Source organism: Engystomops pustulosus, chromosome 6 (genome assembly GCF_040894005.1).
Source record: "Engystomops pustulosus chromosome 6, aEngPut4.maternal, whole genome shotgun sequence".
Classification (NCBI taxonomy): domain Eukaryota; kingdom Metazoa; phylum Chordata; class Amphibia; order Anura; family Leptodactylidae; genus Engystomops; species Engystomops pustulosus.
In genome coordinates, this window is record NC_092416.1 from 73,597,137 (window position 1) to 73,840,929 (window position 243,793).

The 243,793-nt window shown below is 43.4% G+C and overlaps 2 protein-coding genes across 6 annotated transcripts; one reads left to right on the forward strand and one right to left on the reverse strand.

Moving 5' to 3' along the window:
* The first annotated feature begins 46,161 nt into the window (after positions 1-46,161).
* Positions 46,162-207,820, forward strand: B3GAT1 (beta-1,3-glucuronyltransferase 1). Of its 5 annotated transcripts, none has more exons than XM_072156552.1 (8): positions 46,162-46,303; positions 66,867-66,968; positions 182,623-182,756; positions 182,870-183,016; positions 185,870-186,378; positions 203,084-203,380; positions 204,231-204,330; positions 206,529-207,820. In XM_072156552.1, exons 4-7 carry the CDS (start codon positions 182,905-182,907, stop codon positions 204,315-204,317), a joined length of 1,005 nt encoding a protein of 334 aa, XP_072012653.1. In that variant the 5' UTR covers positions 46,162-46,303; positions 66,867-66,968; positions 182,623-182,756; positions 182,870-182,904; the 3' UTR covers positions 204,318-204,330; positions 206,529-207,820. The 5 variants fall into 5 exon arrangements, with proteins under 5 accessions (XP_072012653.1, XP_072012650.1, XP_072012652.1 ...); XM_072156549.1 differs by having other exon boundaries at positions 182,623-182,739; XM_072156551.1 differs by lacking the exons at positions 46,162-46,303; positions 66,867-66,968 and adding an exon at positions 149,243-149,641.
* On the reverse strand, positions 206,675-242,368 carry GLB1L2 (galactosidase beta 1 like 2). The gene is made up of 19 exons (XM_072156547.1): positions 242,210-242,368; positions 224,621-224,818; positions 224,192-224,260; positions 223,406-223,501; positions 222,487-222,595; positions 220,864-220,956; positions 219,925-220,006; positions 218,086-218,150; positions 217,407-217,491; positions 217,190-217,327; positions 216,654-216,734; positions 215,441-215,547; positions 214,919-215,065; positions 213,251-213,322; positions 212,195-212,273; positions 209,964-210,051; positions 209,774-209,882; positions 209,462-209,578; positions 206,675-209,121 (listed from the first exon to the last, which is right to left on the reverse strand). Exons 1-19 carry the CDS (start codon positions 242,278-242,280, stop codon positions 209,035-209,037), a joined length of 1,893 nt encoding a protein of 630 aa, XP_072012648.1. The 5' UTR covers positions 242,281-242,368; the 3' UTR covers positions 206,675-209,034.
* Between the last annotated feature and the right edge of the window lie 1,425 nt (positions 242,369-243,793).

A 243,793-nucleotide genomic window follows, 5' to 3' on the forward strand; every position in this document is an offset into this window, starting at 1 on the left:
TTTACAGGGACAGGAACGCTTGGCTCAGAAACTTCCACTTACCTGGTATGCCCACTGATCCCAGCACCTGATACACATTGAAACTTAAACATTCAGTTCCTAAAGTTGTATTCAAATGATCTGAGGTCAATCTAATCAGTGTTTGCCTTGATGCTGAGGTCTGGCTTGTTAATGATGATCCAAATTGCAGAGCTGTGCAGCTCCTCTGTACAGGGAAGGCTAGTCAGGTATTTGATGTAGCTGCTGCCTTATCTGTGTCTCCCACAGGCAGCAGTTAAAGCAAAATAACTACTAATGCAATGCAACACTTATAAGCACATATACAAGGGGTAACAGTAAAGTCTCCGCCTGGCCTAACTTCCTCACCCCAGTGCCTACGCTCATTTGCATAATAAACAAAAGGTAATCTTACGTTGATTGATGTATGGATCATGAGGATAAAGGATGGGAAAGAGCCCATGTGAGCTGCTCTAAAAGGTAGTGATGTCAGAATTAGTGAGAGAGAACTACTGACAGGTTCCCTTTAATAATAATGTACTTCATAAAACAGCAATAGAAAATGTCAGATGACTGACAATGTACATGGTTGTGAGATTGATGCTGGCACATTCCTACAATACCATGTAGTAATATCATATTACCTAAGTGGCCTTGAGCCTTGTGTCCATATTTTTGAAGGAATAATAGCTTTAATATTACGTCATTGATCTTTAGATACAAAGTGAGGACAGCTAATTCATCTTTTACATTTATTCGAACAACCATCCTCCACTGTTTTCAGAGCAAGATTGTTAATGTGCATTGTATATGCAGGGAGAGGGTTATAACTGCCTATTCACTGATATTTCATTTCTTTCCATGAAGAACATTTGCTTGCACTTTCCTCCTGCAGGAAATCAGCATTCCGCTGCCCATTGATTAAATGATTGCTCTGTGATTACAAAAAAGCGTTGAAAATCAGAGTGGTAAATATTTATGAGCATTGTATCATCTCTAAGACTTTTACACTCAAAGCCTGTTTTTCCCTGAAAATCGTTGGTTGGAAAAAATATACAAAAAACAAAAATTCTTTTGTGTGTGATATTGACCTACCTACGTGCCCCATATGTATCTACCTATATATTATACTGGTTGGTAGACTGCTATTTATTACTTTTCTGGATATTGCTAGTGAGACTGCTAGTGAGAGCTAGCCAGAATATCCTTGACTCTTGAATTCATACATATTTAAAGGCTATGATAAAGGCTCCTAATACTGCTGTATTCTTGGCTCTCCGCATTCAAACTCCCCTCCCGTCCCTCCCCTCTGCTCTAATATTTCACCAGAAGTCTGCTACACTCAGTGGGGCTTATTTACTAAGGATCCGCGGATCACATTTCCGTCGAGCTTCCCAACATTTTCGAGATTTGCGCCGCTGCTAATAAACTTTAATAAACTCATCCCACTATCTATATCTATTGCTTCACACATATAAAAAAGACTGGCCTGGTTTCCTTCTGTTGTATCAGAAAAAACATCTTTTTATTGAGATTATACATAATCTTCTATGTTTTTCATGCTTGTGCACCAGGCAGGAGCCAGGAACGGGCAGCAGGGGCTCTAGTCAGGGATTTCCATTTAAGTTCTAGACTGCAATGTGTCAGAGATTTCCCTTGCTGTGCTGACCCTTGACTTGTATGCAGGATAGAATCTAAAGCGCTCACTCCCATGTGCCGGTTATGAGCAGACAGATGGCGGCTTATCAGTCCTTTGTGTGCCCCCTCTGCCGCTCCAGCTCTCTCACCTGGATAAAAGTTCTTACTCACTTACACAGGAGGTAACATTAGAGATGTGACCACATCTAACAACCGGAGAGCTCCTTATAAGCCCTATTAGCCTGTGTCACTCACACTGTGGCCTTTCACGCTTTGTGTTACCTATAGACTGGAGAATATCAGTGCCGTGTTTATTTCTTTCCATGTCACTTCCAGGGAATCACTCTGAAATACATCCATCTCTTTTATTGTCTCACAGCAGCAAATTTCACTGATATTTCATTGGGTTAGTGAGGGGAAATGTGGAAATGATCAATAAGCCGTGCAGAGAATTTAACTGGTTTTAATCCATTTCCATCAATCCCAATAAGACGCTTTTGCATTTTCATTGCGTCCCCTGGGGTTAAATAAATGTATGTTATTTATTGCATTCCTGGTAACTGCGGATCAAGGAGAAACCTTTCAGACTTTCTTGGTATTACCGGAATGTGTATGTCTATTCATGAGCTGCTTCATTTCCAATCTAGCCGTGCGGGATCGTTGGTGCCAAGGCTCATGTGTACCTTTTGTATTTATTCGATTCAGGTTACTATCACATGATTAGTTCTTTTCCTTTCCAGTCACAATAGAATCAGCGGCCTAGCATCTATGGAGACAAATTGAATCTAAATATTGCAAGATTTCTTTTATGTTACATTGGAAAGAACAAAATAGAAGCGTCTTATACAATTGCCTGCAGTGATGTGAACAAAGTAAACTAACCTACCGTATTAGATAGAAAGTCAGAAACTATGCAGAGGATGTGTTATACTACTTCTCTTCTAGTCTCCAGAACAACATGGAGATGCAGAAACACATTGCCAGCATAAGCTAATAATTAAGAGCACACAATAGAACAAAATGTAGACTCATTACCTGTACTCCAAGTCTGCTTAGGCACGGGCGTCCAAATCGCATCACACCTACAGCATGTGCTGGTCGAATGCTGACCACAGTGGGGCACATTTACTTACCCGGTCCAGACGCGATCCTGCGGCTCTCCTTCACTTCCTATGTAGTCGCGCGGATGGTGCACTGAAGCAGCCTCGGCTATAAAGTTTAAAAAGTGTTTTAAACCGCAATACAGCGGTTTAAAACACTAACAAAAATAATCTCCAGCAACAGCTCACCCTCAGCTGGTGCTCGGTATTTCCTTCTTACACCTACCACTTCAAGTGGTAGGTTTCCTTTAAAAAAAAAAATATAAAAACATACAGGGACGTCACTGTGACATATTTCTAACACATTGCAGAACAACATGCAACCTAACAAAATGATACAGTGCAGTGTTTTTAGGCATTGTGGCACCTTACCGGAACCAAAGTCTGTGTGAGACATGTGACATTTTTGGCCAATGAAATAAGTAGAAAATCGTATATAAAATATAAACTAAACATACCAGTAAATTATATATAACTAATAGAGTTGCATTAAGTCATTTCTAGGATTTAAACGAAAAGAAGAACAGGTTTGTAACATCAGAACCCAATATGCTTAACGCAAGCGCAATGCTCATGTCCAATCTCCGTCTCTTGCTTGTCGGGCGACTCTTTCAATAGGTGTAAAGTGTCAACCTCTTAGGCCCCTTTCACACTTGCGTTTTTAACGCGCGTTTTCTGCGCGTGCTTTGGACCGCAGAACTTGCATTGCACTCTGACCCATTGTAACCAATGGGTCTTTTCAGACTTGCATTTTTTCCACGCACACACACGCGTTTTTTTTAACGCACGTTTAAATCTCGACATGCTCTACTTTTGCAAGTCACGCGCGTGAGAAACGCACCATACAAGTCTATGGAGATGCATCAAAAACGCACTGCACTCTGAGACACTTGCAAGTGCAATGCAAGTGCAATGCGTTTTTCACGCATAAATAGCCATAGAAAAGATAGAGCTCAGTCCTGAGTCCATCCAAAAACGCATTGACATTGCATTGAAAACGTGCATGAAAAACTGAGACACTGAACAAACTCTGACTGAAAACTGATTGCACTCTGATGCAAAATGTGCGTTTTTCACTGACCAAACACTGATCGCACCCTGATCAAACTCTGACGTGATCTGCAATGCAAGTGTGGAAGGGGCCTTAGGTTCTTGTTAGGTTCCCGCACTCAGTCCGGATCAGTTGGATCGTTCAATGCCCCCCCCCCCCCATATCTGTCACAGCCGTTCAAAACTCGAAAATGTAGGGAAGTCCAACGAAAGTGTGTTCGTGGACCCTTAGTAAATAAACCCCATTATGTTTGTAATCTATTTGAACTTTGCATAGATGCATGGTGTTAAGCTATGTTAGCAGAGCAAATATATTTGGTTTGAATCTATTTCCCCTTAGGACTAAAATCCCATGTTGGTCTGAAATCTCCAGTTTTCTGATCTGATTTTGTGGTTGTGGTCACTTATAAAGACACTTTTTTCAAGGGTCGCTTTAATTTGTGCTTATGTATTACCTGAATCACGCACCTTTAATAACGTAGATAAATGTAGTTTTCAGTTCTTAGATTGCACTATCCATGATGTCAGTAGCAGAGGATGCTAAAATCTCAACTTTCTTTATATAAGTGAGTGGTATTTCTGCAATAAACCCAACTCCAGAGCAATTGTGAAAGGTTTTTATTTTACTATTTCCAAGGACACTATGATTGCAGTCATAAAGTGTGTGACCACATCTGGGTCTGGGGGGGGCACAGCATAGTCAGTAATTAGAATTATGTATTATTTAGGAGCACAGTGAGGGATATAGTTGCTATCCAGGGAACACTATGCTGTAAGTGACTGGTTAGTTTTAAGGGCCATGGTGTGTAGATAATGATAGTGTACAAAATTATTTCTATAGCACCAAAAATATATTTAGTGTTGCTGTATACTTGTGTGTGTGGTATAGTAATTGATAGTATATTTGTGTTATATTCACTGAAGGTATATTCATGTGAATATTTGGCATATTTATATTGTGTGCAGCATATAAATGGTATGATGTGTGTTATTCATAAGTGTTATGTGCATAAGCACTGTGAGTGCCTAGGATAGCATTTACACTAAATACAGCCCTGCTTGTGATATTGATTGGTTGTCATACAAGTTTTGTCCGTCATTTCCTAATACTCACTGCCTAGTCTCTGCTTCAGTGGACAAATACCCGATGTGGAAGAAGAACATGATTAAATCTACTTTATTTTCTTTGGGGTGGAACAGTATAAGACATGGTCTAGTTGTTGAAAGTTTCTGGTTATGTGCACACTGAATATGTTGGCTAAACGTTTTTTTTGCAAAGAAACAGACGAAACAGGAGCTCGATGGATATCTGCTAGAAGACAGACCTCATAAAGGGAACTTGTCACCAGATTTTCACTAATAAATCTAATGACAAGTTCCCGTAGCACTATATCGTCACGAGTGACCCCGCGATCCTGTCCACGAGCCTGCTTCCCTGTGCTTTCGGCCGTGCGAGTCCTTGGTCTCTGCTATATAATCCAGCAGCTCCAAGCATCCCCTGCCGGATCTTCAAGTCATTATCCCTGAAGTGAAAGCCCTCCTGTGTTTCCAAGTGTTCCTCCATGTTCCAGCGTTTACAGGATTCCTCTGTGTGTCTGTACTCCAGTGTTCCTCCGTGTTCCTGGGTTTCCGGTACTGTGGCTTTCCTGTATCCCTGTGGTGGTCCTGTATCCATGTGGCGGTCCTGTATCCCTGTGGCGGTCCTGTATTCCTGTGGCGGTCCTGTATCCCAATAGTCATCCTGAGATCCTGCCATCCTGCCGAGGTCCTGCCATTCTGAGGTCTGTTCCTGTGCCCAGCTCCTGTGGTCTGTCCGTGTGGTTCCTACTCCCTGTGGTTCCTGTTTCCCTACCTTGGCTGCCACTGTGGGCCTAGTCGCACCTGTGGAACGACCTGGTGGCACCCCGCCACTTCAAGACCATCCCGCTTTGCGGTGGACTCTGGCGAAGACCAGGGGCCATTTAGACTCCAGTCCCAGGTTGCGGCTAGTGCAATCATCCCCCACAGTGGTCCAGAGGGCTTACCAGGAGTTTCTCCAGCCTGTGGCTTTCCAGGAGTCACTCCAGACTGCGGCTTTCCAAAAGACGCTCCAGCCTGGGGCTTTCCAAGAGCTACCTCCACAGCTTCCCAGTGCTACTCCAGCTTCCCAAAAGCCAACCCAACCTCTGTAGCTACCCAGTGCTGTTCCGGCTTTCCAAGAGTCACTTCAGCCTTCGGCCGTACTGCTTGCAAAGGAGTCAGTGCCAGTTACCAGAGTCCGTCTCCTGGCCAAAGGACGCTCCAGATGTCTCCAGGATATCCTGAGCTTGTTCCCTGCCAGGTCCAAGCACCTCATTGGAGTTTGTCCTGTCTTCACTGTTCCTGCTCTCCTCCTCAGGTGTCTCCTCACGAGAAGAATTGGAAGAGACAGAGAAAGAAGAAGAGGGGGCTGAAGAAGAAGAGAAGAGGGGCCTTAAAGGGGGGACACCGTAGCTGTGCGCCCTCGTCCGAGAAGCCGCCGTTCTGTGCATGCGCAGGCCCACACCTGCGTGGCCACTGCTCCGAAACCAGAGCTACTGCGCATGTGCAGAACTCTGGCTTCTCAGTAGCTGCGCACCGAAGATGTCAGGGTAGGAGGAACAAAGAGGCTACTGGGGCATGGAGTAGCCGCAATGTGTAGCCTCATGTCTGGCTACTCCTCGCCCCGGTAGCTAAAACAGATAGTGGGGACGTGAGGATTAGCTCTAAAAAGGCTATCCTCCTGCCCAATACATGTACCTACCACCCGATCTACCTTTATAGGTAGATCCGTGGTGGTAGTTTCCCTTTAACGTCCTGGCCCTTTTTTGTTTTTCCATTTCCATTTTTCACTCACCACCTTCAAAAATCTATAACTTTTTTATTTTTACACTTAAAGAGCTCTGCAATGGCTTGTTCTCTGCATAACAAATTGCACTTCATAGTGACGGCATGTAATATTCCAAATGACCAGTCTACTTTATTCTTTGTGGTCGTTACAATCATGGGGATACCAAATGTGTATAGGTTTTATAATGTTTTCATACATTTACAAAAATTAAAACCTCCTGTACAATTTTGTTTATTTTTTTTATTTTGCCATCTTCTGGTACTAATAACTTTTTCATACTTTGGTGTACGGAGCCGTGGGTGGTGTCATTTTGAACAATTTTTGATGATGTTTTCAATGCTACAATTTTTAGGACTGTACAACCTTTTTTATCACTTTTTATTGAATTACGTGGTTAAACACAGTGAAAAACGGTTATTATATTTTGATAGAACGGGCATTTTCAGATGTGACAATACCTAATGTCATTATGATTTTTACTGTTTATTTTATTTATTTATTTGATTCCCTAGGGTACTTTAACTCTAGTTTGTCTAATTGATCCTACTATATACTGCTAAACTACAGTATGGCAGTATATGGGGATTTTCCTCTTCATTTATTATAATGTGCAATTAGAACATTTTAATGAATGGGTTAAAACGAGACAGCCGCAGTTCTTCAGATGACCCGAGGCTGTCATGGTGCCGGATCGCCACTCCCCGATGACGTCACGAGGAGCGATGATCCTCACCAAGATGGTGACACCCATGCACCGCCGTATTTTTGAAGCTGCCGGCAGCTTTGCTGGTGGCAATCGCCGGGATGTGCAGCAAAGATATACCAGCTGTGGAGAGGGCTCCGCTCATGCGCCATACTATTACAGCGCGTTGGTAAGGGGTTAAAAAAATGCATATAATCTCCCGAAAATTTACTTTGTAAACCTACATGGCACCTTGCCAGAAGGAGCAGTGAGTCACAAGGGGGGTGTTATTTATGTGAGCCAGTGTCTCTCTCATTTTATGGCTGTCTGCAAGTCCCTCTTTAAACCTGTGTCCACAAGCAAATGCCACAAATGAGTTTTTTTTCTACAATTTCATAGCATTTGGAATTTATTTCTAGCCTTCCAGTAACCGGCATGGAATATAAAATTCTGTCCCAAGGAAGTACAATTTTTTGGGGTAGAAAACAAGCCTTTACAGCTCTGTAAACGAAAAAATGCAAAACATTATGGATTTTTAACCCTTTCAGGACCAAGTCACTTTAGGGCTTCTGGACCAAGCCCGATATTTAAAATCTGCCCTGTGTCACTATAAGTGGCTATAATCTTCAAATGCTTTAACACATTAAGGTAATTTTCATACCACACGTTGTACTTCAAACTATTGGAAATATTTGGATGATATCTTTTGCGTTTAATTATAAAAAATAGAAATTTGTCAAAAAGATAGAAAAATTCTTAATTTTCAGAGTTCTAAATTCTTTGCTTTTGAAGTAGATAGTCATAACACCCAAATAACTTTATAAATAACATTTCCCGAATGTCCAATTTACGTTGGCACGGTTTTTTATGCATCCTCTCATTTTCCTAGGTTGCTATGGTGCTTAGAATTTTGGGTGAAAATCGCCAGATCTTATATTTACACCTGCTCAGTTTTCAAGTGACTTTGAGAGTCCTTATATTAGTAAAACCACATAAATTAACCCATTATAAAAAAACAACTTTAAAAAGTTTTTTTTAACTCTTTAGGTGTTTTACAGGGGTAAAAACAAAATGGAGGTGGAATTTACAATTTGTAATCTTTTTGGACAATACATTAATTTTGGACAAAACTTAAAAATTCAAGGAATAAATGACAAAAAGCTCCATAACATTTGATACCCAATTTCTCTTGAGTATGCTGATACCCAGTGTTGGTACACTTGAAAAAGTGATCATTCGATCACTTGTTCAATGTAAAATACTTCAGCACTAATGTATTTCAGCATATTACATAATCATCCAAGCAGAATACACAGGCTGACATGCACTGTGTTAGATCGTGCTGCAAGCCTTGCACGGAGCATACTGACCTACCGGTGAGTACCCGGCTCTGCTCCATAGATGCTGCGGTCACTATGACTGCTGCGTCCAAGGGGTTAAACAGCCGGAATCGTGATTATAGCGATCCCAGCTGTTTCTGGGGGAGCCGGCTGTCACATACAGCAGAGTTCCCGCAGCGAACGCATTGGGCTCTGATACAGGCGATCCCGGAGACGTACATGTACCTCGGGATGCGGCAAGTGACCCCCATTTCTTGACGTACATGTACGTCATATAGCACTAAGGGGTTAAGGATGTGGAGTGAAAAATGGAAACACAAAATCGAAAATGGCCTGTTCCTTAAGGTGTTAACAAATACTTGATACTTTTTTTCTCTATCACATAAAATGTGATAAATAACCAGAGTTGTCATATTATAATGATACAGAGGCTTTGGGCTAATGAGAAATATTCTCTTAGATTCTACATTTGTGTTATCAATAAACCCGTTTGCGATGAATAATTTATGTAAAAGGATTGATCTATTGATTTTCAGAACCAACAATAAAATGGAGGGAAGGCATTTCATCTGTCATTTATACATCTCTTATATGTTTATGTGTTTGTTTGCATTTGTGAATTTTGGGATGAAGCTTTACATTTAAATACATTGTAGAGATTCCACAGCATCAGTGTCCGTCTAAATGACACAGTCTGGATTATACTATATGTTTTTCATAATAAATGAACTTCTCTTATAGTATCCCTAGTAGCTCTAGCACATAATCTTTACCAATTACACCACATAGAGGTGTATGTAGTTCTCGTAACAACCCCCAGAGCTCTTGAATGATCAGGATGACCATTGTGAATGTTGGGAATGGACATATAAAAAGTACAGTCGCTCCATCATGGTAACATGATCTGATCGCTTACAGTATTTTTCTCTTTAGAAACGCTGCAACATGTTTATACTTCTATTGCTAGGTAAAACTGCCTATGGGTATTAAAAATAGACAGGACTTCTTTAAATCTTAAGTCAATTAAAAGATTTCTTACACATGTTGCTGCACTTTTGGATCCTATGGAAGGCATATTTATACTGTATATATACAGTAATTCATTGAAGAAGTCTCTACACTTGCCGTGTTGACTCGAAACATTATTTCCAGTTTATTTTTTTTGCCCGTTTCTGCCGTCTAACTGGATGCCACCTTTCTACCGTGGAGCAGTTCAAACAACCCACTAAAAACCTATTTCTTAAATCCTTTTCCTTAGAATGTGTGTGAAGAAAGGACAATCTTCTTGTGCAGAGCAGTCAAAGCCGATGCTCTTATCGATCTGCAAGAGAAACAGATCTGTAGGTGAATCAATTTTCTGTCTGCCAAGGAAGTGACTTAGTGTCTGACTTAAGACTGGGGACTTTTTAGGAGACAAGAATGAAGGACGTTTTTGTTTTTTTTTTCCTTGAAAAGAAATTTGAAAGTTGTGATTTCTTGATTACTTTAACCCCTTTCCGCACCTTGACGTGATTCATAGGATCATCATAGGATGCTGAACCCATGTGATCGCCGCGGGATCCCATCGGTACACGGTAGCGGGGATCCCACAGTAACAGCCGGGATCGAGATAGTCGCGATCCCGGCTGTTTAACCCTATAGAGGCCGCGGTCATAGTCTATGGTGCATCGGTGTGGCCCTGCCCTGCACCGAGGTGCCAATCGTTACCATGGTAACCCCGAGGTCCGATAAGGACCCCCAGGGCTGCCTGTAGTAGCTGCCTGTTAGAATCGTGCACTGTGCACGATCTAACAGTGCAGCTGTCAGCCTATGAATGCAGCCAGAATGCATATGCTGACTATGTAATATGCTGCAATACAATAGTATTGCAGTATATTACAATGAACAAGTGATCAAATGATCACTTGTTCATGTCCCATCCTGGGACAAAATAAAACAGTAAAGAAAAAAAGTTTAAAAATAAAAGTGAAATTTAAAAAAATTATTAAAAAAGAATAAAAGTCCCCTGAATCCCGTCCCATGCAGTAATCAAATAAAACATAAAAAAGTGAAAATCACCAAAAAAACACAACATATTGGGTATCAAAACGTCCGTAACAACCAGTCCAATAAAATAAAATTGTCACTAAACCCGTACAGTGAACGCCGTAAAAAAACACAAAAAATCTTACAAAAATTATGAAATTTTAAAATTTTGACCACATAAAAAGCACATAAAAAGTGATCAAAAAGTAAAATTTACCCCAACATGATACCAAGAAAAAGTACAGCTTGTCCCGCAAAAAATAAGCTCTAATCCAGCTCTGTAAACAAAAAAATATAAATGTTCTGCCCATTGTTGCTTGGCGATGCAAAAACAAGCAAATTTCTCACAAAATGAGTTCTATATTCCGCAAAACAAGTTACCCATAAAAAAGTCATATAAATGGGGTATCGCCATAATCATGATGACCAATGAAAAATAAAGATATTTTTCATTATTTTTATGGTACGGTAAACGTCCAGGGAAAAAAATGCTAAAAACCATAAAGAAGAATTAATGATTTTTTTAACCATCACCAAAAAAGAGTTAATAAAATCTGATTATTAGCTATTGATGTACTGATGTACCTGAAAAGTGGATCTCATCCACAAAAAAATTATTCCCCATATGTCCAAATTACAAAAAGATAAACGTTTTATAGCCTGTAAAATGTGACAATGCAAATCTGCTCTGAATGGCGCCTCCTTCCTTTCTATGCCCGGCCATGTGCCCATACAGCAGTTTACCACCACATATGGGCTTCATCATACTCGGGAGAAATTGGGTATCAAACTTTGTGGAGTTTTTCATTATTTAATACTTTGTAACGGTTTAATTTTTGGCCAAAATTACTATGTTGTCTAAAAAAAATTACAGCTTGTAAATTACACCTCCATTTTGTTTTAACCCCTGTGTAGCATCTAAAGGGTTAACACACTTCTTAAAGTTGATTTTTTTACACATTGAGGGGTGTAGCTTCTAAAATGGCATCATTTATGGGGTTTTACTGTTATTTAGGCCTCTTAGACCTGAGCATGTGCCTCTAAATAAGGGTTTTGGTGATTTTCATAAAAATGAGAAAAATTCCATCCACAATTCTGAACCTCCTAACAACCCAGAAAAGAGAGAGGATGCATAAAACCGTGTGCCAATATAAAGCAGACATTTCGAAAATGTTAGTTATAAAGTTACTTGGGTGCTATGACTATCTGCATGAAAAGCAGAAAATTTTGAACTTTGAAAATGAATGAAATTTGGCAAAAATTTCTAAAAATTTTTTTTTTTCATGACTAAACACAAAAGATATCATCAAAATGTTTCTATGACAATGTGTGATGGTAAAACAATCTCAAAATCCCCTGGATATGTTAAAGCGTCACAAAGTTTGAACCTCCTATAATGACACAGGGCAAATTTTTAAAATCAGGCCTGGTCCTAAAGGTCTAAAATGCCTTAGACACAAAAGGGTTAATGTTTACTGTGTCTCATGCAATGTGAAAATTCATCAAGGTAATAAACTGTAATACAATTTTTTTTTAAGTTCTCAATTTCGAATTATGTTCAGATTCTAATATGCACAAATATTTATATACAAATTGCCCTGATAAATTTGGCTTGTGCTACAGACATGAGTACAGGCGGTCCCCTACTTAAGAACACCTCACTTACATACGATCCCTTAGTTACAAACGGACCTCTGGATTTTGGTAATTTACTATACTTTAGTCTTAGGCTATAATAAACAGCTATACCAGTTATCAATGGTGTCTGTAATTAAGATTTATTGCTAATCCTGGTTCTTATGACAATCCAACATTTTTAAAATACAATTGTCACAGAGACCAAAAAAATTTTGTCTGGGGTTACAATTATAAAGTATACAGTTCCGACTTACATACAAACTCAACTTAAGAACAAACCTACAGACCCTACCTTGTATGTAACCCAGGGACTGCCTGTAATGAGTCTGAATGATGGAGGGGCAGTCAGATTGTTCCAAGGAATGTATCACCAATTTTTTTACTGGACTTTTTAAACCCAAATAATTGTAGATTTTTTTCTCCATTTTTTTCTCCATGATTATGAGGGGGGTGCCATCTACGTGAGCTCTAATAACAGCATTTATTGATATTCTTTACAGTAGCCTCAGGGCCTTAGACCGCAATGGTCTAGAGCTGACTCATTGGGGTATATGGGAGAGTTTTCCAGGCATCTGGGCAGATATATGGAATATCATAATTTTTGGTAATCCGAAATAATAATGGTGTTTGCTGTCAAGGTGTTATCCTTTATTTTAACTCTGTCTGTAATGTAAATTAGGGTGATGGCTGCACAGAAATCCTATCCAAATTTAGTATTTGTCAGTCTATTATTAAGTCAACTATCCATGGGGAAAATTTCAAGATTTAGTCATTTTTATTAAATAAAAATAGTGACTATAAATGTAATAGAATAATTAGAATTAACTTAAAATTTTGTTACTTTTCTTGTTGACATAAGACCCTTTTAGACACAGGATCCTTTGCACTAAGACTGAGTAAAGATACGTTTTACAGGGGTTTTTGTCAAGTGTAAATGTTTCAGCACTTCCAGCAGCATCAGACTGGTCCACTGGAGAACCGGAGAATCCTTGGGTGGGCCCCAAAGCTCGCTTGTGACTGTCAGGTCTGCTCAGGGCACAGACCTAATCAGGCCTCACATTGTTCTGGCGTGGATGGACTGTAGTTTCTTTGCCTTTGTCAGGCCTTCACCCCACTGATTTCTGGCATGGTTGAACGAGGTGATGTTATTGTGTCCATGCCACACCAGGGGGATCCCTGTGATTATACTGGGATGCTGATGGCCTTGTGACTATATCATGGATTCTAAGGGGGGGGGGGGGGCTGTGACTATTCTGGTTGCTGGGGGCAATACTAGCTGAATAGGGTCCTCTGACTAAACTGGGGTTCTGGAAGGTGCAGTGACTATAGTGGGGTGCGATTATACTGGGTTACCACACCAGGGGGATCCCAGTGATTATACTGGGCTTCTGGGGGGCCTGTGACCATACTCGGATGCTTGGGGGGCACTGTAACTTAACTGGGCTGCTGGAGGGCTCTGTGAGTATATAATATATTCTAAAAGGTGGAACTGTAACAACACTGGTTGCTGGGGATCCCTGTGACTATTCTGAGCTGCTTGTGTCCCTGTGACTATACTGGGCTGTTGAGGGGCCTTGAGACTATATAATGGATTATGAAGGGGGAAATGTGACAATACTGCCTGCAGGGGTCTGTGACTATACTGTATTCTAGGGGGGCCCAGTGACTATGATTGCTACAGTGGAGAGCCTTGTAAGTACTGGCTCCTGCGGTGGCCTTATAACTATTATGGCTACTAGGGGGAATGGGGGCGTTACAGTACTGGGCCGCTTTGGGAGCCTTGTGACTCTACTGGTTGCTACGGTTGGGACCTGTTACAATACTGTAGGGTCGCTGTGTTTTGTGATATTGTCTCCTGTGAGTGGGTATATACTCGGACATATACTTTATCCACATATATATTCATTAGTGTGGTAATATTGTGCATAGCCCCTTTGTAGACGTAGTATCTGACCACTATAAAGCCACTGTTTGCCACTGAATTTTGTAGACCTCTAGATTTTGTTCCTAGGTCTGCCCCTCATTTGAGCAGTTTAGTGCATACACAACCACATGTTCCCTACCTAGGAATTGCAGTACAGAGATATTACCTGTGTCATTCCAACTAAGCTATTTTCTGGCAAGGTATTTATGTTGCATAGTGTTTTCATGGAGCTTATTTTAAAGCAGTATTTGTGTAGTGAGCTTGGTTCAGGACCTGTATTTATATAGGTAGCTTGGCTGAATGCTGTATTTATGTACTGAGCTTGGTTCTGGCCCTGTATTTATAAAGTGAGCTTGGCTGCGGTTCTGCAGTTATGTTCAGAGCTTGTATTTATGTAGTGTCTGACTGGTATGATAAAAGGGGCTTTGTGTCAAAGGGCCCAAAATTCTGGGATATTTTCTGATATACCATATATACTCGAGTATAAGCCAACCCGAGTATAAGCCGAGACCCCTCATTTTAACACAAAAAACTGGAAAACCTATTGACTCGAGTATAAGCCGAGGGTGGGAAATGCATTGGTCACAGCCCCAGTATATAGCCAGCAAGCCCCCTGTAGTAGCCAGATAGCCTGCCAGCCCCCTGTAGTAGCCTGCCAGCCCCCTGTAGTATATAGCCTGCCAGCCCCCTGTAGTGTAGTAGCCTGCCAGCCCCCTGTAGTGTAGTAGCCTGTCAGCCCCTTGTAGTGCAGTAGGCTGCCAGCCCCCTGTAATAGCCTGCCAGTTCCCTGTAGTAGCCTGCCAGCCCCTCTGTAGTAGCCTGCCAGCCTCCCTGTAGTAGCCTGCCAGCCTCCATGTGGTAGCCTGCCAGCCCTGCTGTGGTAGCCTGCCAGCCCTGCTGTGGTAGCCTGCCAGCTCCTCTGTAGTAGCCTCTCAGCCCCTCTGTAGTAGCCTGCTAGACCCTCTGTGGTAGCCTGCCAACCCCTCTGTGGTAGCATGCCAGCCTCCCTGTGGTAGCCTGCCAGCCCTCCAGTAGTAGCCTGCCAGCCCTGCTGTAGTAGCCTGCCAGCCTCCCTGTGGAAGCCTGCCAGCCTCCCTGTGGTAGCCTGCTAGCCCCTCTGTAGTAGCCTGACAGCCCCTCTGTAGTAACCTGCCAGCCTCCCTGTGGTAGCCTGCCAGCCTCCCTGTGGTAGCCTGCCAGCCTTCCTGTAGTAGCCTGCCAGCCTTCCTGTAGTAGCCTGCCAGACCTCGTGTGGTAGCCGGCCAGCCCTTCTGTAGTAGCCTGCCAGCCCTCCTGTAGTATCCTGCCAGTCCCTCTGTAGTAACCTGCCAGCCACCCTGTGGTAGCCTGCCGGCCCCCCCTGTAGTAACCTGCCAGCCTCCCTGTAGTAGCCTGCCAGCCCTCCTGTGGTTGCCTGCCAGCCCTCCTGTGCTAGCCTGTCAGTTAAAAGAAAAATGGTACTTACCATTCCGACGGCCTAGGCAGTGGCAGGTCTGCAGAAGCTCCCTTTGCAGCACCTCTTCTTTTTTCAAGCCGGTGCAACGTCTGCGACAGCTCAGTGCTCACAGCCCAGCGCACAACCGTGATGTCAACCGCTGCCGGCACACTTTGTGAGGTCAGCAGCGGACCTGGCGCCGGCTTGAAAAAAGAAGAGGCGCTGCAGAGGGAGCTGCTGCAGACCTGCCGCTGTGCGGGCCGTCAGAATGGTGAGTACTGATTTTTTTTTTTAAATATACACCCGAGTATAAGCCAAGTGGGTAATTTTAAGCACAAAAATTGTGCTGAAAAACTTGTCTTATACTTGAATATATATGGTAATCTAAACCAACCAATAGGAGGTACAAAGTACAGCAGTACAGTATCATCCAGCATAAGACACAGTAATATTTCTGGTCAAAGGTTGTCCGCCTCGCTCTGTACAGTGTTAGATGCTTCTAAATGTGTTTAATACTGTGCAAGGTTATTTATATGTTTTACACTTCAATTAGTAGTCTGGTATTCTTTCTAGTTACATGAAAGTTGGGCTTCTCTGGCGGTCCCAAGATACTCCAGTCAGACACTATCAACCTATCGGAAGAAACAACGGGTAATGCATACAGCTCGAATAAAACATCCAATTTTATTTGTTTAAATTAAAAGCAAAAGACAAAAATACATACGGTAAGTAGCATAATCCAGGGATGGTTATATATACACATACAGTTAATATTCACTTTAGTATGTAAACTTTAGACTGAATAGAGGGTGTCATGCTTACCAGCACCTAAAGTTTGAGTCATGTGACAAAAAGGTTCCTACATCATTATTGAAGAGAAACCATCTCCAAGCTTCTCTTCAGTCCCAATGACCTAATTTATTTAATTATTTCATTTTGTTCCCTTATAACGAATGGCTTGACCACTATACAAGCTCTTTTATCTCTTGTATCACTCCTTTCATCCTCATAGACTGTAAGCTCTTGCTAGCAGGGCCCTCACTAATATTGTTCCATATGAATGTTTGTACTCTGTAATATTTTATTTGTATATGTCCCCTATGATTTGTAAAGCACTATGGAATATGATGGCGCTATATACATATTATTATTCTTAACCAAAGTTTATGGTTTTCCTACCTCATTATTGATGATGATGAGACCAAGCTGTCAGGGACAGGGGAAAAGCCGATCCAGCAACTTCTCTGACTTTGCATCAGTCGCAATGCAGAAGGAGTCTGGCTTTTCCTTTTAATAAGGTGAACAACAATGGAAGGTTTCTGTTAGATGATCCATTGTCAGAACCAAACCAGAACTTCAAGTTCAGGGGGCAATAGTTCAAGTACGGAATCATGTGATTTTACTTCCCCAGACAACAAGTTTGGTTTCTATAGGTAGTCTTTAGTAGCACTTCTGCACAAAGAGAAATTTGTCATGGTAAAAAATGTCACTAGAAAGAGAGTTTTGTCACAAATTTACTAAAGTCCAGAAGCCACATGTATCAATAAGGAAAACCGCTAAGATACATCTGACCAGCAGAAAAGCCAAGAAAAGTCCCAAAAAACAGACTGACAAAGATGGACTTTTGATACATGTGCCCTATTGAACTGGAATCATGGGGAATTAAAACAATGGTCCAGATGTATCACTTTTCTGCGCCTAAGTGTAGTAGTTGCACCTAAATTCTGGTGCACTGTTGTGCCAGAATTATCCTAAGCTACAACCATCTGTGATAAGTGGAATTCCTACCTCTTATTAATCACTTTACTTTAACATAGTTTAGGCACAATTTTGGCGCAATGTTATATTCGGGCAGTTATATGTGATTCTCCTACAAGCTCCTCTCTGCTTCTCCCACATCCCAGAATGAAGATAACACTCACAGCAGCACCCAGGTGTGTGACACCCAGCACCCAGTTACCTCCTCAGCAAGGGCTTCTCCTCCAGTGCTGATCTCCTCCAGCACGCCTGTAATCCTGCCCTGCATACCTCCCAACTTTTGCAGAGGAGAAAGAGGAACAAGTGATTTTTTTACCCACGGAAGCCACACCCTAGCCACACCCCTAACCACAACCGGCCACGCCTCTAACCTCACCCTCATTTTTTTTTCTACAAAACATTTAAATTTTTTTTTAAATCTACTAAAACATAATAATTCTTCTATAAATGTGGTGTCTCTGTGATTGTACCGGCCAAAGAATAAAGCAGAGGTGTCATTTGGGGTGCACAGTGAAATCTGTAGAAACAGGGAAAAAAAGAAAATGGCGCAAATGTGTTTTTTCCCCACTTCTCTGTACACGGCGCAGAATATTTAATACCGTTACTAGAGAGGACAATGTGTTACACAGAAAACAAGCCGCACACAGCTCTGGACATGGAAAAATAAGAAGTTATGGAAGATTGAAAGTGGGGAATGAAAAATGGAAACGCAAAGATAAATAAGGGCCTGGTGGTTAAGGGGTTAAGTCACATCTAGTAAAATAAAGCAAAATAGCAGGCACTGAGGGGGGGGGTCCTATTTGGCAGGGGATCTATGAGAGTTAAAGTATTTCACACTTTAGCTGTCTATGCAGACACAGCAGTGACAGATACGTGACATCAAGGCTGCAGCACACTCCCGGCCCTGCTACATCATGTGCTGTCTTCCCGGGCTGTGAGAGGGGGAGGAGGGGGAGGGGGCAGGGAGCTGATATACACTCACATATAAGAGGATCCTCTGAGGCATCACAGGAGGCATATCCTCATAGGAGGGGGCGGGGCCAAACTCGGACTGAGGGGAGGTGCTGGGCTGTGCTCACACACAGCCCCATCACATCAGGCATATCATCACACGGGGGACGAGGCCAAACTCGGGATAGGGCATCATGAAGAGGGGGAGGTGTGACTGTGCCGAAGACCAGATCTTCACAGCAGCGAGAAGATGCCTACCCCGCCTCCTGGCTTCACTGCAGCCATCCAGAGAAGGAAGTAGGTGTCGGGGGCGGAACACAGACGGAGGCGGGACATGGAGGCGGGACATGTCAAGCCAGAGCGGAACCCATCGGGGAAATACATGACAAACCACCGCGGAGGCAGGACAGGGGTTAAAAAACGTGACAGTCCTGCTGAAAGCGGGACAGTTGGGAGCTATGGACACCAGTGTGGTCATCCTGCTACATGGGGACACTTCTCTGTAGTATCTGAGGATTTTGGAGAATATTTTGTAAATAGAAGGTGATAAACTGTAAATAGAGTGGCAGGTAGTGTCTGCAGTGTCTGTTTTATCTGTACTAGTGTCTGGCTGAGCTCTGCTGCTGAGGATGAGCTGCTCTGCACAGGGGCTCAGTGTTACCCCCTTAGCGCTTTGAGCCGTAGCTGTACTGCGCTGAGTCCCGCGAATAGCGCTCAGCGCAGTACAGCTACTGCGCAGAGACGATGCCGATTCAGCGTTGCATAGCAGCCGAACTGGCATCGTTAGCTGCGGGATTTCAACGGTAATCTACCGTTGACATCCCCGGCTAACACCCGCGGTCGGAGTGGGCTCTGATCGCGGGCGTTTAACCCGTTAAATGCCGCGGTCAACGCGACCGCGGCATTTAACATGCCTTCCGGGGGTCTTTACCCCACGATCGCCCCCCCGTGCCGTTTTCGGGGGGGGGGCTGATCGCTGTTTTGGCACCTCTGGGGTCCAATCGGGACCCCAGAGAAGCCTGAAGGCGGTGCCTTTAAGATGGCATCTGTGACGTCATCTTAAAGGCAAAGTGTCAGCCTATGCATCTGCATAGGCTGGCACTGCTAATACCCTGCAATACATGAGTATTGCAGAGTATTATAATGAACAAGCAATCAGATGGTGGATCAAGTAAAAAATGTGATTTAGAAATCACTAAAAATGCCCATAAGCCCCAAAACATATAAAGAGATATATTACGCTCAAAAAAGTCTAAATCATAAAACAAACCCCACATATATAGTATCACCGCGTCCATAACAATCCATAGAATAAAACTAAATAACTATTGAACCCATATGATGAACGCCGTAAAAAAAAAAACGTTAAAAACCCGCCCAAAATTATGATTTTTACCTATTATATCCCACTAAAAATGCAATAAAAAGTGATCAACATAACATATGTACTCCAGAATGATAATGTTGCAAAGAACAACATGTCCTGCAAAAAACAAGCCATCAAGCAGCTCTGTAGCCAAAAACGTAGCAATGTTATGCCACTTGGAAGACGGCGATGCAAAAATGATAGATTTTTCCCCACATTAGGGTTTTATTTGGCAAATTTAGTAAAACATAAGAAAAAATATTCATGTCTGGTATCCCCGTAATCTTATCGACCCATAGAATAAAGATAACAGGATTATTAGGATATACGGTGAACACGAAAAAAAAAAGTAAAAAAACCAGTACAGAATTAATGCTTTTCTACTCATGACCTCAAAAAAAGTTCCTAAATTTTCAACAATAGGTGATACCAACCCCAAAATGGTAACACTGGAAAAAGCATCTCATCGCGCAAAAAAAATGCCGTCACATGTCCCAAATAACGGAAAAGCGAAAATTTTATAGCCTTCAAAATGGGGCAACGAGAAAACTAAAATCCTGGCAGCTCCAGGGTGCTCCTTCCCTTCTGCGCCATGCTGTGCCCCCATAACACAAGTAATGTCCACATGTGGGGGGTCGCTGCACTCAGGAGAAATTTTAGAACAAATTTTATGTGGGTTTTCTCTTTTTATCTTTTGGAAATGTGTAAATTTTAGGGCTAAATTAACGTATAACCGACAAAATTTGACCATTCTAAATTTCACCGCCATTTTGATTCAATTACTATGAAGATCTCAAGGGGTTAACAATCTTTGTAAATGCTGTTTCTGATAGCTTGAGGGGTGCAGATTTGAAAATGGGTTGGTTATATAGGGGTTTTTTGATGCTAAATATGTAAAATTTAATTTCAAACAGTATTTATCCCCAAAATAGTCAATTCTGAAAATACGGAAAATCGCTATTCGATTTGTAGGCCGCGTGACGTCAAGATAAATTATCCAAACATTTCAAAAATTATGAAAATGTAAAGTAGACAAATGGGCAATGTTATTCGGCAAGTTATTTAGGTGGTAAATCGATCTGCCTGAAAACGCGGTGATTTTGAATTTCGAAAATGGCAAATTTTTCTAAAAATTTCTAATCATTTTTTTCCTTTTTTTGTAAATAAACGCAAAACTTATCAGCCAAAATTTACCACTAAAATGAAGTACAACATGTGGGGAAAAAACAATCTCAGAATCGCTTTGATAAGTAAAAGTGTTCAAAAGTTATAACCATATAAAGAGACGCAGGTCAGAATCCAAAACATGGGACTGAGCCTTAAGCTGTAAAATGGCAGCGTCCTTAAGGGGTTACTTCTCAGTTAACGCCACCTTCAGGCTGGAGTGTTTTTGCGCTCGTTTTTGTGCCTGAATGAAAAGTTGCAAGTGATGAATCTCATTAGACACAACAAACCATCTGGATTGGTAGGATAAATGAGGGAAATATGGTTATTTTTTGCTGCGCGTTTAATCACAAAAATGGCACAAAAACGGTGCGCCAGTATGAAAAGTCACAAAAACAACAGAAAAAAATAGTGATACATCTGGCCCAATATTTACAAATCTGTCTAAATACAGACAAAACTGACATACAAAATACTCAAAAAAAGCTCCAAACACATTAAAAATCTAGCATAAAATTCCTGATAAGTCTTCCCCACTAGAACATGGGGAAGGTTATTTATGATCACCATATAAGCCCGAAAATCTTTCTGCCTTTTAAAAAAGGGTCTACAATATTGAAACTTTTATAAGGATTGTCATGTGATTTACTAACTAGCTTTCCAATCTTGCAGGTAGGGGGCTTGTTTACAGGCATACCTCCCAACTTTTGGACGAGAGAAAGAGGGACAAAAGCCCCTCCCACTTTTTCTAAACCACGCCCATTGTCCCACCCACAAGCATAGTATAATATCGACCTTGACGGTCATAGTATCATAGTATATAAGGCTGGAAAAAGACTCAAGTCCATCAAGTCCAACCTTTAAGAATGAAAGAAATGTTTTTCCCCATAACCCGTGATATTTTTTTCTCTCCAGAAAGTCATCCAGGCCTCTCTTGAACATGTACATAGAGTCCGCCATAACAACCTCCTGCGGCAGAGAGTTCCATAGTCTCACTGCTCTTACAGTAAAGAACCTTTGTCTATGGTGATGGTAGAATCGCCTCTCCTGTAGGCGCAGAGGATGCCCCCTTGTCCTGGTCACAGGCCTAGGTATAAAAAGATCTTTGGAGAGATCCTTGTACTGTCCGTTCAGGTATTTGTACATTGTAATGAGGTCTCCCCTCAGTCGTCTTTTTTCTAAACTGAATAATCCCAAATTTTTTAATCTGTCAGTGTATTCTAGTTCCCCCATTCCCCTAATAATCCTGGTTGCTATCCTCTGCACCCGTTCCAGCTCTACTATATCCTTTTTATACACTGGTGCCCAAAACTGTACACAATATTCCATGTGTGGTCTGACCAGGGATTTGTATAAGGGCAAAACTATGTCTTTATCATGAGAATCTATTTCTCTCTTGTGGAATGTCCCTTACTTTGGTTGCCCACCCCCATGGACCCGTTTAATACCCCCTAATGCAAATCTGCATCATATAAAACCCCTCTTTAATATTATCCTCCCTTTACATTTGGATTTCCACTTTTATTTTTCTTCCCAAACTTACACATAATATTATCTGTACTCCTCATAATGTAGCCTCCTGTCCACCAGCCTTCTCCTGTCCTCCAGTCCCACAGTCCCCTCCAGAATCCTACTGTCCTCCAGCCTTCTCCTCCACCTGTCCTCCAGCCTCCTCCTCCTGTCCTCCAGCCTCCCCCACCTGTCCTCCAGCCTCCTCCACCTGTCCCCCAGCCTCCTCCTCCTGTTCTATAGCCTCCTCCTCCTGTCCTCCAGCCTCCTCCTCCTGTCCTCTAGCAGCCTCCTCCTCTATTCTCCTCCTATAGCCTCCTGTCCTCCAGCCACCTGCCCCCCAGCCTCCACCTGCCCCCGAGCCTCCACCTGTGCTCCAGCAGCCTCCAGCCTCCTCCTATCCTCCTCCTGTATCCTCCAGCCCCACCTGTCCCCCTCCTTTAGCCTCCAGCCCCCCCTTTCCTCCTCCTGTAGCCTCCAGCCCCCCTTGTCCCCTCAGTCTCTTACCTGCAGTCATTCAGCTTTTCCCGGGCTGGAGTCTGAATGACTCACGGAGGGGGCGTGGCAAGCCGGGGGCGGAGCTACCTCCTCACATGGTTCGTGCAGACATCATGTGAGGAGGTAGCAGGAGCTGGTCCCGCCTCCTCCTGGCCCCCATGCCTCGGCTGCTCTGCAGCTCTAAACTACGGGGTCTGGAGGAGGCAGGACAAATCGGGAAAAGTGGGCAGGGCCCAGGACATTCTCATAGGCAGCCCAAAAAACAGGACTGTCACACTGAAACCGGGACGGTTGGGAGGTATCTAGAGGTGTTGCATGCACCCCATCCCTGCACTGTAATTTTCATACATTATGCATACATTTTTTGCTCTGTTTATTTTCTAACATTTATAAACAAATATTGTACCAAAAATAACCAAGAATCCACAGAGGAATGGAGGGATTGCTGCACAGCTCAGTTTTTTCTTAACAATAAACACTGAAATCTGCCAGGTGATTACAAAGCAAGTCCCTGGAAAATAGACATTATGTAGCTTTAACTGGATATTGCCAACTGGAAATGTCTTATCTGCATTTTGACGGATATGATTTATTACATGTATTAGACTTGGGATGGAATGCTCGTTTCACAGAATTTCATTGCATTCCATAGATGTGATTAAGGAAGAGGGCAGATTCCAGCAACATGTTTATGTTTGTATATATTTGTATATATATATAAATATATATAGTAAGGGTTTACGTCTCCTCGGGTAGAGGGGAACTTTTGCGAGACACAGCAATGACACAGTTCGTTTGATTCAACTGGCCGCAACCAGTTTTATTTTCAATAAAAACTTAAAGGCAGCAAAACAAAGTATGAACACATTAAATCCTAGGCCACCTGGCCATTACCTGAACACAGGTTCTCCTACCTACCAGAGAATGCACCTACTGCACAGCCTCTCAAACAACACACAGCAGCAAACTCATGGTTGTATTCCCCAGGTGCAGGACATATCATCGTCAAAAATCAAATATGTGCAAAAACATTCAAAAGGAGGATATTTTGATAAATCTGTAACCTGAAAATGCAAAATTGTTCTACAAGATATCCAATGTTATCAAATTCGAGTACTTGAGACTTAAGTTAAACAAGGTCTCCGAGGTGTGGGAGGCAAGGAGACTAACCCCTTATCAACGTGTGATGTATTACTACGTCACGGGCTGAGCCCTCTACATACAAAGTGGGTGTTTGCTGCATATACCCACCGGTAGCACCCGTGATCGGTGCTAGCAAAGCTGCTGGCGGCAGTAAAAAGCCAACAGTGCATGGGCATTATCATTTTGGTTTAGATCGTCACTCCCCATGACGTCATCAGGGAGGCATGTGAGGATGTTTTCTGCCCATTTGTTACCATGTGTCAAAAGCCTAAAAATTCTAATCACCCCTCTTTCCCTAGAACTTATATAAATGGTAAATAGACATGTTAGTTATTGCTGCAATCCAAAATGTCTGATCTATCAAAATATAATAACAGTTATTAGTGGCATTTAACCCCATACCGGAAAATAGCACCCAAATGTGCGGAACACCACTTTTTCGCCATTTTGCAACATATAAAATATGTAAAGGACGTACTGTTTCCTTAAAATGGAAGGAATGAAAACATCATCTCATCTTGCAAAAAATGACATGTCACACAGCTCCATACACCCTAAAAATTTTTTTCAAATGCCCCTTTAACAACTTCAAAAGTTATAACAAATAGCACTAGAGCTCATAACATAAGTACAGCATCAGAACCAAGTTATATACATAACTATGGCTCCAGAACCAGGCTCGGTACATAAATACAGCGTTAGAACCAAGCTCAGTACATACATACAGCTTAAAAACCATGCTCAGTACATGTATAAAGCACTAAAACCATGTTCTGTGACTAACAGATGCTTACATTAGCAGAACCAAGTTCTGTACATAAATAAATCACCGGAACAAACTTCTGTACAATGGCTCCAGAACTATGGTCTGTAGATACAGTACTGGAACAAAAACTAGTGCCGGTGGCACACTATTATCGATCATTAGGAAAATAACCATACATTATATTAGGATCAAGCAGACACCTAGGCTTCAAATAGCCTGGAGAGTCTAAAAAATACATTATAACATTTTTTTTTAAAGTAATTAATAATACCTTAAATACCCCTTTCTGTCATCTATATAAAGGCCCCCCCTTGTTCCCATAGTATTTTTGTATAACAAATTGTTCAGTTGTATTATTTGCAGGTCCCTAGTTTAAAGGAAATCAATGATGTAGTGTGAGACACTGAAGGGGTTAACTGTGGATGGGCGGTATGTTTCCCCTAGGTTTTGCTTCTATGCAAGGCCTTAGTGCTGAGGTGGGTTTGCCCAGCACCTTGGACACAGGTCATGGGTGCAGACTAATGAGCCTGCATAAAATCACTCAGCAGAGTTGAGTGGGTGGTCTCTCTGTGGAAGGAGGCTGAGAGGACACAGCCCTGACCTCTGTGCCTGGAGCAGCCACGTGATCTTTGTATAGTGTGAGTTAGTGGACTATTTGTATAGCTAGCACCCTGACGGGTAGGTTTTTTTTGTTTGTTTGTTCAAATGCCTGAATGTAAAGGCTGGTTTATTTTTGCTGCAATAAACGCAGGCGAGACCTGTTTGGACTGTACCTTGGTGTCACTGTCTTGAACTGCATCACAGCACCCCGCTACCACGGTCTCTACCGGGCCAAATCCTCCACATATGGTGCTTCGGATTGCGGGCAGTTCAAAAAGACATACACCTGAAAGGCTTGCTCCATCCTGCAACATTGCATGGCCTGGGTGAAAGCAGCAGGCAAAGTGCAGGATAAAGCCAAGATGGAGGACTTTATTAGATACCTGCAAGAGGAGGCCAGAGCTAATCGGCAGCAGCAGCAGGAAGAGTCCCTGGCTAATCGGCAGCTGCAGCAAGCCATGCTCCAGCAGCAGGAGGAGAGGTCCCGCCAGCAGCAAGCCATGCTCCAGCAACAGCAGGCAGAGTCCCGAGCCATGCTACAGCAACAGCAGGAAGAGTCCCGAGCCATGTTCCAGCTGATGATGGAGAAGTTTTTTGGCATTATGGCAGCACCGCAAGCGACGACTACTGAGGGGTCCCATACTGGTCTGCAAGGGTACCCGGTTGTCCAGCGTTCCGCACGGGCTGCAGTACAAAAGGCTTTACAAAAAATGGCGACGACCGACGACGTGGAGACGTATCTCACCGTGTTCGAGCGAGTAGCTGAGCGAGAGGAGTTACCGGATGAGCAGTGGGCAGATGTCCTGGCACCGTTCCTGACCGGCGAGTCGCAGAAGGCTTACTACGACCTGAGTGAAACGGAGGCCCGTAAGTACCCCCAGCTAAAGGCGGAGATTCTGGCTCGTCTTGGGGTCACCGTTCAAGTTCGCTCCAGCCGGGTCCACCAGTGGGCTTACTCAGAAAAATTACCCCCACGCTCCCAAATGCATGACCTGATCCATCTTGTCCGGAAGTGGCTACAACCAGAGGACTGCACCCCCGCACAGATGGTAGAGAGAGTGGTCCTCGACAAATTCACCCGTTCTCTGCCCTCTCGGCTCCAGCGGTGGGTTGGACAGGCCGGTCCCACAAAAGCTGAGGAGCTTGTGTCCCTAGTAGAGAGGTATCGGGCTACGGAGGACCTTCTACTTACCTCTCCGACACGAAGCAGTGCCAGTGACAGGGGCACCAAACCAGCTGGTAAGACTTCTACTGCGGAAAAGGGGAGACATGTCAGGTTGGGAGGGGGTTCATTGGGGGGCGTGGATACCCAGAAACCCAGTGAGGCTCGTGACAGAGGTCATGGCCGTATCCAGTGTTGGCAGTGCCATGAAATGGGCCATATTGCTGCCAACTGTCCACTGTCAGTGGAGCCAATGGACTGCAACCAGACCCGGCGAGTGTCACTGTTTGCCCGGCCAGTTCTGGCAGCTGAGTCAGTCACGGATGCAGAACCCCAAGTATGCATGGTCACAATCGGTGGTCACACAGTGGAAGCCTTGCTAGACTCAGGGAGTCTGGTCACCCTGGTGCGGGGAACTTTGGTTGATCCTGGACTATACAGTGGGCGGAGAGTGGGAGTGTTGTGTATACATGGGGACACTCGCGAATATCCCACTGCTGTCATCAACCTACATACACCTTGTGGTACTGTTACCCATGAAGTGGGGGTGGTGGGGACCCTTTTTCATGAGGCTATTATCGGCAGAGACTTACCGGTGTTTTGGGACCTCTGAAGAAAAAAGACCCACCTCAGGTGCTGTTGCAGATATTGGACATCAGGTATGTCCGGCCTTGGCCCCTGAACCCTTTGAGGCCGATGTACACACACCAGCAGTAGGGGTGACCCCATGTGATGAATTCTCTCCCCTAGAGGTCCTAGCTGGTGAGGTCGAGGGCCACGAGGAGGTGGCCGACGTGCTGGACCTTGAGATTTCCCGTGAAAATTTTGGGGCTGCACAGCTACAGGACCCTACCTTGGTTAAAGCACGGGAGAATGTTAAGGTGATAAATGGGGTACTCCAAATACCAGGGGCTGATAAAATATACCCCCGAATGGTGATTATTGGGGAACTGTTGTACAGGGTCGACCAGATACGGGGTGAGGAGGTTGAGCAACTTGTAGTACCCCAATCTCACCGTAGGCTGGTGCTAGAGTTGGCACACAAACATGTGCTGGGAGGGCACTTAGGTGCTGAGAAGACCCGAGAGAGGATCCTGCAGCGATTTTTCTGGCCCGGGGTGTGGGAGGAGGTAAACCGGTATTGTAGCTCCTGCCCTGAGTGTCAACTTACTGCCCCGGTCTCCCACTTCAGGAGTCCTTTGGTCCCGCTACCAATCATAGAAGTGCCCTTTGAACGGATTGCAATGGATCTGGTTGGCCCCATAGTCAAATCCTCCAGGGGGCACCAATACATCCTAGTTATCCTGGACTACGCTACGCGGTATCCCGAGGCGATTCCATTAAGGAACACCTCCTCCAAAAATATTGCTAGGGAGCTGTTCCAGGTGTTCTCACGCACAGGCCTCCCCAAGGAAATCTTGACTGACCAGGGTACCCCATTCATGTCTAGGGTAATGAAGGAGATGTGTAAGTTACTACAGGTAAAACAGCTCCGCACCTCTGTGTATCATCCTCAGACAGATGGCCTGGTCGAGAGGTTTAATAAGACCTTGAAGGGGATGCTTAAGAGGGTGGTCAGCAAAGATGGGAAGGACTGGGATTGTTTGTTGCCCTATTTGATGTTTGCCATACGGGAAGTTCCCCAGTCCTCCACGGGTTTCTCACCCTTTGAGCTGTTATATGGCCGTTCCCCACGTGGGCTTTTGGATATAGCCAAGGAGACCTGGGAACAGGAGAGGACCCCCCACCGTAGTGTGATAGAACACGTCTCCCTTATGCAGGACTGCATAGCGGCGGTAATGCCCCTTGTAAAGGAGCACATGACAAGGGCACAAGAGGCCCAGTCTAGGGTCTACAATAGGTCAGCCAGACTCAGGACCTTTAACCCAGGCGACAGAGTGCTAGTTCTGGTGCCCACCGTGGAGAGCAAGTTCTTGGCAAAATGGCAAGGACCATATGAAGTCATGGAGAGAGTGGGGAAGGTAACCTACAGGGTATCTCAGCCGGGGAGGAGGAAACCCGAACAGATATACCACGTGAACCTCCTAAAGCCATGGAGGGAAAGAGAGTCCCTGATGGCCATGGGAGTAGAGAAGGCATCTGTCCCCAAGAAGGGGACACCGGAGGTAGGTGTACCCGATGCCAAGGTGTCTGAAGTACGGATCTCGGAGTCCCTCTCCAGGGCCCAGATTCAGGAAGCGAAGGAGTTTGTGCTCCGAAATATGGATGTGTTCTCTAAGTTACCGGGACGTACTTCAGTCATCAAGCATGACATCATAACCGAACCCCACATCCGGGTACACCAAAAACCCTACCGGGTCCCTGAAGCGCGCCGGCTTGCCATATCCGAAGAAGTCAGGCAGATGTTAGACCTGGGGGTTATCGAGGAGTCTAAAAGTGACTGGTCGAGTCCTATTGTGTTGATTCCCAAACCTGATGGTTCCCTACGGTTCTGCAATGATTTTAGGAAGTTGAACGAGGTGTCCAAATTTGATTCCTATCCCATGCCCAGGGTTGACGAGTTGATAGAACGACTTGGACAGGCTAGGTTCTTCTCCACCCTTGACCTGACGAAAGGGTATTGGCAGGTACTCCTGACTGACAGGGCTAAAGAGAAGACCGCTTTTGTTACCCCTGATGGGCTTTTTCAGTACGTGGTACTCCCCTTTGGGCTACATGGGGCTCCCGCCACATTCCAGAGGTTAATGGATCTCGTGCTAAAACCTCACTGGAGTTATGCCTCGGCCTACTTGGATGACATCATAGTCTATAGTAACGACTGGGAGAGTCATCTAGCCAAAGTACAAGCAGTGGTAGACTCCCTGAGGGCGGCAGGGCTGACAGCGAACCCCCAAAAATGTGCACTGGGTCTGGAAGAGGCCCGTTACCTGGGGTACCGTATTGGGCGAGGGGTCATCAAACCCCAAGTAAATAAAGTAGAGGCGATCCAGCAGTGGCCACGACCTTTGAGCAAGAAGCAAGTGAGGGCTTTTCTGGGCATAGTGGGCTATTATCGCCGATTTATCCCCGATTTTGCGACAATAGCGGCACCCCTGACTGACCTGACCAAAGGTAGCAGGGCGGTGATGGTAAAGTGGAGTGAAGAGGCTGAGGGGGCGTTTCAGCGACTTAAGACGGTTTTGTGTGAGGGACCGATACTGATCACCCCTAACTTCACCGAGACCTTTATTGTGCAGACTGACGCTTCTGACGTGGGCTTGGGGGCTGTCCTGTCCCAAGTGGTGGAGGGTGAGGAACATCCTGTAACATTCCTGAGCCGCAAGCTCACACCTCCTGAAAAGAACTATAGTATAGTTGAGAGGGAGTGCTTGGCGATAAAATGGGCTCTGGAATCCCTGAGGTATTATTTGGTAGGGCGGCAGTTTACACTAGTGACTGATCACTCTCCCCTAACCTGGATGAGTCAGGCCATAGAGAGGAATGCCAGGGTCACAAGGTGGTTCCTAATGCTCCAGAATTTTAAATTCACGGTGGAACATCGAGCAGGAAAGCTGCATGGGAATGCCGATGCCCTATCCCGTACCCACTGTCTGATGGCCAAAAGTGTTCGTCCCCACAGGGTCAAACAGAGGGGGAGGGTATGTGAGACACTGAAGGGGTTAACTGTGGATGGGCGGTATGTTTCCCCTAGGTTTTGCTTCTATGCAAGGCCTTAGTGCTGAGGTGGGTTTGCCCAGCACCTTGGACACAGGTCATGGGTGCAGACTAATGAGCCTGCAAAAAATCACTCAGCAGAGTTGAGTGGGTGGTCTCTCTGTGGAAGGAGGCTGAGAGGACACAGCCCTGACCTCTGTGCCTGGAGCAGCCACGTGATCTTTGTATAGTGTGAGTTAGTGGACTATTTGTATAGTTAGCACCCTGACGGGTAGGTTTTTTTTGTTTGTTTGTTCAAATACCTGAATGTAAAGGCTGGTTTATTTTTGCTGAAATAAACGCAGGCGAGACCTGTTTGGACTGTACCTTGGTGTCACTGTCTTGAACTGCATCACAGCACCCCGCTACCACGGTCTCTACCGGGCCAAATCCTCCACAGTAGATAAAAAATTTTTAAAAATCTATTAATACTCACCCCCAGTCCTTTTCACCTTGATCCCGCTGCTGTACGTTGCTAGTCTTGACAGGCCGGGATTACCAAGAAAACAAGCGCATGGTAAAGGGAAGTGTGAGGGCTTGAATAATTAGCTGCCCGGAGCATCGGACATTTTGTCGCTGTGCTCCATCCTGCTAATTATAACTTTGTTTGGTAGGAGATGCCAGCGTGTCAAGACTAGCGATGGCCAGCGCCGGGATCAAAGTGAAGAGCAGCAGGGGTTAGTATTAATATGTTATGTACGTTGTTGAGTTTTATTATATTCGGCCCCCCCTAGCATAAGTATTGTATAATGAATGTGGCCAGTTTAAAAATAATAAAAGCTCCCATGATGCTGCTGCCAACTTCTTGTTCTGGCTCTTCTGCTGGCAGCGGCTCCATGCCCTCAGAGCTACGTTGTGCAGACAAAAGAGTCAGTTGCGTCTGTTTTAAAGACACATATGCAACTGATATTTCTCCCAATGTATGGACTTGCCAGCAGCAAATCTGTACTTCTGGTAGGTGATTCGGACGGAAGCCTGAATGACCCACTTTACAGACTAATGGAAAAAATAATGGAAAAAAGTTTTCAACTGGATCTGGCAGGATGACACATGCAGCACAGGTTAAAGGTCTATTCATTTATTATGGCCAGTGAGGCTCCTGATCTCTGCTGCATACTACGAGGGGGATCTGAATTGCTGTCTGGCTTCTTCCAAATTTTGGGGAGAATTGGCCAGATGGCATAAGTGTCGGCTGTGAAGATATTAGGTATGGAAGTAAATTAGGTGGTTGAAGTAAAACTGACACACACAGTTTGGCATTTAGGATGTATAAATGTAAGTATTGAATAAGGGCAATGTGTATTGTCTGTGGCGGGTTATTTACATTGTAAATTGCTGCTGGAATTATTAACATTTTGTGGCACTAATTGGAATAATTCAGTAGTTTGCTTTATTTACTTTGTCACATGATATTTACACGTGTTCGAGAATGGTTCCTGTTTGTGTAACCGACTGTGTGATGGAATAAGCCTACAGATTTTTTCAAATTTTTTTACATAGATAATTTTGCATCCACAATCTTGAATTCTGCCAGAATTTTATACTGCCCAGATTCTATGGAACCAAGGTAATATTACAACCTTCTCTTCTATCCCAGATGAAATGCATGACAAGCTATCAGAATGATTTTGTAGAAGTCTGTCCCTCTTACAACTGCTGTAAGGCTATATGGAGGACAGTACAAACATTTCTTTAAGAATGTATTGCTGCTTTCTTTGCAGAAGTTTTAAAGAGGGGAGGGGTGTTACAATTTTGGAATAAGAGGTCCAAATGCTGGAACACTACATTCACAATAAAAAAAGAGGTTTAAGCACCTTCTGCACTGAAACCCATTAAGGTCCATGGGATTAATAGGGGACATATTTTAGCTCAATTATCAGAAAACTGGTGTAGAAGCCCTGAAATAACAGCAATGCCTAGCAAAACAGCAGGCGTTGTGATTATTATCCCCTTTACCGCAGGTCCAAGCCAAGGTGGCATGAAGGGGCATAAAGGTGGGACTGCTGGCGGCGCAGTGGGTCAGTGCAAAGTGCACCTGTGTATTCGCTGCAGCACCTACGCCTCTTTATGTATCCGGCAGTACCGGAGGGGTGGGATTTCATCAAATATCATAAATCTCACCCTATGTGTTCAGTATTTATGAGTAAAAAAGTGATTCCTTTTTAATTAAAAATATACAACAGGCAGCATTTCACCTTCTCCATTAAGGCATTTTCCAGCCCTATGTGCGTGTTTATTCTCTACTCTTGGGAAATTATATTTAAGTGGTAGGTCGTATGGCTTGAATTGCTTTATGCCATTGAATACGTTTGGAGTGAACCTTCAACAGAAGCAAATAGGTGGAAAATATGTTTTGCTATCTGCATTGGATACGTAGGCCTTACATAATACATTTGGACATTATTGTATTACAGATACAATTGCTTGCAAAGTTGCCTTGAAATTCCTATGTATGAGCGTGACGGCGGTTATAACCCAGCTTAGGCCAAATCATTGGGAACTTCAAAAGTAGATTGCATGTTCAGCATGTTAATGTGGGGGTCGGTGCCAGATATTGCATGAATGTGGGGGTCGGTGCCAGATATTGCATTTCTAAAGCCAAATAAAGGTTTCCATGGAAAGAATGTGACAAGAATGGTCTCGGAAAGGCCAGGTACCGAGGAGAATTACATGTCTTCCTTGATTCACTTGGATCAATAGTGATCCAACATTGGCTGGCAGTACATCACTAATAACTGTGATACATGGTTTATTGCTTTCATGCCAGGAAAGACATAAATCAACACCTTAGTGAAAACCTTATGTCCGAATTTTCTGTAAACCCTTGTTTACTGAAAGACATTACGTTTTAAATATGCAAACTTATTGAACTATACAAAAATCAGGCATTAGGGAGATTCTGTAAGATAATCTTCTTTCCCGGAACAGAACTAACCCTGCCTCCTCACCCTAGGGGACAATGCTTGACAGGTTGCCACATTTGCACATATGCAAAGCAGCCTGTCAATCATAATCTCACTGGTCTCAAGGGGTGGGCAGGATTAGTGCTTAGATTTATGTATATCTCAAACTCCTAATATAGCAAGGTGTATTTAAGAAAGAAATGTTATACTAATATGTAAGTCTCAAAGGAATGCTTTTCACAGCAACTTTTAGCTTAAGGTTGATTTGAGGAAGCCGCAGAATAAAGTTTAGGTCCATCGTTAATTTAGATCTTAAAGGGTTTTTCCATGCAGAAAAAAAATTATACATGCTGAGGGGCTGTAAAGATAATAATCATCTTATACTTACCTCTCTCAGCATTCCTATTCAGCTGTAGTGCTGTCTCTTTTTGTAAACAGTATCTGGTGGTGATGTCACTTCAACAGCCTAAAACTCTTACGGACAAACAGAAACCAGCAGTACCAAAGTTGTACAGGAGCGCAGAGACAGGTAAATATAAGAGGGTTATCATTTTAACAGCCCATCACGCGTTTTGAAACACGATGCAAATGCTTCAGCCAACAAGCAACCCATAAAAAGTGTATACATGTATGTTTTCACCAAAAAAGTTTGCATTGCACTTTAAAACTCATTAGAAAATGCATCCAAAACACATTGAGGCACATGTACTTACCTGTCCGAGTCCTGATCCCCTATCCGGTCTCTATGACGATGATGCACTGTGCTGCAATCCATGTAGATCCTGCGCCCTTCATGTGTCGCCCCCCGCTCAGGTCCGCCGGAGTTCACCTTCTTCTTCCCGGTGCTTGGCTTGCGACACAAATTTAAATGTTAAATCCCGCGCTTAGTCCGAATCCGTCGGATCATCCCACGACCCGCCCCCCCCCCCCATTTGTGTCGCATGAAAGCCGGTGCGATTGCGACACAGTCTGATCCCATGCGATAAAATCCCTGGTGCGGTCCCCGAAAAGGGAAACACGACAAAAATGCGGCGGGGGACTCTTAGTAAATAAGGCCCATTGTGTGAACGCATCCTAAGCATGTAGTGGTGAAGGGAGCATACTGAATGATTTAATAATACCGCTCTACAACTTCACCAGAGTGAGACTGTAACAATTTCTGCAACTTTGTAAAAAGTTGTACTTGGTAAACCTGCTGTGTTTCTGCATGCCAGGCTATTCACCCCGACCCTACCAATCACTGTAATAACTTCAAAGACAATTTTAAAATGTAAAAAGTTGCAACAAATGGCTGAAGAGGACCAAGAGTACAAGATAAGGCTCCAATGGGAACAGCACTGAGAGCCAGGGGCCTCCGGAGATAGCAGTACAGTTTGTGTTTATTTCTATTTGTATTTCTCTTTTTTTATAAAAGCTTCACAATTGCAGTTAGTTTTGTGAAAGTACAATTTTTTGCAATAATTATATAATCAACATTTATAAGTCGTTTATCATTAAAGGGAACCTGTCACCCATTTTGAGCACTCCCCCAGCCCCACAGAGCATTTTTTATACAAGAGTTTTTGTATAAAAAATAGGTTTTACAGAAAAAAAGATATGTTATATTGTACTTTTCAATACCATGTGCTCTGTGACTAGGCACTCGCCACCTGGGAGTGGCTGTAAAGGAGCAGTTTCCTCCCCCACCCTTGGAAAACCGCTCCTCCATGTGTCCTTTTCAAATATATGAAACCGCCCATCACTTGGCTTAGTGTCGTCCCCTGCTCCGCTATAGCCGATCCCGAGTGATGGGAGTTATTCATATATTTGAAAAGAACACATAGAGGAGCAGATTCCCAAGGGTGAGGGGGAAACTGGTCATTTACAGCCACTCCCAGGTGACGAGTGCCTAGTCACACAGCACATGGCATTGAAAGGTACTATATAACATATCTTTTTATCTGTAAAACCTATTTTTTATACAAAAACTATTTGGCTGCATATGTACTATGCTAACAAATGGGTCTCCTGGTGACAGGTTCCCGTTAAGAAAGCTTTTAAGGCAAAAACTTTTTTATATCTTCTTTCAACCTCTATCTTTTGGACTTTTGAACCTTTATTTGGACCTAATATTTGAAAACATGGAAATGGGTTCAGTCAATTGATCAACTGACTTAAAAAAGAGTGCTGGTGATGCCAGGTATCAGTACAGTAAAACTGTAACTAACCTGTCCAGTAACAGCGCAATCACAACCAGACTTGGCGCTAGCTGTTAGACTGGGTAAGGGGCAGTGAAATAACCCTGCAACGTCCCAGTAGGCTATGGCCCTGCCTATCAGGAGCCTAACTGATCCTTAGTGAGCCTGCAAGGCGACATGAAAAACATTAGTGCGTCTTGCAGCCGCTGGATGGTGGAGCGGACAGTTTTCATATTAGTACACAAAAAAACTAAAACTCAAAAAAAAAAAAAATCGGAAAAGCAGGGTAAGGCTGGATTCACACGACCGCAAGGGGGACATATATACAGCCGGCGTATATACGGCCGATATATATCCCCCATAGACGGCAATGGGCGCGCGGCGCCCTACGGGAGCGGTGCGGTGCCGCCCCATACCCCATGAAAAAATAGGACATGTCCTATTTTTTCAGGGAATACGGCGCCGTGCACCATGTATCCCTATGGAGAGGGGTGGGGGTGAGCAGCGCTCTCCTCCTCCTCCTCTCCCCGCGCTGCCGTGTGCCCTCCGTGCTACGGTACGGCGGGCACCGGTCGTGTGAATCCAGCCTAACACTGGGAGATATACGACACTGCTGGACAAACAACAGATACAGATAGACAAACAGAGTTGGATAGAACGGGTCAAAACCAAGATGGCGGCAAAGGTACAGAATCATATAGCCATAGAATGGTCAGTAACACATAGCTTAAATAAAATACATAGAATAGCAAACAAGGCAATAGCACTAGATTGCAAAGAGATAACTAAATAACCAGTACCCTCTGAAGGGACCGGGCAGAATAAAGAGGGGGTAATAGAAACTGCGACTGGTTCAGCTGTCCATTACTCAAGCCACAGCTGGACACAAAACGAGCTCAAACTCACACCCAGATTCCTTAAGGGTGCATTCATAGGTGGCGTTAACACATGTGTTTTTAAATGCGTCACAACAGCTGAGAAGAGAAGATTTGCCTGCATACATAACTGTTAACATTGCGTTTACGCATGCATTTTGTAAACACAATGTTAATGCAATGTAATCAGTAAAATTTCCTCTTCTCAGCTGTTGTGATGTGCTTGAAAATGCATGCGGAAATGTGATTTGTGAATGCACCCTTCGAGGGTGCTGTCAATCAAAGCAGCCTAGGATGCTGTTTTCAAGTACATAAGTCTGAAATCTGATCCTCAATCAGAGCAATTTGCAAGTTCTGACAGTATCCCCCCCTTTCATAAGGGGCCAATGAACCTTTACCTAAAGATTCTTTATCCACTCAAGTACAAATAAACTATTGGGTCTTTTTGATAGTGGGACTTGTCCCCAAACAGAACATAGGCTGGACACAATGGCATCTGCCTGCATGTTACTGGATGGATCAGTTGGCACACAAGAAAAATGGGGAGCAAAACCATAGCTGCAGAAAAATGGGAAAGAAGTATGTAAGTCCAAGGCAGCACTGTGTAACCAATGAGGCTGGATGCAAGTCAGTCGGCTGTATCCCCAACTTCTTACAGAACTCACTTCAGAAACTCAGATGCAAATTGTACTCGTTGATCCAAAATAACAGACTCGGGTACCACATAGACTTTAAGAACAATGACAACAAACAAATTCCTTGGCATTAGGCAACTTCCCTAGCAGAAATAAATGACAAATTTTAGATATGAGGTCAACAACCTACCAAATTACTGTAATTCTCTGAGAAGGAGGCAAATTCATGACAAAATGCACAGATAAAGGTGTCCATGGCTTGGACTGAACAGATAGGGGACCAGATGATTCCACATGACATTCTCTGGAAACCTTAGCCTTAGTATAATCATTACATGCTGCAACATATTTCTCCATATCAACCCTAGGACGCAAAGCAGACACAGGTTAAGGGTTTTGCAAACCACAATATTTAAGACTGATGGTCATGATGTTCTTGGTCCCACAGTCAACAATGGCCTTGTCAGACATCTTATTCTCAGTCAAGCAACCAAAAGCAAGTGACCTCATCTGAGGTTTGTGAAATACCTGGCCACCTAAGTGACCTCCTTGATTATCACCTAGATGCTGATACTTCTTCACCAGAGGTCTGATAGGACAATACTGGATGAAATACCAAAGTTCCCACAGTAGAAGCACAGGATGTTCTTCTGCATTGCTGAGATGACATAACTCCCAATCTGCACATACTCATCCACTTCTATTTGCATGGGTTGGAAGGTATTTTGCAGTGTCTCTTTAGATAGAGGAGGTGAGACAATGGAAGAAGGCAGAAAAGAAGAAACAAGTAAAACAGACTCATGTTCATGCTTATATTCTCTATAATATATGTCTACTCTGACTACCAATGACATGTTCTAAGATCTTAAGTTCATGCCTAAAGTACAATTTAAATTGGTATCTTTAAACCCTATCATTCCATCTGCTTGGAAGGGACCATCTCCTGAACTCAAAGCATCTTCTGATAATCTTCTGCTGCATGTTTTCCCTGCCGTAAAACTGGTTTTGTCAGGTTCCTCATATAACAATCCCAAAGCTGAAAAATAATTACTAAGTACATCTCTGAAGCATCAGGGGCTAAATAAAAGGCTTATACACGAGGGCTACCATGCAGGAGTGACATGATGAATCCTACCCTCTGGGCGTCATTACCATATGACTGGGGCCTAATGTGGAAAACTAGCCTCTAACTTTTTCCTGAAGGAAAAAAATTAAGTCAAATACAGAAATAACAAATAAACAATAGCACTAGATAGCAAAGAGAAGACTGAATAACCAGCACTGAAGCAACTGGGCAGAGTATAAAGGGAGTAATGGACACTGCCCCCAGCACTGACTGGTGCAGCCGTTTATCACTCAAGCCACATCTGTACACAAAAGAAGCTCAAAGTCACACCAAGCTTTCCCTAAAGAAATATCCTGAAAGGGTAGCTTCAAGCCAGCCTAGGGTGTGGATTTCAAGCACAGAAGCCTGAAAACTGATCCACATTCAGAGCAATTTGTGAGAACTGACAAAAACACTAAAGTTTTCAGTTTTAAATAGCAGCTCTTAGGAGTATACAAAAGAGAAAAAGTTTGTGGCTGTGCACTTGTAATGAAGCTCCCTCTAGATCAAGCATTCATTACTTTTATCCTGCAGCAATACATCTTTGTGCAGGTTCCTGTCTCCATGACAAACACAGGGGGCCGACATAAGATACTTGTTTATAATTTCAGCTGTCTGGATGGTTTTATTGATTGTGGATTTTGTTTTATTTTTTAAACTCATTTATCCTTTATATCTTTAAAATCTTGGAATTTCTCTGAAAATTATATTGATATTCGCAATGAGCATTTTTTAGGAGTTAACATTTATTTATACATATTATTATGATCTTAATCTGTATAGTAATGCTACTAATGAGGACTCTAACCTCAGTAGATGGGCTAACCAGAAAAATCTTCACAACCCTTTGTGGATCATTTGGTAATAACCAGCAAAATCAAGACTCTACACTTAAATCAGAGTACTCCCCACAAAAGATATTTATTTTGGTTATGTTTCCTTGGAAGCCTATATTATATATATATTTTTTAACATTATCTAAACTTTTAATAAATATCAATAGTGCAGATACACAATGTATCACAAGTCTGGCTTTTTCTGTCTGTTTGAGACTTTTCTTTGCTTGTCTGGTGCGCAGATGTATCTTAACAGTTTTGCTTTATTGATACATGTGACGTATGGTCTGTAGTGAATTTGTGACTTTTTAAAACAAATATTGCAAAAAGTCTCCAAAAGTCGGTAAACAATCCCCCAGCTAATTTCTATGCCTGGTCAGGGGCAGGCATAGATTTTGTGCAAAATATTGCACATTTTTTGCGACTTTTTAACCCCTTCCCAGCATGTGATTTAATAGGATCTCACACGTCGGGCTGTCACAGGCTGAGCCCTTGCCATAGCCAGTAAGTCTTTGCTGCATATTGCAGCAAACACTTACCGGTAACACCCGTGATTGGTGTTGGCAAAGCTACCGGTGGCCTTAAAAAAATGCGCTGCCATCTTGGTGTAGATCATGCAGTTCTGCAGGTCTGAAAAATAGTAAAATAAAAATGAAAAATTTACCAAAAAAAATTACATTAAAAAAACTAAAAAATTCTAATCCCTTTCCCTAAAAATATAAATAAACAGTATTAGGTATTGCCAGATCTATCAAAATATAATAAAGGTTTTTCACTGCATTTAACCTCGTAACGGAAAATAGCAAAAGTGAAAAATGGCACTTTTTTGCCATTTTGCTAAATATAAGGTAGTACAGTCCTAAAAATGATAGCATCAGAAGTTGCAAAAAATGACACCACCCACAGCTCCGTACACCAGTATGCATGAAAAAGTTATTAGCGCCAGAAGACAAAATAAAAGAAGAATAATTTTGTACAGGAGGTTTTAATTCTTGTAAATGTATGAAAACATTATAAAACCTATACAAATTTGTTATCTGTGTGATCATACCAACCCAAAGAATAAAGCAGACATGTCATTTGAGGAGCACAGTAAAATCCGTAAAATCCAACCCCACAAAAAAAGACGCAAATGCGTCTTTTCACCAATTTCACTGCATTTGGATTTTTTTTTCCGCTTCCCAGTACATGGCATGGAATATTAAATACTATCAATATGAAGTGCAATTTGTTTCGCAGAAAACAAGCCATCACACGGCTCTGTACATGGAAAAATAAAAAAAAGTTACAAATTTTTGAAGGTGGGGAGTGAAAATTGAAAACGTAAAAACGAAAAAAGGGCCTTGGCGGGATAATAGATAAGTGCTAATGTTAAATATGCACAACTAAAGCCAAAGCAGAAAATTCACTAAAATTACATGGGATATGAGTGTATTAATTAATAGCAAAAGAGACTGCAAATAGATACCTGGAGCTCTGGGAATTCCTCCATAAATGAATAAAGACGGGAGGTTTTTTTGCAGTTTTTTTTTTTTTTTTTTTACATTTGCATTTTCTGTTGACCATTTCCAAAATGTATCTAAACAGTTATTTCCTGTGTTTGTTCGCACAGCACATTAGGATCCGAGCAATATGAGAAGTAAGTGCATTACGTTAGCCAATCACCAGTGTCTAACCTGCTGGGATAACGAGTAGCAGTACGATGGAATATATGGAAGAAATTTTATCCCCATATTGCAACTAAAACTTATCCTTTTTATATAAGTACTGCACAGTTTCTCTTTCTAATACTGTCTATAGGTGCAGCACAGTGTGTCTTACTGATGCTATATGTGTGGGAACCGCACAGTGAGCTTGATGCATTTATCTAACCCAGCCACTAATTTTCCCTGCACATTTTGCAAAACATTTACATGAGTGACACGCTATGTGCGGGAATCCAAAGAAGATTCGGTAATACCGTATATACTCATGTATAAGCCGAGTTTTTCAGCACAAAAAATGTGCTGAAAAATGTCCCCTCGGCTTATAAACGAGTCAATACTTAATATATATACTTAAAAAATATTTTAAAAATAATAAACTTATATACTCACCCTCCGGTGTCCCCGACGTGCAGCGCTGCTCCCCCGATGTCCGTGCGGGTCCTCTTCTGGCATCCACGCCCGTCTTCTTGCTTCACTAACTTCGTGACGGTCGCCAGTACGAAGTTCGAGAAGCAAGAAGACGGTCGCGGAAGCCAGAAGAGGACCCGTGCAGACATCGGGGGAGCAGTGCTGCACGTCGGGGCCACCGGAGGGTGAGTATATAAGTTTATTGTTTTTTTTAACGCTGGGCAGGCTGTATACTACTGTGGGCAAGCTGTATACTACTGGGGGCAGGCTGGGCTGTGCTGTATACTACTGGGGGCTGTGCTGTATACTACTGGGGCAGTGCTGTATACTACTGGGGGCAGGCTGGCTACATACTGGGGGGTGTCTGTGACCAATGCATTTCCCTACCTCGGCTTATACTCGAGTCAATAGGTTTTCCTAGTTTTTGATGGTAAAATTATGGGTCTCGGCTTATACTCGGGTCGGCTTATACTCGAGTATATACGGTAGATTGAATTCTCTGTCCAAGTCTATCTACGTCATACCATAGATAAAATGCAGATCAGATTACATTCAATAATGAAAAATCCACTAGAAGTCCAACTTCAGCAAAATATTTCCATGGAAAGTAAGCAGGAGCTAAAGCAGGTTGAATGACAGGCCTAATCAATCAGTCACTAAAAACCATGCACCGTGCCTGCATTCCAGGCATAATCAATCAATTCAATCATTAAAACATTGCCACCAGCATTATATTGCTGAAGTTGTAGCCACAGAAAGTGAGGTTGCTAGGATCAATAATCCCTGCAGGCAAGAGTAGCAGAAATACACAATAATGGGGAAATGCGGGGAGAATTGGACAATTAACAGAAGGAGGCGACTTGTGATGCCGATAATTATTATACGCATCACAGTTACTGCCAATGTAAATAAATAATCTATTTTGGTCTGTTTTCTGGCACCCAACTTTAGCACTGTTCTGGACTGTGATTCCATTGTCATTTGTACTTTGATTTTATTGGCGCAATGTAAGAAGAAAAGATGAGCTTCAGAAATTACACTCCCATGTAGGAAGGGCATTTGAAGTTAGCAGACTTACTTTCGGTTAGTAAGATTGCCCAAAAATTATGCCAAAAAAGGTGCTGAGAAAGCAGAAGCGGAGAAAAAGTGTCACAAACAAATCCTGCGCCAAATTGAGAATGTCGGTAAACTCATAAAGGAAAACTGCCACTGCGAATAACAAAAAACATGCTAAACATACTCACCTGCGCTCCTCTTCATCTCAATCCCGGCACTAGTCTTCTTTAATGTTGACACACCAGGGTCACCTGAAAAAAGACTTATAGTTAGCAGCCTGGAGTGTGGGAACAAGATGTCCAGTGCTCCAGGCTGCTAACTATTCACACCTCCTACGTAAAGTCACTGCCCTCTCCAAAACGGAGATCACGTTGGAGATCTATTGTGCATGATGCGTGAATTCAGCTCCCTCTTCCAGTGTGAATAATTATCAGCCTAGAGCTCCCCAGAGACAGACTGTAATACAGAACCAGTATAATACAGAACAATTGTATTGCAGTATATTGTATGAGTGATCAGACACTCCAGGGTTAAATTACCCTAGGGGGCCTGAAATAATAGTAAAAAAAGTGTAAATAGTTTAAAAATTATAAAAAAATCTAAAATTCAAATCACCCCCCTTTCCCTAGAACAAAATAAATAAGTAAAATAATAAACATGTTAGGTATCACAAAATGTCCAATCTATCAAAATATAAAAACTATTATTCCTGACGGTGAAGCCCGTAACGGAAAATGGAGCCCAAATACCCAAATCGCCACTTTTTTGTCATTTTGCAACACATGAAAATTTAAAGGGAACCTGTCACCAGGAGAGACATTTTTAGCACTCCCCCAGTCCCCACAGAGCATAGTACATACACTGCCAAAGTGTTTATGTATAAAAAAATTGGTTTTATAGAAAAAAAGATATGTTATATTGTACCTTTCATTAGCATCTGCTGTGTGACTAGGCAGTTGCCCAATAGGAGGGGCTGGAAAGGAGCAGTTCCCCCCCACCCTTGGGAAACATGTGACCTTTTCAAATATATGAATAACTCCCCACCCTCGGGATTGGCTGTAGAGGAGCAGCGGGCGTCGCTAAGCCAAGTGATGGGTGTTTTCATATATTTGAAAAGGTCACATAGAGAAGCTGTTCCCCAAGGGTGGGGGGGAACTGCTCCTTTCCTGACCCTCCCAAAAGGCAACTGCCTAGTCACACAGCACATGCTAATGAAGGGTACAATATAACATATCTTTTTTCTGTAAAACCAATTTTTAATACAAAAACACTTTGGCAGTGTATGTACCATGCTCTGTGGGGACTGGGGGAGTGCTAAAAATGGGTCTCCTGGAGACAGGTTCCCTTTAAATAAAAAGTGAACAAAAGGCCGTACAGTTCCCAAAATGGTATCAATGTCAGCATGTAGTGCAAAAAATGACACCTTACACAGCCCCATACACTACAGTATGAAAAAATATCGCTGTCAGAATATGGCAAAAATAAGATTTTTTTTTCCACAAAAGATTTTTTATTTTTTTTGCATTGAAACATAATAAAACCTATATGCACTGTGATCGTACTTATCCAATGAATAATGGTAAGGTGTTATTTTGAGTACACAGAAAAAGATGTAAAAACGAAGTCCGTAGAAATATAGTGCACCTGTGTTTTTTTGGCAATTCTACCACATTTGGACTTTTTTTCCAGCTTCCCTGTAAAATGAATGAATGAATATAAAATGATGCCACTATAAAATACAATTTGTCCCTCAGATAACAGGCCCTCTTATGTTTCTATAAATGGAAAAATAAAAAAGATATGGCTTGTGGGAAAAGGAAAGTAAAAAATGGAAATGCAAAACTGGAAAATTGCCTGGTAATGAAATGGTTAAAACAGAGCAGCTCCAGTTTTCACACATGACATTTACCGTATATTCCGGCGTATAAGACGACCTGGTGTATAAGACGACCCCCCTACTTTCCTGTTTAAAATATAGAGTTTAAGATATATTCGCCGTATAAGACTACCCCTTTTCCAACGCATACAAAACAGCGGTAAAAATTAAAAAAAAAAACATGGTCCTTTTTTTAATTTAAATTCTTATGACATGCAGGTATATAGCAGGAAAACTGTCACTCATAAACATAAGGCATACAACAACAACATTACCATCGGTATGCATTAAAACATTGAACACCTCCTCACCAGTAGCCATAATTAATGTTCCCCCCTCACCAGTAGCCATAATTAATGTCCCCCATCTACCAGTAGCCATAATTAATGCCCCCACCCACCAGTAGCCATAATTAATGTCCCCTCCTCACCAGTATCCAGAATTAATGTCCCCCCCTCACCAGTAGCCATAATTAATGTCCCCACACCCAGCAGTAGCCGTGATTAATGTCCCCCCTAGCAGTAGCCATGATTAATGTCCCCCCCACTAGTAGCCATGATTAATGTCCCCCATAGGTAATATCCCCCCCCAAATAGCCATTTCCTAACTTTCACCTATGCCTCCCCCCCCCCCAAATAGAAACAGGGCCCCATAGATTTAAGCAAAATGAAAAATAAAACTTACCTAGTTATTCCGCTCCTCTTCGCGCCCTCTCTCTCTTCTAAAGATCGGCGCAGGCGACGGCTGATGACGCGTCTGCCAGGTCAGGTGCCGGGTCATAGACTTCAGCAGACCCGGCGCAGGCAGGCGCGTCATTAAGCCTGTGCCGGCGTCGATGGATGAGGTGGGTGGGAAGGTGGGTCGGACAGGGGCGGATCGGGGGCCCTTTCAAATTTTAAATTGTGACAGCTCCGGGCCCTCCTGATCCAGCGCACGGACCAGATGCAGAACAGTCCGTGTGCTGTAAGGGAAAGGCCATTCAAAGGCAATTCAAAACATCTGCCCTCTGTGCTGCGCCGAGTTATCAGCGCAGCACAGGGGTCAGGTGCGGGCCTCGGTACCGCGATCGGTACGCCACTGTTTGAGGCTGCCGACACTGTGAAAACACCCGCGATCGGTGCTAGCACCGATCGAGGGTGTTACCGGTAAACCTTTGCTGCAATATGCAGCAAAGACTTACCGGCTTTGGAGAGGGCTCAGCCCGTGAGCCCTCTCCATGCAGCGCGACCCGACTGCCGCCGTGAATACACGGCGGGCGGTCGGGATTACCGGCGTATAAGACGACCCCAGAGAAGACAGAAGATTTTTCTGTCTTCAAAAGTCGTCTTATACGCCGGAATATACGGTACATTGTGTATTAAAATGCTGTGGGGAGGAGATTTGCATAATTGGACTGCGTTAAAATTGTTAATGCAAATCTCCTCCAAACAGCCTTTGCATTGTGTTTCAAAACACATAGGCCCAGATTTACTAAAACCCCTGCTCCAGTTTTCTGTCTGCATGCACATGTATTTAAGAAGTGTCTGAGTGCTCAGTCGGAACATGTGCCACATTTATCATGCAAAGAATGACAGAATTGCCAGGTTCATGAAGAATGTGCACCAGAAATCATGAATCTGGTGCCCTCTGCACATTACACAGGCAAACTGCACATAGTGCAGTTTGCCCTGTTTTTAGTAAATGTGGGCCAATGGGGCACATTTACTATGTGCAGTTTGCCTTTGTAGTGTGCAGATAGCGCCAGATTCATGATTTCTGGTGCAGCCGCCACACAAAAGGGTCGCATGCGACACATATATATCGTGGACACTTCTACAATACAATTGCAGGCAATTTGAACATAAAAGAATGTGCAAAGTCTGCCAGAAAACTGGTGCAAACTTGGCACCAGCACTGGGCATACCTGGGCAAGTGCCGTGGCCCAGATCTGCTGGGAGGGGGGGGGCAGATAAAGCTGTACATAAGGAATCCATGGGGGTGAGGGGGACTGTATCTAATGAATCCATAAGGTAAGAGGGGGTTCATATAAAATAACCATGAGGGAGTTATTTTATGGGGAGCATGGGAGTGAATGGGGAGCATGCGCCTGTTGTTGAAATAACGACTAGTACAAGTCTAAAATTCACATTCGTCAGCATGAGCCCGCAACTTCCTGTTGAATGATGGCAAGCCTAGATTGGGAAAACAGTGAGGAATTTAAAAAGTATATTAGAAAATTGTATAACATTTCATTACACAAACAATATCAATTATTTGCTGGAACAACCCCTTTAAAGGTCACTATGATATCACTGAGCACGAATTGTTGTCATGGGGACCCAGGCGAAGATGATCATCTCTGTGATGATAACTCATAACAACATACAATTGTAAAATATGACAAATAAGAAAATCATATTAACATCCAGACTGTTCTAATTAGGAAGGAATGGCTGGATAGTAACATCCCAATGTGCTGTCTGTGGTTTTCCAATAAAGGTAGGTAATCCTAATTATCTTTACGCTAGAAGCATCTGTGGTGCAGAAACTAAAATATCCATTGACAAGCTTAGCTATGCTACATCTGTGCATTTAGCTGTTAAATGTGTTGAACGCATTAGTTATAGCTGAAGAGAAATCTTTCAGTACGTGGAAAAAGACATTTTAAGCTCCTCTGTGATTTCGGTAGATTCCTTGCCCCCCACTATGAGTAGTCCAGTCAGTGTCCTGTAATTCCATATTAAATTACCAATATGGATAGCGCTTGCTCCTGTGTTTGTTTAGTTCCGCTGTTTGAGATGTTTACCATCAAGCAATATCATGAGCTCATTTTATGTAATATATCCCTGCAGTCCCCGGAAATCCCGGCTCTAAGCCCTAAGTCCTCTGTCATTGCTTCATCCCTCAATATCAGCCTCCATCTAATACCAAAGTGCCTGTTGTGAAGTGTTGTCCTTCTTTATGAGCTGTTCCCGAGGAGGCCAGAAGATGGGAAAACATCCACATTATTTAATCATCAAGACGGAGCTTTTTTTCTCCCTTAGAGTCTTTTAACATTTCATTTGCTTTGGCTTTTCCCTGAACATTGTATATGGTACTTTTGTTGTTTATTTTATTGTTTCTTGCTATTACTGCTCTGGGTTAACTGCATTGATTCCTCCAGTTCACTTTGACCCCCGTACCATCTTGCCCCCTCAATGTGCCTTTTTAATTTATTATTAAATGATTGCCTTTGATGCCAGTAAAGCTTTATTGACATGCCGTGTGTTGTTGATTTCTCTTCTGTATTGATCACATAGAGCACTTGCTGTTATTATCACCCTCTTGCCATACTATTGTTGTCTTTGATAAGCACTAGCCCTGTGCACTATGCTTTACCAGCTTAGATAGTGAAATGTTTATTCTGTTTGTAATGTGACAGTAAAGCCCAGTATGAAAAATGCATAATGGACATCACAAACAAATGTAGCACCTCTGTTATCCACAAATCCTCCATAGGTGCGCCATGTCTGCAGCAGATATGTGTTACTTTTATGCTGTGTGCACTTATTTCAGCTGATTGATTTTCTGCAATAGAGAAGAAAATCTGCCTGGAAACTTCAACATGCAGCATTTTGAGCTCTAACACAGCAAGAATAGCTTTCCAGTTACATTACAGCTTCATGTGATATATATCTGCTTGAGTACCCATGTTCCAGCAAAACACAAACCCATTTGGGAGAAACTGATGCAATATTTGACAAAATTTAGTACTTCTTAAAATATGATACACAAATATTATAGATTATTAGACGTGTTTGATGACATCTCATATTTGGAAACATACAGGTCCTATATGTTTTAAGGGTAGCATTCAGCATTATTACCACTGGTTAGCACATAGTGGGGCACATTTACTTACAAATCCAGACAGTTCACTAAAAAAGACTTGTCCTATAATGCTGCGTGTGGCGATTCACTAAGATCGTGCGCCAGAAATCATGAATCCGTCGCTTCCCCACAATGTTCCGACAGAGTTGACCATCTTTTTTGTGGTGCATCTTTAACATAGGGTGTGCAACACAATTTGACAGTTAAATACGGCGCTCAGTCCTAATCAGTCAGACCGTCCGACGGCACACCCCCTAATTTGTGTCACATGGAAGACAGCATAGCTGCGCCACGAAAGAGTTGCATTCAACACAATCCCAGTGCAAACACTTCTTAAATACCCATGCAAGCCGTTTTAGCCATGAGGAACGTGCAAGGTCCGACAAAAGTGCAACCCTTAGTAAATGTGCCCCAGTATCTCAGTCCAAAGTTCCTCAGGCAAGATTACATAAAGCAAATAAAAAAGGCCATACAGTAATAGATTAAATAAGTCAAGTGACAGTAAAGTGTATCAGATAAGCCAGGAAAGAGTCTCTTAAAGAATTATAGAAAATACTAAAAAAAAAGGAAAAAAGAACCAAGCCTTCAAAAAATTACGAAAAATAGTAATCTTTATTACAAATAAAAGTATATAAAAATAATATATAAAAATAAATACATCTCAGGTAGAGACACATAATGCACGCCAGGTAATAGGTCCTCAATAAATAAGGTATAAGAGAAATAATAGGAGTAGTAAAGGAAAATATAATGTGGCCAGACACTGAAATAACCACAGCATATACACAAGTAGCAAAATAAGTCACAGAAGCACAAGCACACACAGTGGTGAAAAAATATAAATGGCGAAATGGCAAAGATAAAGCTAATGTGACAAGAAGTAGGACGAGCTATTACCTGGCGTGCAACCCTGACGCGCATTTCAACCGCAGCAGGTCTTTGTCGAGGGAAGATTATATAGTTTAGTTAGGAGATTCCCAATACCTAATGCTAAAGAAAAGAAAGCAGGACTTTAGAGATGAGCGAGCACTAAAATGCTCGGGTACTCGTTATTCGAGACGAACTTTTCCCGATGCTCGAGTGCTCGTCTCGAATAACGAGCCCCATTGAAGTCAATGGGAGACTCGAGCATTTTTCAAGGGGACCAAGGCTCTGCACAGGGAAGCTTGGCCAAACACCTGGGAACCTCAGAAAAGGATGGAAACACCACGGAAATGGACAGGAAACAGCAGGGGCAGCATGCATGGATGCCTCTGAGGCTGCTTAATCACACCATTATGCCAAAATTATGGGCAACAGCATGGCCATGACAGAGTGACAGAATGAAGCAAGATAGCATCTAAAACATCCAATAATTGACCCTGACACTATAGGGGACGGCATGCAGAGGCAGCGGCAGCAGCTGCAGGCTAGAGAGTGGCATGGCGACATACCCTAAATGGACTCAGGCTTCAAACCAATGGGTGGCAGAGAGGAACCAAAGGAGGTGAGCAAGAAGCGCTCAAATAATATCGGTACATGATAAAAGTTTGCCAGTATATTTTGTGGATTACACAGCAGGGTGGCGACAAAGTTAACATGGAAGCCATGAAAACAACCCAAAATTCTGCCTGACACAGCTCGTTTGATAAGGGGACCATATATGGAGGCAGTGAACTAGTAGAAGATTAAAGGTGCTGCAGTTAAAACTATGTTAGTTGGATCTTGGCATGGAGCTGGCGCTCCGCTGCCAGGCGAGCTTTCGCCAATCCAAGCCCCTGTCTCTAGGCTACTCCCCAAACAGCACTTCTAAGAATCTTTTGTATAAGATCAAGTGTAGTAGCATTCTTATAAGTTTGGGATATGGCGGGTGAGGGGAATGTAAACAGATGCGCAAGAAGCGCTGAAATAATATCGGTAAATGATAAAAGTTTGCCAGTATATTTTGTGGATTACACAGCAGGGTGGCGACAAAGTTAACAAGTTTGATGTGGAATGCCCTGTAATAGCTCTTGGGCGGTGTGCCTTTTATCGCCTAGGCTCAGCAGTTTGAGCACCGCCTGCTGTCGCTTAGCGACGGCACTGCTGCTGTGCCTAGAGCTACCGACTGATGGCGCCATGGCCACGGATGGTAATTCGGAGGAGGAGGAGGTGGAGGAGGGGTGGGAGGAGGAGGAGGTATAGTAGGCCTTTGAGACCTGGACCGAGGTAGGCCCCGCAATCCTCTGCGTTGGCAGTATATGACCAGCCCCAGGGTCAGACTCGGTCCCAGCCTGCACCAAGTTAAGTGTAGTAGCGTTCTTATAAGTTTGGGATATGGCGGGTGAGGGGAATGTAAACAGATGCGCAAGAAGCGCATGATGCGCATGGAGCTGGCGCTCCGCTGCCAGGCGAGCTTTCGCCAATCCAAGCCCCTGTCTCTAGGCTACTCCCCAAACAGCACTTCTAAGAACCTTTTGTATAAGATCAAGTGTAGTAGCGTTCTTATAAGTTTGGGATATGGCGGGTGAGGGGAATGTAAACAGATGCGCAAGAAGCGCATGATGCGCATGGAGCTGGCGCTCCGCTGCCGGGCGAGCTTTCGCCAATCCAAGCCCCTGTCTCTAGGCTACTCCCCAAACAGCACTTCTAAGAACCTTTTGTATAAGATCAAGTGTAGTAGCGTTCTTATAAGTTTGGGATATGGCGGGTGAGGGGAATGTAAACAGATGCGCAAGAAGCGCATGATGCGCATGGAGCTGGCGCTCCGCTGCCAGGCGAGCTTTCGCCAATCCAAGCCCCTGTCTCTAGGCTACTCCCCAAACAGCACTTCTAAGAGAACCTTTTGTATAAGATCAAGTGTAGTAGCGTTCTTATAAGTTTAGGATATGGCGGGTGAGGGGAATGTAAACAGATGCGCAAGAAGCGCTGAAATAATATTGGTAAATGATAAAAGTTTGCCAGTATATTTTGTGGATAACACAGCAGGGTGGCGGCAAAGTTAACAACTTTGATGTGGAATCCATGAAAACAACCCAAATTTCTGCCTGACACACCTCGTTTGATAAGGGGACGATGTATGGAGGCAGCTATATGGACGACTTTTGGAGGTAGCAATGGAGACAACGTGTGGAGGCTGCTATGGAGACAATTTAATTTGGATAGTGCCTGTATGTGGCAGTCCAAAAAAGTTTTCAAGCCAGAGGAGCAGGTAGGTGGCCCTCCAGAAAAATGAAATAGATTGAGTGCCTGTATGTGGCAGTCCAAAAAAGTCTTCAAACCAGAGGAGCAGGTAGGTGGCCCTCCAGAAAAATGAAATAGATTGAGTGCCTGTATGTGGCAGTCCAAAAAAGTTTTCAAACCAGAGGAGCAGGTAGGTGGCCCTCCAGAAAAATGAAATAGATTGAGTGCCTGTATGTGGCAGTCCAAAAAAGTTTTCAAACCAGAGGAGCAGGTAGGTGGCCCTCCAGAAAAATGAAATAGATTGAGTGCCTGTATGTGGCAGTCCAAAAAAGTTTTCAAACCAGAGGAGCAGGTAGGTGGCCCTCCAGAAAAATGAAATAGATTGAGTGCCTGTATGTGGCAGTCCAAAAAAGTTTTCAAACCAGAGGAGCAAGTAGGTGGCCCTCCAGAAAAATGAAATAGATTGAGTGCCTGTATGTGGTACTCCCAAAAATTGTTTAAAACAGAGGACCGGGTAGGTGGCCCTCCAGAAAAATTAAATGCATAAAGTACTATAGCTAGAGCCAGTGGGCCCTGTCAAAAAATAGCCAGTTTCCTCTGCTTTAGTGTACAAAGAGGAGGAGAAGAAGGAAAATGAGGAGGAGGAGGAGTGGATAAATTATTCAGGTTGAGCTTCCTTCACCTGGTGGAGATTGGAAATTATGAGAAATCCAGGCTTTATTCATCTTAATAAGCGTCAGCCTGTCAGCGCTGTCAGTCGACAGGCGTGTACACTTATCGGTGATGATGCCACCAGCTGCACTGAAAACCCGCTCGGACAACACGCTAGCGGCAGGGCAGGCAAGAACCTCCAAGGCGTACAGCGCCAGTTCGTGCCACATGTCCAGCTTTGAAACCCAGTAGTTGTAGGGAGCTGTGTGATCATTTAGGACGATGGTATGGTCAGCTACGTACTCCCTCACCATCTTTCTGTAAAGATCAGCCCTACTCTGCCGAGACTGGGGACAGGTGACAGTGTCTTGCTGGGGTGACATAAAGATGGCAAAAGCCTTGTAAAGTGTACCCTTGCCAGTGCTGGACAAGCTGCCTGCTCGCCTACTCTCCCTCGCTACTTGTCCCGCAGAACTACGCCCTCTGCCGCTAGCGCTGTCAGAAGGGAAATACTGTTTCAGCTTGTGCACCAGGGCCTGCTGGTATTCATGCATTCTCACACTCCTTTCCTCTCCAGGGATGAGAGTTGAAAGATTTTGCTTGTACCGTGGGTCCAGGAGAGTGAATACCCAGTAATCGGTGCTGGAATAAATTCTTTGAACGCGAGGGTCACGGGATAGGCAGCCTAGCATGAAATCTGCCATATGCGCCAGAGTACCAACGCGTAAGAATTCACTCCCCTCACTGGCCTGACTGTCCATTTCCTCCTCCTCCAACTCCTCCAACTCCTCTTCTTCTGCCCATACACGCTGAACAGTGAAGGACTGAACAATGGTCCCCTATTGTGTCTCGCCAACATTCTCCTCCTCTTCCTCCTCATCCTCCTCCACCTCCTCCGATATGCGCTGAGAAACAGACCTGAGGGTGCTTTGGCTATCAACAAGGGAATCTTCTTCCCCCGTCTCTTGTGACGAGCGCAAAGCTTCCGACTTCATGCTGATCAGAGAGTTTTTCAACAGGCCAAGCAGCGGGATGGTGAGGCTGATGATGGCGGCATCGCCACTGACCATCTGTGTTGACTCCTCGAAGTTACTCAGCACCTGACAGATATCAGACATCCACGTCCACTCCTCATTGTAGACTTGAGGAAGCTGACTGACCTGACTACCAGTTCTGGTGGAAGTTGACATCTGGCAGTCTACAATTGCTCTGCGCTGCTGGTAAACTCTGGATAACATGGTTAATGTTGAATTCCACCTCGTGGGCACGTCGCACAACAGTCGGTGAGCGGGCAGTTGGAGGCGGTGCTGCGCTGCCCTGAGAGTGGCAGCATCTGTGCTGGACTTCCTGAAATGCGCACAGATGCGGCGCACCTTCGTGAGCAAATCAGACAGATTGGGGTATGTCTTGAGGAAACGCTGAACTATGAGATTTAACACATGGGCCAGTCTGCCGAGTTGCAGAGCCGCCACCAGGTTACGGCCGTTGTCACACACAACCATGCCTGGCTTCAGGTTCAGCGGTGCCAGCCACAGATCAGTCTGCGCCGTGATGCCCTGTAATAGCTCTTGGGCGGTGTGCCTTTTATCGCCTAGGCTCAGCCGTTTGAGCACCGCCTGCTGTCGCTTAGCGACGGCACTGCTGCTGTGCCTAGAGCTACCGACTGATGGCGGCATGCCCACGGATGGTAGTTCGGAGGAGGAGGTGGAGGAGGGGTGGCAGGAGGCATAGTAGGCCTGAAAGACCTGGACCGAGGTAGGCCCCGCAATCCTCGGCGTCGGCAGTATATGACCAGCCGCAGGGTCAGACTCGGTCCCAGCCTCCACCAAGTTAACCCAATGTGCCGTCAGCGATATATAGTGGCCCTGCCCGGCAGCACTCGTCCACGTGTCTGTGGTCAGGTGGACCTTGTCAGAAACGGCGTTGGTCAGGGCACGGATGATGTTGTCTGACACGTGCTGGTGCAGGGCTGGGACGGCACATCGGGAAAAGTAGTGGCGGCTGGGGACCGAATACCGAGGGGCGGCCGCCGCCATGAGGTTGCGAAAGGCCTCGGTCTCTACTAGCCTATAGGGCAGCATCTCCAGGCTAAGCAATCTGGAGATGTGGACATTAAGGGCTTGGGCGTGCGGGTGGGTTGCACTATATTTCCGTTTCCGCTCCAGCGTCTGGGGTATGGAGAGCTGAACGCTGGTGGATGCTGTGGAGGATCGTGGAGGCGACGATGGGGTTTTTGTGCCAGGGTCCTGGGCAGGGGGCTGACTATCAGCTGAAACAGGGGAAGGAGCAGTGGTGTGCACGGCCGGAGGTGAACGGGCTTGGTGCCACTGAGTGGGGTGTTTAGCATTCATATGCCTGCGCATACTGTTGGTAGTTAAGCTAGTAGTGGTGGAACCCCTGCTGATCCTGGTTTGGCAAAGGTTGCACACCACAGTCCGTCGGTCATCCGGTGTTTCCTTAAAGAACGTCCAGACTTCTGAAAATCTAGCCCTCGCCGCGGGAGCCCTCGCCACGGGAGCTTCACTACGTGACACATTTGGCGCTGATGCACCTGCTCTGGCCCTGCCTCTCCGTCTGGCCCCACCACTGCCTCTTCCAACCTGTTCTGGTCGAGGACTCTCCTCCGTCTCAGAAGCACTGTGTTCACCCGGCCTCTCAACCCAGCTTGGGTCTGTCACCTCATCATCCTCCGATCCCTCAGTCTGCTCCCCCCTCGGACTTCCTGCCCTGACAACAACTTCACCACTGTCTGACAACCGTGTCTCCTCATCGTCGGACACCTCTTTACACACTTCTTCCACTACGTCAAGAAGGTCATCATCACCCACAGACTGCGACTGGTGGAAAACCTGGGCATCGGAAAATTGCTCAGCAGCAACCGGACAAGTGGTTTGTGACTGTGGGAAGGGTCCAGAAAACAGTTCCTCAGAGTATGCCGGTTCAAATGCCAAATTTTCCTGGGAGGGGGCAGACTGGGGGGGAGGAGGCTGAGGTGCAGGAGCTGGAGGAGTGCCGATTTCGGTGACATGGGTGGACTGCGTGGAAGACTGACTGGTGGACAAATTGCTCGAAGCATTGTCGGCAATCCACGACATCACCTGTTCGCACTGTTCTGGCCTCAACAGTGCTCTACCACGAGTCCCAGTAACTTCAGACATGAACCTAGGGAGTGTAGCTCTGCGGCGTTCCCCTGCTCCCTCATCAGCAGGTGGTGTCTCACCCCGCCCAGGACCACGGCCTCTGACCCCTGCAGTAGTTGGACGCCCACGTCCCCGCCCTCGTCCTCTACCCCTAGCCCTCGGGTTAAACATTTTGAAAATGAAAGTTATAACTTTAATTTTTTTTTAGCTTTTTTTGTGTTTTTTAGTTTTTTTTGTTTTTTTTTGTGTTTTTTAGTTTTTAAAGCCAAACAATGCTATCCTATTGCTATGGCTATTTTCTAGCCAAGTATGAAAGCACACTGCTATGCCAGATGAGATGACGCTGAGTTATGAAAAAATAAACGTAAAATAAAAAGGAAATGGCAGACTGTGCCTAATTGAAATCCAACCCCTAATAAATTTTCCCACTTCGGTCTTTGCGATGGATATGTGCGTCACTAAGCGCTAAACACAGCGGTCGCAAGTCTCACTCCAAATTCCTGACAATTGGCTAGTATATGCACTGCAACAACTACAGCCACCAGCAGATCAACCAGAAATAAAATATATATAACGCTATTGTAGGCGTAAGTAAGCCGTTTGGATTCTCCTTTGGCTATTTTCTAGCCAAGTATGAAAGCACACTGATGAGATGACGCTGAGTTATGAAAAAATAAACGTAAAATAAAAAGAAACTGCCAGACTGTGCCTAATTGAAATCCAACCCCTAATAAATTTTCCCACTTCGGTCTTTGCGATGGATATGTGCGTCACTAAGCGCTAAACACAGTGGTCGCAAGTCTCACTCCAAATTCCTGACAATTGGCTAGTATATGCACTGCAGCAAGGACAGCCACCAGCAGATCAACCAGAAATAAAATATATATAACGCTATTGTAGGCGTAAGTAAGCCGTTTGGATTCTCCTTTGGCTATTTTCTAGCCAAGTAGGAAAGCACACTGATGAGATGACGCTGAGTTATGATAAAATAAACGTAAAATAAAAAGAAACTGCCAGACTGTGCCTAATTGAAATCCATCCCCTAATAAATTTTCCCACTTCGGTCTTTGCGATGGATATGTGCGCCACTAAGCGCTAAACACAGCGGTCGCAAGTCTCACTCCAAATTCCTGACAATTGGCTAGTATATGCACTGCAGCAAGGACAGCCACCAGCAGATCAACCAGAAATAAAATATATATAACGCTATTGTAGGCGTAAGTAAGCCGTTTGGATTCTCCTTTGGCTATTTTCTAGCCAAGTAGGAAAGCACACTGATGAGATGACGCTGAGTTATGAAAAAATAAACGTAAAATAAAAAGAAACTGCCAGACTGTGCCTAATTGAAATCAAACCCCTAATAAATTTTCCCACTTTGGTGTTTGAGGTGGATATGTGTGTCACTAAGAGCTAAACACAACGGTAGCAAGTCCCCCTGCAAATTCCTCACAATATGGTACTAGCTGCAAATAAAAAAAAAAAAAAGTATAACGTTATTGTAGCCCTAAGAAGGGCTGTTGGGTTCTTGTTGAATCACTCCTGCCTAACACTATTCTAATAGAACACCCTAACGCTTTCCCTGACCAGCAGCAGCTCTCTCCCTAGCGGCATCCAGACACAGAATGATCCGAGAAGCGCGGGCAGCGGCTAGTCTATCCCAGGGTCACCTCATCTGGCCAGCCAACCACTGCTATCGACGTGTAAGGGTACCACGTCATGCTGGGTGGAGTGCAGAGTCTCCTGGCTTGTGATTGGCTCTGTTTCTGGCCGCCAAAAAGCAAAACGGCGGGAGCTGCCATTTTCTCGAGCGGGCGAAGTATTCGTCCGAGCAACGAGCAGTTTCGAGTACGCTAATGCTCGAACGAGCATCAAGCTCGGACGAGTATGTTCGCTCATCTCTACAGGACTTACATAAAATGTGTTATTTTATGACCTTATTGAAGAATATAACAGTATTTTTTTTACATATGAGCCCCATTTTTCCAGAACACAACTCTAAATCTACTCTTCAATGTCAAAAACTGGGAAATAAGAAACTGTAATTGCCTGAAGCATCCATTATTTGGAGTTTGCTGGAGACCCTGGCATCTCGATACAGCCTAAGGTTCTATGCACATGAATGTGCAGCCAGTGGAAACTAGCCCATATGCTGGTTTGATCCGATCTACTGCAATGTCTGTATATAAAGATATAGGGGGAGATTTATTACTGCTTCTGTGCCAGTTTTCTGGCATAGAAGCAGTGAAAGAATCACAAATTCTTGCACAGTGTGTGGAGCGAGGTGGCCAGCAGAGTCGGTGTGCACAGGGCGTTCTTGCCCTGTTCCTGCGCAATTTTGAAAAACGCGGCCATACGGCCACGCGTTATCAACATGTGAGGCTCTTCCTTGACAAACTTAGCATTTATTTGTATGCAATAAAAACTTTCAAACAACAAATTGATAGAAGTGCTCTTAATGGTTAAAAATACAGATCTCTGCCAGTATCCTTGTAAAGATATATTGTATTGTGATTGGATAGTAGTCACTTCTGTTTTGTCTATATAACTACTTGCATCATCCTCAATTACAGTGCCTCATTGGCTAGTAGGACCATTTATTCCAAACATTACCCCACCCCCAGAATTCATCAGATGCAGGGCTAGTATGATTAATACTTAATTGGTCCCTCTCATTAAAATATGAACAAGTCCATGCATACTCCCTCGTTCCTAATTCAATAGCAAAGGATGACATATGTCTTATATAAATTGACTAAATCATCATCTAGAAAAGTTTTCAACATGGGTAACCACCTGGGTTGTTTTTAGAACTTTACCTTATTTTGATGGCTACTAAGAGTGGGGATTAATATAGAAGGATGACTTTAAACACGATCTACCACCAGGATGAAGGATTGTAAACCAAGCACACGTATATGCCCCGTCTGGCAGGATCTGTTCTTTAGCTTCTCATGCCCTGGTTTTTACAAAACATGGATTGTACAATTATGCAAATGAGCCTTGGGCTCTGGGTACCATATGTTTTAGTGGAGCCAGTGGGGCCTGGAGCCCCACTAGCTCATTTGCATAATTTTAAAGCCTTTTATTCTTAAAAACCATGTCATTCGAAGCTTAAAGAAAATTACTAGCCAGTGACAAATGGTAATTGGGGATAGTGCAAGTTGCCATATAGAAAAATACAGAAGAAAAATAAGTGACAACTATCACAATGCACAATATATTAAGAGCTCTCATATCAATTTGCTTTTTGAAAGTTTTTATTGAATACAAATAAAAGCTAAGTTTGTCAAGGAGAAGGCTCACATGTTGATAACAGGCTTAGTACACTAGTTTTGATAGCCCTGTCACAAAGTGATACAATCCCTCTTATTCTTTAAAGTCATATACAGATATATTATGCAAGGACTGAAAAATGACTGTCCGGCACATAGAGTTGGACAAGAATAGGACCTGCTCTATCTTTTTCGTCTTGGGCATTCGACTCATGTAGGGGGGCGTGGAATCCACAGCCTTGTACATGAGCGCATAGAAGTGAATATACAGCTAGCATACATCCAAAATTCCGATTTTGCTGGTTTAAATTTCACCACAGTTTAGGTATATTTTCTACAATAAATTTGCCCCACTGATTGCAGTGCCAGCCAATATCAGTGTCTGCTTTATCTTCAGCCAGCAAACTGCAAACACCAGCAATATTCATATGAATACATTTTCTACTGTATTTGCAGCAATTTCACTGACCTCAGTGTATCACTCATCAACATGTTATTGGCTCCAGCATCTTGTTTAAAATCTACCATTTATCGAAAAAATTGTTGATTAAGCAAGAAAATGACATAACAAGTAATTGTAATTATATGAAGCCATTACAGGGATGATTTACTGCTATACATGCTAATGCCCAAGCTTCAACATTATTGCATCTAATTAAGTTCCACTTATAAGGAAAACTCTGCTACATTTCATAATGATAACATTAATACTAATTGCACGTGGTATTTATATAGTGCAGTGATGGCTAACCTATGGCACTGGTGCCAGAGGTGGCACTCGGAGCCCTTTCTGTGGGCACTCAGGCCATCACCAGAGAGGACTCCAGGTATCTTCCTGCAGTCCCAGACAGCCCAGGACTTGCTGTGCACAGAGCTATTTTAAAGTGACAGCTCTACCTGGGGCTATTTTCTGCTTTATTGGTGTCCTCTGGGTGCTGGTATCAACGAAAACTGAGACAGAGAAGGGAGTATAAATCACAAATTAAATTTCTGTGTTGGCACTTTGCGATAAATAAGTGGGTCTTTGTTGAAGTTTGGGCACTCGGTCTCTAAAAGGTTCGCCATCACTGATATAGTGTCTTTACAGTTACACTTCAAAGGCTCCCATGAAGCAAATAGGCTTCAGCACTGTTCTCCCAGCACATTACAGGGGACGGAGGGAAGAAGAAAGTGCAGTCTAATGACATTATTAACCAATTAGATATGAGTAAGTGCGCTCATAAAACAATTAAGTCACTCTGACTGCAATGACATAAATGTCTTCTAATGACCAGAGCATGAATCCTCCCAGCAAGGATTTCTTTACCTAAACAAGTCAGGTTCAAAAAATGTAACAACTAGTCAGAACAATCACAGAGATATTCTTTGTATCGCCTTTCAACACTTATTTTCTACTACAATGTACTATTATTGTCTATTATGTACAGGGATGTGTAAAGTGTTATTATTTGTAGGATGATGGGATATTAAAATTGATACAATTTTTGGGACTGTATGACCTTGTGATCACTTAATAAACATTTTTAGTGAAAGGATATGCAGAGGTTCTACTTCTAAACAATGCAGAGCACAAGTACACAGACTGGGGATATTTATCAGTACTTCTACGCCCTTACACTTGTGTGTTTGCAGGTTTTTATGCAAAACTACGCCAGGTTGGGCCCGGCACAGTCTTGCCTGCTGGTGTGGCTGCCCAATGGATACATCAAGTGGTCTAAGCCTCTTAATGTATCTGTCCGGACAGGGGTGTGTGGATTTTATCATACGCCAGCACATGAGTGACGGCTTATATTAAATGTCCCCCACAGTGCTTTGTCCCAAATAGTAAGAAAGTCTGCATTTGCTTGATAAAAAGAACAGAGTTATTTTATAAAATAAATCATTAACACAAGGGAGACATTTTGCAATTAGTTGTAGAAATTAGTAGAATGTCAGAAAATATCACTTTGCTAAAGGAGTACAAAATGCTTGGAACAAACTTCCAGCAGATGAAAATGAAAGGTAAATTTAATAAAATATATCTTCTGTATTTAAACGAATATCTTCAGGTACATTATATTGACCATGTGGTCTTTTTCTCTAGTCAGTCTTTAAACATTGCGTTACTATGGTTATTACTAGAAAGTGGACAAACATGTTACATATAAAGAATACCTAAAAATCCTATAGATAAGTTCTGTCCAATATCATCTCCGGAAAGGGTTTGTAGACTGCAAAATACATCATGAAGCATCTTCGAGGAATAGTCCAGATCAAAAATCACTTCCCATATTTTGTACACAGCTTCTATGCGGTCCTATGTGTCTTCATTGTTATAGGATACAGTGCAGGTATTACTACACTTTTTCAAAACCCTCTTTTTGTTAACCTGCCTGCATTAAAGAGGAGGCTGGATGAAAAGACAAGGATTTGAAGGATAGAGGGATTGTTTCTTTTTTAAACAAGATATGGAAGAAAAGAGAATTTTTTATTGTAGCGTGATTAAACTTTGTGTACCATATTTTACACCTTTCTTAATTCCCACTAAATCAAAATAAACCTGTAATAATACTTTAAAGTATATACAGGCAGCTGTCACCACCAGTGTTCTACGGTACCAACAATTCTGCTTAGTCCCCGTTTTTTATGTCATGGATATCTTGTGAGTGGCATTCCCATCACCCGTATAGACCTAGTTCAATCCATCCTAAATGCCTGTCAGAACCATCCATCAGTTTCATTATTCCTCTCTAACTGCTGACCTATCAAATCCCTCTGCTGACTCCACCACACTCTGCAATTAAAGGAAAAAGATATTTAAATTAACCAATGGCTTTACAGAGGAAACAAAATCTAGTCATTGTAGAAAGGAAGAACAAGCAACATCACTGCATAACATGTTCTACAGTATAAAGCCAGGAACCAGGCAACAACTGGTTATGACAGTATCATAGCACAACTCATGTACTGATGTAGCTCTGGTTTCAAATCCTATAAACCCCTTTAGGAAACAACCTATTGTTTGCAAGTGTATGATTTGAAAAACTGTATGTCAGACTTGTCAAACTCATTTTCACCGGGGACCACATCAGCCTTATGGATGCCTTAAAAGGGCCAAATGTCATTTTAGTTAACAGTTAGATGAGCTGTTTAGTAGTTACATTAATACAGCAATACCATCACAATGAGCCCTTTGAGAGCAACCAGAAAGCTGAACATATTTTTACAAAAATCTGAGAAATCATCAAATTACAAGCACAGCAATTCAGCTATATTAAAATTAAGGTTTTAGACTTGCCTGTTTTGTTTTCTGACCATCCATCACAGGGTTTGCCTGGTAGCCATCTGTCACAGGGGTAGCTATCTCTCACAGTGGTAGCCATCTCTCACAGGGGTAGCCCCGGTAAGCATCTCTCACAGGTGTAGCCCTAGTAGCCATCTCTCACAGGGGTAGCTATCTCTCACAGGTGTAGCCCTAGTAGCCATCTCTCACAGGTGTAGCTATCTCTCACAGGTGTAGCCCAAGTAGCCATCTCTCACAGGGGTAGCGATCTCGCACAGGTGAAGCCCAAGTAGCCATCTCTCACAGGGATAGCCATCTCTCACAGGTGTAGCCTAAGTAGCCATCTCTCACAGGAATAGCCATCTCTCACAGGAGGAATAGCCATCTCTCACAGGTGTAGCCCAAGTAGTCATCTCTCACAGGGGTAGCCCAAGTAGCCATCTCTCGGGTAGCTATCTCTCACAGGTGTAGCCCAAGTAGCCATCTCTCACAGGGGTAGCTATCTCTCACAGGTGTAGCCCAAGTAGCCATCTCTCACAGGAGTAGCCATCTCTCACAGGTGTAGCCCAAGTAGCCATCTCTCACAGGGATAGCCATCTCTCACAGTGGTAGCCCAGTAGCCATCTCTCCCAGGTGTAGCCCAGTAGCCATCTCTCACAGGGGTAGCTATCTCTCACAGGTGTAGCCCTAGTAGCCATCTCTCACAGGGGTAGCTATCTCTCACAGGTGTAGCCCAAGTATCCATCTCTCACAGGGGTAGCTATCTCTCACAGGTGTAGCCCAAGTAGTCATCTCTCACAGGGGTAGCCATCTCTCACAGGTGTAGCCCAAGTAGCCATCTCTCACAGGGGTAGCTATCTCTCACAGGTGTAGCCCAAGTAGCCATCTCTCACAGGGGTAGCGATCTTGCACAGGTGAAGCCCAAGTAGCCATCTCTCACAGGGATAGCGATCTCTCACAGGTGTAGCCCAAGTAGCCATCTCTCACAGGGGTAGCTATCTCTCACAGGTGTAGCCCAAGTAGCCATCTCTCACAGGAGTAGCCATCTCTTACAGGTGTAGCCCAAGTAGCCATCTCTCACAGGGATAGCCATCTCTCACAGTGGTAGCCCAGTAGCCATCTCTCCCAGGTGTAGCCCAGTAGCCATCTCTCACAGGGGTAGCTATCTCTCACAGGTGTAGCCCAAGTAGCCATCTCTCACAGGGATAGCGATCTCTCACAGGTGTAGCCCAAGTAGCCATCTCTCACAGGGGTAGCTATCTCTCACAGGTGTAGCCCAAGTAGCCATCTCTCACAGGTGTAGCCCAAGTAGCCATCTCTCACAGGGATAGCCATCTCTCACAGTGGTAGCCCAGTAGCCATCTCTCACAGGTATAGCCCAGTAGCCATCTCTCACAGGGGTAGCTATCTCTCACAGGTGTAGCCCAAGTAGCCATCTCTCACAGGGGTAGCGATCTCTCACAGGTGTAGCCCAAGTAGCCATCTCTCACAGGGATAGCGATCTCTCACAGGTGTAGCCCATGTAGCCATCTCTCACAGGGGTAGCTATCTCTCACAGGTGTAGCCTAAGTATCCATCTCTCACAGGGGTAGCGATCTCTCACAGGTGTAGCCCAAGTAGCCATCTCTCACAGGGATAGCTATCTCTCACAGTGGTAGCCCAGTAGCCATCTCTCACAGGGGTAGCCCAGTAGCCATCTCTCACAGGGGTAGCCCAGTAGCCATCTGTCACAGGGGTAGCCATGAGGTCACAACACATCATAAAGAAGGTACAGCAGCTACCTGTACTTATTGTAGCAGCTGTTTCTATGCAGTGCGGTGGCTCTGAGGCATTGCGGAGCTGAGAGAAAGGCACACCACACATTGTGGCTGTCTGTGACGTTCATGCGTAAGCTGTGCAGCACGGTGTACCTACGCATGAATGTCAATGCAAGCGCATTCAGTGTGCTCTGCTGCCATATAGTTTTTAACATGTTTTGATACATTTACAAAAATTAAAACCTCCTGGTTTTCAATGCTATCATCGCCTTTTGATAATTGTTTATTGAATTTTTTTGTATTTTTGAAGTGGCATTTTTGACTTTGGGCACTAACTATCTCTCACAGGGGTAGCCATCTCTCACAGGTGTAGCCCAAGTAGCCATCTCTCACAGGGGTAGCCATCTCTCATAGGTGTAGCCCAAATAGCCATCTCTCACAGGGGTAGCTATCTCTCACCGGTGTAGCCCAAGTAGCCATCTCTCACAGGGGTAGCTATCTCTCACAGGTGTAGCCCAAGTAGCCATCTCTCACAGGGGTAGCTATCTCTCACAGGTGTAGCCCAAGTAGCCATCTCTCACAGGGGTAGCCATCTGTCACAGGGGTAGCTATCTCTCACAGGTGTAGCCCTAGTAGCCATCTCTCACAGGGGTAGCGATCTCTCACAGTTGTAGCCATCTCTCACAGGGGTAGCCATCTCTCACAGGTGTAGCCCAAGTAGCCATCTCTCACAGGGGTAGCCATCTCTCATAGGTGTAGCCCAAATAGCCATCTCTCACAGGGGTAGCTATCTCTCACCGGTGTAGCCCAAGTAGCCATCTCTCACAGGGGTAGCTATCTCTCACAGGTGTAGCCCAAGTAGCCATCTCTCACAGGGGTAGCTATCTCTCACAGGTGTAGCCCAAGTAGCCATCTCTCACAGGGGTAGCCATCTGTCACAGGGGTAGCTATCTCTCACAGGTGTAGCCCTAGTAGCCATCTCTCACAGGGGTAGCGATCTCTCACAGTTGTAGCCATCTCTCACAGGGGTAGCCATCTCTCACAGGTGTAGCCCAAGTAGCCATCTCTCACAGGGGTAGCTATCTCTCACAGGTGTAGCCCAAGTAGCCATCTCTCACAGGGGTAGCTATCTCTCACAGGTGTAGCCCAAGTAGCCATCTCTCATAGGTGTAGCCCAAGTAGCCATCTCTCACAGGGGTAGCCCAAGTAGCTATCTCTCAAATGGGTAGCCATCTCTCACAGGTGTTGCCCAAGTAGCCATATCTCACAGGGGTAGCTATCTCCCAAAGGTGTAGCCCAAGTAGCCATCTCTCACAGGGGTAGCTATCTCTCACAGGTGTAGCCCAAGTAGCCATCTCTCATAGGGGTAGCGATCTCTCACAGGGGTAGCGATCTCTCACAGGTGTAGCCCAAGTAGCCATCTCTCACAGGGATAGCCATCTCTCACAGGTGTAGCCCAAGTAGCCATCTCTCACAGGTGTAGCCCAAGTAGCCATCTCTCACAGGGATAGCCATCTCTTACAGGTGTAGCTCAAGTAGCCATCTCTCACAGGTGTAGCCCAAGTAGCCATCTCTCACAGGCGTAGCCATCTCTCATAGGTGTAGCCCAAGTAGCCATCTCTCACAGGGGTAGCTATCTCTCACAGGTGTAGCCCAAGTAGCCATCTCTCACAGGGGTAGCTATCTCTCACAGGTGTAGCCCAAGTAGCCATCTCTCACATTGGTAGCTATCTCTCACAGGTGTAGCCCAAGTAGCCATCTCTCACAGTGGTAGCTATCTCTCACAGGTGTAGCCCAAGTAGCCATCTCTCACAGTGGTAGCTATCTCTCACAGGTGTAGCCTAAGTAGCCATCTCTCCCAGGTGTAGCCCAGGTAGCCATCTCTCACAGTGGTAGCCCAGTAGCCGTCTCTCACAGGGGTAGCCCAGTAGCCATCTGTCACAGGGGTAGCCATGAGGTCACAACACATCATAAAGCAGGTACAGCAGCTACCTGTACTTATTGTAGCAGCTGTTTCTATGCAGTGCGGTGGCTCTGAGGCATTGCGGAGCTGAGAGGAAGGCACACCACACATCGTGGCTGTCTGTGACGTTCATGCGTAAGCTGTGCAGCATGGTGTACCTACGCATGAACGTCAATGCGAGTGCATTCAGTGTGCTCTGCTGCCATTGTAGTCACTGAGACAGTGACAATGAGGTAGCGGAAGGAGGGCTTGGATTTTACGTCTTTCACTGTGCGCGCCAAATGACATGTCTACTTTATTCTTTGGGTCGGTACAATCACTGTAATGCCAAATTTATATAGTTTTTAACATGTTTTGATACATTTACAAAAATTAAAACATCCTGGTTTTCAATGCTATCATCGCCTTTTGATAATTGTTTGTTGAATTTTTTTGTATTGTTCAAAGTGGCAAAAAAAGTGGCATTTACTTTGGGCACTAACGTTAGGGGGTTTATTGCCAGTAAAAAATGTTATTATATTTTGATAGATCAGACGTTTTAGGATGTGGAGATACCTAACATGTTTATGATTTTTACTGTTTATTTATATTTATATCACATAAAAATTATCATATATTTTGTATATTTTTATGTCTAGAGAAAGGTGGGTTATTTGATTTTTTTATTTAATTTTATTTATTTATTTTTTTACTATTTTTCAGACTGCCTAGGGTACTTTAACCTAAGGTTGTGTGATTGATCCTACCATATACTGCCATATTACAGTAGTACAGGATTTTCCACACCTCACTGGGGGAGGTGATCAAAGCCAATATGGTGGCGCCCACAAGGTTTTTACATGTTTAGCATCAGCAATCGGTGCCAGCACTGTGGTTGTTACCAGTAGGTGTTTGCCTCAATATGCAGCAAATGAACACCTTGTATGGAGAGGCCTCAGCCCGTGAACCCTCACCATATACCCGTTTCTGACGTGTGACATACTATCAAGTCGCACAGCAGTAAGGGGTTAAAGAAATCTACCACTTACAACAGTTCAATTTAAACCAAGGACACTTACATTTAGTTGAGATGCAGGCATTTCTCTTTTATTCCATAAACCTTTGTCAACTCTTCACAAATTGCCTTTATATTTTATGCAAATTAGCACAGGGCACACATGTGCACATAACACAGGAGCTCTTCTGCTAATAATTTATTCTTTCCTTTGCTGTTATTCTATTCAACTATCCAGTTCCATATCCCCTTTTATTGTCTACCAGGCTTAGCTCCATACTTTTTAGTAGTGTCTATTCCTTAGATTACAGTTCACCACAGCTTCATTCTATTAGTAGTGTATTGTGATGTAACACCAGGCACAACCATTAGTGTACGTGACTGACCTTTATTTCCATGCATCTTGCATCCAGTAATCATGTTGTAATTGGACACTAAATAAAAAGTCTTTCCCTTTAAGATTAAGATTACACTTATACTCTGGATTTACAATTACTTCTTAATTCCTGCTTTTATAGTATTATTCCTGCTTTCTGCTTGCCCACTGATTAAATTATACCTCTGACATTAATCATGTCTTACTACTTCTCCAATTCCCATTCTTCCTAATCTGTTGTTTTTCCATATTCATTTCATGCTTTCTTTCCCAAAACCTTAAGTGCCCTGATCCTCTTTTCTGCTGCAGAGGTTAATGTCCAAACAGAATGAAAACCTTTAATTTAGTCCACCAGTGCCCATTTTATACCTTCCCATGTCATCTTTCCCTACAGTCCCAATAAAGCCCACCTGAATCCCTACTGTCTTTGACTCCAAAGATTCACTTCCTTAAAAGCATTTTCCATGCCGACTAAAGCCAACCCACCTTCTTCAAGTCCTGGTAATATATATAGCTGATGTTATCTTGGCATAGCCCCTTAAAGGGGTTGTCTGACTTAATCACAATTCTGCTTGCATGCAGCAAAATGACTGAGTAAATAAAAAAAGCTCAATTTGCCTTTCGCTTCCCCCACAGATCCCCTCACTGTTGGCCTATCCTCAAACAGTGAGCAACAATGGACAAAAGATTACCTGAGCTAAAGCAACACTTACCAGTGGACCAGTGGGATTTAGAATGGTAAGTTCACCTTTTTTATTTTACTCAGGCACATTGTTGCTTTCAACCAAAAAATGTATTTAAGTTGGGTAACTTAGATTGTAATTTAATTACATAGATTGTAATTTAATTGGGCCTTATAAATTATTTTATGTTCCTCATATAAACAAAAATTTTGCTTAAAAGCAATTTACCATGAGAATAATAATAATGATTTCTAATGGTGTGGCAAGGAATACATAACAATAGACCTTTAGGAGTTGAAATATGGAGCACTCACTGAGGCTTCCAAACAGAGGGTTGCCACTGAAAGGCACAGTAAAGCATCCACATAAAAAGGAATTACAAAGTATAATTAGATGCTCACTAGTGTGACAATCGGTCATCAACAAACTCAATGACAGTTTTTGCAAAAAACAAAAGGGTAAACTCCAAAGAAAAAAAACAAGGAAATTGGCAATGCAGAGAAGGCATGTCACAGAGATTAAATGACCATGTTTGGTTATAGTTGGAACAGTGTGTGGTCAGGACAGCCAGGTTAAAAATCAGGACATGATTTAATAGAACTCCAGGGTAGATATAACTGTTTGGTGCTCTTAAAGTTCCACGGATACTTAAGGATGTCTCTTTATGAAATGTAGTTCTCACAAATGTTCTCCTTCAGCTATTTTTTTAATGGTTGCACATGGCCACAAAACACCTTCTAGTTGTCCCCTTTTTGTTTGTAAACAATAGGCTCTACTATGTGTCTATAAATATGTAAAAATTTCCTCAGGGATCCTCAGGGAAATATTTATATATATATATATATATATATATATATATATATATATTATGATAGTTAGCCTCTTGGCGCTCTGTGTCAGATATATCGGATGCTGAGCGCATTGGTTTAACGCTCAGCGCCCCATTTATCGGACGAAGAGCTGATGCCGGTTCAGCTCAAGATCAGAACCGAACCGGCATCAGGATACATTGGGTGCCCGCTGTAACTAATAGCCAACACCCCAGTGGAGTGGGCTCCATCATGGGTATTTAACCTGCCCTTGGGTTGCCTTTCCGACACATTCGCCCCTCCCCCCCATGCCGTTTTTTTGGGGGGCGTTGCTATGGCAGCCCTGGGGTCTGACCAGGACCCCAGAGCTGCCTGCAGGCACTGCCTGAAAAAAGGCATCAGTGATGTTAACTTTAAGGCTATATTCACACTGCCGTTGCCCGCCCGTACCGTACCGTAGCGGGCAACGGCAGTGTACGGGGAGAGGAGGGGCTCACCCCCGCCCCTCTCCATAGCAACCTATGGCGCACGGCGCCGTATTACGGGAAAAGATAGGACAGGTCCTATCTTTTTCCCGGGTACGGAACGGTACGGTGCCGCACGTGTGTAACTCCATGATACTGTTACAAAGTACAACATGTCCTGCAAAAAACTAGCCATCAACTAGCTCCGTAGCCAAAAAAAGTAAAAATGTTATGACACTTGCAATGCAAAAATGATAGATTTTTCCCCAATTTAGGGTTTTATTTGGCAAATTTAGTAAAACATAAGAAAAAATATTCATGTATGGTATCCCCCTAATTGTATTGACCCATAGAATAAAGGTAACATGATTATTAGGCTATACGGTGAACACCAAAAAAAAAAAGTAAAAAATCCAGTGCAGAATTGAAGCTTTTCTACTGCTGCCTTCAAAAAAAAGTTCCTAAATTTTCAACAATAGTGGATACCAACCCCAAAATGGTAACACTGGAAAAAGCATCTCATTCCGCAAAAAAAAGCCATCACATGGCCCCAATAACGCAAAAGCGAAAATTTTATAGCCTTCAAAAGGAGCCAGTGAGAAAACTAAAATCCTGGCAGCTGCAGGGCCCTCCTTCTGCGCCTCACTGTGCCCCCATAAAACAAGTAACGTCCACATGTGGGGGGTCTCTGTACTTGGGAGAAACTGCATAACAAATTGTATGGTGGGTTTTCTCTTTTTATCTTTTGGAAATGTGTAAATTTTAGGGCTAAATGAACGTATAACTGGCACAATTTGACCATTCTAAATTTCACCGCCATTTTGATTCAATTACTATGACAATCTCAAGGGGTTAACAATCTTCCTAAAAGCTGTTTCTGATAGTTTGAGGGGTGCAGATTTGAAAATGGGTAGGTTATATAGTGGGGTTTTGATGCTAAATATGTAAAATTTAATTCAGTATTTATCCCCAAAATAGTAAATTCCGAAAATACGGAAATCGATAATCTTTTTGTAAGCCGCATGACACCAAAATAAATTATCCAGACTTTTCAAAAATGGTGAAAATGTAAAGTAGACATATGGGAAATGTTATTCAACGACTTATTTATGTGGTAAATCTATCTGCCTGAAAACGCAATGATTTAGAATTTTCAAAAATTTATCAGTTTTTCATTTTTTGTAAGTAAACACAAAACTTATCAGCCAAAATGTACCACTAAAATGAAGTACAACATGGGAGGAAAAAACAATCTCAGAATCGCTTAGATAAGTAACAGTGTTCAAAAGTTATAACCATATAAAGCGACACATGTCAGAATTTGAAAAATGGGACTGGGCATTAAGCTATAACTGGCTGCATCCTTTTTTGTGGTAGAATGGAAATGTATCCGTATGTTAATTATCTTAAATTATCCTAAATCAGAAAAATTTTATATGGTGGCATGAATTGGTACGTTCTGGGTAACAACTACAGAAATACAGTGTCATCTGTAACGAAATGCATTGGGTCATCAATTATGTCTAGAACTAAATTTAGTTTGCTTCATGCCATGATGTAAAGTGGTCACTGACGACAAGGCGCAATTGTAGTCCTGTGAGGGGCATAGTGTGGAGGGCAAGCTCAAAGTGGCATTTGCCATAATGATTAAGAGAAGGCCATGCTTAAAGATATAGAGAAGGTAGGGTCCCCATGGGATGTGTGGTATGTATCTGCTGGGTCTCAGCTGCATTCATTTAACACATCTGAATAAAACATTCTTGCAGATTAACACAGCACTTCCATCGCTGTGAAAATTTAATGAGAACTTTCTGCAGCGAATAATGATGATCCAGAGATCCACTTTGCATGTTAAGTCAATCTTGGCTTTAAACTCTCAAATTGAGAAAAATCAGCCGTTGCTGCTTGAACCTTTTATACTTGGTGACTTCAGACTATAGTATTGTGATTGCTTGTCGCCGTGCTGCATAGATTATGGCCGCTGAGCTGAATTTTTATGCCGTCAGAAAAGATTTAAACAGCTCCACACACAACTCTTCCACTATATATAGACCAAAAGGGAAAGATAAAGACATAACAATGCAGTCTACTAATACTCTGGGAGCTCGTATCATTACCAGTCATGAGGTCTCTTGTTTAGTAGAAAGTGATAACATCTTAGAGACTGAATGAAATTAAATACAAATGATATAGTTTGGGGTACAAAAAGGAGAGGTATTGTATTTTGTGGCTACATTAGGAGGTGGGGTTAGGGGAGCTCCAAGGGCTGGGTTTTTTGAGTGAAAAAAATGTATGTGGCTCCTTTTACGTTTGCTCCTCATCTTATGGTATCCCAAAACATGGGAGTTATGCCCATGTGTTGTTAGCTATTGTAAAAACCTTCCTCCTACTCTGTGCCATAGATACCTATCCCCCACAATGTGCTGTGAGTCTTCCCGATCCACTGAGATGTGAGCTGCGGTAGTCACTCTTCCCCCTCACTGTGTTGCGTCCTGCTGTATACAATCTTTCTCCACACTTTGCTGTGAGTTGCTGTATAAAATCATCCCCAACATGGTTCAGTGAGCAGCTATGGGCAATCTCACCTCCTTTGTGCTGTGAACAAATAGTAATGTTAGCTACTAAAGACAATTTTCCCTCCATACTGTGTTTTGAGCTGCTCTTTAGTATCTTCTCCCTATACTGTTCATTGAGCTGCTAAAGAGGAATTTTCCCACACTATGCTGTGTGCTGCTGTGGATGATCTTCCCCCAACACTGTGCAGTGTGCTGCTGTGGATGATCTTCCCCCAACACTGTGCTGTGAACTGCTGATGACAGTCTTTCCTGCAATATTATTTGCATTGCTATAGAGCTGCTGTGAGATGTTGCAGGTAACCTTCTCCACACTGTGCTGCTCTTTATGTGTGTTTCTGTAGATGATCTTCCTCATAGTACTGTTGCGAGAATCATCCCCTTACATTGTGCTGTATGCTGCTGTATACGGTCATCCCTACAATGTGCTGTAAACAAAATTTTCTAAAGTTGTGCTGAAAGCTGCTTTGGGAGAACTAACCACTGACACTAACTATTAGCTGTTTGCCAGCAGAGAAGTATTCTGAGAGTGACATGTAGGAGTGGTATCAGGGTGCATCTTTGACAGACTTTATATGGAGCCAGAAACAGGTTGCAGATTATTAATAGAAAATTAAAGCATACAACCAATACAACTCCAACCATTATGTATTATTTCTTTAAAAAATACAAAGCCAAACATTTTCTTAAGGTATCCATAGCTTTGCTGGTCCAGTTGTGGGACCTTTATTGTAGTCAAATGCACTGTATGTGATTTTCTATTGGTGTCTTTGTAACTGCTAACTGTCCTATAATATTGAAGTTTATCATGAATAATAATTGTTACAAAACAGTATATATGCACATTACACTGAATTCTTACTATTTCAGCTTGAAAACAGGAAGATATTTTAAAGCCAGAAATTCATGTTGGATTTGATTCAAAGTATTTCATAATGTTAGCTGATTGCCCTTTTGGAAATTTACATATGCACTTACACTTTGTGTGTTGCTGCAGTCATAATGTTATTACATCGATATCAGCTTTTATGGATTTTTATATTTTAGGCTCTTTAATAAATGTGAGCTCTTACTGCAGTTATATGGGTGGTGTTGAATTATGGAGTAATGACTAATTGAATATTTGCTTGTCTGCCACAAATTGTATAACAATTTGTCGGTCTGATATTGCACTGTGTTACAGCAGGCAGTAATTGTCATTTATCTGAGCTACAAGTAAAAGTTATTGAAGTGCAGTCTCCAAGCAACACACAGCAATCTGTGGCACATGCAGCCTGTCTTCATATAGACATCTCCTCCATATGGTAGTTATTACAAGGGGTAAATATATTACACACTATAATAGAATAATAATGTGTTTTCTTCATACAGAATCCATACTGCTTAACATTCATGAGCCCTCAGGCCTCAGGTCATAACACAGTCAACTCCAACCATTAATGAAAAAACAATTTAGCGACAAGAGCTTCAAAGCACAAGAACATATAGTGCTCTGATTGTTTCCACAATGTACTTGCACTGTGTGGAGAAAATGAAATGTATGCCAGATTGATGTACTGCGTCCTTTTCCACCTAAGCACAAACCAGTATTAATGGATTTTCAGCTTTTAAGAGCATGCATGAGAAGCTCTGCAACTTTCTGATATACTTTGTGTTTCTTTGGCAAGCAGTTAAAGGAAATCAACCACTCGAAAAAATCCTATACATACTTGCGCCGACTCCTCTTCATCTTGATCCTGGTGCTGTCCATCACTAGTTTTGACACCCTGGAATCTCCTAGAAAAAAAAGTTGTAATTTACAGCAGGGAGCATGAGGACAAGATGTCCAGTGCTCCAGACTGCCAATTATGCATGCCCCACATCTCCCTCTCCCATGCAGGGAGCGGATCCAGAGCACCAGACATGCTCTGTGCTGCTAATTATAAGATTCTTTTCTTGGTGATGAAGAGGAACAGAGGTAAGTATTTATAGATTTCTTTTTTGAGTGCTTGATTTCCTTGAGAGGGAACCTGTAATCAGCAATTGGCCTTATAAACCACTACCAGAATATTGTCAAGCAACGTAACACCATCTAGTTATTTTTTTTATGATCCAGTGTGGTGACATCATCCAGAAAATGAACTTTGAAGTGAGCTGTAAATTGGTTGTATAAAGTCAAGGAAGAGAAGAGTTTAACACTGATGTCAAGGTGGGGAGCTCTGAACGCCTCCTCCTCTGTCATAGAGATCATGAATCAGACTTCCGGAGATATGGTTAGTGATGTCTGGTGCAGGTCCATCAATTACTGTGAAGGGGGCTTTCTGAGGAAGAGACAGCTTGACTTCAGTGTTATAATCTCTTCCTCATTGACTTTTCTGGATGATGGCACTACACTCATGAAACATGAAAGAAACATGATCTCGAATGTGTGTCCGCTGCTTGACATCCTACTGGTTTATTAGGTCAATTTGTGCTGACACCTTCCCTTTCAAGTTAAGTCCAATTATGACTCTGTACACATGTGCATTAGGAGCTTTCACAGCTTTTGTAAAACATACTAAAAACGAGTTGCACTGTTCTACAAGGCCAGACGGCCATTGATAGCCATGAAGGGAGAACTAAATACAACCATCTTTAGTCTCCTCCTGGGGCTGGTATCCAGTGCAAAGTTTAAATTATGATATGGCAGGTGCCTAGGACAACCCCTATAAGCCCAGATTTCAATAGTTTTGCATATTTTGATCTTTGCCACAATTTCCTACTAATCATTGTACAAGCGCTAGACATAGAAATCATATAATACCTTGATTTTCACCTTGTATCCAGGGAGCATCTTTTTTCTCTGTTCCTCAGCGTCAGCAGTAAGTGTGACCGTCATTACCAGTTCTACACGATTCAGCAGTGTTAGATATGACATGATTTCCTTCCCAGTGTGGCTTTCTAATGGAATAATACATTAAAAGAGATACAAGGCATCAAACTTGTCACAAGACGCTTTAAGTGACAGTGATACGGCTCAGCAGTCTTAGCAGGAGTCATCTTTATTAGAAAAGCTACACTTCATGTTTAATTCTCTAGAACAATAAGATGGAAGTCTTACATTAGTGGTAAAACAGCAATCAATATCCCTAGCACAATCGAGATCTCAAAAATAGCAAGGAGTGTGTTTTGTCTGTATGACACCTAGTTGCTAATTCAACAATATAGGCTTTATGAATGCCGGTGACAGTCTCCCACTGGAATCACCTAGCACAATAGGTTTTAATGAACCTAAGCTAACCAGAAGAGCCCATGGGAAACAAATATCTTCCATTCTGTGCAATAAATATGTGACACATAGGGAGCTGTTGATTCAATTTAGCTGAACATATGGAGGAAGAAGTATCTAAGGGAGCTAGATCTAAGGCATCAGTACAGCTGATGAATATTAAAAGGAACCTGTCAGCAGAAATTGACCTAATAAATCACTACCGGTATGTTGTCAAGAAGAACACCTTCAAGATTGTGTTTCTTTCATGGCCCAATGTGATGGCATCATCTACAGTTAAGCACTGAAGCCAAGCTCTCCTGGCCTAAGGACAACCCCATTCGCTGTTATTACTGGCTTTGTGTCTGGGTATATTACTGACCCAGGGGCATAACAACAGCTGTAGCATCTGCTACAGGCCCACACTGCTCATGGGCCCGTGATGGAACACGAAAACAAAATGCCATTTTCCCGGGCTCTCTCTCCATGCTGACAGATACAGCAAGTCCGCCCACTTGGGCTCAGGTGCCCAAACTACCACTGGCTGCCAGCATAGACGCCCTCCCTCCCTCCTGGCGGACAGCACATCCGGCGCCCTTCTCCAAGCCCAAACGTCCGTCCTCCAACCCGTCCAATGACTGATCCACCCAAACTCACAGTTGCCTGTAGAAACAGACTTCTGTACGTCCGCCCATTGGCATACTGACAGAACGCCCATCCGTCCAGGGCCTCTTGATGTATTGGGCTGCGAAAGAGCAGCGGCAGGACTATCATACGCCATATGATTGATATCCCCCTATATATCTATCTAAATATATAAATAAAGTAAAAAGGGGGCAGCACTCTGTGGTTCAAATTTCAAAATAAAAGGTCAACTTTATTGAACAAGTGGCGACGTTTCGGTGTGTCACCTTCATCAAGCAACAGACAAGTGACCCACATTGGATATATATAGCAAAACATAGTAAGTGATTAGCATAAAGAGGTGTGTCTTAAAGTGCCTGTGCAATGTTGTGTTATTCATCATTGTACAAATATATATATATAAAAAATACATTCAAAGATAAAGTGCATCGGTTTCAAATACATGTATATAACAATGTCGTTGTTCGCTGTACAATTATACAGTACAAAGTGTAATCATAAAGTGTACAAGTGCAAAGACTGGCGTGTAAAGAAGGGGTTAAAATTACCCAAAAGGCTCTGAAGAGAACTTTCTTGGTGGGAGCTTCTGGTCCACAGCTGATACAACCTTAGCGTCTGTGGATCCAACCTGCACATGTGCAGTGGTGCCCTGACATCTTGGAAAAGGGCAACCAAGCCCTCAATGCAGTGTGCACTTAGGCCAAGAAAATGAACAACAAATGACCTGTGACAACAGCTTAAAAGGGAAAAATGAGCACATACACATTAACCTAAGTATTGGGGATAAGAGGATCGCTCTCATTACCATGGCGGCAAGATAGTAATATACACCTCTACGCAGTATACATAGATTCGAGGTGATTTGCGCCAGGTGCCCACTATGGTGATGCATCACCTAATGAGAGATAGGTAAAGCACATAAGAATGCGCACCAGTGGGATATTTAGTGAGTATAATCACATCCCAAGGAGGTGGTAAGATCCCACAGGGGAGATGGAGCATATATCACGCTCACACCCTCCAGCGTGGGCATCCAAAACCACTGCAGCTGGCAACTTACTCAGTCCCACATACATGTGGGTAGTTTGTGGCACAATTTGGCGCTTAATCCCTACACAACCATGGATATATTATATAGATATATGTTATAGTTGTCAACCAGCCGGCACAGGACACAAGATGTAAAAAAGAAACCAACAACAAAAGAAAACATCATAATGGTTCATATAAAAAAATGAAGTAACGTCCACCAAGAGATGTCATCCATCCGATTGGGCAAAGGAATTTTTTTCAAATTCATCTGAACATATGTAGATGGTAAACAAATTAATCTGAAGAAGTAAAGATCAATGCTCATGTTGTATCTCAGTCACTTGTTACATGGATATAGCATCAATCACAAATGGATTATATACATTCCTTATAAAACATTATCCAGGATAAACTAATGCAGCTTGAGGGGGTTTAGGCTAAAAATCCGGTTTAGTGTCATTTTTTGGTCTATGAGTCCAGTTCAGTTCGTTTTTTCACAGTTACCACCTCATCTGGGGGGGGCTTTTTAGTATTACTCCAATGTAACCATGTGCAGTTATAAAGTCACTAATCTTTTAGACAAGGTTTCAAATCTTCGTTTAAGGTCAATATCACCTGGTTTGTTCAGGAAAGTAGCATCCCCTTGCAATCTCTGTATGATCCTCTCCTGATCTTCATCCATGTAAGTGAACACTTTCAAAAAGTCACCTGGAGTAAACTCCATGTTGATGAAAATTGAAGAAAAAGACGTGCAAAGCAACCTTGATGCCAATGATGTAGAAGAAGTAAAATCCAAGTCAGCACAATCTTATGGACTCCTAATAAGTAGGGGTGCAGCACCCCCAAAGGTTCTGGCTTGATCCTCTTATAGATAAATAAAGTAAAAAGCGGGCAGCACTCCGTGGTTCAAATTTCAAAATAAAAGGTGAACTTTATTGAACAAGCGGCAACGTTTCGGTGTGTGACACCTTCATCAAGCAACAGACAAATGACCCACATTGGATATATATATAGCAAAACATAGTAAGTGATTAGCATAAAGAGGCATGTCTTAATATATATATATATATATATATATATATATATATATATATATATATATGCTGTATTTGTGTACATGCTGTATGAGTGCATGTGGTGTATATATATATGCTCTATATGTGAGTGTTATGGTGCATATGAGAGGGCCCACATTATGGGAGGGATATGAGGGGAGCCCAATATAAGGAGGAGATGAGATGTCACCATATGAGGGGGATATGAGGAGCCACAATATCAAGGGGAAATGAGGGCCCACAATGTGAGTGGGAGGTGAGTGATCAAAATATGAGGGGGAGATGAGAAGCCACAATATGAAGGCAAGATGAGTGGCCACAATATGAGGGAAAGGTGTGAGGCCACAATATGAGGGGAAGATGAGGGGCCACAATATGAGGGGAATGTGAGGAGCCACAATAGGAACTGGCAGAGAGACTGATTGTTTTTTGGGGAATCTCCTCCCTGATGTCTGAATGTAGATTCTCCAGATGTTTCTAAAATGTATTTTAAAACACAATTCAATCGCATCTTGTGCACATGTGCAACATCCCCCACCGGGGCCTAGCCCTTGAGGTGAGGCCTGGAGACAGCCGGGGCCCGCGGTACCGGAGTGGCTGGCGGTTGCGGCCTAAGCACGCTATTGTCACGGTGCTTGGTACGGGGGAACCGGAGGGCTGTCCTACAGCCTGGCAGGTCTCCAGCAGGGTGGTGTTGGCAAGAAATGATGAGGGAGAGGCGGCTATAGCGGATCTCCCTGGGGCAACCCCTTAATGTCCCGAGTGTGAGTCTCTGGGTGATAGACAGGGTGCCTGAGATGATGGTAGTTGTGGTAGCAGGGACCAGACGGAGGCAGAGGTTGAACAGAAACACTTACAGTTCTTTATTGGAACCGACAGGAACATCAGCAACGTGCCTTTAACAAGATGGTGGAGTACTGGAGAGGTATTTGGAGGGAGCCACAGGATGTAGATCACCAGCCTGGATGCAAGGGCAGGCTGGGAGGCAGCTGTGTCCTAATAGGATGCTTCAGCTTGATCCTGGATATCTTCAGATATCACCCTTGAAGGTAGGATGATACCCCTTTCCTCACTATCTAGCTACTATCTCCACTTCAGGCAGGGGCTAGGCTCTTCCTGCTCTGGTCTGGTGTGCTAGCTGTACAGACTCCGAAGAGTCTGTACTGGAGAGACTCCAGTCTCTGCCTCTGAGCTACTGCTCAGCTAACTACTCTCTTCTCTTCTCTCTCCTGAGAGAGACTTCTCTCTAATTCCTCCAGAACATTCCTGGCCAGGGGGTTTTATTACCTCCCTTTGGTCAGGTGGTGGCTGCTCCTCCAATTACCTCTCAGCTCACAGAGACAGGATGTAACACAGATCATTGGATACTGGACTTTTACATCATACACAGATTTAACTTCTGCCTTGCCAGGCAGGATTAACCACTGCAATGTCCCCTGTGTGATGTGGTGACATGCTATGGGGCTTATTCGCAAGCACTCCTTCGCCATTGCATCGGCGAGGGTGTTGCACATGGTCTTAAGTTGCTTTCCAATGATGGGGCACATTTAGTAAGAACAGTGCAAACTGCACTATGTGCAGTTTGCCTGTGTAGTGTGCAGAGGGTGCCAGATTGATGATTTCTGGTGCTCGTTCTTCATGAATCTGGCACCTTCTCGACTTCTCCGACAGAGAGCACCACTTCTTTTTGGTGCACCTTTAACATGGGATGTGCAACACACTTCCAATGGACTTGGGATGCTAAATCTGGCGCATGGTCCAACTGAGCACCAGAACGCTTCTTTCAGTGCAAAAATTTGCGTCGCATGAAGAGTAGTGCACCTGAAATGCAAAACATCTACTATCATTAACCCCTTAGTGACCACCCATTTGGGTTTCTACATTGGTCACTAAGGAGCCAATACAAAACTTTAAAATGACCCAAAAAACCTAAGTTTTTCCAGCATGGCCCGGCATAGTAAATAACTGCTCTTAGCTATAACAAAATCAAATTGGTTAACAAAAAAAGATTGTCTATCCCTGCCTGTCTCTGTGTCTCTCACTCATTCTCCCTGCCATTCTCTGTCTTTTACTCACTCTCCCTGCCTGTCTCTCACTCACTCTCCCTGCCATTCTCTCTGTCTTTTACTCACTCTCCCTGTCTGTCTCTTTGGCTCTCACTCACTCTCCCTTTCTGCCTCTTACTCCCCCTGTCTATCTCTAACTCTCTTCACCTGTCTCTCACTCACTTTCCCTGCCTGTTTCTCACTCATTCTTCCTGCCTGTTTCTCTGTCTCTCACTCAAGCTCCCTGCCTGTCTCTACTCACTCACTCTTCCTGCCTGTCTCTCTGTATCTCATGCTTTCTGCCGGTCTCTGTCACTCACTCACTCTCCCTGCCTGTCTCTCTGTCACTCAGTCTCCCTGCCTGTATCTCACTCACACTCCCTGTCTGTCTTTCACTCACTCCTCCTGCCTGTCTCTCACTTGCTCTCCCTGCCTGTCCCTCACTCACTCTCTCTCCCTGCCTGTCTCTCTGTTACTCTCCCTGTCTGTCTCTCTGTTACTCTCCCTGCCTGTCTCTCAATCACTCTCCTTGCCTTCCTCTCCTTCAATCACTCTGCCTGTCTCTTTGTCTCTCGCTCTCCCTGTCCATCTCTCTGTCTCTCACTCACTCTCCCTGCCCGTCTTTCTGTCACTCACTCTCCCTGCCTGTCTGTCTCTCACTCACTATCCCTGCCTGTCTCTCACTTTCCCTGTCTGTCTCTCACTCACTCTCTCTGTCTCTTTGTCTCTCTCTCACTCTCCCTGTGTGTCTCTCAGTCTCTCATGCACTCTCCTTGTCTGGGTCTCGCTCTCCCTTCCTGTCTTACACTCTCTGCTGCCTGTTTATCTGTCACCCTCTCTCCTTTCTGTCACTCTCTCTCCTTGACTGTCTCCCTGTCACTCACTCTGACTGTCTGTCTCTCACTTACTCTCCTTGCCTGTCCTTCTCTCTCACTCTCCCTGCCTGTCTCTCACTCATTCTCCTTGCCTTTCTCACACTCACTCTCCCTGACTGTCTCTCTGTCTGTCCCTCACTCTCCCTGCCTTTCTACCTGTCACTCACTCATGCTTCCTGACTGTCTCTTTGACACTCACTCTCCCTGCATGTCTCTCACTCTCCCTGCCTGTCATTCTGTTTCTCATTCACCTTCCCTGCCCGTCTCTTTGCCTCTCACTCACTCTCCCTACCCATCTCTTTGTCTCTCACTCACACTCCCTGCCTGTCTCTCTGTCTCTTACTCACTCTCACTGTCTGTCTCTTTGTCTCTCACTCACTCTCCCTGCCAGTCTCTCACTTACTCTACCTGCTTGCCTCTTTGTCTCTCACTCTCTCTGACTGTCTCTCTGTCTGTCACTCACTCTCCTTGCCAGTCTCTCTGTCTGTCACTCACTAATTCTCCCTGCCTATCTCTCTGTAACTAACTCTCACTTACTCTTTATACTTGTTTCTTCTCTTTGTCTCTCACTCACTCTCCTTGCCTGTCTCTCACTTACTCTACCTGCTTGTCTCTTTGTCTCTCACTATCCCTGACTGTCTCTCTGTCTGTCACTCACTCTTCTTGCCTGTTTCTCTGTCTGTCACTCACTCATTCTCCCTGCCTATCTCTCTGTAACTCATGCCCTCTCTCTCTCTGTCTCTCACTCTGCCTCCCTGTCTATCTGTCACTCACTCACACTTCCTGCCCGTCACTCTGTCACTCACTCTGTGTGCCGGGGGTCATTGTCCTGAATGAAAATCATTGGATGATTGAGTAATAAATGCAAGAAAGGATCCACATGTTGTTGAAGAAGGTTCGGATATGCACTTGCATTGATTTGCCATCTAGCTGTATGAGAGGCCCAACTTTTGTTGCAGAAAACATTTTCCAAACCATGACACTTCCTCAAATGCCTTTCACTGACTTCTTTACACACTTTGGCTTCAGTCTTTCTCTAGTTAAAAATAATAATAATAATTTTTCCCACCAGAACCAAATAAATTGAACTAGATTTCATCTCTAAAATGACCCGTGAACCACTTCTCCTGTCAATGCAGCATTCTCCTCATCAAAGGTGAGCTTAGCCTTTTTGAGGCTTACTACTAATAACAAGTGTGCTCATTGCAAACAGAGCTTTCTAATACACTTAAATGTTGATACCCTGTTTAGTGCTGAACTGGCAAGCAATTCTAGCTGCAGTGTTGAATTACAATTACCGATGGAGATTCTCTGCATTATAATTTCCACTTTTGCATTTGTCTTTCGAGGCCAACCAGCCTTCTTAGGGGACTTGAAGAAGTTTGTGATGCAATATTCTAGAAGTCACAGACTTGGAACAACTTTGGTCTTCATCTGGACAACCTGCTGCTGAAGGGTTTTAGTCACTTTCGAATTGTACACCATTTTTCCAATGTCAATAAAAACTGGAAAGTTAGACTGCCAGTTGAGGGCTTGTGAAATAATTAAGGAAATTTGCTGCACGTACCAGATTACTGCAAAAATTAGCAAGTATATGAAAATGTTATTCTGTGCTTTAGCATATATGCAATTTATGAAAAAAGCTTAAAATACTGCTACTTTACTTATGTTAATATATATTTACATAGGACTACACAATGGGGGTCATTTACTAAGGGCCCGATTCGCGTTACCCGAATATTTCCAATTTGCGCCGATTTTCCCTGTATTGCCCCGGGATTTTGGCGCACGCGATCGGATTGTGGCATGCACGCAACGGAAATCGCATTTTTTTAAAAAATTGTCGCTCGGCACGCGCTTACCTTCACTCAGCCTGGCTCGGTGTACTCCAGTGCGTTCCGATGCTCTTCAGCGCCGCAGCGACATCTGGTGGACGGCGGAGGAACTACCTTAGTGAATCCCGGCCGGACCCGAATCCACCGCAGAGAACGCGCCGCTGGATCGCGAATGGGCCGGGTAAGTAAATCTGCCCCATTGACTTTGACATTTAGGAAATTGCACGTTGTTCTATAATTTTGATCTTTAGTGAATATATATATATCACCAAAGCAGTAAAGTAAAAGTGTTTGAAATCCATGATCTGCAGGAGCTTCTGTGTTGTGAGCTTAGTTGTAAGGAATTTTCAGGCACTAAGGTGATGGCGGCCAGAGATCGGTGCAGAGATCTTCAGATGTTTGGCTTGAATTCACTTTATAAAACAGCTCAATTCATTTATTTAAGATCATTAGCAGAACAGCCGCAGGAATCCCAAGCCTTGAGTTCACCCGCTTCACCCTTTGCTGGGGCTCCACTGTGTGTGTCCAGATAACATCTCCTAATGAAGCTATTTCTAATTGTAATTACTATTTGAATCTTTTCATAGGATGGGGGAATGTTCACCTCTGCCCTTATACAATGCCATTGTTTTTTCTGCTATTCAACAGAAAATATACATTAAACCATTATGTCCTCTCAGTAACATGGCAGCATTGATTGAAGGATCACTATTATCTACAGTCATATGCATGTGCTGTCAGATTGTGCTCATGAATGTGAAGCAGAAAATCATTATTATTTTCACAGCACACATCACTGTTCTTTAGAATGTGAACAGGACACACATCAACACATCTGCTATCACTGGGATTTTTATCTTTATCTGTTAATGCTGCAAGGGGCCAACTGCAAATCATAGGATTCCTTACCCTGTGGACTTCAGAACCACCACATTTCCATTGTTCAGATACCTGCTAGTAACGTATCTAATTCCACGGTTATCAAACTCACATCCCATCCAAGCCAGTGTTTTTGTTTGTATTAAAGTTTATTAAAGGTTTTAAGAAGTCAATAACAAAACAATAGAAATATAGGAAAGTTGTTTCCAGTCGGGATATGCATTAAAGAGTGCTAGGCTGCAGCTTATAAAATTTCGAGGATAGTTATTACAATTGTTAAATGATAACAACCTTATTATAGAGGACTTAGTATACGCATATCCCTAAGGTCAAGCAAGAAGTGGGGGGGAGATGGGGGAAGGGACTTGGGGTAGAAGGAGGGGAAAGTTAAAGGGGGGTAGCACCTCCCACCCTCCTGGCATTCTGGTCTCCGTAAACTCCCAGGTTACCTATTCCAAGGTTCAGGAAAAAACTGAAATCTAGATATTTTTGAACATTTATTAAATGAAAAAAAACTGAAATATCACGTGATCATAAGTATTCAGCCCCTTTGCTCAGTATTGTGTAGAAGCACCTTTTTCAGCTAGTGCAGCCATGAGTCTTCTTGGGAATCATGCTGTTTCACACCAAGATTTGGAGATACTCTGCCATTCCTCCTTGCAGATTCTCTCCAGTTCCCTCAGGTTGGATGGTGAATGTTGGTGGAAGCCATTTTCAAGTCTCTCCCAGATGCCCAGTTGGATTTAGGTCATGGCTCTGTATGGGCCAGTCAGGAATGGTCACAGAGTTGTCCTGAGGCCACTGCTTTGTTATTTTAGCTATGTACTTGAGGAAGAAGTACAGGAATTGTACAGGAATCAAGCATCTTTTTTAAAACAACACAACTTAATACCAATTTATATATACAAAAACATATAAATACTGCCCCTATGTACAAAAATATAACTACTATAATACTGCCCCCTATGTATAAGAATATAACTACTATAATACTGCCCCCTATGTACAAGAATATAACTACTATAATACTGCCCCCTATGTACAGGAATATAACTACTATAATACTGCTCCCTATGTACAAGAATATACCTACTATAATACTACCCCCTATGTACAAGGATATAACTACTATAATACTAATAATACAACCAACCCTAAGTATATAGCCATCTCCCAGTATACAGCCTGCCAGTTCCCCTAGTATACAGCCTGCTAGACCCCCTAGTATACAGCCTGCCAGCCCCCCTAGTATGCAGCCTGCCAGCCCACCTAGTGTGCAGGCTGCCAGTGCCCCCAGTATACAGCCAGCCCCCCAGTATACAGCCTGCCAGTCCACCCTAGTATACAGCCACCAGCCCCCCAGTATACAGCCTGCCAACCACCCCCCAGTATACAGCCTTCCAGCCCCCCATTATACAGCCCGCTAGCCCCCCAGTATACAGCCTGCCAGCCCCCAGTATACAGCCTTCCAGCGCCTCAGTATACAGCCTGCCTGCCCCCCCCCAAGTATACAGCCAACCATCTCCCTAAGTATACAGCCTGCCAGCACCCCAAGTATACAGCCTGCCAGCCAGCCCCCAAGTATACAGCCTGCCAGCACATGAAAATTTTAAGACATGTACTTACTTTTCCGATGCACTCCTGCAGCCACGCTACTTTATCCATTCCCACCAGCAGTTACAGGCCCATGTGCATTAGCGGCGCATAGACTGTGACGTCAGCCACTTGCTGTCTTTGATGGCCGGACTGCATCAAGAAACAGAGCTGCGGGTGAGCTTCGGAAAGGTGAGTACATTGTGTATTATTTTTATATACCCGAGTATAAGCTGGTTTATACTCGGGAATGTATAAAGATGTAGACCAACCCACACCAGCCCCAGACTGGCCCCACATCGACCCAACCAAGTCAGCCCACCAGGATTTCCCTCAGTGGGTTTAATGACCAGTCGGCCCCTGACTTGGGGTCATTTGGGGTCATTTACTAAGGGCCCGATTTGCGTTTTCCCGACGTGTTACCCGAATATTTCCGATCTGCGACGATTTCCCCTGAATTGCCCCGGGATTTTGGCGCACGCAATCAGATTGTGGCGCATCTGCGCTGTCATGCACGCAACGGAAATCGGGGGGCATGGCCGAACGAAAACCCGACGGATTCGGAAAAACCGCCGCATTGAAAAAAAATGTGTCGCAGAGCTTGCACTTACCTTCACTAGGAATAGGCCGGTGTACTTGAGTGCGTTCCAATGCTCTTCAGCGCAGCAGCATCACCTGGTGGACGTCGAAGGAGCTACCTTAATGAATCCCGGCCGGACCTGAATCCACCGAAGAGAACGCACCGCTGGATCGCAAATGGACCGGGTAAGTAAATCTGCCCAATTGTCTTGTTGGAAGGTAAACCTTTGGCCCAGTCTGAGGATCAGAGCAGACTGGAAGAGGTTTTCATCCAGGATATGTCTGTACTTGGCTGCATTCTTCTTTTCTTCAATTGCAGTCCAGTCTTCCTGTCCCTCTAGCTGAAAAACACCCCCATAGCATGAAGCCGCCATCACCATGTTTCCCTGTTGGGATTGTATTTGGCAGGTGATGATCAGTGTCTGCTTTTCTGCATACAACTCCAAAAAGTTAAATCATCACCTCTAGTCTTCTCAGTCTGGGAATCATTCATGTGTTTCTTTGCAAATTGTTTCATATGTCTTGCACAGAGGAGAGGCTTCCATCGGCACACTCATGCATAAAGCCACAACTGGTGGTTGACTTTGTGAAACTTTCTCCCATCCTCCTACGGCATCGCTGGAGCTCATTCACAGTGATCTTGGAGTTCTTCTTTACCTCTCTCACCAAGGCTCTTCTCCCAAGATTGCTTAGTTTGCCTGGACAGCCAGGTCGAGGAAGAGTTGTGGTCATCCCTAATCTCTTTCATTTAAGGATTATGGAGGCCATAGTGCTCTTAGGAACTTTGAGTGCTACAGAAATCCTTTTGTAACCTAGGCCAGACCAGTTCCTTCCCACAATTCTGTCTCTGAGCTACTCGGGCAGTTCCTCAAACCTCATGATTCTTATGTGGCTACTTATTATTGACACAGCCACCCAGTACTTGTCCAAAAAGTTGCATGTAACATGTAAAATACACACATTCCTGAATAAAATATTTATTTTACACCATGGGGCACATTTACCTTACTTTACATTTACTGGAGTTCACCGAAAGTGCATTGTCCGGCTATAATGCACTGTGCTGCTTCCCCGCACAGGTCCAACAGAGTTCACCATCTTCTTTTTAGTGGTTCATCTTAGGGATAGGGCTTATGATACAATTTGAAAGTTAAATCCTGTGCTCAGTCCGAATCAGTCGGACCGACGTCACACTCCCTCATATGTGTCACATGAAAGCCAATGCAGCTGTGCCTAAAAAGGATTGCATGTACCACAATCCCAGCACACCCACTACTTATATACCCCTACGAGCCGTTTTACCCCCGAAAAAGATGAACAGTCCAACGAAAGTGCACAGCGCGACCCTTAGAAAATGAACCCCCATTATTTATACCTGCATGGTATTCTAAATCAAATACTTATATACGATGAGAGGTTCCATTATTGTGCTACTAATAAAATAGAAGACATATTTCACTCATCTAAGTTTGACACAGTTGCTTTACACAGTTGTATAAGGGAGTGTAAAATAAAATAAATTTGTGATCCTTAGTGAAATTCTGTGCACCCCATGGATTTAACATTCTGTTAAATAAACACATTTGACAATAGTATGAACTCCTCAAATCTTGCTGTTTTATGAAACATTTTCTTTTTAAAAGTATTTGTGCATATGCCTTCCTAGATCTTTTAATGTAAAATAAGAATTTTCATGTAATTTTTTGTGTAGCTACACTGATGCAGAAACATATCTTGCTAATCACTGATTCAAGTGGTTTTGCTCAAAAAACAATTATAAAATTCAGGACCTTGGGATAGCTGGGTGCCGACTGCCAGCAGTAGATAAACATATTACACTGAGATTCCTGAACTGTCCAGACAGGACTAATCAACCAGAGCTGGATGACTCATACACAGCAGCTGGGGGATGGTGCAGTGATTGATTACTTCTGCCTGTCAGGGATAACACAGTGATAAGTATTCTCAGCTGGGTAAGGCTGGAGCAGTACATAATTAGAGGAAAAGCGCAGGGACAGCCACAGGAGCGACAGAGCCTCATTATCATAATTTTATAATTGTTTTTTCAGCAAAATCACTCAGTTCAGGGGTTAAACAAGATATGCTTCTGTATCAGTGTAGATGCAGCATTCACAAGGTATATTTGATTCATAATGCATCAAATCAAATGGTAGATTTCTTGAAATTTTTCTGCCAATTCCACTACTTTCCAGTACATTGCACAAAATATTAAATGGTGTCACTATGAAGTACAATTTGTAATGCAGAAGCCCTTATATGACTCTTCAAACAGAAAAAAATAATTAGCTAAAGAAGTATTAATGAATGAGATCAAATTGGATGTCCTTGTGACCAGGGTTATCTTTCTCCTTTTTTACAGTTCAATATAGTTTTGCATTTTGTACTTGTCTTGATCTATTGTTTTGTTCTGGTCTTAAATGAACAGCATCATGGAATTAATGTTGCCCTACAAGTAATAATGATGGCATTATAATCATATTAACCCCTTAACAACTAGGCCATTTTGCACCATCTAAAAACTTCCTTTTTTTCAAATCTGCCCTGGGTCACAATAATTGGTTATAACTTTGGAATGCTTTAAAGGTGTTTGCCCATTAAAGAAAGTTCCAAAATATAAATCCCCTAGTGATATTTGAACAATAAAGATTATTTTAACCCCTCACTTTACAATTTTACTCAGTTTTATTGCTGTTTTATCTCCTATCACTCAGTGAAGATCAGTGTAAAATTTCAGAGTGTGGGCGGGGACTCTCTAAGCAGACACATTATAATTCCTCTGTGCTGTGTGCTGACAATGTGCTTAGATCATGAGGGTGCAGGTTTATCAACACTTTTATTTAGCTTCTGAACATTCTACTAGTTTCTGACATCGAAAAAGAGAGATGAGACAGACCGGAGATGATGAGATCCATGATATACATATATCAAAAAATTACACACTTCAGCTTTGCTACATCTAAGCTATAACAAACACTGTCAGCCCTGCTACATATGAGCTATAACACACACAGGGAGACCCCCCCCCTCCAGGTGAAGACCTTATCTTATCTGTAGCTTGTAGAGTAAGTCTCTGCACGATTCTGCTTGCCAGCAGAAAGTGTCTGTGTGGGAGCTCATCTTGTAATAGAGAGGGGAGGGAGAGAAGGCAGAGAGGAGAAGCCATTCATGAGAAGAATCTGCCATGCCTTATCCTAGAAGAGAGAAGATTTAGGTCGGAATTATATCTGTGAAGCTGCTAATAACAGTGAAATAGAGAATGTGTTATTTTGTTATCTTGAGTATAATTTTGCATCTTTTGATATTTTGATATTGTTTTCTCATGACATGTTGCCCATATCTCCCCAATGTTTTGTATTTATTTATGAAAAAAACAATATTTGGTAAAATTTTAAAATGTTCTTGATTTTCAAAATGTTCTGCTTTTCTGAGAAATAGTCACATTGGGGGTCATTTACTAAGGGCCCGATTCGCATTTTCCCAACGTGTTACCCGAATATTTCCGATTTGCGCCAATTTCCCCTGTATTGCCCCGGGATTTTGGCGCACGCGATCGGATTGTATTCATATATTTACAGTTGTTGCTTAGGAAGCAACACAAGAGGTCCTTGTGACCCGTTAAAATTTAACTTTTACTTCGATATTCCTTAAAAAGGATCACAATATAATCATATATATATGAGCCTTGACATAAAGAAACGCATTAAAAGAATATGGCGGATGTGGAGGAAATTCTCAATGGTATTGTATGCTGGTATGATAGGCTGGTGGAGCAGTGTGACTCGCTAAGGAGTGCTAATATACCGATATACTATCGGGGTGGACAATTGTGAAGTGGTCGCTGAGAGCGGCTGTATACCTTTCTACGGTGGTGTGTGCCAAATTGTCTCTATAGGATATACCTATTCACCTCTGGGGACTAGTATATTTACACACCACAAACAATAGCATACTAGATTTTAAGCTAAATCACACCATCCACACAACACATTCATACATTGATAGTCTTTGGCATGTATTCCTGGACTAATGGTCTCTGCAGCGCGACCCTAAGCCCTAAATGAGTCTCCAAATGAATCGCCATCAATTAAAATTAGGCTCAGGCAGCCCCCCCCGACATGTTTCGCCATTGACATGGCGTCCTCAGGGGGTATCGGGGCTGGCATCGGTCGGATTGTGGCGCATCGGCGCTAGCATGCACGCGACGGAAATCGGGGGGCGTGGCCGTACGAAAACCCGACGGATTCAGAAAAATCGTCGCATTTAAAAAAAAAATTGTCGCGGAGCTTGCACTTACCTTCACTCAGCCCGGCTTGGTGAACTCCAGCGCGTTCCGATGCTTTTCAGCACAGCAACACCACCTGGTGGACGGCGGAGGAATTACCTTAATGAATCTAGGCTGGACCCGAATCCAGCGCAGAGAACGCGCCGCTGGATCGCGAATGGACCGGGTAAGTAAATCTGCCCCATTTTCTGCTTTTCTGAGACATAGTCATAGCACCAAAATAATTTAATAACTAACATTTACCAAATGTCTGCTTTATGTTTACATGAATTTTATGTGGCCTCTCATTTTTGTAGAATGTTATGAGGCTTAGAAAGCAAAATCATACTTTTGATGGATCTTCTTAGCTTTCAAGTCACTTTGAGACTCTATGTATGTAAAACAACTTTTATGAAGTTTGTAAACCCTTTTTCACAGGGGCTAAATGAAGTATTTTTAAAAATAATTTAGACATTCTGGGGCAAATTTACTTACCCGGTCCTGTCAGGGTCCCCGATCCAGAAGGTCCGATGAAGATGAAGTTTGGCGCGATTCACCAACATTGTGCGTCCGAGATCCTGCATGTGCCGCTTACCCGCTGAGGTCTGCCTGGTCTTCCTGGTGTATGTGAGTGCATTGTCTTGCGACACAATTTGCAATGTTAAATCCCGCTCGTTGACCGAATCCGTCCTAAGGTCCGACGGCTCACCCCCCGATTTGTGTCGCGTCAAAGGCGTTGCTAATGCGGCAAAATCCGATCACGTGCTCCAAAAACACCTGTTAAATGCGGCACAACGGGGAAATCGTTGGAAAACCCAATGAAAATGCGGTCCACGGACCCTTAGTAAATGAGCCCCAACCAGTGTATAAATTACCAAAAAACGCTACACAAAGTATGTGGTGAACAAAAAGTATGTGTTTTTTTTTTTCACGATGTTCATTAGGCAGTTCCAATAATGTTTATGAATTATTGTACAGATTGTAACGGATGTGGTGCGCATGGCCGCCGCCATCTTGTTGGAGATCGCCACTCCCCATCATCGGGGAGTGGCGATCCTTTGCCACGACAGCCTCAGGTCTTCCACAGACCCGAGGCTGTCTCGTTTCAATCCATTGATTACAATGTGTGATTTGCTTTAACAAAGCAAATAGAAAAAACGAAATAAATCCAGCTCACCAATCCTATGATCTGTGACCAGCGCACGGGTACAAGAGGATCCCCATAGACTCCAGGCAACGATGCAAAAAATGTGGAAAGACCAGCGCTTCAGGAAACAGTAGTGGTATATGGATAAAAATAAAATTTCTTTATTCGTTCCTTTTTAAGATCATATCACGGCAGTGTGCACATACAAGGATACACGGGGTAAATCCAACGCGTTTCGCTCAAGTGAGCTTAGTCATCACTAAGCTCACTTGAGCGAAACGCGTTGGATTAACCCCGTGTATCCTTGTATGTGCACACTGCCGTGATATGATCTTAAAAAGGAACGAATAAAGAAAATTTTTTTTATCCATATACCACTACTGTTTCCTGAAGCGCTGGTCTTTCCACATTTTTTGCAATGTGTGATTTGCACATTGTAATGAATGAGGAGGAAAATCCCCATACATTGCCATTAGAGATGAGCGAGCACTAAAATGCTCGGGTACTTGTTATTCGAGACGAACTTTTCCCGATGCTCGAGTGCTCGTCTCGAATAACGAGCCCCATTGAAGTCAATGGGAGACTCGAGCATTTTTCAAGGGGACCAAGGCTCTGCACAGGGAAGCTTGGCCAAACACATGGGAACCTCAGAAAAGGATGGAAACACCACGGAAATGGACAGGAAACAGCAGGGGCAGCATGCATGGATGCCTCTGGGGCTGCTTAATCGCACCATTATGCCAAAATTATGGGCAACAGCATGGCCATGACAGAGTGACAGAATGAAGCTAGATAGCATGTAAAACATCCAATAATTGACCCTGACACTATAGGGGACGGCATGCAGAGGCAGCGGCAGCAGCGGCAGGCTAGAGAGTGGCATGGCGACATACCCTAAATGGACTCAGGCTTCAAACCAATGGGTGGCAGAGAGGAACCAAAGGAGGTGAGCAAGAAGCGCTCAAATAATATCGGTACATGATAAAAGTTTGCCAGTATATTTTGTGGATTACACAGCAGGGTGGCGACAAAGTTAACATGGAAGCCATGAAAACAACCCAAAATTCTGCCTGACACAGCTCGTTTGATAAGGGGACCATGTATGGAGGCAGTGAACTAGTAGTAGATTAAAGGTGCTGCAGTTAAAACTATGTTAGTTGGATCTTGGCATGGAGCTGGCGCTCCGCTGCCAGGCGAGCTTTCGCCAATCCAAGCCCCTGTCTCTAGGCTACTCCCCAAACAGCACTTCTAAGAACCTTTTGTATAAGATCAAGTGTAGTAGCGTTCTTATAAGTTTGGGATATGGCGGGTGAGGGGAATGTAAACAGATGTGCAAGAAGCGCATGATGCGCATGGAGCTGGCGCTCCGCTGCCAGGTGAGCTTTCGCCAATCCAAGCCCCTGTCTCTAGGCTACTCCCCAAACAGCACTTCTAAGAACCTTTTGTATAAGATCAAGTGTAGTAGCGTTCTTATAAGTTTGGGATATGGCGGGTGAGGGGAATGTAAACAGATGCGCAAGAAGCGCTGAAATAATTTCGGTAAATGATAAAAGTTTGCCAGTATATTTTGTGGATTACACAGCAGGGTGGCGACAAATTTAACAAGTTTGATGTGGAATGCCCTGTGATAGCTCTTGGGCGGTGTGCCTTTTATCGCCTAGGCTCAGCAGTTTGAGCACCGCCTGCTGTCGCTTAGCGACGGCACTGCTGCTGTGCCTAGAGCTACCGACTGATGGCGCCATGGCCACGGATGGTAATTCGGAGGAGGAGGAGGAGGTGGAGGAGGGGTGGGAGGAGGAGGAGGTATACTAGGCCTTTGAGACCTGGACCGAGGTAGGCCCCGCAATTCTCTGCGTCGGCAGTATATGACCAGCCCCAGGGTCAGACTCGGTCCCAGCCTGCACCAAGTTAAGTGTAGTAGCGTTCTTATAAGTTTGGGATATGGCGGGTGAGGGGAATGTAAACAGATGCGCAAGAAGCGCATGATGCGCATAGAGCTGGCGCGAGCTTTCGCCAATCCAAGCCCCTGTCTCTAGGCTACTCCCCAAACAGCACTTCTAAGAACCTTTTGTATAAGATCAAGTGTAGTAGCGTTCTTATAAGTTTGGGATATGGCGGGTGAGGTGAATGTAAACAGATGCGCAAGAAGCGCTGAAATAATATTGGTAAATGATAAAAGTTTGCCAGTATATTTTGTGGATAACACAGCAGGGTGGCGACAAAGTTAACAACTTTGATGTGGAATCCATGAAAACAACCCAAATTTCTGCCTGACACACCTCGTTTGATAAGGGGACGATGTATGGAGGCAGCTATATGGACGACTTTTGGAGGTAGCAATGGAGACAACGTGTGGAGGCTGCTATGGAGACAATTTAATTTGGATAGTGCCTGTATGTGGCAGTCCAAAAAAGTTTTCAAACCAGAGGAGCAGGTAGGTGGCCCTCCAGAAAAATGAAATAGATTGAGTGCCTGTATGTGGCAGTCCAAAAAAGTTTTCAAACCAGAGGAGCAGGTAGGTGGCCCTCCAGAAAAATGAAATAGATTGAGTGCCTGTATGTGGCAGTCCAAAAAAGTTTTCAAACCAGAGGAGCAGGTAGGTGGCCCTCCAAAAAAATTGAATAGATTGAGTGCCTGTATGTGGCAGTCCAAAAAAGTTTTCAAACCAGAGGAGCAGGTAGGTGGCCCTCCAGAAAAATTGAATAGATTGAGTACCTGTATGTGGCAGTCCAAAAAAGTTTTCAAACCAGAGGAGCAGGTAGGTGGCCCTCCAGAAAAATGAAATAGATTGAGTGCCTGTATGTGGCAGTCCAAAAAAGTTTTCAAACCAGAGGAGCAGGTAGGTGGCCCTCCAGAAAAATTGAATAGATTGAGTGCCTGTATGTGGCAGTCCAAAAAAGTTTTCAAACCAGAGGAGCAGGTAGGTGGCCCTCCAGAAAAATTGAATAGATTGAGTGCCTGTATGTGGCAGTCCAAAAAAGTTTTCAAACCAGAGGAGCAGGTAGGTGGCCCTCCAGAAAAATGGAATAGATTGAGTGCCTGTATGTGGCAGTCCAAAAAAGTTTTCAAACCAGAGGAGCAGGTAGGTGGCCCTCCAGAAAAATGGAATAGATTGAGTGCCTGTATGTGGCAGTCCAAAAAAGTTTTCAAACCAGAGGAGCAGGTAGGTGGCCCTCCAGAAAAATTGAATAGATTGAGTGCCTGTATGTGGCAGTCCAAAAAAGTTTTCAAACCAGAGGAGCAGGTAGGTGGCCCTCCAGAAAAATTGAATAGATTGAGTGCCTGTATGTGGCAGTCCAAAAAAGTTTTCAAACCAGAGGAGCAGGTAGGTGGCCCTCCAGAAAAATTGAATAGATTGAGTGCCTGTATGTGGCAGTCCAAAAAACTTTTCAAACCAGAGGAGCAGGTAGGTGGCCCTCCAGAAAAATTGAATAGATTGAGTGCCTGTATGTGGCAGTCCAAAAAACTTTTCAAATCAGAGGAGCAGGTAGGTGGCCCTCCAGTAAAATGGAATAGATTGAGTGCCTGTATGTGGCAGTCCAAAAAAGTTTTCAAACCAGAGGAGCAGGTAGGTGGCCCTCCAGAAAAATTGAATAGATTGAGTGCCTGTATGTGGCACTCCCAAAAATTGTTTAAAACAGAGGACCGGGTAGGTGGCCCTCCAGAAAAATTAAATGCATAAAGTACTATAGCTAGAGCCAGTGGGCCCTGTCAAAAAATAGCCAGTTTCCTCTGCTTTAGTGTACAAAGAGGAGGAGAAGGAGGAAAATGAGGAGGAGGAGGAGTGCATAAATTATTCAGGTTGAGCTTCCTTCACCTGGTGGAGATTGGAAATTATGAGAAATCCAGGCTTTATTCATCTTAATAAGCGTCAGCCTGTCAGCGCTGTCAGTCGACAGGCGTGTACGCTTATCGGTGATGATGCCACCAGCTGCACTGAAAACCCGCTCGGACAACACGCTAGCGGCAGGGCAGACAAGAACCTCCAAGGCGTACAGCGCCAGTTCGTGCCACATGTCCAGCTTTGAAACCCAGTAGTTGTAGGGAGCTGTGTGATCATTTAGGACGATGGTATGGTCAGCTACGTACTCCCTCACCATCTTTCTGTAAAGATCAGCCCTACTCTGCCGAGACTGGGGACAGGTGACAGTGTCTTGCTGGGGTGACATAAAGCTGGCAAAAGCCTTGTAAAGCGTACCCTTGCCAGTGCTGGACAAGCTGCCTGCTCGCCTACTCTCCCTCGCTACTTGTCCCGCAGAACTACGCACTCTGCCGCTAGCGCTGTCAGAAGGGAAATAGTGTTTCAGCTTGTGCACCAGGGCCTGCTGGTATTCATGCATTCTCACACTCCTTTCCTCTCCAGGGATGAGAGTGGAAAGATTTTGCTTGTACCGTGGGTCCAGGAGAGTGAATACCCAGTAATCGGTGCTGGAATAAATTCTTTGAACGCGAGGGTCACGGGATAGGCAGCCTAGCATGAAATCTGCCATATGCGCCAGAGTACCAACACGTAAGAATTCACTCCCCTCACTGGCCTGACTGTCCATTTCCTCCTCCTCCAACTCCTCTTCTTCTGCCCATACATGCTGAACAGTGAAGGACTCAACAATGGTCCCCTCTTGTGTCTCACCAACATTCTCCTCCTCTTCCTCCTCATCCTCCTCCACCTCCTCCGATATGCGCTGAGAAACAGACCTAAGGGTGCTTTGGCTATCAACAAGGGAATCTTCTTCCCCCGTCTTTTGTGACGAGCGCAAAGCTTCCGACTTCATGCTGACCAGAGAGTTTTTCAACAGGCCAAGCAGCGGGATGGTGAGGCTGATGATGGCGGCATCGCCACTGACCATCTGTGTTGACTCCTCAAAGTTACTCAGCACCTGACAGATATCAGACATCCACGTCCACTCCTCATTGTAGACTTGAGGAAGCTGACTGACCTGACTACCAGTTCTGGTGGAAGTTGACATCTGGCAGTCTACAATCGCTCTGCGCTGCTGGTAAACTCTGGATAACATGGTTAATGTTGAATTCCACCTCGTGGGCACGTCGCACAACAGTCGGTGAGCGGGCAGTTGGAGGCGGCGCTGCGCTGCCCTGAGAGTGGCAGCATCTGTGCTGGACTTCCTGAAATGCGCACAGATGCGGCGCACCTTCGTGAGCAAATCAGACAGATTGGGGTATGTCTTGAGGAAACGCTGAACTATCAGATTTAACACATGGGCCAGGCATGGCACATGTGTCAGTCTGCCGAGTTGCAGAGCCGCCACCAGGTTACGGCCGTTGTCACACACAACCATGCCTGGCTTCAGGTTCAGCGGTGCCAGCCACAGATGCCCACGGATGGTAGTTCGGAGGAGGAGGTGGAGGAAGGGTGGGAGGAGGAGGAGGCATAGTAGGCCTGAAAGACCTGGACCGAGGTAGGCCCCGCAATCCTCGGCGTCAGCAGTATATGACCAGCCGCAGGGTCAGACTCGGTCCCAGCCTCCACCAAGTTAACCCAATGTGCCGTCAGCGATATATAGTGGCCCTGCCCGGCAGCACTCGTCCACGTGTCCGTGGTCAGGTGGACCTTGTCAGAAACGGCGTTGGTCAGGGCACGGATGATGTTGTCTGACACGTGCTGGTGCAGGGCTGGGACGGCACATCGGGAAAAGTAGTGGTGGCTGGGGACCGAATACCGAGGGGCGGCCGCCGCCATGAGGTTGCGAAAGGCCTCGGTCTCTACTAGCCTATAGGGCAGCATCTCCAGGCTAAACAATCTGGAGATGTGGACATTAAGGGCTTGGGCGTGCGGGTGGGTTGCACTATATTTCCGTTTCCGCTCCAGCGGCTGGGGTATGGAGAGCTGAACGCTGGTGGATGCTGTGGAGGATCGTGGAGGCGACGATGGGGTTTTTGTGCCAGGGTCCTGGGCAGGGGGCTGACTATCAGCTGAAACAGGGGAAGGAGCAGTGGTGTGCACGGCCGGAAATGAACGGGCTTGGTGCCACTGAGTGGGGTTTTTAGCATTCATATGCCTGCGCATACTGGTGGTAGTTAAGCTAGTAGTGGTGGAACCCCTGCTGATCCTGGTTTGGCAAAGGTTGCACACCACAGTCCGTCGGTCATCCGGTGTTTCCTTAAAGAACCTCCAGACTTCTGAAAATCTAGCCCTCGCCGCGGGAGCCCTCGCCACGGGAGCTTCACTACGTGACACATTTGGCGCTGATGCACCTGCTCTGGCCCTGCCTCTCCGTCTGGCCCCACCACTGCCTCTTCCAACCTGTTCTGGTCGAGGACTCTCCTCCGTCTCAGAAGCACTGTGTTCACCCGGCCTCTCAACCCAGCTTGGGTCTGTCACCTCATCATCCTCCGATCCCTCAGTCTGCTCCCCCCCTCGGACTTCCTGCCCTGACAACAACTTCACCACTGTCTGACAACCGTGTCTCCTCATCGTCGGACACCTCTTTACACACTTCTTCCACTACGTCAAGAAGGTCATCATCACCCACAGACTGCGACTGGTGGAAAACCTGGGCATCGGAAAATTGCTCAGCAGCAACCGGACAAGTGGTTTGTGACTGTGGGAAGGGTCCAGAAAACAGTTCCTCAGAGTATGCCAGTTCAAATGCCAAATTTTCCTGGGAGGGGGCAGACTGGGGGGGAGGAGGCTGAGGTGCAGGAGCTGGAGGAGTGCCGATTTCGGTGACATGGATGGACTGCGTGGAAGACTGACTGGTGGACAAATTGCTCGAAGCATTGTCGGCAATCCACGGCATCACCTGTTCGCACTGTTCTGGCCTCAACAGTGCTCTACCACGAGTCCCAGTAACTTGAGACATGAACCTAGGGAGTGTAGCTCTGCGGCGTTCCCCTGCTCCCTCATCAGCAGGTGGTGTCTCACCCCGCCCCCGAAACCACGGTCTCTGACCCCTGCAGTAGTTGGACGCCCACGTCCCCGCCCTCGTCCTCTACCCCTAGCCCTCGGGTTAAACATTTTGAAAATGAAAGTTATAACTAGAGATGAGCGAGCACTAAAATGCTCGGGTACTCGTTATTCGAGACGAACTTTTCCCGATGCTCGAGTGCTCGTTTCGAGTAACGAGCCCCATTGAAGTCAATGGGAGACTCGAGCATTTTTCAAGGGGACCAAGGCTCTGCACAGGGAAGCTTGGCCAAACACCTGGGAACCTCAGAAAAGGATGGAAACACCACGGAAATGGACAGGAAACAGCAGGGGCAGCATGCATGGATGCCTCTGAGGCTGCTTAATCGCACCATTATGCCAAAATTATGGGCAACAGCATGGCCATGACAGAGTGACAGAATGAAGCTAGATAGCATCTAAAACATCCAATAATTGACCCTGACACTATAGGGGACGGCATGCAGAGGCAGCGGCAGCAGCGGCAGGCTAGAGAGTGGCATGGCGACATACCCTAAATGGACTCAGGCTTCAAACCAATGGGTGGCAGAGAGGAACCAAAGGAGGTGAGCAAGAAGCGCTCAAATAATATCGGTACATGATAAAAGTTTGCCAGTATATTTTGTGGATTACACAGCAGGGTGGCGACAAAGTTAACATGGAAGCCATGAAAACAATCCAAAATTCTGCCTGACACAGCTCGTTTGATAAGGGGACCATGTATGGAGGCAGTGAACTAGTAGTAGATTAAAGGTGCTGCAGTTAAAACTATGTTAGTTGGATCTTGGCATGGAGCTGGCGCTCCGCTGCCAGGTGAGCTTTCGCCAATCCAAGCCCCTGTCTCTAGGCTACTCCCCAAACAGCACTTCTAAGAACCTTTTGTATAAGATCAAGTGTAGTAGCGTTCTTATAAGTTTGGGATATGGCGGGTGAGGGGAATGTAAACATCTGCGCAAGAAGCGCTGAAATAATATCCGTAAATGAAAAAAGGTTTCCAGTATATTTTATGGCTTACACAGCACGGTGGCGACAAAGTTAACAAGTTTGATGTGGAATGCCCTGTAATAGCTCTTGGGCGGTGTGCCTTTTATCACCTAGGCTCAGCAGTTTGAGCACCGCCTGCTGTCGCTTAGCGACGGCACTGCTGCTGTGCCTAGAGCTACCGACTGATGGCGCCATGCCCACGGATGGTAATTCGGAGGAGGAGGAGGTGGAGGAGGGGTGGGAGGAGGAGGAGGCATAGTAGGCCTGAAACACCTGGACCGAGGTAGGCCCCGCAATCCTCTGCGTCGGCAGTATATGACCAGCCCCAGGGTCAGACTCGGTCCCAGCCTGCACCAAGTTAAGTGTAGTAGCGTTCTTATAAGTTTGGAATATGGCGGGTGAGGGGAATGTAAACAGATGCGCAAGAAGCGCTGAAATAATATCCGTAAATGGTAAAAGTTTGCCAGTATATTTTGTGGATTACACAGCAGGGTGGCGACAAAGTTAACAAGTTTGTTGTGGAAGCCATGAAAACAACCCAATATTCTGCCTGACACAGCACGTTTGATAAGGCGGCCATGTATGGAGGCAGTGAACTAGTAGTAGATTAAAGGTGCTGCAGTTAAAACTATGTTAGTTGGTTCTTGACATGGAGCTGGCGCTCCGCTGCCAGGCGAGCTTTCGCCAATCCAAGCCCCTGTCTCTAGGCTACTCCCCAAACAGCACTTGTAAGAACCTTTTGTATAAGATCAAGTGTAGTAGCGTTCTTATAAGTTTAGGATATGGCGGGTGAGGGGAATGTAAACAGATGCGCAAGAAGCGCTGAAATAATATCTGTAAATGGTAAAAGTTTGCCAGTATATTTTGAGGATTACACAGCAGGGTGGCGACAAAGTTAACAAGTTTGTTGTGGAAGCCATGAAAACAACCCAAAATTCTGCCTGACACAGCACGTTTGATAAGGCGGCGATGTATGGAGGCAGTGAACTAGTAGTAGATTAAAGGTGCTGCAGTTAAAACTATGTTAGTTGGTTCTTGGCATGGAGCTGGCGCTCCGCTGCCAGGCGAGCTTTCGCCAATCCAAGCCCCTGTCTCTAGGCTACTCCCCAAACAGCACTTCTAAGAACCTTTTGTATAAGATCAAGTGTAGTAGCGTTCTTATAAGTTTAGGATATGGCGGGTGAGGGGAATGTAAACAGATGCGCAAGAAGCGCTGAAATAATATCCATAAATGGTAAAAGTTTGCCAGTGTATTTTGTGGATAACACAGCAGGGTGGCGACAAAGTTAACAACTTTGATGTGGAATCCATGAAAACAACCCAAATTTCGACCTGACACACCTCGTTTGATAAAGGGACGATGTATGGAGGCAGCTATATGGACGACTTTTGGAGATAGCAATGGAGACAACGTGTGGAGGCTGCTATGGAGACAATTCAATTTGGATAGTGCCTGTATGTGGCAGTCCAAAAAAGTTTTCAAACCAGAGGAGCAGGTAGGTGGCCCTCCAGAAAAATGGAATAGATTGAGTGCCTGTATGTGGCAGTCCAAAAAAGTTTTCAAACCAGAGGAGCAGGTAGTTGGACCTCCAGAAAAATGGAATAGATTGAGTGCCTGTATGTGGCAGTCCAAAAAGTTTTCAAACCAGAGGAGCAGGTAGGTGGCCCTCCAGAAAAATGGAATAGATTGAGTGCCTGTATGTGGCAGTCCAAAAAAGTTTTCAAACCAGAGGAGCAGGTAGGTGGCCCTCCAGAAAAATGGAATAGATTGAGTGCCTGTATGTGGCAGTCCAAAAAAGTTTTCAAACCAGAGGAGCAGGTAGGTGGCCCTCCAGAAAAATGGAATAGATTGATTGCCTGTATGTGGCAGTCCAAAAAAGTTTTCAAACCAGAGGAGCAGGTAGGTGGTCCTCCAGAAAAATTGAATAGATTGAGTGCCTGTATGTGGCAGTCCAAAAAAGTTTTCAAACCAGAGGAGCAGGTAGGTGGCCCTCCAGAAAAATTGAATAGATTGAGTGCCTGTATGTGGCACTCCCAAAAATTGTTTAAAACAGAGGACCGGGTCGGTGGCCCTCCATAAAAATTAAATGCATAAAGTACTATAGCTAGAGCCAGTGGGCCCTGTCAAAAAATAGCCAGTTTCCTCTGCTTTACTGTACAAAGAGGAGGAGAAGGAGGAAAATGAGGAGGAGGAGGAGTGGATAAATTATTCAGGTTGAGCTTCCTTCACCTGGTGGAGATTGGAAATTAGGAGAAATCCAGGCTTTATTCATCTTGATAAGCGTCAGCCTGTCAGCGCTGTCAGTCGACAGGCGTGTACGCTTATCGGTGATGATGCCACCAACTGCACTGAAAACCCGCTCGGACAAGACGCTAGCGGCAGGGCAGGCAAGAACCTCCAAGGCGTACAGCGCCAGTTCGTGCCACATGTCCAGCTTTGAAACCCAGTAGTTGTAGGGAGCTGTGTGATCATTTAGGACGATGGTATGGTCAGCTACGTACTCCCTCACCATCTTTCTGTAAAGATCAGCCCTACTCTGCCGAGACTGGGGACAGGTGACAGTGTCTTGCTGGGGTGACATAAAGCTGGCAAAAGCCTTGTAAAGCGTACCCTTGCCAGTGCTGGACAAACTGCCTGCTCGCCTACTCTCCCTCGCTACTTGTCCCGCAGAACTACGCACTCTGCCGCTAGCGCTGTCAGAAGGGAAATACTGTTTCAGCTTGTGCACCAGGGCCTGCTGGTATTCATGCATTCTCACACTCCTTTCCTCTCCAGGGATGAGAGTGGAAAGATTTTGCTTGTACCGTGGGTCCAGGAGAGTGAACACCCAGTAATCGGTGCTGGAATAAATTCTTTGAACGCGAGGGTCACGGGATAGGCAGCCTAGCATGAAATCTGCCATATGCGCCAGAGTACCAACGCGTAAGAATTCACTCCCCTCACTGGCCTGACTGTCCATTTCCTCCTCCTCCAACTCCTCCAACTCCTCTTCTTCTGCCCATACACGCTCAACAGTGAAGGACTCAACAATGGTCCCCTCTTGTGTCTCGCCAACATTCTCCTCCTCTTCCTCCTCATCCTCCTCCACCTCCACCTCCTCCGATATGCGCTGAGAAACAGACCTAAGGGTGCTTTGGCTATCAACAAGGGAATCTTCTTCCCCCGTCTCTTGTGAGGAGCGCAAAGCTTCCGACTTCATGCTGACCAGAGAGTTTTTCAACAGGCCAAGCAGCGGGATGGTGAGGCTGATGATGGCGGCATCGCCACTGACCATCTGTGTTGACTCCTCAAAGTTACTCAGCACCTGACAGATATCAGACATCCACGTCCACTCCTCATTGTAGACTTGAGGAAGCTGACTGACCTGACTACCAGTTCTGGTGGAAGTTGACATCTGGCAGTCTACAATCGCTCGGCGCTGCTGGTAAACTCTGGATAACATGGTCAGTGTTGAATTCCACCTCGTGGGCACGTCGCACAACAGTCGGTGAGCGGGCAGTTGGAGGCGGCGCTGCGCTGCCGTGAGAGTGGCAGCATCTGTGCTGGACTTCCTGAAATGCGCACAGATGCGGCGCACCTTCGTGAGCAAATCAGACAGATTGGGGTATGTCTTGAGGAAACGCTGAACTATCAAATTTAACACATGGGCCAGGCATGGCACATGTGTCAGTCTGCCGAGTTGCAGAGCCGCCACCAGGTTACGGCCGTTGTCACACACAACCATGCCTGGCTTCAGGTTCAGCGGTGCCAGCCACAGATCAGTCTGCGCCGTGATGCCCTGTAATAGTTCTTGGGCGGTGTGCCTTTTATCGCCTAGGCTCAGCAGTTTGAGCACCGCCTGCTGTCGCTTAGCGACGGCACTGCTGCTGTGCCTAGAGCTACCGACTGATGGCGCCATGCCCACGGATGGTCGTTCGGAGGAGGAGGTGGAGGAGGGGTGGGAGGAGGAGGAGGCATAGTAGGCCTGAAACACCTGGACCGAGGTAGGCCCCGCAATCCTCGGCGTCGGCAGTATATGACCAGCCGCAGGGTCAGACTCGGTCCCAGCCTCCACCAAGTTAACCCAATGTGCCGTCAGCGATATATAGTGGCCCTGCCCGGCAGCACTCGTCCACGTGTCCGTGGTCAGGTGGACCTTGTCAGAAACGGCGTTGGTCAGGGCACGGATTATGTTGTCTGACACGTGCTGGTGCAGGGCTGGGACGGCACATCTGGAAAAGTAGTGGCGGCTGGGTACCGAATACCGAGGGGCGGCCGCCGCCATGAGGCTGCGAAAGGCCTCGGTCTCTACTAGCCTATAGGGCAGCATCTCCAGGCTTAGCAATCTGGAGATGTGCACATTAAGGGCTTGGGCGTGCGGGTGGGTTGCACTATATTTGCGTTTCCGCTCCAGCGTCTGGGGTATGGAGAGCTGAACGCTGGTGGATGCTGTGGAGGATTGTGGAGGCGACGATGGGGTTTTTGTGGCAGGGTCCTGGGAAGGGGGCTGACTATCAGCTGACACAGGGGAAGGAGCAGTGGTGTGCACGGCCGGAGGTGAACGCGCTTATTGCCACTGAGTGGGGTGTTTAGCATTCATATGCCTGCGCATACTGGTGGTAGTTAAGCTATTAGTGGTGGAACCCCTGCTGATCCTGGTTTGGCAAATGTGGCACACCACAGTCCGTCGGTCATCCGGTGTTTCCTTAAAGAACCTCCAGACTTCTGAAAATCTAGCCCTCGCCGCAGGAGCCCTCGCCACGGGAGCTTCACTAGTTGACACATTTGGCGCTGATGCACCAGCTCTGGCCCTGCCTCTCCGTCTGGCCCCACCACTGCCTCTTCCAACCTGTTCTGGTCGAGGACTCTCCTCCGTCTCAGAAGCACTGTGTTCACCCGGCCTCTCAACCCAGCTTGGGTCTGTCACCTCATCATCCTCCGATCCCTCAGTCTGCTCCCCCCTCGGACTTCCTGCCCTGACAACAACTTCCCCACTGTCTGACAACCGTGTCTCCTCATCGTCGGACACCTCTTTACACACTTCTTCCAGTACGTCAACAAGGTCATCATCACCGACAGACTGCGACTGGTGGAAAACCTGGGCATCGGAAAATTGCTCATCAGCAACCGGACAAGTGGTTTGTGACTGTGGGAAGGGTCCAGAAAACAGTTCCTCAGAGTATGCCGGTTCAAATGCCAAATTTTGCTGGGAGGGGGCAGACTGGGGGGGAGGAGGCTGAGGTGCAGGAGCTGGAGGAGTGCCGATTTCGGTGACATGGGTGGACTGCGTGGAAGACTGACTGGTGGACAAATTGCTCGAAGCATTGTCGGCAATCCACGACATCACCTGTTCGCACTGTTCTGGCCTCAACAGTGCTCTACCACGAGTCCCAGTAACTTCAGACATGAACCTAGGGAGTGTAGCTCTGCGGCGTTCCCCTGCTCCCTCATAAGCAGGTGGTGTCTCACCCCGCCCAGGACCACGGCCTCTGACCCCTGCAGTAGTTGGACGCCCACGTCCCCGCCCTCGTCCTCTACCCCTAGCCCTCGGGTTAAACATTTTGAAAATGAGAGTTATAACTTTAATTTTTTTTTTAACTTTTTTTTGTGGTTTTTTTTTTGTGTGTGTTTTTTAGTTTTTAAAACCAAACGATGCTATCCTATTGCTATGGCTATTTTCTAGCCAAGTATGAAAGCACACTGCTATGCCAGATGAGATGACGCTGAGTTATTAAAAAAATAAACGTAAAATAAAAAAGGAAATGGCAGACTGTGCCTAATTGAAATCCAACCCCGGGCCCTAATAAATTTTCCCACTTCGGTCTTTGCGATGGATATGTGCGTCACTAAGCGCAAAACACAGTGGTCGCAAGTCTCACTCCAAATTGCTCACAATTTGCTAGTAGATGCACTGCAGCAACTACAGCCACCAGCAGATCAACCAGAAATCAAATATATATAACGCTACTGTAGGCGTAAGTAAGCCGTTTGGATTCTCCTATGGCTATTTTCTAGCCAAGTATTAAAGCACACTACTATGCAAGATGAGATGACACTGAGTTATTAAAAAAATAAACGTAAAATAAAAAGAAACTGGCAGACTGTGCCTAATTGAAATCAAACCCCTAATAAATTTTCCCACTTTGGTGTTTGAGGTGGATATGTGTGTCACTAAGAGCTAAACACAACGGTAGCAAGTCCCCCTGCTAATTCCTCACAATATGGTACTAGCTGCACTACTAGTGCCAGCAAGCCCAGCCACAAGCAAATAAAAAAAAAAATTATAACGTTATTGTAGCCCTAAGAAGGGCTGTTGGGTTGTTGTAGAATCACTCCTGCCTAACAGTAAGCTAATAGAACACCCTAACGCTTTCCCTGACCAGCAGCAGCTCTCTCCCTAGCGGCATCCAGACACAGAATGATCCGAGCAGCACGGGCAGCGGCTAGTCTATCCCAGGGTCACCTGATCTGGCCAGCCAACCACTGCTATCAACGTGTAAGGGTACCACGTCATGCTGGGTGGAGTGCAGAGTCTCCTGGCTTGTGATTGGCTCTGTTTCTGGCCGCCAAAAAGCAAAACGGCGGGAGCTGCCATTTTCTCGAGCGGGCGAAGTATTCGTCCGAGCAACGAGCAGTTTCGAGTACGCTAATGCTCGAACGAGCATCAAGCTCGGACGAGTATGTTCGCTCATCTCTAATTGCCATACAGTAGTATGGTAGTTTATGGTAGAATCAATTGAGCAACCTAGGTTTAAAGGACCCTAGGGAGTCTGAGAAATAGTAAAAGTAAAAATTAAAAAAGTTTTTTTTAAAAATTTAGAATAAAAAAACCTAAAAATTCTATTCACCCCCCTTCCCCTAGAACTGATATAAATATAAACAAACAGTAAAAATAATAAACACGTTAGGTATCGCCGCGTCCGAAAATGCCCGTTCTATCAAAATATTCTAACCCTGTAATGGAAAATAGCGGCCAAAGTCGAAAACTTTTTTGCCATTTTTAAAAATATTAAAAAATCAATAAAAAGTGATCAAAAGGTCGTACAGTCCTAAAAATCCTAGCATTGAAGACTTAATCAAAAGTCGCTAAAAAAATACAACACATAGCTCAGTACACCGAAGTATAAAAAAGTTATAAGCGCCAGAAGATGGCAAAATAAAAAAAATTCTACACAAGTTTTTAATTTTTGGAAATGAATGAAAACATTATAAAACCTATACAAATTTGGTATCCCCGTGATCGTACCGACCGCAAGAATAAAGTAGACATGTCATATGTGGCACACAGTGAAAGCAGTAAATTCCAAGCCCACAAGAAAATGCTGCAAATTTCTGGAGATGATTGCTGATAAAGGCAGATCTAAAAATGACACATTAAGGGGTTAAATTTTTTCTGTTTGTAGTAGATGTTTATACAATGTCTACAATAAAAGAAATAAAGGACACAACACTTTGTGGGCTCAGTTGAATAGTGTTTGTCTATAAAAGTGACCTACTGAACTTTAATTAATCAATGAAGAAATCTTGTGATTACAAAGAGTTAAGATACTTTTTCTTACAACTGCAATTCAGATTGGGTCAGAACAGTTTTTACTGTACTGTATTTACAAAGTGACGTCATAAGAATATATAAGTTCTATTGTATCAGAAAAATACATATGCAACAGGAGGACTGGTACCAATGCCATGAAAGTCAGTAAGACAGTACAAGGTTGAAAGGCAATTAAAAAACCATCATACATCTGCGGTTATATGTTGATTATCTGACAGGGCGGCATAAATCTTTGTTAACTCCCTAGACAGGCACCAAATATTAATGAAAATATGCACAAGCACTTTAATGGCCAATTAAACCTCCAAAGTAATGAATACACTAAATAATATGTGATATGCTCAGGTTTTAGAATGGATGTATGGGCTCTTTTAATTTGACAGTTCTTATTAAGTATATGTTATGCCTGTTATGTAATGTATAAAGGTGGTCATCATATACTAACTTCTAAGTACAGAAAATATGACCAGAGGAGGTCAGTACATTTCTGTAAAAGACTCTGCTTTCCCCACTTTCATCTACAGTTCATGAGCCTGTGATACCGTGCTCAATATCCCCCCATAATCATCTTAATCTCCATTAATGAAGACCCAATTAACCACTCCTTGCATATTCAAGGAGTGGATCCCATCTAAGCAATCCCTATGAAAACAGAAACCCATATTCCCTATTCAATGAACTCCATGTTATTTAAAGGGATGGTAAAGAGACTGGAGAACGTGTCCCATTCTTGCTCAGGGGTTATGAAAAAGTGTGAAGGGGGCGAAAATATTAATACCCTTTATTACTAGAGATGAGTGAGCACTAAAATGCTCGGGTACTCGTTATTCGAGACGAACTTTTCCCGATGCTCGAGTGCTCGTCTCGAATAACGAGCCCCATTGAAGTCAATGGGAGACTCGAGCATTTTTCAAGGGGACCAAGGCTCTGCACAGGGAAGCTTGGCCAAACACCTGGGAACCTCAGAAAAGGATGGAAACACCACGGAAATGGACAGGAAACAGCAGGGGCAGCATGCATGGATGCCTCTGAGGCTGCTTAATCGCACCATTATGCCAAAATTATGGGCAACAGCATGGCCATGACAGAGTGACAGAATGAAGCTAGATAGCATCTAAAACATCCAATAATTGACCCTGACACTATAGGGGACGGCATGCAGAGGCAGCGGCAGCAGCGGCAGGCTAGAGAGTGGCATGGCAACATACCCTAAATGGACTCAGGCTTCAAACCAATGGGTGGCAGAGAGGAACCAAAGGAGGTGAGCAAGAAGCGCTCAAATAATATCGGTACATGATAAAAGTTTGCCAGTATATTTTGTGGATTACACAGCAGGGTGGCGACAAAGTTAACATGGAAGCCATGAAAACAACCCAAAATTCTGCCTGACACAGCTCGTTTGATAAGGGGACCATGTATGGAGGCAGTGAACTAGTAGTAGATTAAAGGTGCTGCAGTTAAAACTATGTTAGTTGGATCTTGGCATGGAGCTGGCGCTCCGCTGCCAGGTGAGCTTTCGCCAATCCAAGCCCCTGTCTCTAGGCTACTCCCCAAACAGCACTTCTAAGAACCTTTTGTATAAGATCAAGTGTAGTAGCGTTCTTATAAGTTTGGGATATGGCGGGTGAGGGGAATGTAAACAGATGCGCAAGAAGCGCTGAAATAATATCGGTAAATGATAAAAGTTTGCCAGTATATTTTGTGGATTACACAGCAGGGTGGCGACAAAGTTAACAAGTTTGATGTGGAATGCCCTGTAATAGCTCTTGGGCGGTGTGCCTTTTATCGCCTAGGCTCAGCAGTTTGAGCACCGCCTGCTGTCGCTTAGCGACGGCACTGCTGCTGTGCCTAGAGCTACCGACTGATGGCGCCATGCCCACGGATGGTAGTTCGGAGGAGGAGGTGGAGGAGGGGTGGGAGGAGGAGGAGGCATAGTAGGCCTGAAACACCTGGACCGAGGTAGGCCCCGCAATCCTTGGCGTCGGCAGTATATGACCAGCCGCAGGGTCAGACTCGGTCCCAGCCTCCACCAAGTTAACCCAATGTGCCGTCAGCGATATATAGTGGCCCTGCCCGGCAGCACTCGTCCACGTGTCCATGGTCAGGTGGACCTTGTCAGAAACGGCGTTGGTCAGGGCACGGATGATGTTGTCTGACACGTGCTGGTGCAGGGCTGGGACGGCACATCGGGAAAAGTAGTGGCGGCTGGGGACCGAATACCGAGGGGCGGCCGCCGCCATGAGGTTGCGAAAGGCCTCGGTCTCTACTAGCCTATAGGGTAGCATCTCCAGGCTGAGCAATCTGGAGATGTGGACATTAAGGGCTTGGGCGTGCGGGTGGGTTGCACTATATTTGCGTTTCCGCTCCAGCGTCTGGGGTATGGAGAGCTGAACGCTGGTGGATGCTGTGGAGGATCGTGGAGGCGACGATGGGGTTTTTGTGCCAGGGTCCTGGGCAGGGGGCTGACTATCAGCTGAAACAGGGGAAGGAGCAGTGGTGTGCACGGCCGGAGGTGAACGGGCTTGGTGCCACTGAGTGGGGTGTTTAGCATTCATATGCCTGCGCATACTGGTGGTAGTTAAGCTAGTAGTGGTGGAACCCCTGCTGATCCTGGTTTGGCAAAGGTTGCACACCACAGTCCGTCGGTCATCCGGTGTTTCCTTAACCCCTTAAGGACGCAGCCATTTTGTAGCTTAAGGCTCAGCCCGATTTTTTGGATTCTGACCTGCGTCGCTTTATATGGTTATAACTTTTGAACACTGTTACTTATCAAAACGATTCTGAGATTGTTTTTTCCCCACATGTTGTACTTCATTTTAGTGGTAAATTTTGGCTGATAAGTTTTGCGTTTATTTACAAAAAAAAAGAAAATATGATAAATTTTTTGAAAAATTTGCCATTTTCGAAATTCAAAATCATTGCGTTTTCAGGCAGATAGATTTACCACCTAAATAAGTTGCTGAATAACATTTCCCATTTGTCTACTTTACATTTTCATAATTTCTGAAATGTCTGGATAATTTATTTTGATGTCACGCGGCCTACAAATCGAATAGCGCTTTTCCGGATTTTCAGAATTGACTATTTTGGGGATAAATACAGTTTTGAATGAAATTTTACATATTTAGCATCAAAACCCCCTATATAACCAACCCATTTTCAAATCTGCACCCCTCAAGCTATCAGAAACCGCTTTTACGAAGATTGTTAACCCCTTGAGATCTTCATAGTAATTGAATCAAAATGGCGGTGAAATTTAGAATGGTCAAATTCTTCCCTTATACGTTCATTTAGCCCTAAAATTTATACATTTCCAAAATATAAAAAGAGAAAACCCACCATACAATTTGTTCTGCAATTTCTCCTGAGTACAAAGACCCCCCACATGTGGCCGTTACTTGTGTTATGGGGGCACAGCGAGGCGCAGAAGGGAAGGGGCTTCCTGCAGCTGCCAGGATTTTAGTTTCCTCATTGGCCCCTTTTGAAGGCTATAAAATTTTCGCTTTTTCCTTATTGGGGCCATGTGATGCCATTTTTTTTGCGCGATGAGATGCTTTTTCCATTGTTACCATTTTGGGGTTGGTATCACCTATTGTTGAAAATTTAGGAACTTTTTTTGAGGGCAGGAGTAGAAAAGCATCAATTCTGTACTGGATTTTTTACTCTTTTTTTTTGTGGTGTTCACCGTATAGACTAATAATCATGTTATCTTTATTCTATGGGTCGATACGATTACGGGGATACCAGACTTGAATATATTTTCTTACGTTTTACTAAATTTGTCAAACAAAACCCTAATGTGGGGAAAAATCTATCATTTATGTATTGCCGTCTTCCAAGTGGCATAACATTGTTACTTTTTTGGCTACAGAGCTGGTTGATGACTTATTTTTTGCGGGACATGTTGTACTTTATACCAGTATCATGTCGGAGTACACATGGTTTTTTGATCACATTTTATAGCATTTTTTGTGGGATTGAATAGCTAAAAATCATAATTTTTGGAAGGTTTATAGCAGTTTTTTTTACGGCGTTTATCGTGGGGGTTCAATAATGACTTACTTTTATTCTACGGGTTGTTACGGACGCGGTGATACTATATATGTGGGGTTTGTGTTATGATTTAGACTTTTTTTTTAGTTATATGTCTCTTTATATGTTTTGGGGGTTTTGGGCATTTTTAGTGATTTATTACTTTATTTTTTTATTGAATAACATTTTTTTTTTTACTTTTTCACTTTTATACCATGGGACATGAAGAAGCAATCTTCTGATTGCTTCTTCATGATAATATTCTGCAATACTCATGTATTGCAGAGTATTATCAGTGTCAGCCTATACACTTGCATAGGCTGGCACTGTGCCAGTAAGATGACGTCACAGACGCCATCTTACTGGCAATTCTTGCAGGTAACTCTGGGGTCCAGATCGGACCCCAGAGTTGCTATAGCAACGATCGGCGCCCCCCGAAAACGGTTCGGGGGGGCCGATCGTGGGGGAAAGACCCCCCAGAGGCATGTTAGATGCCGCGGTCGCGCTGACCGCGGCATTTAACGGGTTAAGCACCCGCGATCGGAGTCAACTCCGATCGCGGGTGTTACACTGGGGTGCCGGCTATCAGTCACAGCCGGCACCCCGTGTTTCCCGATGCCGGTTCGGCTCAGATCTTGAGCTGAACCGGCATGGGCTCAGCGTCCGATATATCGGACGCCGAGCGCTAAGTCACTGAGCTCAGCGTCCGATATATCGGACGCTGAGCGTTAAGGGGTTAAAGAACCTCCAGACTTCTGAAAATCTAGCCCTCGCCGCGGGAGCCCTCGCCACGGGAGCTTCACTACGTGACACATTTGGCGCTGATGCACCTGCTCTGGCCCTGCCTCTCCATCTGGCCCCACCACTGCCTCTTCCAACCTGTTCTGGTCGAGGACTCTCCTCCGTCTCAGAAGCACTGTGTTCACCCGGCCTATCAACCCAGCTTGGGTCTGTCACCTCATCATCCTCCGATCCCTCAGTCTGCTCCCCCCTCGGACTTCCTGCCCTGACAACAACTTCACCACTGTCTGACAACCGTGTCTCCTCATCGTCGGACACCTCTTTAAACATACCTTCCACTACGTCAAGAAGGTCATCATCACCCACAGACTGCGACTGGTGGAAAACCTGGGCATCGGAAAATTGCTCAGCAGCAACCGGACAAGTGGTTTGTGACTGTGGGAAGGGTCCAGAAAACAGTTCCTCAGAGTATGCCGGTTCAAATGCCAAATTTTCCTGGGAGGGGGCAGACTGGGGGGGAGGAGGCTGAGGTGCAGGAGCTGGAGGAGTGCCGATTTCGGTGACATGGGTGGACTGCGTGGAAGACTGACTGGTGGACAAATTGCTCGAAGCATTGTCGGCAATCCACGACATCACCTGTTCGCACTGTTCTGGCCTCAACAGTGCTCTACCACGAGTCCCAGTAACTTCAGACATGAACCTAGGGAGTGTAGCTCTGCGGCGTTCCCCTGCTCCCTCATAAGCAGGTGGTGTCTCACCCCGCCCAGGACCACGGCCTCTGACCCCTGCAGTAGTTGGACGCCCACGTCCTCGTCCTCTACCCCTAACCCTCGGGTTAAACATTTTGAAAATGAGAGTTATAACTTGAATTTTTTTTTTAACTTTTTTTTGTTTTTTTTGTTTTTTTTTTTTGTGTTTTTTAGTTTTTAAAACCAAAGGATGCTATCCTATTGCTATGGCTATTTTCTAGCCAAGTATGAAAGCACACTACTATGCCAGATGAGATGACGCTGAGTTATGAAAAAAATAAACGTAAAATAAAAAAGGAAATGGCAGACTATGCCTAATTGAAATACAACCCCGGGCCCTAATAAATTTTCCCACTTCGGTCTTTGCGATGGATATGTGCGTCACTAAGCGCAAAACACAGCGGTCGCAAGTCTCACTACAAATTGCTCACAATTTGCTAGTAGATGCACTGCAGCAAGTACAGCCACCAGCAGATCAACCAGAAATCAAATATATATAACGCTACTGCAGGCGTAAGTAAGCCGTTTGGATTCTCCTATGGCTATTTTCTAGCCAAGTATGAAAGCACACTACTATGCCAGATGAGATGACGCTGAGTTATGAAAAAAATAAACGTAAAATAAAAAAGGAAATGGCAGACTGTGCCTAATTGAAATACAACCCCGGGCCCTAATAAATTTTCCCACTTCGGTCTTTGCGATGGATATGTGCGTCACTAAGCGCAAAACACAGCGGTCGCAAGCCTCACTCCAAATTGCTCACAATTTGCTAGTAGATGCACTGCAGCAAGTACAGCCACCAGCAGATCAACCAGAAATCAAATATATATAACGCTACTGTAGGCGTAAGTAAGCCGTTTGGATTCTCCTATGGCTATTTTCTAGCCAAGTATGAAAGCACACTACTATGCCAGATGAGATGACGCTGAGTTATGAAAAAAATAAACGTAAAATAAAAAAGGAAATGGCAGACTATGCCTAATTGAAATACAACCCCGGGCCCTAATAAATTTTCCCACTTCGGTCTTTGCGATGGATATGTGCGTCACTAAGCGCAAAACACAGCGGTCGCAAGTCTCACTCCAAATTGCTCACAATTTGCTAGTAGATGCACTGCAGCAAGTACAGCCACCAGCAGATCAACCAGAAATCAAATATATATAACGCTACTGCAGGCGTAAGTAAGCCGTTTGGATTCTCCTATGGCTATTTTCTAGCCAAGTATGAAAGCACACTACTATGCCAGATGAGATGACGCTGAGTTATGAAAAAAATAAACATAAAACAAAAAAGGAAATGGCAGACTGTGCCTAATTGAAATACAACCCCGGGCCCTAATAAATTTTCCCACTTCGGTCTTTGCGATGGATATGTGCGTCACTAAGCGCAAAACACAGCGGTCGCAAGTCTCACTACAAATTGCTCACAATTTGCTAGTAGATGCACTGCAGCAAGTACAGCCACCAGCAGATCAACCAGAAATCAAATATATATAACGCTACTGCAGGCGTAAGTAAGCCGTTTGGATTCTCCTATGGCTATTTTCTAGCCAAGTATGAAAGCACACTACTATGCCAGATGAGATGACGCTGAGTTATGAAAAAAATAAACGTAAAATAAAAAAGGAAATGGCAGACTGTGCCTAATTGAAATACAACCCCGGGCCCTAATAAATTTTCCCACTTCGGTCTTTGCGATGGATATGTGCGTCACTAAGCGCAAAACACAGCGGTCGCAAGTCTCACTACAAATTGCTCACAATTTGCTAGTAGATGCACTGCAGCAAGTACAGCCACCAGCAGATCAACCAGAAATCAAATATATATAACGCTACTGTAGGCGTAAGTAAGCCGTTTGGATTCTCCTATGGCTATTTTCTAGCCAAGTATGAAAGCACACTACTATGCCAGATGAGATGACGCTGAGTTATGAAAAAAATAAACGTAAAATAAAAAAGGAAATGGCAGACTGTGCCTAATTGAAATACAACCCCAGGCCCTAATAAATTTTCCCACTTCGGTCTTTGCGATGGATATGTGCGTCACTAAGCGCAAAACACAGCGGTCGCAAGTCTCACTACAAATTGCTCACAATTTGCTAGTAGATGCACTGCAGCAAGTACAGCCACCAGCAGATCAACCAGAAATCAAATATATATAACGCTACTGTAGGCGTAAGTAAGCCGTTTGGATTCTCCTATGGCTATTTTCTAGCCAAGTATGAAAGCACACTACTATGCCAGATGAGATGACGCTGAGTTATGAAAAAAATAAACGTAAAATAAAAAAGGAAATGGCAGACTGTGCCTAATTGAAATACAACCCCGGGCCCTAATAAATTTTCCCACTTCGGTCTTTGCGATGGATATGTGCGTCACTAAGCGCAAAACACAGCGGTCGCAAGTCTCACTCCAAATTGCTCACAATTTGCTAGTAGATGCACTGCAGCAAGGACAGCCACCAGCAGATCAACCAGAAATCAAATATATATAACGCTACTGTAGGCGTAAGTAAGCCGTTTGGATTCTCCTATGGCTATTTTCTAGCCAAGTATGAAAGCACACTACTATGCAAGATGAGATGACACTGAGTTATTAAAAAAATAAACGTAAAATAAAAAGAAACTGGCAGACTGTGCCTAATTGAAATCAAACCCCTAATAAATTTTCCCACTTTGGTGTTTGAGGTGGATATGTGTGTCACTAAGAGCTAAACACAACGGTAGCAAGTCCCCCTGCAAATTCCTCACAATATGGTACTAGCTGCACTACTAGTGCCAGCAAGCCCAGCCACAAGCAAATAAAAAAAAAAGTATAACGTTATTGTAGCCCTAAGAAGGGCTGTTGGGTTCTTGTTGAATCACTCCTGCCTAACACTATTCTAATAGAACACCCTAACGCTTTCCCTGACCAGCAGCAGCTCTCTCCCTAGCGGCATCCAGACACAGAATGATCCGAGCAGCGCGGGCAGCGGCTAGTCTATCCAAGGGTCACCTGATCTGGCCAGCCAACCACTGCTATCGACGTGTAAGGGTACCACGTCATGCTGGGTGGAGTGCAGAGTCTCCTGGCTTGTGATTGGCTCTGTTTCTGGCCGCCAAAAAGCAAAACGGCGGGAGCTGCCATTTTCTCGAGCGGGCGAAGTATTCGTCCGAGCAACAAGCAGTTACGAGTACGCTAATGCTCGAACGAGCATCAAGCTCGGACGAGTATGTTCGCTCATCTCTATTTATTACCCTTTTTACCCTTATTACTTGTGGTCCAGAAAATGTGCTACACAATTGTCTTTAAACAGTGCGTAAAAAGGGAACAAATATTCTCAACTCTGTAGGTCCAATGTAAAGTGAAAGGAGAGTGCAGTGAATGGAGAATTCAGTCCCTCCTTCCTTAAAGGGGTATTCCCATTACAGCAAATTAATGTTATTGTCTGTATTATAAAAAGTTATACAATTTTCAAATACACTTTCTGTATCAATTCCTGACGGTTTTCTAGATATCTGCTTGTTGTCCTGCTATAGAAAGCTTCTATGTTACTTCCAGTGGTCAGAACTGGTACACGGTCAGAACCATGGTCACACAGGTGCACGGCTCGTTACATCACACAGCTCTGATTACTCTCTGTGATACTAATGAGCCGGGTACCTGTGCGACTATAGTCAGATTTCTGCACACTGGAGGTAAACATATAAGCTTTCTATAGCTATAGCAGGACAGCAAGCAGAGATCTAAAAAACCACGAGGAATGGATACAGAAAGTATATTTGAAAATTGTATAACTTATCATAAAAACAGTAACATTAATTTGCTGAAATGGGAATACACCTTTAACCAGTTTGCGACCGCCCGCCGTGTATTCACAGCGGCGGTCGGGTCGCGCTGCATGGAGAGGGCTCACGGGCTGAGCCCTCTCCATAGCCGGTAAATCTTTGCTGCATATTGCAGCAAAGGCTTACCGGTAACACCCGCGATTGGTGCTAGCACCGATCGCGGGTGCTTTCACAGCGATGCCTGCCGGCAAAGCTGCCGGAGGCTTCAAAAAGATAGCGGCGCATGGGCGCCGCCATCTTACCTGGGATCGCCGCTCCCCGTGACGTCATCAGGGAGAGGCGATCCGTCTCCACGGTAGCCTCGGGTCTTCCGAAGACCCGAGGCTATTTAGTTTTAACCCCTTCATTACAATGTGCTGATAGCACATTGTAATGAATGAGGAGGAAAATCCCCATATACTGCCATACTGTAGTATGGCAGTATATGATAGGATCGATCAGACAACCTAGGGTTAAAGTACCGTAGGGAGTCTGAAAAATAGCAAAAATGAAAATAAAAAAAAGTTTAAAAAAAAAAATTATAATAAAAAAACCTAAAATTTCAAATCACCCCCCTTTCCCTAGAACTGGCATAAATATAAATAAACAGCAAAAATCATAAACACATTAGGTATTGACGCGTCCAAAAATGCCTGATCTATCAAAATATGATAATGGTTTTTCAAGGCGTTTAACCCCGTAACGGAAAATAGCGCCCAAAGCCGAAAATGGCACTTTTTTGCCATTTTGAAAAATATTAAAAAATCTATAAAAAGTGATCAAAAGGTCGTACATTCCTAAAAATTATATCATTGAAAATATTATCAAATTCACAAAAAATGACACCACCCACAGCTCCGTACACCAAAGTATAAAAAAGTTATTAACGCCAGAAGTTGGCAAAATCAAAGAAATAATTTTTGTACAGGAGGTTTTCATTTTTGTAAATGTATGAAAACATTATAAAACCTATACAAATTTGGTATCCCCTTAATCTTACTGACCCAAAGAATAAAGTATACATGTCATTTGGGGCGCTCAGTGAAAGACGTAATATCCAAGCCCACAAGAAAATGGCGCAAATGCGTTTTTTCACCATTTTCACTGCATTTGGAATTTTTTTCCTGCTTCCGAGTACATGGCATGGAATATTTAATACCATCACTATGAAGTGCAATATGAACAAGCAATCACACAGCTCTTTACGTGTAAAAATAAAAAAGTTATAGATGTTTGAAGGTAGGGAGTGAAAAATGGACGTGAAAAAACAGGAAAGGGCCTAGTCCTTAACCAGTTAAGCCACATGCAACAGGACAGGGAAGTACAGTCCTCAGTTCTCCTTCCCTCCCCCCTCCTCCATCTTTTTATTGCCAATGCGTTCTCTATGGAAAAGCACTAACCTAAAGTATCCTTTGTGTTATGTGGCCCTTGCAGGTCATACATACAAACATACATGCTGTTAATATTCTATCCTATTAGCACATTACATTAAGTATTATGGAACATAACATAAAGTATGTTGCACATATGATGACAATGGACCCAAACCATGAGCAGCACCGCTAACTACGGAGTATAAATGTGATGATGTCATGTGTATCTGCCACTTTTTGTTGTCCTTGTACCATTCTACATTACTGATTCAAAAGAGTCTTTGAATCAAAGCAACTTTGATCACTTTCTCTTTGCTGTGCATCTTCTAGGCCTGGAAAGATCACACCAGGTGGTGATATGTCTGTGGTAAGGAATGTATAAAAGGTCAGAAGTTAGAAACACAATGAACTATACATATATACACTACCGCTCAAAAGTTTGGGGTCACTTAGAAATTTTTTTATTTTTGAAAGAAAATGAAATTTTCTTTCCATGAAGCTAACATTAAATGAATTACAAATACACTATACACATTTTTAATGTGATAAATGACTATTCTAGATGCAAATGTCTGGTTTTAAAGCAATATCTACATACCTACGGATAAATGTAAGAAGGCTAAAGGGAACCCCAGAAAACCCTTGTTCACATATGCTAGCAGAGCGTAAAACAGTTTGACTGATTATAAAAGCTATAAAACTGACCCTGCTTTGAGCTAATTGAGAATCTGGAGCATCACATTTGTTTGTTCTATGAAACTCTCACAATTGCCAGAGAAAGGTCTTTCATGTGAAACTCAACAGTCTATTCTTGTTCTTAGAAATGAAGGCCATTCCCTGCGCCAAACTGCAACAAACATGAAGATTTCCTACAACGTTGTGTACAACAAGACAAGTACCTAAGAGTTTCTAGTTTGAGAAACTGGCACCTCACAGGTCCTCGACTGGCAGCTGCATTAAATAGTACCTGCCAAACTCCAGTGCCAACCTCTACAGTGAAGAGGCGACTGCAGAATACTGGCCTTCAAGGCAGAGTGGCAAAGAAAAAGCCATATCTGAGACTGGCTAGTAAAGGGAAAAGTTTGAAATGGGCAAAAGAACACAGACATTGGGCAGAGGAAGATTAGAAAAAAGTGTTATGGACAAACAAATCTAAGTTTGAGGTGTCTGGCTCACACAGAAGAATATTTGTGAGATGCAGAACACTTGAAAAGATGCTGGAATATGCCTGGCCTCATCTGTCAAGCTTGGTGCGTGTCATGTGATGGTCTGGGGTTGCTTTGTTGATGGTAAAGTAGGAGATTTAAAGTGGTTTTGAATAAAGAAGGCTATCACTCCATTTTGCAACTCCATGCCATACCCTGTACACATCACTTGATTGGAACCGATTTCATCCTACAACAGGACAATGACCTAAAGCACACCTCCCAATTATGCATTAACTATTTAAGGAAGAAGCAGGCAGCTGGTATTCTATATGTAACGGAGTGGCCGGCCCAGTCACCAGATCTCAACCCCATTGAGCTGTTGTGGGAGCAGTTTGACCGTATGGTACACCAAAAGTACCCATCTGGAAGCATGGGCTGACATTTCTCCATATTACCCCAGCAAATTAATGCCAAAGGCCTTCCAGCAAAGGGAGCGTTCTTTGATGAAAGCAAAGTTTGAAGGAGAAAATTATAATTTCAAATGAAAAAAAAACCCTTGACAATGTCTTGACACGCATCACAAAACATAATTCAACACAATGGGGCACATTTAATTACCCGGTCCGGAGGAGCTCTTTGTGCCGCGATTCAAGAAGATTGTGCGCCCTACTTGCTACTTGAATGTGTCGCTTCCCCGATCAGGTCCGTTGGAGTTCACCTTCTTCTTCCCAGTGCATGTAAGTGGATGGCTTGCGACACAATTTTGAAGTTAAATCCCGCGGTTTGTCCAAAACAGTCGGATTGTCCAACGGCCCGCCCCCCTCCCATCGATTGGCGTCGCATGAAAGCCAGCATGATTGCACCAAAATCCAATCACGTGTGCCAAAAACCCCTTTTAAATCCCTGTCCCAGTGGTGCAAAGTGTAAATAGTTCGGAAGTCGGGATGTCAGACGAAAGTGCGGTCCGCGGGGGCCCTTAGTAAATGAGCCCTATTAAGTATGTATTCTTTTCTAAAAGGAAAAACAAAAGCAAAATTGCAAAAGAGCCAAAAGAACTTGCATCTAAATGAAAGAGGAACAGGAGCGTCTCTCCCAATGCTTCCAAAATGAAACAAAAAACGTGACATGTGAACGTGGCCTCAGTGCGATTGTAATCAGTTTTGAGGTGGTTATAGGTGCGTTTTTTTTATCTTAACAGGTGGACGACATGAACTGAACAGGTGAATCCCATTTGTTGAAAGTTTCCCCTTCAAAAGGAAATGTACCTGTTCATTTCCATCTTTTGCCTGTTAAATTAATTAAACTGCACCTAAATCCACCTCAAAACTGATTGCAATGCAGTTTTAATTGCAAGGTGTGACTGTACCCTGAGACTGCGCTTACACATGGCTTACACACAGTACTTTTTAAAATGAAATAGAGGATATTTGCCCCATTACATTGCTGTTAACATTTGCGTTTGTGAGAAGCAATGTTAAAATGCATGTTAACATCATGTTAAAATGTGTGTTTTGTAAACATAATTTTAAAAGAATTTTTTATGTGATATAAACATATGTTTTACAATTGTATTTACCCTAGAGATATAGTTATAGATCACGAGTTATAGATCCCTAGCAAATTCTCCATATAGTGTAGAGAAATATCCCTTAGCTCTGATGTGATGTGTTTCCAAATCATTGTATAGTACAAGCTGCTCGGTGAATCACTTAGACCTTCACATGTTGTTTGAGAGGATTCCAATTTATTTAGGTAGCAGACAGTTTTTATAGGTTCTTGAGACAAAGGAACCTACTGAGCATGTCCACATTCCAATTGCCTTGAACAGGATGTATCAGTGTAAAATGATCTGTGTACGCGGGGATAGTACTAAGCATAGGGGTCTTTGTAAAGATACATATTGTGAGAACCCAACAGAAAATGGATTCTATTTCCTCACAACTCCCCCTTTGTGAATAATTTCAGGTACTGCTCAGGTGGTACATTGACATATGCTAATCACACATCTAGGACTTATCTGACCACTTCACCTGCTTCCCTCCTGAGCATCCTGAACATTACATCACAACACAATTCATGTAAATCCATTGTAAAGGGCAGAATCTCTACATCCTATTGGTCTATATCCTTGTACATGTCACCCTACCAACCCCTGAGTACTATTAGACATAGTACAGCGCACATACTGTCACAGCTTTCTTTTGCATAGCCCATGAAAGATATTATGAAAACAATCTTTCTTAGTGATGCTGCAAGTGGTAAGAGTAACAATGTCCATAGCAGCATTGAGATACACAGATTCATGTTTCACAGTCTCTGGGTCCTGCGCTCTTCTTCTTCAGCTGTCGCAGTCTCGTTGTAGTTTCTACACGTGGATGTGTCATAGGTATTTGGGATGACCCTTCAAAAGACTCTTCAGGTGAGTCACATCAGGACCATCTCATCACCTGGGTGCAGGTCCTGTGCTCTAGCTACTTTATCAGGTTCTGGAACTAAAACAGATACTTGGTTATGCACCTAAGAAAAAATGTTTCTGCAGGTTTTGGACATCCTACCAATTATCTATGACACCTTTAAAGAACCTTATGGAAATATATGTTCATCCATGGGGCAATTCTATAAAACAACCTCAGTAGGTAATCCCTAGAGCTCTCGTCAACTATATTACTCCCAATAGGGATTTTTTACTTTAGTCTCTAGAATAAGTCTTTACAATTGCTTTAGTTACAGGATAGGGTTCAGATTACCCAGAAAAGAGGTCAACACACACAAAAGCACAAGTTCGTAGCTACTTACCTTTGGTAGCTGTACTTAGCCAATCTGCAACCTCTGGAAGGGGTAAAGCAGCTTTGGAGTGTATATATGAGGGGTTTCACTACTCTCCCTACATTGTACTAAGCACATATAAACATACTTGTGTAAATGGACAGTAGCAAAAGTGAATCTAAGTGATACTCAATACTTATCCACCACGGAGCATATAGAGTCTTAGACTGGTGTCTCACCCTGTGGGTGCACTGAACCATCATAGGGTAAAGGGCCCTTGGCAGACATTGCTTGTCACCTTTTTGCCATAGTCCACCCTCCATCCATGGGGTCCCAGTTTTACTCTAGTCTTGCTTCCTCACCTGTGAAGCCTGTTTCTATAAAGACAGGAGTATAGATAACCCTAATAGGACAGCGAGGGTCACGGACTGTACTGACCCAGACTCCTTTCCCCTAGGCTTTCTAGTAACCAGTATGGTCACTTCATGTGTGTGTTTTACCTTCTAGTATGGACCTTTATTGTAACACTAAGGCCTCTATCAGCTATTTCAAAGTCTCATAGTTGTTGATAAACTTACTAGATCATGTCAGGAATCATAAGGAATCCCAAAAGACTCACATTCTTACCCTCTGCCACTTTACACCCCTCCATCAGTGCCTTCACCTCCGCCTCCTGTACAGACAGGTAGGTCAGGAGTGGTTCTGCTGCTGTTACCTCATGTTGTGTGACCGCTGCACATCTGATGTAGAATTAACCTCATTACTGGTTTCTAAAGCCATCTACAAAAAACTCAAAATTCAGATTAGTGATATATTCAGTTTTGAAATATTAAAAGGTAACCGGTTCATTAATCATTAAGTTAATACAAAATTTTGAATACAGCCTGTCTACCTCATACCCCCCCCCCCCCCCTTTGAATCTAGCGAAAGTAGTGGAGCTGGATTCAATGTAATACATCGTAAAGGGGGCACACTGTAACCAAGGTTTCTAGTCATGAAGAGGTGAAACAGTAACAGGATAGTCCAAAACTAGTACAGAAGCTGGGGGCACATGCTGGGGGCACATGCTGAGGGACAGTGTTACTAAGCAGAAGCATCACTAGAGCCAGTGACGTAGGAGACTTCTAGGGGTGTTATAGCTTCTGCCTAAAAAGGTCCTAATAATCATCTCAGTCATAGCTGTTGTGTAGGACTAATAGTATAGGATCATGGGAAGTTTTTACTCCTGGTTAAAACATTAAAATTACAGAAGTTGCAGCGAATCAAACCCTAAATCTGCTTTGGGCCATCAGGGTTATCAGTCCTCAGTAATTCACGTTTCCCGACGTGTTACCCGAATTTTTCCGATTTGCGACGATTTTCCCTGTATTGCCCCGGGTTTTTGGCGCATGCGATCGGATTGTGGCGCATCGGCGGCAGCATGCACGCGACGGAAATCGGGGGGCGTGGCTGAACGATAACCCAACGGATTCGGAGAAACCGCCACATTTTTAAAAAAAAGTGTCGCGGGACACACCATTGTAACATCTAAGTTCACTCCATCATCCTACACAAATTGCTAAAACTTTTGACCACACCCTTAAACTTTAGGTGTATTTATAAAGTTTTACACTACATTTCTGATTTTATTAAACATACATCACAAGATTTCTCAGGTCCAAGCCTGCAATGAACAATGTCCACAATTGTGTACTGGACTTTCCTCACATCTGGTAACTCTGATGAAATACCATTAGCACTACACATAATATAGACAAAACACATATTTATATCTTTGCCATAATCTGCAGGACTGTATAATGGAATAAACTCATAGAACATCTACAGTATCTGGCAAGGGTCAGCTCAGGGCATCCAATTGGGACTGCACAACCGTCCAGGAGTTATCCCCACAGAAGACCAAAATCCGTAACAAATATGTTACTACCCGGGTTTTTTAACTTTGAAGTTCTGAGAGGTGACTCTTAGATAAGAAGGCACAGTCTCCCATATTTATTTCCTGGGAACTATATCTTAGTTGTCCTCTAAAGTTACAACAATAGCCAAATACAGCTAAATACAGCTGAGCGGACTGTGGGTGCAAATCCAATGATCTTTAAGCAATACATCATTCTCCATACCACTGGTCTACTAAAGTATATCAAAGTGAGATGCCCCCTACAGGAGAAACATCTGAAGACTATTTCTTTGTTCTTTGTTGGGAGCCCGCACTTTTCCTAATCTAGTCATGACCGGATATTTTCCAGTGTGGGGGTTGGGTCTAGGTGCCACACTGCACATGTCTCCCACCAGTCTGGGTCTTTGTTTCCATACACTCTGCAATTCATCCACCATTTTAGGGTGGAGGTAGAACTTTTCCTCAATGTTGTCTTTGTCTTTTGTCTGTCCAACGTTTTTGTCCGTCATCGTCATAACACTGATACAACACACAATTTCCTATGGCTGTTTCTTTATAACCTCCTCTGGTCACTTCCTTTGTAACTTTCTTCTATCCACTTGCAATATCGGTCGTATCATTATCATGCAACCAGCCTTTGTTCTTTTAAGAACCTTTCCATTTACTAACATACAAACTACCATCTTTTGATATACTCGCCCTTTTCAACATTCTCTGACATCCTTTTACAGCCTCTTCTCCCTCTCTCTCTTTCACGATCTGTACTGCTGATGTCCTTCCGAATTGCCTCTCATCCTACCTAGCTAATTTTTCCATAATTTTCTATATATCTCTAGTGTCGGCACACACTCTTCCTTAGGGCAGTTTTAACCACTTTTATTTTTATTTTTTCCTAAACCTATGCCCGTCAAGGATCACTAGTCCCCTTCCTTCAAGCAGACTGGAATCCTACCACAAAAAAAAAAATTATAAAGTCTGACTGTCCAAACTCAGTCTCCTTTGTCTCAAGTGAATTACGATCCACCAACTACTTTCCAAGGCTGACTCTTAAAGTAGAGGCTATTCTAGGATGTTACTTTCTTAAAACCAGTACAGTACAGTATCACAATAAAGCGCTATCAAACACACATGTTCAAACTCACACAATACCCATATACTTTACCACACATCACATGGAGTTTTCAAATAATAATAACAAGATTCTTTGGACTGGGCAATATAAGCATGCAACTCACCGGACGTGGGACAATCCAAACAAGGAGAGACAGAGCAAATTGTAAGAATAAGCTTATTACCTTTTTGTGCAGCTGCATGGTCTGTCTGTGCTGAAAGGATGATCCCTAAATTGTCCAGTAGGCGTCATGGAAACCCTTCCCGGGTTTCGGCAACCAATTTGTTAGAGAAATATCCCTTAGCTCTGATATGATATGTTTCCAAATCATTGTATAGTACGAGCTACTTGGTGAACCACTCAGACCTTCACATGTTGTTTGAGAGGATTCCAATTTATTTAGGTAGCAGACAGTTTTTATAGGTTCTTGGGACAAAGGAACCTACTGAGCATGTCCACATTCCAATAGCCTTCAACAGGATGTATCAGTGTAAAATGATCTGTGTACGCGGGGGATGGTACTAAGCATAGGGGTCTTTGTAAAGATTGTACAAATTGTGAGAACCCAACAGAAAATGGATTCTATTCCCTCACAAGTGCAATACAGTAGTATTGAAGTGTATGGTAGGAATGATCAGCCCCCGAGGGTTAAAGTATCCTTGGTCATCTAAATAGTTGTAAAACAAAAGTAAGTAAAGTTAAGTGGTTATTTCCGGTACTGGACCCTGTACCCAAAAATTACATTTTATAAAGGTCCATATGCCAAAGTATGAAACAGTAATATTTCGTACAAAAAACAAACCTTTGACTCCTACTCCTCAGTTTCCCTAACTCCAGCTCTGACTCCAACTCCCACATACATGGGGCATGTTTTAAGCAAATATCAAGGATAGATGAACGAGGCATACTACTTACTTATAGATCCATGACTGTTGTGATCTTCTTATATTTATCGGTCTCTTTCCTTCTAAAACAAAGCAGTATGCGTTGCGAGTGTGATGCGAGTTCATCGCATCACACTTGGAAGTGTAGAAGGGGACTAAGACATAAAGCAGTATACAGAGAGAACATATACTGGACCATCCTGCCTAATCCAGTTTTTCTGATCACGCCAACTGTTCTAAGTGCAGACAGGAGCAAAAAGTGCATCCACATTCATCTTAACTAAAAGCCTACATCTATACATCAGGGATAGAACAGACATTTATAGGATATTCTATAATTTACCCAAATTATGATTAAAAAAATATTCAGCACTTACTGCAGTGAACTCAATTTAATATATAATTTTGGACTCAGGTTCAGTTCATTTTATTCCGATTCTAACTCCACCAAAATGGTCTCCGATTCCACAGCCCTGATGAAACCTATATAAATGTGGTACACCTGTGATTGTACCAAACAAAACAATAACGTTAGTGGCGTCATTTGGAGCACACAGTGAAAATCGTAAAAACTATTCACAAGAATATGTTACAAATGCATTTTTTCGACAATTTCATTGCATCTGGCGATTTTTTGTTTCAAGATTCCAGTAAGTAGTATGGAATATGAAATGCTCTCACTAGGAAGTTCAATTTGTTACACAGATAACAAGCCCTTTATACAGCTCTGTAAACAGAAAAATAAAAAAAGTTATGGATTTAAGACGAGGAGTGAAAGATGCAAACGTACAAACAAAAAAATGGGTTGGTCCTTAAGGGGTTAACATTGCTTTTGTAAATCCTAATGATAAGAGCATTGTAATTAGACAAATTGCCTCTTCTCAGCTGCTGTATTGCATTTAAAATGGAATGCCACATGTGATGGCAACCTTTCATGGGGATATTGCAACTGTTTTCTTTGTTGTTGCTCCTGAAATTGCATGTTTTCCTGTTGCTTCCTTGTATGATTTGCTGGCAGGGCTCTATATATCCGGCCACAGCTACTAGTGTGCGAGGGCAGAATTATGGCATTATTATTAATATTGCTTTTATTTCCTTCTGTTGCCTCCAGGGAATAGGAGTAGGGCACCATAATTAGGTTACTGATGTTGAAGCCATAAATGGAACAAGGTTTACTACTGTCTGTTATGTCAGCTGAAGGCATTTTTGCTCACTTATTATGGTGAATTGCTTTAGTTTATGACCTGCTAAAGGCTTTATCCAAGAATAGCCACAAAACGATACCTAATTATCCACTATACAAAAGAATATCATTAAATGATGTAAAACCTATAGAAATACAGAAGAGGGTTTTGTTAAGAAAAAAGGAATTATTGCAATAATCTGTAAGGGTTTAGAAACATCTACAAATGGTTCAGAATGGCATAAAACATATACAAAAGCAACACACACCTAACAGGTCTCAGCCACTTCCTTTTCAACACTGACCAGGACCAGGGACGTAACTTAAGGGGGTGCAGAGGTTGCGATCTCACCTGGGCCCAAGAGGTTTAGGGGGCCCTTATGGTGTCACTTTCCCATATGAGAAGACTATTACTATAAACCACACATTATAGTCGGGGGCCTGGCACAGTCTTTGCACTCTGGCTCATCAGCTTCTAGTTATGCCACTGACCAGGACTTACTGATCGAAATTTCGTGGTTGCCCTAAATGTGTCTAGAGAAACCATGAAAGAGAGATTAGTTGCAGTGCTGGGCAGTTTGGGGCATTTCTTACCATCTGGGAAAACATATTAACCCCCTTAATGACTTGCCTCTTTTTGCTTTTTTGTTTCCAATGTTAGAGATTTTTATCTAGGACTCAAAACAGTCCTTATCAGTTGTAAAGGTGGCTTTCATATTAACCCTTTCATGGCTCCCCAGTACCGGCATGAGAGAACAAACTAAGACACACCAGTCCCCTAGAAAATGCAGAAAAAACTCCCTGTTTATTAGTCCACAGCTGCATACACTCACCGGCGACTTTATTAGGTACACCATGCTAGTAACGGGTTGGACCCCCTTTTGCCTTCAGAACTGCCTCAATTCTTCGTGGCATAGATTCAACAAGGTGCTGGAAGCATTCCTCAGAGATTTTGGTCCATATTGACATGATGGCATCACACAGTTGCCGCAGATTTGTTGGCTGCACATCCATGATGCGAATCTCCCGTTCCACCACATCCCAAAGATGCTCTATTGGATTGAGATCTGGTGACTGTGGATGCCATTTGAGTACAGTGAACTCATTGTCATGTTCAAGAAACCAGTCTGGGATGATTCCAGCTTTATGACATGGCGCATTATCCTGCTGAAAGTAGCCATCAGATGTTGGGTACATTGTGGTCATAAAGGGATGGCCATGGTCAGCAACAATACTCAGGTAGGCTGTGGCGTTGCAACGATGCTCAATTGGTACCAAGGGGCCCAAAGAGTGCCAAGAAAATATTCCCCACACCATGACACCACCACCACCAGCCTGAACCGCTGATACAAGGCAGGACGGATCCATGCTTTCATGTTGTTGACGCCAAATTCTGACCCTACCATCCGAATGTCGCAGCAGAAATCGAGACTCATCAGACCAGGCAACGTTTTTTCTAATCTTCTACTGTCCAATTTCGATGAGCTTGTGGAAATTGTAGCCTTAGTCTCCTGTTCTTAGCTGAAAGGAGTGGCACCCGGTGTGGTCTTCTGCTGCTGTAGCCCATCTGCCTCAAAGTTTGACGTACTGTGCGTTCAGAGATGCTCTTCTGCCTACCTTGGTTGTAACGGGTGGCGATTTGAGTCACTGTTGCCTTTCTATCAGCTCGAACCAGTCTGCCCATTCTCCGCTGATCTCTGGCATCAACAAGGCATTTCCACTCACAGAACTGCCGCTCACTGGGTGTTTTTTCTTTTTCGGACCATTCTCTGTAAACCCTAGAGATGGTTGTGCGTGAAAATCCCAGTAGATCAGCAGTTTCTGAAATACTCATACCAGCCCTTCTGGCACCAACAACCGTGCCACATTCAAAGGCACTCAAATCACCTTTCTTCCCCATACTGATGCTCGGTTTGAACTGCAGGAGATTGTCTTGACCATGTCTACATGCCTAAATGCACTGAGTTGCCGCCATGTGATTGGCTGATTAGAAATTAAGTGTTAACGAGCAGTTGGACAGGTGTACCTAATAAAGTGGCTGGTGAGTGTATATCAAACACAGAAAAATCAGCATAGGGGGCGTGACAAAATAAAATACTGCAATACTATTGGCTATAATGAACTTTACCAGAACATCTTTAAGACATTCTATCAAACATTTAATGAACTATAAACTATTCTCTGTTCTCAGATATGTTTATACTAATTTTCCTTGTGTTAGCTCTGTATAAGTCACAACATGGCCTTCACAAAGAGAAGCTGCAGAGAAGATAAGAGCTATAATGAAGACACTGTAATCTCTAAACAGTTTCACACAAAAATGAAGTCTGAATCCTTGACATGTCTGTTCACAGGTTAAAAGCACCCCCGGCTAAAACTAAAATGTCCGCTTGTTCTCCAAAATGGCGTTTATTTGGTTTGCTTGGTCCAAAATAGCCGCTGTAGAGGAATATATCACTAACACCAGTTATCACTCCCCATCTTCCAAAAGAGATCTTTCTGCGCAACAAATTCTACTTCCTAATGACAGCGTTTAATATTCCATGATGTGTACTGGGAAGTGGGGACAAAGTCCAAATGTTGTGAACTTGGTGAAAAAAATGCATTTGCGCAATTTTCTTTTGGGGTTGTTTTACTGTGACTAGAACTCACATGTCTCCTTTATTCTTTGGGTCAGTATGACCAAATTTATATAGGTTTTACTGTATTGTAATAGATTTAAAAATGAAATCTTTGTTTCACCATCTTCTGACGCTTATAACTTTTTCATACTTCAGTATTCTTAGGTCTCATTTTTTGTTGGACAAGCTGATGTTTTCATTGCTACCATTTTGAGGACTGTATGACCTTTTGATCACTTTTTATAAGTTGCAAAGTGGTGTTTCGGACAACTTAACGCTATTATCCGTTTTGGGGTTTAGCACCGAGTATAACCGCTATTATATTTTGACAGATTGGGACTTTTGATGCAAAATTGTGAAAAAGTTTCAAACTTTTGAGCGCTATTTTCTGTTATGGGGTAAAGCACTGGAAATAACCATTTTTATATGTTGATAGATTGGGACTTTTGGGACGCAGCCATACCTAACATGTTTGTTTATTTTTATATTAGTTCTTGGAAAAGCGGGGTGTGTGAACATTAAGGGGATTTTTTTATTCTTTTGCTATTTTTCAGATACCCTACTTTAACACTAGGTTGTCTGATCGTTCCTACCATATTCTACCATACTACAGTATGGCAGTACGACTTAATGTTACAATGTGCTATTGTTCCATCTGCATAAATGACAAAGTCTCTGGTCTCATAAATACACAAGGTTGTCAGGGCAAAGGATTGTTGGTTCCTGATGATGTCATAGGGAGTGACAATTAAAGTCTATTAGCACTGCCCAAGCGCTTCCAGCTTTTGACTTCCACCCTCAAGACAGCACCCTGCCAGCACCAATCACAGGTGTTATAGGGTGGGTGTTTGCTGCAAACACCCACCTGAAATCGAGAGGGCTCAGTCCATGAGTACTCTGCATGTAACCTTAACAGACTTGTGAAATACTAATATGTCACAGATTGTCAATGGGGTTGAAACATAATTTTAAAAAAATCTGCTACAATATAAATTCAGGTAAAGTTTATGTACAATCTGTTCTTCAGATTTATACTATATGTACAATCCTGCTCTATAACATGCTGCCTACAGATAGGATGTGTACAATCTGCGGAGATTGAACTGCATTTTCATGGTGACAAGGTGTCTTTTAATGTGTTTAAAGGTAATCTGCAATCTAAGTCAATAACGATAAACCAGAGACACGTACTCATAGATCCAGACACTGTGACTGTGGTAATCTTTATATATATTTGTTATCCATGGTCTTCCTTTTAAATGAACTATCAAAATGTATGCTGATAAGCCAAAGGGGCTCTGGGGGCACACAGGCTTTTAAACTTTTTTCCCCTCCCACTGAGTGCTGAAACTTCTGTTCCAGTGAGATTACATCAGACAGAGGGAGGGGGAAGTGCTGAGGGAGCAGAGGAGGATGGGGTGACCCTGAGGGGCTCTGGTAACATCACTCAGAGCCTTTAGGCTCATGAGCTTAATTTAAGAAGGAAGGAGGCCATGCATAACACATACAGTATAAGAAGATTACCACAGTTACGGTGCCTGGATCTATGAGTAAGTGTTCCTAGTTTCCCATGCTTGATTTTGATGGTAGATGTTTTATGATGGATATGTAGTGGTAAACGTATATGCAACTCAACTGAGATGAGTCCAATGATATTAATGGAGTCCTGCATATTAAATTTTACTTGTATTGCCCTGCCTTCTTGATCCTAATTGACAGGTTTCACTGCTAGGACATGCTGCTGTATGGAACCAGTACCTAGGTACTGTTTACTTATTATGAGGGGTAGAAAAATCTGTTTCAAATGTTTTACACAGTGCTTTGCTATAACACATCATTGACATCAGTGACCTGGCTGATGTCATTTACGGTCCTTTACCTAGTAACTAGAGATGAGCGAGCACTAAAATGCTTGAGTGCTCATTACTCGAGTCGAACTTTTCCCGATGCTCGAGTGCTCGTTTTGAATAACGAGCCCCATTGAAGTCAATGGGAGACTCGAGCATTTTTCAAGGGGACCAAGGCTCTGCACAGGGAAGCTTGGCCAAAAACCTGGAAACCTCAGAAAATTATGGAAACACCACGGAAATGGACAGGAAACAGCAGGGGCAGCATGCATGGATGCCTCTGAAGCTGCCTAATCGTACCATAATGCCAAAATTATGGGCAGCAGCGTGGCGATGACAGAGTGACCGAGTGAATACAGAAATGGAATCTGCCTCTAGAAGATATAAGAGGAGAGATCTGAATGCTGCACATATGCAAATGACAAATTAGAGAAGCACGAGGAACATATGTCAAGCAGCCAAAAGAAATATAATTAACAATATTTTATTGGAGTACAAATACAAACGGAAAACTCAAAAGGACAAAAATATAAAAACATTTAAAACACGAAAAAGCAGGTCAACTGTCTTCGTGACTACACATAGCAGGTGATGCCATGCAATAGTGGCAAACCACCTGCAACAGGGCCCCCCAGAACACACCAAATAATAAACCAAACTAATACCACATACTGCACTCAAGCTATAACAAGAAATGTACTACACAGTGTAGAGGTCTAAACAGGAGAGGACCAAATGTGAGTCAACTCCATATAACGCCACCAGGGCAAAAAGACAGTCAGCCCTGACGGTGTAATGTATGGTCCGCAGAGTGAAAAATCACTCAAAAATAACCAAATCCAATAAAAGACCCAGATGGCTATGGATAAAGCTGAGGCAGAATATTACCAAGTGTGTGGAGGTGGTCCAAGGGAGCCCAGGCAATGCCCCACGTGTATCGCCGCGAATCGCGGCTTCCTCAGGGGTGCCCAAATGAGGTGGCGTCTGTGTTTAAATACCTGGTGTAATGATGACATCCCGCACTGCCGGTGTGTGGCCCGAGCGTCATGGCGGCGCTCATGCGGTCACGTGATCGGCAAGTTCACGTGACCCAGTGACGTCACTTCCGGTGACGTCACTTCCGGTGACGTAAGTCCCCGTGTCCGCGCATGCGCACTCGCATTACGCGACCAGACACGGGGTGAAAGGATACATAATATAAAATGTAAAATGCAATATGTATGTTTTCAAAAGGATTTCCATCCATGGGGTACATGACTACATAAAGTGCATAAATAATTATATAATAAAGTGCATAAGTAATGATATATTAAAGTGCATAGGTGATTATATAGTAAGGTATGTGGATAATTTCCTGGTAGAGTACCTGGGTAAAGTGACCGTGCAACAACATAAAAAACAATAGAGACATGAATTTACAGAAAATCCGTATAAATACGCATGGTATCCTATTACCAAGTAAACAAGTACATATATTGTGCTTTACTATAAACTCCAATGTGATACATACATACTCATACATCCACCCCATGCACGCATGGGCCCATGCTCAGACACACCAACCAAACACACAAAGCAGACCAGGATGTAGAAAAGTGCCATATGGTAGCTATGGAACCAGACGCCAAGATCCCGTTAGAAATAATAGATACAGTATTTGTCTTCTTTCTTTTTCTTCTTCCTGTATGTGGCCCAGAGGACCGGATCAGCGGAACAGAGGGTGAAGGAGCAGAAAAGGTGAGCATATGATAACGGGAAAAGGGTAGAAACTCAAAGACCCATACATAGTACCTGGAAGTGAATGAGATAAAGATAAAAAATAATAAAATATATATTAAAAAATATATATTAAAAAATGAAAGATGAACAATAATGAAAATGATGAATAGTGGAACCAGGAAGAGGAGTGAGAAAAAGCAGAAAAGGAAGAGGGAGGGGAAGGGAAGAGCATCCATGGTGGGAGTGCCGGTAAACATCTGGAAATGAACATGAGGGGGTATGCAACATGATGTGAAGGAAATACATATGTATGGAAGTGCTAGGGAGGTGAGGGAAGGAAGGCAAGGGTGGTGATCGTGCCCTGGAGTGGAGAAGGTGACAAGAAAAGAGAAGTGACCAGTGACGGGCGCAACAATATATCTGTGACCTGAAGTGGCTCATAAAGAAATGGTGAAAGAAAAGAGAGGGGGAGAGAAAGAAGCTGCCCCAAGGCGAGGGGCATGGAAAAGTGTAAATGAGTGCCACACTAAAAAATAGGGGTCAAATGGGAACACCAGAGGATGACCAGGAGTGAAAAAGGTGAAAAATAAAAATGTGCCAAGGAAGGTACCTGGTTTGGTGAAAATGAAGGTTGTGTCATAAGCTCATTCACTTCTTGTAAAAGCCAGCGAATAACATGTCCTCGTTCATCCCATGTGGCGCTAAAGAGACCAAATCAAAGATCCACTTTGCTTCCAGACGTAAGAGAGCTGGTGTAATCTCACCGCCGCGTATATTTTGTTGAACCCTGTGCAGGCCCACAATCCGTAGGCCTGTCGGATTTCCCCGATGGGTATGAAAGAAATGTTTCGCCACGGTAGAGAGTTGTTTACCATTGGACATGTCTTGTGCTGCATTGTTGATAGTGGAGATGTGTTTCTGGATTCTCTTCCGTAGCTCCTGACCGGTTTGCCCCACATAAAGTTTTGGGCACGGGCAAAGTAGACCATAGATGACGTTGCGGGTTCGACAGTTGATGTATGACCGTAATTGTATGCTCCTGGAGTTTGCTGGATTCACAAAGCTTGTCCCGCATAGAACCAGGGGACATACTGTGCAGTCACCACACGGGTAGGAGCCCACCAGCCGCTGACCTCGTCCCAATGGTGTACCTGGTCTCTGAAAATGGCTTCTGGTCAGACTATCCCGTAGGTTCCTGGCCCGTCTAGCTATCATTTTGGGGCCAGTGGGGATGTGGAGCTCCATTCTCGGATCACTTTTGAGAATACCCCAATTCTTCTGTAGCAATTTGTATATATCTGACCACTGGTTGTGGTATGCTGTGATAATGCAAGGTTTGCCATCTGAAACTCTGGGCTTTGGTACAAAGGTGTCTTTTCTGGAGGTTTGTTTGGCCCGCATGTAAGCTCTGGAGATTACTTTTTTGGGGTAGGCTCGTTCCCTGAATCGCCGAGTAAGCTCCTCTGAATGTTGTAAAAATTATTTTTGTGTGGTACAATTCCTCTTGACCCGTAAGAATTGTCCGATCGGGATCCCATTCTTCAAATGGCGGGGATGGAAGCTCTGGTAATGTAATAGGCTATTCGTTGCAGTCACTTTTCGATATAATGTTGTCTCCACATTTTTCTGATGAATTGAAATTCGTAAGTCCAGGAAACTGACTTCTGTTTGGGAAAAAACTGGGGTTAGACGTATCTGCCAAGGATTGGCATTAAGTTGTTCCACGAAAGCCTGACAGGTCTCGAGCGTACCCCTCCAGAACACTAGCACGTCATCGATATAGCGATACCAACCGATCACGTGCCGCTGGAAGGGCCCGGAGGGGTACACGCTGGTCTCCTCCCACCAACCTAGAAAAAGGTTGGCGTAGGAGGGGGCACAGCGTGCACCCATCGCGGTGCCCGAGACCTGTCTGTAGTAAGTTCTGTCAAAGATAAAGTAGTTATGTCTCAAGACAAAACTCAAAAGATCCAGCAAAAAAAGGTTATGTCTCTCATCCCCCACCTGCCCCTGTCGCATGTAAAAAGCCACTGCGTCTATACCAACCTCGTGTAAAATGTTGGTATAGAGTGACTCAACATCCATAGAGATGATCCAAACTTCCTCTTCTATGGTTGCCAGCTCCAAATGTTCCAACAGGTTCAGTAGGTGTGAGGAATCCCGAACATATGAAGTCAGTTTCGTTACTCGTTCCTGGAGAAAAAAGTCAATATAAATGCAAGCTTTCTCAGAGAGACTGCCAATCCCCGCCACGATGGGTCTACCTGGAGGGTTCTGCAGAGTCTTGTGTAAATTCGGTAGCATATAAAAGGTGGGAGTTACTGGAGTCTTCACAATAAGGAAATCTTTTTCTCGTCGGGAGATAATGCCCTGTCCCCACGCTGCTTCAACAAGTCGATCAAGTTTGGCCTTAAAGAAAATGGTGGGATCTGAGGGAAGAGAGGAGTAATAGCGCTGGTTAAGTAGCTGCCGCTTAGCCTCTGAAATGTATTGTTCGGTAGGCCACAACACTACGTTTCCCCCTTTATCCGCCTCTTTTATAATAAAGTTGGTGTTATTACGTAAATTTGTAATTGCTTGGCGTTCGGCTCTGGTCATGTTTTCATATTTCCTTGGATCCTCCCTTAGTTCTCTGATGACCCGTACCATACAGTCGAAGAAGAAAAATTTAGGCCTTTACTCAAGACTGTCCGTTCTACATCAGATAATTGGTATGAAGACAAGTTGATAATTTCTAGACTTTGCCTACCTTCTTTTATTAGTTGTTGTTCCTGTGCCGCTGAGGGTCCCTCTTGTAGTTCGGTGACCATCGATTCCGTAGGCCCCTTTTCTTGGTGTTGGGCACGTCTCTTCCTGGATCGCCTTCTGGCTCGCTTGTGTCTGAGGATAAAAAATCACTGGAAGACAATTCCCTATCAGTGGCCTGCGTAGCTGTGCGTCTAGCAGATCTCCTCATGTTCCCTGTGTGTGTCCATTTGTACGCCTTTTTCCTTTCATAATCGTTTCTGTCCCTGCTAAACTTGTCTCGTTTCTTTTGTATGATGTCCTTTTCATATTTGTCTATAGTTTCTTTTAATTTCATTTGGAACGGCTGAACCAATGTTGTTTGATCAAAGGTAGGTAATTTGCTTTTTTGTTAGCCTAAGCACCTCATAATCGTGTTTAAGCAATAAATCCAGAAGGATGGTAGAGCATTGATGTAAACCTGCTTCCCATACCGTCTTAAAGTCACTGTCAGCTTCCCAGGAGGGAAAAATCTGGACCCGGAGTCCTCTGGGGACAATGCGGAGCTTCTTATATTCCTCCAAGCTACGGAGGTTCCACCAGGTTCTGGTTAGACTTTTGTGTGCATCCATGAGTTGGTCTGTCAATGACCTAAATTCCACATTCTGGCTCGTACTGCTTGGGGCATCAAAAACAGTGGACACCTGACTGTTCCAAACCGCCTCTCTGGCCTCCAAATCCATGTCACCCTATGGGCACACACACAAGAAGAAACGCGTGGGGCATTGCCTGGGCTCCCTTGGACCACCTCCACACACTTGGTAATATTCTGCCTCAGCTTTATCCATAGCCATCTGGGTCTTTTATTGGATTTGGTTATTTTTGAGTGATTTTTCACTCTGCGGACCATACATTACACCGTCAGGGCTGACTGTCTTTTTGCCCTGGTGGCGTTATATGGAGTTGACTCACATTTGGTCCTCTCCTGTTTAGACCTCTACACTGTGTAGTACATTTCTTGTTATAGCTTGAGTGCAGTATGTGGTATTAGTTTGGTTTATCATTTGGTGTGTTCTGGGGGGCGCTGTTGCAGGTGGTTTGCCACTATTGCATGGCATCACCTGCTATGTGTAGTCACAAAGGCAGTTGACCTGCTTTTTCGTGTTTTAAATGTTTTTATATTTTTGTCCTTTTGAGTTTTCCGTTTGTATTTGTACTCCAATAAAATATTGTTAATTATATTTCTTTTGGCTGCTTGACATATGTTCCTCGTGCTTCTCTAGAGTGACCGAGTGAGGCGTTTTTTGTGGGGATTTTTTGTAGAACAAAACGTGCAGAAAAAATCAGACAGCTACCACAGAAGATGATTGCTTTGGCTAGTTTCTAACCTACACTGACAGCACACAAAAGGATTTTGTGCTGTGACTCAGTCTGTCACTTTAACTTTTGAAAAACGCTAATGTAGCACTAACAAGGGCTGTTCTTGGAGAATCATTCCTGCCTAATAGTAAGGTTCCTGTAGAATCACTCCTGCCTAACAGTAATCTACTAGAACACCCTAACGCTATCCCTGCAGCAGCAGCTCTCTCCCTAATGGCATCCAGACAGAGAATGATCCGAGCAGCGCGGGCAGGGGCTAGTCTATTCCAGGGTCACCTGATCAGGCCAGCCAACCACTGCTATCGACATGTATCTGATCAAACAGCAAGTCAATACGGAGCCATGGGGAGGAGAAAAGTCCATGGCATGCTGTGATTTCATATGATCAGATATATTTATGAGGTAGATATTAATGTTACTGGGTAAAGAACCTTAGATGATATTACCCTGGTCACATGACATGAAGTGCTGAATGGTGAGAAGGCATATGGCATGGGGAGGAGTAGAAGTGAGGGGCTAGCCGAGCAGGCAAGCACCCTCTGATGCCAGGAAAGATAACAAAATTCATTTTATGGAAACAATTTTTATATTCAATCATTTTATTGGATTTCAGGTATAAACACTAAAACAAAGTATAAAGTAAAATAAAAACATATAATAGATACAGAAACAAATATAAGTACAGAACTCCATGGCCCTTTTTAGTCTGGTGGTAAAGGGTACTGCCAATGAAACATCCAAGTCCATGTGAACTTCATTGTGAACTTCAGTGCATGCAAAATCCTGTGGACATCTTATCATCCTTGATGTGACATGGATGTGACATGATTATAGAGTTAATGCAAGGAGAGAGCTGTAATATCCCTCTCATGTGGATGTTATGGAAACAATTTTTACGTAAAAGAAGGATGGGATTTACTGTAGTTAATTGGACTAAACCCGGGAGCCTGTCACTAACTGTATTTGTAAAAAATGTGGTTCCTTTTAAAAGTGAGAAGTCATTGTACTGCCATTGTGCATTGTAGATAAGGGAAATACCATGTGATTTGCATAGTATAGTTACAGTTATGTATTGCTTCTCCATGGACATGCAAAAAGTTTTTACAAGTTTGTTTTTGCATTTGAATGTCAATCATATTGAGCCCAGGCTACTGATACTGCAAGCAGCAATGAATGGCTTAATGTTTCCGGCCCTGTCCAGTAACGGATCAGAGCCACAGAGGACCGCAAGGAACACGGCTATGACAAGAATAAGCCAGCTCTGCTGGAGAGCTTGATGTTTCCTAAGCTCCAGATGTTACAGCATATGTATCCTGTGCTAGTCGGCTTAGGCTAATGCATCTTGGGGGACATTTATCCGAGGATTATCGCCTGTAAAGTAGACTGAAACCAAGACTGTACGGAGCCTGACATGCTGCAGGCACAGGGAGACTTCCCTGCTGCACAACACACAATAGAAGATGTATGGATTTGAACATCAACCTCTTTCTGTTGTATGTATTTAGTGTTTTATTTTTTCTTAAAGACAAAGGGGCACATTTACTAAGGGTCCGAATTGCCCCGGGATTTTGGCGCACACGATCGGCTTTCACGCGACAGAAATCGGGGGCCGTGGGCATCGGAAAACACGACGGATTTGGAGAAACCGCGTAATTAAAAAAATAATTGTGTCGCAAGAATATCACTCACATACACCGGAACGAAGCAGGTGAACTCCGGCGAACCTCGGTGGACCTTGGCACAGCAGTGACACCTGGTGGGCGTCGGACGCATGACCTTAGTGAATCCCAGCAGAACCCGAATCCTCATTGGAGACCGCGCCGCTGGATCGCGACAGGACCGGGTAAGTAAATGTCCACCAAAGTGTTTTTTTGTGCAACTTCCATTTCGCTGGGCCCCTTTGTCAACTTTCTGTAGATGAGCTCTGTAGGTATCACTTGTGTTATAGCTGCAATTAGTTTAGATAATTGGCAGGTCATACAGAGTAGTTCCAGGGGGCCCCGCCGTTTTAGTTCCGCTAAGTGCTCACACATAGAAAGGGAGTTTGTATGAAAGCCAATCATTGTGACATAAAAAAAATCTATTCCAGTTCTTGTGCGGTATAATTTTGGAAAATGTACTTACAATTCCCATTAAATACACAAACTTACCAATTTTCAATTTTTGTTTTTAGGAAATATTTTTATGAAAGAAATTATGGCTAATAGGCATCAGGATGTGATATAAAGCTCATCCTTTTACTACTAACATAGTTTTCAGGTGGGTTAAAAAATTTTCATGCAAAGGTGGAGGGAAGGTGAAAAACTAAAATTTTAAAAAAGGCTGCTGTTTTCCTGCAGTGTCCATTACAAGCCATGCCAAGGTCACCCACCATTCCTTATGCAGGTAATGATCGATCACTGGTTATGGTAGTAATCTGCCTGAGTTAACATTATATACAAGAAAAACCCTTACACTGCTTGCATTTTGTTATTATGATGTAGAAAAGCATATTCTAAACAACTATAGCATAGGTCAGTGATGGCGAACCTTTTAGCGACCGAGTGCCCAAACTTCAACCCAAACCCCTCTTATTTATCGCGAGGTGCCAACCAAAAATTAAAGCAGTAACTTATTGCTCCCCTTCAACAACTTTCAATCAGATTGGCCTCCTGAGGACAGCAATACAGTAGAAAGATGGAAAATTTGCAATATTTTAGCTTCTTTCCAGTGTCCCTCTGCACACAGAGAATCCTCCAAAGATAATTCGACCCTGTCTACTCATTCTCCCTATTCCTACAGTTCGAAGTAGAGAAGCAAGTATCAAAATATGTCTGAAAACAGCATCTTTTAAGTGGCTTGCAACTGCAGGAAGATTCTTTGAGTTCTGTCTGGTGTTCTGGCGCGATGGCCTGGGTGCCCACAGAAAGGGCTCTGAGTGCCGCCTCTGGCACCCGTGCCATAGGTTCGCCACCACTGGCATAGGTTTTTGTATTTTTTAGTGTATGTGCCATTTATAGGCAGGGCCACCACTAGGAATTTTGGGGCCCCTGACTGGGAAAATTTTCCCCCTCCACCACTTACATTTATTTCCTATCTTATACTAATATATCACCTTGCGAATATAAGAGTTTCATAAACCCTGGGCTGGAAAGAGATTGTGGGATTGTGGCCTCCCCAGCAATCTTGAGCTTTTTAATGACATAGATACTGGACTGGAACCAAGATTACTACTTAGGACCGTAGCAGAACCAAGTTTTCTACATAGATACATTGACTAGTGCACGATCCAGGTCCTGCCTGGCATAGAATTGTGCTATTAACTAGCGACCATTCAGCTTCAATGGACACTAGTTGTAGCGAGTGCACTGCACAACACAGGAATTCCACACTCCAGCCCACTTCCCAGCCAGCCGTGCCCCCCTTGCATGGAGATTGATATTCATGCAGCAGAGGCCGGAGATGGATGTTGTACAGATGCATCCGTAACCGCTTGGCTATTATGGTCTTCAGTGAGCCATAATACATCCTCAAGCAGGAAGATATAGCACAGATTGCTGTGTTTATTCATCCAATGTTTCCTGTTGAATGCAATACTTATGGAGTAGATAAAGCAAAAATGATGCCCTCGTCTACCAGCATAAATATATGGTCATGTTTAGCTTGAACTTTCCTGGTGCAGAAAATGAGATATAAACCTACCCTTAGACTCTCCTGTAATTCTAGAAAAACACCAACATTTTTTTTTTTTTATACAAGACATTGTTAAAAACTCAGCCCTGCTGCATCTCCTGGAACATGGACATTTAGGTCATTTATCTGTTAGTGTAAGATGCATTCGTCATTGGGGGTAAGAAAGGGACAAGCTATAGGAAAAACAGCAGTCAGAAATGATTCATGTTGTGTGTTGGTAGCGGCGCAGTGGAGGTTATTGAGCATACAATGCACTACTTACTTAACTGCTTTAAATGAGTGATTTACTGTAGGGCCACCTGACATTTCACAGCTAAGTGGTTCGCAAACCTAAAATCATTACAGATTGCTTGGTTTGCCAGAACCTGGTCAAATAAAGCCACGTCAGTCATTATTGTCACATCTGATAATCTGGGACAGGAAAAGGATGAAATACATTCATGAACAATACCTTGTTACATGTGTTACCACCCGACTGTGGAAACTATCAAGAAGCCACGGAAGATTTCATAGAAAACAATAGCGGACACCTACCTGGGTGAAGTAGTGAGAGAAGCAAAGCTATATATCCTCAATATTGGACATAGAATCATACATACATTACGCCTTCCCTGATTCCTAGTTTCTTATAGTCTTCATTAGGAATAGGTGCATAATCAGAAGCCCAAATTGAACCCCTGCCATGTATCATTTATAATAGTGTTTTTTTCATATGAGGAAAATACATCTTAAAGGAAACCTACCAGTTAGAATGGTAGGGGTAAGCAGTAAGTACCGAGCACCAGCTCAGGGTGAGCTGGTGCCGTTACTTACTTTCGTTAGTGTTATTAACCGCTGTTTTAACACTTTTTAAACTTTAGAGCAGAAGCCTCTTCTGCTCTAAAGTTTAAAAAGTGTTAAAACCGCGATACAGCGGTTAATAACACTAACGAAAGTTAGTACCCTGAGCTGGTGCTTGGTACTTACTGCTTACCCCTACCATTCTTTCCTTTAAGTACTCCCTTGCTTCAAATGCACTCTCCAAGTTACCCCACTGATCATAATATTGCAACACAGAGCACCCAAATTATACTAGTTACGTTTTTAGTTTTCTCCTAATATGGGATGATGTTAATAGGAACATACAGTACTATATAATATAGGGATGTTGCCATGCTCCTTTAACCCCTTCCCGACATTTGACGTAATAGTACTGCATGGCGGGAGGTGCGTTCCCGCAAAATGCAGTATTATTACGTCAAGCTTCTGGCGCCGGCTCCTGAGCGGAGCCGGCGCCAGAAGCTGCGGGTGTCGGCTATATATTATAGCCGACACCTGCCTCTAACACCCGCGATCGGAGATTTCTCAGATCGCGGGTGTTAACCCCTAACACGCCGCGGTCGCGCTGACCGCGGCGTGTCAGAGGCATTTAAATGTAATCTGAGGGGAATCGGACCCCCCCGCGGCGCTTACCGGGGGGGTCCGCTGCTCCGATCGCAGCCCCGGGACTGCCGGTGCCCGGGGCTGCGAGATCTTCGTCCGGAAGCCGGGTCCTGCCTTCTGGCAGGACCCGGCTGTAAGACACTGGGCATGCGCAGCATGCTCAGTGTCTTACATTACACAGTGCAATACATCTGTATTGCACTGTGTAACCTGTAAAATAGCTTGAACAAGTGATCAGAAGATCACTTGTTCAAGCTTAGATGTCATTAACTGTAAAAAAAAGTTAAAACAATAAATAAAAGTTTTTTAAAATAAAAATAAATAATAATAGAAAGTGAAAGTCCCCCCAAACACCACATTTCCCTTTACACAAGTAATAAAGTATAAAATACACTAAATCACAAAAAAACCCCACTTATTTGGTATCGCCGCGTCCGTAACAATCTGTACAATAAATCCTAATCATAATTGGACCCGCTCGGTGAACGTGGTAAAAAAAAAACCCCAAAAACTTGCCAAAAATTAAAACTTTTTATCAAATTGCTTTACAAAAAATGTTCTAAAAAGTGATCCGAAAAAGTTACAAGTGCCAAAATGATACCACTGAAAAGAACAACTTGTCACGCAAAATATAAGCTCAAAACCAGCTCCGTCAACCAAAAAATACTATAGTTATGCCGCTATAAAGATGGCAATACTAAAACAAATGCAATTTTTTCTATTCTAGTTTTCCTTCAATAAAATTGGACAAATAAAAATAAAACTATATAAATGAGGTATCACCGTAATCGTAGTGATCCGTAGAATAAAGATAATATATTTATTGTTATGCTACAGTGAACACCCCCCAAAAAAATGCTAAAAATCCAAAACAAGAATTGATGATTTTATTTTCCTCCACACGAAAAAAGTTAATAAAATTGCTTCGATAAGCTAAACACCCTCTAAAATAAAGTTTTTTTTACAGTGCATCGCGTCTCGCAAAAAATAAGCCCTTATTTGTCTAAATTGCTTAAAAAATAAAGATTGTATAGCCTATTCCCAACGCGCGTTGTAATAGAACGGTGCGGCGGGTAGTGACTTGCCAACACCGGTCAGACACAGGGATCGGGGTAAGACGGCGGCTGTTCCTGACAGCCATCCATCCTGCCCCATGGACCAGAAGGGTTACGTCCCCCCCACACACCCCCAGTTTATTATCGCTGCTATTGGCTCATCAATTCAGACGAGCCAATAGCAGCGAATTTACTTATGACGTCAGTAATACCGATCACCATGTCTGTAGACACGGTGATCGGGGCAGGGTGGCGGCTGTTCCTGACAGCCACCAATTTTGCCTTGTGGTTCAGAGGGGTTTTGTTGAACTCTCTGTCCATGTTTGCCGCTATTGGCAGGTCGATTTGGTCCAGCTAAAAGCAGCAATATTCGTCACAATTGGCATCGCTAGGGTGAATAAGAGCAACACTTGGCGATAATTTCCCTACGAAAAACGAAGATATGGTACAAAAGCGCTGGCTGTGTACATTGTACAGATTACGCTGTACAACTCTTACGAGCTGTTCCAATGTGCAGGTCCTGCCGTATCATTTCTCCGTTTTCAAGAGGAAGATATTAGGAAACTAATATTGGGACAAGAAGGACGGGGCCCCTGTACCTCTGGTTTAGATGTTCCTGTATTTTGTCAGGGCAGCATTTTCACGGTAAATTCTGCTGCTTCTAAAGGAAGGACTCAGAAAAGAGTTTGTTCCAAAAGAGGAGTTAGGATGGACACTATATACTAAGGATGGACACTATATACTAAGGATGGACACTACATACTACTAAGAGACCTGCGACAACTCCAAGTGTGACAAAAGTTTAGATGGTCCCCTGGTCTATTCTACCTCCTTATACGCAACACATTCACAATTCACGCCCAACCTGTTGTGAATTCAGTAAAATGAATAATTTAACAACTGGTAGGTCACGTTGCTCCCTATACCCCTCCATTATTTCATAAGGGGCGCCACATAATGGGCACTGAACGTTCCAGAAATAATTGCAATTTCCATCTTGGACTCCATCGCACATCGTATTTGGAAACCACCTGTATGTTCAAATGCTCATTTCACGACGTGTATTACACTACACCACATATTACACCTTGCTATATTCCCCAAGGGGTGTACATTCAACAATTAGGGTCACTTTTCGGGTTTTCCTCCGCTTTGGTACCACTACGGCTCTCCAAATGTATCCTGACACATGTGAAGGATTTCTTGCAAATTTGGCCTCTAAAAGACAAACCCCCCTCTTTTCCTCTACTGTGCGCCCATAAAGCATTTTATATGCACATGTGGGGTACTTCTACACTCGGGAGAAATAGTTTTACACCTTTTTCGGGGTTATTTAATATATTATCCCTTGTGGCTTACAAAAATTAGGAGTAAAGTGACATTTATAGGACAATTTTCACCTTTTTAATGTTTAGGGCCTAATTGGATCATTCACCTGTAGGGTCAAATACATATATTACACATTGCAAAATTCTCTAAGGGGTGTGTGTTCAAAAATTAGGGTCACTTTTCGGATTCTTATCTGTTTTATACCACTAGGGTTCTCCAAATGCATGTCAAACATTTCTGTCAAATTTGGCTTCTAAAAGGCAAACATCCCCCTTCCCTTTTACTGTGCGCCCATACAACATTTTATATACACATGTGAGGTACTTCTACACTCGAGAGAAATAGGTTTACACATTTTGGGGGGTTATTACATTTTTTTTATCCCTTGTGGCTATAAAAAATTAGGGGTACAATGACCTTTATAAGGAAAATGTTCACCTTTGTCCTATTTAAGCCCTAATTAAATCAAACACCTATATGGACAAATACTCATATTACACCTTACTAAATTCTCTAAGGGGTGTGCTTTCCAAAATGGTGATACTTGTTGGGGTTCCGCTCTGTTTTGGTACCACTACGGCTCTCTAAATGCATCCTGACACATGTAAAGGATGTTTGTCAAATTTGGCTTCTAAAAGGCCAACGCCCCTCTTTCCCTTCTGAGCTTCACTGCGTACCCATACAACATTTTATTTGCATGTGTGGGGCAATTTTATGCTCGGGAGAAATGCTAGTACACATTTTTTGGGGTTGTTTCATCTTTAATGCCTTATGGGATACAAAAATTAGCCGTAAAAGTGACTTTTTTGGGAAAATGTTCATCTTTTTCCTTTTAGGGACCTAATTGAAGCAAACACCTGTAGGGGAAAATACACATATTGCACCTTGCTGAATTCTCCAAAGGGTGCACTTTCCAAAATGGTGACACTTGTTGGGGTTCCCCTCTGTTTTGGTACCACCAGGGCTCTCCAAATGCATCCTGACACATGTAATGGATGATTGTCAAATCAGGCTTCTAAAAGGCCAAAGCCCCTCCTTCCCTTCTGAACCCTACTGTGTACCCATACAACACTTTATATGCAAAAGTGGTGCAGTTCTGTGCTTAGGAGAAATAGTTTTACACATTTATGGGAGTTGTTTCATCTTTTATCCCTTGTGGCTTACAAAAATTTGGGGTAAAAGTGACTTTTTTGAGAACATTTTCACCTTTTTTCCCTTTTGGGGCCTAATTGAATCAAACACCTGTTTGGGCAAATACACAAATTACACGTTGCTAAACTCTCCAAGGGGTGTACTTTCCAGAATGGTGTCTCTTGTTGGGGCTTTCCTCTGTTTTGGTACCATTATGGCTCTCCAAATGCATCCTGACACATGAAAACTTTTTCAGCCATATTTACCCTGCAAAAACGAAACAGCGCTCTTTCCATTCTAAGTGCCCCCCTGTGCCCGTACAGCAGGGTACAGTGACAAAATGGGCATTGGCATGCTCAGGAGGAATTGCCCTAAACATGGTAAAATGCATTTTCCTTTTTAACCCATTGTGAAGGTGCAAATTTTAGTGTTCAATGAATCTATTGTAAGATAAAATTACATTTCTGTAATTTCACTTTCATTTATCTTTCACCCTCATGAAACGCTCAAAGGGTTAACAAAATTCCCAAAGGTTGTTATGAATATTTTGAGGGGTGTAGTTTCTAAAATGGTGTCATTTGTGGGGGTTTTCTATCATGTAGGCCTTATAAAGTCACTTCTAACTAAATTGACCCTCCAAAAGTAGGTTTTGATGATTTTCGTGAAAATCTGAAAAATTGCACCTAAAGTTATAAGCCTCCTAGCATCCTAAAAAAAGGAAAAGATGTTTGAAACATGTTGCCAAGTTAAAGCAGACATATGGAAAATGTTAGTTATCAAGTTATTTTAGTGATATGACTAACTTTCCAAAAAGTAGAAAATTTTGAATTTTGAAAACATTGTTTTTTTCAAAATTTTTGGCAAATTTCCATTTATTTCATAAATAAATACTAAACATATTGATTAAATTTCTCGACCAACATGAAGTACAATGTGTCACGAAAAAACAATCTCAAAATCAACTGGATATGTTAAAGCGTTCCAAAGTTATAACCACTTAAATAGACACATGTCAGATTTTAAAAAATGGGCCGTGTCAGGAAGGTGAAAAGTGGCGTCAGCGTTAAGGGGTTAAACTATTACCACCCCCAAGCACTCGGTACATACATTAATAAACCTGCTTTCCTCTTATAAAGACTGATAATCTTTGTATCTCCGCTCCCATAAACCCCAAGTAAACTGTACTATAGTTTATTACACACTGTCATTCTAGGAGTATGGGGGTAGAAAAAAAGGAATTTTTAAAAACTTTTAAACTGGTTAGTTTGCATCAGTTTTGTGTCAGGGCTGCGCTGTGTCCGATAAGACAGGAAAATGTTCACCTAGGGAGGGATGTTAGTGCTTAGTCAGAGTTTTCAACACATAATAATATCAACTGGATTGTCACACACTGTGTATAAAGGGTACACCAAAAAAAATGGTGCACACTTCCTGAGCAGCTCAGGGTGCACCAGATAATTGAAGGCCATGCACCAGTATTCAATAATCTGGCACAACCTGCACATACGTGAGGCACTTTGTGGAGTTTGCCTTACTTGTAATAAATCTGGGCTTATGTTCCATGACAAACTGGGGAAAGAATTAATCCAAAGAATGGAAAGGAGTCAGTATAAAAGGTGATGGAGGAAGTGTCATGATTTAGGAAATGTTTTCAGCAGCAGGAGTTGGACTTCTCGTACAGCTGAATGGCAGAGTGAATGCAAATGTGTACCACAACCTTCTTCAACAAATGTGATTCCTTCCTTGCGTTCTTCACTCAACGAGCCAACGATTTTCATGCAGTTACACAGAAAAACAGGAAAAGCAGTTTCTGGAAACCCATATCAGTCACAGAACTGTAGAAGAGACTGGAAGAAGAGTGGACCAAAATTACACCAGAACAGTGTGAGAGACTGGTGATGTCCCAAAGCCAACTCTAAAGTCATTCCAAAGCCAAGGTCTGGACACTTCCTACTGATTGGTGTATCTTAGATACACATATCGCTTGTTACTGTGTGCAGCACCGCGTGAAGCGCGTCTGCTGACATCATTGCTCAGGCCCCGGTGCCACATGGGTCATAGAGAGTAAAGAAGCCAGCACCGTGGGACTGACCATGCAGTTCCAGGCAGCACAGGTAGGTAAGTGTTATTTTTTTTTTTTTGCAGAGGCTGGCTTTACTATAGGGTAGGGGTGACAGGCTATATACTACAGGAGGCTGGCTATATAGTGCAAAGGGGCTGGCTATATACTACAGGGGGCTGACTATATACTACAGGATGGGGGCAGGCTATATACTACTGGGGCGTGGGCTATTTAATACAAGGGGCTGGCTATATACTAAAGGGTGTCAGGCTGGCTATATGCTACAGGGAGCTGGCTATATACCACAGGGGGGCTGGCTATATACCACACGACAGCTGAATACTACAGGGATTCAGGATTGCTATATGCTACAGGGGGGCTGCCTATATATTACAGGGGGGCTTGTTGACTATATACTGGATAGATGGATATATATTGGCTGGCTATATACTGAGGGCATGGGCTACCTATATACTAGGGAAGTGTGCTGGGGCTTCCGGACTAATGAGGGGAAAATTATATGGTATTTTGTATTATAGTATATTTATGGGTAGCAGTGTATTATCTGTATATGCAGGGGGCACTTAGCTGTTCTCTAGGGGACATTGTATTGACTGTAATTTTTTTTAGGGACAGAGTGTAGAGACGTTCTCCAGAGGCCACAATCACCTGGGTGGCTAATTCTATAGAAATAAGTCACAGCATGGAGACGTTTCCATGTTGTTCTCTACCTGATGGATTGGAAACAATGAGGAGACTACAGGAAAAACAACGGCATGGACCAGGTCTACACCATCATAGAAAGAAACAGCAGCAGCCTAACGGTAAGTAATTTTTTAGCCCAAGTACAACACAGATGTGCAGTATATTTATTGTTGGTATATATTGATGTGTGTAGTTTATGAAATTTTGGTCTATATTTGTAAGTGCAGGATATTATTACGCGCTGTTTAATCATTGCTGGTATATATTTTTATGTGTGGATTAGTCATTGGTATCTATGTGCTTGGCATATTCTTCACTGGAATATATGTGTTAGCTCCATTCTTGGCAGGATTATATTTTTGGTATAAGCATTGCAGGTATTTTCACTGGAGGGACATATTGTCAATGATTTCATACCAGTTGGCCACTCAGATTTCATTCTTATTATTTTTAATGGGGAAGGGGAAACATTGTTTTTCCCATTAGGATTGGCCCTAATTCGCAATTTTGGTTGTCTGCCTACTGCACTAAAATGCCTTGTCCCTCGTCTGGATTTGGTGTAACCTTCAGAAAATTTAATTATAATCTTTCTCCATGTAAAATAAAGGTTTTATGATGATTTACAGTACTTAGTAATTGTATGTCACCAGGTTCTAGTGGCATGGTGTACACCTTTCTAAAAATCAACCAAATGTTGATCAAAGGAGATTGATTCTATTCTGAAAAAATCTAATAATCATTCATCACTCTCTAATGTTTATCTCCATTGTACATGACTTTAGGCAATACGATAAATATAATCTGTTTCTTAAGTGTTCAGGTCACTTGTTTTTGACCTATGAACTCCATGGGGGGTAACTGCATGGTAAGGCCACACACAGGAAGGATACTTGGGAAGTTAAAAAACGCCAGAATTTTGGTGTAATATTCACCAGAAAAGTGTCTAAAACGCTTTGCATTACATTTGCCAAGTGCTTTAGACATTTTTTTAAAACATTAAAAATAACTATGAAAAGAGGGTATGGCTCATCTGGAAAGGGATATGACATAGTAAAACAGGGCATGGTCTAAGTTATGAAGCACAGGTGAAAAAAAGTTTTTAACATGTCTCCCTCTGTAAACAAACAGGGGTGTGGCACGGGACATCAGGAGCACCGGAGAGGGTAAGTATAAGTTGTTTTTTTCACAGCCCCCCAGGTCTGTGGGGTAACACCTGAACATACGCATAGCTAGCCTGGGGCTATGAAAAAACATCTGATACTTAGTTTTTTCGTCGATCATGTTCTCCTGTGCCATGTCAGTGCCATGCCTTGTTTGTTTACAGAGGCATGCACGTTCTGCTCAGATTACTTCCGTCCGCCGGGCATGCCCGCCCATCCACTGCATTAGTTTCATTGCATATCAGGAATGGTGGCAGTGGACTGGTGGACGTGCAAGGTGGGGGAAGTAGTCTAGGCAGAGTGTGTCTCCCTATGTAAATAAACAAGGGTGTTGCACGGGACAATAGGAGCACAGGAAAGGTTAAATATAAGTTGTTTTTATCACACCTGAACAACCCTATTAATACTTTGTACAAAAACACTTCATGTATGGAGAAATAGTTCCATGCATTGCTCAACTATGATTGTGGCCCATTCTTTCAAGCAAACATTTCTTTGGTTCTTTCCATAGATTTTTCTATTGGATTCAGGTCAGGTGATTGACCAGGCCATTCTAGCACCTTAATTTTCTTTCTCAGTTCATTCATTCATTCATTTCAGATAATACAAGACCTGTTCTGGGGAAAGCAAGGAACAGCCAGCTGGAACCACACCTCTGCTGGGTGATAAAGGATTCTACAGCATCCATAGTGTAAGCAGCCATTCTGCCACCCAATATGTCTCCATGGTAATGAGACACCTTTTCAGAAGCCATTAGTTGAACCAGCAGATTCTTCACTAAATTATTGCATTCTAATTACTGTTAGATTACAGCTGTTGTCATGCCTCTTTGCACCCTTATTTCTTCATGTGTTCAATACTTTTTGCCTGTGTCATTCCTCATTATAAGACATAATTTAGATTTTTGATTTCAATTAATCACTCTGTGACAGTTTCTTACTTTTTTGACCACATCTTCTTTATCACACATTGCTTGTGAAGGAAAGTGCATTGACCATTAGGTTCCCAGTTTCTGATACCTTTTATGGGTTCTGACAGCTTTCCACAGTACTCAGGTCACTTCGAGACGTAACACGCAATGCGAAGAGTCTCATATTTATACACGAAAAGATGTGAGATAAAAAGGTGTTGGTGAAAAAAAGTCTCAATTCCTATCTTCTCTATTGTAAATTGACTCAAAAATGGACTTGTGCGGAAGCCTAGTGGGAAACTCCGAAGCAAAGCAGTAAGTGCTGCCTGCCCCTCTCACCACCTGCTCTATGAAAGGAAATGTATTTTAGATTCCAAGAGGCGTTGCAGCTTGTACCAAGTGTATTGTTCTCCCTGCTGCTTCCCCCCACAATGCTGCAGGATTGGTAGAGACCAAGTACTGTGCAGTTTGCTGTGTCTCTATGTGAGCAGCTTGGTCTCTGTGCTGCATGTAAGGAGCTGGGGCTTTGTCTGGGTCTTGGATGCAATAGCCATCTACCTATCTATGCAGCACATCCCTGACAGCCGGGCAGGAGGGTGAACATCTGCAGCCCCGCGACCATTGCTGGGCAAGATCTATGAGTGTATCAAGACCCCCTGTGTGATCTGATTGAGGATCTTGTGCCTTGAGACCCAGGATCCCTGTGAGCAGCTCTGCAGTACACACAAAGGATGCACTGAGCAGACGTGAATTGCTCTCTGTTCCCAGAGCAGGAAGGATTAAGGAATGAATGAGAGTCAGAGATCAGTGTAGAGAATGAAGCGGCTCTTCTTTCCACAATGAGGTATGGTCCATTCACTTCATCTCTCTACTACCCAATGCTCTGTGTTGTGTCTGTAATGCTTGGTCAGTGCCTGTGTTTCTTCTCCTCCTGTCTATACCTGGTACTACTGCCAGAGGAGTGTGGGGGTACAGTGCGAATGACCCTCCCCAATAACTTTAGATTTAGTTTTGAATCAGTTGACTTTAGACTTGAACCTTTTGTTGACTTTAGATATGAACCTCAGTCACTTAGTGACTCCATGAATCTGCCTTTCTTCTATATATATATATGTCTATAATGCTAACCCTTATTTTGGGAAGGCCACTTTTACTCAATAACCAGTTCAAGGGTGGTCAATTGGCAAGAGTTGGGATGTCATGCCTGGCTTAATGTGTAATGGGTTTCTCAGAGTGTTGAGCTGTGGTCGGGGGTGGATAAGCATCAGTTGATAAGGTTGACACTTTGTGAAAAACCATCTCATCCAACAGGTCTAGGAGAATAATCATACTATACAAATAATACCATGTCCTATCTAGTTTCATGGTCTTCTACCTAGTAATAGAGAATCTCTCTCCAATATATTGTATCTGCTGCAGACGTAGACTGAGCTTATAGATTTTTGCTGCAGAGGGGGCCCTCAGAAAGCTCATTGTGCTGCTATTTTGCAGCTAGACTCATAAATGTGATCTCGTTCCAAGACTTTCTACAGCAGTAGCTGACTTTATTACCTTTATGTCTCAGTTCCACCTGTGAGGATATGCAGCCAATGGACTAGTTCATGTGAGACAATCATGGGAGGACACATCTTCAATGCAGAGCTATATACCCATGTCTGGCCCCCTGCCCTGTATACTGCATCTGTGGCTGATATTACAGAATCAGGATTGGGAATTACATATCACTGCTGGGAAGATGCAAATTCTTTGTGAGCGTCAGGGCTTGATGACTAATGTTATACTAAAAGCCTTAAGACAGAGTTTGGTGGCCATCCATTTAATAATGTTTTTGAAATGTAGTGGAAGAACAACTGCAGAGTTGGGTAGAGATGCCACAAATCACACTTGATATTATGCCATATATTTTTCATGTGTGCCAGTGAGTGTGAGATTTTGTGACCTTAATAGATAATGAACCTGTGGAAGGACTTTATTATGAGTTATGAGTAACAGATCTCCTAATGTAGATATCAAGTGAATGCAATGAGGAAGTAGAACAGTAGTAACTGCAGAATCTGATGGAAATGGCAACATAGATTATACTTGCTGCATCACACAATAACAAAAAACTTTTCATTACATGACACAATGTTTCTGTTGTCTTTGTCGGGACTGTTACATGACACTTTGTTTTTGTTGCCTTTGTCAGGACTGTTTTATGTGCATGTAGTTATGGGGAGGGTTAGTAAGTAGCCAGGGGGGCAGCACTGGAAAGTTACCATGGTCTGTTATACTACCGCATATGTTAGCCAATATGATTCTGCAGCAAGGTATATGTATCAGTGTATACAATGTATATAGCTTAGTTCTCAAGGATCACAAGATCTTGTTTTCACTTGTTCTCTAGACCTAAGATGCAAGACCACTGACACCCATCATTAGTGGTGTTGGAGTTGTTACATAGAGAAATCTGTGAAATGTAAATTTCATGATGCAAATATTGTACATATCTGCAAATGACTCTGCATCAACTATAGATATGTTCTAAATACAAGAATTAGTTGATTCTAAAATAAGCAACACTAATAAGATACAGTTCTTCTTTCTGTATATGCTTTCTTAACTCCCTACAAAGATCTAGCTTGTACTGCAAAGTACTGGTGTGTTAGAGGCCATGTCACCATGTTGATGTGGTCGATAGAATTCTGTGCTGTACAGTCCGGCTTATCATCTCGTTTTCCAGCCAGCCGTTCTTGGTAATGTGTTAAATGCGCACAATTTATCCTAGGTGTTACACTGGGGCCCAGTGCGACACTGGCTTCTGTTGTTCGCAGTAATGATTTGGTGATGAGAACAGGGAGCAGCAGTTATGTAACACACATGAGGTACAGGGCAAAGTGATAAGAAAGAGTGGGTGAGAAGATCAGCACTAGTCAAGAGAAGTGTCCTGTATTATCAGCTGGACGTGCAAATAATGGCATGAGGAGAAAAGAGCCATGAACTCTGTATACGTAGGGATATAATGATGATCCCATATGTTTCCTGAGCTAAAATATGTATCCTTGGCTCTTACCAGGTTCATATTTCAAGCTCTCAATGCGCACAGAACTTGTGGTTCACATTGACCTTCGCTGTGGTGACATTGGGGCACATTTACATACCCGGTCCTGCGCGTTCCCCGATACGGACTGTCCGACAGTGCACCCGATATCTTGCATGTGTCGCTCCCCGTTCAGGTCCGCCAGAGTTCACCTTCTTCTTCCTGGTGCATGTAAGTGCATGGCTTGCGACACAATTTTTAAGTTAAATCCTGCGGTCTGTCCAAATCCGTTGGATCGACCGATGGCCCACACCCCGATTTGTGTCGCATGAAATCCCTTTTAAATCCCTGTCCCAGCGGCCAACAAAAGGAAATCGTCGGGATGTCCAACAAAAGTGCGGTCCGCAAGGCCCTTAGTAAATGAGCCCCATTATGTCAGCGATCAGGAAACATTACATCTCGTCAATCAGTTCTGTTCCAATATCTCTGGGTAGAGAGATGTACTTGGAAACATCCATTGTCTTAATAGTTTGCTTGATGTTTCCTCTAGTCTAAGTTGCCTTTAAATCAACTTTTATTAGATTTGGAGAAAGCTGTTAGGTTGTTAAAGAAAACACTTGGCACATTCCTGGGGCATGATGGACGGGGAAGCAGCAGATGACATATTTTATCCTAATAACCATTGCTGGGTGGCAGGTTTTTAACTAGTGTAGATGTATCTTCTTGGCCCGGGCTTCCAGCCATCACAAGTCAAGAACATCTATTGTGCAGCAGCTTGAAGGCATGTAGTTGTTTGACCAGCCAAAAGACAGATCTGGAGATGGCTGCCCTTGTTTCATTTGGCTATACCTATTTTCATATATGATCAGGGCTACATTGTTTTCTGTATATTACATCTAGTGACCACTTCTGATACATTGAAGCTTTTGAGAAGTGACTGTTGCGATGACTAACCAACTATAGGATCCCGTATGACACATCACCACAATGTTTTTTGAAGGATCCTAAATATTTTAAAGGATGGAACATGAAACTTTGTCCCAACCATCTATCATTATATTAAGAACTAAATAAAGGACATAAAATGGATCTGGTTAGGAGCCGATCATTTGTATTATAGTGTGTAATGATAAGTGTAGAACATATTTCTCTCTTGCAATGTAATCTTTTTATTTAGCTGCAACATTCTGTAATTCTCCAAATTTATGAAGGAACAAACAAGCCATTTATTTAATATGACCCTTCTGATGTTTTAGCTTTTGGCTTATACATTATTTAAAGAGAAATAGATGCCCCAATTATTGAGATTTTTATGATTAGCTGGAAAGATGACAGAAAATTCTCCAACTATAGTGTTTTATAAGAGAATGCTTCAATAATATGGTGCAGTAAATAAAAATTCCCTTCCCCCTTTCATCTTCTGTTTTTGCCTTCCTGACACACTGTATAGTCCCTGAATGACCATAAACCTCATCCAAATCTACTTTTTATAAGTGTATATTAATCAAACATCTATGTAGCCAATGAATAAAAATGCACTTGTAGGGGGTCATTTATCTTAGGATTTTCACTTTTTACTTTCATATTTGCAACTTTTTTGGCATATTTGTATACTGTATTTGGGCCTTAATTTTGCATTCGCCTACCAAAGGTAGCCGTGTAAGATTTTTCAGTGTTGCATCTGATACATATTTAAAATCCAGATGTGGATGTAAAAGAAAATTGGCACAAATAGTGGTTAAAAGTTGCAAATAAAGTACAGCCCCGATCAGAAGAGTTGGCGACTTTTGTGCGACTTTTTAACGAAAAAGTCTGGTTACGTCATTTTTTATCATCACAAAATTTATACTGAGTGGAACCTTGAGAAATGTAATCAATAGCATTGGTGGAAATTCAAATTCATTAATTGGCCTTTTGAATGATATCAAACTGCTGAGAGCCGTAATAACCAAAAGAAACCATGGAACAGAGATGGATCTTTCCATGAGTGTCCACCATCCTAACCATCAGGGATGTGAAGGCATCTCAACCAGGAAGTCAAAGAGCATCTTAGATGAACATCCTCATAGCTGCAGGCCTCTATCGTTAAACAATTAAGATCATGGACCACCAAATAAGAAGGTGGCTGAGCACATTTGGGAATTATTGGACTGTAGAAAGGAAAAATCTATAGCCAGTGCTTTCCAGGTCATTTAAGACAATGTTCTATGGACTAATAGGTAAAATATAGCATGCTGCTATGTTTGTAATAAAAAATGATACTCAACCGTTATTGTGCCACTATTCATGGTAACATTGTGCAGTAATGTGCATAGAAGAGAGAAGGTTTTATATCAGAGTTTAAAAATCTTTCCCATTGTGATGCCTTACTTTGGTACTTTTTGACCCTTCAACTTATTCCCTACCTCATTTGGATATACTGTATCTGACAAACCCTAATGGCACCCTGACTTTCCTGTTTTCACTGACTTAGAAATATGATGTGCCGTTCCAAAGTGACTAAAACTCTCTACATCTTTACAACATCACAAACTCATTCATGCCCCCCCCCCCCCCCCCAAGAAGGCTGATCACCCTACAAAGACAAATGCAGGAGAGGGAAGTGATAATGCAGAGAATCTCCATGGGTAATCATTTCAACACTGCAGCTGGAATTTCTCTCCAGTTCAGCACTGTACTGGGTAAGGATCTGTGGATCTAGATATAGTGTCCTAACGTGAAATGAAAGCCGACTCTGCATTGATCAAACCACGCGTTAGCAGAAAGAATCGAGAAGCATGTTGTGTGGACAGGGGAGAAGTAGTCTATAGTTCATATTAGTGTTGAAAGCAAGTTTCATTTATTTGGGTCTAATGGAAAACATTATGTTTTCGAGGAAAGAACCCAAAGTGTGTAAAGGTGGAAGTGTCATGGTTTGGGGAATGTTTTCTGCAAGTGTGTATCACAACCTTCTTCAACAACCCATGGTTCCTTCTTTGCGTTCTTCACTCAATCAGCCAGAAGGTTTATGTTGATATAATTTGGTTATTTTTTGAATTGATGAACCCTTTCCCTTTATCAACACCCTGTGCATATCACTGAATGATGACTATCTATAAAATGCCCATTTATTGGAGATATTAAAGGGGTTTTCCCAAGAAAGAAAATTCCTAAATCTCAATCCCCTAGTGATGCTTACACAAAAAAAGATCATTTGAACACCTTACTTTACAATTTTTCTCAGGTTGCCAGTGCAGAATCCCAATGGTTGGGCGGGGACTCTCTAAGCAGACACATTATGATCCATCTAGTTCTGTGAGCTGAAAATAGATTATCAGGGTACATGTTTATATACAATTTCATTTAGCTTTGGAACATTGTACCAGTATCTGACAGATAGAAAGAGACAGATCAGAGATGAGATGCAGAATTCTCAGCTCCATGACTGTCACACAGAAATCCAAGATGGTGTCCTAACCATAAGTCAGAAGTTACAGGGTCGTGTCTAGGGGCAACTGAAATTGTGTACACCGGGACTGACAAAGAGACAGGTTGGACTTATATCTGTGAAATGCTGTATTTTTGTTAATAACAGTGATTTGGAGAATGTGTTATTTTGCTATCCTGAGTATATTTAAAGAGGATGTGTCACCCAGAAACGGCACTAGGAGGTGCTTACTAAAGTAAGCAGCTCCTATTGCTAAAACAAACGCAGCAGTGTTACAATGATAGCGTTATCGGAACCCTCACACTGCTACGCTGTACACTACAAACGCCGGACCGCTCTCAAAGCGGTCCGGCATATACATGAGGGGGCAGGATTAGCGGTGGTGACTGCCGGCCTATGGAGAGAGAGGGGGACCACATTTGTAGGGTACAGCGCAGGAGTGTTAGTTACCGTTATCAGAGGTTTGTGATCGGAGGTAACACTGCTGCGTTAGTTTTAGCACTAGCAGCTGCTTACGTTAGTAGTGCCGTTTTTCAGGATGACAGGTCCTCTTTAAGAAACTTGACTTTGTGGGAATACCTCTCTAAGATGATGAATCTCGAAGATGTTGAAGTTCATCTCAATAAATATTAGTGGTTATGCATGTGTGGCACCATATTGTGTATTGTATAGTGTACACTCTGACTGTACAGTAGGTGTAATGTGAGTGTTACCACTGTATGTGGAGTTTGTGTTATTACATTATATTGTATTTGTTATCACAGTATGTGGATTCTATAATTTTGTGTTGAATGCATGTTATCACTGAAATATACAGTATGTTATTATGGTATGAAGAATGTCTGTTATCATTGTATGTGGAGTATGTGTTACATTACTATATGTTTAATGTGCATTATGGTTGTTGTGACTGTGTGCAGGATTATTTACCACACTGACTTTGTGATCTTTCCTTGTTCTCCAGCAATGTACATTCACATGGACCAACCACTAGTAGTATGTACACAAGACAACTGATCTGCTAGCAAGGGATGATGTGCAGAGATTGTAGGTTTTTTCTTCTAGTTATGGAGGGATGAAGCAGTTTTTCTTAGCTTTAGCTATCTCCAGGTGTATCTGAACTGCAGTGTTATGCTGGGATGTCTTCATTGACAGAAAGCCTCGTTCTAGCGTTTGACACCTACGTGGAATGTACTTGTTCCAGAAATAGAAATCCTCACAGATCATTGGTGCAGTTACTCAGTGCTAAGGATATGCATATCTATGTATATAGCTTTACCTGGAAATAATCAGGAATTGTAATGGTGCTCCAAAAAGCCTGATATTAAAAGTCAGGGTAGAAACAGGGGGCATGGATAATGGTGGGGGTATTCATTTGTACTGAATACATCTGGAAGATCCATCCCAGGAGGTTATGTAGATCACAGCTCCTGCAGTATCACTGTCTAATATCTATAATCACATGTTTCATTTTGTATACAGTATTCACCTTAACAGGGCCGATTCTAGCCTTTTTGCTGCCTGAGGCGAAATTTTAAAATGCTGCCCCCCCCCCATGTACGCGTGCACGTGCGTGCCCCTGATGATGCTACCTTACACACTAGTAGTCATTAGTCACAGATATTAGTGACCTCTAGTACCTTACAGGTGACCATCTACTCCATCGGGAAGGTATTTCTTTACGCTTTCTTCTGGCCTTGGTTTTCCTCCGAATTCACAAAGAAATGTCTTCAACTCCATGCAGCACAACTCACCATGGCGCCCCTAAAAATACCACAGTCACAGTATAATGAATTGTGATTCCAATATATATTATCCTCACAACATGACTGAACAAACTATTCCCAACATAAAACATCATTTAGTCACCCAAATTAGAGCATATAGAGCAATTCAATTAGGTCCCCTAATTTAGCCTCCCCCAATAATGAACAGCCGAGTATACATAGTCTCTCCTCTCTACCATTTATATACAGCCTCTCCCCTATCCCCCTGTATACACAGCCTTTCTTCTACCCCCCTGTATACACAGCCTACACCCCCCCACACCCCGTATACAGTCTCAGCTCCCCCACCACCTGTATCCAGTCTCAGCTGTATACATGCCCCACACAATTACCCCCAGTAATGTCTCCCATACAACCCCCCAAAATTTCCCCCATACAACCCCAATGTAATGTGTCCCACAGACTCCCAGTAATTACCCCCACAGCTACCCCCAGTAAGTAATGTGCCCACACACACAGCTACCCCCAGTAAGTAATGTGCTCACACACACAGCCCCCAGTAAGTAATGTGCTCACACACACAGCCCCCAGTAAGTAATGTGCCTCACACACAGCCCCCCCCAGTAAGTAATGTGCTCACACACACAGCCCCCCCAGTAAGTAATGTGCTCACACACACAGCTACCCCCAGTAAGTAATGTGCTCACACACACAGCTACCCCCAGTAAGTAATGTGCTCACACACACAGCCCCCCCTGTAAGTAATGTGCCTCACACACAGCCCCCCCAGTAAGTAATGTGCCCACACACACAGCCCCCCCAGTAAGTAATGTGCCCACACACACAGCCCCCCAGCAAGTACTGTGCCCACACACAGCCCCCCCAGCAAGTACTGTGCCCACACACAGCCCCCCCAATAAGTAATGTGCCCACACACAGCCCCCCCAGCAAGTACTGTGCCCACACACAGCCCCCCCAGCAAGTACTGTGCCCACACACAGCCCCCCCCAGCAAGTACTGTGCCCACACACAGCCCCCCATTAAGTAATGTGCCCACACACAGTCCCCCATGTTCTTCCCTGGCCCCTGCCATGTCTCCCCCTCACCTCACTCAGGCAGCTCTCTGTGTGTGTACTGCTTTCCCCGGCAGGTCATGTGACCATTGCATCATCAAAGGTCCTTCAGCCTTCAGCCTCCGGGAGTCTTCTACTCCCGGAGGGTGAAGCAACTGCTGGGGAAAGCAGTCCCTGTACATGGTCTCATAACGATCTGTGTCCTGAGGACACAGATCGTTATGAGAGAGGGAAGGAAGATCTAGCGATCCCCCTGCTGCACTCACCATTCCGTGCTCCCACGCAGCTGCCTCATCTCCTCCAGACAGCAGCCCTCTGTGAAGGGACACAGGTCGGCACGGGCACGTGGTGACGTCATCACGCCGACCTGTGTCCTGCAGAGCGGTGCACACAGTCGCGATGTGCTGCACCGCTCTGCCTGTAAATTACATCACTGCCTTGAAGGCGGCGATGTAATTTATTTTACAGGTGGCACGGACCTGCCAGCCATTGGCAAGTCCGTGCTACCAGCGGCAAAATGCCGCTTTTAAATGGGGTCCGCTATCTGCCGCCTGAGGCGGGGACTTCACCTCGCCTCATGGCAGAAGCGGCCCTGCACCTTAACACAAAATACCTTTTTTATTATCTCCTTCCATAATCCTAGGTGCTTCGGTTCCTTCTAGGCAATAGTTACTCTCATCTTTGTGTCACTAATGGACACAATTTAAAAGGGAACCTGTCAGGAGAAATTGATCCAATAAACTACTACCACTATGTTGTCCGGCAGCTTAGCATCTTACAGTTCTAGTTTCTTTAAATACTTAGCGAGTTGTAGTGGTGGCATCTACTTTGAAGTGAACCTGTCACCAGGAATGTCATTTTAAGAAGGTTCCAATGGCCTATGGTATACAGATTTTAGAAATACCTTTGTCAGCCTTCTAAATCATTTCAAACTTTATTTCACATTACTTGGTTCTCTGCCAACAGCATGTGGTGAGTCCCAGGGGGTGGGTTAAAGCTGAAGACATGTGCCCTGGGTTGTATGAATATTATAGCCTGCAATACACTTCCTACATATTATACTAGAACCAAGCTTCTTTGGGAAGGGAGGATGTGTCCCTTCTGTGTACTTTCAATCTGTGGTTTCAGGACCTTTGGACCTAAGAGCATGAACATATGTATTAGGATTTCATGGGTGAACGTCCTTCTCAGTATCAAATTTGGTGGGTGGCCACAGGCTCCCTAGAAGACTTGGGCTGAACCGCCTATATTATACTTGACTACTGGCTGCAGCAGCCTGCATGCCTGTATCTCAGTCTCCTCATGTATTCTTTATCTACTTCACACCATGGGAGCTGGATGACTGTGGAGGAGGTGAGACTGAGCCACTGCTGCAGATTCCTCCCTATCCACCCTCGTCCTCCACAGGACTCACCAGACACTGCTGGACGGGACAAATGTAATGTGAAATAAAGTTTTATAAAGTACTGAAATTATTCAGAATGCTGACAATTTTTTTTTTAAATCAGTGTAGGCTATTGGAACTTGTCACCAGCTAAAAATGACATTCCTGGTGACAGGTTCACTTTAAATTGAGTAGTAAATTGAATTTATAAAGTCAAGGATGCTGAGAATTTAGCACTGAAGTACAAACTCTCTTCTTTTCAGAATGCCCCTCTTCTGTGATTGACATCATGTACCACATTGCAGGAAAGACGGTTAGTGACAGAGGTGTGAAATACAGTGAATGTGACTTTCTTTAGCATGAAGAGCTTGATTTCAGTGCTAAACTATCTGCCTCCATGACTTTATAGATCCAGTTAACATCTCACTTTAAAGTCAAATTACTGGATGATGCCCCATGTAGGAACATGAAAGAAACATGATCTGAAAGGTGTTATGCTGCTTTACAACATACTGGCAGTAGTTTATTATGTCAATTTCTGCTGACAAGGCAGATAGTGTGGGATGAGGTTTTGTTTTTGGTGTGCAGTGTTCTTCTTCTATCAAACATAGGGGTACCTTCTAAATACAGGGGTTATCCCATGCACTGACTAAGCCATAAGCCCTATTGATGACAAATTCTATGTTCTCCATACATTAGAAACAAGGTTTCAGCAGTCCTTGCAACTTTTTAAAATCTTTTTGAAGTTTTCAACCAATAGTAAACTCTTTTATAGTTTTCTGTTGCTGTTACACTTGCATTTTTTCTCTCTTTGTGAATGACATATCGAATGTGCTCTTAAAGCGTAACTCCGATATTATAATGATTTTTGCCAAATTGTTATATTTGATTATCCCTTTTAATAACAAACAAAATGATACCCATTTATTTCAAACATTATGCTATTTTCTGTGCAGCATGTAATAAATAGTAGATCCAGCAGTGAAACAGTTACATGAAGTATAAAATCTGTGTTGTGTGAGCACATATGGTTAACAGTTACTTGCTGTGCAGAAAATGTCCAAGGTGGAGAGGGGGCTGTAGAGGAGTCTATCACATAGCATGAGGTACAGACTAGGATGGAGGGACTGATAGGAAAGAGGGGTGATCTTTTACCTCACTATTCTGTGTAGGAGATTTTTGCATCTGTAGAGCTGAACACAAACAGCACTGCTACTCCTCTCAGCAACACACACAGACATGTGTGAGCAGTGAGCAGCAGCCCCTCCCCTGTGTGAGTCCTTAGAGACAGGATAAAATGAGGGGGATAGCAAAGAATCTGCTGCACATAGGTAATCAAGATAATGGGCAAAGTTGTTCTATATCCCAAGAGCTATTGATTTGTGAAAATAAAAGTTACAGTTGCAATTTAAACAGCACTTTATACCACTCCTGGAAAGAATAGCAAGAGTCCTGACTTATTGTAGAAAATGTGTTTAGCCATAGCTTAATAAATGTATTTAACAAGGCTTTTGTAGCATTCTGCATCATTATAACGCCTGTTATGTCTTCTAAGTTGTTTGCATTGAGGCATTGCCCCAGGGTCAACATCTGCCAAGAGTTTGTATGTTCTCTCTGTGTTTGCGTGGGTTTGCTCCAGGGCCTCCGGTTTCCTCCCACACTCCAAAACATACTGTTAGGTTGATTAGATTGTGAGCCCCATTGGGGACATAGACCAATTTGGCAGTTTCAGTGCAGCACTGCGTAATCTGTGTGGGCTATATAAATAAAGGAATTATTATGATCCCCAAATTCTTTCTTGAAAAGGTTTTTATGGTTTTGTATTCATATATTTAACAGGCAAAGCATTTTTTTGATTACATCTTTTGTTTATTATGTTTTTTTATTACAAATCTACGGCTTCCTCTGTAATGCATAATACACAGCAATGTTTCTTGACAAGACATTCATTTTAATTCTCTTTGATTCTGTGATTTGCATAGGTGCCACATGGATCATTAAAATGTATATGTAAATATATGTGTGACGCCTTTCATCAATACACTATGTGCAAAAGCTAACTGCTGTGTATAAGGTTGATAGGATTCGCACAAGGAGTTCATCATATATTGTGATGTGTAGACAGTGTTACACTCAGGTCTTCAGTTTATATCATGGTTTCTGTGCACCGTGCTGTGTGACAGTGAAGCAAAGGGACATTTGTGAATTCATTGCCACCATTCACATGTTTATTTCAACAGCATAATAAAGTGTTAGGTAATGTGTGAATTTGCCCCAGCCCACAGCTAAGATCTGCATATTTCTTCTGTTATTGTGCATTTCTATTGATTCGATTGAACAGAGCTGTGCAAACAATGGATATTAATAGTGATAGTCTCTGCAGTGTTTCCTGAAGAGATTATTTTGTAGAGAATTGGCTCTTTATTCTATTTAGGTGCAGGGCTCCAAAAACAGTGGCAACAGTGCCACCACTTAAACAGTCCATAAACGGTATTACACTCATGTTGTACCACTTTGTGATAAAATTATACTTTGCAAAACTCATGAAAGATTATCAGAAACTAATGTTAGGTGGAAGTAATGAATGTTTTCTAGTATATGTGCAGGATTAGAGATTTGTAACAATAATTCTGGAGCCATCAACGTATGCAAGGCTCATGTGTATGCCTTGTATTCATCAGAGAGCATCTACAAGGCACCTCAATGTCACTTGACAGTAATAAAGATGACAAAGAGAGTATGGGGGAGATTTATCAGAAGGGTCTGAGGTAAAACTGTTCTAGATGCCCATGGAAACCATTCAGAACTAAGATTATATTTTATAATCGGCTGTGGGAAAATGAAAACTGAACCCTTATTGGTTACCATTGGCAAGTAGAACAGTTCTGCTCTCAGACACTTCTGATAAATTTCCCCCAATGTAACTATAGATTTAAAGGGGTTGGGGTTGTCTATAACTGGATCTGACACTCCCATCAAACAGTGACATACATTATATAGTGGTGGTGCCTGATATTGCAACCAATACCAATTCATTTGAAAGGGACTGACTTGTAACCAGTCATGTGATGAATATATGTGAAGCAGAAGCAGTGCTCACTGATGTGTGTTGTATAGGGGGTCAATAAAAAGGACCAAAATCTGTAATTTTATGACTTTTGGAACTGCAGCGTTTTCATATGGCATCATCCTGTAGGTTCCACTGCAGTACATGTACTGGGTAGCTATTTGGAGGACACATGGAAAGTGAGCAATTGAATGGCACTAATGGCATTAGATAAAGATGATGATGGCACAAATCCTGTTGTCAGTCCCTAATGTTTCATTAGGGTCAGCATATGTTTCTTCTGGACTGTGCGGATTTTAATGACGGAGGTGATGTACTCCTATCTGGTGTGTTTGACATTTGCTTTCTTATAAAACATTCCCATTGCTTTGCAGTGAAAGGCTCCAGAAAGGAAGATGCATTACTATCTTTCTCTCTGTAAAAGAGGCATAGACTTTAAGCAGGCAGTACGTCATACATTGTGAGCTGTGCGGTCATTTACTGTAATGATTCTCCTGCTAATGCATGAGATTGTCTTTTGTAATGGCAACAAAGAGGGCTGTGCATCATATAGTCAGAAGAGCGTGAAATCGCCATATATCACACGAGGCTCTACAGGATAGAAACAAGGTAACTGCACAGACAACAGCATGGTCGCCAGAGACCCAGAGCGCATTACAAACACTGAGGGAATGGCTTTATTCCATCTCCACACGCAGAAATATAAGATGTCACCTGAGGGTATCTTCTCTCTATTGAATTAATACCCCAAAGTAAGTGGCTCAAACTCAAATCTTGGGGCATCACTATTGTTTGCCCCCAGTTGCCATTGTGTCACTGTAATGTACTAGTACTCAACGTTTAGCCTGTCCTTATTCTTTACACAAAATGACACCAGTTATTACCCTCTACCCTCAGTGTTAGAGCCCAATTGTCCGTATCTCAGTGCTAAAGCCCATTGTCCTGTACCCCAGTACCAGTGCCATTGTCCTGCTCCCCAAGTATCAATGTGTCATTGTACTGCTCCCCAAGTGTCAGTGTGTTATTCATCTATACTATATGTCACTCCAAGTATCTCTGAGATCAGCGAGTTGATGTCATGTACAGTATGTCAGGTGTCAATGTAACATTATTCTGTTAACCAAAGGGACAATAAGTCGTTTTTCCTGTATCTCTTCTGTCCTTGTATCATTATGATGTAACTCAAGTACTTTATGTTGCTCCAGTCTATGGGGCTGTTGAGTATAGCCAAATAGTGTGCCCAACTATTGACCACAAAGACATGGAAGGGCAATGTAGATGTGCCACCACTGTTCCATTGAAATTCCCTTTCATAGCTGTAGTAAGGATGGGGGTCACAGAATTCCTGAATTATATTTTGATAGAAATTCCAGGGATAAAATATTTAACAATTCTATTGGAGACTTATAGCCAATGATGCTCCACTAGGGGATTCAGGGAAATACGCAATTAAGTTTTCTTAGATGGAACAAGGAAAACCATGCCTCTTTTGCTACCTTGTAAGGCAGCTTCTTACCAACAAGATTCAGGAAGGGTAATGACTTGATGTGGAATTAAAACCAAGGAACAGATTCCCAGCTGTAGACAGCACTGTTTTGATATGGTTGTGTCTCTTCAGTAAAGTGTGAATATTTAGTAAATATCCTTGGAGGTAGTCATCTAATCCACTCTATGTTATTATGTATCTACATCCCAATCTTTATGAATAATCTCTCCATTATCATATATTTGCTTGTGTTTGTGCCGTGGATGCCTCTAGCCCTCTGGAAGATCCGGCATATATTTCTGAGCAGTAGTCCTGATAGGATGCTAATTGTTTTTTTCCCAGACCTATTTAACATGATTTATGGGTTAGAAATTATTAACACTGTGTAATTCCATTACCTCTTGACTTGTCTGACCTGCTTCAATACTCCTCGTGCTCCTTCATTCCCTAATAGAACTGCTCACCATTCAGAGAATCCTGCTTGAACGGAGAAGCTTAGGGGAAGCTTGTTCATCATCGTTTGTGTTTATACATAAACATTCTAAAAAATGTCAGGATTGGCAATATTAGATTAAAAGCCATACTTTCACTCTCTAGATATAAACACTAGAGATACAGATTTGGCTCTCCACTCTTGAGTACAGTTACAGATAATATGCATTATGACTTTATCTAAAGTTTAAATTCATAAACCATTACATGACATCACACAATGGAAATGCTTTTGAGCTCATGATGGCAGAGGTAGCTTTAGTGTTGCCTCTTAATAACTTTCAATTCTACCGCATCTCTGAAGATCCATGTGACCAGTATTGTTATTGTTTATTTACATAAGAAACTTTATAAAGCATGATATTAAAATTTGAGTACCAAATCTTTATCTATAGTATAAAATCTAAAGTACCACTGTTGCACATCAACTACCACATACTAATTGTTATTGAAAGACGCAGAAATAAACAAGGAAAGAACAATGTTTCTTTATTCTTGAATTTTATTAACTTGAAAGATCTTGTGATCCGATAAAGATTCTTTCCCACTCTGTGGTGATGTCTGATCTTTGGAGTTGAGTGTTTTGCATTGTATGATCTTGTGTCCCTTTCTGCAGCATACAATGGGACTCTGTAATAGGAACAAGAATTCTAGACAAGACTTATTCCTTACTGTTACAATGCCAGTCCAATGGAACAATTGATATGCCAGAAGGACAAGATTTTTTTTCCCTGCAATGGCCTCTTGACCTGCATTCCTTATTTTTGTGGGTTGGTTGTTGAGTTGGAATAAATAATTCTATGTGGACCTTTAATTCAAGTCTAAATGGTGTATTATAAATCTTTTATTAAATATAAATATAACCTCTGTCCTATGAAAGTCTTTTATGAGATCAGAAAGAAAGGTGTATTTTTTTTTCTGGGAGACAGTGCCACCCGTTTGCATAGGATTCTCTTAGTATTGCTGCTCATTGCAGTCTGTGTGGTATTGTAAAATGGTGCTGGGCAATACACACAAGCTGAAAATTTGTGACACATTTTTTGGCAGGATAAGACATACAACCTCAAGTAAAGACATAGGGGGATATGCCCGCCGCTGCATTTTCGCAGCGCGATACATCAAGAGGCTGCGCACCGTTCATTCTACGCCAGACATGTGAAAAGTCACCAGAAGCAGCGTGAAGGTGGTGGATTGGGGCACATAATCGCTAGCAATAAGATAGCATTCGCGATTATTTCGTGGCGCAGCGGCCCAGATAAATATGCCCTATAATCTGCATTATGTAGCTCTATAACAAGTTGTAATTTTTAAAAGAAAAGAGAAATGAAGTTCTTCATGTGTAGGGCTTTCAATTAAATATTTGTGGATTTCAAATAGGTGCTCAGTTACTGCATGGATGGGTATCCTCAGTTCCACTGAGGTGTTTGGTTCCTCTCTAGGTACTTGGTGTGGACACATCTTAGGATGGATTGTTAATAAATGTATATTTTAAAACATTTAAAGTCTACATTAAAATACTGCAACATGTGTTTCAAGTCCAAAACAGACTATTCCTCTGTTGCTAAATATTACTAGTATTTTGGCAAACTGCCATTTAATCTACCATCAAAATCAAGCATTGTAAACCAGGGACAGTTACTTATAGATCCAGACACTGTGACTGGTAATTTTCTTATATTTGTTATTCATGGCCTCCTTCTTTCTTAAATAAACTTAAAAAAAAAATTTGAATGACAAGAAGGGTTCCTGGGGTTGTTACCAGGGACTCTGCATGCTGCAGCTTAACATGTTGTTACACTGTCTCCCCCGCCTACCTGCTCCCTCAGCACTTCCGCCTTCCTCCTCATGATATAATCTCAGCAGAACACAGAGTGGGAGAGGGAAGTGCTGTTGCACACTGTAACAGCCTGTGAATTTACAGCATGGAAGGGCTCTAGTAATGCCCCCCAAGAATCCTTCAGGCTCATTAGTATAATATAAGTTGATTTTGGAAGGAAGAAGACCATGGATAACAAATATAAGAAAATTACCACAGTCACAGTGCCTGGATCTATGACTAAGTGCCCCAGTTTATCAAACTTGATTTTGATGGTAGATTTCCTTAAAATAAAAAGTGGGCTTAGACCAAGATGACATCATCAATATTTTGTGATCATTCTACTCTATTGTCTTTTCTATTGTTTTGGCTCAAAACCATTTGTATCACTACTCTAAATAAAACTGTAATATAATGTGCTGAGGGCTTTTTTAAATGTGTACTGCCTTTTTAATTCTTCTCAAATAGGTAAATTATTAGATAAGTATTAATAATTATTATTAGTTAACCCCTTAACGCTCTGCGCCGTAGCTCTACGGCGCAGAGGTATAAGGGATGTATGAAGAGGGCTCACGGGCTGAGTCCTCTTCATACAGAGGTGGGGGTTTTTGCATATTGCACAAAACCCCCACCGCTAATAACCGCGGTCGGTGCTTGCACCGATCGCGGCTATTAACCCCTTCAACGCCGCCGGCAAAGTCGCCGGCGGCGTTTAAAAGACGGCGGCGCGTGGGCGCCGCCATCTTTTTTTCGATCGCCACGCCCCCGAACGTCATCGGGGGGCGGCGATCGGTTGCCATGGTAGCCTCGTGTCTTCTTTTGACACGAGGCTATCTGGCAGCTGCAGATTCGTTACAATGAGCCAGTGGCTCATTGTAATGAATGTGCTGCAAAAATGCCATATATTGCAATACAGAAGTATTGCAGTATATGGTAGCAGCGATCTGACCATCTAGGGTTAATGTACCCTAGATGGTCTAAAAGATAGTGAAAAAAAAAATTAAAAAAAAAGTTTAAAAAATAAAAAAAATTAATAAAATATTAAAAGTTCAAATCACCCCCCTTTCCCTAGAACGGATATAAAACATAATAAACAGTAAAAATCACAAACATATTAGGTATCACCGCGTCCCAAAATGCCCGATCTATCAAAATATAAAAACGGTTACAGGCGGCGGTGACCTCCGAGGCGGGAAATGGCGCCCAAATGTCCGAAATGCGACTTTTACACCTTTTTACATAACATAAAAAATGAAATAAAAAATGATCAAAATGTCGCACAGACCTCAAAATGGTAGCAATGAAAACGTCGCCTCATTTCGCAAAAAATGACCCCTCACACATCTCTGTGCGCCAAAGTATGAAAAAGTTATTAGCGTCAGAAGATGGCAAAAAATTTTTTTTCTTTTTTGTACACATTCGTTTAATTTTTGAAAATGTATTAAAACACAATAAAACCTATATAAATTTGGTATCACCGCGATCGCACCGAACCAAAGAATAAAGTAGGCGTGTTATTTGGAGCGAAGAGTGAAAGTCGTAAAAACTGAGCCCACAAGAACGTGACGCACGTGCGGTTTTTTTTCAATTTTTCCACATTTGGAATTTTTTTTCAGCTTCGCAGTACACGGCATGTTAAAATAAATAACATTACGGGAAAGTAAAATTTGTTACGCACAAAATAAGCCCTCACACAGGTCTGTACACGGAAAAATGGAAAAGTTATGGATTTTTGAAGTTGGAGAGCGAGAAATGAGCCGGAAAACCCTCCGTCCTTAAGGGGTTAAAGGGAAACTGTCAGGCACATCTATTCCCCCAAATTGAAGGTCCTACCTCATTTACTGTTGTGAGCTCCTCTGCATGATGAAATTGAAATGAGTTAGCGGTTCCTTTGAATCCCAAAATGACCCCCACCTTACTCTGCATTGTAATCCTGTGAATGGAGTCAGTCTGGTGTTACAACACACCCTTTATCCTCTGTCCTGTTACCATGGTTGTCCCACTGTTGTAATAAGTCTTTATAATATAGCTTTTATCATGTGAAACTTGTGATTATATATCTGGCCTATGGGACATCAGTGCCAGGAGCAGATATCCTTGTTCACCTCTAGGACTCTTAAATAAAGATGGGAGTAGTTGCATTTCCCATTCCAATTCATCATTCAGTTCAGACTGGACATATATAAATTGACGCCTGTAGCTACTATGACTAAGACATTACATCATGTTTTAGTCATTACTTTTGTATTTTCATCTTTATCCCTTCACATGCCACTTCTGGAGATTACCTTAATCTACCCAGCAACAGTGCAAAGATATTGTGCATCCTGAAGGGGCCCTGGCGTGTTATCCTACTCACTCATCACATATTCATGCACATGTGTTCTCTACATCCCTTGGGCTGTGTATCTCTGATGCCTTCACATAATAAAAGAACTGTAGGATTCTGAATGCTAGACATAGCTGGTATCATAATCTCATCATGGAAATTAGGAGTTAATAAGGAATGAGCCTTGTGCTACATTGACACTGGATAAATACATAGTTTCCACAAAGGAAATCGCAATTGTACCTTGACACCAATGAGGAGCGCTGTCTGTTATGATCTTTTACAACCTCTCCCCACCTCCTTCCTTTTCCAATATGCTGTTCACATATATAAATTGTCCTCTGGCTGTCAGAGCCCGGGGTAGACTGTCTCCTGCTGCCATGCTTTGAGTCACTATGATTGACAGCCTTAGACTTTCCAGTCTGTTGGGACTGAAATATTCCAGGTTTCTGTCATATCAGCGAGCACTTCCCAACCTAGGATGCAGACATCTCATTTAAGTGCATGTTATGTCCTGATTACTAGAAAGATCACAAGCTGCAAGAAGGGAACATCTAACCTCTATGGCTGTTACTTGCTCAGTCAAATCATAGTTATTGAGGGTCAAGGAACAAAAGAAAAGCATTGAATTTTTAAATCTGCTGTGAAGGGAAGATGCGAGGAACACCAGGAAACGGGGCTCAGAGAACTGGAGTAGGAGGGTGTCAATCAGGGGCGTAACTAGGAGAGACTGGGCCCCATTCCCCTTAAAAAAATATATACATATTTGGACTTGTAGAAAGACCAGCGCTTCAGGAGACAATTGCGGTTTTAAAAATCATCCTTTTTATTCGTTCCTCTTAAAAACATGTCACACGGCAGAGTGCACAAAAATAATGGTAACACGGGGTAAAAACCTACGCGTTTTGCTCAGATGAGCTCAGTCATGCTTCACCTACACAAGAGCTTCCAGCTCTATTTGAAAGCTGCGCTTCTCAAGGCGCACGATCGCAGCAGCCACACCCCCTGGAGAATCGTAACGGACTTACATCTAAAAACATACAGTAATGGCTAAAAATTTTTTAATAACAAACTCGTTACAATTTGTTGCGAGTAAGTATATAAGTAAATAGTATTTTTGCTAATTCTTTGATACATTCCGCACGTCATACAATGCCCCGGTGGGTACGGGCTTAAATTGTTAGCCAATAGTCTTTCAATATCAGAAATGCTTACCCTTCTCTTCGGTGTCGATCCATTTTCAGGTATGTTTTTAGCCATTACTGTATGTTTTTAGATGTAAGTCCGTTACGATTGACTCAGCTCATCTGAGCGAAACGCGTAGGTTTTTACCCCGTGTTACCATTATTTTAGTGCACATGCACATGTTTTTAGGAGTAACAAATGAAAAGGATGATTTTTAATACTGCAATCGTCTCCTGAAGCGCTGGTCTTTCTACAAGTATACTACTGCCCTGAGTCTATGGGGGATCTTCTGGATTCCGTGCGCTGGGAATGGTACATCTGAGTGGTGAGCTGGATTTTTTTTGTTATATATATTTAGACATACAATACCACATATCTATATACTTATATTTCCTTCCCACTCTGCGCTGTATGGAAGATGGATGTGTGGGCAGGCAGGTGTTCGTGCAGGCCGGTGTTTGGCCAGGCGAGCAGGCGGGTGTTTGTTCGGACGGGGGGACAGGCAGGTGTACCAGCGGGTGCTGTGCAAGTGGACAGAAGGGGGGTTCGTCGAGCAGCGCTTCAGACAGCCGTGCCAGGAGAGGGCCTATCAACTGTGCCTTGGGGCGGGGAGGAGGAGGGCCATTCGCCCAAGCATTTTTCAACATGGCTTTGGCTGTGCCCTCTGGTGGGGGGAGGGCGCTCGGTCACCTTTGCAGGCAGACCTCCAGACCTAGGAGGCAGTACAGACACAGTATACAGCCCCTTACCTTCAAGGGCCCCATGGCAACCGCTACAGCTGCTATGGTGGTAGTTCCACCACTGGTGTCAATGAGTAACATTGTGGATCAAACTTTATTAGAGGCTACAATTTTTAAAGATGGATTGACAGGACTTATGTAGACATTTGGATACAAATGGAAACATGTAGATCTAAATCTAATAAAGTTTGATCAACGGTAGTCCATATGTCCTCTCCTCATGGGCACCCTCTTGTTGCAGCACTCTTGATATTTTACATAATAGCACCCTTTCTAGCACACCACTCCTATGTTTATGATACTGCAGGACCGTATGGACCAGTGGTTTAGCGTCCCTAATTGACCTGTCCATGGGCTGTCCATGGGCTCAATTGGTTCAGTGGTTTATGGTCCCTAATTTACCTATATGACAGCTGTCCATGGGCTCAATTGGTTCAGTGGTTTATGGTCCCTAATTGACCTATATGACAGCTGTCCATGGGCTCAATTGAAAAATGAGGCACATCAGACACACATGTGAAGACCCTGCCGCCTCCTCTCATGTTGCTACAATGAAGTGGGGATAACACCCCAGCTTTATTGTGCATGCGCCGTATCTACAGCGCTTGTGCAGTGAAGCCAATTATACAACGCAGGCTTCACTTGCCACAATGGGCAGGCACAAGGTAAGTATAAATGTTTGGGTCTTTTTATGCGTTCACATAGAAAAGTCATAAAGGATGATTTGGGACACTAAATCTGTGGTTCATAAGGACCTGTAGTTGATTTAGAGTCCCAAATCACCCTGACAGGTTTTCTATATGACATAAATGTTGAACCACTTCGATAGTTTTGACTGTTTCGTCATCTCTAAACATCATTTGGTGCCCGCTTAACAGCGCTATATACAATGGCAAAATAAACTGATAATAAACCTCTTCTTAATGGAATGTATCATTATAAAGCAAGTTTTTATGTTAGGAATTTTAAGTGATGTTTACAATGAAATTATAACCTCTGTTATAGGATCCACTGTTCTTATAAGGTGACAGTGAAATCTTATCTACTCCCGCCCTTTACAATGACCTCTGCACATTTCACAGAGATCCCTTACACATCTGTGGTATCTGTGGTACATATTCTTTCTGCCAAGCATGTCCCTATATTATATAACTGGCAGCTCTTGCAAGATAGATATGAAACTAAAAATAGATTTGAAAAATTATATTTGTTTTCAAGTTTTAATCAATACAAAAATAGATGATATGTTCCCTTTAAGTAATCCCACAGCTGGGAGCCACACTATAAGCCTAGGTTACTTTGCCGGAAAATATTTATGTAGTGTAGTTGTTCATTATTATTATTATTTTATACGGCATTTATTTATGATGGAAAACACCAGAATTTTTTTAACTTCTATAATGTGATAAGATTACTTATGTGACACTTTGTGCCTCCACTGTGACATTAATGGATACTGCTCATTTATGTACAGGCAGTCTCCGGGTTACATACAGGATAAGTTCTGTAGGCTTGTTATCAAGTTGAATTTGTATGTAAGTCTAAACAGATCGTTTTTTTGTCCCTTTGACAATTGGATTTCAAAAATTTTGGGTTGTCAGAGATCAATCTTCACTGCAGTTACCTTTGATAAGGGCTAAGATAAACTAGATTATCAGCATCCAGAGGTCCATTTGTAACTAGGAGTTGTCTGTAAGTCGAGTGACCTTAAATTGGGGCATTGTATGTATTTGTAGAGCCCCTTCTTCCTCCGCATCTTTCATACTTGTGACCTTGCTGGAAAAATGGCCGCCAAGTACAATGTCACTTATTGGCAGCACAGTTGGCGCAGAGACTTGCCTGGTACTTTTCTGCAGGTTTTTGGGACATGAAACTATTATACATAAAGTCCATTGTGTGATGTTAATTGATTCATTTGCATCACAATGGAAATACTAGAAAAGTGAAACATGTTTCAATGACATCTGGGAACTCATTATAACGCTAATTGTGAAATGAATTGCGGATGTAAAATTAAGCACTACATAGGTATTTCATTTGGGCCTCTAATTGACTTAATGGAAACTTTGATGAGTTAACTAATAAGGTGCCTTTGGAATAAATTTCCCTCATTTTAAAGTCATATTTAGTGTTTTGCCTTCATTAGCTGGAGCAGTTATTACCTTTAAAAGATGAATATATTTTGATTTGTGGTTATGCTTTTTATATTTTTCTGTTAAGCAATGCCTCCACCATCAGTCATAGTTGGAAATACTTTATGTACTATAGGAATTCCAAGATTGTATTTTTAATGGCTTGTATGTTTTCTCTGTCCATATATTCCCCTTATGTAAGTAGTATAGTCAGTGTATTGTCTGTGCAAAGTGACTCCTCCTGTAGAATATTGAGTGCCGCTCTGAAGTTTCATACATATTAGTATTGTAATTTATGTACACAGGAACTTCTCCAGCAGAATTGGATGGAGGTACAGTACGGACTTTAATAATGGATTTATACAAGATAAGGAATGTTTGTACACAAAGACTCCACCAGTATAATAGTGAGTGCAATTCCGGTGTATGATGCAGATTGTAACTCAGAATAAGTACCAGCTACTACTGTGGGAACATTGGGGGGGGGGGTTGTTATTAGGACTCTTATTATGCGCAGCGGCAGTCTTAATATAACCTTTTGCTGTGCATCATTCACAAGATATACTAAAAGGTTCTGACCTCCTAGTAATTCCAGCACACAATAACGAGCCCAGACAAATTCTACTCCAGGTCCTGTCTTTGCAAGGATCCTGCCACTGGCTATAGTTAATTTGCCAGCGCTGGGAGCAGCATTCAACGTTTAATGGAAGCTCTAAATCTGGTGTAGATTGCATGATAAATCCCCACACAATAAGTAGGGTAAGTAATGTATACACAGATGCAGAGTATCAACCTAGTCTTATTCTGGGTCACCTTGCAACGTTGAAGGTCACAGCCCCCCCCCCCCCACACTATATCTTCTATTTAATCAATAGTTTCAGGACTTGAATTTCATTAAGCATACTGCCTAAAATTAGGGCTGAAAAACCTCAATGGTAATTTTTAGGTCATATTTCAGGTCAGAACAATCCCTATGAAGATTTTTGAGTGATGTTTGAAGCATCTGTAGGTTAGTTACAGGTTAATTAGAGGAGTCTGCAAAGCTTTCCTATGGGAAGCTGTAGGATAGACCTTAGGGGATCTGTCCTATATACACAGAATCTTATAGAGAAAGCAGAATCTTCACTGCCGCATGAAATCCAGCCTCATTGATTATGGCTGGCATTTTCATTTCAAGATTTTTTTCCTTGTCCTTTTATAAGATGTTATTACTCTATGTGCAAAGGCTTAAATGACAGCTAAATTATCATGGTCAAATATGAGGCTCCTAGGACTGAAGGAGTGTGTGTCACAGGGACAGCGAGTAGCCAATTTTCCTGGGCCAGAGTATTTAGATACAGATTTAAAGGGGTTTGCCCACAAAAGAAAGTTCAGATTTTTTTTTTCAACTCTTTATTTTCTATTTTTCAAAAACAGTGTACAGAACATTTCAGCAATTCTTCGTGCTGGATTGTTACATAGAAATAAAACAGAAAAGAGTATCATAAACTGACAAGATAAACATTCACCTGGATACCTAGAAGTTATATAAGTAAGGCATAGAATAAGGAGTATGTACAACACAGTAAGAATTAGGAAATAGAAAAGACACACTGGTACCTCCCCACCGAGGAAGAAGAAAGTCCCATGCAATATGAATCCCATCCTGCCCATACAGAGTCAAACGTATTCATCTGATTTCTAATTGCTGCTAAGTGTTCCATTGTCCTCACATCTTTTATCCGGTAGTACAGGTTCATAGGGGATAGCCATAGCAGGAGAATAAAACACATAGTGGCGGAGTAGCTTGGTGCCAGTTCCTCTAATTGTGTTGGGGAGCAAATATAGGAGGTATATAGCAGGTTCAAGAGGGATATCTACATGGAGCAATGACATAGCCAGCCTCCTAACTTCCTCCCAATAGGGCCGAATAATTGGGCAGTCCCAGTAGAGGTGGAATAAGGAGCCATACCACATCGCCAGCAAACATTTGGGAGGCCTGGGTTACATTTATGAAGCAATTCCAAAATATGATACCAGGTCACCAATATCTTCATCTGTTTTTTTTTTTGTAGAGTTGTAGAGAGTACAGATTGAGGACTTCCTGGCTCTAGACATATTCTCTGCAAATGTTCAGGAGTAAAGTGACATTCGAACCAGGACTCCCAACTAGCCATATAGGAGTTTATAGGGGAAGAGTCATTGAGGACATTATTCAGTATACTATATATACAGGATATGAGGCCTTTATTGGAAGGGCCTTGGGCACATATCAACTCAAAAGGTGTAGGACGAGGGCCAGTTCCGAGCCTTGGACAGATGAGATGAAGTGCCTAATTTGGCAATATGTATATTGCCCTGCAGCCAGTGAGAGATGTTTCTCAATTAGTGCTGAGAGGGGGAGGTGTGTTCTCGTATGTGGATCTAGTAGATCCCTAATCTGGAGGACACCCGCCTGGAACCAGACTTTAAACCCAGATGTTGCAATGCTATCAGGAAGGTTCGGGGTAAAAATAATTGGTGTAAGGGGGAACAAAGAGGTCAATTGAAATTATACCCTACATCTTATCCACGTATCCCTAATAAAGCTCATTGGGCCGAGTAGGGAGATCAAATGGGTGTGCTGTGGGGGGCCCCATATCAGGGTTGCAGGGTGAGATGTTGCTAGCCATAGTTTTTCCAGTTCTGTCCACCTATTATAAGCATATAGTGTGAACCAAAATGTTATGTGTTGGAGATGGGCGGAGAAATAGTACAACTTCAGGTCAGGAAATATCAGGCCTCTCCTGGTGACCCCCAGGGGGTCATCACTGACTTAGGGATCCTATGTCGATGTCCATTCTCAAATTTTAATCCTCTAGTAATTGACATAATTTTTAACCCCCTTAATTTACAACTTTACTCAGTTTTATTGTTGTTTTATGTGGGGATAATGTTATTTGGTGACTACAGTACTGATCAGACACAGAAGAAGTGACAACTAGCAATCCACAGCAGACAATTATGTTCCATCAGGTCCAGAACTTCATGACAACTTTGCCTGGTTGTGAGTTATCACTGCAGAATTTACCAATTAGATATTTTTGGCTATTGCAGCTAATAAAAAAATATCACAGTGACTTACAGTGTAATGTCTCCTGCGTAGTTAAATGTTAGGATGGGGGTCCCTGCCACAGCATCTGTGAGAAGAAGTGGGGGCTTAGAATGCCACCTCAGGGCCCTTTATTCCACTGCTTCAGCATTAGGCTACACACACACGAATGGCTCCATGGAGAGGAGAAGGGGTGACCCCTCCCCTCTCTATAGAGACACACAGTGCACAGCAACATAACACGAGGAAAGATAGGACATGTCCATTCTTTTCCCCGTGTACGGAGCGGTACAGTGTATGGAGCGGTATGGTGCAGCCATTGCCATCTATGGTGGACATACGTACATACATCCCCCCAATGGTCGTGTCCATGGGGCCTTACTGTGGAGCCTTTGTTAAAATCTGTTACCATCCGGCCCGTGGTCAGTTCCCCGCAGTCTTGCTCCCTCCCGCAACGATGTCTTTTAAAGTGCCGGAATAAAGAATTGTATTTTAATTGGTGAGTGCCAGCTCTATTTTTTCTTTCTATTTTTTACGATCCAGAGTTCTATATCACTATGGTTGTATGCAGCAACTCTAAGGTCTTACCATTTACATAGGATGTTCTGTTTGCTGGTGGCACACTAAACGCACAAGAATATATACGCATGATACAAGGAAGGGGTTTCAAGAGTGGATGTGCACCTGGTGTGAGACAGGGGTAAGCTAGCATCGCCCGTTTATGGACTGTCAATATAGATAACTATGTGGATTGTTGGGATCGTTAATCCCTTGTGTTGAAATGTGCCCGCTCATAAGAGACTGTGTACATACATGATGACAATTACTGTAGTGTCTTCATGTTGTGATTGGGATTGTACGTCCACACTAGGGAAGGTACGGCTCCCTAAGTGCCATCCATTGAGAAAGTTTAGTTACCTGCCAATAGTGAGACCGGTGTGAGAGAACGAAAAGCTGTGGTTTTTTATATAAATTGCCTATGTGGTAACATACTGAGAATGAAAAGACACACACACAAGCTCTGCAACCTTTATAACTACTCAAAACCCATGGTAATAAAATAAACTCTGTAAATGTGCTGTATTATACTCATGGTAATAAACTAAACACCTACATTCTGTAAATGTGCTATATTCATTTTCATAAAAATGTCATGTCTTTATATTGTTTAAATTATTTTCCAGTCCTGCATTCCTGTGTTTGGTTCAAAAATATTATTTTACAAATACAAAAGAGAATGATGGGGTAGAAAGCATGGTCAACTTGTATGGTGACTGTATCAGTGACCAATAGGCTATATTCACACAAACATGTGCCCGTTTCTCCATAGAGCAGGGGTCCCCAAACTTTTTACATAGGGGGCCGCTCACTGTCCCCCTCAGACCGTTGGAGGGCCGGACATAAGTCTAAAAATAAATAGCGGTACATGTGACCGCATCCATAATATACTGGCACCCCCCTCCCCCTCAATTAATTATTTAATATACCGGTACTGCACCCCCTTCTGAACTATTTTATATATTGGCCCAATTAATTAATTAATTAATATACTGGGACCTCCCTCTCTCCATTAATTATTGAATATGCCTACCCCCCATTAATTACTAAACTGCCCCTCATAATTAATTATTTCCTATACCCGCACCATTAATTATTTCCTATACTGCGCCTCATAATTAATTATTTCCTATTATACCCCTTATAATTAATTATTTCCTATGCCCCCCCTCATAATTAATTATTCCTATACTGCGCCTCATAATTAATTATTTCCTATTCTACCCCTCATAATTAATTATTTCCTATGCCCCCCTCATAATTAATTATTTCCTATGCTGCCCCTCATAATTAATTATTTCCTATACTGCGCCTCATAATTAATTACTTCCTATTCTACCCCTCATAATTAATTATTTCCTATGCTGCCCCTCATAATTAATTATTTCCTATGCTGCCCCTCATAATTAATTATTTCCTATTCTACCCCTCATAATTTATTATTTCCTATGCTGCCCCTCATAATTAATTATTTCCTATGCTGCCCCTCATAATTAATTATTTCCTATGCTGCCCCTCATAATTAATTATTTCCTATGCTGCCCCTCATAATTAATTATTTCCTATACTGCCCCTCATAATTAATTATTTCCTATGCTGCCCCTCATAATTAATTATTTACTAATCTACCCCTCATAATTAATTATTCCCTATTCTACCCCTCATAATTAATTATTTCCTATTCTGCCCCTCATAATTATTTCCTAAACTGCCCCTCCCCATTAATTATTTCCTATGCTGCCCCTCATAATTAATTATTTCCTATTCTGCCCCTCATAATTAATTATTTCCTAAGCTACCCCTTATAATTAATTATTTCCTAAGCTGCCCCTCATACTAACTATACTAGCCCCTAGTCGCCACAATCTTTTTACTGCCCTTTAATAAAAAAATAAAAACCCTGTACTCACCTAAGTCTTCTATCATGTTGCCGCGTCCGGGCAGGAAGGGGTGCGCGGCCGCGTGATGACGTCATCGCGCGGCCGCGCAGCCTAGTTCATGGAGCGATGTGCGCCGGGGTTGTATTCCGGCCACATCGCTCCAGTAATAGTGCTCGAGCGGCCGTTTCCGGATCGAAACGGTCCGCGGGCCGCATGTGGCCCGCGGGCGTAGTTTGGGGAACCCTGCCATAGAGATACATGGCACACAACGCTGTAATACAGGGAAAGATAGCAAACGTTCTATCTTTTCCCTGGGTATGGAATGGTATTGCTCCGTACCACTCCGTGTTCCAATTGACGGCCTAAGGGGGACGTATATACGACATATATGCGACGGCCGTATATACGCCTCCCCCCCAACGGTTGTGTGAATGTAGCCTTACTGTCAGATAATGTACGTTTACTGTATCAGTGAATGGGGGACTGTCAGGTAATGGATGTATTAGTTCTGAATTTCAGTGTCTCTTGATGCACTTGCCTGTAGTAAACAAAGTATACATTGAGAGAGGTGCACCCACACCCACATGAATTTGTCTTTCAAAGGCAGCCAGCCTTCTTGGGGGAGTTTGTGATGTCGAAGAGATGCAATATTCTAGAAATCACAGACTTCGAACAACTCACTTTTCTTGCTATGCCTAATAGGGTCACCCCTTTGGCCTTCATCTGGACAACCTGCTGCCGGAGGGTTTCAGTCACTTTGGAAATTCACACCGTTTTTACAAAGTCAGTGAAAACTGGGAAGTTGGGCTGCCAGTTAAATAGGGTTTGTCAGATAATTTAGAAATTAGCTCCAGGTGCTAGATTAACACCAACAATTTGTAGGTATCTGAAAGTGTTCTCTAATTTTGATCAGTGTTCTTTTACAATTATCTCATTTAAATTTTTATTCTGTGTTTTAGAATATATACAATTAATGAAATAAGCTTAACCCCTTAAGGACGCAGCCATTTTGCAGGTTAAGGCTCAGCCCGATTTTTTGGATTCTGACCTGCGTCTCTTTATATGGTTATAACTTTTGAACACTGTTACTTATCAAAACGATTCTGAGATTGTTTTTTCCCCACATGTTGTACTTCATTTTAGTGGTAAATTTTGGCTGATAAGTTTTGCGTTTATTTACAAAAAAAAAAGAAAATATGATAAATTTTTTGAAAAATTTGCCATTTTCGAAATTCAAAATCATTGCGTTTCCAGGCAGATAGATTTACCACCTAAATAAGTTGCTGAATAACATTTCCCATTTGTCTACTTTACATTTTCATAATTTTTGATATGTCTGGATAATTTATTTTGATGTCACGCGGCTTACAAAAAGAATATCGCTTTTCCGGATTTTCAGAATTGACTATTTTGGGGATAAATACAGTTTGGAATGAAATTTTACATATTTAGCATCAAAACCCCCGTATATAACCAACCCATTTTCAAATCTGCACCCCTCAAGCTATCAGAAACCGCTTTTACGAAGATTGTTAACCCCTTGAGATCTTCATAGTAATTGAATCAAAATGGAGGTGAAATTTAGAATGGTCAAATTGTTCCCTTATACGTTCATTTAGCACTAAAATTTACACATTTCCAAAATATAAAAAGAGAAAACCCACCATACAATTTGTTCTGCAATTTCTCCTGAGTACAAAGACCCCCCACATGTGGCCGTTACTTGTTTTATGGGCGCACAGCGAGACGCAGAAGGGAAGGAGCGCCCTGCAGCTGCCAGGATTTTAGTTTCCTCATTGGCCCCTTTTGAAGGCTATAAAATTTTCGCTTTTGCGTTATTGGGGCCATGTGATGCCATTTTTTTTGCGGGATGAGATGCTTTTTCCATTGTTACCATTTTGGGGTTGGTATCACCTATTGTTGAAAATTTAGGAACTTTTTTTGAGGGCAGGAGTAGAAAAGCATCAATTCTGTACTGGATTTTTTACTCTTTTTTTTTTTGGTGTTCACCGTATAGACTAATAATCATGTTATCTTTATTCTATGGGTTGATACGATTACGGGGATACCAGACTTGAATATATTTTCTTACGTTTTACTAAATTTGTCAAACAAAACCCTAATGTGGGGAAAAAGCTATCATTTATGTATTGCCGTCTTCCAAGTGGCATAACATTGTTACTTTTTTGGCTACGGAGCTGGTTGATGGCTTGTTTTTTGCGGGACATGTTGTACTTTGCACCAGTATCATGTCGGAGTACACATGGTTTTTTGATCGCATTTTATAGCATTTTTTGTGGGATTGAATAGCTAAAAATCATAATTTTTGGAAGGTTTATAGCAGTTTTTTTTTACTGCGTTTATCGTGGGGGTTCAATAATGATTTACTTTTATTCTACGGATTGTTACGGGCGCGGTGATACTATATATGTGGGGTTTGTGTTATGATTTAGACTTTTTTTTTAGTTATATGTCTCTTTATATGTTTTGGGGGTTTTGGGCATTTTTAGTGATTTATTACTTTATTTTTTTATTGAATAATATTTTTTTTTTTACTTTTTCACTTTTATACCATGGGACATGAAGAAGCAATCTTCTGATTGCTTCTTCATGATAATATTCTGCAATACTCATGTATTGCAGAGTATTATCAGTGTCAGCCTATACACTTGCATAGGCTGGCACTGTGCCAGTAAGATGACGTCACAGACGCCATCTTACTGGCAATTCTTGCAGGTAACTCTGGGGTCCAGATCGGACCCCAGAGTTACTATAGCAACGATCGGCGCACCCCGAAAACGGTTCGGGGGGGCCGATCGTGGGGGAAAGACCCCCCAGATACATGTTAGATGCCGCGGTCGCGCTGACCACGGCATTTAACGGGTTAAGCACCCGCGATCGGAGACAACTCCGATCGCGGGTGTTACACTGGGGTGCCGGCTATCAGTCACAGCCGGCACCCCGTCTTTCCCGATGCCGGTTCGGCTCAGATCTTGAGCCAAACCGGCATCAGCTCAGCGTCCGATATATCGGACGCTGAGCGCTAAGTCACTGAGCTCAGCGTCCGATATATCGGACGCTGAGCGGGAAGAGGTTAAATATGTTAGTATATATACACATGTTAGGATATATTCCCGTAGGACTACACTGGGATTTAGGAAATTGTGTGTTTTCTATCATTTTGATCTCCAGTGTATATACTGAGGGTGTACTTACTATGAAAGTAACTGATGCAGCTGCTATTGGATCCCTGAAGGGAAGGGGCCACATGTACAGTAGCTTGGTCTTGTTATAAAAACAAAAATATATTGCAGGAAACTTTAACTTGACTATTTCAGTGATATTTTGACTTTTCGAAAAAAGTTTTTTGTGTATGTGGGCACATACACAAAAAACACAAAAAACTTTTTTCGAATTTTCTCATTGGGGCCCTTTTTGGTGTTAAGACCCTTTGTGGCTGCACCCAAGGCGGTGTGACAGAGATCAATAAGTGCCACTAAACCCACTGTATTAGAAACCATATTTTGACTTTTGGCTGATGATCTGACTATTCTTTGCTCCTGTAATTTTGTGTTGTGTTTCTCCTCTGGGTCGTGCCCAGATCTGCTGACTTCTCTTAGTTGTTTGTATTGTTTTGCACGGTTTGTGTTTCTTACTTTGGCGCAAGGAGGGAAGATCTAGTCATCTAGGCATGGTCTAGGGTGGGCAGGGAAATAGGCAGGGACAGCTGGGAAGGAGGTTTAGTCTTTGAGACCACTGTCTCTGTCTGTGTGTCAGTGTGTTCCCACAGCGTGCATTAAAGTTGCAACCTTAGATTACAATATACAAATTTATCCTAGTGAGGAGTAGCTTCATCAAGTTATGAAGTCATCTTGCAAATTTGTCTAGTAGTTCGGAAGGAAAATTAAACTGACATAACACAGTGAGGGACATGACAAGTGATTCCTGAAACTGCTTCCCACCCCGTCACTATTTAAGGTACATTTGCATACACCAGCTTATCACTTGACTTCTTAGTAGTATAAAATTTTGTGAGGGACATTAGGGTAACAAACCACCTAACAGCTTCCTGATGAATACTGTTACATCAGAAATGAACCTCAGTTTTTAAGATCAGACCAGGGGTATTGCTGTGCTGTACTGTGCAGTGTCACATCCTTCAAAGAAGCGTATTAGGATAATAATCCTGGCATCAGCTAGAAGTGTGCACAGGGCGTGATCCCTCCATGAGCCGAGACATTCGCCTGTAGCTACTAATAATGACCGAACACTTTAGAAAATTGTGTAGCTGCTTCCTGAGGTTTTATTTTGTTATTACCTGGGGTAATTCATCGATAAATTTAGTTGTTGCATTGCAGTTATGTGCTACATTTGTATTCTTTTGTTAAGAGCTCCATCTAGTGCTAACTACTGCTTTCTCTCTAATTGTGTATCATGCAGGCTTCCTTCTGTCCAGTTCTTCTGCAGGACTTGGCCAGTGAGGGGCCCGGGCCCCGCATCTCTGTGACCTGCCTCCCCTGTAGGGCAGAGCCTGGGACCCCCGGCCTGCTGCAATGGGTGGGTTATAACCGCTGGTAAGAGGTGACTGTGTGAGCTGTGCTGTGTCTCCTGCGCCTCTCTGTCTTGTATACTGATCTCTCTCCTGTCTGCTTTGCTGTTCTCTGTGCTATCGGGGTGCCCCCCTCAGGTAATGAGGAGCACTGGGGTCAGCCCACCCTGGAGATGCTGAAGAGAAGGGACATTCTGGCTATTGTACTCATCGTTCTGCCCTGGACTTTACTCATCACAGTATGGCACCACAGCACTCTGTCCCCGCTGCTCACTGCACACAAGGGTGAGGAGACTCTGTGACCCCCTACTCAGCATTCGCTATCACACGTGATCCTGTCATGTCCCATAAATTCCTGTTATAACCACTGCCCTAATACCTACTACCCCTGACATCTTCATTCTGCATGGCTTCATCATAACATGACTACAACTTGCTGGACATGTGCAAAGTTCTAAAAAAGGGTCTCACACTATTGACTGTGGATATTAATGTGTCAAAGCATAAAATATTGTACTACCAAAGTGTGACTGCATTATGCCAAAAAGCACCAGGAATTCCCTCACATGTTCTCTTTATGACAGACGCCATGTGTCCAGGCACTGGCACAGAATAAAAATTCCCAAGCATGCTATATAGTATAATACAACCAGCGCATTCATTTATTAGTTGAGATGACATTTTGTTAATTTGCAGAATACATTTTACATGTTACATATACAGGCTACATAAGATAAAATATATATTTTATAACTTTCACTGATCTTGAATTACATCTTGAATCATACTCCAGAGCTGCACTCACTATTTAGCAAGATGAATAACTGAATATGTACATTTACTTATCCTGTTATGTACATCCTGTATTATACTCCAAAGCTGCACACAATGGGGGGAATGTATTGTATATCCTTCCCCTGGATGAATTCTACGATGGGTCCTGCCTGGCGTACAATTCTGCTATAAAGTGTGCCAAGCTATAGGAATTCTACCCTGCTCCTTGCCCCTTCCCATCCACTTTTCAAAGGGGGAGGGGAGTTGCATGTCATGACTGTGCACCAGCAATTGCAACTTTTTAATGCCTTGTACACTAGAAAACCAACTTACAAGGCATGATAAATCCCCTCCAATATTCTACTAGAGGAGTCATAGGGGAACATTTACTAAGGTCTTTGCTCCAGTTTTCTGGTGGACTTTGCATGTTCTTTCTAGTGCAAACTGCTTACACAGGTATTTAAGAAGTGTCTGCACCACAAATGTATCGCACATGACCCTTTTGTGGCGCACTTGCATCATGCAACACAATTAGGGGGCATACCGGTGCTCAGTCGGACTGTGCGCCAAATTTAACATGCAAGTCTGACTGAAGTGTTTGACACGGCCCACGTAAAGACAGAACAGAAAAAAGTGGTGCACTCTGCAGGGAGAAACAGATTCATGAATCTGATGCACCCTGCATTATACACAGGCACATTAGTAAGTAGGATAGTATAGTATACACAGGCACATTAGTAAGTAGTATAGTATAGTATACACAGGCACATTAGTAAGTAGTATAGTATAGTATACACAGGCACATTAGTAAATGTGCCCCATAGTCATTTATTAAAGTGTTTGCACCAGTTTTCTGACTTTGCACTAAAAAGAACATGCAAACTTTTTGCACATGTATTTATAAAGTGTCTGCGCCAGTTTTGTGTCAGAGCTGCACGATGTCCAACAAGACAGAAAAAATGACACCTTAAGGGGGCGTGTTAGTGCTTAGTTAGAGTTTGCACCACAATTCTGCAGCATTAACAAAGTGCTCAAAAAAAAATTTAAAAACAATGGTGCACACTTTCAGAATGAAGACGGTGCACAAGTTTTGATTATTCTTGCCCTCTCTGAACACTCCACGCGCAAACTGCACGTAGTACAGACTGCACTAGTTTTTAACAATTGTGCTCATACAGTACTTTATTAATCCAGTCCTGACCCCGAGTCACAGCCAGTTTTATACTTTAGAGCTGTACTCACTATTCTACTAGTGTAGTCAATAAGTACGAACATTGATTGTCATACGTTGCATGTTAACAACATTTTGCTGGTCACTGTGTACACTGTAGTGACAATCATCGGCAATACATGCTGTTAAATTGAGCAGTACAATAAGTATTTGTTGGAACAGTGACTGTCACTTTTAATTATTTGCAGCACAGCACCCCGAAACCCCCACCCCATGTTGTATACACATTAAGATGTTCTATCAACCATCCTCTGAATATGAGATAGTTCTTAATAACTACCGTAGTATTATTTCATCTTCATGCTCACTACCATCCCCATCATTCGCTTTAAAAATCTGCTTGTGATTTTGGTTTCCGCAGTTTGTTCTTGTCTATCTTGTTCCACTAAATTAATTTAAGGCCAGATCATAAACCTTTGATATGTTTTCACACGTGCTGCTGGAATGTATGTGGACAATCCACTATAACTGTACGGTCCCATGCTACTGGACTGGGGGCATTGACCCTTGTCCCCAAAATGCACCTAATGGAGGACCTTGCTATTAAAGAAATTTGTGGATTTTCAAAGCAACCCTTAAACCATATTGTGACTACTACATGACTTGGCTCAGCCGACACCATGTTTGGCACAAATAGGCACCATAGTCTTATCATTGCATAACTAAACCACTAAATTAAAATAGGTGGATCTTTACTTAAAACCAGATGAACTAATCGCTAATGCCTGTGACCATCTTTTATCTATATCTATATTGGCTGAATGATTAGGTGTCAGAATATTTTTAGAATTTTTCAACACTAGAAAGAGTTTTATGACCAGAAGTCCAGGAAGAATAGATTGAATTGTCCTATTACACCTATTACACCCCATTAATGGTACTGATTGTACTAGTGACTTTGGGACTTCATCAGGCACCATGGTCTGGTTGTAATTTCTCCATCCACACCCCCAGTTACTACACCTATTTATTACCCAGATCTGGTGTCAGGTGGTATTATATACAGTAGTTGCTAAAAGCCTCTCTGATAACCAAAATTTAAAGACAAGGATCATATAGAGTCTGCTGGTGCAATATAACCTGATATTTCCTTTCTGGCATTCTTGGGATTATATTGTTTTATGTATTTTCAGAGGACGGGAGTGACGGCCGCAGAGATGCAAGTCCAGGCTCCGAGTCAAGGGAGTATTGTTCCTCTGAGAGGGATATTGTAGAAGTTGTAAGAACTGAGTATGTATACACTCGGCCACCACCTTGGATGGGTAACCTCCCAACCATCCATGTTATCACCCCAACCTACAGTAGACCAGTCCAAAAAGCTGAACTGACCCGTCTTTCCAACACATTACTGCATGTGCCCAATCTGCACTGGATCCTGGTGGAAGACTCTCAGCGGCGCACCCCTCTTGTTACTCGGCTGCTACAGGAATCTGGTCTCAACTACACCCATCTTAATGTGGAGACACCCCGTAACTATAAACTGAGGGGAGATACTCGGGACCCACGAATACCCAGAGGGACTATGCAGAGAAACCTTGCCTTGCGCTGGCTTAGAGAGACTTATAACAAAAACAGCAGTTTGCTTGGAGTGGTATATTTTGCAGATGATGACAACACATACAGCTTGGATCTCTTCGAGGAGGTGAGTTTACTGTCTGTGGAGTTATTTTGTGAAACCTTTTCTGCATGCACTAACTTTTTGGGGACATAAACTGCAATTGTTAAGTATATGTTTGCAATCAAAATAAAATAAACTGCAGGGTAAAGCATGATGGAGTTATGAAAGGGAGCCTGTCTGTACAGCTGAATTGGTATGTAAATGAATTCTATAAAGTCACAGAGGTGGAGAGCTAGTTTCCATAAATGTATTGATCATCACTAGCAGGGACCTAACAACCGGGCTGCAGGGCCTGGAGTGTAAGGGAGCCTGACCTTACACACAGAAGAATGGAGGATGTGCAGCATTATATACATATTATTTTGCACATTGTATAGTGTAATATGTATATAACAGTGCACATCTTGCACAGTACACAGCAGGAATCAGCAGCTCAGATAAGAAATGTCAGGGTAAGAGACAGCAGGATGGAAGGACTAGGGATCTCTACTCCCTGCCATCTACTTTCCATGTGTGGTCAGTAGCTTCTGTGCCCCAGGATAAGAAGACTGCCAGCCAGAATACATACATATGTGTGTATGGTAATGTGTATATTCTTTATATTTGTGTGTAAATGCTGTAGGTGTGTATAATATATATGTCTATAGATTGTATTGTATGTATATAAGGTATATATATGGTATGTATCTGAGTATATGGTTTGTTTATACTGTATACATGTGTATATAGGGTGTATATACTATATGTCTAATAATGTGATATATTTATACAACATTTACTAAGGGCCGTGCGCCAGTTTTCTGTCAAAACTTTGCACGTTCTTTTAGGTGCAAACTGCTTGCACAGCTATTTAAGAAGTGTCCGCACCACATTTGTTGCATACGACAGTTTTGTGCCGTGGCTGCACTAGTCTTAACACAGCTCAAATGTTTGCACCGAAGGGGGTCTCCCAGTGCTCTGTCGGACCATGAGCCAGGTTTATCATGCAAAATTTAACAGAAATGTGGCACACGCCCTATGTTAACGGTTCACCCAAAGAAAAAAAAATGGTGAACTCTTTCCGAAATTATGAATCTGGCACCTTCTGCAGTATATACAGTTTGCACTGTTCTTAGTTAATTTGCCCCATTATTTATGTATATACTTCATGGGGTTATTTTTCATTGATTTTTTTTTGTCGTATAAAAGTGGCAAACAAATCACAAAGTGTCTTTTTGCTTTGCAATCGCACGGGCCTATTCCTGCCACTCAAAAACAGTGGCTTGAACATAGAACGACTGCTAGTGCAGTGCTGTGTAAAGCCAGATTTATGACGGAAAAAAAAAGGGCAAGGTCACTCAGTACGCCCCCCGGTGTATGATGTGCAATTATTTTGTTTAAAAAAAAAATCCCAAGGAGATTAATTACAGGGACAAGCAGGTAGGGAGAACACTTACAACATAGCCAACATCAGAAGCTTATTGCACAAAATGTGAGTATGTGTGGGATATTTACGCAGAAGCCCTGAAATAATCGCAAATTCTAGTTTTTTGTGATTGTTTTCCCCAATCTGCCACCTTTACGTCTTTGGGGCAAGGGCAGCCAGGCAGAGAGCACGGCCCACTGGAAGTGGGCCAGCGTTGGGCATTACTGTCGCACTCTTGCGCACTCGCTGCAGCGGCCGAATTTTCACATGTGAAAATTTGGCGGCTGCGTTTCTACACCAGGCAGGGCCTGGCATAGAAATATGCACTGCGCAGGACCCCGCCGGTTACATCAAGAGGCTGGAGCCTTATAATCCGGCACCTCCCTTCCTGCCACACCGGATCTTTGTGTGCCCACGCCATTGTGAGTGCTCCCCTGTGATATTCCTGCATTCCTGTGTATTCCCGTGTTCCTGTGTTACCAGAATTCCTCCGTGTTGCTGTGTTCCTGCGTTGCTGTGTTCCTGTGTCCCATGTGCCTGTGCTCCCATTTCCATCTGCCTGGACCTCACGTTGCTGACCCCGGATTTGGACTTGACCCTGCATCTCTGCCACCTGCCCTGACCTGTCTCCTGCTAAGCTATCTCGACCTTGGCTGCCACTGCACACCTCGTGGTACCCTGCTGCAGTAAGTCCATCCCGCTTTGCGGCGGGCTCTGGTGAAGACCAGGTGCCACTTAGACTCCGGTCCCAGATGTTGGCTAGTACCATCTCCCGCAGTGGTCCAGTGGCAGTAAGATCTGGCCATGGATCCCGCCTAGGTTCCGCTCCCTAAGCTGGCAGATATCACCACTCTTCTGGCTCGACAGTCCCAGCGAATCAACGTACAAGGTCCGCTGCACGATCAGATCATGATGCTGCAACATCTATGAACTTCCCAGCTGCATCCGCCACAGCAAGCGTCAGCAGCTCCTCCTGTTTGCTTGCCTCCTGGTGAACCCAGGTTGAGACTTTCCTTATTGTCCAAATATGAAGGGGATCCCAAACTGTGCAGGGGCTTCCTCAACCAGAACTCCCTGCATATTGAACTTATGCCTTCACAGTTTGTCTCTGAGCGATCCAAGGTGGCATTTTCAGTCTTCTGTCTTGGAAGGACACCCCTCTGCGACAAGAAGAATCCTATTACGGCTAACATCACCTCCTTCTTCACTGAGTTCCGGTTAGTCTTTGAGGAACTTGCCCTTGCATCATCGGTGGAGAAGGCACTGCTGAATCTGAAGCAAGGAGACACATCTGTGGGTGGTTATGCTGTCTGTTTTCGCACCCTGGCTTCTGAGTTATCCTGGAACGAAGCAGCTTTGATGGCTTCCTTTAAAAAAGGACTTTCTGGTCACATTAAGGGTGCTCTGTCTGCCCGGGACTTGCCGTCTACCCTGAGTGATCTTATCACTGGCCACTCGGATAGATATAAGTTTTTACAGAGCGTTCAGATGAACTACGCTTGGAACAGGCCCAACCTCGGGTCCAACGCTTATATCGCTTGCCCCTGTTTTTCAAAGACCCTGGTCTTCCATGCTGCTGAGGAACCCAGGCAAGTGGATGGATCCTATCTTTCTCCGTAACAAAGGGTGGAGAACCTCTGCCTAAATTGTGCCTCTCCTGGACATCTTCTCAAAACGTGCCCCATTCGTCCCAGTGTCCGGGAGGACTTTTTCACCTAGGCTTAATGGGAGAAGCGTCCCTAGGTGAGAGAGAGGCTTCTCCAAGATTGAACATTCCCGTGCTGCTCGGCTCTGGTTCTGGTGACCCGGTCCAGGTTTCTGCTTTCCTGTATTCAGGCTCTACAGCGAACTTTGTGGATGCTGCCCTGGTCTCCCAGCATCACTTTCCAGTGGTTTGTCTTGAGAAACCATTGTCCATTGCCTCGGTCAGATTCTTTTTGCACCTATTGGGTTCCGCACAGAACACCTACTCCTGCAAGTTGTTGCCCTACACAAAGAGAGACTTTCTTTGTGCTACCCCAATGAACTTCTGCTCTCCTGCTGGGTCTCCCCTGGTTGCAGCATCATGCCCCTGTGCTGGACTGGTCCTCTGGGGAGATTCTCCGTTGGGGTCCGGATTGTTCCACTGTAAGGAGATTCCTCGTCCGCTACCTCTCAGGACTTCGACGTTGTCTCCCAAGCCTCAAGAGGGGCTTAGCGCTTCATACCTGGACTTTGCGTATGTGTTCTCCATGAAGCAGGCTGAGACTCTTCCTCCACATCGTCCCTACGATCGCCCCAATCGACCTGCTGCCCGGCTCCTCTCCTCCGTGGAGACGGGTGTACCCGCTCTCGGTTCTTGAGACTGCCGCTATGTCTGAATACATCAAAGAGAATTTGCAAAGGGGCTTCGTACGCAGATCCTCCTCTCCAGCTGGCGCAGATTTCTTTTTTGTCACCAAGAAGGATGGTTCTCTCCGCCCCTGTGTTGACTATCACGGTCTTAACAAGGTCACCATTAAGAATCGCTACCCTCTGCCGCTGATCATGGAGCTGTTTGACTGTCTACGGGTCATGAGAGTTTTCTCCAAATAGGATCTTTGTGGGGCCTACAACCTCATCTGCATCAGGAAAAGTGACGAGTGATAGACATTTTGAATACTTAGTTATGCCTTTTGGACTTCGTACCTGCCATTTTTCAGGAGTTTGTATGCCAGACGTTTTTCAGGAGTTTGTCAATGACATCTTCAAGGACTTGTTTTACAGTTGTGTCGTGGTATACCTGGATGACATCCTTGTGTATTCTGCAGATCTCGAGTCCCACCAGTTCCATGTATGGCAAGTGTCAGCTGCCTCAGGGTTAACCATCTCTACGCCAAACTGGAGAAATGCCAGTTTAATCAGAAGAGCCTTCCATTCCTCGGCTTCATAATCTCCGATAAAGGCTTGCAGAGGATCCTGCCAAGTTATATGCGGTTCTTCAGTGGCCACACCCAGTGGGACTATGTGCCATTCAAAGATTTCTGGGCTTTGCAAACTATTATAGACAATTTATCCCACATTTGTCATCTCTGGTAGCCCCAATGGTGGCCCTTACAAAGAAAAGTGTCAATTCTCGGGTCTGATCTCCAGTGGCAAAGGAGGCCTTCACAAGATTAAAGACTGCCTTTTCCTTTGTATCAGTTCTTACCCGACCTGATACTGAAAAAAGTCTTTCCTTGTGGAAGTTGATGCTTCCTTAGTGGGAGCTGAAGGGGTCCTTACCCAGAAAGGGCTTAAGGGCCGAACTCTCACCTGCTGATTCTTCTCAAAAACTTTCTCTTACACAGAGAGAAACTATTCTATTGGAGATCATGAGCTTCTGGCTATCAAGCTTGCCTTGGAAGAATGGCACTATCTCCTGGAAACCTTGTCCTCTGCTCCGAGACAAATTGTTCATCCAGAGAGACTTGTGCTGGCAGCGCCGGTGGACCTCTGGCAACTACCTCCTGGCAAGACTTATGTGAGACCTGGTGTTCAAAAGAGGATCCTGACCTGGGGACATTCTTCTCGTGTGGCTGGGCACCCTGGGGTGCAACGCTCTGTGGCCCTCATTTCCCGATTCTATTGCTGGCCTGACTTGGTCAAGGATGTTCAGGATTTTGTGGGTTCCTGTGCCCGCAATAAGCCCTCACGACAAAAACCTGCTGGTCTTCTGTTACCCGTGCCTACCTGCCCGAGGTGTCATGTGGTTATGGACTTTATTATGGATCTGCCGCCATCATCTGGCAACACTATCATCTGGTTGGTGACTGATCGCTTTTCTAAAATGTCCCATTTTGTCCCTCTGTCAGGTCTGCCTTCTGCTCCACGTCTTACCAGTCTCTTCGTCCAGCACATGTTCCAGTTTCATGTCCTTCCCCAGCACATTGTTTCGGATCAAAGTGTTCAGTTTGTCTCCAAGTTCTGGAGGTCTCTGTGTTACCAACTGCAGGTGAAATTGGACTTTTCCTCTGCCTATCACCCTCGGTCTAACGGCCAAGTGGAGAGGGTGAATCAGACATTGGGTTGCTACCTCCGTCACTTTGTGTCTGCTTGTCAGGACAACTGAGCTTCTTTTCTTCCATGGGCAGAATTCTCCTAAAATTCCCTGGATTCCACTTCTGGCGGTTCTGCTCCCTTATTTATTAATTATGGACTGCATCCACAGCCCCCTCTTCTGTTACCCGTGTCTGCTGATGTTCCTGGTGTCGGCTAGTGCCATCTCCCACGCTGGTCCAGTGGATCCACGCATCCAGAATCCTGACAGTCACCTCTGGTCTAGCTGATTTCTTGGTGTTTGAAATAATTCATTAGTAACTCTTTAGGACTCAATGAATTATAAATTAGTAGGAGAAGATGCATTATACCCAGGTGCCCCCTAAATGTTTACCGTCAACAAAAATAGAATTTCAACAGCCCATAATAGGTCTATGAGAAGAGAGAGGCACATGCTGCAGCCATGGGGATCAGGAACACATTCGGAGGGCTTTGTGTTCACATCCAACGTTTTATGTGGGAGAGGACAGAGAATAAAGTAACTGGCAGCAGCATATTATGTGACTGACAAGCATCAAACACAATGACTGTGATTATTACAGATCCAGCTGCCTGATGTGTATGAAGGGATTGAATGTACCCAGCGCTGCTCGCTGCTATCAGTGGAGTTTTTCTCTACTGAGGCTCTATCCACATTAAAGGAAATACCATCAAAGTCCAGCATGATAAACCAGGGACACTTACTCATTGATCCATGCACTGTGACTGTGGTAATCTTATATTTGTTATCCATGTCCTCCTTCCTTCTAAATACAACTTTTAAAATTATGCTAAATGTGCATTAAAGGAAACCTACCATTTGATTTGATGCATTATGAATAGAGATGAGCGAGCACTAAAATGCTCGGGTACTCGTTATTCGAGACGAACTTTTCCCGATGCTCGAGTGCTCGTCTCGAATAACGAGCCCCATTGAAGTCAATGGGAGACTCGAGCATTTTTCAAGGGGACCAAGGCTCTGCACAGGGAAGCTTGGCCAAACACCTGGGAACCTCAGAAAAGGATGGAAACACCACGGAAATGGACAGGAAACAGCAGGGGCAGCATGCATGGATGCCTCTGAGGCTGCTTAATCGCACCATTATGCCAAAATTATGGGCAACAGCATGGCCATGACAGAGTGACAGAATGAAGCTAGATAGCATCTAAAACATCCAATAATTGACCCTGACACTATAGGGGACGGCATGCAGAGGCAGCGGCAGCAGCGGCAGGCTAGAGAGTGGCATGGCGACATACCCTAAATGGACTCAGGCTTCAAACCAATGGGTGGCAGAGAGGAACCAAAGGAGGTGAGCAAGAAGCGCTCAAATAATATCGGTACATGATAAAAGTTTGCCAGTATATTTTGTGGATTACACAGCAGGGTGGCGACAAAGTTAACATGGAAGCCATGAAAACAACCCAAAATTCTGCCTGACACAGCTCGTTTGATAAGGGGACCATGTATGGAGGCAGTGAACTAGTAGTAGATTAAAGGTGCTGCAGTTAAAACTATGTTAGTTGGATCTTGGGATGGAGCTGGCGCTCCGCTTCCAGGCGAGCTTTCGCCAATCCAAGCCCCTGTCTCTAGGCTACTCCCCAAACAGCACTTCTAAGAACCTTTTGTATAAGATCAAGTGTAGTAGCGTTCTTATAAGTTTGGGATATGGCGGGTGAGGGGAATGTAAACAGATGCGCAAGAAGCGCTGAAATAATATTGGTAAATGATAAAAGTTTGCAAGTATATTTTGTGGATTACACAGCAGGGTGGCGACAAAGTTAACAAGTTTGATGTGGAATGCCCTGTAATAGCTCTTGGGCGGTGTGCCTTTTATCGCCTAGGCTCAGCAGTTTGAGCACCGCCTGCTGTCGCTTAGCGACGGCACTGCTGCTGTGCCTAGAGCTACCGACTGATGGCGCCATGTCCACGGATGGTAATTCGGAGGAGGAGGAGGTGGAGGAGGGGTGGGAGGAGGAGGAGGAGGTATTTGAGACCTGGACCGAGGTAGGCCGCGCAATCCTCGGCGTCGGCAGTATATGACCAGCCCCAGGGTCAGACTCGGTCCCAGCCTCCACCAAGTTAAGTGTAGTAGCGTTCTTATAAGTTTGGGATATGGCGGGTGAGGGGAATGTAAACAGATGCGCAAGAAGCGCTGAAATAATATCCGTAAATGGTAAAAGTTTGGCAGTATATTTTGTGGATTACACAGCAGTGTAATCAACAGATGCGCAAGAAGCGCTGAAATAATATTGGTTAATCATAAAAGTTTGCCAGTATATTTCGTGGATAACACAGCAGGGTGGCGACAAAGTTAACAACTTTGATGTGGAATCCATGAAAACAACCCAAATTTCTGCCTGACACACCTCGTTTGATAAGGGGACGATGTATGGAGGCAGCTATATGGACGACTTTTGGAGGTAGCAATGGAGACAACGTGTGGAGGCTGCTATGGAGACAATTTAATTTGGATAGTGCCTGTATGTGGCAGTCCAAAAAAGTTTTCAAACCAGAGGAGCAGGTAGGTGGCCCTCCAGAAAAATGAAATAGATTGAGTGCCTGTATGTGGCAGTCCAAAAAAGTTTTCAAACCAGAGGAGCAGGTAGGTGGCCCTCCAGAAAAATGAAATAGATTGAGTGCCTGTATGTGGCAGTCCAAAAAAGTTTTCATACCAGAGGAGCAGGTAGGTGGCCCTCCAGAAAAATTGAATAGATTGAGTGCCTGTATGTGGCAGTCCAAAAAAGTTTTCAAACCAGAGGAGCAGGTAGGTGGCCCTCCAGAAAAATTGAATAGATTGAGTGCCTGTATGTGGCACTCCCAAAAATTGTTTAAAACAGAGGACCGGGTAGGTGGCCCTCCAGAAAAATTAAATGCATAAAGTACTATAGCTAGAGCCAGTGGCCCCTTAAAAAAATAGCCAGTTTCCTCTGCTTTAGTGTACAAAGAGGAGGAGAAGGAGGAAAATGAGGAGGAGGAGTGCATAAATTATTCAGGTTGAGCTTCCTTCACCTGGTGGAGATTGGAAATTATGAGAAATCCAGGCTTTATTCATCTTAATAAGCGTCAGCCTGTCAGCGCTGTCAGTCGACAGGTGTGTACGCTTATCGGTGATGATGCCACCAGCTGAACTGAAAAAACGCTCGGACAACACGCTAGCGGCAGGGCAGGCAAGAACCTCCAAGGCGTACAGCGCCAGTTCGTGCCACATGTCCAGCTTTGAAACCCAGTAGTTGTAGGGAGCTGTGTGATCATTTAGGACGATGGTATGGTCAGCTACGTACTCCCTCACCATCTTTCTGTAAAGATCAGCCCTACTCTGCCGAGACTGGGGACAGGTGACAGTGTCTTGCTGGGGTGACATAAAGCTGGCAAAAGCCTTGTAAAGCGTACCCTTGCCAGTGCTGGACAAGCTGCCTGCTCGCCTACTCTCCCTCGCTACTTGTCCCGCAGAACTACGCACTCTGCCGCTAGCGCTGTCTGCCGCTAGGGCCTGCTGGTATTCATGCATTCTCACACTCCTTTCCTCTCCAGGGATGAGAGTGGAAAGATTTTGCTTGTACCGTGGGTCCAGGAGAGTGAATACCCAGTAATCGGTGCTGGAATAAATTCTTTGAACGCGAGGGTCACGGGATAGGCAACCTAGCATGAAATCTGCCATATGCGCCAGAGTACCAACGTGTAAGAATTCACTCCCCTCACTGGCCTGACTGTCCATTTCCTCCTCCTCCAACTCTTCTTCTGCCCATACACGCTGAACAGTGAAGGACTGAACAATGGTCCCCTCTTGTGTCTCGCCAACATTCTCCTCCTCTTCCTCCTCATCCTCCTCCACCTCCTCCGATATGCGCTGAGAAACAGACCTAAGGGTGCTTTGGCTATCAACAAGGGAATCTTCTTCCCCCATCTCTTGTGACGAGCGCAAAGCTTCCGACTTCATGCTGATCAGAGAGTTTTTCAACAGGCCAAGCAGCGGGATGGTGAGGCTGATGATGGCGGCATCGCCACTGACCATCTGTGTTGACTCCTCGAAGTTACTCAGCACCTGACAGATATCAGACATCCACGTCCACTCCTCATTGTAGACTTGAGGAAGCTGACTGACCTGACTACCAGTTCTGGTGGAAGTTGACATCTGGCAGTCTACAATCGCTCTGCGCTGCTGGTAAACTCTGGATAACATGGTTAAATGTTGAATTCCACCTCGTGGGCACGTCGCACAACAGTCGGTGAGTGGGCAGTTGGAGGCGGCGCTGCGCTGCCCTGAGAGTGGCAGCATCTGTTCTGGACTTCCTGAAATGCGCACAGATGCGGCGCACCTTCGTGATCAAATCAGACAGATTGGGGTATGTCTTGAGGAAACGCTGAACTATCAGATTTAACACATGGGCCAGGCATGGCACATGTGTCAGTCTGCCGAGTTGCAGAGCCGCCACCAGGTTACGGCCGTTGTCACACACAACCATGCCTGGCTTCAGGTTCAGCGGTGCCAGCCACAGATCAGTCTGCGCCGTGATGCCCTGTAATAGTTCTTGGGCGGTGTGCCTTTTATCGCCTAGGCTCAACAGTTTGAGCACCGCCTGCTGTCGCTTAGCGACGGCACTGCTGCTGTGCCTAGAGCTAGCGACTGATGGCGCCATGCCCACGGATGGTAGTTTGGAGGAGGTGGAGGAGGGGTGGGAGGAGGAGGAGGCATAGTAGGCCTGAAAGACCTGGACCGAGGTAGGCCCCGCAATCCTCGGCGTCGGCAGTATATGACCAGCCGCAGGGTCAGACTCGGTCCCAGCCTCCACCAAGTTAACCCAATGTGCCGTCAGCGATATATAGTGGCCCTGCCCGGCAGCACTCGTCCACGTGTCCGTGGTCAGGTGGACCTTGTCAGAAACGGCGTTGGTCAGGGCACGGATGATGTTGTCTGACACGTGCTGGTGCAGGGCTGGGACGGCACATCTGGAAAAGTAGTGGCGGCTGGGGACCGAATACCGAGGGGCGGCCGCCGCCATGAGGTTGCGAAAGGCCTCGGTCTCTACTAGCCTATAGGGCAGCATCTCCAGGCTAAGCAATCTGGAGATGTGGACATTAAGGGCTTGGGCGTGCGGGTGGGTTGCACTATATTTCCGTTTCCGCTCCAGCCTCTGGGGTATGGAGAGCTGAACGCTGGTGGATGCTGTGGAGGATCGTGGAGGCGACGATGGGGTTTTTGTGCCAGGGTCCTGGGCAGGGGGCTGACTATCAGCTGACACAGGGGAAGGAGCAGTGGTGTGCACGGCCGGAGGTGAACGGGCTTGGTGCCACTGAGTGGGGTGTTTAGCATTCATATGCCTGCGCATACTGGTGGTAGTTAAGCTAGTAGTGGTGGAACCCCTGCTGATCCTGGTTTGGCAAAGGTTGCACACCACAGTCCGTCGGTCATCCGGTGTTTCCTTAAAGAACCTCCAGACTTCTGAAAATCTAGCCCTCGCCACGGGAGCTTCACTATGTGACACATTTGGCGCTGATGCACCTGCTCTGGCCCTGCCTCTCCGTCTGGCCCCACCACTGCCTCTTCCAACCTGTTCTGGTTGAGGACTCTCCTCCGTCTCAGAAGCACTGTGTTCACCCGGTCTCTCAACCCAGCTTGGGTCTGTCACCTCATCATCCTCCGATCCCTCAGTCTGCTCCCCCCTCGGACTTCCTGCCCTGACAACAACTTCACCACTGTGTGACAACCATGTCTCCTCATCGTCGGACACCTCTTTACACACTTCTTCCACTACGTCAAGAAGGTCATCATCACCCACAGACTGCGACTGGTGGAAAACCTGGGCATCGGAAAATTGCTCAGCAGCAACCGGACAAGTGGTTTGTGACTGTGGGAAGGGTCCAGAAAACAGTTCCTCAGAGTATGCCGGTTCAAATGCCAAATTTTCCTGGGAGGGGGCAGACTGGGGGGGGAGGAGGCTGAGGTGCAGGAGCTGGAGGAGTGCCGATTTCGGTGACATGGGTGGACTGCGTGGAAGACTGACTGGTGGACAAATTGCTCGAAGCATTGTCGGCAATCCACGACATCACCTGTTCGCACTGTTCTGGCCTCAACAGTGCTCTACCATGAGTCCCAGTAACTTCAGACATGAACCTAGGGAGTGTAGCTCTGCGGCGTTCCCCTGCTCCCTCATCAGCAGGTGGTGTCTCACCCCGCCCAGGACCACTGCCTCTGACCCCTGCAGTAGTTGGACGCCCACGTCCCCGCCCTCTACCCCTAGCCCTCGGGTTAAACATTTTGAAAATGAAAGTTATAACTTTTTTGTGTTTTTTTGTGTTTTTTTTTTTTTGTGTTTTTTAGTTTTTAAAACCAAACGATGCTATCCTATTGCTATGGCTATTTTCTAGCCAAGTATGAAAGCACACTGCTATGCCAGATGAGATGACGCTGAGTTATTAAAAAAATAAAACGTAAAATAAAAAGAAACTGGCAGACTGTGCCTAATTTAAATCAAAACCCTAATAAATTTTCCCACTTCGGTCTTTGCGATGGATATGTGCGTCACTAAGCGCTAAACACAAAGGTCGCAAGTCTCACTACAAATTCCACAATTTGGTAGTAGATGCACTGCAGCAAGGACAGCCACCAGCAGATCAACCAGAAATAAAATATATATAACGCTATTGTAGACCTAAGTAAGTCGTTTGGATTCTCCTATGGCTATTTTCTAGCCAAGTATGAAAGCACACTGCTATGCCAGATGAGATGACGCTGAGTTATTAAAAAAAATAAACGTAAAATAAAAAGTAAATGGCAGACTGTGCCTAATTGAAATCAAACCCCTAATAAATTGTCCCACTTTGGTGTTTGAGGTGGATATGTGTGTCACTAAGAGCTAAACACAACGGTAGCAAGTCCCCCTGCAAATTCCTCACAATATGGTACTCGCTGCAAATAAAAAAAAAAAAAAAGTATAACGTTATTGCAGCCCTAAGAAGGGCTGTTGGGTTCTTGTTGAATCACTCCTGCCTAACACTATTCTAATAGAACACCCTAACGCTTTCCCTGACCAGCAGCAGCTCTCTCCCTAGCGGCATCCAGACACAGAATGATCCGAGCAACGCAGGCAGGGGCTAGTCTATTCCAGGGTCACCTGATCTGGCCAGCCAACCACTGCTATCGACGTGTAAGGGTACCACGTCATGCTGGGTGGAGTGCAGAGTCTCCTGGCTTGTGATTGGCTCTGTTTCTGGCCGCCAAAAAGCAAAACGGCGGGAGCTGCCATTTTCTCGAGCTGGCGAAGTATTCGTCCGAGCAACGAGCAGTTTCGAGTACGCTAATGCTCGAACGAGCATCAAGCTCGGACGAGTATGTTCACTCATCTCTAATTATGAACCAAATATACATTGAGAATGCTGTAGCTACACTGATGCAGGATCATATCTTGGATAAACCCTGAGATGAGTGGTTTTGCTGAGAAAACAATTATAAAATTCAGGTCTTTGGGAAAGCTGGGTCAGGCTGGTTGCCTACATAAACACCTTACACAGGAACTTGTCACTACAAAATGTAGCTTAGTCAAGACATGACTAATCAACCTGAGCTGGATCACTCATACACAGCAGCTGGGGGATGGTGCAGCAATTGATTATTCTGCCTTCAGGCACAACCCAGTGATTACATCATCCTCTGCAGCAGTGAATTACTAATGCTAGTGCTAGGAGAAGTGCTGAACCAGCCACAGTAGTGAGACAGCTTCATTATAATTTTAGAATTGTTTTAAATCAGCAAAACCACTCAGCTCAAGGATTAACCAAGATATGGTTCTGCATCAATGTAGCTACAAAATTCTCAAGGGATGTTTGCTTCAGAATGCAACAAATAAAATGGTAGGTTTCCTTTAAGAAGCCTGGGAGTTTTATCAGAGCTTATCCATGCTGTACCTTCTACTCATTTAACAACAATTAGTAGAGCAAGTCTCCCCCCTTCCTCTGTCTGTGTAATCTAGCAGCAGCAGGAAGTTCAGGGGGAGGCGAGACATGCTCTGCGGAGTGTAAGAGCCTGTGAAGTTACAACACCTGCCTTCGTCTAATTAGCATAATTTGAAAAGTTGATTTCGGAAGAACGGAGGCCATGAATAACAAATATAAGAAGATTACTGCAGTCTCGGTTCCTGGATCTATAAGGAAGGACTCTTTCACATTGGCATTGGTGCTCAGCTTCAGTTGAGCATCCATTACGTTTTGTCTGCATTGTGTCTCAGTTTTTCTTCGTTTTTTAGCACTCCCTCAGTCCCCACAGAGCATGGTACATACACTGCCAAAGTGTTTTTGTATAAAAAATTGGTTTTACAGAAAAAAAAAGATATGTTATATTGTACCTTTCATTAGTATGTGCTGTGTGACTAGGCAGTTGCCAAAAGGGACGGTCTGGAAAGGAGCAGTTCCCCCCCCCCCACCCTTGGGGAACAGCTTCTCCATGTGACCTTTTCAAATATATGAAAACACCCATCACTTGGCTTAGCGACGCCCCCTGCTCCTCTACAGCCAATCCCGAGTGTCGGGAGTTGTTCATATATTTAAAAATGTCACATGTTTCCCAAGGGTGGGGGGGGAACTGCTCCTTTCCAGCCCCTCCTATTGGGCAACTGCCTAGTCACACAGCACATGCTAATGAAAGGTACAATATAACATATCTTTTTTTCTGTAAAACCAATTTTTTTATACAAAAACACTTTGGCAGTGTATGTACTATGCTCTGTGGGGACTGGGGGAGTGCTAAAAATGGGTCTCCTGGTGACAGGTTCCCTTTAACCCCTTAAGGACGCAGCCATTTTACAGCTTAAGGCTCAGTCCCATTTTTTTGGATTCTGACCTGCGTCTCTTTATATGGTTATAACTTTTGAACACTTTTACTTATCAAAGCGATTCTGAGATTGTTTTTTCCCCAAATGTTGTACTTCATTTTAGTGGTAAATTTTGGCTGATAAGTGTTGATCACTTTTTATTGCATTTTTAGTGGGATATAATAGGTAAAAATCATAATTTTTGGCGGGTTAACGTTTTGTTTTACGGCGTTCATCATATGGGTTCAATAGTTATTTAGTTTTATTCTATGGATTTTTACGGACGCGGTGATTTTTGTTTGTGTTATGATTTAGACTTTTTTGAGCGTTATATGTCTCTTTATATGTTTTGGGGCTTATGGGCATTTTTAGTGATTTATAAAGTTATTTTTTATTGAAAAACATTTTTTTTTACATTTTTTACTTGCTCCACCATGGGATATGAACAATCAATCATCTGATTGCTTGTTCATGATAATACTCTGCAATACTGATGTATTGCAGGGTATTAGCAGTGCCAGCCTATGCAGATGCATAGGCTGACACTTTGCCTTTAAGATGACGTCACAGACGCCATCTTAAAGGCACTGCCTTCAGGCTTCTCTGGGGTCCCGATCGGACCCCAGAGGTGCCATAGCAGCGATCGCCCCCGGGAAATGTTATGGGAAATGGGAAATGTTATTCGGCAAATTATTTAGGTGGTAAATCGATCTGCCTGAAAACGCAGTGATTTTGAATTTCGAAAATGGCAAAATGTTTCTTTTTTTTGTAAATAAACGCAAAACCGGGGATGTCAGCGGTAGATTACCGTTGAAATCCCGCGGCTAACGATGCCGGTTTGGCTGCTATGCAGCGCTGAACCGGCATCATCTCTGCGCAATAGCTGTACTGCGCTGAGCGCCAATAGTGGGAAGCTGCGCAGTACAGCTACGGCGCGGAGCGCTAAGGGGTTAACATTGTTTTGCAAACATCACACTTGGTTTTTCAGCCTCATCAGTAAAAAAAAAAAAACAGATGTTTCATTTGCTTTTTGCAAACCAATAAACTTTTAGACGGATCAGTGAAAATGCGAGCCAATGTAAAAACACCCACAAAAATCAATGGCTCTGTGAGGTAATTAAGTGGCTGTGTGCAGGGCACAATACTGAGATGTAGCAGAGCCCGTGGATACAGCCAGCCACTAACCTACAGGTACCATGTGCTGTAGCTCAGCCTATGCAAGTTCCATCTTCCTCTGGAGAACTTTCGCAGCAAACACATGTGGTACTAGTTACTGATCGCATGTATTTCGTCGGAAAACACATTGAAATGTTTTAAAATGCACTGCAAGCAGAACGCGTGTCGGCACCCTACGGTTTGTTACTGTTAATCATCGGAGGGTGACGATTGGTTGCCATGGCAGCCTACATTCTCATAGAGACTTATAGGTTTGCCATGTGAAATGATCTCCAATAGCCTGTAGATGGCAGACTATTACAGATCATCAGTAAAATTGATATATACTGCAATACACAAGTACTAGTAATCAGTAGCATTCAGACCATGCAGGGTTAAAGTACCCTAGAGGGTCTGAAATAATAGTAAAAAAAATATATTAAAAAAGGATTAGTTTAAACCACCCCCCTTTCCTTAGAACCCATATATAAAAAAAATAAACAATAATAATCATAAACATGTTAGGTATTGCCACCTCTCCAAAATGCCATTCTATCAAAATATAAAAATATTATTCCCGTCTGTGAACACCGTAACAGAAAATTGCACCCAAATGTCTGAGTTTTGTCTGCTTTGAAAGCATGTTTCTTCACTGCTAGAAGTGTAAGCAGCTGTGTTAACATTTTCATAGCTGCTTACACTTCTAGCAATTAAATAAAACGCTTTCAAAGCAGCCACATATTACATGGTAACATGTAAAACGCACGTGTCTAAACGCCACATGTAAACATAAACCTTCAGAAATTTATAATGAAAGTATATTGAAAAATATAAATATTTGCTGAAAGACGGGGGGAATTAGACAATGTGGGCCCCACAAAGAGGGGGTATTATATTCTATGGGCCCAGTAAAGGATGGGGGGGCCCTACCCCAATTGTTCTATGAAGCCCAATCAATTCTAGAATATACTTTTAGTCCAGCTTCACACAACAATCCAAGGCATATAAAACGCAGAAATTTATTTCAGCCTATTTAAATTTCATGGAAAACGGATGAACACATGAACTTTTAAAAGTATGAAATAAATGTCTGCGCTTTATTTACTCTGGATTGTTGTGTGAAGCTGGACTAAAAGTATATTCTTCTGTTGTGGACTTGGAACCGAGTTGTCCATGCTCCAACTATGCCAGGCATGGCCGGGCTGTGGCCAATCACATATGTGTTTGTGTGAGAATCTTGGGAGATTTCAGCTCTGAAGCCTGCAGCTTTGTAAGTACAGCTCATGGTTATAAGTTGCAAAAGATAAACTGATATGTTGTCTCTAGATGCGGAACACCAGGAAAGTGTCAGTGTGGCCGGTGGCGTTTGTAGGAGGACTGCGATATGAGTCACCCAAAGTTAACGCTGCTGGTAAAGTGTATGGATGGAAGACAGTGTTCGATCCACACAGACCATTCGCGATAGACATGGCGGGCTTTGCTGTCAACCTGCGGCTAATTCTCCAGCGACCACAGGCATATTTCAAGCTACGAGGGGTCAAAGGCGGCTACCAAGAAAGCAGCTTACTGAGAGAGCTGGTCACACTCAATGATCTGGAGCCCAAAGCCGATAATTGCACTAAGGTAAATGGGGAGCACCGGGAAGGGGACAACTCCACCTGTAAACATCCCAGGGTTCAGGAAGAATGTTACTAATGGAATGCATAGTCCAAAAGTCATTATCTACAGAATTTTCCTATGGCAGACCATTGCCTGGAAGACTTAAATGATCATTGTTCAATAGAGCTAATAGTAGAAAAGCTGTGAGGCTACATGCACACAAACATATATATATTTCTATGGGCTCATACACATACACGTGGTTTCCACAGCCCTGTGAGTGAGCCAACTGCCTGGGCCACAAATTGTAGAGACCAATTTGGGGGTCAGGCAGTTCTTTTCTCCTAGTATAGCAGCGTGAGTGGACCTCTCATGCCAATGACATACGAGCTGCAAACAAATGGACCTTGGTTCCTTTGTTTGTGACTTGATATTGCAAAGTTTTATGCAGGACTTCTTATTCCTATACATTACCATGGAGAATAGCCATTTTATGTCTTTCAGCTTGTCCACCATAAATAAAGAGACAGAGACAATCTCCTCCATTTTCTGGATTATTTGTCGATGCCAGTGATATATATTTTATGGTAGTCTATATGCAATATAAACATCTAGTGGTGGGCAAACTGGAGGTTTGGTAAAGCCCAGAGTTGTCAATATCTTCATGTTATTTCAGGACCACCAAGGTAAAAATCATTGGTGGACAAAAATGTTATTTTTGTCCACCTCATTCCTTCTAAAATCAACTTTCAAAAATATACTAATGAGTCTGAAGGGCTATAGATGTTATTAGATTTCCATGTCCATGCTCTCTTCTATGGACTGATGACATGGCATAGAGAATGTATTAGATAACATGCCTAAATGTTTCTAGATCCTGGTCTGGCACACCCGGACAGAGAAGCCCGTGCTGGTGAATGAAGGGAAGAAAGGCTTTACAGACCCCAATGTGGAAATCTGAACACATGACACAGGTAAGGAACTGATAACTATATTATATGTACACATTTATACTATAGCGTGCAGTATAATTACAGGTCACTGCAATTAACGCAAGTAACTTTTAAGTAGAAGCAGGACTGTGAAAATAGCTGGGGTAGATCACTGACTGGTGATGACTGGTGTATACCAACACAGGGCTCCTGCGGGTATAGGAGCACTCCTTAAGTATGATTTAGTCTGAAGTTTTTTGCACCAAAAATGTCACAAAATTGAGACAATTTGAAATTATAAACGTCATTTGCGACATTTAGCGCATCTGGAATAGAAGATAAATTTGTCTTACTGACGAAAAGCAAATGTCAGGTGGCCATTTAAAATGTCCCCAAAAAGGCTCAAAAATTGCAATGTGCCAATGCGCTTTATTTTGTCACATTTTGTCAGAAGGGGGGTCCATCCTTTATGTTACCACATATGTTGCGATTTGTCCAGTTTCTTATTCTCCAATAATTGACCTTAACTCCTTCCCGACATGTGACATAATAGTACGTCACACGTCGGGTCTTTAGCAATGCTTCAGCACTCAAGGATCCAATCAAAAAAATAGCTTTATTCCATTAAAATCCAAATTGGTACAAACATGCAGTGGTGATAGTCATAGGGTCGGCACAGGTAATCGACACGCCGGATGCATGGAGAGGGCTCACTGGCTGAGCCCACTTCATAGCCGGGAAGTCTTTTCTGCATATTGCAGCAAACACTTACCAGTAACACCACTGATCGCGGGTGTCAACTGGCTGCTTCGCCGGCAGCTTAAGAAAGAAAAGATTGTTGCTCCCCAGGCTGTCTCATTTTAACCCATTGATTACAATGTGCGATTAGTACATTGTAATGAATGAGGAGGAAAATCCCCATATACTGCCATACTGCAGTATGGCAGTATATGGTAGGATCGATCAGACATCCTAGGATTAAAGTACCATAGGGGGTCGGAAAAATAGGAAAAATAAAAAAAATGATATTAAAAAACGTAAAAATTTAAATCACCCCCCTTTTGGTTGAACTGATATAAATGAACAATAAAAATCATAAACACATTAGGTATCGCCGCATCTGAAAATGCCAGATCAAAATATAATAACGTTTTTTTCACCGGAAAATAGCAAAATGGAACTTTTTTGTCATTTTGAAAAATATAAAAAATTCTATTAAAAGTGATCAAAAGGTCTGACAGTCCTAAAAATGGTAGCATTGAAAACATCATCAAAAGTCGCACAAAAAGACACCACCCACAGCTCTTTACACCAAAGTATGAAAAGTTATTAGCACCAGAAGATGGCAAAATAAAAAAATTTGTACAAGAGGTCTTGATTCTTGTAAACGTATGAAAACATTATAAAACCTATAAATTTGTTATCCCCCCTTATTGCATCAACCCAAAGAATAAAGTAGACATGTCATTTGGGGCGCACAGTGAAATCAGTAAAATCCAACCACACAAGAAAACTTCGCAAATGCGTTTTTTCACCATTTTCACTGCATTTGGATTTTTTTTTCCAGCTTTCCAGTACACAGAAAACGCAAAAACGAAAAAGGTCCTCGGCAGGAAGGAGTTAAGCCCCATAATACACATAAGGAATTTCAGGGCTATGTTACATAGCAGGTGTTGTAAGAGGTCCCATGAGGAGATAAAAGTTATCACAAAATAGATATTGTTTAGGACATGGTGGGTACAGAACAAGTTCACTTTAAATAAGGAAGGATCTTTCTTCCCAGTGCTTATTAACCTAAATATTAACTAACTACTTATCAACCCCTACAGGGACTCCGTGGTAAGACCCATCCACTTTCAGATGCTTCTAGGGGTAAAGGCAATGCCAAAGTAATCCCAGACAGACGTGATGTTTAGATCGTAGCTATGTGACATCCATATGGTCACTTACGGAAAAACTTGTATTCTTAAGATAATTATGTGTATTTGCGATTTGTTTTCCTTGTAAAACTTTAGCATACTGCATATACTATGGGATGATTACCATAATTTTGACATAGGAGCAGATTTATCAATCTGCTTAGACAAGGTTTGACCCTGTGATATATCTACTGCAGGATAAGGTCTCAGTCTAACTTTGCACTGCCTTACCTTGAAACATACCTTGATAAATCTTTCCCGTAGTTTCTTCAGGTTCATGGTTGGGTTGTACTGACTGCTCTGCGTTCTGTCTCCATACAGGGGCTGTATTTTGGGTTCCGGATCGCTGCTTGGGCCTCTTCTTATGAAGATGAGAGACACCCTGGGGACAAGTTCTCCAGCAGTGTTGGCCCCTGCCCTGCAGCTTGCACAGGACTCCATGTGTATGTTATATTTTTCTACAAGCACAGCACATGTGATGGAGATGTGGAGAAAGAAGAAAGCTGCATCGTCTTACAAAGAATTCCCCTCCATAAGCCGATATTACAAAGCTGTGCTCTCGCTGATCAGTGACAAATACAACAATGGTGACAGTGACATTCTAGCTCCATTCTCTGCCGTCAGGTGTGATGTTCCCAAGACTGAACCCCCATAGTCCATCTCATCTATAACCCTTCTGCAGGTGCAGGCTCCTCTGCTGCCATCTGCTGGTCATTATGTGACATGATTGAATTCATCACTGTACCTGGATATTACCTTACTGACAAGTTCCCTTACTTTGGTAATATTTACCAGTGCCTCTCCAAGCTCACATCATCTTATTGCCGCAAATAAAAAGGAATCTATATGCAAAGCTGAACCTTTTCTCCCTAATTCACAGTTTGTAAGGCCTCATATCTACCAAAAATGTGATCATTTCATTTAGTCACATAGAGGGGTGTATGACTGATGAAGGTGGAGCAGTTTTAGAGGCAATGCGATCTACAAGAAGGATATGGAGAAGAGTGTCCAGTATTGGAATTTAGAGATAAAAATGATAACATTACCACTTCCTGAGCACACTTGCTGCTGACAATATTAGGTTTTATATGACGCCCATAGTTTGCATATTACACCCCTTCCAGACAACATAATGTTACAATTAAAATCAGTGCCTGCTTTATCCATATTGATCTGTTACAGTATACTAGGTGTACAAGATGAAATAATCTTTACGTAAATAGCCGCTGTGTTTTTCAATAAGATGTTTAGGACAAATGAAATGCCTTCAGACAGTGCCCCCTTCTGGCTACAGTGATGAATTCTCTTCCCATTGTTCAAATATTGTGGTTGGTCAGACAAAAGCAAGTGCTAAAAAAAAAGAAGAGTGACTCAAAGGCCCAATCCTATCCTACAGAACAAGCCGCTGAGAAAAGCACTTACCATGAGACGAGAGACACAGGCGCTGCCCTCCAGACCATGCCAACCTCCATGTGCCACTTCTGCAGATACCACAAGCTGCTGTTTTTAAAACAATTATTTTCCTCTATGGAAATGAGATTTGGTTTTGTTTCAACTTTTTTTCTTTGCATATTTAAAATGAAAAAAAAAAAATGAATGTTTGTGAAAAAGTCGTCTAAAATGTTTCTTGTTGGCTGCAAATTGTAGGAGAAAATGATATATATTTGTATTCTACAGAGAACATAGAAAGAGAGTGCCTATGTGATGGCAAAGCCTCAAGGGTATATAGTTTTACATATAAAGCTTTCAGGATATTCATTTCATAAGCAACAATATTTCCACCCACGGATCTTCAATTTTGGGGCAGAAAGGAACCTTTATAGATGTATTCAATACATTATAACAAATTGTCAGCTGTGAGAAGAATTAGATCTGACTGATCTCTGGATCTAAGATGAAAATATGTTATTAATGATTAATGCTACATTCATCTTGTCCGTGTTCATGACCCTACATGTGCACAAACGTGTGCATTCTCAGGCCACAAGCATCAGACATTGTTAATATTGGCATCAGCGGGTGAGGTCTATACATGCTCCGATGGTGGTAGAAAAGACTGCACCATCTCGCCCGAGCAATGAGGCTCACAAAGTCACATGTAAGAGCCCACAGAAAAATCATTTGTCCATGGACTATCTGCTGAATCAATAGATAGCACAGGGACAAATTGTACGATTGTGTGCAAAGAACCTTCCATCTAGTCATCTTGTGAGCAAAGGGGATTTTATAATTACAAAAGAGGAAAAATCCTTTTTATTTTTATAAAATGGATCATGTGACCCCCACCATCATGTCATTAACATTAGTTACCTACCTGTCATCTACAAATAGCATATAAAATAAATTATTACAGTCCTCATCATTTTGTATGTTGTCCCCACTGGACCCTGAGATCATTGTCTTTTTTTTGCATTAAAATTCCATGTAGAAAAAGGGAGAGATTTCTCCAGTGAACGGACTGGAGATATGGAAGACGTTTGTGTTCCTGCCGGTGAAATGTCTTCGGCTGCTTCTCACGTTTCTGTAGAGCTCAGACACAGCAGGAGCCAAGACCTGGGTCTGTATTGATTCCTTTATGTGTCAGGAAGTGCAGATCATTTACAACAGGAACCGAGTCTCTTGTAAGGTATTAGGTTTCTTACCAACCTTGTATAAACTGAACCATGAGCTAGGACCACAAGCTGGAAAATGGACGGATAAGATTCTTGGCAGAATAGCCACTCAATTTATGGATATAGAGATTGAATGGAAGCTGGTTGGACGGTAAAAACAATCTGGCTGGTTTTGGCTGCCTTGGAATATTTCCGAGGGTTTCCTGTAGCTCCAGTTAGTCCACATACTGGGTCCTTCCTAGGTAAGGAGAATCCACAGAATATAAAGCACTGCCGACTTCTTGTTCTTCAAATATTGTTATCTGCAAAACAAAGTGTTCATTGGGGAATGGAATATTTTATCAATGGTAAATACTATATACACATAGACCTCACAAAAAACTAAACCACAAAGAAAATGTTCACTACAGAATGATATTATGAACTAAACTGGGTCCAGGTGTTGTGGATGTCATACAGTACAACACTCAAACACATAGTAGAATGATTATTATTATAAGATAACTGACCCAAGAGAAGTTATTCAGATTTGGGGAGACAAGTGGAACAACCAGCTGAAACTTGTGAGAAACTCAGATAAGATATTTTGTATAGACCCAATGTTGTGACATCCCAAACACTGAAAAGTATGAAGTCACTCACTGTATTGGTTCCTAGCCATAACCAGGGTCCTGGCACATAAAGGGTCTCTTGAGGTCCTATATTCCAGTATCGACCCAGGTTTTTCCCATTCACAAACACCACTCCTTTCTTCCAGCCCTGTAACAGAGAGCAAAACAGTGAGTCAGAACATTATTTCGGTGAGGTCAATATAATGCTATAAAACTCATGGCATCATGACATCACCTCCTAATAAACCATCATGTTTATTTATAAAGGATTTGGATTTCCTTGTTACTATTCTGTGTAAATTGGGATTACGGGAAGAAAGGGTATAGACACACACAGATATACCTTCATGGACAGGTAGGTGTCTCCTGGGGAAAAGTTGACCTGGAGCGCTCCCTGGCAGAATACAGGACCCTTCTCCTCGCTTACGTCTGACCACTGGATACTGTCAAGCCTTGTACAAAACAGAAGAAGATGATCTGGACATCAATATGTGGACATGGCTGCGGTGTCACAAAGGGTTACAACCTCTCACCGGTTTATGAAGGTTGAATTCATATCCAGACTGTAGATCTTAAAATTCCTCAGGGGAACATCTCTCAGGAAGACATCTCCAACCAGACCTGAGCCATGTACAGAGGAGAGCAAAAGACGTATCATTAGGAGGAGAACTTCATATATAAGCTTTATCCCACCCATCCATCTAATGTGTACGAGGGAGATGCCTAAAATATCTATTGGGCAAATGAACCTCCAGCAGACAGCTATCTGTCTATGAAGTGTACAGTATGCTCAGCTGCTGGGCGAGTCTTAGTAGTTAATCTTTCTTGACGCATATATCTGATATCTCATACGCCCTCAAAGAGAACCCATCAGGCAAATTAACCCCCTAAACTAAATATATTTTCATAAACTGCCATTAGAAAGCATTGCCTCTGTCCCTTCATTGTCCCTCTACATGGCTGTAAACCTAAGCAATGAGGTCCTAAAGCTGTCTGCAAATGACCTGTGAAATGTCCAATGAGTCATTAGCATATTAAAGCTGTCCACTCTATTCATGAGTGGGAGGTACAGCCACACCCCCAGTGCTTGACTGACAGCCTGTATAATGGTGTGAGGCTGTATAATGATGTGATTCCTGGTGCTAGCGCCCCTGTTATAGCAGAACATGTCAGGTACTTGTGTAGCTGATGTCTGTGTCTCTCACATGTTATAGCAGAACATGTCAGGTACTTGTGTAGCTGATGTCTGTGTCTCTCACATGTTGTAGCAGAACATGTCAGGTACTTGTGTAGCTGATGTCTGTGTCTCTCACATGTTGTAGCAGAACATGTCAGGTACTTGTGTAGCTGATGTCTGTGTCTCTCACATGTTGTAGCAGAACATGTCAGGTACTTGTGTAGCTGATGTCTGTGTCTCTCACATGTTGTAGCAGAACATGTCAGGTACTTGTGTAGCTGATGTCTGTGTCTCTCACATGTTGTAGCAGAACATGTCAGGTACTTGTGTAGCTGATGTCTGTGTCTCTCACATGTTGTAGCAGAACATGTCAGGTACTTGTGTAGCTGATGTCTGTGTCTCTCACATGTTGTAGCAGAACATGTCAGGTACTTGTGTAGCTGATGTCTGTGTCTCTCACATGTTGTAGCAGAACATGTCAGGTACTTGTGTAGCTGATGTCTGTGTCTCTCACATGTTGTAGCAGAACATGTCAGGTACTTGTGTAGCTGATGTCTGTGTCTCTCACATGTTATAGCAGAACATGTCAGGTACTTGTGTAGCTGATGTCTGTGTCTCTGTGTATTAGGAGGATGCAGCATGGCTGCAGATTAAGCACTAGCAATGCTTTACTATACATTACACACAGACCTGAGCAGGGGGAGGAGAGGGGAAGGGTAACATCACTGCCTCTGACCATGTGACCAGCCTCATTTACATAATAAAGAATAGATGATTTTATAATGATTAATATACGAATTGACTAGATAAAGGCTGGGATGGGATCCTTGTGAGCTGCTCCAACAGGTAGTAGTGACAGGACTAGTGACAGAGACCTGATGACAGGTGTCCTTTAATATACTGCTCCTGTGTTATTGTAACTTTACTGTGTTTACATGGTCTGCTCAATCCCATCCGGATACTTATAGGGGATTTGTCCAATGTATATATAGCATACCATAGTAATTTTAATAGGACAAGAGCTGAACAATGGTTCCCAATACTAGCAGTGTAATCTTTTCTATTCCACATTATGACAATATCCTATAGATGCAGATTATAGAGATAGTGAAGAAATATATAGGGGTCCCACAATTTTTATAACCATTTACCATGTACAGACTATGAACATCATTTTGTGTTAATTTATTTGCAAAGTCATTTCAGAATAGATATAAAAAAATAGAAAGCCCCTAAATCCTATCTGCCATGGTTACACAATGAAGTTTCGTCTTCCTGTAGCCACCTTCGGGTGGAGCGGACTATATATAGAATAAAGCAACTCTGTATACAACAGGTACCCTCTAGTGGTGGCTGCAGCCAGAGAGAATTTGGCCTATGTCTATGCATGTGATCAGGAACTATGTAATAGAAAAGAATGGTAGCACAATTACTTTAAAAATAGGTTAAGCAGCAATACGTTCTGGACCATGATTCAGAGAGCATTTCGCATGCTGGAATTTGTAGTTCCAAGACTGCATTTAAGTGAGTCAGTCACAGAGAATCCCCATGTAGTTTATAATAAGTGGGATATTGAGCCATAGATACCTTTGCGTTGATCGTTTATCCTGGTTCCATAGTTGACCCTTCCACAGTTTTCTACTAAGATTCGCAGCTTTCTATAACCCTGGAACAAGATTAATGTGCTTTATCCTACAGGATACAGGTAGCTTCTGCCACTAACTAGTGTGGTCTTCCAAAACACAAGACCTCTTGTAACTATTTTCTCAAGATTTTCAAGAATGTTAACATAGAAATCTAGATCAGTCTTTGAACAGATGTCATGCTCTTACAGGTGTATGGATTACTAAGCCTCTGAATGCAAGATCAAATGTTACGGCAACACAAGGGGGAGATTTACAGAATTCTCTAAATTATTGCCTGAGAGTTTTTAGGTGCTGACTTTGACTAATATGTCAAAATGTGCATAGTTTATGAAAAGGGGGCGTGGTTGACACCAAAAAGTACTACACCAGATTTATCATCCAGCATCAGACTCTTATATGAATCTTGTGCAGCACTGTCTAGTCTAAGGGTACATTTACAAAGCCGCTATGGAAGCCATGACCTGCGACCAGCTCAGGCCCCCATAGACTTCTGTGTCTCTCTTCATATAGTCGGTATGGGCAGGCGCCCGGGGCCTTTGGCTTCCCCTGGGCCCACGGCCGCACTTACTCTGACACGGCTGGGTCGTGGCCACATAACATCATTGTGCTGCGCGCGGGCCGGAAGAGATGACGGAGGAGACTTTTTTTCAAGGAGGCTTTATGTGGACTCAGGGAGGGGGCCCTGCAGTGAACATTTCTTTTATGGGGGGAGGGCTCGGCAGTGCACATTTTATTAAAGGAAGTGCTCTGATGTGGCCATATAATTAAAGAGGAGTTCTGCTGGGGCCATTTCATGAAACTAAAGTAAGCAGCTCCTAGAGCAAAAACAAACGCAGCAGTGTTACAATGTTAGCGTTATTGGAAACCTCCGATAACGCTAACTAACACTGCTGCGCTGTACATTACAAGGGCCAGACCACTGTCAAAGCGGTCCCGCGTATTCATGAGGGGCGGGTTTGGGGGCAGGACAAGTGGACAGAGCCTAGCGCTTACTTACCGGAACTTCAGCTATGTCCAGCTCCTGATTTTTATAGTCCACAAAACCCACAGACTGACCACTAACAAACACCTGTAAAAAACAAGAGCTGCAGAATTACATCAGATTTCATTCAAGTGATCCTGCTACATTAAAAGGGACCGTTTGTAATTAGTTTTATTACTTTTAAATGACTCTTTGGTTTAAAAAAAAAATAACATGACCCTAATAATGTGGGTCTCCATTTTGAGTCGAAAGACATTGTACCACTACAACCAATCACCAGTTTAGCATTGACTGCCCATAGATACTGATTCACAACCCACTGTGTCTGGACAGTATCTGTTCATCTACTCATTGGCTGTTACAAGCCTTACAAACCGAGCACTTAAAAGTAAAGATATATATCATGGACAACAATGATCTTACCTAATTGCACAACCTGTGAGCCTGCCTTTAACCACTAGATGGTGCCATAATGCCACAAGAAACTAAAACATCACACAAATCTCTAACTGCAGCTTAAAGAGAACCTGCAATGTAAATTAACCCACCCAAAATACAGACTTCTTAAAAAAATTTGGATTAATAATCATTGCCCTTATCCCTAAATGGTTCATTTCCATGGCTGCAATGTTACATAAATCAGTTTGTAATTCACCTGATGTAAGTCATGCATATTCATTTTTACTTGCATTGCTCTTCCTCCTTGTTCCTGATTGAAATTACTATGATATTCTGCTGTATAAAGAGCTCTGTTACATCATTGGGCACTTAAAGTTATGTGATCAGGATGACATGATCTAAGGTCCAGTTATATATATAACAAACCCCATGTATGTATCTGATCACATAAAATCACAGCAGCTACCATGCAGGATGGGGAGAAGTAGAATTCCATGGAGGCTTCTGTAATTTCATGTGATCAGATAAATTCATAGTGTGCAGTTTGCTAATGCTAGGAGGCTAAAGGACCTGTGATAATGTCATCCTGACATGCTGAAAAGAGGCATGGGACATGGGGAAGAGTGATTTAAGGAGCTTGCCAAGCAGGATATGCCCCTTTTAATGCCAGGGAATATAAGTTAAAGTTGATTTATGGGGATGTAAGGGAAATCATTTTTAGTGAAAAGAAGGGTGTCAGTTAATAGGACTCTGTAGGAACCTGTCACAAGCTGTATATGTGAAAATGGGTTGACATGTTCTTTTTAAATACATTAAAGCAAAAATACTATGCTACTAATCCACAGACAAATCTTGAAAAAAACTTGGCACTCCCGTGATACTTTATTTGCATATTTTATTATAGTGAATCGGCAATCCAAAATTAATGCAACGTTTCGGTCTTATAACATCACACCTTCTTCAGGCACGGATTGCTGGGCTTGCGGTGGTGTGAATACGGTTCTATGACCGTTGTGGCGCTTGGGGAGCTGTGGAGCGCGGGAGACCCCGCTGTAGGTTGGCAGCGCAGCCAAGTTTTTTTCAAGATTTATTGAGAGGTGTTGCAGCCTACTTGTGCACCCATACCACCAACATTGAGTGACGTGTACTACTTCCACAACTAATCCACAGACAGACAACACGTGAATAGGTGTGATATCTCGAAGATAGGAGTCATGTTTTAAATATAGTGTAAGCCACATTAACATAAATAAAACAAAGATTTCACTGTAAATCCATCCTCACCTGTGCACGGTCACGGACATTTCCTTTAGTATGAAACTTTCCACCACCGTATATGACAGTCTCATAAAGGGTGTAGCCGTAAGACTGGCCATTCCCATCATTCACAGGCAGGTTCTCCATATTCACTGGCACTTCAGACTTGAATGGCTGCATACAAAGTAGTGTCATCTTTATTCACATATCTGATCTCTTATACTTTGGATCATAAGACATAGTTGAAAAAGTGGTCAGTGTCTCTTAACCAAAGCCATCTGCAGACCAGCCTATTTCTTTTTAAGAGTATTATACGGTTTTGTGTTCATGTCCTAAGCCGCTTCATACAATATTTGTATAGAAAAAAACAGCAGAATGAAAGAGCAAGTCTGGAGGATCAGACTACACAGAGTTTGTTTGCAGTCTGAAACCACTGAGCTATACAAGCCTTAAAGCTGTAAAAACGTGTTTGTACATAGCACTATATCATCATGCAGGGTGACTGCTTAGAATACAATGCGTCTTACACCTCTACTGTAGATCTCCTACCTCTTCAGTCAGCTGTAATGTATCCCACAAGGACAGGCTGCGTTTTAGTATCACGGCTCCATACGAAGTCTTTGTGAACAGAGAAGGCATTGGAAGAAGAGGTTCAACTACAAGACAACAAATAAAGGAAAATAGTCTAGAGACACTGCCATGTGTATGATTACAGTGCAAGACTGACATGTGCCGACACTTCTGGAGCTGCACAGCAATTCAGGGGGGATGGTAATATCACAGTCAGGGTCTGATAACATGGCTGTGCGAAAACTATAGTAAAAAGGCACTGTAGGGCAATAAAAAGCATGCCTCAATACTGTGTGTATAAAGGCTGTAGGCAAAAACAGATACATAACAAGGTAGTTGCAAACTGCAGCTAACTCATGGCCCCATAGACTTATATACAAGGTGCATGTAATGATGAAGGGTGCATGCACCTTGTATCACCACGCAGTGAACATGCTGAGCAGCCTCTGCAAATAATAGAGCAGGTCCTATTCCTGCCCGGATTTGTGGACGATTAGTTCCTATGGACATCAGCTGTGTGAGGTCACAATGTTGTTTGTGACCTGTTAGGCACACGTGGGGCAGATTTGTAAAAAGTGTGATAAGCTTAGACAGTGCAGAGTTGGACTAGACAGTCTTCTTCTGCACCAGATTTATATAAGTGTCTAATGCTGGATGATAAATCTGTCCTAGTATAAGACTGTCTAGTCGTACTCTGCACCTCCTATTAGTTGGCTTACTTTATGCCAGAAAATTAGGACAAATCTGTCTGCAGCATTTCTGGCGCATGGAGCTTTTTTGCGCGAGGACATGCCCCCTTTTCTTAGACCACATCCTTTTGTCGAGGTAGACGTAGGAGAGCCAGAAAACTGTCTAAAACCCTTTATAAATGTGGTGAGACAGATTTTTAGTGCAAACTACGACATAATTCTGTCATAGACTGATAAATAACTCTCCCCCATGGTTGTGTACACATGAGGCCTTAGACCCAGTTTACACCCTCAGAGGATTATGTTATCCTCTTCCATTATATAGAAGAGAATAACGTAACGCAAGGAAAGATCTTCCATTCAACCACCGTTCCCCAATGGGGTTTAGTGCATGGAAGGGTAGCTTCCGTTATGTGCAGTGGAAAAAGTTGCAAGCAATATTTATGCAATACTTAATGGGATGTAACAAAACCGCAGATGTCACTGCAGGACTCCATACTTACTATACTGTTTGCTGAATAAATCTCGAAGTTTGAAATATTTGGAGGTGTAATCACCAGCCTCGGTCAGAGGGGCGTCATAATCTAAACAGACACAGATATTATAACTTAAGGCATATTATAGTCAAATAACATAAAATAGTATTCTGGTAAGATGGTTTGGGATTAGAAAAACATGACTGGTTCCTTTAAGAAACACTGACACACCGGTCTGGTATTGGAACTGTCTGATTAATGGGACCGACATGTAGTATCACATGCACCACAAGACACGGGTTCTGGAAGTAGGCAGACATATTTTCTAGAACTGCACTGTATCACTCCTTAGGAAGCTCTACATGTATATTTAAGCCTCAATGTGAATAAGGCAAACATCCCCTTCAGCATGTAGATTTACATACACACATCTGCTATCTCATTATGTGTTATTTAGTATTACTATGCCATGACTTTTAGTGATAGAAGAGGAATTTGTGAATTTACAGATATCCAGCATGCAAGAAGAGCACACCAGGCTTCATCCTGCGCTAGATACTTACCATAACTGGTGACATCTGCACGGTATTCATGGAAGTGAAGAGCTCCATTCATGAAACCAAAGTTGGTACCTCCATGAAACATGTAGAGATTAATAGAGGCTCCTTTACCCAGCACTTCAGATACAGTGGTCACCATCTCTGAAGAAATCAAAAGGGTTATGTCAAGTCAAAAGGTAACAATAGATCCACTACTACTCCTCAGTGAAAGATTACTTACGGTCAACATCAAAAACATGATGATCCCCTCCCCAGTGGTCAAACCATCCAGTCCAATACTCCATCACCATCACTGGTTTGTTACCCTGCGAGGGAAAAAAAAAAAAAAAAATGACATGAAACTACATCAGTATGGAAGAAGTGGTCCACAAATATATCAATAGAAATAGATAATAAGCCATGTCCACCCCATTAAAGAAAAGTGAAAATATTATCAGTGCCCAATCCGTCACGAAATCGCGGGAGACAATACTTGCACCTGACACGCCTCATTGACTAGAAGAGCCTAATAGATCCACCAAGTTACTCCAGGGATATGATTCATCTCGCCTCGAAAATATAATGATAACCCCCTTACAGACTCTTCCATAATTTTGGGTATAAATGAGATATCATAGGAATAGCACAACAAATTCAGAAAGACTACACCGCATGTTATTGCTTGCGCTTGAACTGCTGTACAGTTGTGGTTACTAGTATTGGAAGGGTAGGACATTAAAATGAAAATCCTAGAAAAGGGTGTTACCAAACTGGGATCTTAGGCCCAGCCAACACATATTTTGACAAAACGTCCTAGACTATAGGTTGCGTTTTCTTTTTTTTCCCCCACAAAGAATATCTGAGGCCATCATAAAGTGTAAAAGCTTCAGACCCATCAGCACCGAAAACATATAAATTACCTGGATGGATTCTAGATAGGTGAAGAGGATGGGCTCAATCTTCTGGAAATTAATGGTGGCCAAGACTGTGTAATAGAAATATAAATGTAATCATACGAGTTAGGGTTTACAGAGAGTAATGTAACTACACCTATCTCGCCATAACTACTATGTGTAGTCTTACAACAGCCATGACAAATGATTTCTGATAGTTGTCTAAGGCCCCTTTCACACTTGCGTTGCAGATCACGTCAGAGAGCAATGCATGAAAAACTGAAGTATTTGCCTGCATTTTTGATCAGTTAATGCTAGGAGTCATTGGTGTTTTTTGCATTTTTCATACGCTTGTTGTTTAAATCACACGATTCTTTACTTAATACGCACATGCCACTTCCTGCCTTTTCTCACATCACCCATCCATTGCAATGCTCACAAGTGCTATCCGTTTTTGATGCGTCTCCATAAAAACGTGAGTGATATGCAAAAGTAGAGCATGCTGTGATTTTTGCATGTGTTTTTTTTTCCATGAAAAAAAAAAAATCTAATAAGAACAAGCCCATTAAAAACAGTGGGACAGAGAGCGCAACGCAAGTTGGGAACATCAAAAGCACGAAGCAGAACTTGTGCGTGAAAAACAAAAGTGTGAAAAGGGCCTAAGAAATTCACTTATACATAAAGCAGGAAATAGGAGACACAAATATGATAAAAACAAATCTCCCATCAGCTGTTCTTCCTGGTGAATATAAGCAGCTATACCATGACTATTACTTGACCTTAAAGTTTCAAGGGCTCAGGTGACATGAGAGAGCCGTCTATTCCACTCATCTCAGGAAGCGACAAGGGGTCCTTGGACCTTGGACCTCATTGGACCCCTCTTTCACACAATCTGTGGGGGTCTCATCACGAAGACCCCCACCGATCAGTAAGTTAGGTCCTATCATGTGGATAGGGCCTAACTTGTTTGGTGAGAAAACCTCTTTAATAGTGTTAAAACTACCTGTATAAAACAGCCATCTCATTGGTCTGTTAAAAGTACAGTGTAGTAAAGACGGGGTCCTCCTTTTTCATGATGCAAGAAAATTTTTGCACCTTGTATCACCGTACCATCCATGATGACGTACAATCCATGTACAATTTTAATTTGGATTATGCTGCATCTTAATTAAATACTATTTCTTGTAGCATTAGAGAGAACCTACCATGCAAATTAACACACTCAAAATAAAGACTTCATTAAACACTATGATTAAAAAGTATTGCCCTTATTCCTAAATGGTTCCTTTTGCAATGTTACAAAATCAGTTTAAATCACCTGATGCGAGTCATAAACTAAGCGAGTCCTGTATATTTAATTTGCCCCACCTCCTTGTTCTTGATTGACAGGTCTCAGGGCTATGATATTCTGTTTTATGGAACATTGAGAGAGACCTCTGTTACATAATTGGGAACTTACAGTCATCTGACCATTATGATATCTGCAATGTCTACCCCATGTATGTATCTGATCACATGAAAACACAGCAGCCTCCATGGACTTTGGAAATGTAATAGGACCGTTGCATTTTATGTGACTAGGGTGACATCATCTAAGAAGAGGGTGGGGTCGACTAAGCAGGACACGCTGCCTTCGATCTCATGTAATATAAAATAATGTTGATTTACAGGGATGTAAGTGAAACAATTTTTAGCTAAAAGAAGGGTGTCAGTTAGTTAATAGGGCTCCATGGAAACCTGTCACTAGCTGTATATGTAAAAATATGGTGACAGATTACCGTTAAGAACAAGGGTAAAGTCTCTACTACAAGTTATAAAGGAGTGATGTCCCTACGCAGGGACATGTGTCTTAACTGGTGAACCTACCTCCTTCCATACTGCCAGAGCTTATCCCATCTTTGTTATCAGAGGTCAGTAACAATTCCACAACCCCACGACGTAGCAGAGCCTACAGTGATAACAAAGCAATGTTCAGAATAGATCAATATGAATTATAAAACCTAACAAACAACCTCAACTCAACACCAGTGCTGGATGTTAACCCTGCCAAACAGTGGCCTCTTAGTGTATATGGCACCCGGCCTTGTAGCCAGACAACCCTACGCAGCCGAGCATTGCAGCCGGTACATGCCCACTTGGCTTGGAGGTGGTGTAAAAGGGGAAATTGCAAATCAATCAAGTATTATACACCAGCCATAAATGTCATTATTTTTGGATCTCTTCTGTCAGATGGGTGGAGCTGAACTGTTTTCTCGTGTTCAAGAACACCCATCTGAACCTAATTATTGGCTATTGAAACCATGCCAATTCGGCTTAGATGGGAAGTTCTGGGCTGGGGCAGACAGCAGACAACAAAAAATAAGGACACTGATAACTCCAAAATGGTGCGGGCTAGAAAGAAAATTAAAAAATACATAGAGTTGTTAAAGGTGGTGATCACTTGGGTGTAACTGTACATTACGCCAAAGGTGCCAGCAGAGGTCTGTAAACAAAATATCCTGTACTCCACATCGATACACTGTAGCAAACTACCCGAGAGATCTCTGTAGCTCCTGCTTATGTATTTAACTTCTAGAGCAATGTCTCAACCAATACTTTTGTAGCTACCTCTCAGCAGAGGGATATCTGACAAATAATGAGAAATTGAGTAAGGGGTTGGCCACTTTAGAAATGTTTACCGACCTACTAGAAGGCAAAGTTCATGGTTTTAACTTTCTCTTGTGCTCTTCTATTAAGGAGGAGACCAACAGAAAGCAAATACTGATGCTACTCTAAGGAGTTGGAACACTAGGGGGATGCACTTACCGTCTTTATGAACTCCATATAATTGGCATCCTTGGCATATGAGCCGTACTCATTCTCCACTTGCATTGCTATTATAGGGCCACCTCTGGTATACTGCAGTAGTTAAAGAGATAAAATTACATTTAAAGTCATAACATATATCCTGTGTCTTAGATACAACCAGGGCCGGCGTCAGCAACCGGCAAACCCGGGCAAGTGTCGGGGCCCACAGCTGAAGGAAGGGCCCAATCGTGGCCAATCCCAGTCTCTTGCAGCCTGGCCGTGCCAGGTGCTGGCGCCAGAAAGCGGCGCTCCGTTTGCGGCAGGACGCTGCTGTGAGTCTCTGCATGTGAGCGCGGATGCCGGCAGGAGGAAGAAGTCGGCGGAGGGGGAGCTCTACAGAAAACTGAGGTGAGTATTAATTCTTTAATTTTGAATGGTCACATGGGGGATGAGGAGGGGGCTTTGTATAGTGAATGGGAGATGAGGAGATGGATGTATATATTGAATGGGGGTGTGAGGAGGGGGCTTGTATTAAATGAATGGGGGGGCTGCATATTTTAAATGGGAGATGAGGCAGGGGCTGCATATAATTTATGTGGTGAGGAGGGGGCTGCATATAATGTATGGGGTGAGGAGGGGACTGCGTATAATGTATGGGGTGAGGAGGGGACTGCGTATAATGTATGGGGTGAGGAGGGGACTGCGTATAATGTATGGGGTGAGAAAGGGTTCTGCGAATAATGTATGGGGTGAGGAAAGGGCTGTGTATAATGTATGGGGTGAGGAAGGGGCTGTGTATAATATATGGGGTGAGGAAGGGGCTGTGTATAATATATGGGGTGAGGAAGGGGCTGTGTATAATGTATGGGGTGAGGAAGGGGCTGTGTATAATGTATGGGGAGAGGAGGGGGCTGCATATAATGTATGGGGGGAGAGAAGGGGGCTGCATATAATGGGCGGTGAGGGGGATGATATAATCCATATGGGGGAGGGGGCGGCATATAATTAATTTAATTATTTAATGTTTTGGGTGAAGAGGCTGTATATAAAGAATCAATGCCACTACGCAAGTTTACTGTAAAGGGGCCCAATTGAGGCCATGTCACCCGAGGGCCCAACCGCAACCTGGAGCCGGCCCGTGATACAACCCCAACCTGCAATATGTTATGGTCTATAGATGTTGTCCTGCCAAAGATGTTTATAGATGATTAAAAAGCCTACGCAAAAAGCCTGGCAAGTGTTGAAAAATAATGGACTTTTTTCTGAAAAATGCTACAATTGCTCAGAAAACCAGCTACAATTAGTGTTCCTTAGCAATGGACCGGAATGCCATGAGTCCTGACCGACCATTAGCACCATACCATTAGTTTTCCTAGTAATCATCATCTCTATGGCATCTTACTAGTGAAATCCCATCTTTTATCATTATTTAACTTTCGGTTGAACTACTTTATAGGAGTGGGAACGTTTGTTTTATTGATACCAAACTCCACAATATGGTGGTGGACAGTAGTTGCCAGGAGAAGGAGCATAAGAGTCTCCTTCACACTAGTATAGGCAGGATCATTTGTTCCAATCCCAAAGACATACTACAAAGAAGCTTAATGCTGCAAGAAATGTTTTTTCAGATATTCATCTCACCTGATGTCTGACCACTCTGGGGATGAGTTGATCAAAATATGTCTCAGTCGCCTCAGCAAAGCCTTTGTAGGTTGTTCTCAGCTGCATGTCCTTGTCACGTAGTAACCAGCTGTGACATGGAGACAGTGACAGAGTTAGGACCAAGGTTTGTAATTTTGCTCAGCCCAGATAGGATTTTACAACACGCTGAGTTCAGTTCAGCAGTGAACTGCCGAAAAGAAAAAAAAAACGCTTGTGCAATGCATCACTTAAACTGCACGAAAGACAGCAGCAAAAAAATCTGTGCAAAAATGTAACAATACCCTTGTGGCTATTTATAGAATGATCAAGGCAAATACCAAAGCTAAAAAAGAAAAAAATCATTGGCATAAAAAAAAAAAACAGAGACTAAAAAGGGCACATGATAACTGCCCCACACCACCACGGACTACAAGCAGAGACCTGGAAAACTGAAGAAACTGAGACCCCTTGTTACAGCCTTGTCACCCTGGTCACCAGCACCTCCACTTCAAAACATGTTTGTGGAGAAAGTCATGCCTCACCTACAATTCAGTTGACCTGGAGTGTTAGCGAGGCGGGAAAAGATATGTCATTTGTTTAGCAGTCACCAGAGCTTGTGGCTGGGATTGTGCAGCTTATTCTGTATTCAGCAAGTAATTTCATCGTACATTAGTGTACAATAAAAAATAACAGACATCTCCAAAACCCAAAATGCTCTACCCTTAGCATTGAAGTTCTGGCACCGTCAGCTCTCCTCAGCCTAATGAGACATTATAACAAGGTTCCATACATAAAAGATAAAGCACAGAACAGCCCCGGAGGGGGCAGACGCCCTCATGGGGGCAGCATGTGGCTGTCAGGATAGCGCAAAACAGGATGACAACACAATTTCCATTCTGTACTTCATGCATGAACTGACCTTGGCAGCCCTCCGAGATCCCACTCTGCACAGATATAGGGTCCTGGGCGTAAGATTACCCACAATCCCACTTCAGCAGCTATGTCCAAATAGGTCCTGTAGGAGGCAGAGGAGACAATCATTTATGTATCTTTCTGATGAAATAGACACACACATCAGATAACTCCCAGGCAGATGGGGACTGAAATGTTGGAATGGAAAGTTTTATCATTGTGCCACAGATCTGCCATTGTAGAGCTAGATAACAATAGTCTTTTGTTGCACCAAATTCATCACCAAGTAAACAATTTCTGGCGCAGTATAAGACCCCTGACACACAAGTGAGTGTTTTATGCTGGTTGGAACGTCTGTTCAGGATGCTAAGCAACCGGAACAGACGTTAACGTTTCATTTCAGTTCCGGTAGTCAGTCTCCGGCCAGTAAACACTGAGTGTGATGAGAGTTGGACATGTGACATTCTGTCGCGTGTAAGGGGGCTTAAGGATGCCGAGTTGTACTTTAGACGTACCTTAGTTGGCCTAAACTGTACCACAATGTGGCACACGGACCATTTCCACCTGGCTGTGTCTCTCTCCCAGAGACCGTACTACTTAGGGCTACTACAGTGTGATACTAGTGCAGTGTGACTGTTGCTGAAACAAGTGTCTACCTAGCTGGAGATGGCTGATATAGGAAGCAATACTGAACTGCACACCAACCACGATTGAGACATGAGTTTTATCAGTGATGTATACTCTGTACAGCTCCGCAGCAAACCCTACAGATGACATATAGAAGTGACCTTACCCAAGGTCAAGATTTCCAGAGAAGTCAAACTTGCCCCTCTGTGGCTCATGCAGATTCCATGGCACATACCTAAAACAAATAAACAGTCTATAGTTACTGATCTGCTACTTTATCACAGGAGATACAACAAAGTGTCAAGTTAGTGTCATACTTTAAACTATAACAGGAGGAATGTCACAATAGAATAATGTAATATAATTTAATGATATATATGCATCAGATCTTAAAACCAAAACTACATCCAAAATTCAGCTAGTTTCCTTTTTACAGAAACACTGCAACTCAAAAGACAGTAAGCAAACTGCAACTTGGCACATTAAAAGCCCCCGTTGTAAAAGAATTGTCAAGCACAGATGGCAAACACTGCAGATCCGAAACAAATGGCTACAGGACAGCGCCACATCTCAGGTCAGGGGGCACCATACGTACGTTGTGAGTGTGTTTAGCCCACATGCCCTCATCTTCATCATGCGATCCTTCCAATATTCTTTAGGAATTCGGAAATAATGCATAGAACCCCCCAGGATCTTCAGTGGCTCGCCCTCCAGTAGGAATTGTCCATTCTCTGCCTCCAGACCTTTCTGACGGCTCCACATCTTGAAAGAAAGAGAATCCAGGAGATTTGGCCTGTAGGATGGGTAGAAATTAGTTATGGGTTACATATAGATTGGTCTATGCAGAACTAAACCTTATATACTCAGCCCCTAAAGAGCATTCTCTATATCCTTACTGTATCCCCGAGAGAGCAGAAACAAAGTGCCGACAGACAGAACTCTGCACTACTCATCTCCTTCCTTATCATAGTGGCCAATGTCCAAGGCTGTAAGTATTACTAGATTACACTTCTGTGTTCAGCCATTGAGTAGTTACTAGGATTCTTCTTCAATACAGTAAAATGTCTTTAATCTTTCATCTGACAGTGCAGACTTCTGCCATTGTATAAGTGAATTATGGCTTCTTATGAAACCACAGCAATGACATTGTGCACCTGTTTTACATGTTATGACCCAATACACAAGGGGCGACTCGAGAAGACCAGGAGATAGAAGCCTCTACCCCATGTTATACACTGCATTTACACAATGGATACTGTGCAGAGGTACAAGAATATAGTACTATGCATCCATGTATGTAACATTGCGGTCTCTAGACTTGCCATAGTAGTAGCCGGAGGTCTGGTGGAGGAGATATGTCCATCATGGCTGCCATACAAAATATTCTATATTTAACAACCCTAATATCCTTAAAGGAAATCTACCACATGCATGCAGTGCTTCTAAACCAAGAACATATACCTACCAAAATGTACGTCCTTGAGAAAACCGCCTTTTAAAAATACGAAAATAAGCGTCCTGTCTACATCATAGAAGCCCCTTCTGACTCCATTGTCTGCTAATTATTCACACGCTCTGACTGGGAAAGGGATGTAAACAGGAGCCCCTGAGGCTCAACTGCATAACTTTAAATTATGGTTTTCTCAAAAATTAAGCCATTAGAAGAAAAAGAAGAATGGCTTCTGTTTCAGGGGGCACACATCGGCGTGTGCTTGGTATAGAAGCATCCATGTGGTAGATTCCCTTTAATTATCATCACATTACAGCTGAGGAACAGTACATGAGCTCTGGGATGTGGATACAACAAGCAGCACCACACATCTCGCTACCATAGACAAGGAGCGTCTCTGTTCTTTAGGTGTTGCATGCTGGGGGTGTTCGGCTGCTCACCATTGGTTTTAGACAAACCATGTAGATCTAAGAGACCATCTCCACCAGCAATGCAATGGGTGCACCAGGAGGCACAGGCAAGATAAAACCTGAATTCTCTCCTAGGAAAGAAGGATGATGACATGTCCCACTGCTAGGACCCAAGGGATAAGGTGCAAACTGAGGGGATTCATTATGGATGATGGACACGTGTTTAATCAGATTCTACGTTCAGTTCAGCTGTTTGGATTCAGACCAAACCTCATCCGTGTACAATGGTTCCTATTCCTTCAATATCCTCATGCAACACAGATATCACAGGAACCTGTGGACTGTCCAGATAACCCACAAACCTGTCTGGTTCACCAAAGAGGGAGAGAGTGAGAGAACCGTTTTAGGGTGATGCCACACGTGGCGTTTTTTTGTCCATTTTTAAAACGCATCAGTTTTTTTACCATTTATTATGGCTGTTTTGAACCTGTTTATCTGAATGGATGAACAGTTTCAAAGCAGCCAAACGCATGGTAAACTGTAAAAACGGATGCGTTTTTAAACGGAATGAAAATGCATGCTTAAAAACAGACCAAAAACAACACGTGGCATCACCCTAAGGACAGTGGCACACGTGGTGTTTTGAACCCGTTTTTGGGCTGTTTTTAAGCACATCCGTTTTTTGAAAATGCATCAGTTTTTGACAAGTTTTACCAATTATCTTAATTAAAACTGGTCAAAAACGGATGCATTTTCAAAAACGCATGCGTTTAACGGACGGCTTAAAAACCGCCCAAAACGCCCCGTATGCCGCCCGCCTAAGGTAGACATGTATAGGGCACTTCATCTGTATTGCAATAAGGGGCTTTTGTGTGCTTTTACAGTATGCACCAGGAAACTCCCTTAAATTAGCCTGTGGTTCCCCTTATACTGCAAGGGACACCCATATAATGGAAAGCTGAAGGCCCCTTGATAGAAGCTTCGGATGCACAGTACTCACACAGTAAGGCTACATGCGTAGGAACACAGGAAAAACTTGTAGATTCTTTCAACTCCGAGCCTGAGCGCTGACTGACTGTAACCTTGCAGCTGAAATACTGACATTTCCACTGGAAACAGGAAGATGACTTATGCCTTAGATTTCCTAAAGCTGTGAAAACACTGCAGTGACTGCAAGCAATTGTAACAAAACCTCAGCTGTGAAACATGTTAAAGCACAACTGTAACTTTTTTTTTTCACAAATCAATAGCTCTTGGGATGTAGAACAACTTTGCCCATTATCTTTGTTACCTATATCCACCATCTTCCTCAGTTTAGCCCATTCCTGAATTACGGCAGCTACTTTAAAGTTATGCTAAGTTGCGCATGGGGTTTTTAGCTGATAAATGTGGATAAAATGTTCTCATCCACTGAATGCAAGCAGAGATCTGAAAAGGGCATAACACTGAAGCATCAAGGAAAGTTATCAAACTTCCATTCAATAATTTACATAAGACTGGGCATCCGACAAGTCATTGTACTGGTTGGTGAGGCTACGGGGAACATGCGAGAAAACACCAAAGAATATTTAATATCCTAATTGGAGTAGAGAAGTGTAATGGAGACAATAGAGGGGGTTGTGTACATAACGTACAAGGGCAAACAACATTATTAACAAAGCAATTATCTTATTCACAGAGGATCAGAGAACATGTATCACACATCTCCCCTGGGGACCCTGCAGAGAACAGTACCAGAGATCTGATCTTTATGGTTTGTAAAGCACTACGGAATATGATGGCGCTATATAAAGATTCTTATTACTGATGTACTACAACATACAGCAGGGAAACAGGGGGCAGAATGCAGATTTCTACCATTCACATCACAGGAGACAATAATGAATATTGGTGGTTTATCCCTGGAGTCCAGGGAAGTGATATCTGGACCTCTCCTGGGTAACGTTGTCAGTGCTGCTGATTACAGCCGTGGACACACACACAGGGCCCTAACCCCCAATTATGGGGTGAGAAGGAGATTTTTACAAGGGCCCCTAACTTGAGCTAAAAATTTCAATCTGGTAGCAATGGACGCTTGACGTAGCTTGTATACCCGTCATTCTCGCCTAACTGGCTTCACAGCTTTCCTTGTATATGATGGACAAAGGTCATAAACAGAATGTGAACATAGCCGTACATCCATCTTCATACTGAAAATATTTCACATCACTGACAATGTAAGCAAAAAAAAAAAAAAAAAGCAGAGCATTGTGGGAGCTCAGATGGGAAGAAACACTGTGACTGACGGTTTACTTTTCTCTTAATGTGCATGGAGACGTAAGTAACTTCTGTATTGTGGGGTCGCTCGGGAATCTCAGTCATAGAGATAACTGGAGCAGGACAGTCATGCACGGCCTTCCAGTCATCTCGGGGAGCAACGAGGGGTTCGATGGAGGTACATTGGACATTCTAATGAACATCTCCGAGACCCCCACCGATCAGAAAGTTAGGTCCAATCCTGTGGATTGATGGTCGAATTACACAACATGATCCGAAGCAATTAAATGACATGCGTCAGATTTATTTTTTAAACAAGGTGTGTAAGGGGTTTTCATAAATACAATATATTACACTACTAATTGGACACCAGAAATGCTGCACAGCTAATCTGGAGGTAATACACTATAGGCCAAATATATCAATAGTGGTGAAAATCACCCTGGTGCGGTTTGTGTTACTCATGTGCCACTTGCGCCAGATAATCCAATAGTGGGGCACACTCCTAGGTCTGTTTTCAGGTTATTCTCTCATCTGCACCTATTTTTTTCTTGGTGCACTTTGCTTCAGGCAGTTACCAAGCCCCTTTAGCTGCACAGTTTTCTAAAGTGTCATTCAAAGTGCAACCGCAACACAAAAGTGCCGCAAACACTTCATAAATACATGTGCAAGCTTAAGCAAAAACCGGGTGCAATGATACTATCAGGAATGGTGGTTATTAAGCCGACACCTGGGACCGGAGTCTAAGTTGCAGCCGGTCTTCACCAGGGCCTGCCGCAAAGTAGGATGGACTTGTTGTGATGTGGTACCACCAGGTCATTCCACAGGCACGACTTTGTCCATGGTGGCGGCCAAGGCGTAGTACAGAATCGTAAGGCAAACTCAAAGTTGGGGACGTAGCAAGAGGTCACAACGGGAAATCAGCATAATTGCAAAGGGGTTGGAATAGAGATTTCTCTTAGGCATAGAAGCACAAAGATCCGGCAGAGTTCACAAGAAGAGGTTGAGCATCTATAGGTTGTCAGGTGGCCAGCGCCAATGAGCGGCTCACTGGCCCTTTAAATTTTATACGGCCGGCGAACGCGTCCCCACCTTTTAATGCAGAAGCAAGGAGACAGTCGCTGGAACGAGTCTAGGTCAGTGAGGCTGCCGGCGAGAGGCGGCACAATGAAGCACACGGGTGCGCCTGCAAATCGAAACATGGGTTACAGGAGCATGATGGCAGGCTGCATATTGCAGCAAACACCCGCAAACAATTCTAGCACTGATTGCAGCTGTTAACCCCTTAATTACCGGCGGCATGGGCGCCCCCATCTTGGTTGTGATTCCTGCTCCCCGTGATGTCATCAGATGGTGGGTTTCGCCACGTCCCAAAATGCCCGATCAAAATAGAAAACCGGTTATCTTACATTACTTAAAAATTTCACAAAAAGTGATCACAAGGTTGCATAGTCTTCAAAATGGTAGCAATTAAACAGTCAGCTCATTTCGCAAAAAAATCATGGCTCCGTACACCAAAGTATGAAAAAGTTACTTTGTTCAGAATATGGCGCAACTAATTTTTTTTCCGTACACATTGGGGCACATTTACTTACCCGGTCTTGCGGAGTATAGAAAGTGCATTGTCCGACGATCATGCACTGTGCAGCAATTCACTAAGATCGTGCACCCGATATCCTGCATGTGTCGCTTCCCAGCTCAGGTCCGCCTTCTTCCTGGTGCATGTAAGTGCCTGATCTTGCCCACAATTTGGATCTTAAATCCTGCGCACAGTCCAAATCAGTCGGATCGTCGGCAGCCTCACACAGTACACTGAAAAATGAAAAAAGGTAGGCTGTCTCCAATGACAGCTGCGTGTATTTGACTATTCATCTATTATGCAATGGGTCAAAGGGGCGTCATCCGACCAGGAGATGGAAGCCACATCCGCATTCCAAAACATTCGCCAAACTTAGATGTCCCCGAAAAAATAATCGATCCGGGTGTGGGTGCCATGGGGGCCTCCAGGGGTTTCATACTCGCCAAAGATTATACAATGAGAAGGGTCTAATTAACCAATGAAAGGTGGTCGCCAATCTGCTTTGTGAACGGTTTGAGAGGGATCCTGTAACTGCAAGTCTATCCATTAAAGGAAACCAACCACTGCAAAAACATTTAAAAAAAAAAACTATTAATACTTACCTGCACGGCTCTTGATGTTGATCCCGCGCTGTCGTCACTAGTCTTCACATGCCAGCATTACCTAGAAAAGAAAGTTATAATCAGCAGCACGGTGCTCTGGGCTGCTAAATATGCACACCCCGCACCTCCCTGTCCAATGCCAGAGGCGAGAATTCACTGCTCTCCCATGTTCCCAGCATTGAAGAAGGAGGTGCGGGTGTACATATTTAGCAGCCGTACTACAAATTATAACTTTCTCTTCTAGGTGATCCCGGCATGTGAAGACCAGTGACTGACAGCGCCATGATCAAGGTGAAAAGGTGAAGAGGAGCAGAGGTGAGTATTAATATGAATAGTAATGGTGGGAACTTGGCAAGTTTGTTCAGCACCTTTGTAAGGAAGTTTATCTGGGAGGAATTGGGGGCGTACACATTGCATAAGAAGATTGGGCCATTTAACACACCCTATAGGACGAGGTAACACCAGATATTTCACTAACATGGGAAGTTAGGTAAGGTGTGGGGTAAAGGTGCCGAGCAAAGGCAAAAGAGCCTCTGGCATCCAAATGCTCTCCTGCAAATTCACCACACCGGTCCCACTAGCCTTCATGTGTGCGGGGAGTTGATCTCAATCTCAACGGGCTCCACTTGTGATTCCGGCCATGAAGCCCATGTGGGAGACAACTCTCGGTATCTAGTGAATGTGGCCATGGATTGCGGAGATTGAGGGATGGGAGATTGCCAAGTTATAGAAAGATCTCAGTTCCCTGCAACAGTTTTGGCTACTGTGCTGTAACTTCTGCCTAAGGGGGTTGAGGGATCACCCCATTCATGTGGATGGGAGCTGTTTTAGGTGTCTCAGTCCTCATGGCTTCCTGGGGCGAGACCTGGGGTGCAACGTATTCATCCCTATTATAGGGGACCCGCTGGGGAGGGGGGTTATTTCTGTCACACAGGTAGGAGCCGAGGGGGAGGGCTGGGTGATGACCCGCCCCTCTGCTGCTTTTTAATCCCGGGGCCAGCGCCTGCACGTCCTACTGCAGCTGTGGGAGACATATTGGGGTGGTGAGCAGTAGTGCTGCTCCCTGGCGTTTCTGCTGTAAAAGATGGCGATCGCATGGCAGAACGAGGCAGGCACTGCTGGACTGGTGGCTAGAGATATCACTCCGTAAAGCCACCAGAGGACCTTCCCGCCGGTGGTGAGGCTTCATGCCCCTTCCTCGGGTGTTTTCTAAGCTTAGGTGCCAGTGTGTGCTAAAGTTCTCAGGCGTGGTCGGCACCACGTGTCTGGAACAACATGCTTGCAAATCCATCTTTGTCGGTGGCTAGACATGTATCTCCCCCCCCCCCCCCCCCAGTCAGCCTTCCTTCTAAAATCAACTTTTTAAATTATCCCAATGCGCCACGGTCTGTAACACTGTGCAGGAGCACATCTTCCCCTCTGCTCCCTCAGCACTTCCCCCATCCTTCTGTTGTAATCTCACACAGTGGGAGGGGGAAATGTTCTTTTTACACTAACAGCCTGTGAATATGCAGCACAGAGGGACTCTGGTAACACCCCCAGACCTTCTGTTTTAAAAGCATAATGTTAAAATGTGAAGGAAGGAGGCCATGCATAACAAATATAAGAAGATTAGCAGTCACAGTGCCTGGAGCTATGAGTAAGTGTCCCAGGTTTATCATGCTTTGTTTTAATGGTAGATCTACTTTAGCATAAGATCCTGACTCTGGATGTAATATGTTTCTCTAGGTTTAGATAAGATTAGGTTTAGATTTATATTATCTATTATATAGTTTTATTAACAATCTGTGACATACGCGATGTGTGTGAGAGCTGTGACCGTATACATGGAGGTTTATATATAACCACACACAGCTCTAGAGGAAAGTTTTCTATATCCTCCCGTCATTAGAAGGTTTCCGATTGATGCTTAAGCATCGGAAATGTGGAAATAATGAGCTGGGAGCCTCGTGGGGACAATAATCTACGGATTAGATCAGAAAATGACAGAAAGGACTATAGACTGTGACATATCCCTTTACTACGGAAAAGAAGGATGGATAGAAAGACATGGTCACCAAATATAACATAAAATTTGATGAATATGGAAATCCTAATATTGTATGCAGTAAATCAATAGAGCATATCCACTAGAAATCTAATCATGGACCAGAAGGCTCTGGATGAACAAAGCCAGAAAGTTAAAAAAGTGAAGCCCTTGAAAATAATCCCACTACTTTATTATGTTCCATGCTTCCCCCCTCACTTGCCCAGGCTAAACGCTCCCTGGCAGCTTTCCTACAAGAGGCAGCGTGGTCCCTCATACCCAGACTGTGGAAATCCAGGAGTGTACAGCCGCGCGCTGCAGCGAAATATAGGACCCATACATATCCGTTCATGGTCACTGTGCGGTCAGGTAATGTGTGCTCACTGCACTGTGAGTCATAGGCATCAATGGGGACCGATAGCTGGTCGCACACTGGGTGCCAGGATATTGGTCCCCAGCACGATTCGTGTGCATGGGGCCTCAAGGCATCTTCCTGCAGTCCCATCATGTCAGGATGCCGATATGAAAGAAAGCTGTGAGAGAGTAGGGAGCAATAAGTTACTACTAAAATTGTTGTGTTGGCGCTTTGCGATAAATAAGTGGGTTGTGATTGTAGGGTGAGCACTTAGTCTCTAAAAGGTTCACCATCACTGCATTAGACAGTCATTTTAGCATCTGTTTTTGGAGTTTCTGAATATCTTAATCTGAAATTCCCTAGTAAGAACATTTTGTTCTCATAAATTGGATCATGTGTATGTAAACCATATCATCCTAACCCCGAATGGCTTAAAGGGCACCTACCACCACAAATCTACCTATAAAGGTAGATTGGGTGGTAGGTGGATTAATGGGACGTGAGGATAGCCCTTTTAAGGGCTAATCCTCACGTCCCTGCACTTTTTTAATAACTTTAATTTGGTATTTATTCAAATTTACTTATGCGGCTACCGGGGCGTGGAGTAGCCGCATATGAGATTACACGAGGCGGCTACTCCACGCCCCGGTAGCCATTTTACCCCTCCTACTCACCCATCTTCGGCGCGCAGCTCCGCGTAGCTGCGCGCCCTCGTCCGGCGATCCTGCCGTCTGCGCATGCGCAGAAGAGCAGGCCCGCGCCTGCGCGGTCACAACTCCGAAACAGGCGCGGGCCTGCTCTTCTGCGCATGCGCAGACGGCAGGATCGCCGGACGAGGGCGCGCAGCTACACGGAGCTGCGCGCCGAAGATGGGTGAGTAGGAGTGGTAAAATGGCTACCGGGGCGTGGAGTAGCCGCCTCGTGTAATCTCATATGCGGCTACTCCACGCCCCGGTAGCCGCATAAGTAAATTTGAATAAATACCAAATTAAAGTTATTAAAAAAGTGCAGGGACGTGAGGATTAGCCCTTAAAAGGGCTCTCCTCACGTCCCATTGATCCACCTACCACCCAATCTACCTTTATAGGTAGATTTGTGGTGGTAGGTTCCCTTTAAAGAACACCTGTCATAAGGTCTCTGTAACTATTTCTGGCACCACTACCTGTTGGAGCAGCTCATAAAGATTATAAACCTATATCTAGTCAATTCATACATTAATCATTATAAAATCATCTTTTCTTTATTATGTAAATGAGGCTGGTCACATGGTCAGAGGCAGTGATGTCACCACTGTTCTCCCTCCCCTCTCCTCCCCCTGCTCATGTCTGTGTGTGATGTATATTAAAGGGAACCTGTCACCAGGAGACCCATTTTTAGCACTCCCCCAGTCCCCACAGAGCATAGTACATACACTGCCAATGTGTTTTTGTATTAAAAATTGGTTTTACAGAAAAAAAAGATATGTTATATTGTACCTTTCATTAGCATCTGCTGTGTGACTAGGCAGTTGCCAAAAAGGAGGGACTGGAAAGGAGCAGTCCCCCCCCACCCTTGGGGAACAGCTTCTCCATGTGACCTTTTCAAACATATGAAAACACCCATCACTGGGCTTAGCGACGCCCCCTGCTCCTCTACAGCCAATCCCGAGTGAGGGGAGTTATTCATATATTTGAAAAGGTCACATGTTTCCCAAGGGTGGGGTGGGGGGACTGCTCCTTTCCAGCCCCTCCTATTGGGCAACTGCTTAGTCACACAGCAGATGCTAATGAAAGGTACAATATAACATATCTTTTTTTCTGTAAAACCAATTTTTCATACAAAAACACTTTGGCAGTGTATGTACTATGCTCTGTGTGGACTGGGGGAGTGCTAAAAATGGGTCTCCTGGTGACAGGTTCCCTTTAAAGCATTGCTAGTGTCTGTGCTTTATCTGCTGACATGCTGCATCCTCCTAATACACATGTGTGAGATACAGACATCAGCTACACAAGTACCTGACATGTTCTGCTATAACATGGCTGCATCCTGGATCACAAATGGCCAGCACCAGGAGTGTCACATAATTATACAGGCTGTCAGTCATGTGTATAGTATACACAGGCAGCAGGGGGCGCCAGCATCAAGAATGTCACATCATTATATAGGCTGTCAGTCATGTGTATTGGAGTATCTCACTCATACACACAGGCTGCAGGGGGCGCCAGCACCAGGAAGCACATGGAGGAGACATTACACCATTATACCTCACATCATTATACAGGCTGTCAGTCAAGCACTGAGGGTGTGGCTGTGCCGCCCACTTATGAATAAGCTGGACAGCTGAATATGATAATGCTTCATTGGACCACTCTCAGGTCATTTGCATTCAGCATGTAGAGGGCCAATGTTGGGATAAGGGCAATGCTTACTAATGGTGGTTTGTGAAAATCCATTTAGTTTTGGGGGTTAATTTGCCTGACAGGTTCTCTTTAAGTGAACTCAGTCAGTCAATACACACATTCTGCTTTGTGTCGGTATGCATGTATATCGAAACGCATTTACAATCATGAGTAACTCCTCCCCCATGCACTTCAAAACACAATTCATGTGTGAACACGGCCTAAATAAACCCAAACCCATAAGGCCACTGCACACATAGGGGATTGTCATGTGGAAAAATGAAAATACATCCACATAAAATATGTACAGTTTTGATGATGAATTGTGTTATGCGTAGTGAGTTTTTTCTGCCGATTTGCAAGTTTTTTCCACATGAGGTTTATTACCTTTTTTTCACCGATGTTCTAATGTCCGGTAAGTTCTGCATTATTTGTTGGCGAATTTTCGCTTGAATGTCTGCACATAATACACGATGTGGGAGATGTATTAATGTGTTGGTCTTTAGACCAGTGCAGAGTAGAGCTTGACCCTTTCTCTGCTGCACCAGATTTATCACTGTGTCGCTCATTTAAGAGAGAAAAAGGAATGCACATGGACAACGGTGTGCCATCTTTATTATTTGCAGATACATTGACTATGGAGGTCTGTGGTCCACATGTGAGAAAAACAAGAAAAACACAGTGCATGCTGCAATATTTTTTCCTCATAGTCTACACATCAGTGAAAAAAAACGGACATGTGAACAGACCCAATAAATGGGTCTGGGTATGCTATCTGCAAAAAACAACAAAAAAGATAGCATACTGATGTCAAAAACGTCCGGCTGAATGAGCCCCAAGACTGATGAGTTGAACTTTGCACCTCCTATTAGTGGGTCTAATAGTAACACAAGCCATTTCCTGCTAGGCCACACACCTTTTACTGAGAGCACGTCCATCTATTCAGACGATACAGATTGATATATATCACCATATGTGTATAGTTAGCCAAAAACATCACTAAACTCAGGTTCAGGACAGCTGAGAAATGTATGGAATAATAGGTAAAGTTAAAACTAGCAGACACCGGCGCTACAACCTGTGCCGACTCCTGGATCCAGCCTTACGAATATACATTGTATATCCCTATATCAGATAATGCTGCCAGCTCCTCTCAGGATGTGAACGGATTCTTACCCCGGGGTGTAATTATAGAGGTAGCAGGAGCTCTGTGACTGTCCCTGATGGAAACATGAGTCTGTGTGTCCCCCTGGGAGGTGCATGATCTGCGGGGAGATGACAGATGTGCCAGTGCCCGTGCCAGGTGCTGGATACAGCTAACAAAAGCCATCACATATAGTAACTGGGAGATGGCGAAGGGCGTCTGCTGCAAAACCAGCCGCACTACAGCTTTGTCAGTAACCAGCAGACATGTAACCTCAGAGAGTTTAGGTCAATATCCTATAAATAATATGTCCCCGAGGCTACGGACAGACAAACACTGTTTCCGCGGCTAGCGCACCAATGAATTTCGATGGGCTCGTACACATGGATTCCACAGGCCCGTGTATGAGCTGACGTTGCAAGTTATAGAAGCGATCCTATTCCCGCCTGGGTTTGCAGCTCTGTCAGAGAAGGAAATTTAATTGCCTCTCACCACGGTTTTCAGAATCACCACTTTCTGCGGAACAGAAATATAGTATATGAATATACCAATAATACCGTGTTCATGTTATATGTAGGTAAAGTTCCTTAATAATGATATCCGCAAAAATAAAAGTAAAGTTTTTTACTAGGGCAAATGTGCCAGATACCTACATTGTATTCATTCCGTGCATTCTGTCCATGACACAAGGGTCACATGTGTTGCACACTGCATAAGTTAGGTATTTGTAGACAGCTAGGGTGCCTCTACATATTGCTATTTCCAAATGCTCCATATGTTGCTCCATTCATCAGTTCCCATTTCTATTTCTTTTAAACCTTGGGTAACCCTATAAACTTAATGCAGCTCCATTGACATTAACCAAAGAACACAAGACGTGGCAGGTCCATCACTGGCGCCACATTATCTTCACGTATAAGAGTAGGTTCTCACTTTCTCCCCATGATCGGCCTCCCCGCGCCGTTTTCGGGGGGCGCCGATCATTGCTATGGCAGCCCCTCTGAACAGGACCCTAGGGCTGCCGGCATACGGCACAGTGTCAGCCTATACATGCGCAAAGGCTGACACTGCTAATACATTAGTATTGCAGGATATTATCATGAACAAGAAATTAGATGATTGCTTGTTCATTTCCCATGGTGGAAATAATTAAAAAAAAAAAAATGTTGTTCAATAAAAAATCTAATTAATAAATCAATAAAAATGCCCATTAGCCCCAGACATATAATGCTCAAAAAAGTCTAAATCATAACACAAACCCTACATATCGCCGCATCTGTAGCAATCCATAGAATAAAAGTAAATAATTATTGAACCCGTACGATGAGCGCCATAAAAATAAAAATAAAAAACAGCCAAAAATTATGATTTTTACCTATTTAATCCAACAAAAAATGCAATAAAAAGTGATCAAAAAAACATATGTACTCTAGAATGATACTGGTGCAAAGTACAACATGTCCCGCAAAATAAACCAGCTCCGTAGCCAAAAAAAATTAAAAAATGTTCTGCCACTTGGAAGACGGCAATGCAAAAGTGATAGATTTAGTAAAACATAAGAAAATGTGTGGTGTACCTGTAATAACAAAAATAACATGATTATTAGGCTATACGGTGAACACAGGAAAAAAAAAAAGTTAAAAATCCAGTACAGAATTGATGGTTTTGTACTCCTGACCTGAAAAAAAAAGTTATAAATAATATAATAAATACATTTTCAACAATAGGGGATACCAACCCGAAAATGGTAACACTGGAAAAATTATATAGCCTACAAAAGGGGCCAATGAGAAAACTAAAATCCTGGCAGCTGCAGGGTGCTTCTTCCCTTCTGCGTCTCACTGTGCCCCCATAAGTAACGGCCACATGTAGCATAATTTGCATAACAAATTTTAAGATGGGTTTTCTCTTTATCTTTTGCAAACCGACAAAACCGGTCCATTCTAAATTTCACCTCCTTCCACCTTTGATGTAATACTATGAAGATCTCAAGGAGTTAACAGTCTTCCTAAAAGCTGTTTCTGATAGTTTGAGGGTGCAGATTTGAATATGCGTTGGTTCTATAGGGGGTTTTAATGCAAAATATTTAAAATGTCATTCAAAACAGTATTTATCCCCAAAATGGTCAATTCTGAAAATACGGAAAATCGATATTCGATTTGTAAGCCGCGTGGCATCAAAATAAATTATCCAGACATTTCAAAAATGATGAAAGTGTAAAGTAGACAAATGGGAAATGTTATCCAGCAACTTATTTATTTAGGTGGTAAATCTATCTGCCTGAAAACACAATGATTTAGAATTTCGAAAATGGCTAATTTTTTAAAAAATGTATCGTTTTTTTCTTTTTTTTTTGTAAATAAACGCAAAACTTATCAGCCAACATTTACTCTGTCTGGATTGTGTTTGAAAACATGTGAAGCCCAACAATGGTGAACTGTGAAAGAATTAGGGTGATGTCACACATGGCGTTTTTAGGCACTTTTTAGTTTTGGGCGTTTAGTTTTTTGAAAACGCATGCGTTTTTGTCAGTTTTTAATTGCGCAAATTCGGGAAACCGGACAAACGATCTGAAAAAGCACTAACTAAAAGCGACCAACAATGGCCTAAAAACGCCATGTATGACATCACCCTAAGGGTGAAGGCACACGTGGCGTTTTGAACCCGTTTTTGGTCCGTTTTTAAGCAGTCCATTAAAAAAAACACATTTTTTGACAGGTTTGACCAATTATCTTAATTCAAACTGGTCAAAAATGTGTTTTTTAACACATGCGGTTTTGGACGGACTGCTTAAAAACGTGCCAAATACGCGTTCAAAGCACCATGTGTGTCATCACCCAAAGGGTGGTGTCACACGTGGAGTTTTGAACCTGTTTTTAGTCCGTTCTTTTAAGCAGTCCGTTAAAAATCACATACTATGTGATAGACTAAAAACGGGCTCAAAACGCCACGTGTGACACCACCCTATGGCACAGCTGCATTGTTTGGTCAGCTACAGTGCATTCTGAATTTTTTCCAGCTTCCCATAACATTGTCTGGAATATTGAATCGAGCCACTGGGAAGTATAATTTGCACCACAGATAATTAGCCTGAAAGGGTCAGGGGTCCTGAAACCAAACACTCACCACCTGTGCACTGCACTATTATAAAGCCCACAGGGCTTAGAAGGGTGGGAACGTATGATCCTGCACCTCATGACACCAGGTAATTATAGGTGCAGGCTATACAACAGCTCCATTGACAGCAAAAGTGATGCAAATCAAATATCTGTCATACTACAAAACACATCAAATAAAATCCACTGAACCATCAGCTGGATGCAAATCCTGACGTCTACATTTGCATTGCATTAGATGACACTTTGGATTATACAAGGTGCTGACTTACCCTGAAGCCGCACAATATCCCAGTGAATAAGAACCTTTTTGTTTACAGTAAGATACCAAATCTATATGTTACATCCAGAGTTCATCGGACACATTACATCCAGTAATAACAGGGTCACATGTCGCACTTTCGCAGGTAAGAAGTGTGGGAATGACGGTACTAGAGGAGTCTGTAAGAACTGGTACAGGTCCTGCATATTCTAAGCATCAGAATTTGCGCTGACTACGCTATAACCTTGCCTGAGGAATCCCATTAACATGCAGTCAAAACCTGATTCTCCTTGCTTCATTCATTTCCCCTTATTAGTGACCACTTGTACGGCCGGCGGCACACCTGGCTGTTTTTAAGCAGTCCGTTAAAAACCGCATCCATTTTTGACCAGTTTTAATTAAGATAATTGGTAAAATCGGTCAAAAACTGATGCGTTTTTAAAAACGCATGCTTTTTTTACGGACTGCTTAAAACCGCTCCAAAAACGGGTTCAAAACGCCATGTGTGCCGCCGGCCTAAGGGTGAAGACACACGTAGTGTTTTTAGGCCTTTTTTGGGCCGTTTTTACTTAGTGCGTTTTCAGATCGTTTAAAACGCATGCATTAAAAAACGTGTGCGTTTTTGTCCGTTTTTTCGAATTTGCACAATAAAGAATGTACAAAAAGGCATGCATTTTTAAAAACCGGATGCCTTTTTTAACGCATGCCTTAACTAAAAACGCCCTAAAAACGCCATGTGTGTCTTCACCCTTACAGGAAGACGGGTGCAACCATAGTATATGGTAGTCCCTGTGCTGCTGCCAACCATCACCTATACAGAGATACCTGCAGCCTAGTGCAATGAGGACTACATGGCAGGGCACTACCAAGGCCACTTAGGCCGGCGCCACACGTAGCGCTTTGTCTGCGCTTGCAAACGCAAAACACCGGCGGCTCGTTCCCGATCGCAGGCGTTTCCATAGAAACGCCGAGGCCCGCCCCGGTGGGCGCGACTTTGCCAGCGCTACGTGTTGCGCCGGCCTTAGGTGTTATAATATCAAACAGCAAATAGAGAAAAATATCTGCTCCCCTCTGCTGTAGGTTCACCCTCACACAGTATTAGGTACAGACCCAGTGGAATATGGGGGATATTTATGATACGGCCAAGCTTGTGTGCCAACCTGATGTATTCGGCTGGGAGCTGCAGCAAGGTTTCTGCACCAGACAGGGTCCTCATAATATTTGACAGGCTATAGTGAGTTCACAAGCGTAGGGGGTTCCTGCCGTGTCCTCCTTCGTGCCCACTTGATGTGGTGGTGGCATAGATGGGGAAATAATCGTAATTGATAGCAGTTCATTAGCACATTCCCCTCCTGGCTCCTCTCACATAAAATGTATACTATGCCCAGACTGGGACCTCTCCATACGGAGGTGTGCTGCCAGGGCGCACGTACGGCTAAAGATACAGCATGCTTTATCTTTTTTCCAGTGACGCCGCGCATAATACACTTCTATGACAGCTGCTCGTACAGCTTACATACAGCCGCCATATACAGTCGTGTGCAAGCGCCCATAGGATCAACCAATGACCATTGTACAAAACAACCAATCACAGCACAGCTTTTACTCTGGTCTTGAGAAATCAAAGATTTGTTCCCATGGGCAACACAGTTTTTTTTTTTTACATAGATTTTACACATCCGTCCTGTGTTGCACTGCCCTGGATACATTGATACAACTTGGGAGAAGTATCCAGTTATAGAGAATTTGCTGGTATCTTGGAAAAGGTGAAGGACAGAAATACAATACAGGCAGTATTACCAATAAGGCCGACGGCACACGTAGCGTTTTGAACCAGTTTTGGGGCTGTTTTTAAGCAGTTAGTTAAAAAACGCATGCATTTTTGACCGGTTTTACCAATTATCTTAATTAAAATGGGTCACAAATGCGTTTTCTAAAAGCCTGCTAAAAAAACGGCTTCAAAAACAGGTTCAAAACGCTACGTGTGCCACCGGCTTAAAGCTTCATTACAGACACCTGTGATAACTGTTATAGCTGATTATTGTAGCCTAAGGCGAATTACAGTACATTACCAACATCCAGAGGTCTGTTTGTAACTGGAGGTCATCTGTAAGTCAGGTGTTCTTAAGTAGGGGACCGCCTGTAGTCACATACCAGTTTCAAGTAGCAGATGGATGATAACTATGATCATAGCTTTGAACATCTTTAGGTAACTGCACACATTATGGAACTGCTGCAGGATTTACCCTGGTATAAAAATGCCCCTGTGTATAATGCAGGGGGCAGGGGGCAGAGCTCCACAGATCCGCAGCAATTCAAGTCACTCTATTACTGGGGTACAGGCTTTCTGCTGGAGATCTTTCCATGACTCCCATACACTGCACATAACTCCCAGTATGTGCACAGTCTTATGTCCACATCTCTGCAGCAGACTTTCTAATGAGGGATCTGTGGAGGAATTGATGGGGTCACCTCTGTGGGGGGGCCCACTATGTCACCCATTGTGAAGGGGCCAGCATGCTTCCTAATATGCTCAGGGTCTGGGCCCCCACATGTGGTGAGATAGTGGGGGCCCCTGGATCCCCTGGCTGAGGGCTATGTCCTACCTGAGAATCAGCAGGGCCACCAGCAGCAGCAGGCACAGCGCGGTCAGCCTCCGCCGCTGCTCCCGCCTCATGGCTCCGCTCCTCTCCGCCACCACCAGCTGCCCAGCTCCTCCGCCGCCACTTCCTGGTTACCATGGCAACTCCAAGCCGTCCTCTCTCCGCTATCACCGATTGGATACTCTACTCCCACCCCCATAGAACAATGGTGGCGACTGTGATTGGTTCTCCTGATGACAGCGCTGTTCTGATTGGTTAATGAAAGCTGTCTGTTACTCAGGAACCTGCGCCCAGTGCGCAGCGTTCGGTTATAAATACGTGTAGCCGGGGGTTAAGGTGCAGCTGTCAGAGTGGCAGTGCTGTGTGTGACCCCTGCACAGGAATGTTATAGCTCTAATGAGGGTAATACATGCACAATACTGTCAGGAGAGGCCTTTCTATTTATAGGCATGGCACCCATATTGTGTATAACACACTGGGGCATATTTACTTACCGGTCCGCGGAGTTCACAGTGCATTGTCAGTGTATAATGCACTGTGCCGCGATTCATGAAGATCGTGCGCCTGATTTCCTGCATGTGTCGCTTCCCCGCTTAGGTCCGACAGAGTTCACCTTCTTCCTGGTGTATGTAAGTGCTTGGCTTGCCATACAATTTGAATCTTAAATCCCACATGACACAATTCCAGCTCAGACACCTGTTAAATACCTGTCACCAGGGGCGGACTGGCCATAAGACCCACCGGGAGAAATCCCGGTGGGCTGATTGGTTTAGGGCCGGTCCGGGGCCGGTCCTGGACTGGTGGGGCCGGTGAAAAAATAAAAACACATGAAACTCACCTCTCCGACGCTGAGGCCCAGCTTGATCCAGTCCGGCCGCGGTGACAGCTCCGTACGGGCCGGCGTCGCACAGACCATGTCGTCGGCAAGCGTCTGACGTCATTGTCTGTGCGACGCCGGCCCGTACGGAGCTGTCACCGCGGCCGGACTGGATCAAGTAGGGGCGCAGCGTCGGGGCGTCGGAGAGGTGAGTTTCATGTGTTTTTATTTTTATGTACTGGGTTGGGCTGGCTGTATACCGGGGGCTGCTGTATACAGGGGGCTGCTGTATAAAGGGGTGACCGACTGGCTGTATACACCGGGGCAGGGGCTGTCAGCTGTATACACCGGGGCAGGGGCTGGCAGCTGTATACACCGGGGCAGGGGCTGGCAGCTGTAGACACCGGGGCTTGGGCTGTCTGGCTATATACACCGGGGCTTGGGCTGTCTGGCTATATACACCGGGGCAGGGGCTGTCTGGCTATATACACCGGGGCAGGGGCTGTCTGGCTATATACCCCGGGGCAGGGGCTGTCTGGCTATATACCCCGGGGCAGGGGCTGTCTGGCTATATACCCCGGGGCAGGGGCTGTCTGGCTATATACCCCGGGGCAGGGGCTGTCTGGCTATATACCCCGGGGCAGGGGCTGTCTGGCTATATACCCCGGGGCAGGGGCTGTCTGGCTATATACACCGGGGCAGGGGCTGTCTGGCTATATACACCGGGGCAGGGGCTGTCTGGCTATATACAACGGGGCAGGGGCTGTCTG

Bases quoted from the DNA above. Each gene is read 5' to 3' on its own strand.
- B3GAT1 (XM_072156549.1), top strand. The intron at 183,017-185,869 runs GTGAGGAGACTC...ATGTATTTTCAG, and splicing joins GCTGCTCACTGCACACAAGG to AGGACGGGAGTGACGGCCGC. The intron at 186,379-203,083 runs GTGAGTTTACTG...TGTTGTCTCTAG, and splicing joins GCTTGGATCTCTTCGAGGAG to ATGCGGAACACCAGGAAAGT.
- GLB1L2 (XM_072156547.1), bottom strand. From the start codon at position 242,280: ATGAGGCGGGAGCAGCGGCGGAGGCTGACCGCGCTGTGCCTGCTGCTG. The intron at 224,819-242,209 runs GTAGGACATAGC...CCCATCCTACAG, and splicing joins GTGGCCCTGCTGATTCTCAG to GCCAAATCTCCTGGATTCTC. The intron at 216,735-217,189 runs GTAAGTATCTAG...GTGTCTGTTTAG, and splicing joins TGCAGATGTCACCAGTTATG to ATTATGACGCCCCTCTGACC.